This window comes from Hippoglossus stenolepis, chromosome 15, assembly GCF_022539355.2.
Source record: "Hippoglossus stenolepis isolate QCI-W04-F060 chromosome 15, HSTE1.2, whole genome shotgun sequence".
NCBI classification, from domain to species: Eukaryota; Metazoa; Chordata; class Actinopteri; order Pleuronectiformes; family Pleuronectidae; genus Hippoglossus; species Hippoglossus stenolepis.
The window spans coordinates 20,243,585-20,531,942 of NC_061497.1; the positions used below are offsets into that span (position 1 = coordinate 20,243,585).

Genomic DNA, 288,358 nt, shown 5'->3' on the forward strand with positions numbered 1-288,358 from the left:
TGACATCAAGGCAACAATGCCTTAGTTAAAGCAATCAGGCCAAGATTCATTCAGTTGTACAGGATACAGCATGATCAAGGTTACATTGTATGAGATTCAATCATGATCAATCAAAGGGAAATTAACATGATCATATTGTGGTCAAAATGTTACATTTCCCTTACAAACCTGCACCATCACTGTTTTGGTTTCCTCTCATCGATATCTGTCCGGCAGCTGTTTTCAGTCATACATACAATTTATCCATTTTTTATTATATTTTCTTCTTTTACCTTGAAATGTACATATTTATTTTTAAAACTGCACATGTATGAACTGTTGTCTGCTGTTTAAAGACCAGCCTCGGACCTGTCTGTGTAATGCGGCGCCTTGTAATGTGCTGAGACGTTCAGGAATGCAAACACAGCAGTGTCGGCTGCTCTGCAAGGACAAAGTGAAGATGCAGCTGGAAAGTGATAGAGAACAGCGTGTTCTTTCCTGTGTAATTATATAGATCTGAACACACAGCTTTATCCCACACTAGTTTACTGAGCCTGAGTATTTGTACCAGTTTTGTACATGGACTTTATTCATTTAAATAAAAAAAAGACCTTGAAAAGAATGGACCAAAGGTGTCGCTATTATTATTTTATTTGAACTGTACCATGTATTATAATTAAATCTGGCGTTTTCCGATTTAACAGACCAGGTGACTGAACACAGTCAAACTGGGAACATGACCTTCCATGATGCACTGTTTAGCCCGGGATTTAGAAAATAAATTAGATTTCAATTAATTCCTCTAAAAGCTGCATAATATTGTTCCTATGACGAGGAAAGATATCCAATCGTCACACATTGTTTCTGGATTACTGTGTCTGCTGGTGACTTCTGGGTAAAGATACCACCAGCGTGCTTTTAAATTAAGAGACTCCCTCATCCTGCGAGGTCTAAGAAAGAAACTATAATAAAATAAGTAGATTTCTCGATTGTTTGATCTGTACGGTTTGATCTATAAATAGTGAGGAAACAGTGAGCAGCTGTCATAGTTTCCTGAATCCCAAGATGATGTTTTCAAATTGCTTGTTTTATCCAGTTCAGGTCCTCCAATGATTAACTTTTCTATTTTTATCAAGAGAGAAAATCATCACAACCGAGAAGCTGGAACCAGAAGATAATTCATAGCCGAGTACTTGATTCAGCTGTTTTAAACCAAGCAGATGTGTTTTCTTTAGTGTCTGAGTGTACACACAAGCATTGTAAACATGTCTAATACATCAGGCTACAGAATAAAATAAGTAACTTAATACTGATCAGATTCACTTTTAAACTCTACTGTACAATGATAGTGATCAAAAGAGGACCCCCCCTTCCTCTTTTGATCACTATCATTGTTTGATTTACAATGGAAGTGATTAAAAGGTGATTCCTTGTTTTATAGGAATGGGGGTGGGGGGGGGGATTGATGCTGCTTGGCTCCGCCTCCCTCTCGCGCTGATTAGCCGTCGCGTCGTCACCCCTGCTCGCTCCCCCATTGGCCGACGCGTACAAAGCCCTTTCTGTTCTTCGTACTGTACCACAGACGTGCAACAACCATCATGGCTCGACCCCGCCGATGGCTCCGTAGCAGCATCTGAACCCTCGGTGCTCGCGCGGGTTAGGGTCACGCAACCTGTTCACACGCACACAGGCTCCACTGCCGCGCGCACGCACACGCACACACACACAGACAGACACACCTCGCGTCCAGATGCGTCCCGGGCTGGCGGGTTTAGCGGCGGAGATGCTGAGCGGGGCTTCGTGCAGGCTCAGGCCGAGGCTCGGCAGCCGCTTGCTGGCCCCGGTCACCAAGACAGCGCCGCCGCCGCCGTCCAGCGCGGAGAGCCCCCGGTTCCGCTCCACGTCCTCGGTGCAGGGCTTCACGGAGCTGGCGAGGGAGCGGTCCAAGTCCGTCACGTCGTTTTACAACCAGTCCGCCATCGACGTCTCCGCAGAGAAGGTGAGAGTTACGGTTTTTCTCTGTAAAGGGAAAACCCCCGGTTAACGGGCTTCTCCGGGACCGTGTGCCCGGTCGCGGTAAGCTAGCTGTAGCTTGACAGTTAGCCGTTAGCCGCACGGTGTGTGTATGTGTGTTGCGTTCAGGGACACAGCAAAGGCAGTGGACGCAACTTTTTTGGGGGCTCCACTTGAATTGACAGGTTAATTCACGTTGACAGTGCAACGAGTGCATTTCTAGACAACATGTTCCAAACGGTCCGGAGCCACCGAACCGGTTTCGGGTCGCTCCCACTCGCTAATCTGATCGATTGTCCCCCCGCAGGGCTTGGACGCAGGGTCATGGGTTGTTTCTTGTGGTTAGCTAGCTAGCTGTTATCCCGTTAAATTTAGCTTAATAATCATTAAAACCAAAAGCAACATATGATTTATTCGTGTGAGTGTTGAAGAAAAGCTGCCATTTCCGCTATGACCACACCAGAAGGTCAATGGTATCAGACCAGTGGATGTTGATCTTTGAACGCAGCTCTGTTAGATCTGTCTCTTTTTGTCTTTGATGCAGATTATGAAACATTCAATGAAACGAGATAGAAATGTACCAGCTCATAAGTTTCAAAGGAAAGTTGTCTTGCATAGATATACCCTGTTCTCTTATAACACCCCCCTTCCTCCTCCTGACTTATTTTGGTCAAAAATCATCCCTCTTCTTCTTCCTCTTCAGTCCACGTTTGCCCCAAAGTGTTTGGATCCCTGGCACAACATGGATGTTTTGTCCTGAATATCAGCTGCACACGAGTGTTTCTCATGCAGCTGCACGTCAAGATCAAACACTGAGATAGGATAAACTCCTACTTCAGCACTTTTTTAAAAACACAAGTGAGAAATGTAGTTGCAAAGGAGTTGTTATCTTTCTGTTGAGACTGAATCCCTGGAATTTTTGGTGATCGTCGATCTCTTCTCTTAATCTACAATCTGTTCTACCACTACCACTTGTTCCTTGTGTACCATACAGTTTCCCGTTTGGTACGGACGTGCACTCATGCCTCCCTGCACTTGAGCAAATATTTCCACAGGGTCGTAGCAGCAGGGGTCATTGTAGGGTAAACACGGACACACGGCCTATAAAATTAATGGCTGTTTCACTCTCGTGCATCACTTTGGCCTCATTTAGACCAGGTATTAACCTAAGATCTGATCCCAGTGTGAGGCTGCATTGGATGATTGGGGTTTGGCTGGTCCCATCTCAAGTCATGTTGCAGGCGTTTACACATTTTATACAAGTGTTTCTCCATATCAAGATAAGAAATCCAGACTCAGCAGGTCCTAGCAAGAACAGACGGCAGTAGGAACGTAAGCTGAGTTCACATGAAACAAGACCTGTGATTTTGGATGATATAAGCTGCAGCTGAATATGAGGTGTCATAATTGAAAAACATTTTAGTTAATTTAACTCAATGAGATTATCACATCTTTGTTTACTATCATCTGTAGGTGTAACAGGCTTGTTGAATCAGTGACCTAACCAGTTCCCTGAAACCCTGTCACTGCACTGTGATTCACCACCTGCTGTCTAGCATTAGCACGTTTCCCTGGCTGAGCCTGACTGTGTATAACACCATATAATTTATCACTAAGTAGATTTAAAATAACTGTTTGGCTCAGAGGTTTAAATCATAATAATTTGTATATAATACTATAGATGTAGTACTTCTAGTAGAGCACAACCATTTCTGGACTTTCAAAACCAATATCCACATTAGAGAGTTAAAACATGATGATAATAAATTGGCAAATAATCATTTGTTAAGATTTCAGAACCAGGACACCTTTTGTTGAATAAAAAATGGGTTTTACAGAAAAAAAACATGAATATTTCTCAAAGTAAAATGTCAGAAAGTTTGTGTCTGTTGTAGGTTCTTAAACTTATCACTGTACTCACCCTCTTAATTTCGGGAATGTGTGCTGCTGCGGAAATGGTGAAGATACAGCTGTCTTTTTCTTAATTACTGTTTATAGCAGAAAGTCTCTGTCCCATGAACCTGCAATGTGAACTTTATTGTGTGTGTCTCTGTTTTCTTTAGGCCTCAGTGCGACTGACCTTAGCCACCCTGTTGTATTCTGGGAAGTCTCCTGATGGACATCACATCTTGGTAAATACGTCCGCCACATTGAGCGTACCTGTAAAAAGCTGCTGTTTGATGTGTTTGACTCTTCACTCACTTGCTCTCCACTATCATCCCTGTGTCTGTGTGTGATTTCAGAGCAGTGCCAAGTACCTACACAAAGAGCTGCCTGTACGAATCGCTCATCGCATCAAGGGCTTCCGCAGTTTGCCCTTCATCATTGGCTGCAACCCCACAATTCTGCAAGTGGTAAGAACACAATTCTCCCCCAGCACTGCTCCTGGATACAGAGTGAAGCTATAAATGAAGCGAGGGTGTGTCAGTGGATGTTATAATAAGAAGGAGACCACGAGGCCACAGCACAGGAGAGGCCTCGACTAAATTTTGGATGAAATTAGCAAAGTACTTTCTCATAGTGAGTGTGTGCGGCTGCGGCCTCCATTGTGGGTAGAGCACTAATTACGGAGTTGGCAGATCCGTTTGTCCCACATGTCCTGTCCACGTTTTGAAGTGTTCTCGGGCTGGACATCAAATTACCCCTGATGCCCAGGCCAGCACCTTGCATTGTAGCTCACTGCCGTCAGCGTGAGTGTGAATGTTGTATGAAAAGCTCATTTAACAGAAATGCAGCCATTTAGCATTTACTCTGTGTAAACACAGCTGCTGTGACAAGGAGGGCGCAGCATGTTGCTGTTGAGGGTGGACAGCGTTGGACTGAAAAGACAAAAATACTTTTGCATTGAGCCACATACATATAAGTCATACAATTTTTTTTATTATTTAAAAAGTTCCTTTTTTAGATGTTCAGCCTCGACATGTGAACTAGAGCTACTTTAGGACCGCAGTGTTTCTCTACTGAAGACACTTCCTGTTTTCACACTTTGAAGGTTGTTCTGATGGAAACTGTCCACAGTCAATGGCACAAACTAAATTCCTTTGTATGGAGGCGTTGTCATAAGGCTCATACACAGTTGTCCCAAACCCATAAATCTGACTCTGAAACATAAAGCAGTCGTCAGTTTTTGTTGCTCGCAAACAGAAGCAGTGAAACAACACCAGAGCCTGGATCAACATGTGTGTCATGGTTTTTATTTTCAGCGATTGTTCCTCGTTTGTCTTTGTCTTCACGTGGGAAACGTGCTCTCTCTCTCCCTCCCACCCTCTCACTCGCTCTCTCTATGTATTTGCAAGCAGGCCCTTCACAGCCAATTCACTGCCTCTGCGCTCTTGAACTTTCACCTAGATCCCTTCCTTTCTGGCATCGCGCAGCTCCTCTGTGCCGATTGCATAAAGCGTGGCTCCCGTTGAATGCCACCAGTTGAAATGTAGGTTAGGGTGGCTTAATTCACTGCCACAGCTCTTTCATTGACCAGTAACACAATGGTCGCCGCAGGTTTAGAGTTTCAGCTGATCCACATCATGAATGAAAGCCCGATATGATTTCTACTCGTATGTAGCTGTGCAACAGGGGTTGTTTTCTGTGGAGGAGTTGTGCAAGTTTTGTCCTTAACAAAGATGTTTTTTTCTTAGAAGTGTTCTGTTTTGTAATGTGAGCCACGTGTGGAGCTGTGCTGCCTGCAGGGCCCAGACAAGGGGCTGAGCTGCTGGGGTGATGATTTCTGCTTGGGTGGATGATGACTAAAGAATCTGTGTAACTACAGCCTCCACCTCCCTTTTGTCTTTTACAGCATGAACTGTATATCAGAGCGTACCACATGGTCAGTGAATTTCCACAGGTGAGTGTCCTACCCACACAAAGACACACACGCACACACCAAGACACACAAACAAACACAAGGTTAAAAGTTCAAGTTCTTCCTTTCTTCACAGAACATCATCATCCATGACCACAAACAGGAAGTGTGAACATTTCTTATAGTCTTGGCTGTTGCAGCTTCAGAATTGGTTAAGCTTTGCTGAATGTGGTCTTCACTCAGCGCTGCAGCTCAAACTAAACCCAAACATTAATGTAGTTTCCATCACATCACGTCTGAATAAAAAGCCCCAAGTGACGTGCAAACCCCCCAAAACTCAATGTTATTTAATTTACAAAGATGTATGTACAAAAAAAGAGACATATAATAATAATAATAATAATAAGACGACATCTTATTAATTAAACAGAAAGAGGTTTGTTTCGCCCTTTAAATTCTCTTCGGAGAATTTCCCTAACATGCTGTTCACTGCTATAAAAATAGAAATACTTACCCACCCATGAACCAGGCAGTAAAAAAAAAGTTGTGTAATAGGTTTTATACGTGTGTGTTTGTATTAGTGCTGCGTGTTTGCCAGAGTTTGGAATGTCTGAAACTAAGATCATGTATGTTTTTAACATCATTTATAGTCAGAAACTGTCAAAAGCTCACCACTTGTGCGATCTTAGTTCTCTCTCGATTCAGTTACAGAAAATATGTGCAGGGTGGAATGCGGGTCGGTCATCGACGTGGTTGTTAATTCTTGACGGTGACAGTGAACAGCCTCAGCTTTGGCTTCTTACTCAGTCGTTATGTCCTCGTGGTGACCCGGCAAAAACGACAAATGTGTCCTACTTGTTCCTGCGGTCATATATATTACACTGCAAATATTTATCAGATCATTCTGCTCTGCTCTATATAAAGACAGCCGGGAGAGTGTGTGATGTGTGTGTGTGTGTGTGTGTGTGTGTGTGTGGGCATGTGTGGGCGTATTTAGACCAGATCATTCTGTTCTGTACCCGCTGGCTTTTCTATTTTCAATGTACACATAGATTCTGCGGAGGCAGAAGAATGTATATGTTACAGTGGATATACAGTACGCTAAGTATGCCCCCTACTGGTGATTCTTTATAGCATTAAGTCACTATGGATGTTGTTTTTTTTATCTGAAAACTTTGAACAGATTAGAGGAATATATGACGTGATCTACCAACTTGATAAACTAATAATCAAAGAGATTTTCACCGTCAGAGATACCAGCAGGTGTCGGCCATTATTAGCTCTGAAGAGAATAAGGTTGGGAAATCGCCTTTTGTTCACCAGAGGTCAAACGTTCTTTCATATGCACATTTTCACAAAACTAATTCTCTTTCTGTCATTTTCTTGAATTGCCATTTCTGTCCCTTCATTATCATTATCAAGCTGCAGGTTTTTCACATTAAAAGCCAGAAAAGGATGTGATTATGCCCTTCGTTCAATTGGGGGCTTTTGTTGTGAAACATATATGCAGGATGTTTAGAGTATATGAGGGTAACTTATTGGTAATAGGGAAATAAACACTAGATTAGAGGTAAATGGAAACATTAAATGAATGATAAGTTTTTGTTGACAAGGTGAATATGATGCAACTCTGTCGTTCTACTGCTGGATTTATCGCAGTGAAACTTTACATTCAGCTGAATTTATCAAAGCATCAGGTAAACATAATAATAAAACATTTTATTTATAGGCTCCTTTCAGAGCACCTTACACGGCAGAGATAAAAACACAACAACAAAAAACAATGTATCAAAAACACCAATAAAATGAACAGTGAATAAAACATGGTGTTTTCAGCGTTGACAGCAAAATAAAGCAGGAGTAGAGAATCCAGTGACTTTGATTTGATGCGGTTACAACTGAAGGAAGTGACGGCGTTGACATGTGGTGATTTTGGTTTGACAGATCAAAGATCAAGACGTTGATGCTCGTTTCTGTAAACTGGTGCAGCAGCTCCTGGACGACCACAAAGACGTGGTCACCATGTTGGCTCAGGGCTTCAGGGAGTGTCGCAGACACATCCAGGTGAGAACTGTCCCCCCCCTGCACACCTCATGATTAAAGACAGAAAGTTTTAACTGCAGCAGGGATGTTGGAGATGATGCATGACTGATGATGACTTACACTTGTTTAATTGTAATCAGTCTTTATTCGAAGTGAGTTTTGTCTGTGACGCAGGGAACATTTCTTTTCCCCCTTCATTTTTTCAGGATGAGACAATTATCCGCAGCTTCCTGGATACAACGCTCTGCTCTCGTCTGGGAATCCGAATGTTGGCCACGCACCATCTCGCCCTCCACGAAGAAAATGTACGTCTGAACATTTCTATGATTCAAATGATTTTTGAAGTGTTTTGGTTTGCCTAGAGAATAACGTATGATAAACCCCAAGAGTCGGCTTGCTTTTCATATTCCTCAAACATGGGGTGTGTCTGAACAAACCAATCTCTTTCTCAATACTCAACGCTGACTATCAGGGTCATTTTTCTGTGTTTTCAGCCTGATTTTGTCGGGATGATATGCAGACGCCTCTCTCCCAAAAAGATCATCGAGAAGTGGGTGGACTTTGCCAGGTGGGGGCTTGTGTACACGGCCGTGTTTGTTTATCACCTTTCGATGACTTTGTGTGAACGAGATATGAGCTATCAGTCCTGTTTACTTTTAGTAGTCTTATCATGAAGTGACTTTCACTGAGTTAAAAAAGAACAGTTTTTCTCTGTGTGTGTGTGTGTGTGTGTGTGTGTGTGTGTGTGTGTGTGTGTGTGTGTGTGTGTGTGTGTGTGTGTGTGTGTGTGTGTGTGTGTGTGTGTGTGTGTGTGTGTGTGTGTGTGTGTGTGTGTGTACTAATAATCAGTGAATAGCTGGGAAATGAGCTCGTCTGTTATCGATTGGGTCAACACAAGGAAATCAACATCTATTAGATATGATTCTCTGGCATGGATAAGCTTTCAACAACTCTTTTATAGATAACTGCGAAGTTAGTGTTTGGTGAATTACACATTAATGTTCCCCAAATACTGTCCTGTCCATTCAAGCATTTAATACCAAAATAAACTTTCAACAAAAAGATGTCTATTTTGATCTATGTACATAAATGCTGGAAGGTGATTAAGCTAGAAAATTGATTTACGAACAACAAAGTAAACAGCAAAATGAATACATGTCAAATTTAGGTGAAACAGAATAAAACATATTTAATAAATACAGTCTTTGTGGTTTTTCATATGTTCCTCTTGTTCCACCAGACGTCTGTGTGAGCACCAGTATGGGAACTCGCCCCGGGTGAGGATCAACGGACACGTAGCCGCTCGTTTCCCCTTCATCCCTCTGCCTCTGGACTACATCCTGCCCGAGCTCCTCAAGAACGCCATGAGGTAACGTTACCACTGGTTTTTCACGTTTACTGGATCTGTCTGACTACGTGTTTCTCCAGGAAACCAGGAGGAATTTAGTTATTTTTGTTTCTGTCCTCCATAAATCATAATCTGTCCATAACAAGTGTCTATGTTCCCCCCCAGGTCCACCATGGAGAGTCATTTGGACACCCCGTACAATGTGCCTGATGTGGTCATCACTATTGCCAATAATGACCTTGATTTTGTCATCAGGTGAGTTTCATGAACATCTGCAGGAATATTTCAATTTACAATCCTTAAATAAACCAGTAATAATCAGTAAGATTGTTGTCTGAGTGTTTATGTCAGAGAAAAGGACGCGGCAATGGTGGAGTATTGTGCTGCTCACAGCTTTTTAACATGTATAAATTGTTTGTTTCAGGATTTCAGACCGTGGTGGTGGAATCCCTCACAATATAATTGACAAAGTGATGGACTACCACTTCAGCACCGCAGAGGAGAGCGCGCAGGACCCTCGCATGAGCAACCTCTTCAACAACATTACCAACAGTGGAAACCAGTCCAGCCCGATGCATGGGTAAGACTGGGAATGTACACTTTGTTCAGTATAAAAGAAAGTGCAGTTGCTATATATTGCTTTTTTCTGTCACTTTTAAGTTGTGAGTGTAATTGTTCACATACTTTCCGTGTACTACTATGCCTGTTCTTGGTGTAGTTCACTAGAGGGGTCACTTCACAGAACGTGGACAGATTTGCATTCTGTAAAAACTATTGCCCCTACTGTTCATGTGCATATTGCATCCTGGTGCTTTCTGAGGACGTGAACAACCAAAGCACCAAACAGATGCAGGATACATGAAGCCGCCCTGATGTGTACACTTAGACGCCTGCAGCTCCTACCACTGACCTGAACAAACATAAACGTTCATACACGAGTAAACTATGTCCGTAAACATTGAAGTTGTTTTGCAGGATTGTGTGAACCTATGAAATGTCAAAATGCCCTTATACCTCTGATTTCACATGTCTCGATAAAATCCAGATGTGATTTACACGTGTGTTTTTGCTCAGTAGATGGTAAAAGGTCTATTTATATAGCACTTTCCTACTCTTGATGATCACTCAATACTCTTTGCAGTACAGTCATCCACTCATTCAAACTGGAATTCATACGATGCATTTAAGTGCAGCATTTCCTCATCAATAATTTGATCTCACTTTCCTAAGTAACATGACCACGCATTTTTCCTCTTGTGAGATGAATTTTTGAAAAGCTTCGTTTGCTGATTATTGTCAAAAGAAGACAAAACGCAGCAGTAAACACAATTTCAAACTTCCTCAAATTGTTAAAGCGGATGTTCACCACTTCCTCCCCCACTTGTTTTCAATGTTCTGCGGACAGCCGGCCATTTTCATTCAGCTGTGAAACCCTCAGCTGTGCAGCACAGACACGAGTCGATGCTTCAGTGCCTGTGTCTTTCTCTCCCGCAGGTTCGGCTTCGGCTTGCCCACGTCTCGGGCCTACGCTGAGTACCTGGGCGGCTCCTTGTCCATACAGTCTATGCAGGGCATCGGCACTGACGTCTACCTGCGTCTGCGCCACATTGACGGCAAAGGAGAGAGCTTCAGAGTGTAAAGCTCCCCCCCCAACCTGGGATTCAGGCCATGCAGGAGGTCAGAGGGGCTTCCTCCTCCGGGGAGGCTGGCATGGACTACAGGACTTTGGTCCACAGAGTGATAGCCGACACAGTATGTTGTCAAAAAAAGAGCTCCTAATTTCACCAACCCACTACTACGTTTGTATTTTGTTGTTTATTTCTGCCTTAGACTGATTATAAGCTATGTTAGCTGTCAACTTGATGATTTCAATTGTTTTTTCCTTTTTGTGTATTGTACCCTGTGGCTTGTTGTCTTGAAGTTTTGCTGGGGGGTGGGGGGTGTGTATGAGCGTTTGATTGTGTAGGTTCATGGGACAAACTGTGCATGACAGTGATAGTTAGCTAGAGAGGAAGGAGAGGTTCACTGTGAAGTTACTTGTTGCATAAGCCTCAAAATCGGAACGGGCGTTTTGATGGATAACTGTTTCAAATGTATCTTCTGAGACACTCCAGCGACCCTGTCGAAATCTCCTCAACGCGTGCGACGCCGCCCACGTGCTCCACGACCGTTTGGATCAACAGATCCTCGCAGTGCGTTACCCGCCGTTGGTTTTTAGTGTATAAGGGACGATTGCGTACGTTTGCAGTAACAGACGGTAGTTTCACTTCAGGGTCTTTATATTTAAGGAGACATATGATGCTTTTTTTCCGTTCGTCTTTCCTCCGAGTCTGGAAGGGACGAAGCCTTCTGTCCGTACTCTGTGTTCTTTTTGTCAGTATTTGTGCTCGTCTTCTGAAGGTTTACAGATACAGACGAAACAGCAGTAGCACAGGAAATTGGGGGCAGTGTAGCCAATAAGCGAGGAAACCAATGGACATGCAAACATTTCAAGTAATAAAGATTAGGAACCTGAATATGAGCAGAATATGTCTCCTATTAAAGACCAAACACCTGCCAGGATGTGCGACAAACCTCGGCCCTCGACAACCAGTAGCATTATTCTACAAACCCGCCTCCAGTTCAGTTCAGTTCAGCCGTGGCTGAGAAAAACACAGAAGATAAAAACGCCAAAAAACACCACATGCTCATTAACAGATTTCCGTCTTGTTCTGTTTTGAGAACACGAGACGACGAGACGACCGTCTTCGATCGGCAGTATATGTTTGTGGAGCTTTCAGGCAGGGAAGCCAACCAAGATGTTCAGTTGCCTTACAGTGTGACGCTTCGACTGCATGCTTTTACTCTTCTCTGCTTTCTTTATTTCTATTATTATTATTTTCCGTTGCCTTTATTGGTTCACACAGATGCATGCCGTGTCAGTCATTCATTAGTTTGATTAGTTTTTTTTTTTTTTCTGCACAATGGTCATAAAAAACGCTCAGCACCGATCACAGCAGATTTTGAGTTTATTGTACACACCTTCAGAGTAACAATATACCAGAGAAGTATTATCTTGCATTGTCTTCTATTTCAAATTTTTGTTTGTGTTTTTGAAGTAAGTTTTGTATTAGATCACATTTCAGGATGGGGCAGCAGCAGCAGCACCGTCATCTGTGGGAGTTTAGATCAGCGGCGGTTACTAATAATTATCTCCAGATCACGACTGAATTTCCATAAGACAACAAATGGCCACATGTGTATTTTGTATAGTTTATTTTAGGATTTTTTACCCCTTTTTACCTTCTATTTAAAAAAAGAAAAAAAAAGAAGCATCTCTACTTCCTCCCACTGTCCAGAAATGAAGCTTAAAACATCCTCGATATGATCGTTCTCTAGCGATCGAGGGATGGATTCAGGGTAGCGAGGTCCTGTCGTTTCACGTTTTGCATAAAGATGGTGGGATTGTCTGTTCCGTAGCGATTCTGCCATCGAACAGGAACTTTCAGACGCTGTTATAAGATCTAACCAACACTTGGTTTGAAGCATATTGAGTCATTTTGTTCCAGAAGTGCGTCACCAAGCAAAACTTAAGCATTTTTGTATACGCCAGGTTATTATCTTCAAATATCTTCAACACCAAACATTTTGTTTGTGATGTCATTATCTCAGGATTACAGTCTTCTGAACTTTGTGGTCAGTCCAACTCGTTTTTTTTTTATCAGTCATTCCTTTTGACCTGAGGACAAACGGATGATTATTTCAAAACAAAAACATCCCTCTTACGGGAAAAGAGAAAATATAATGTGAGATAAAATTAATATATTCAAGTTGTGATCTTTCCCCAAAAGTGATTAGTAACCCTGGCCTCTGAGTTTCCAGTTTAATTTACAAGAATCCGTTTATAAATTTGCCCTTTTTCAGCAGATGTCGTCTCTTTTTCATCTGCGTAACATTCCCCACTTGTTCTCACGCAGCAGATCAACCTGATGTGACGTCTACTCGTGTCCTGGGAGCATGTGTCATGATGCTGTTCATCTTTTTGATTTGAAAAGATGTTGGAAATCCAAACGGGAACATCTGTGAACTTTGTAAAAATCACATGACCTTGTGTTCAAAGAAGTTAGTTTTTCGTTTTTTTGGCTGTGAGAGATTCACCCTGTGCATTATCGGTTATATCACTGGCCTGGAGCTGTAATATTTTAAATCCCTAAAATTATAAACGGAATAATGGAAAAAGGACTGTTTGTTTCACAAGTTATGAATAATGGAGGATTCTGAAATGTTTTAAATCTTACAAATCAAGTAACCGGTTCCCTTGAATGTGCTTTATTTCTCTTTCCAGTGCGTTTACATACAAAATGTTCCTTTAAGTTTAAGATGAGATTTTGTGAAAACACAAGTGAACCAGTTATTTCAGTTGTTCGAGTTCAGTGACACAATCTGATTGAGTTAGTGAGAGGTTCGTCTTTATTTGACCATTTTTATGAAGCATAACTTGTTTAACTGTGTAACCTGTATTCTTTGCCGAGGCCATGTGTATGACTTCATGTGTTTTTATTGTGGATTTGAAGGTCTTGAAGATGTCGTAGCTTGTGCATGTGAAGCTGAGGGGGGGGGTTAACACCACGTAGCTGAAACATGGATTAAAGTCTGTGTCCTTTTTCAGGCCCGTGATAAAGGTTTTTCTTTCTTCTATTCCACCAGGATGTAACTTCTTGAATTTGGAAACCTGCAATATCATGTATGAAGCATTGAAACGTGTGCACTGGCTGCCCTCTGTTGGCCTAAAAAAGAAGTGTATCCAGGCTGAGCATCGTTTCAGTTTGTAAAGAAAAGGAAAAGAGGTCATGCAACGTAAAAAAAAAAGAAAGTTTATTTCCATTTTCCAGGTTTGGGGTTTGTTATTTTTGCAGATAGAAATGAAGATGAGTCATGTGACTGAGAAAAAGTGCTGCCATGATGGAATGTTTTTGTCTCCTTGACTGAAATTGGCTTCTCCCACATGTTTTCTGTTATGTTGAGGAAATTTTAGACATTAAATTTTATTTGGTTGGAACTTTTGATTCATCGTTTTTTACTTGTTTGTGATCAGACAGTTGAATTTACTCAGAAAATAACACACTGTTGTCAGGAAGCTATAAAATATACAAATAGTTAGACTGTGTGTTTACTTGAGGTTTGGTGGGAACAGGACATCCAGAAAACAAGCCACAGACTATTTACACCTGACAACACAACAATTAACACATTGGAAGAACAATCTGTATATTTTCACATCCAGGAGCAACAATATCAGTCACTTGGAGTCTCGCTTGAAGCCAAACTGATGAATTTAAGCCTGATTTTCACTCTTTTTGCTCAGTCTTTAGACTCCACCATCTCCTGGAGGACGTACGGCTCTTCAGCTGCTAAACGTTGCTTCATGTTCATCCAGCAGCAACATTATCAGTTATCTGGAGTCATGTTTGAGTCCAAAAATGATTCATCTGTTAAAAGTGGTTATTATATACAGATTTGCTTTGTGAACTTATCTTAAGCTCATTAGGTGGCTTCCACTAGTCATGGATTTTGTTTTTTCTCTATTATCTTATTGTACAGCACTCTGGTTAACTCTGGTTTAAATATCAATAAATTTGAATTGCTATGATTGAGTGAAAAGGAGAAATGTGATGTGGAGGAGGGAGATCTGAACAAAGGGGATCAATCTTTTTGGTTCACATTCAGCAACACTTTGAACGACTGAGTGGTTACAAAAGACAAGGAGACTTTGGATTTAGCATATATACACATTTTAATGTTTGAAGTTCTGTTGCAGGCTGTGATTTTCATCATCTCAATGAGCTCCACACTTTCCATTTAAGAAGCACGAATCCACAAACACCAGACAAAGTCATTTTGCTGCAACAACTACAAGTGCACTTTCTTTTTCCATCTCTTCGGAGAAGCGGGAAACAAACAACCGAGCGTCACTTTGGTCAGTCATCATATTTTGGAATGTGATAAACAGGTTGTAATAACGTTTTCCTTTTTAATAATATAAATCAAAAAAAAACAAAAAACACAGTAACATAGTCCGGCCTCGTCCAACAAACCATCTCCTGCTTCTCTCAGTCAACACAAACTTAAGGGAAGATCGAAACAGAGGTCACGAGGTCAAGCTGATCACAACGTGAGCTCTCACTCCCTTCACTCATTTCCATTGTGACGTTTGCACATTTCCAGACAACAGAAACAAAAGATCTGCTTGTGTTGAAACCTTACACGCTCATAAAAAGGCATCGTTCTGTAAGGCAGCGCTGTATTTGGACAGTAGCACATTCATATTGAAGCAGCTTGAGCAGCATCACTTTGTTGAATTGACGGGTTTGACCCGGGATCTGTATAAAAAGCTCTTTGACGGAAGAAAACGATAAAAAAAGGTCCGAGGCTTGCATGAGTTTTTTGTTTTTTTGGACATAAAAACAAACAGTGACAACGTCTTTGCAATTTTACATTAACGCGACACTTTAAGACTCGACATTTTACAGTTCAAACGAGCTCAGTGAAGCGTGAGACTGAGACTGAGTGAGAACGGGGGAAGGCCGTGGTTACTGGCGTTTGGTTGAGGTTACGTTTTTAACCCTGGCCGTTTGTTTGTGAGCCAAAACCAAGAAACAGATTTCCACGAAACTTGAAACACATGATGCAGAAAGTGTTAACTTGTTCAATCAACCCATCATTCTTCCAAAATAGAGATTCTGATTTGTTTTTTTGCTCGTTGAATATAAATCCTAAGAAATCAGAATCTCTTTTGAATCCCTTGTCGAATCCTTTCAACTTTTCAACATTTGTGAAAAACCACATTTATGAGTAAGAGTAAAAAAACATATTTAAGAGGATGAATGAATATTAATACATGCTTAACTTGTAAAAACTTAACTTTGGCACGTCTTATTTTTCATCTTGCTCCAATGCTGATCCTGGCTCATAGTTATTAATTTAATCAGTGTAAATTATTGATGTCATGTGAATTTAAAGAGATTCACGCCGCTCTGTTGATTTAAGTAAAACGGCAATTCATTCATTGTCTACATATAATCTTTGGCAGAGCACAGACACCAGCAAAAATAATCAAACAATAACTAAGTAATGTTCTGTGGTTGTGGCAACTTGCTTATGACGTAAATGTGAATTAGTTTAGCTGCATCTTAAATGTTCTCTAATAAGAAGTGAGGAGAAAATCAATTCAATAAAAGGGATTACAGAGTGAATCCGGATATTTTGCCGATGGAGAACCAGACCCTGAATGAAACCGATCATCACACGACGCTTCCACGCAAACACGACAAAAACAACATGGCACATAGAACCTAATAGCCCTTTTGCTGTAAACCTTTTTTAACGGTAGTATTTGACCGACACAGACGACACATCTCAAACAGACGAGCTAACGGCACGAAACCTACGACAGAAATTGACCTTAAGAATAAGTTAGCGGTCTGACATGTAACAGCCATTTGAATCGCAAAGAGGGGAGCGTTAAAGCCTCCGAGTCTGAGCAAGGCAATATCAACGACCAGGACAGGAGTCAGAGCAGTGAGAGGGGTTTAGATAAAAATAAGATACAAGTGGAAGTTCTTAAAGCTGCTGTGAGGTCATCACACAGTCTGGAGGGATCGCTCATGGCCGTCCAGCTGTATCTTAATCTTGTGCAGTTCCTCTATCTCCTCGTGGTGCCGTTCTGTCTTGTGGCGCACCAGAGAGCGATAGAAGTGGATGGTAAACACCACAAAAATCACCCCCACCGGTACCATGATGATGGTGGAGGCCAGCGCCGCATCCCAGCCACTGTATTGCACCTGCTTGCACGAGGCCTTTGTTGTGGCCTCCGCCGTGCTGTTGTTGATGTCCCCGCAAGATTTTATGGGCAGGAACTTGATCCAGCAGAGGAGCACCACCTCCGTAAGGAACAGCAAGATGCCCAGGGCCGTGGAGAAACCCCAGGCCAGCTCGATGTAGTAGTGCATGCGCTCGTGGGGCGACTCGCTGACGGAGTTGAGGTTGTGGATGTTGCTGACGGCCTCCACGTTGGGCAGGATGCAGGTGCTGATCAGCAGAGCGAAGAGGTGCACCGCCACCAGCACGGTGGTGCACACGCTGAAGGCGATGAGAAGCACGCGAGGGTAATTGTACTGCATCTCCAGCTGCACCTCCACCATGGCCACCTACAACATCCAGAGATATGCATCAGCAGGTTAATGCATGCCCATCGTATAATCATGCATATAAACAAACCCCTAGTGCCCTGAGGTCAACGGAACCTGGTTCATATCAACAGGATTCACATATAAAACATATTGTAACCTTGAAATGACGATTACACAAATGAAGACGTTATGTCTGTCGTCTGGAAGTAGACTCAGATGGAGCATTTCCAGGCTGCTCCTACTTGAGTTATCATTTAATAAAAAAAAATGTTAAACTGTGTTCTACATTTGAAAAAGCCCAATCTGATTTTGAGGCCGGAAGCTTCTGGTTTCCATTTCTACTCTGACCAATCACGTTTGAGCATGCATTGGTTTCCTGCAGGTAAACAATAACATCATATATCCTCAGTTCAATGGCTGAGCCTTTTTAGAGTCACGCTACAGCAGCAAACTGACAAAGATAGAAAACCACGAGCTGAAACTCGTCACGTCTCAGTTGCTGAAACCAAAGAATGTTTTGCATTTAACGTCATAGATGGCCGAAGCAATGAATTGACTGAAAACTATGAAACCACGTGTTCAACATATTAATGAGGCACTGCAGTACAAACCCTGGCTTATAATATCTCAAAGCAGACGTGATGCATGTGACTTCCACTCAAAGATCAGTTATGTGTGTGAAACATACATTTAAAGTGATAATACAGATGTAATCAAACACTCAGTGATGCTCAGTGTCCATTAAGCTTAGTCTTGTGCATCTGAAACACAAAGAAACCAGCAGCCGCCACAGATCAGCACATTGCTTCCTTTATGAAACTGTGTTGGTGAACACCACTGACCATAGCGAAGCCGGAGAGCAGAGCGGACGTCCTGCTGGAGGCCTTCAGCTTGGCCCGGCTCAGGTAGAGCTTCCTCCAGGACAGGGCCTGCACCGAGTGGTGGTTGGAGCTGACCAGCTCCAGGTAGCTGCGCCGCACCCAGTCCCTGTAGTCCATCCCTCCGCCATCAGGAGGCTGCTCCAAGACCCCTGGGGCCGGGGAGCCCATAGGCACATTCAGCTCGCTGCTCATGGCACCTGGTGGGGATGAAGGAGAGAGAGAGAGAGAGAGAGAGTGTCAGTGTGGTTTCTGGTTCCTCGTCGAGGGGAGAACTTTAGAAGCATAGACTGAATATAAAGATGGACGACACTACAGTATAGGTTATAAACCCCACCACCTCCGTGTTAGCAGGTGGAGAATGGATCATGAACTACAAGTACACGTAAAATCTTTTTTTTCTCAAAGATGGTTTCTTACATTTTAAGTAGTTTTTAAATCACACACAACATAAAGATTAAAAGAAAATAATTCTGTACACTTTGTTGTTACGGTAAAAGTAACAACCATCGGCTAAATATGAACTGACTTATCGCCTCATCGTTGTGCATGATACCAATCTGCTAACAGGACATGAAATCGATGTTTGTTTTCGTGGAGCAGAGCCACATACCACAGCAGTGATAACCTAAGACTGTTTGCCAGCTCCTGTCCCTGAAGAGCCTTTATTCAAATATACACAACTCGACAGGAACACAAAATAATCCACTAAAGAAAACACCATCAAACTATTTAATGAGAAGCTCCTCATCATATCATATTTATTTTTACAATCTAATGACACTAAGCAGATAATCACTGAGTAGGTAACACGATGATTATAGTAACTTTGACTCTTTACTCAAAAAAAGTATTTATCTGTATATAAATATCCATTATATGTAGAAAAGTATTTTTGTAGTTTATTATGTTTAAAAGCAAACTGGAGACTCAAACTTTTTGTTCTTTTTTGCTTTTATTCTGTAAAGCACTTTGTGTTACATTGTTTGTATGAAAAGTGCTTTACAAATAAAGTCTGGTTGATTTAATTCTAATTCTCTACCATCCCCCGTTCTGATGCTTGAAGGAACAATAACACAAACTACGTACAGAGCAGCTCAGCCTTTCCACATCACGCAGACCAATCGGTGTCGTGCGTCCCCCTTCCCATCAATCACTGTCGCTCCACGTTTCTATCCACATCCATCACTCGGCTCTTTTAAGACAAACCCCAAAATGTTCCCACAACCCAGAGTGAACTTTCTCCAGAGGCATGAAAACCATCTGTCACAGTAATTGGTGCTGGGGACTTGTTTTTCCCGTCCGGTCATGATACACGTGTGCACCGAATTTCATGAAGTTAAACCAGACGGAAAGAATCCGCTGTACTTCTACTTCCTGTTTCCTCACAATACTTTGGTACTTAGAAGATTAGGAAATGATTGATATGATCTTTGTGGACGAAAAGGACAAAATAAATGTTTTCACGTTATGGTGAAATGTTGTAAATATTGTAACGTGTTATGTTGCAGTTAATGTTCATACATTACACTGTAAAAGTTTGATCAAAAATCAAAGAGATTTATTTCCGATATTGCCAACAGGTCATTAAAAGATATAAACTGGCATCTGGTACCAAGTCTGAAGTGAATTATTATTATTATTAGGGCCCGAGCACCGACAGTGCAAAGGCCCTATTGAAATAGAAATGATTATCACGTGGTCCACACGTGTATCATGACCAGACGAACCAAAAAGCCTCATGGAGCGATTTGATAGGCCAAACAGGAAGTCGGCGAACTCCTCCTACAGCTTCCATCAGATCAACTTCAAATTTGACTTGAAATTTCACTCACAAATTCAGCTCATTGTGTTCTACAACAAAGCCTCTTGGACAATAACTGTCTGGCACGATGGATTCTTGCTAATTTGCAGAAATGTCAGTATAAAGCCTTGTGAGACTGAGATACACTTTTCTATTATAAATGATCATGACTGGTCAAAGATCACGGCCCTTATTAACTATAAACTTTGCCAAGGGCGGGGCTTAGAGGGAAATTGGCCATAACTCTTTAAATGTTTGTCAAATCATCATGAAACTTGTAAAATATATGTATTGTAAAATAGGGGCACTAAAGCATTTTGCATTCCGCCCATAGGGTGCACCAGAAATACCAAAAACATTCCTATTGAGGAACTTTCCAGTTTCTGACGATGACAATGGCCCCTAGCCGGACCTGGGCCCATTTAGAACTGGTTTCCTCATCTTGGCCTGGGTGAACTGGACTGGCCTGCAGCAGTGGCCCCGACCTCGACCCCATCCGACTCCTCTGGGGAAGAAGTGAAATGCAAACGTCCAACCTGACCCCAACAACGAGCTCAGCGACGCTCGTATCTGAATTCAAGAAAACACCCGGAGCTGCTTCTTCCAAAATCTTGCAAATAGAGAAATTCAAAGCCACATAATCTGCAGGGTTTAGTTGTTTTCATGGTTTTGAACATCTATAGCGTTCCTGCCGATGATCCAACGTAACAATACATGTCAGCCCAGTCCATTCCCCAACGTTACGCTCCATCTTCTACATCACACGTTCAAGGACTTGATGTTGATCCAAATCTCGTCAGAATTCTCTAACTCTTATCAGCAGCATGCCGTCCACCAAACTCCTTTATGACACAACACTCAATATACAAATAACATATTTGACCAAACAAGGACATGTGCCGAGGTGGCTCCTACTTCACCCCATGTTTGTTTGTTTGACTGTGATATTTTCGTGTTTGTAGTTTTTTTTTTTTTAAAGTCGGACTAAATGATGCATTTGCAGTGATTATACATGTAAATACTGCGATGACAGTAAAAACAAACATGTCCCTACACTGTCTAAACTTGTCAAGTTGGTTTTACTCTTGCCTCCTCATGTGTGTTTAGTTTCTGTGACATTGCACTTGACTATTTGACTTTGTTTTTCCCTTTACATATTAATTGTTATTGCTCTAATTGACCTGTTCTCCTCCTCCTCCCAACACTTGTTTCACGTTGACCCTTTGTAGGGACAACTCACTTTTCTTCGCCTGTGCAAACACGAACAAACTGGTTGGTTTTTTCCGGGTTCGTGTGGAACTTGTGCACCGCGTCTCCTCGGTGCCGCTGCTGCTGCTGCAGAATCTGCACGACAGCAAACCTACATTATATTTAGAACGGCGGTGAAGTTAGCAGGATACGTTTACCTAGCATGGGCTAATAACAGAGCTAGTCCACCGGGGCCATGCATTAGTGCTAAATATACACAGATAGAAGATGGAAATCAAGTTAAAAGTGACAGAAAAACACACGCACGCACACACACGCGCGCTCGCTCGCTCGCTCCTGCAGCTAGCTAACAGTTGGAAGCTAACTCCTCTCACAGGGGATTCGAACTTGTGTGTATTTTGTTGTGTTTTCCATCTCACCCGTTCGCATCGGAGCTTGACACGGACACGGACTCCACGGTGCTCGTCTCCTCGCGCTGCCCGGAGATCTGACGCAGTTTCTTCGCGTCAACTACTTCCGCTCTTCCGTGTTTCCAGACGTTAGCATTAGCTTTAGCTCCGATGGGGAACAGCGCCGCTCTCTGAGAGGACCACCACCCGCCGCCCTGCTGCTCTCACCTGGGGGGTGATGTGTCGCCTCCTCTTCGCCGGCTCCACTCCGCCGGGCATCGGCCGTCTCTCGGGGTTCGGGTCGTCGGGACCTGGGAGGGAATCGAACCTGGAGCCGTAACAGGGGGACTTCCGGATGGGTGTGTGTGTGCGCCTTCAAAGTAAAAGCACGATTCTCCATACAGTTGTACGCAAACGTTCATGTATGGAAGCAGATTGCTGCCATACCTGAAAAATAAAAATGGATCACTATCACGAAATGTTTATTGTTGTATGTTTTTCACGTTATAACAAGGTAGATTCATGTTATTGAGACTGTCCTATAATGAAATGTTTTGTTAAATTGTAAAAAGCTTATTTTTGTAACAATAAACAATTATACAGAGCCCCTGAAGTCCCAAAAGATATTTTTTAATTATGTGTGCAGCAGAAATTTATTTAAAGAGGATATTTGTGTTTTATTCACTCAGATGCACACAATCACCATATTTGTACCATAGCTAGAGAAAACTAATAAAGTTGTATTTTCACCTGAGTCATACAATAAAATTCTTGTTGCACAGAGACACAGGATTGTCAGGAATCATTTGCTGAAGGAAAACAGGCTCAGCCGACAGAAGGACTCTTATTCAATCATAATATGTAAGAAATTAACAAACTCTTAAAAGCTATAAACACAACTTAGTCTTGTCTTCAAAGCATCGGCTAGTCATGTCTTTACTAGGCAGATATTAACTCTGTGTGCACACAACTTTTTTATCTTGTGCGCACAAGATACACATATATAATCTTTTGGGACTTCAGGGGCTCAGTAAGGTGTTTATATTAAAGTTCTATGCAAACGTTCAGGCGTTGAAGTGCATTTGTGCCATACCAGAAAAAAGAAAAATGGATCAGTATCCCGATTTAACGTGAAAAGTTTTCTGTTGTAAACCATGATTAACGTCAAACAACACAATACACACAATGTTAAAATCCCAGGCTGAGGCGCAGCGGAGTCAACCGTCCCCACACTGGAAGTTTCTAAAGAACCTCAATTCACTGGCCAAGTGAAGCCACCTCACTGATGACGGATTGGTTTAATCAGGGTAGAGCTGGAGGAGAGACAAGAGAAAATCAGGGACAAAGAACGGGGACAATCAGCCAAGTGTCTGTTCACTGATGCAGAGTGAAGAGAATAAAAATGGAGTTCTGTTGAACATTGCGTCCAAAAACATCCTCGGGCTGTTGTCGTAATGCTTTGACGGTGACGGTGGCAGAACTGCTTTAATTTGTACAAACAGAACAGTGAACAGGGACTGTAAACATGTGGCGTATGCAGGAAACATACGACCTTCTGTAAATGCTACTTAAAAAATGTTTTACAAAGATCATCAAACTTCAGATGGAACGAAACCTGTCCTGACCTCTCAGCACAGATGTAGACTATCATCACCTGAGGCCATTATCTGGGTTCACACATCCCACATCAGGGCAATCCTGCAAAACAGAGACTAGAGACAATCAGACGTTAATCCACCGCAGTGCAGACTCTGACTCTCGAGTATTATTTTCTTAATCTCAGAATCTCAGCATCTTTAATGTGCATTTAAACCTGATTAATTGTAAAGGCTTCATTTCATAGTGTAATAGTGCATTATTGTTATGCAACATTACACACAGATAAAAAGGTGATTATCTGAATTGGGGAAGATTAGCTATTCTCAGCTAAAGCCATGAAAAGAACACAGAATCCCAGCACTTAAGATAATGCACGGTCTGCAAAACAAACAGTGTGAACAAATGGAAAGAAGACCGAATAGTTGTTAGAAGGTGGAGGGGAAAATGGCAGGAGAATCGGTCGTGAGCTAAAATTGATCATTCTGGATGTGAGGGGTCAGGAAAGAGTCATGATAGAGGATAAGGCTGGAGGTGTTTTTCTCTCAGGCTTCTCTAAACAATTAGGTGTAAATCTTTGAAAATTATTTACATATATATATTCAAGAAGATTTACTTTCTGAAGAAGCTGACCTCAGTAAAGCTCAAACCTCCGTCAAGGCCCAACAGTCCCCTTGTGAAACCACATTTAAATTTGGAGTCGTCCTCAAGTGGCCACTTGGTGAACTGCACTTCTTACACTTCAGCATTGGCTCCATTTCTCATCCCCGGAAGCTGCAGCATAACAAACAACGTGGTTCCACTCATAATACAAGAGAGTTGTCGGAATGAATTCTTTTTGGTTTTGTTTTGTTTTTCTTTTTGAGTAAAATGTCATAACCAGCTGTATTCTTTAAGCTCTACAGAAGAACCATGCCACAGTTCCTCATGATGGAGTAAATAACAAAAGGAGTAAACTGGCGTATTTTAAACATTTATTGAGTATCATCACAGACACCAAGTGAAAAGGCAGTGTGGACTCAGCAGCTGTTACAGGAACATCTCAAAGAAGGCACAGTTGTATATGCAAGGTGCTGTCATACAAAGAAGAGCTGCCACTTAACACTACAGCTCACAAGTGTTCTGAGACAGCTCCCTTTTTAATAAAGTCGTACATTAATATGTTTTATGCATCACTGCATACTGTGAATACGATTCTGAATTTCCTTTACTCGTCAAACTTTCTAGAGTCTGTTTTGGAAAAATACAAAGTAATATAAAATATATATTTAAAAAAAAAAGCAAACTAACAGAACTCTGTTACTGTGCAGTACAAATCAAGAGGCTTCATCGTGCATTCACGCTGCTTAGCAACACAATCAGCAAATCAGCAATCCCAGCAGAGTTGTGTGACGGTCTAAAGCTGCTTTCAGACACGCACTGAAGTCTGAGCATTTTCCTGAAATGTTCTAGAGTGGTTGTACGTGAGAAGGCAAATGTCTGAGTCACAGTGAGAATACTGCAAGAAAATTTCCGGAAAAATCACGAGCGAGCAAGCGAGCGAAGGAGTGGATGTGTTGACGACGTTTCTAACATGAGACAGATGCAAAACTGGAGGAATACAAATATCTCAGGATGAAAAAGAGGCTTCACACACATTGACACTGACGAAGATGTGAACTTGGAAAGACGACGAGATTCAAGAGCTTTTGGCAAAAAGGGGCTGATGTCGATGTGCAAAAACAAAAACTTAGTTTTTACGTCATGTCCTGCCTCTGGCTGCGATACACAGATGTTACTCCGCCTGAATGTTACAGATGTTTTCCTGTTGTTGTGAACGTATCGGACCCAAACAGTCTCCAGCTAAGTTTCTTCATATTAAAAGGTAAACTCCGGAAAACGATTTTGTGGAGTTAATCCCCGAAAACGTCTTAACTGTTGCCACTTTTTAAAATGAACAATTACGCCAGTGTCAGTACAACATGTCCATTTACGAACTTTTACGAGTACTCGCGAGTCAGAGGCGGACGTCATGTTGTTTCACGTCAGCAGGTTGTTTTCACGAATAATTGTCTGTGATAGTCACACAGAGTAAATCTTTAGAATCCTCTCTACAGCTGCAGCACATTTGAACGTTGGCCAGAAGAAGGCTGCAGACGCAAATTGATCATTCTCACAGATTTAAAGCTTTACGAGAAATTCTTCAAAGGATTTTGGGGTAGAACAAATTTTCTTTTTTGACGAGTTAATGCTGTTCATGTATTCATGTGGTGACAGCCCTGCCCCCTCCCGTATCTACTAATCCCCAATGAGTGCTTGCAGCTTGCATGTGTTAACATATCAAAAACAATATTTGTGTGCGACGCCAAAGCAGCAGATAAAGTGAAAAACACAAATGTCTCCACCCCACAGTCGCTCAGCACAGAACAGTCCACCGTCCGTGTTGCTTGCATTGAGGGTGCACGTTGGAAGGAGGTTGTCGGAGGTTTCACTCGGGACTTTACTTCACGCTGACCACCGTCGTGCTGTGAATGGACTCCATGACAGCGGCCAGGCGGCTGCACAGGTCGTGTGCCTGGTTGACGTGCACTTTGGGGGGGTCTTTGAGCACGACGGCCTCCGCTGCGCCGTCCAGGACCCGGGGAAGCAACTCACCCAGCTTCACCTGCAATGAGTCTGCAAACAGAGGAAGAACACAGTTAAAATGAGAAAGTGTAGTTTCCAGGGGTTTTGTTTGAGTTAAGTGTTTAAGTTGAAGATGTGTTTGTTTTAAAACAGCAGTGGGGAATGTCCACATTTCTCAATACAGCAATTTATTGTTTCTGCAATAAAAGAAAACAACAGAAAATAACTAACTGACGCAAACCTGGGAAACTTTGAGTATCATCATCATCATCATCATCATCATCATCATCATCATCATCATCATCACTGCCATTTTACATCAGACCAAAAAGCTGTTCCAGCCATGGCATTAGAGATATTAATGTGATATATGTGTTATATAAGGCAATCGAAGGATGACCACATCCCTACAAATCTACTACTGTATGTTGGGAAACCTACGACAGTAAATAATAACTTACAACAATATAAGAAATGGGAGGAGCCACAAACAGATGATTGTCGGTACATTTTTGAAACCACGTGCTCATGTGTTAATTCAGCTGGTCTCACCCTCCATGTCCTGGCCCAGGCAGCAGCACCAGTGGCTGCGGATGCTCTCCGTGACGTCCCGATCTTCCTGCGATAGAACCAGGTCCCGGCTCATCAGGTGAAGACAGGGGATCACGGCCTCGTCCATGATGGCGACGCCCTCCTCCACTTTGCTCTCCTCGCCGCTGCAGAACAATCGTGAGGCGCTCTCGTTCAGCGCCTGGAAGAGGAGGAGGGCGGAGAAGGTGTTTTTATTAATGTTGCAAAGTTTCTCCTGCATTTTCCCTGTAGTGTTTTATATTTTCATCGTGATACTGATGCTTCACATTAATGAGATGTTGCTCCACACAGCGAACGTGAGAGCTGCTTGACTCACAGTGAGGCATTTCCTCCTGTAAACCCCAATCAGCGACTTGTCCACGCCACGTTTCTCTCCGTTCTTCAGCAGAGTGGAGTTGGTCTCGTACGCATGAGCCAGGTAGATCAGTGCCTCCCGCATCCTGCAATACACACACACACACGCACGCACGCACACACACACACGCACGCACGCACGCACGCACACACACACGCACACGTAAGTCAACACAAGTATCATACAACCATGTAAATCATCAACACAGTGTAAATGTAAATTTTCAGTCCTAAAACATATAATTAATTTATGTACATCAATATTATTTAAAATTGTTGTTGCTACTGAACAGTTTACTGACCAACTGAACTTTATTAACCAAGAAATGAGAACATTATTAGTTATATTCCCTTCTTCATAAACAAACCTTTAAACTGTTGTTTTTATCTCTTCATTCTTACACAGAATGAATATTTCAACATTTTTATTTATAGAATGGATATTGAATTTGCAGAAGTGAAGTGATGTGACAGTTAGTGGTCAGGTGGCGCGGCGGTGACACCTACTTCCCGTGCTGGTAGTGCTCCAGGCCGGTCAGCAGGTACACAAACACTGTCCTGAACAGCCTGTAGTCGTCGTGCCACTGCTGCGAGAGAGCAAACACACAACAAGCCACAGCTGGGTTTGTTTCCTGTCGTTGCATCACACTGTCGAGCTGCAGCTTCATTTTTTGTTTCTGCCTCCTTGAATTCAAGCTTTTATTCTTTGTACTAGAGAACAGGCCAGGCTTTTTCCTGCTGCTTGATTCTTCTATTTTTAACCTTAAACAGACATAAAGACATTTTATTTGTCTCACAGGGATATGGCTGGAAATCTTAAATCCCATAAAAAGACCAAAATAAACTGTTCTCAATACTTTTACACGTCCTCAACCTGCCTGTGACACTGTGCTTCATAACCATTAGTTCCTAGTAAAGCTTTGGATACTTTCTGAGAAACTACTACGACTTCTATTGGGTTTGAATCCCAGTTTGGTCGGGAATGCTGTTCTTGAACTAAGCAATCAAAGAAAACAACATTGACAAGTTAATTTCCTGTGTAATTAATGCAAAAATAATTTATCCCTTAAAAAACTGTCCCCCCCAAGAGCAAAGTGGGAGCATTTAACACTTGATTCTTTCAGGTGATAGACGGTACCAAGTATTCATCCATGTCCATGTCATCTGGCTTGATGAGGCGCAGCTTGGCCCGGGCTTCCCTCATGATGCTGATGGCCCTGCACATGAAGCACACATGAAGAGATCAGACACTTTCAGACTACAGCTGCACGTCTCTGCTCTGGACACTAGGTGGCAGAATAAGCTTTTTTTTTAGTGAGGAGCTGCTGCTGTGAGTAAAACCATTTCACTTTAGTCCCTCCCCTCTGCTACGTGTAGATATTGTACATGGTCAGGGCTATTTAAATATCTCTATCTGTGCAATACCATGTGCAATTATCTTTTACATTATATATATTTGACAATACAATTTTATATATCCTTATGTCTAAATAACATGTTTACTTGTTCATCACTTTTACACTGATGCTTCTTATTTTTCTTTTTTCGTCACCGAAACATTTGTGGGACTCTTCTCTTCTTAATAGTCTATTTTCTTATATCTTATCAGCTTATATCTTTTATCTTAATCACCTGATACTTTTAATCTCACAACGTATTTTATTAAACGTCCAACAGAGGTTTTTCTCCTTGATTTTAGGGTTTGTGATTCCTTCCAAGATGTAGCCAGTATATTATCTGTTCTCTCATTTTTGAATACTTTTAAAAAACGTCCTAATCCAAAACAAGAGAGACTCATTTTGGCTTTGGTCGATGTTTGTGTGCACCTCTCGTCGAAGCTCAGGTTCCGGTCAGTGAACTGCTCCAGCAGCGTCCTCTCGATGATGCGTTTGGGCGCGTTGTTCTGGAAGAAGTAGACCAGAGCGTGCTGCAGACGAGGATCCTCCTGGGGCGTCGTCTCCTCCTGGGAGAGCTCAAACAAGCGGCAGTACTCCTCATGGAAGGCCTGAGGGAACCAGTGGGACATGTTCAATATTTCAATTAGAAAACATGAAACAGCATGAAAACACATCTGATTTGATCCAGCCTCATCGTGACCAATAGACCTCATACAGGGACTGAACACTAGTTTTGTTGCTGTAGCGATGCTAACTGAGTGAAGACAGATATTTAACTTTAATCTCATCAAAATACACACAAACAAGCAAATTGTGCCTTTGGGCTTCAACACAAGTGAAGGGAGCAAATATATATTTAATATTTAATCTATAAAATGGGAGATTATCATGAGATTATTCAAGTTTATGAGTCAAGAGACAAGGTCAAAAATAATACTGTGGTTTATAGAAATTCTTGTCTCTATCATTTATTGAAGGAAATCTTTCAGAGGCTACTAATAATGTTGATAATTGTTAATACAGTGTTTGCTGAGGATTATTAACGAGGAAATCTGCAGCTGAGAATTCAAGAAAAGGGATTAAATTGTAGCCTTTTGCAATATTAAATATCTAATGAGTGTATTTTCGAGGCACATACATATTTAAAACTGCAGAGTGGTTTACTTCAAAAGTAAATTCAAAGTAAAATCATGGGGTGATTTTGTGAAACTGATCAAACCTTGATGAGGCCGGCCTCAGGGCCTTCCTTGTCGAAGATGTATCGGGCCTTGGCTATGGCCATAATGACGCCCTGCATAGCTGGAGTCAGCATCATCTGGGAAAAGAGGAAACAACGGAGAAGAGAAATGAAATGAAAGAGAAACTGGGCGGCAAACTGATGACTAACTACTTTAAAAAGACAAAACAACTTCCTGTCCTTACCTCTTCATTGTATCCATCAGCATCGGCCCTCACCATGATCCTGCCCACGTTCGGGATCTCCACCTCTGACACCTCGTCCTCGGTCTGCCGCTGCCTCGCCGGCGGGACGTCCTGCTGCTGCGTCTCCTCCTTCTGCTCCGCTTCCTGTTCAGGGGCTTCTCCGGAGGCCTCCGTCTCGTCTTCAGCTTTGGAGCCGAGGTCCGTCACCTCTGCGTCGTCCTTATCCACGTGGAGGTCAGGGGATGTCGGGTTGCTGAGCTCTGCTTCGGGGTCAGGAGTCTGTTAGAGAAAGATTTAAAAATGATTATGAGTTCAATTGGATTATGTCGTGTTCAGCGTTTAGTGAACCTCTGGACACTTATTACAGGACTTAGGCAGAGTGGCACAGTTTCTCTCTGCAAGAATGTATCTACACAATGAATATATCTGAAAAACATCAGGTCAAATAAAGTGAATGCACTGAGACACTGCAGCTTTTTACAGCTGGAAATACACTTAAGGAGGAAAATCCCCTCACGTGTGATAAATCAATGTGTCAAGTGCTTTTCAGTCACGAACCTTAATTAAATTACTTTACAGCCATCTGATGGAACAACTTACAACAAATCCTACATTCAGGAAGATTAGAATCAGTTCTGTTGACGTTTGGATTTCAACAGTTTGTCTGTTTGTCTGTCAGCAGGATCCAGATCAGAAGGTGGATCAGGGAATGTTTTTGAAGGAGGTGTCTTGTGACATCTTCAACAATTTCCCAGGATGAGTTTGTTGTTTCTTATATCTATTTTTATATATTCAATGTTATTTGTGTATCTGAACAAGTTACTGAGTGTAAAACAACAAATCAGTTGATGTCTTTAATTACTTGTGACCTTTAATCCATCTGTAGTTTGCACTGCACTTTGGCCTGACATTAAGTTCAGATTTCCATCGCTATGCTAAGAGGTGAAACACGACTCTTGACCCAGATATACACAATTATTTTTGTGGCCTGGAATTTCTGACCCACATCCAACAGAGGGGCAAACAGACGGGAGGGGTGTCGCTGAGGTGACCACCTGACTCTGCGGCTCCTTCTCAGCTGAAGTGGAGCTCTGGCCGGGCCCCGGGGCGTCGGTGTCGGTGACGGCTGCAGTGCTGCTGTCGTCGGACTGGAGGCCAGGGCTCTGCGGCGGGGGTGGTGGTGATGGTGTTGACTCTGATTCTTCTGGGGTCAAAGAGAGAGATGAGAGAGGCTGTGAATAAACACACATGTTCCTACTGGAAAGCTACTTTCGCTTCCAGGATGTTGAAATAGCTTCCTTATCCTAACAGCTGACCTTCAGGCTTCTCTCCGGGTTCGGCCTCTGGATCCTTCTCTGCTTCTGCTTCTGCTTCTGCTTCTGCTTCTGCTTCTGCTTCTGGCTCTGGCTCTGGCTCTGGCTCTGGCTCCTCAGCGGCTCCCTGGTCCTCCTCCTCCTCCTCCTCCGTGCAGGGTCCTGACTGAGGTGCTGGCTCAACAGCCGTTTGCTGGACGTCATCTGGACCGGGATTCGGGATCTCGGCAGAACTGGTGGTCTCTCCCTGCGGCGCGGCCGTCTGGCAGAACTGCTCCTCCCATTCGCTGAGCTCCTGCTGGAACCAGCGGTTGTCTTCGTGGACGTAGCGCCTGAGGACGGGCGGCAGGGAGTCCATGCCGTGCAGCATCTGGCCTGTCTCGTCATCAGTGTCTTCTAGGTAGAAGTGAGGAAGGGTTAACTTACTCAACAATATATGACCTATATTTACTAGCCTCATGTGTATATATACAAAGTCACACACTAGTTCCCACCACTGCGTACAGTATTGCTGATTGAAAAAGCACATGGCGGTGTACCTGTAATAAGGTGCGGTAGCCTGTCGTCGATGTACATCAGACAGTAGGCGCTGGCGTTGGTCATGCCCCCGAACGAGTCGCGCTCCAGCTCCTCCCACGACGACTCGGTGATGCAGATGTCGTTGTACTTCATCCAGCGCTGGTTGGCGTGGTCGTAGATGTAGGCCCAGTAGTGACCCGCCGACGCCTGGCCCTCGTGGACGAGCACCGCGTGGAGTCTGTAGGGGGCCTAGATACCAGTACAGACGATACTGAAGGTTCACTGTGTGACACACTGAAGCTCTGCAGTACAACAGAGATCTGATTGGTTCTTGTTATTTACATGACGTGATTTTCTGTTTCTCCACAGAGATTGAGATAAATCCACGTTCCACAGCTTCTGTGTGTGTGAGAGTGGATGAAGTGTGAGTCTCACCTGACAGAGACTGTTGTCTGAGTACATGCCCTCCAGCTTCTGACTGAGCCTGTCAATGCTGGCCTGTAGCTCTGACACACGCACACGCACACCCACACGCACGCACGTTCACACACACAACAAACAAAAACTGAGAATTAGTATATTACACATACAGCTCAGTGAAAATGTATTTCTTTAGCAGCATATCTTATTCCTTTACATATTTTCGGCCATATTTTGGCAAATATTTCCCAATGTGGGGCTACTTTACCTTATCTTACATTACTCATATCGTTTTGTACCTTATCTTATCTTACATTACTTGTGTGGCACCGCACCTTGTCTTATATCACTCATCTCATTGTCTCGTATCATATCGTTTGAGAAAGTGAATTTTCTCCAACTGCTACTCCAAGTCACAGGACTACGACTCAACTGGACACGTCACATTTTATCGTTGTCTATTGTCTGGGACGGCCGTGAGTCACAGGCCGCTGAGAGACAGCCTGAACCGGTTATTTATATATTCACACACCGGGTATTTTTAAAACCAGGTATTCTGCTGGAACAAAGTGCAGTGAAGGAGCCGCCTTTGGCAAATCTTCAACTCGCTGCTGTTTTATCAGAGATTGATCACATTCTGCTCCATCTGTTGTCGCATGTTAACGTGGCAGAATCAAATATATCTTTTTATTAACCATCTGATCGACCCTGTTTCTGTCAATTAAAAGTAAACTCTAAAGTCTAATTGTAGAAAACCTCTTCAGCACCATAACAACAGAGATGCCTTTCATATCTATAACAAAGCCCATGATACTGAACCAGAAGTGAATAAGCACTGTGATAATTGTGTTGGTGTGTATTTGCATCAGAATACCATTGATATCATTCTCTACTTCGGTCCTCCAGCGCTGTAGGCAGTTCTTAACAAAGTGGAGCTCCTCGTCGGTGATGCTGTGTGGGGCAGGGTGCGGGGGGCAGTCGATGGGGTGTCTGCACTGGGTGAAGGGCTTGTATATGGGGGTCCGCTGGCAGCTCGACACGCTGGACACCAGGCCCTCGGAAGAATCTGTGTCTTCTGGTTCACTGAAGGGCAACAGAAACATGGGTGTGTAATTATTAAGTTTTATAGGAAGTAACTATGTACAGTACAATGTTACCTGTTACCTGTTTTAACCACTTTTCTGCCTATAAAACTCCTTGAGCTGCTTTTATGCTTTGATATTAATATAAATGAAGTGTATATTAGAATGCAAGGAAATGTTGACAATGTTTTGTGTTTTCTTATCTGCCTTTGTGTTTTGTGTTTTGCACTTGTGGGCCAGTCTTCTCTAGATTCCAGGAACGAATAAAAAAACTGATCTTATTGCTATTACTGTAAATATGAACTGTAAATATTTCAACTTGTAAATACTGTAAGAAGTCCTATCAAATACTTGTGTGTTCAGTGCCTTGTATAGTTTTCTGGTTCACACCCGTTCTCTCTGGATGTGGGTTCACTGAGCGGGGGACCTGACAGAGTCGGTGAAGATGCAGCTAGTCTCAGGTCTTCGGCCGGGGAAACACTTGTGGGCTTTGTCGTAGCGAACTCCAACACAAACTGCAGCATGTCAGCCAGAGGATACTTGGTCGGTCCTGAGCCGTAGTTTTTGTAGCTGTGAATGAAGACGATTAGAGACAATTAAAATCAGGATAAACTGACGTCAGATCTCGGCTTTAACGATGAACGTACCACTCAAACTTCTGTTGAAGGACTGCAAGTTGCTCCTTGAGTCTCTTCACTTCCCCTCTCCTCTCATGGGTCTGGTCTATGTTTCTGTGCAGATATCTGTAAACCAATAATTGATCAGTATGTAATATTTGTTAAAGGATATGTTTTGATCCTCCATTCTACATTGATAATACACTGAGCATTTAAATAACACAACTGTCCTGGTGAAAATTGGTGCAGACCTACTCTCCTACTGTGGTAATTTTGACCTTCGCTAATGAGGTAATATTTTAAATCGGCGTTGTTGAGCAGGATTAATCAAAAACTACAGGACAGAATTTTCATGAAATGTAATGGTGTTGTGGGGCATGAACCTGGGAGGAACCCAGTACATTTTGGAGCAAATACAGGAATTTCTTTGTTTGCAGCGGAGGCGCCTGGTTGAAGCAGCAGGAGGCAGGACACATAGTATAAATTCAACTGCAGAATTCATCTGTTTACAGCAAATCTGCACCAGACTCGGCCCTCGTTATCAAAATCTCTCGAATAAATCATCGTCTTTCCAAGTTGTTGCTTCGTTGGCGTCTTCCACGTGTGTGGCTTCTCTTTTTGTTTTCAGTTTTACGTCCCTCACATGTTAGAAATGTCACCAATGTGCCCACTCGCTCGCGCTGGATCCTCCACACGTACCCCTGCTGTGTTCTCACATGAGCTCACTCAGGGGGTTTTTTCAGTGCACGTAAGAAAGAAGCTTTAGTCTTATTGGAAGTATATTGTCTTCGGCCGTTTTTACTGCGTTGGAGCGAGTGAAACAGAATAAAATGACTCTATATGTTATAATATCTGCACAAAGCTCACCTGTCCATGTAAATGATTTGTGGGAACTCCAGTTTCTTGTGTATCTTTTCAGGACGACCGAGCTGAGTGTTGAACTCAAATCGGGACAATTCAAACGTCAGGACAGGCGGCAACTTGTTGAACCATCTCTGCAACCGAGAGAAAATACAAATCGTCTCAGCACAGAATCAGATTTTCACAAACACTGGATGAAAAGTCAAAGTAGGTAGAAATTCTGCTGCTGTCGGCGGATGAAGACGTTCACCTCACGACCAGGTGTAACGCTGTGTTCTGAATGCAGTGATTCAATCTCCCTCTCGACCATGGCTCCTTCTAGACATTCATCCAGGTTGTTGAAGCCGTTGACTTGAAGGGGATACTGACCGAACTGCTCGGTGTTGCATAGCGTCTTACCTAAAACAGAATCACAACAACCGTGAGTGGCCGAGAAGGAAACTCAGATTGATTACGACAAAACTACCAAACCACACCTTCATGTTTTCTTTCAGTTACGAAGGTGCCGTAGAAAAGCTGGACCATGGGGTTCTTCTGTTTGTCCTCTGCGTTGCTAAAAGAAAAACACGACATTATGTTTATGAATCCAATGAAGAAAAGTCATGAAGCATGCATGAGGGTGTCATCAGCAGAGAACTTACTTTCCACTGGCAGCCAGTTGAAATGCGTCCTCCAGCCAGTCAAGCAGTTTGTGGGAAAACTCGCTTACATCCTAGAATAAAGACATTAGAAAGGAAAAATTCTACTTATACTCCACGTCTTGATTTGATTATTGCTTATTCTGAGTAAGACCTTATTCGGATTTAGGTATTAAAGGTCCAGTGTGTAAGATTTAGGTGAAAAGGATCTATTGACAGAAACTGAATATAAAATAATCCTAGTGATGTTTTCACTATTGTGTTTTCTTTACCCTAAAATGGAGCTTTTATATTTAAATACTTATTTATATATCGGGAGCGGCTCCTCTCTACGGAGGCCGCCATGTTTTTTACAGTAGCCCAGACTGGACAAACTAACACCTTTTGAGTTTTTATGACAACTGAAGCTACCACAGGTTCTCTTTCATGTTTGGAAGGGGAGGGTGAGGTGAGGGGTGTTCAGCTGCAACATGCGACTTCACCACTAGATGTCACTAAAATTCTACACACTGAACCTTTAAGAAAATGCTGTTTACATGACAGAGTCTTATTCAGATTATTATAATGTAAGAACATTGGTGTCCATGTAAACGTAGTCACTGTCTTTAACCCTAAGTCTCAGTGGTACCTCAAGTAAGGAAGTTAAGACTGTGTATATCTTCTTATAAACAAATGTAAAATCCTCACTGCTTGTTTAAAAATATGTGAGGGAAGGAATTTTTTTTAAATTATATTGTGATTAAATATCCCGATGATCTAACACTCAGGTGCTGACATACCCGAGAGGTGATAACAAGGTGCTGCCAGACACGCACCCTGCCTCCTGCCTCTGAGAAAGTAACAAGCCGTCCTCGGCACGTGGGAGGTTTCGAGGAGATGTTTTGGTAAATGACAAGTACAGCATGTGTGTGTTGTACCTGTTGGGCCTCACTGCTCCTGAAGGCATCGCGCAGTAACTCCACGGCAGCGGAGGGATCCACGAACCGGCGGGTGGAGCCGAGCATGAGGGCGAACAGGCAACGCAGCTCCTGCATGAACGCGATGTTCCTCTTGTCCTAGAAACACAGAGTCAGAGATTCAAACTTCAACCCTGTGCTGGCTGAAGTCGTGTGAAGAAGTTCTGATTTACTCACTGAGTGGCTCTTGCACTTCTCCAGGAGACGCTCAGACAGATGGTAGTTGAGAACCAGCCTCCGGAACACAGGCAGGTGGAACAGAGACTAGAACAAAAAGAAATGAAGGAGCATTAGTCCAGTCTTATAGTCAAACCACGGATTTTAGTCAAATTTTTAGTCATAATTAATACAACAAAATTGGGTATTAAAAAAAGAGCAGATGTGTATTGCACATTAAGACATTTCAGCTTTACACCTCTGACTTCAGCACTCAGTATTGGAGCTCATCACTTTATCAAGCAGTAAATTAGTAAATTATCTGAATGAGATATTCAAAATTGACTCCAATTACTATTAAAATCACATTAAAAGTTTCCTTCGACCTCATGAATATACAGTGGGAGAGAATTGTGTCGCAGGAACATTTGGAAAAACTCCATTAAGAAGTATCTCCTGAATTTGCAAGCTTCAAAATCAGGCGTCTGCTGCTCCTGATCTTTTCAGAAACACAGTTTAATTCTTCCAGTTTCCAGATTTAAAACTTAATAAATGATTTAGTTTTATGGATAATAGCTCCGCACACATGCCCTGCAACTAAAAACATGATAAGCTCAACACATTAATACCTGTCAGCTCGTCTTATTTGTCATGTGGGTCGGTGAGTGGAGCCTCTGAGCACTTATGATATATTTTTCTGTTTGTGTGGGAAATTCAATTACTGCTTATCTCAGTTTTACTGTAATTTATACCACAGAGGATAATAGAGGGATAATGAACTGACAATTGAATCATGTGGTCACTCAGTCTAAATCTGATAGTATAATTACTTTGTTGACGGAGACGGCTTTATCAAGAGCTGGGCTCTGTTTGACTTGTAAACAAAGATGTCATTTAAATTTGCATTCAAACTACAACGCCTCATTTTCTCATTTCCAGACAATAACCTCGGTCCTGAGAGGGTTTGACGTCTCAATCGAAGTAGAAGCACGTTTGAGTTCAACAGAGACAAATAGCCGCCGTCTTCTCGTCGTCCATTTCAGGCTCTGACTCGGAAGTGCTCCGCTCGCTTCCATCATCGCGTCCCTCGCTCTTTAATCATCCACACGGCCTGAGCCGCTCGATGAGGCTCTGGTTTCTGCCGAGCCACCTGATAGGTCCGACCAACTTCAGTCGGGAATGGACTTTTAATAGAATTAGCAGCTCAGAAAAAAATACTGTAGATGTGAAGATGGCCACACACTCGTTTAACTTCTGACGTTTAATTTTATTAGCATGTTATGAGATGATGATTTAGGATTCACTTTAAAAGCATGAAGACATCAGTCGATATGAGCCCTCACACATATATCAGTATCAGCGCTCATGTTTGCTGATATGCACCGATATGAAATTAATATGTGTATTCAAGTTTACATTTTATTTTTAAAATTGTGTTTACTTTCTCAATCGAAGTTCTATATATTTGGCTGTATTTGTATTTTCATTTTATGTTTAGTTATTTATAATTTATACTATTATAATAATCTTTGTCATAAGGGTTTGATAACAACATCTTGGGAATCACTGCAAAATGTTTTTTTTTGGTATATATTTAAATATTGACTAATAAACTGGTATCAGAAATGTTTTATCCCAGAATATCTGTATCGGCATCGGTTGAGCTCCAGTAGGTTGTAAAAGACCAAAAGTCTGTTGCTACCTGAAAACAAGGTTTGACACCTCTGACAGACTAAAGTTAGAAAACTTGGAAGGGAAACAAGTCTATAAATGTTCGTAGAGCAGAATGAGGGAGCTATTTAACTCTGTTGGAGCAGGTGGACACTCAGAAGGAGCTCGGTGCACCTCACAGAACATTTCCTATGTGTGCATTGTGAATTTTATCATAATACTTTTATTACCTGTATGACGGCACTGAACCAGCAGGTGTTTCCCACGTTGCGAATGCCCACGGGCATGTCGTCCTGGCGGATCCAGTCTGTGGGGCTGCTCATGTCGCCCTGGGCCTCACATCGTTTCCTCTTCATTCTCGCTGCGTTCTCCTCTGCACTGGCCTCCAGAGCCCTGACAGGACATCAGACAACTCTGTTAGACACAGGCTGACGTATTCACATTATCTGTCCTGTGCACAGGTCGTATAATTAAGTCTCAATCAATTAGATGTTTGATCCACTGTCTCCTGCGTTAACTTGCTTGAATTTCTAACTTAAATCAAACCAGAGGCAAAAGGTGAAAAAGCACCTGTGAAAGTCTCTCTCCTCCTCCTGGGCATTGTGCGACTCCTGCAGGCTGAGCTCTATGGCCGCCTGCAGCTCATCTTTACGAATTCCTGAGGAAAAATACACAACAACGTGCAACAATCTAGTGTCGGACAATTTTTTTCAACTTTTACGAAACAGACAATTGAACAATAATGTTTAATAATACTTTAAACACTTTAGCATTTGAAAACGTGGGAAACAAGCATTGACTAATCCTAAAGGATGTAATTGTATATTAATTACATTAAATTCAGTCAGAATTTTGTGGCAGTCTATTTTGGCCGTTGCTGTACCTTTTGGGCCCTCCCAGGCCTCTTCAGGGGCCCCTGACTCCTCTGGTTCTCCAGGATCCTGAACCTCTGCAGGTTGTGTTGTTAACAGTCCCACAGCATGTCCAACATCCCCCTGACTGGCCTTTAAGAGACGAGACAAGGACATGATAAAGGAGCTATAGTGTCTGCAGAGGAATTGGCAATAAAATACTAGTGAAGTATTGCATTACTACATACGTTCGACACTATGGAGCTGCTCTGCTCTTATAACATTAATCATTTAATTTTCGATTAATTACAGAACAGCTTCCCGTGTGGCTCGAGCGATGGATTATCACGACAGTTTGTTCAGAGACGTTCCTTTTTCTCCGCAGCGTGAGTTGTCGTTAAACATCTATTGACCCTTGATGATCTTACCTTCAAGGCTCTGTAGAGAATCTGTGGGTCCTGGATGCCAGTGATCTCCTTCAGCTGGTTGATCAGCATCTCGCTCTGCTGAGGAATAAGATCAGACACAAGGCAACAACAAGCATGAGATCATCCAGGCGTCTCTAAAACTGACATTTTGTTTAATGGCACTCGCACAGTTTGGGTTATTGACGGACTGGCTTTGGAAATGCAAGACACGTCTCCACTTCCTCCCACGATCCAGAGACAGAGCCACAATATCCATATATCCGTGCATCAGTGTGATGATGAAAGGAATCATGTTTGAGAGAAACTTATTTAACGTTTACTTTAACTTTTTAATTTGGTCCATCAGCTAATCTAACACCTGTCATTTCAAATGTTTGAATCAAACACAAATAAAACAGGTTTCCATCAAATAGCAATAGGTTTCCTTTATAATATCTAATTGACGAATAACCCTGACTACGCCCCTGTATACAACCCAGGTTTAACCCTTGGGGAAACAGGTAGATTTTCCCACATCCATAACTCCCCAACTTCCAGTCCACCGTGACTCATGTGAACACAATGTGACTCATGTGAGAGCTGAAGATAAAAGTAGGCCTCAGTCGTGGCTTCTGACGCACACATGTGTCGACACATCATGGTGTGTGGATGTGGAGCTGAAGGACAAACACGTGTCAGGACGATGCAGCTTTAAAAAATAACTGTGGAAAATTACAGTATTAAAAGTAATAGTTTGGCATTTTGGGAGGTTTATTTGCTTTTCACTGGTACCAGTCTCATTCCTGTACACAAGCACATAATGAGGACGGATTTCACGTCCTGGTTCACGCGACTGATCCCTGAAGAAACTGAAGAAATTGACCAATGTACACTGACACAAGGCTTCAATCTTTGCATTTAACTCAATGCAAAAATACAAATCAGTGTACTTCCCCAAAACTATTCCTTTGATGCAGTTCTTTGAAGACTTGAACAAAAGTTTGATCATCAACTGCCCCCCTCCCCTCCTGACTTGACAAGTGCATCCTTGACCAAACTGTTAACCTAACAGAAATGTATTAATACTTTACGATCCGTCGTCGTCAAATACAAACTCTCACAGGCCGTCATATGTTTTCACTTCACAGACACAAGAAAGAAATAACATGAGTCTGCTGAGCGAGAGGTGCTATATAAAGCCCTCCACCCCCTCCCTGAAAGCAGGTGGACATGTCAGGGTCTCATTCTGACACACACACAAAGACACACACACACACACAGACACACACAGACAGGCAAAAGCAAGCCGACCAGACTTATATGGAGCCCGGGGGCTATCTGAGACCCTCTTGCTTAGCCTCTATTTAAAGCGTCTGACATGGATAGCACAGACTTCTGTTTATCATTCCACTCAGCATGCCACCAGAGCTGAGTGACAAAGGCAGTGGGTGTCTCTCACTCTCTCTCTATCTCTCTCTCTCTATGACACACACACCCACACACACAGACACACACTTCCTATGTCAATACCAAACAGAAAACACACGCAAACACATGATTTTCTTTTGACACCTCATAATTTCTACAGTGTGAGTGAGCGTTCGAACCCCCGAAACCCTTTAGCCCCAGAAGAGACTTGGCTTCATGTGCTGTATGGAGGTGGGGGGGGGGTTGGCTGGAATTAGAAAAGGCCTATTGATAAAGTCTGGTCGGATGGAGACAGAGCCCAACGCTGATTTATCTAAATGTTACAGCCTCGAATAACACTGAGACAGAAATGGGATGTTTTACAGCCTGTAGAATTTGTTTTGAAATATCACAGCCATATTTCCTTATATATTCTATAGTTATATATCATGGAATGTGGTAGTTATAAGTTTTAGCCTTATGTGACTATATCTGAAAACATCATGTGTTTGCTATAGTCACATATGATTAAAACTTATCAGCACCATATTCAACTATATATACATCTGTAGAATATATTATGGAATATGGTTCTGATTAGTTTTGGTCATATACCTGAAAACATCTTTTGATTCTAAAGTTAGTTACTAATTTATGTGTTTGTGATTTAGAGAATAAATGTGTAATAAGATAAGAAGCTAAACTGATTTCAGACAGAAATCCCTGTTTGCTCATCAGCCACATTGGGGACATATATATGGATTTTATTAAAATAAAAGCACTTTGATGAATTATATGTAAGCCGAATTTTACAGTGTGTGCTGAATAAACGATATAATAACGTTTCATGTGTTTTTAACCTGTGTAGATACAGTTAAATTAAAGTCAAAGTGTAAATGCGGTGTTTTCTGAGGCAGGTCAGGATTCTTGGGGTTAGTGTTGGAGTTCACGTTAGTTCCTCACGCAAACACTCATGGTTACTTATTGTTACGTTTCCCGTCATGCTCTGCGCTCACCGAGTTGGTGGAGTTCTCTCCCGGTTCACTCTGTTCGGTTCTCATCGCGGATAAAAAAAAACCCGGTTTTCCTCCGGTTTTGTCCCAAAGAGTCGGAAGAGATCCGGAGTCACACCAGCTCCATCCGTCAGCGGCGCGAGCGACCCGCCAGCTGCGCGCGCCCACCTGTCAAGGGACACACGCGCGTGCACCGGGAGGATCGCGCGGCTGACATCAAGGCGTGCGCGCCCTCGCGACCGGAAAGGCAGAACATTTTATTACATTGAAGTAAAAGTAAACTTTACAGTAAAGTAACGTCGAGTTTACACTTTCTCATCATTCAATACTTTAAATAGATACAATACAAATATTCAATACATACAAACTGTAAAAAACAAACGGATTTTACAGGATGACATTATCTTTTGATGATATATTAATTGGGTAATGCTTAAATATTTATATTTTATCGGATAAAACTCTGTTTCTGTATGTTTATTGTCTTTTTTAATTTTTTCAAATTACTTTTAACTTGTTTTTTTCTATTATAATTCCTGTTTTTAAGTCTATAAGAAGCTATAGAATGTCTGTTGATAATATATGATATTTTCTGTCATCGATGTTTTGAATTTTAAAGTGATTTTTTCCCCTTATGAATAAAGAGAACACATACATTTAAATGCATAATTTACATGTTGAATTCCTGAAATTAATTAATGCAAATAAGTGTAATTCAGCTTTCTCCACGTCTCTCACTCTGCTGATATTTAGTCCTATTTTCAAATGACTTTGACAAGTAACGTTCTTCCAGTATAACTCCTGTCTTTAAGTGTATGAAAAGCTATAGCATGGGATTATGATCAATGATGATATTGATAATATATGGTATTTTTTGTTGTTGATGCGTTGAAGTGTTTTTGCTTTCTATGAATACAGAGAACGAATGTAAACTTAAAATGTTCTAAATTAAAATTTAAATGTTGAATTTCTTAAATTAACTAATGCAAATAAGTGATTATAATTAAAACTAGTAAAACATTCAGCTTTGTATTATAGACAAACAATATTTAATCACATCTAACCTCATCACAACACGACCTTGTATATATAATGTACCTAATGCAGGAAAGGCCATTTAAAGACTTTCAGCATCTCATTCAGGAACATTCATGTTACAAACTGGACTTTATTTCTTTCACACCAGTATCTTCATTAGTCTACATCAGGATCTGTGTGTAAATTCCACAGTGAAGAATGAATTTAATCCCAACTTGCTCTCTTCGGTGTCTTAAAATCACCTTTACAACACGAGATAATCCTCCACAATGAAGCAATAAACAGGCACTAAACAAACCTTTAGGGAGTTCCCTGTCCAGCGAGTTTCATTAATTTACGTATCACATTACTTGGGAGAAGTGGGAAATCAATATCAGTGCAACCAAAGTCTCTGTGCTGCTCCGGCCATTGTAATGTCCCTACGCTCGCTGCTGCTTCTGCTGAACCTGTTCGATGAAACTGGGGATTTTCTTTGTGTAAACATATCAGACGTGTGCATGTGACACCTGGAAAACACCTGGAATTTTTTTCTAAAGCCTCATGTCTCTGGTTTGGCTCATGCTGCTGTTCTCAGGTAAGATGCTTCCTCATTGATATATTTCCTGGTATGAAATATTTATCACCTGCAGGGTTTTGTTCCACAGATTTCTGTGAAATGCTTCTCAAATGATGTTATTGTGGTGTTTTTGAAAAATATTTATTTTTATTTAATCTATTATTTTTCTTTACCATAATTAAACGTAATCAAATGCATGTACAGGTAGTAATTAATGCATTCTTAAAGAAAAATGATTCATAGATTCATATTATTGCATAAAAAGTTGTAGAATCATAAAACTATATAAAGTTTATTTTACCTTACACAGTCTTTACAATTTAATATCAAAATACAAGTTTATTTAGATCTGGCTTCCCAGAAATTTGATACATGAATCCTTACATCCACCATTTTATTAAAGTTTGTTTACCATCTTTATGGATTGCATTGCATTGAGAAACTTCCTTCATCTGCGACTTGTCGGTAATTGAACTTTGTCCTGCAGCTCATCTGTGTGAATGTGTGCCAGAGAAGCCGAAGCGCTCGGCTCTCAACCAGCTCACCAGGACCCTCCTGAAGAAATACGACTGCGGAGTTCGGCCGGTCCACAACTGGACCAGTGCTACCACCGTGTCCATAGACCTCATTCTGCAGTCTGTCCTCGATGTGGTACTTCAGGACATCAGTACTTCTAGAACCTTACGCTTTCTCTTCCACTTGTCAGGAAAACCTAATATCTTTGAATTAACGCAAGGAGCAAAACAAATTTTTGTGTTGTATTGAAAGTTGTACCGTCTTGTCTTGTTGCACCTCACAACTTTGACTGTAAGAGGAATTAAGTCAAACTGCTTCATTTCGTGGCCTTGATCTATAACAAAAGGTCTATTTTTCTCTTTTTACCCAGGATGGAAAGAGACAGAGCATTACTATTAGTATTTGGTACAGACAGGTATGTGGCCCCTCATCTCTCATTTCATTCTTCATAATCCTGAGAAAAACAACCATTTAACTCCTCTATAAAAGCCACATTTTATCGTATATGTTTTTATAATTGTAATGAAAAACAGCTAGTTGAGTTCTGCTGATTATTTTTCTTTGAATTAACACTGTAAACGTATAATATCGTATGTGAATTGGTTATTATTAATGGCTATTTACAAGTTTTGTGAATGTGACTTTTTGTCAATCATGCAATATTGAGAGGAATACATTGTAGTTTATAATATCGTTTGTAATTTTGTTCTCTTTGAATATACTATATATTAATATTTTCCTGCACACATGTCTTGTGTTGTTTACAGACCTGGATTGATGAGTTCCTGGTCTGGGATCCAGAAGAGTTTGATGGCATCAACGAGATCTCTCTGTCGTCTGATGCGATCTGGATACCTGACGTGATCGTTAGTGAATTGTAAGAAACTAGTGACGTGAACCTTTCAGCACTCATCTGTTTTACCCAGTCCTAATGGCAAAAGCACTAAACACTGAATCCTTAGTATGATTTAAAGTTAGAAACAAGTTTTCCTGGGTGTACAAATAAGACTAGACATCAGGATTCAGGCAACTAAACTACTACACTCAGTTAGTTTTTATTATATAGGCCTAAACAAAATGTGTTCAGAATATTAGCAACAAGTAAAAAAAGACAGCTCTGCTATGTGCCTTGACTTCACAATACAAATCATCCTTAACTTTACTGTCAGACACTTTCAAGTGGTCAGCATCAAAATAGTTTGTGCGACACCAAAGTTTATCCGTAAAAAAATGTTATATTATATGTTTAAACATAAAATAAATGAGCATCAGCAGATGTCACATACTTTAAAATATTATTTGCTGTGATTTAAGTCTTTACAAGTTGATAAATAACAAAATAAATCACTATGAAACAGTTAAGTCGACTAAAAGGCTCAATCACATGCAAAAGTCTTTTCCTTTTTAATTAATTATATATTTTTAATTAAATCGATGGAAAATTTTAATATAAGAAATTGCCTCATCCGTTTTCTTTTGTAAATATACTTTCTGTTAAATAAAATCTTACTAAAAAATAATCCACAAATCAGTTAAATGTGAACTGTCCTAAAGTCGCCTGTAATAAACACAAAGTCATGATTCCAAAATGGCCGTTACAGTTATGTTAGGACATCAACTTGACATCAAGGTGATTCTGACGTGTCTCATATTCCAGCTTGTTTTCCACGTCTCATTTTACCCCCTCCTTGTGTGTCCCCAGTGTGAACGCTGGGAAGTCCCCACCGATCCCCTACGTCTACGTCAACTCCTCTGGCTCGGTGAAGAACTACCGACCCATGCAGGTGGTGCTGGCCTGCAGCATTGAGATGTACGCCTTTCCGTTCGACAAGCAGAACTGCAGCCTCACCTTCCGCAGCTGGCTTCACTCAGGTCTGTGTGGAATTAGTGATGGAAAACACATTCAGGTTACATGTCTCTATGTTTGCAAAGCAGAGTTTTCACACCTGCAATGGTTAAACTAGGATCCCATTTTTATTTATTTGTTGGATTGAAGTATTTGATTTGTTCTGGTTCTCATTTTGAGAGCTTACCTCCTCCAAGGCCCCCATGAAACCACAATTAAATTGACTAGATCCCGATTTCTATTTGGATCCTCACCAAATTGCACACTCATAGATATCATTCCCCCAAATATTGCTAATTTGTTGGTCAAGATCCACGAATAATTCCCTGGGAGCTGGAAAATGTAAAAAAAGCCCAATCAGGCAATGTTACAAAAATTCCTGGATCTGCCGTTTTGTTCGGATCCATGCTAAAATCCAATGGGCTCTTTTCTTGCCCCGTCTCTCATCCTCTCACCAAGTTAAATACAAATCTGTGACACCGTTTTTCACAATGCAACCAACCAACCGACCAACCAACCAACAAATAAATGGACAGGGGTGAAAATGAAAAAGAATCACCCCGAACCTTACAGGAGCTTGTTTTTGTCAATGGTTTTCTTCTTTCATTCTATTTTAGTCAGTTGTCATGAATTTGGTTAAAGATTAAGACGTAAATGACACTGCTAAATCAGCAGGGGTCATCAGGAGCTACAGCAAAGTAAGAAGCTAACCCTAACCCTGACCGGTATGAGGAACACTGCAGTATCTGGCAGGAAACCAGACACACAAATCCTGCCTGGCAACAAAAGTGATCAACCTAGTTTACCCTGCATCTTTTTGTTTTTAACCCCTTCGACATCTCTCCCTCTGCAGTGAAGGAGATAGACCTGACTCTGTGGAGGAGTGCAGAGTCCATCGCTCATGATCAGGGGGAGTTCATGAATGACGGAGAGTGGGAACTGCTGTCTGTCCCTTCACGCTACTGGCAAATCCACCAGGACCAGACGGACTACGCACACATCCAGTTCAATGTACGTCTCAGTTGTGCAGGCCTGCATTTGTAAGGGCATGATGGAGAAACGTTACTTTAATCAAATCCTAATGTGTGTAATTGTGGTGCTCTCCAACAAGCCACTCCTAGTGAGTGAGTAACTAAAGTGTGATTGTTCATCGGTGGGTGAGCCCTCTGTGGGTTCCACCCCCTCAACCCCTCGAATTGCAAAGCACAGAGCAACTGGCCGTGACCTCCATGGATCGGACTGGTGGGCTAACGCCAAATGATGAGGCGGAGGCTGTTTCTGGCAGGAAAAGAAACAGAAACAGAGAGAGAGAGAGGGGCTGATAGACAGGGGAGGGTGAGCCTCCATAATGAGACTGTCTCAGCGGCTGCCTGATCAATGGACTTCTTGTACGTGGTGTGTGGGGGCGAGGAAAACGGCCTCATAGCCCAGTGCAGGTGGAGCTCAGGGAGGTTTATTTATTCAGCTCCAGGACCCAAGGAGGCTTCTCGGTAACGGTGCACGAGTGTAATGGCTCATTGGGATTTTGTTAGTGGTAATTTAGTAAGAGTACATCATATGCATATGTTTATATATTACACCACATAATGCAATTAACACCATGCACATGCTATTCCTTAGTTTCAACTTTATGTTTATTGAGCTTTCAATAAAGTTCAATAAAGCAAACAAATGAGAAAATAATTAAAAAAGTGAAAGAATATGTAAAATATATATATATATATAACAATAGAATAATAATATCAATATGTATAAACATTTATGCATACATGACATACAAATTGGAAAATCATCACATTTTTTAAAAATGTTTTAAAATTGCATATGATACAAAGATTATTGACGGACAGTACAAGCAGAGTAAAGTTAGAACAATCTTAAATCTGTAAATGAATAGAAATAAAATAAAATATTGGAAGTTTGTCTGTGGTAATGGTGGATAGAATTAGATTCAGTGCTAGAGGTAAGAAAACCTAATTTAAAATCACACTGACATTTGTAATAATGCAAATGCAGGTCTAAGAATATACACATACATTATTTACATGTTTATATCATTTATATTTTGCATGATGTGTTGTATTTTATCTGTGTCGTGTCATCACAAATAGACAAAAAAGTTTCAAAGCTGAAAATGACGTCAGAGTTGACTTTAGATGGATATCATAAGAAACAGCTGCACGATGAGAGACTGAACTGTTTTTCAGAAACTAGTGAATCAGTGGTTAAATAAAAACATAGCCTCACACCTTCGGCCATCAGTCTCTCAAAGTGTCTCTGACCTTATCTCTCCTTCAGGTTCTGATCCGCCGGCGCCCCCTGCTGTATGTGGTGGGCCTCCTCATCCCCAGCATCTTCCTCATGTTGGTGGATGTGATGAGCTTCTATCTTCCTCTGGACAGTGGTGTACGCATCGCCTTCAAGATCAGCATTCTGCTGGGATACACCGTGTTCAGAGTCAACCTGACGGACGACCTGCCCTCGTCTGCCCTCACCACTCCTCTCATAGGTGGGTTTTAATTATGGTTCTATCAGAAAACCATCTTATCAATAATGCTTTACTTTGTTTATTGGTCTTTATCATGTCTTCCCCCTCCCCTCTCTACTCAGGTGTGTTCTTCGTGGTGTGCATGGCCATGCTGATGCTCAGCCTCATCAAATCCATTCTGGTGGTGAAGCTGTTCCACCACAGCGAGAAGGAGGTCAGACAAATGTCGGTGTCCGCCTGCCTGCTGGACAAGTACGGCTCAGGTGGTCCCAGCTTCACTGAGAGCGCCTTCACCTCCATCAAAACCCTCGACCACATCAACACGTCTGCAGGTAAACAAGCTCAGACTGGGATTTTTATTAATGTCCGGCTGACAGGGAGTTTAAAAGTATGGCTTCATCAAATCAAAGGTGCTCAGTGGAGTCAAGGGTGAATGAAGTTATAGTTCTACACATAATAGATACTCAGCCTCTGTGATGGAGATGACAGGGACATGGACGCCGGAAGTCAGCCAGAGTTCGGTTGTGCTGTGAGAAAATCTATATAATGACGTCATATTAAATATGGATCATGGACGGCCAATAACATTTTACACAATCTTTTAAAGATTTTCCATTTCCAACAAACAAACCTGAACACCAACAAACTGTGTGTCTGTCTTGCTCGGTTCTTTTCTCGTTGTGCCACATTACCAGGGCTCCAATTCTTAACTCACATGTTCAACAATCCAAATCACAAGCATAACTCAGGCTAACATAACATTTGTAGATGTGAGGTCAGAGACAAAAACACACTCTGTACCATCCCTTCTTTCCATAATAGATGATCATCATTTGATTCATCACAAAAAATCCAAAATGATTATTGAGAAACTTAATTCAAACCATAAATTCAAAGAATTTACATCAACTCACCAAATTTCTGATAAATAATTTGCAATAAACAAAAAATGTCTCTAACACCGTCATAGGGACCATAGGACATTATTCAGATATAGATAGGTAACACACTAAATGTACGATTATTCTTTATCAGAAATCTTGCCAAACTTTAGCTATATTCTAGATTTGTGCATCAGATACACAGACAAACCCACAATGTTCTAAAATGAAACGAAATTTCATTAAAAACTAAGAACACTTGGAGAGTGTAAAGAAAGTGAAAAAATGAATAAATCCTGCATCCACCCCCTTAATTGTATCAGCTCTAAAGGTGAATGGGTTCAACCTTGGCCGATACCCCAACCTCTCACCAAGAATCAATAAATCCTGCTGACAGAAAGATAAACAGCAAAGAAAACATAACCTCTATGGTGGAGGTAACAATACTGGGTTTGTGTATTAAACTGTTTGGCCTTGCAGTATCTCACCAGTCGGGGTTGTAACTGTCGCCCTCTCACTGCCTCTATACTTCCAACCTCCTTGATTCCCTAATTTCCCTCCTGATTGGTTTTGATTGCTCACATCTATCTAGAAACATCAGTCCACATTAATTGCTTATGTCTGAAGTCCGATTTGTTGATCTTCTATAGATTACGAGCTGGATCACTCGCTGGACGGGGATTTGTTGTCTCTGACTGAAATCCAGGAAGCTCCCTCTGGGCCGGAGTGGCTCCTCCAGGAACTGGTGTCCCTCCGCTTGGCTTTGTCTCAGGAGGACATCGAGTCTTCGGCCCAGGCTGATTGGCTGGCCCTCTGTTCCAAGCTCGACCGCCTGCTGTTCCGTCTCTACCTGTTGGTTCTGACCGTGTACACTGCCACTCTGCTGCTGCTCTGGGCCACCTGGAGCTTTGCCTGAACCAACACACGCTCAGAGACTTATTGATCCTTTAAATACTGGACAGTGCGTCTGGATTTATGGTGTTTGGCATATTTACAGAGATTCCAGCTGCAGAGCTTCAAAAGGAGAAAGAGTGGATTATTTCATATGTATTAAAAATGCAATGAAACTAAACTGCACTGTATTTAAAATACACGTCAAGAAGTGGTCATATTTGATTTCTGTTGCACAAACGATTGTCTGAATTGAAATATATGCAGTCTGTTGTATGTTGTATGTTGTATGTTGCTCTCCAAATTAATAAATAAATAATAAATTGTTCCCAGATCTACAGCTTTTAAGTTTTTGATCGATTTAAGTGTTTGCTACAAGTTCAAAAATGAATTTCAATCTGTCTAAAACTACAACTATCGTTAAATATTCTGTTTGTATTTTCTCCACAGATATTCCACTACACAGCTGCCTCATAGTTTCACAGAGACATTATTACACAGGGAGTGTTATCATGTTTTCCAGACAGTGGTGATGTGAGCGACGATACTAGGATAATAAAGCAGCTCCCTGGAGAAAAGCCTCAGTGCCGGTGTGATGTTATAATATTGTATTCATACTTTAATCTCCATCCTGCTGCCACATAATAGATCAATACAGCCCATTCAGAGCTCAGCTGCTGTGGCTCTGCTCCCTGTGGGCTTTCCTAATACTCGTGATAAGAATATCAAAAGTGCGTCACACAAAACTTACCGGCGGAAAGATCCATATTAATGCGATTTTCCCAGTAATTGCGAGTCTCTTCTGCGAGTGGATCTGGTTACATGATGTTATGCAACAGCGCTGAGGATTAAAGTTTAGTCAGTGTCTTGTTTCTGTCTCTGTTACATCTTCTCCACCAAGACGTCGGAAAATGTGCCAACTCAGAGCTGGTTACGTTGTGTTCTCCACAATCCAATCTAAGGCATGAATTTAGTAATGAAGAATTAAAGAAATCAAGAATTTTCAATTGGAAATAAACAGAATGCAGCTGCTCTGCTTGTTTGCTTTGGATAAATTTATCATTCAACATTACATCTTACATTTTAAAGGATCTTTTTTCAACCAGTTACCACATAGCAGAAGGGTTTTGCCAACATGTGGCCCACACTGCCACACTGTTATCCATCGAAACCCACTTAGAATGATGGCGGTCCACGTCCTGTTTGCCAGATCTGGACCACAAGTGAGCCAAAGCAAGACCGGATGTACACCAATGGTGCCAAAGGTGGCCTCAATTTGTTTTGTGATATTTGGGCTGAATTCACAATTTACCACCTGGGCCACGTCCAGATTACACGTTGCCTACAGCACCGTATGTTTGCCAATAAAAGCCCACATTTGTTTTGGCATAGACAGAAGAGCTGCATCATTGCCTGAAGTGAGGCTGGTCCTGTCTGATTGGTGCATATCCTGCTTTCTTATTTTGATGGAAGATGTAGACACATACAACAAGAGTGGAAACTATACCGAAATATAAAAGTACAAACTTTAGTTTCTATTTCATCCTCATTTCATATGAACTTGGAAAGAGAGAGAAGTTTCTCAGCCCACAGGGAAAATCTTTTTTCAGTTTATCTGAAAAACTGAAAAGCAGCAGTTTTAGAGATGCTGGTTTTGTACTGGATTGGGAGGAGATACCTGAACATAACCCTGACCTCAATCTCACCCAGCACCACCATCAAGTGACACGACTGCAGTGGAGAAATCATCGCACAACATCAACGTTGAACCCGTGTGCGAGCAAATACCTGCAGCCAGGTTCCATAATCCAAATTCTAAGCTTTGTCATACTTACGTCCATTGTGTCTACATACTTTTGGCCATCTTGTGTATTTGTCAGCAGAGGTAATATTTTGATTTTGGACACATTAATTTGCCATAATGATTTAAAAGTTGTTTAATCCATCATACACACCCAACTGGCAAATTTAAATTTAAATAAGGTATTTTATTATTAATATTGGCAGATTGAACTTCCATTTGTTGGATCTCAGTGTGAAGGCGAGTAAAGAAGACCACGGTCACTGTGGAGTTTATGTGATGAAGGATATTAAATGCAGAGACTTTGTTCTCTGTAAGTGAGTTGACACTCTGACTGATAACTGATAATCATCACATCATACCGTCCTGATGTCCGCGTATGACTTGATCAATAGAATTACTCCGATATGATCCACGATAGAGTCCCACTGGCCTTTCTTCCTTCAGTCTATCAGCTCCATTTATCTGGCAGCTGTGTCTGTATTGAACGGGGAGGGGTGGCGTCAGAGCGCATGCAAAACCCTCTAATGGGCTGAGTGACACTAACAAGGTTTTGCTGCTGGATGTGGCTGAACTGATGGATATAGTGGACGGACATGGAGCCCGGCGGTGTCAGGCGTCCCGAGGCCTTCCATCAGAGCAGCAGGCAGATTTCCACAGCGGGAGGAGAAACACACCGGTGAACTGGCAGCATGAGGCTCTCATCAGCCTGGACGACGCTGGTTTTCCTCCTGATCCAAGGAGCAGCACGAGCCTGCACAGGTACAGCTGCCTCTGTTTTACATGTGTGCTTCAGATATGTACCTGTCAACACAAGCCGGCAGCCGGACGACGGGCTTCCAACTCTATTTGAGAGTCATAGAGATTATTATTTTATCTGACAGGTTTATTTTAAATTAAATTTATTAATACACAATATCATTTCAGCCATTTGGGAAAAATCATATAGGTATTACAGTGAAAAAAAGATAATTGTTGGACCAACTTAAAAAATACCTCAATTAATAACACACATTTATTAAGTTTGTTCAAATTAAAGTTTTATTGACATAAATGATAAATTCAACTTAAATTATTTGTGTGTTACCAATTAAAGGGATTTCTTAAGTTGGTCAAACTATTTTCTTTTTCTAGTGATAAGACATAATATGAAATCTAAGATGTTCTGAAAGTGATGATTTTTAATATGACTTACTTTACATTGATTGATGTGGTAATGTGGAATCACATCAAAATGTATTAGTCTTAAAGACTAATTTACCTTTTTAAGATCACTGCTGTCAGCAGGTACAATAAGACATTAGATAGTATATTAAAATATATATTTACTTAGGTTTCAATTGTATATGTTATTGTGATAATGTAGCTTATAAGTAATTAAATGATTTTATTTTTAGATCATAAGGCCATAACTTCAAAATATAGATTTTTGACATTTATTAATCTGTATTGTTTACTCTGACAAATCGACAAACATACACACAAACACATGCAACCTTTAAAGCTTTTGAAAGTTTTATCTTTAAATAAAATGGCATAATATATATATAATCTTGCTTGAATGAAAGTGATTATTTTATTTGAAAAGATATTCCTGTTTCATTTAAAATTTACATTAAATTGGCAGACATTAGAATTAACTTTATTATTTTATTATTTATTAATTTTCAGTTAAGAGACAGGGCGGCAGCACCGGACGATTTGCCAACGCCACCCTGGTGCGGCTGTCCGAGTTCCTGAGTGGGGGCTACAAGAAAGGAGTGAGACCAGTGAAAGACTGGAGGACGTCCACTATCGTCGCCATAGACCTGATGGTTTACTCTATCCTGAACGTGGTGAGTCCAATCATCCACTAACCTGCTCCTTAAATGATCAATAAATACAATATGGCATCTTCAGTATATAACTGACGACCTCGAAAACTATCTATCGTTTGTTTTTGTTTTCCTCAGGATGAGAAGAACCAGGTTCTGACGACGTACGTGTGGTACAGACAAGTAAGAGAAAAATCTATAATGTCCACTTAGTTTCCTCCATAAACACTCAAACAGAGCCACTTTAATTTAAGGAATAAAAACTCATCAGCATGACCTCGGTGTTATAAGATTCTGCGGCGTTATTGACCTTCAAGATTTCTGTTTATTTGACAAAATAACACAAACCCCAAAGTCGATAAACATCTCTTCACATTCTTAAATGTTTTATTTTTCGAGGAGGTGCTTTGCAGATAAAAACTGTCTAATTCCTATAAGTAGTTTTTTACATTCCGCCATCAGGCAGGATGAAACCCAAGGTCCATTTATTAATTACTGCAGAAAGTTATAAATGAACACACAACAGCTCAATATCTGCTTTATTTGGCACAAAAAGCCTTTTTGCAAATCTGTTCTCAAAACTTTTCACAGGTAGATTTAAAGTGACAATATAAATTTCTGAGGTAACGAGAAATTAAACAGTTCATTAATTCATAATGACAAACTTCAGGTTACTAATTCATTGGTTTTAGTAGATGAGTCATTACAGTTTTTGATATTTTTCCTCCATATTTTATCTATCTTTAAAGCTTATTTTAAATAAATCATATTGTCTGAAGAATTGTCTTTGACTGACTTATTTCCTCTCTTGAATATTTTAGTCGTGGACAGATGAATTCCTGGTCTGGAACCCAGAAGATTTTGATGAAGTCAAACAAGTGTCTTTACCCACTGCTAACGTGTGGGTTCCTGACATCCTCATCAATGAGTTGTAAGAGCTGCTTCTGGTTTTTCTACCTTCACTTGTCCTCATGTCTTCCTCTGGTCCCTCACACACCTTGCTGTCCTCTCTGTCTCCGAACCTGCAGCGTGGACGTGGGGAAGTCTCCGGACATTCCTTATGTCTACGTGACACACGAGGGACTGGTGCGCAACTACAAACCCATCCAGGTCGTCACAGCCTGCACGCTCAACATCTACAACTTCCCCTTCGACGTGCAGAAGTGCAGCCTCACCTTCCAGAGCTGGCTGCACACCAGTAAGACACTGTCATATTATAAACCTGTGCAGGATGTCATACAGGACATTTTCCATTATTATTAATAATCCGTTTTAAAAATCCTTCCAAAGTAAAATAAAAAATAATCCCATTAGACATTACTGGACTGCATTAGAAATCATTTTGGACTTTTTAAACTGTAGATGTTCAATCTTTCAAGCCACAAACTCTAATATCTTCATAATCAGCTGACCTGTTATTCCCATCTGCACAATAATGTATAAACAGATTTTGGTATAAATTATGGAATAATTCATTTATCTATTATGAACAAATTGCCAAATCAAATTAATTTTGAACTATAGATTTTATCGAATTATATTTTATGTTTTATGTATTTATATTTCATTTAAATCATAAAGATCAACCATTCAAACGTTTTTTTGTCTACACAATTCTAGTATAATTGATAAAAATGGACAAACCTACAGAATAAGGCCGACACAAATCTATGCCAGGTAAACCTCCAGAGTCAGACCAGCGGGATCTTTAGTCATTATGCGACTTTTGATGTAATTTGGTTAAAAACTAAATCTCCCCTCGTTGGGAAATAACGTCCGACCCTCTCCTGAACTCCTCTCATCAAGACTTGAGTAGAACAACCGTTGTGTTCTGTGCATCCGTCCATCTCCCGTCGAGATGAGCAAAGCGCTGGTCAGAGGGTAACTCCGTCTCACGCTGCTCCCGACATTGTGTTCGATCCGTAGTTGACGACATCAACATCACCCTGATGCGAAGCCCCGAGGAGCTCAGGGAGGACAAGAGCGTCTTCATGAACCAGGGAGAGTGGGAGCTGCTGCACATTCTGTCCAACTACAAGATCTTCAGTGTGGACAATGACGACTACTACGCCGAGATGAAGTTCCACGTGAGTACATGGAATCATAGCAGTTTTTATTGAAAACAACACAGACTGTTCAGGAAGATGGAGGAAATGTCAGCTCCCAAAAAGTGAAGCCAAATGATCTTGATCACCCCTGGTGGCTGGATGCGGTACAGGTCAGAGACCCTTCCTCCTCCATGTTAGCGGATAGGACATAGTCATGAAAAGCCAATATCCAGAGCTGAGAATGAATCATAATTGCATATGGTAGCTCCCGTTATGCACAACTGGAGGAAGTGGAGGTGTGTCGTTCATCTTTATTTACAGTCTATGGTATAATTTTTACAAAACAAATAAATATGTATTGTTCTTTACTGTCTTTTTTAATCAATATGTTACTCAACAGGTGCTCAATAGCTTTTTCAATTGTCTTAAAAATCTGCTTATTTGCTTTCTTTGGTATACGAATATGTGAAGACTGATATCAGTCTCACATTTGTATGTTAATAGCTGTTAATAAAAGTTAGTATGTGGTTAGCATAGCTTAGCATAAAAGGTGAAACCAGAACTTGTGTTATATCGTCACAAATGATTTCTGGAGAACTCTGGTATCAGAAAATCCTCTTTATGGCTGAAACCATTGATACATTATGTTGAATAGTGTCAGACTCACCTCACTTACTGTGTCCTGACTTCTGACTCGACTTCAAACTACATTTCCCAGGTGGTGATCCGGCGGCGGCCGCTCTTCTACACTGTGAACCTGCTGCTGCCCAGTATCTTCTTGATGGTGATGGACATTGTTGGTTTCTATCTGCCACCAGACAGCGGAGAGCGAGTCTCCTTCAAGATCACTCTGCTGCTGGGCTACTCCGTCTTCCTCATCATCGTATCAGACACTCTGCCTGCCACTGCCATTGGAACCCCGCTGATAGGTGACTGGGACCTGTTGGTGTTCATCAGCAGGTTAAATTGAGAACAGGATTTCTGCAAAGAGGGCCCACTTTCGTGTCAAAGTTTATTTAAACATATGAGCAGCAATTACTCTACGGGTCTGATGCAAAATGTCGTGCAAATCGGTTGGGTAGTTTTTGTGTAATCCTCCTCACTATTAAACAAAAGCAGATGAAAAAATAACCTCCCTGGCCAAAAAAACTGGACTGGGACCCAGTGCAAACCATCAAGGCGATAACATCCAGCCCCATCAAGTTGTTTAGAAGTGAAAATTATGTTGTTCACACCAATTTCTATTTTCTTTTAACGAATTTCCTCGATTGGATCCTCATCAAACACCTTCTCTCGTCTCACCTGCCACGTAGGTGTGTACTTCGTGGTCTGCATGGCCCTCCTGGTCATCAGCCTGACTGAAACCGTGCTGATCGTGCGTCTGGTCCACAAGCAGGACCTGCAGCCCCCCGTGCCGCACTGGCTGAAGTACCTTGTGCTGGAAAGAGCCCCGGTCCTGTTCTGCATCCACAAGAAGCACCGCCTCTGCTCCAGACTGTCGTCGCAGGCCTCCGACCTGGAGCACTACAAGGACAACAGCTATGGGACGGGTAAGGTCCAAGTCCCAGTTGGGGTTATATCTTGTGCCATGAAAGAGGAGATGTAGTTTAGAATTAGATGCATTAAAAACCTCATGAAGGAGGTGGCCCATGTGTGGGGTAGATCTCAGTGTTCAATATCGTTCAGCAGTGGACCGTCTGAGCTGTCCCTCCCACAGAATAGGTTCAAGTCCCCATTTTTCACACCACGGCTTATCTCTCCAGATAGTCCGAGCAGGAAAACTCTCCCTCTAATTGAATTAGTTCCTTTTTATTTAGCGTTAGGGTTAGACGGAATCACCAGCGTGTTTCTGTGCACAGGCTTACTGCCCCGGACAGCCCCTCTGGTAATCTGATTGGGTTTATGTGTGGGGTAGATGTAATTGGTTAGATAGCTCAGCGGGGGAGTTGCCCTCTCTACCGCAGGGAAACTTGTTTCTATTCCCTGTCCTCCCACCACTGATTGGTGGAAACATCCCTGTCTAATTAGTTTGTTTTGGGGTTGGATTAGGGGTTTGGGTTAGGGGTTAGGTTTGAGTTAAGGCATAGCACCTTAAATGAGGGCTACTGGGGGCACAGGGGGACTAAATGGGTTAGAAACACTTAAAATGTTCCTTATTAAGACCATAGTTGGTTAATTAAAGGGGGTGGGGGTTGGTTAAAAGGACCACCAGCACCGGGGAGGGGAGCAGCAGTACTTAGGGTTAGGGCTTCTGGTCTTCTGGTCTTTAATTATTAACATTAAATAACAATGATAAGTAATTTACAGAATTTATATTTAAGAAAGTGCTGGTCGAATTAAATCAGGTGGCAGGTTAAAATATATAATATATATAATACATAAATACATCTTTAAGTTTAGTATAAAGTGATAAGATAATAAAAAACAAGAGCTAAAATACGAAAGATAATTAGGCGCTAAAATCTTCAATCAATACACACAACACAAAAACACTGGTTAGGGTTGTTGATGGTTTTCATCTTGATATTTTCTCTTCATGGTTGGAAATGATGAACATTGGCTTTTAGGGTTAGTTAGTTAGATTTTTCTTGCAACATTAATATCAGTATCATTTCTTCATGGGAAGTCAGTAATCTAAAACAATCCTTGACCTTTGCTTTAACCTCTAAAGTACCTCGTTCTACCTCGATGAAAAACTGCAAACTTTCAATAATGAAATGAGTCCTTGTCCCTTCCTGCAGCCCGGTGCACCCACCACCACCACCACACCTGTGAGATCGGCCAGAGGCTCAGCCAGCACGACAGGGAGGGCGCTCTGCTGGGACTCGGCCTTCCTCCCTCCCGGGACCCCACACCCCCCGTCATGGACAACATCCTGCACGAGGTGACCGCCATACGCCACTTCCTGGAGAAGAGGGACAGGTGCCGGGAAGTGGCCAAGGAGTGGCTGCAGGTGGGCTACGTGCTGGACGTGCTGCTCTTCAGGGTCTACCTGGTGGCCGTGGTGGCGTACAGCATCACACTGGGCACACTGTGGTCGGTGTGGCAGGTTGCCTGAGTCTCCCGGTGACGCTCAGTAAGTGGAGCGTGGAATTCAAACAGGTGAGTGTTGGAGGCTGCGTGTGGGCCTGCGTGTGTCGCTCAGTGGATTCAGAGAGCAACTCGTAAAAGTGATGGAACAGCGACATGGTTCCTGTATTTGTGGCACTATATGCTACACGTGTTATTAAACATAGAGCCCCTTAGATTTGTAAATGTAATGTTGATGATATTGTTCATATTTCCATCAACTGGATCTGTTTTATACAGTTTCCTTTTCACATAGAGAACAAATAACAGTGGTAGAAAAGAAAGATACAAATCTGCATCATAGATATACAGGGTATTTTACATGTATAATTTACCTGTTTCATATTATTCCCGAGAATTATTAACAGACAGTTACAATGATTTGTTTATTACTTGGTCCATTGTTAATACGACCACAACTTCCATGTATTTAAATGAAATAATATTTGTCTGTAAAAACCTACATTGTTCAAACTTTGACAAACTTATGTTAAGGACAAAGACAATGTGGACACATCCAGCTCTGAAGCTTCAGTAGAGAGTAAAACTTGGTTGGTGTCAACTTCTGAATTATGACAACGCTGTTAGTGCAATATAAATAATTTAAAAATGCATTTACTATACATGGATTCATACGTAGAGAATTTATATCATAAATGAAATACATGTTTATTCAATGAACATTGAATTCTGTGTCTTTTTGTGTTTAATTTGGAATTCATATAGTCAAGAGACAGTCACAAAGATTGTTCATTTAATTTAATTTTATTTCATGCCATGGTAAATTATTATTCTGTAAATAAATATATATATATGTAATCATCTGAAATGTTGAAAATACGTTTTTTAAACTGTTGTTTGTATAACAGAGTTCAAGTACAGCATCTTATTTGGGTTTTAACATTTTTATTTCATATATTATTATATATGATATATGTATGATGAATTATTGCTTGTTTCATGTTCACCCGACTGCATCGCATTTTGTCAGTTGCACAATGATGCTTCCAATCTCATGTGCAACAAAGCAAAGAGTCTGAAGAACATATTTCATTAACTTTTCAGCCTTTACTCTGTATTTATATTTTGTTTTATGCTTATGTTTTATGTCAATGTTTATTTCAGATCACTTTGTTCAACTCTGGTTGTTTTAATGAGCTTTCTGAATAAACTGGACTTGATTTAAGCAGCTGTCTGCGTCACTGTTATCCAAGAATCCAAGAACAAGATCTAATGTTTGATGTGAACATAAACATTCATTCCACTGCTGACACTCGTTTCTCTGACTGGATAACTGCATGTATAAGCAGGTGTTCCTAATAAACTGCTCGGAGAGTGCACCGTTAACGCTACACACCTCGAATAACGCAGTTCACCAGAGCAGCCAGAGGAGGGCACCATGCACAACAGGATCAGTTTTACTTCATCTACTATGGGGAAGGTTTTTAAACATCAACTTTCAGAGATGCTGCCGATTTGGTTTTCTCATTGAAATCCTGTCAAATCATTTTAACAGCGAAAGAAAAGGTGGAATACGTCTGTGATATTTGGTGGAATTCACATATATTTGACTTATTCTCCTCCAATCATGAAATTCATTACATGTCAAGTCAAGTCAATGCAGATTTATTTATATAAACATTAAAAAACAATAGGACTTGAGCCTATGTGCTTTACAATTGTGCAAAAGAAAAATAAGTACAAGTTTATTTGTATATTTATGCGATAAAAGCACAATGTGAAAACGATAAATGTCATCATAAGAACAGCTAAATTTCTGTATAATCAAAGATCTAATGTAAAAGTCCTGACCCTCGTTTTTCACATCGTCCAATTAACCTTTGCTGTGAATGAATCTTGCTGCTGAAAACCCTCCATCAGGCAACATATGGTGAAGCTGCTGTGACCTACACTGAGTTCACTGTCATTATGACTATGTGCTGCGGTGACATTCTGTCTAAATGAACCAGGATCGAACCTGTGATCTTCTGGTTAGTGGATGACCCGCTCTACCTGCTCTTCCTCCTAAAACACAGTCAACACTCCTTAAAATCAGGTATCAGCCCTTTTATAGACAATTTACCTGTATTCACATTCCATCAAATATGCTCCACAGCCAACTGCTATGGCCCTGAACCCCCTCACTGACATTATCATGTTTTAAAAAGTGTTGCTTAAGTTCCTCTGTGTTTCTACAGTTGTGTTTCTGTTATTGTTAAAAAAAACTAATTGATGTTGGAGGGAACAGATTTGTTTGCTGTAGGTCTGGTTTAGAAAACAGTCTGGTTACATAAAGAATCAATAGAACTTCCTTTAAACCTTCCAAAATAATACAGATGAGGATTATCACTTTTAACGCAAAGGTTGAAATTCAAATCCAGAGAATCCAGACTTTCAAGATCAGCCCTGAAACCTCGTGTGGCAACACAAAGGCCCCCTCACTGTTCACATTACCATCCCGACAAACCATTCACCAACCGCTGCCCCTTCCTTCCTGAAGACCCCCAAATTAGATCAAAGTCCCAACGAGTCCAACAAAACCACTCGCAGTCGGTCAGTCTCATTTCCTGTTTTTGTTTTCTGCCAAAATCAAAAAAACCCACAGGAAAATAAATAAAGTAAGAATAACCACAAAGCTGGTTTACGGGGTTTAATACTCGTGAGTGGCTGCAGAAGTGAACGGGGGGGGGAGAGTGGAGAGCCGCCTCATTAGTTTCCAATACGCTGGAGTCGAGATCTGATCCCTGCGAGCCAGAGGGAGGAAATGAGCAGATCTAGTGGCGTCGGATGAGACACTTGTGATGTGATGTTTATTTGCTGGACACTCAGACAGACGAGCTTCGTTCAGGGTTAAATTACTGCAGAGACTATGAACTATGGAGATTTATTACCTGGTCTGATGGATTTTTGGACTTCAACACATTACACAGCCACGCCAGCAGTTATTTGCAAATTAAGTAAATGGAAAAATAACAAGCAAAGCAGGTTATTGCTATTTTCCTAATGTGATTTTTTCTCAGAAAAACTCGTAAAACCAGCCGATTAATGTTTGGAAAGGTTTGTGGAGCATGGGGAGATTTTTGGGATATTGGCTGTAGAGGAAAGGTCACGTCACGTTTTAAAAAAAGTAGATCTGTATTTACAGATGGACGACGAATCTTCATTTCTTCTCAAAATTTTAGCCAAAATATCCAGGATACAGGGGCCGCCATCTTGGAATTGTGACATCATTTGGAGCCAGAGTCTGTGCAGCAGTGTTTGTATCTCAGGGAAATTGATTAGCAGCCAGGATACAACATACACAACACAAACTGTACAAACACACACAATCAAAACACCTACACGCTGGGGAACAAACCAACAAAAACATCAGGACATGTAGTTTACAGAGTGGTTCAGAGGCTCTGTAACAAACAGTCAAAGCAACGATGACATAAATATCTGAATATCTGAATATATCTCTTGGTTCCTGGACCTGAGGTATATCACATTTCACCACGTGTTTATATCATCAAATAACTAATTAAAACCAAATTTACCAGAAAAATAAACATACATGTATTAAGAACCACCTAAAACGACAGAAACCATATTTGACTAAATGTATTTGACGTATATTTTGAGTTTTTAGTTTCGCCCGTCCATCCACTGACGTGGAGGGTTTATGACCTATACTGGGGCCAGCCACCAGGGGGCAATCCAGACGATTTGGCTTCACTTTTGAGGAACTGTGATGTCGTCCATCTTTGTATACAATCGATTCTCTCGAACCTATGTTAACAAACAACAAGCTAATTATGTGACAGTTGTAATTCCAACACTCTCAAACACCTGCGTCTCTCTCAGTTTCTTTTTCGAGTATCAGATGTGAAAACGTTTACTGGTTTGATCTGAGACTGAATAGAGTCACAAAAAGATGTTTAATCAAGTGCTAAAGCAACAAAAAACGCAGAGAGGGAGTGGAACACCAACGACAACCTGCCGCATCAGAATCATCCAAACCTTGTTCGGCCTAATCTGTCTCTGAACATTTGGTGTCTCGGCTCGCTTGCGCTCTAATGACAGTCATACGTGTGTGACAACAGAGCTGCACTGGAACACACGCCCTGCATATCTAATGACAGCAGTTATGACCTCTATGGCACAAGAGGCAGCGCAGACAAGAGGCAGTCAGGCTTGAAGTGCTGCAGTCGCTGTCATTACGACGCCATGAGTATGAAAAGTGAGGAGCCAGACTCTGCACCTCAGCTGGGATCGTTTGTGGAAACACACCTCAGGCTGTGAGCGGTGGAATTCAGCTGGATGATTTAAAATAGTTGTAAAAGGAGAAATCAAATGTGTTCATGTGGGGAAATTATTATGGTTGTGAATCAGTTTAGGTTTTAGGGACGTTTTTGTCCTTGAAGACATGAAGCCACAAACATTACATTCATCAGAAGTACATTATATTTAAATAATACACATACACGTAGTACACGTCTTAACAATAGAAAGGATTATATTGTTATAGGTTATAGAGTCATTTAATTGAGTTATTATTTGTGGAGTAAAATATATTTTTATTATTATTATTATTATTATTATAATGCTAGAATTAACTCAAAAAGTTAGTCTTTAATTTTTCTGGGATGACATTTTTTGAAAATATAAGGCAATGTTGAAAAGTTTTAAAACCAATAAACTTTATTTGTATTGAGTATAAAAAAGTTGGTGTCTAGTTGATTTTCTTGGTGGAAATTTTGAGAAAATTAAAGGTAATTATACTAAGATTCAAAACTGCTAAGTTTTATATACAAATAAACTTAATTTAGTTAAAACATAATTAATTCTGCTGAACTAAAAGTGTTTAGTTTATTCAATTAATTAATTTCATATCATATTGTCTAGATTAATTAACAGAGTCGTTAAGTTCGTTCAACATCTTTTTGTGAGTTTTGAGGATGTAAGATTGAGTTTAGTAAAACTATTTCTAGAAAAGTTGAATAATGTTTTAGATATTATATTAAACTCTTTGAAAAAGTCATTGAGACTTTCTCTTTTCTACGTTTTCTCAGTTTTTAAGAGTCAGTTCTTGAAATTAACTCTTTATTTGCTCTTTTTAAGACGTTATATGGACAGATTAATATGACTGTCATATAGAATATATTAATTATTTATACTATTACAATATACAATGTAATATTATTTTTTTTAAATATATGCAGTGACTTTTCGGTTAAAGCTCATGTATCTTAAAAAACCAAAGTCAAACAAGAAGAAAAAGAAAATGGTACAAAATAGGGGTTTATGATATTTTTGGCTTTATTCATCCAGGTGTCGTATTTGAATCTGAAGTTTTTCCCACTTTTTCCTCCTAACTCTGATAAGTGGTTTTAAGGACCTTGAAAGGCTCCATGTAAATGTATTATTACTTTGTTAGCTGGATTACACAAAAACTAGTAATCTGATTTACACCAAACCTGGTGGAGGGACGGAGCCTGGTAGGAATCCATAAGGTTTTGGTGCAGGTGCAGATTAATGAGCCAATCCAGGACTTTTTAAAAATTTTATTTTATGACAAATAAATGATTTACTATCTCTGACCATGTCTCTGTTTTCCTTTTACATTTCTACTATAAGAACTGGACAATTAGGCCAATGACAGTTCAGTCTCAGTTGAGGTTCACTTTCTACTGAGTTTCACGTTTTTCTTTTATATAAATACTATGAATAAAATAAATCATTTGCATAGAAACTAAAGCAATAAAATAATATGATGCCACAGAAGCTGTTGGTGTGTTTTAGTCTCATTGAACTGAATAATTATCGATAATTATTGTAATTAATCTCACAATTACACAGTGAAGTTTTTATTTAACTAGTAGAATAAAAAGTAGTGTGTAATATTAGGAAGTAGATCACGAACATGCACAGTGACAAAATAAATATTTTTTTTACCTCCTACATTTCTTTAGAACAAATCCGAGATAGAAAGATGGCTACGACAAACAACATGAAGTCAATTTTTTTTATTTTTTTCTAACTGCAGATTGAAAGTATACAACTGAACATCGTGATTAGATTTTTATTATGAGACTCATAAATAAAAATACAAAAAAATGTCACTACAAAAAACAATCTACCGTTAGTAGGATGTAAAAAAAACTCGAAATATTCTTTATATTTTTCACTATCAAAGGCACAACATTGACTTTAGTGACAACATGGAGAAGAGAACCTGCAGCATTCAATCTTTTATTTTTCCTTTTTATTTTTTTTCACACTCCATCAGAGAACACTGAAATGTTACAAAGAGATGTGTCCGATTCTACATGGAAAGAAAACAAAAAAGAACAACCTCTATATCAACAGACGGTGGCTATAGATTGGTGGCACAGCTCAACAGGAAACGCACGGCCACGGGAAAAAAAAAAAATAGCACATTGTCGCTGGAAAAGACAAAGGACCTTTGCAAAGCTCTAATGCAAATTTTCAAAAAACAAAAAAAGAATCATACAACCATACAACAATAGAGAGAACAAAATAAAGAAAATAAAAAATAATAATTGGGCACCTTCTAAGATTAGGCTAAGATTAGGTGCTGAGGTAGACAAAAACTATAACAATTCAAATCATAATAAAAACACTATTTTCTTAATACAGAGCAACTCGACTGGCACTTGTGCTGTCACAACAATGGAGGAGAGAAGTAGCACAGACAAGCCAGGGAAAGACGACGAGAGAAAAAAGCTTCGTTACACAAAAAGCTTAGTTATGCTTGGTCCGACAGGGCGATTGGTCCTCAGTGCTAATATAAAAAAATACAATGTCTTGGTGCTTTGTTACTCAAACAGTTTTTAGTCTAGACCTTGATGGCACATGCATTGCAACACTGCATGAAATGGCTACTTTGTTCTAGAAACACCACACCAAAACACAGAGGGCCAGCTCCAGGGATGCCATGATTCCTCTCTGACGAATTTCACATCCCCTTCTTAAATGCATTTTGTAGAAAAAGAAAAAGTACTTTCAAAAGGCGAAAAAACTGAAGTAACGCAGAAGGGGGAGGGGGGAATACCCCAGTGCCAACCTACCCAAATGGAGGCCTCTGCTATTTTTTTTTTTCAAGAGCGATATAAAGTTCTCATTAGCAAACCTGTTGCTGTAAAATAAAAAAAAAACATACGATGTGCGTGGAGCAGATTTGCTCGTCTGCGTTCCAGCACATTTTGTCTTTGCATGCTTTTTGCTTTGTGTTCGCTAAACAAATGCTTTTGTGCGCCAATCACAGACCCAGAGGAGGAAGAAGAAGTGAATGCAAAAATTCCAGTTGCTATTTCAGTAGCATTAAGGGGTTTATTGCAGTCCTTGAAAAAGAAGCCCTGCTCTATTCAGGATTTTAAAAAACAAAAACAAAAAAACCCCCAAATCGGGTCATTTTCGAGTGTCATGACATCCCTAGGGTGCTGGAGACACCATTTTTATTTTCTTCTGAAAATACAGAAAACTAAGCAGATATAGATGGATATTTTTGTTGAACAATTTCCATTTTTAGGCACAAAGATAGTACAGAAACATCGGAGGAACACTGAGGGAAGAACTATATCGATGCCAATGTATATATATATTTTTTTCCAACATAGAGAAAAAAGTGGCATAGAATATCCTCTTATTTTGTATCTGATCTGATTAGTGCATTTTTCCACTAATACACACACTCACACATACACACAGACACACACTCAGGCACGCACGCACATAGTAACACAGTCGTTTACGCACTCGTTCACCCGCACGAGAGAAAAGTAGAAAACATTCAGAGGACGATGATGGGAATAACGTGACTGCACAGGTTTTGCATTGTGGTGGTTTCAGACTGAGCCGTGACTGGGTATATTATAGTGGGTGGATATTTTTAAGGAGGGTGAAAAAAGCCCCCTCTGCTCACAGTGTTTGAGAATAAAATGGCAAGACACCAAACGGGACATGCCATCCCTTCTTCTTTTTTCATTTTTTTTTCAAGTACAAAAACAAAAATATGTCGACAGTCAAGTTTGATTGAAAAATTGTGAATGACAAGTACTAATTGGTCGGTTTTGGCAGCGCCCCACCCTCCCCCCCGCCGTCGCCGTATTTTATCAACCTTTTTTTTTGTTGTTTTTTTGTTTTTTCAAACTCCGTCACATACACACACACACACTCGTAAAAGTTGTGGCAGATAGATTTGAGTCCTTCACCTACAATGCAATTGACATCCAGAAAGCAACACTTATTATTACAATATGTTTCACACACACGGTTTTTTTGTCCAACAATATCAAAGAGGAGCAAGGCAAAAATGATTCACACCCAGAGAGAGAGAGAGAAGAAAAAAAATAAAACAGGTAAAAAAAAGGAAATACAAATATTTGTGCCCTGCTGTGACCCTCCACAAATGGAAAAAGGACTGACGATACAAAAATATCACAATTTTTATATATCAAATTGCCTCTGTTGGCTCTTGTTCAGGAATACACTCGAGAGAATCTCTATTTTTAACCCTCGGGGGGGTTTTTTCTTTTCTTTTGTTATTTTTTTGTTTTTGTTTTGATTACCGCTTGCAGTTCCAATTGTCCAACGCACGCTGCATCGCTGCAAATATCACCCGTCCCGGGAGGTTCCGCCATATTTTTCCGTGAACCCTCTTTTCTCTTTTTTTTTTTCTTCACATTACAAAACTACAATTCTATTAACATATTTTCAAGTTTAAATTCTCCACTTTAAACCCTCTTGAAAAGAAAATTCCTCTCGTCTGCTGCGTCCCTCCGACTCATCACTTAAGGCTTCAGAATTGCTTTTGTTTAGTTTTTTTCTCTGCGCTTCTCTGGTTGGAGTTGGAGTTGGGGGGTGGGGTGGGGGGTGGGGGGACTATAAGAGAAGAATAAACATCCGTTTGAATGATTTTTCACATCCTATCAATCTCTACTTTTGTTATTTCTTACCCTTTTATATACATTTTGCTCAAAAACACAATCATAAATCAAAAAAAAAGAGCATGAGATGAAGTAGCAATGATGAAATAACGCAAAACACACAAACACACAAATATGTGCTTTTGCCAAAATAAAAGGAAAATAAAACAACTTAGAGGTAGCTTTTATAACAAATGACCAAACCTTCCGGCTCTTTAACAAGCAGGGTTAATAATAATACCAAGTTTGGTAACAACTAATGCACAAAGAAATACACAACATTAGATAAACAAATCTCTTCACCGTGGCACTTAAATTTTTTTTTTTTCATCGTCTCCATTGCTTCATCATGTTGTGCAACGCATCTTTCCGACGTACGCTCATGAACGAGAAGAAAATAAAAGTACAAATGAAACCAAAAACAAAAAAAGGGAAAAATAAAAAAAAAATACACAAGCAACATGAGGTCACAAAAAAAAACGAGGTAATTCAAGTACGATGTGTTGAGATCAAACTCAAGGTCAACAATAACGACAACAAACGACAGGAGACGAGAGACAAAGCGCAGGGACGAAAAAAACCACAGAAAGAGAGAGAGAGCAGATTTATTCTGTCGTCTTACTGGTCGGCCCCCTAAGCTGCTGGGCCGTATCTCGTCCAATCAGTGATTTCTTTTTTTTCCTCAGACCAGCGGTCACCGCGGTAACGCTGTGACATGCAGTGACGTTCATCAAAGCCTTCGGTTCGACCTTAATACCTGTGGCTGTGTTTACCATGAGAGGACTAATGCTGCGTTTCAGGGACGTCAGAAAGTCTGAAATTCAAACGTCAAGTGCGAGAAGATTTGAATTTCGGTCTGAGACTTTAAAGGTTATTGTAACAATACAGTTTTTTTATATTATCCTGAGGGTCTTGACTAACCCTCCATCTTTCATTCTTTCGATTTGCTTAAAGCCCTGATGGTGATTTCTTCAGTGCAAACTTACTTGAGATTATAAACCATTTAGACATCATATCTGTAACATAACTACAAAATAAAGCGCAGCCTTTTCTGAGGTTTCTGAGGCCGGATCAGGTAGTTTGAAAAATAAATCCTTGTCTCGTTGTAGAGTTAAGTTTGAATTGAATGATCTTAAGGTGAGAAGGTTCGAATCCCTGGTTGGCCGGGGTTCTGTAATTTAACTACTTGATACTGGATTGGTAAATACAGCCTTGCCTCATTGTAAGTTTAAATTTGAAGACCAAACACCAGCGAGTTGGCCGATGTTTGAGCCGTTTCGATGGCGGATGGAGAAAATCTTCCGCCGTTGGAATCAAAGATGGCCGACATTGACCTAAAATGCAGCATTAACCTGCGACGGTAACATTTCGACGCAGCCTTTGTCCGAACCCGGGCTCACAGTCTTTTCACATTCATGTTTTTTTTGCAGCCATATAACAGTCTTCATCCTGCAACACCGCCGTCCACCGAGCTGTTCAGGTGTGCAGCTAAGGCATCCCAGCACCTCTTCAACATTCACTACGAGCAGTCAAAGTCACAGGACTCCCACGGAAAAAAAAAAAAGAAAGAAAAATAAGCAGCCTTATCCCAAAAGGTTGTTTTCCATCACAGTGGTGGTGAATGGACAGATCCGCTGTGTTAGAGAGTGTTGTTGTGTAGTGTGAGATTATGATAGTGATGTGGTTACAATGCACATGGATAAACGCAGTCCAGTTTTCTATTGCTGAGTAGGCGAGTAGGTTGGGTGTATTGTGGCGTGCTGCCGTAGCGAGTTATGGTTTTAATGAGAGGATATACGACCTCGCAGACATCAAACAGAGACTGTTGTCGTCATTTGTTTTATCTGTGCATTCAAGCTTTGATAAACTATGACGCGGAGCTAGAAAAAAAAAATATATATATGATGAAAGAAAAGTGACGCAAGTTAGCCTTCGGCTCGGAGTGGGGGGGTGGGTGGTTGGGTGGGGCCGCCAGTGATGACCCTTCCTCCTCCAGCCCTCGTCTGATGCACAACCAGGAAGACTAGTGAGAAAAAACCAGGGAGGCATCCGACCAAAGGCAGCACCAGCTTCCCCCGTCACCACCACCACCACCACCCTAACAACCAAATGGCTGCTTGGTTTGCAGTATTTTAATGCTCCCACCTGTCCACTTCAGCTGTTTCGTCTGCTGCAGAAGCCGAGCGGCTCTTCTTGCCGATTCTCAAGGGCTGTCTCGCTGCCACCGCTGCCGGGAACTGAGGGATTTAATGTGCAGGCCGGGGCGACAGAGATTTTTTGGGTAAAAACTGCGTCCCGCTGCTTAAACAAAACTGATCTGTTTCCCATTTGGGAAAGATTAGGGGGCATGTTCACCCAAAAGCAGGAAAAACTCCCACCGGAGTGTACGGTGGTTTTAAAACTCAAATGAAAATGGAAAATATGTTTCCGTCCAGAATTCAGAATGAATTTGGCGTTTGATTTTAGAAATGTAGGTTTGTGGTAAAGAAGGAGGAAACGCCGATGATGAAGCGGAGGCCTAATCTGATGCTTTACATATTCTTTCATGTGAAGCGTGACGGTAAACACAACAAAAATCCTTTCATCTGTTTTGGACTAAAGAAATGGAGTGAGAGATTCAGTTCCCGGTGGCGATGACGTGCAGGTTCAGGTAGCCCTTGAGAATCGGCTTCCTCGCCACTGTGGCTGCAGCCGCGTCCCAAGAAGTCACTTCCTTGCAGCTCGCTTGCTTTCTGGTGCTGTGTGAAATGACCCGAAACAATAACACAGTTGCCGATGTAGTGAATGACCCGGTGAATCCGAACAATGGTGGAGAACCTCTCTCCGTGTCCAAGTCTTCCTCTTCTCAGCACCTGTGTCCCGCCGCAACCGCCCTTCAACCCCCCCCACCCGGCCGGTCGCTGCCGCCGCCCTTTTGCATGAAAAGAAAAAAGAGAAATCGAACCCTCTTGCTTTCAAGTCTCTCGCCGCTGACGTTCCTCAGCTGTCAACACTCCGCCACAGCTCCAAATGCCTCCTCTCCGCTCAATTACATTCCCCTCTCCTCTCCTCCTCTCCTCTCCACCCCGTCCCCACCCGCTCACGTACCCTATCTCTCTTCACTCTCCCGGACTCAGACATAGCAGAGGTAAAGGTAGGTCTTCTCTATGCGCCAGTCTGGGGGGACGTCTTCAGGCTTGTGGCCTTTCATGTGCTTCTGCATGGCTGACAGGCTGGCGCAGTACTCCAGGCAGATGGTGCATTGGTAGGGCGAGGCGCCATTGTGGGTGCGCAGGTGCTTGATCATGGCCGAGTAGTCCCTGGATCGCTGGTGGCACAGCTTGCACTCAAATGGCTTCTCACCTACGGACGGAGACAACACAGCGTCGGTCAATAACAATTTTATGACCTAATAAATGCATTTAATCAAACAAATCAGTGCACCGCAACACAATTTTAACACAATATGACAATACACTTATCTCCAGCACTCCCAATAAAATCCTCGGTGTGAAATTGGCAAAGAGAAACTTCAAATAAAATCTACAAGACGAGAATAAAAGCCGTCTAATTGAAATAAATGATCCCTTATTGGCAAAATATTGTTTCTTGGCAGTTTGCAGCGAATAAAAACCTGTTGTTGTGAGAGAAAAAACGTCTCTGTCTCCGGGCTTCAGGAGAGACGAATGTGCTGTCACTGCTAATTTAGCAGCCGCAGATTTCACCCTGTTGGCTCACAAGGAATGCTGGTGTTGTTATGATAATTGGGCCGCGAACGCATAAAGCGACAAGTCAAAAACGCGGGAGCGAAATCCCAGCTGTCTGACGAACAGCAGTGTGCGGCTGTAAGAGACCACGCTAACTCTTTAAAGTTGTTCACGCGGCTGCCGATAATTGGTACAACTCCACGAGAAAAGAAGAACAAAAGGCGTAAATGTACAGCGGTGAAGTTTGTTCACCTCTGACAGACGGCGTTAACACAGTGCCAGTCAGGTCGGTCCCAATATCCCTCCAGAAGATAACAAAATGAGCTTCTAATTATTCCTGCCGTTGAGGGGAAATAAGTCCTTTGTGTTCAGTTGTTATCAATTCTCATTAGTGCCTTTATTAAAAAGACTCCACTGTATTAGGATGTTGGAACCGTGCAACGCTTTTTTCCCTTCACATCACGCTGTGCAGCAGAAGAAACGGGAAGAGAGATGTCATGCTATTTAATCAGATGGCTGCAGAGACAGTGCAGAAAAATGAGGATTTATTTACTATCCTTATGAAAAATTTAAAATCTGAATCCAAGATTTGAATATTAACCTAATGTTCCACTGAGGAGGACAGAAAAATGGGACTCGAAACCTGCAAAAAGAGCAGTTTCCTAAGTGTTTGTGTTTCTTGCCCTGTTAGACTTAACGCAATGTCCCCGGGTTCCCAGATCTCAGCGATTACTGCCGTGATTATAATGGTATTACAATGAATATAGAAGCAGACAATTGCGTGGGTCCCCGAGAACGACCGATCACGTTAATCCACAAAGACAATTTAGTGGGAACGTCCTTAAATTCAACGATCAGCCGTGGAGACTCCCACCCGAGAGCCAGTCTAGTTATGTGCATGCATAGTCTATATTCTTGATAAATAAAGAATTGTTTAAAGATTGTAATGATGTGTTTTGGTTGTATGTGTTTAGTTTGATTAGCTGTAGGGTCCCCCCCCCCAAGGTCCCTTTTGCCTGGGGCCCCTCAAAGTCCCTTGAAACGCTCCTGAACAGCATTGAGTGTAAAACTGTGACTGTAACTCTACATGAACCAGATCCCGTGAACTGTACGAATACTCGAAAATATTCAGATGACATGCTCTAAAATTCCCAGGTAGCAATTTTAAAAGAAAGTGTGATATTTAAACATCTGGTATTTCTGTGCGAAACCACATCTAATCATCTAATCTCTGGTACATTACACATAATACAGCTCCTGCCACAAAGAGCTCCTGGAGGTGTCATAAATCAGAGCACAACTCCGCTTTCTTGCTGTGGGGGGGCTGCTACAGTCGAGAGGCACATTTCAATTCTGCAACAGCAGCCAACCTAAATGTGCTAATGATTTGAGTGATGGGAGGGAATAATCCGCCAGCGCTCAAGCCGGCAGACGCAAATTAGACATGTAAATGCTGACCTTTTCCAATGGCATTTGAAATGAGCTGTCGGAAGTGATCTGGCCCGGCTCTCGCTGTCACCTTTCAGCTGGAGCGCCGCACGTGCGTGCCGGCGGAAAAACGAGCGGCGTTCGGCCCGCCCCCGTTCTCTCAGCGCCTTGGTTAACCTTGACCTCCGCGGGAAGCCGGGGTCTCGGCACCATTTAGCCAATAAGCATAGACTATCGCAGGTGGTTGTGCAGGTTTTTCTGCAGCAGCGTGTGGATACCTGTGCGATCTCGATGATATTGATAAGCAAACTGTAAACAGGCTCGCCTCGAATAACCAGCTCATAATGAATTGCAAATGGGGCCCGGGTATTGATCCGCCATTGGCATTTAGGATGTGTGAAGAGAAGGGGGACGGGGAGGTTAGGTTGCCAATGTCGATGATTCATCAAGCAGCTGCCTTTTGTGTGAGGTGGCCTTTGACTGTGAGCTTGTCACTTGCTCTTGTTATCTGCTGTTGCTCTCCGGCTTAACGCAAAGCCCCTCTCCCCCACATAAAAGGTGAAAGGGTGGACAGGGGGGGAGCCAATTATTGGACAGCCTGCCTTGATAGTGTGGCTTAACAGCTGGCTTACTGAATGGGAGAAGGTGTGTGTCTGTGTGTTAGAGAAAAGGAGATGGCGAGGAAGCATAAAGCCTTGGCCGTGTGCCATCCTGGTGAGCACTCGCGGCATCCTCACTCAGTCGGGTACGGAGCGTGCACTCATTCTCCGGGGCACCCAGCTTATCACTGTGTCAACATCTTTATGGGGCTCTAAATATACCGGGATCAATACAAAGTCTTCTGAGACATTCGTCTACTGTATCGCAGCAACAGAGATATCCATCTGCTACGGCCGCTGCCGCGCAACTTGGATTCCCTAAAACAGAGTCCGTTAACGGCCTCCATATGCCACATCAATATGTTTAAACACTGCGTTATTATGAGGGGCGAACGTGATATAGTGTTGCACTCATCAAGTTGAGGGATGGGGGAATGATGCAACGACTGTGCTGCTGTTACTCTAGAATAGAGCTTTGCCGATACTTGGTTTAGGCTTTGGTGGCACGGTGGTGCATGTGGTCAGTTGCCTGTGTGGGTGTTGTCTGGTTACTCCGGCTTCCCTGTGCAGGTTGGGTTGACTGGAGACTCGAAATTGCCCGTAGGTGTGAATGGTTGTTTGTCTCTTTATCTTGGCCCAGTGACACGTTGGTGACAGGTTGCAGGGTGCAACTCCGCCTCTCGCCCAAGGTCCTCCTCCTTGACCCTCTAGGGATAACGCTTCATTCACATTTTAGTTTGATTTTCCACTCGCCGATACATTTTGAAAGTCTTTAACAAAAGCCCCAGATCTGAGCCAAAGTGGTATTCGATCAGAAGTCGCCAATCTCTACGTGTAAACTCTTCAAAGATGCGATTTAAGAGGCTCGGCAACACGTTACTTCCTCTGACTAGATTCCTAATGGGCTACATGTGTGTACAACCCTGCAACAACTACGGCCATTCAGAGTTTGAAGACCAAGTTGTAAAGGTTGGCATGAAAGACATAGATAATGGATGGAAGGATACATTTAAGGCTAATACCAATTGTAATGTTTAAGAGTTTAAAAAACATGTTCAAGAAGAATAATATCTTTTTAAAACCACAGTACCTGTGTGCACGCGGTAGTGGGTTTCCAGCTGGTGCTTGAGGCTGAACTTCTTCCCGCAGCCATTACATTCATAGGGCTTCTCCCCGGTGTGGATGCGTTTGTGACCCTTCAGCGTGCTCTCGTCTCGGAAGCAGCTCCCGCAGAACTCGCATTCATATGGGTGGTCCCCCGCTGACATGTGGGAAGAGGAGAAGACAAAGTTTATAGGGAGGAAACGGCAAAACAAGTACGGACAGCACGAAGGTCGGAAACATGAAGATTTGCTTAATGAACATTTTAAAGAAGTAAATACTACGAATATTGTTAAAACGGTTGGTTGTCTCTCAACAGTTGTTGAGTTGGGTCGGTTCATTCAAAACACCAGAACAACAGTTGCTATGCCTCAGTGAACCCGTTTAAAGGCTTTAATACAAGCAGACGAATGTAAACCTCTTTCTCCACAAATCACCTGCACTGTTGTTTGGTTTTGTGTGAAGCCTTAAATAATCGTCGCCTGTCACGGCTGTCCAGCGGCCATGAGATGTATTATTGACCGAGCAGTCCCAGTCCCACGGAGCGCTAATGGAGAACCTGACGGATGTGGCGACGCTGCGATAACGAACTAAGTTTGTCATCACAGAATGTATTACCCTTCGATGTACAGTATATATGGTTTCAATCTGACAAGTCACAAACATGCACATTTTGTAAAGGTCTCGTGGACGAGATGTCGAACAAGATGGCTGCTCCACGAAGCCGCTCAAAAACACGTGGGGCACACTGGATCAAGTTGGGGGAACTCATGGGTGCACTGTGGGTAAAGCAACTATGGTCGATGAATAAACGTGTTTGATATAGGATCAATGACTCAAAGTTGTATTCTGTGGCTTTTATTACTCCTGTGTTTGTCTATAACCTGCCAAGAGAGACCACCCCCCCTTCCCCTCATTTACTGGAAGTTATAATACGACAAATATCTGCAGCCTGAATAAACAATGACAAACACGGGCTCAATATTTACTTTGTTTCCTTCAGTTTCCTTTAGTGAACCAGTAGATACTTCAGTGTTAAGGTAAAAACATTCGTGGTTTAACTGGACTCTGAAGCCTGTAAGTGAACCGCAGATCGAGCTGCACTGATAAAAATAAATATATTTTAGTGATTGTTTGCTGATGTGCACTATACGAAAACTTTTTACATGTTTATTTGCTTAATTCAAATGCAATATATTCCTGTTTTCTTTTAAATATTAAATCTCAATTAAATTTGGGGTTTGATATTGACATTTAAGAAATCACTGATATACAAAAAACAATAGACAGACAGATAGACTTATTATTAGAATGAATGACAATCATTACATCCTCAGTAATGAAATATGGTTAATGTCAATACTTAAGATGATGTTACATGCAAATGATGATTAAATGAGAATAACTGAAATTAATCTTTTGATACCTTTACTGTTACTGTATTTATTTACTGCGTACGTATTTATAGCTCCTCTCTCTAATCCTCCCACACCAGGTAAATGTATTCACTCTCTTAATTCACACGGCGCCCGTATTTACATTCTGAGACGTTCCACTTATTCCCGGCTGGCGGATGTACAGTGCGTGTGCTCGTGGCAAAATGAAAATGACAACAGGCGTCACATTCGGCTCCTCGGGGCCGCAGAGCTCTGGTCCCCGCGGGGCGCCGCTAATGGTTATTCAGATGTCAATGATCAGGGATATTATGATTTGCAGGAGGCTCTCACCAGCCGTCCACCGGACTAATTGTATCCCGACGTTTGACGAGGGGCTCCTCCTCGCATCATTTGAACCCCCACCGCCCCCGTTACACCCTCCATCCAACTAATGTTGTGGATATTTATTAATGTATTTCACTCCATTGCTGCGGGTTTAAGTCGCCACCAATGACCTATGCCTTTCATTATCTGGCTGTCCAAGCAGCGGCGTGCCAGCGAATAAATTGCATTTCTCGTTGTGTGCTGCTGCCACTGCCCCGCTGTTAGGGGACAATTTCACTTCCATTCCTGCATATTGTATTTAATATATATTTCTCTTTTTTACAGTACGCATGCATGCATTTGCTTTTCTTAGCACGACGGGAACAAGAGATGGCCCCACTCCTTAAATGCTGATCACATTGTGGGTGTCGTGGAGGGAAACTCGACGTCTGGAGATATTGCAACGCCTTACCATTAAAGAGAAGCTGTGATGGGGACGGAGGGGGGCGGGGGTGTATAGGTGGTGGCGGTGGTGTTGGTGGGGGCAGGGTAGGGAGAAAAAAAAATCAATAAAAGTGACAGTCTTTATTTGTCTGCATGAAGTTATCAGTGGCTCCCGCTGTAAGACATTGTGCTCTTTCTAGCGTTTCAACCACAGCAGAGATCACAATCCATCACGGAGCTCGGTGGGCTCGCACGACGCCGCAGGAATAATAATTGAGCTCCGATTCACCTGTCTTTAATTAGGGCCTCCGATCAGACCGGCCGAGTGGGATGCTAATACACAGAGGAGGCTGTGCGAGGGGGTTATTTATGCTTAATGTCCTGTTGCTGCAGCGCTAACGTCTGCTGCCGGGAAAACATCATCAAAAAATCTAGAATTTAGAGCTCACTGTCTTTGTGCACGTACAACACAACACAAAGGATTATAACAGGGGGTTTCTGCATTGCTTCAGATTTACTACAAAACACGCTTTACAGTTGTGGTGCTCATAGGAAATAGTATCTATCAGAAAGTATCCTATATTATCCCATCTATTGTATTGTATTCTATTTGATCGTATCTATCATATCCTATATTGTCGTATCTATTGTATAGTATCGTATCCATCAGTCTATCCTTAATATCTATGGTATCTATCAATTGTATCCTCCCATTATATCTATCCATCCATCCCTCTATCGATCTATCCATCGTTTCTATCCTTCTATCTCTCCATCTTTATAACAACAAACCCACCAAACAAAATTGTAAAACCAATAAAAACTAGATGCCACAGTTGCTTCAGGTTAAAGCTCTGACTGATGATGTGCAGTAAATAGAGATAACAGTAAATTTATTTTTCTGTTCTGTATAATTCACACAGTTGAACAGTGCAGATACCATCTGATGTTCAGTGTGAGTGAAGCCAGACAAAGAACAGACTGGTCTGAAATGCCAAGTGGCTGCAGCCCAGCTCCAGCAGCCTCCTGTACAGTCTGTGCCTGGGATGCACATCACGCCTGTTACCCGCGGTGGCCACCTGGGGACGCCAGAGTGCAAAGTAGCTGCGGAGCTTTAAATAAATCAGACACAATTCTATAATAATCACAGCGTGCGGACGTTAGAAAAAAAAAAAAGGGACCAGACAGGACTTCATTCTGTCAGGATATTCTCACGGGGGGGAGCTGGAGAATAATGGTGTCATGGTGTCCATCCCAAATCTGCCACTATTGCTTCCTTTCCTCCCCTCCTTCCTTCCTCCCTTCCTTTCCTCTCCTACCCTCCTTCCTTCCTCCCTTTCTTTCCTCTCCTCCTTTCTCTGGTGTGACCACATGGCAGCGGGGCCACAGATGAGGACCCGGCACAGTGAGGTGGAACCGCAGAATGTGCGGTGAGAGGACCCATGGGTGCCCCCAAGCATCACCACCTGCGTCTCCTCCTGACCCCCACCACACCCACCCCTCAAAACCATCTCTACATTTACATATCCACTCCCCCTCCCTCCCCTCCATCACCTCCTTAGACACCCCCATAGGCCTAGTGAGGGTGCCCATGGGCACCTGGGGCGTGTTCATTATATACGGTAAGAGGCTGTAAATCACTGATCTCCATCACTGCCACGACCGGAGCTGGCTCGTTCTCTCTCTCTCCCTCTCCCTCTCAATTCATTCTCTCCCTCTCTCTCCCTCTCCTCTCCCCTCTCTCTCTCTCTGGCTGTAGCACTATCAAATACAGCTGCGAACACAAAACACCGCGCCACAGCAGACAGCAAATTGGCTCGGAGTAAAAAAAAAAATCACACACGTACACACACACACTCTCACAGACACTTACACACAGACAGTGCACAACAACAGAATATTAATGAAGGCCTGGTCTGTAAAGACACTGTGTGTGTGTGTGTGATTGTGTGTGTGTGGTGTGGTGTTAGGGGAAGGGGAATAGCACAGCTGCCATGACTGCCACTGTTACCAGCCCCACATTGTGTGTTTGTGTCTCGACTGCCCTACTGTACCGTGCACACATGCAATGAAGACATACAAGCAAAACAAAGAGGCAACATGGACGCAAGTCTGCGTAACATCCACAGGGTGATGAAACCGCAGGTGGATGGGGAAACGCGAGAGAGAGACAGAGACAGACAGCCCGGGCGAGATTAAGACGCCGAAATAAACACCATTAAATCTGCTTCTCTCCCCCCCCCTCGTCCTAAATGGTGATCCAGTGTCAGCGCCGCACTAGCGAGGCTGCTTTCAAAAGATAAGGCGGCCGACAGGTAAAATGAAGCACACGTAATGAATGCCCATAAAAGTGCTTTTTGCTGCTGCGTGCTGTCAGTTGATACAACAGAATAGTGATTCAACCAATAACCGGGCTGAGAGCTTTCCCGAGGCAGACGAGATGCTACGTCCATTAAAATTAGGGTCGAACACTCGGAATTGAGATCTCGGTATTTACAAGGAAATCTGGCTGATATCTACTCCTGCTTCTCTGGAAAAACACCTGAGGGAACCAGTGATTTTATTTGTGTGTCAGTGCTTTTGTGAGCTGAGGACGACTGAATGCACTCAAACAAAGACTATTCATTAAACCTCATCAACAATAACACACAACAGAACTTTTGCCAACGGTTCAACAGGTGAGTGGATCAGACATCTATCTACAAATATGAAGAATATGATGGATGTAGAATTAATGTTACGACTAAACATCAACAACATGAATAATACAAACCAAACCACAGAAGCAACACAGCAAAATGGCTGCATGAAGGATTTACCTTCTGTCTCTGCTCACTGTAAAAACCTCAGGTCCGTCTTATTTACTTCAAAGATATTGTACCTTGATGTAAAAAAGTATATAAATAAATGCTACATACTAAACTGTTTTTAATGTTTTGGAATTCATTTTCTAGAGTTCTGCGTTTAATCTTTTAAACTAATATTTTTCTCGGAAGTGACTTTAAATGTTAAATCCATGGTGAAATATAAGAGCTGCTCTTGACTCTTGCCTCACAAATCAAATGGAAAAACTAACAGAACCAGCAACAATATATTTTTCTGCATGATAAGATGAATTATGTGGAATAGGATGATATGATGACGGAAGAAGAGTTGTTTGTTCTTTATTAAATAGAGTTTTATTTGATAAATGTCTCAGACTACTGCCCTCAAACAATCAGGGAATTTGTAATTTATGGGCTTTTAGTATGTCAATACTGATACTGAAATATATATCATACATATCATTAAATGTATCACAAGATGTATAAGACACAAATTCCTTGATAGAAAGTGAAATTCCAACTATTTAGATATTTGTTTTGACTTCTGCATTAACAGATAACAACATGACTAAACATAGGTCCTTGAAGAGATAATTCAGTTTTCAGTCTATATTGTTCATAGTTCTCTTTAAGTTCATAATTTATCATTTTAACTCACGACAATAAGCTTAATGAACAGATGATAGTTTGAACTTCTGGTGTCTCACATTCAAACAGCTCTAAAAAGGATAAAGGGGGAAAAAGGTTGCTCTTCATTTATAATTTGATTTAGAGTAAATATTAAAATACAACTGAACATGATTTAATGCCAAGACTGGCATGGACAATGTTTTTTAGTGGAGATGCAAATACAACATTTGATTTGATACTATCCTTATTGTGAAAAGGACAATATCACGTCGGTCGAAGAATCCCTGATTTGTTGTGTCCTGCTCTTCTGAATCCAAACCTGCATCCATTTCATCAGGACCACATTTGCATATTTTTTAATGCATTTTGAAAACAACTGAACTTAACCCCCCCCCCCCAAAAAAACACAGGGCACACGAGTCTACGTCTGAACAAACACGGCAGCACGAAGGTAAACTTCCAACAACTGCTCCTCTGAGGTGGATACGCCGAGCGGCTCGGCTTTCACACGCTATTTTTGCCAAGCAAAGTGTGAATGAGATTATTAACATCAAAGTGTAAAATGTAGAGGAACGCCACTTCATTTTTTGGAGGGTAAATTAGGACCTATTTCTGGCTGTGTGAGTCGCTACGACTTTATAATCCCCCCCCCCCGACAAAAGGCTGCACATCATATTTAAACGATTGCTTTCATGGCTGCCTCATTGTGATTTAACGCACGCCCACAGCGGGATGAGGTTCAAAGTGGCACGAGGCTGCAGAGTCTCATCTGCGGCAGCCACCAGGAGACGGGCCGGGGTGACATTTGCGTTGCTCGGGTGGGCAGGTGGATCAGAGACGCCGCTCGCGTCCTCTCCAATGTCTGGCACACGGAGCAGATGTGTGCAACGCTACTGTACAGGCGGCTCAAGCTGATCTGTTCACCCACCCCCATCCCCATCCCGGCATCAACCTCAGCCCGTACCGCCACAATCACACACTAATGGTGTATTCGCCTGACTTGTAAATAGGGACGACTGCTCTCATCTCGCTGCCTTTCGTTTCAAATATTTATCCGTGCGCCGGTGAGCTAAATCGGCTCTGACAGTGAGACTGTTATTTAAGGTCGCAGACAGGCAGCTGGGTGAGAGCGAGAAAGGAAAAAAAAAGCCTCCATCCCTCTGCCGGTGAAATGGGATTCATTTCCATGTTTTCATATTCTGTCATGGCAGTGTCCCCCCGCTCTGAATAGCCCCATCTATCAGGGCTACCTCTGCTCCCCTGCAACAATGTATTAGTATCCAGGCCTCGCTTCGGCAGAGAGCGAGCGCTGAGAGAATTACTGGTGGACGCAAGGAAAAAAACAACAACAAAGAAAAAAGAACAGAGTGGCTGTAAATAAGCTGCGTCTGACTGAGGCAGAATTCACTCGTTCTGTTGACCTGGATTGATGCTGCTTAGCCAGATCTGCTCAAGTATGTAAAGGGACAGAGATAATTCATTTCTAAAAGAAAACGCACTTGATTTTACATTGTGTTGTACTGTATGTAAGTCATGTTTGACCAGGATCATACTTGTTATGGTACAAGGTTTTAATATTTCAGTTTTTTTTTATGGTCAGCTGTTACCCTGATACACCACAGTGGTATCACACTGTTTAGTAATCTGAGAGAAACAAATTGAAAGTAATTTACAAGAAAAAACTAAATTATGCTCAGTTTCAGATGGATATTTGTGAAAAAAATTCTAATGAAATAAAATTTTAGCTTAACTTTTGTTAAATTATCCACAATTTAGGCCAAAAGATAATAGATGAATGGGAATAGGATTAAAAAATTACACTGATAGATTAAAATAAAACGTTTCCAGTTGATTACTTCTATTAAAACAACTATTTTTGTATTTCACGTTTTCCCTTAACTGATGTCTAAAATTAACTTGAGACATTATCTCACCAAATTTTGACTCATTGACACAGCATTGTCCCTTTTATAATTACTATATGCTAATATTAGAAAGGAAATGACAATGGTTGCCTGTGACAACATTAAGCAGGAGACAGACAGAGCTTTACAACCTGTTAACCTGACCTGACGATCATCTCTGTGCATTACTGTGTGAACTTATGGTGAATTTAGGAGAAATCTACAGACATAAATCAACCAAGTGCAGTGAGATAAACACATAAATGTGTATTTTTCCACATTTTTCCACTATTCTGAAAGAAGCCATGGCCCAAATTCTCAAAATTGCCTAGGTTTGTCTCCCTATAAATAAAAAAACAAGTTATCATTAATTGTCTGTGTGACTAGTTAGATATAGACATCAGTTGGAGATGTGATATTCCTGTGGAGGCCATAAAATGTATAATATTATATGAAAATCACTAAAGCTGTATCTGTGATTAACATGTAAGATACTTTAGAGTAGATGTGCACCATTAAACTGGATTTTTTTATTCCCCTGCAGCTTAACAAATACTAAAAGAAAAGAAAAACATATTTTTATTGAAAGTATCTTGTACCAGTCTTGTCCTTGCTCTCTGAAGCCGGTGATACTGAATATTAACAACCATCTTTAACCACATGTTGATTATGTGGAGGAATTTCAAAAAGTTAACCACACACAAAAAACTGGTTTCAGTGTTAATTTTGAGCTTCAATTTAACCACAAACCACCTGAGAGCATCTGAAATGAAACCCAATCAGGCCTTGATGTGGATGCTCGTCCTTTCAGCTCGGCTCCACTTCGCTAACAAACATCTCACATTCAGCTCGCACTCTAAATAAAGTGGCAGACACAAATGGCGAAGCACATTCACTGCAACTGCTTATTTAAGCATGACCGGCGGAGTTGAGTAATTTCCTGAGCAGAAATGCTGCGGCAGCAACATCGCACTGGTTCACCTGAGACACTGATGTAAAACAGGTTGGAGCGCGGGTGGTGGTGGGCGGGGGGGGATTAATCATTAGCTGGCAAGTACGGTAACTGGTAGTTTTTTTATCAGCTGGGTCTAGATTTTATTGTGGTGGTTGATATTCGTACCTGCACTTGTCCACTTATAATTGTATATATTGAAGTATAATCTTAAAGTTTTCCAGTTCTCGTGTGTAAAACACAAGTCGTTAGATTGATTCTCAGTTACTGGGTGTCTGGACAAGTGGGTGAATCCACGACCTGAGCAGAGTTCGGAGAACAATGTATAAATCATGGCGATGAGCCGTTAGCTGATGCAACATGTCTGCTGCTGCCAGACGTGCTCTGAACTCCAGAATTTCTCCTGAAATTATCCAGAAGGGCTGGACGCAAGAACGCAAATGTCCGTCATTTGCTTTATCCTAGTCCAGATTGGACTTCTTACCCCTTATGTCAAAGAGACAAAGGTGTGTTGAGTTGACTATGAGGCCATGAATCGTTCCTGCAGGGGTTTTTAGGGTAAAAATCATCGCTGACCATCGGGCGGAGCCAGAAAACAGAAGAGGGATTGATCAGATCTGCCCTGGGGAGGTGAAGGGATCCCCCACAACAGGTTGGAGAGGAACATCGAAACTACTTTGCTCTACTTAGTTTGCTACAACCACAATCCAGACCAGGAGGAAGAGGCTGAAAAAGGAAAAGATGGACAACACACAACAATCATCAACTTCCACTGACCTGTGTGTGAGCGGAGGTGACGTTTGAGTGCAGTATGGCTGGGGAAAGTCCGGTTGCACTCGCTGCAAATGTAGCTGCGAACGCCGGCGTGGACTTCCATGTGCTGCTGCAACGCTGGCTGGGTCTGGAAACGCTTCCCGCAGAGCAGGCAGAAGATGGCCATGTCTGACCCTGCGTTGGAAAAGACACATCAGGTGAGTTAGTGGTTGAGAGTTTATACCAAACACTTTATGTTTCGCAGTTTCATGATTCTTTTTTGGGGCCTGTCTCTCATCTCTGACACGTAATAGTTTACTAACCCTGCCTTCATAGACTTAGGTAGAAAAATACTGTATTTATTGGATTAAAGCAACACACAATACTCATGTTTTAGGGCGGGGGAGTGGAAAGATAAAGATCTCCTATGCAATACGTCAATCGAATCTTGGCTCCGGCAAGCAGTGCACATTTTCCTCCAGCAGAGATAAAGAGCACACAGTTGCAAGCACAAAAACACATAGAATCACAAACACAGCAACACACACACACACACACACACACACACACACACACACACACACACACACACTCTCTCTCTCTGACACAGCTGCACGCTCCCTTGAACACACTCCCTTCACACTTTTTCAATTACCAGGCTGGGGAAAACTCTGGGGAAGGACTGAGTGTTTGGAGCTCAGTTTCTATTTCATCAGTCAATAACACATCTTTGGGGCAAAGCTGACACTAATTCAAAAATCTATGAAGAGCAGCCCGCCTCATGTTCATAACCACTGGAGGAGGCGGAGGGCCCACGACAGCCTCCACGCCAGATCAATCACTGTCTCGGCCGCACTACGCCCGCTACGGAACGGGGGGGGATGGAGGGAGGATGCGCCGCTGAAGGATGATGATAGGAGAGATGGAGGAGAGTTTCTGGAGAGCAGGTGAAGACAGGAGATTCTGAATGTTGCAGACGAAGGGGACGTAGAAGCCAAGGGAGCAAAACGAAATCAAATTTCGTCAAATAATTATTGACATATCGTCCCCCTTTGGATTTTTAACTCTGCTTGTTTTATTTTGACAGTGCGTCTGCAGGAGGGTGTGATTTTCAGTACATCCTTGTTGAACACTCGCAGCTGAAAAGCCTGAGAGACTAATCTGTCAGCTCTACAGGTGAGGAGAGTTAAATGCATGGTCCCCAGAGGATGAAACCCAACACCTTTAATGCTTCTGCAGCTGCACCGTTGAGGCAGATTACCGTAACATTAGCTTTTATTGTTGTATTATGCAGTATATTTGGAATACAGCCTATGTGTATACTGTTGCATGTCGAATTTCCCCTTCATGCTTCCCTGAGGATAAACCTTTAGGAATTTAACACCCTGGAGTTTCCTACAGCTCCACCTTCAGGACAGACTTAATATTGTTGGACCCCTTATGTCACATTTGCAAAATCCTTAGTTGTTTGTAATGTTTAAGACTAAATTCTGCTCATTTTCACATTTCTCTAAATTTAAAACTTACAAATAGGTTATATCTACATACATAACATTTTTTATGTCAAAATACGCCTTTGTTTTGAAGGAGCTCCTAAAATACCATATATATATATACATATATATACATACATATACATATATATATATATATATATATATATATATATATATATACATATATATATATACATATATATATATATACATATATATATATATATATATATATATATATATATATACATATATATATATATATATCCTTTTAACAATCTGGGAATGAAAACTGAATCACTTCCTGTTCACCATTGGACTTTCACCAGCAGCACAAGTAAAACATCTTTGGTTTTCCCGAAAAAGGGACATTTAAGTGAAAATGTTTCCATCTGTTGCATCAGTAAATACTTTGGATTGGAACGTGGCACATTGTTCAGGATCTGTGAGCAGGGAGGTTGGTCTGGAACCTTCATGCAACTCCTGCTTTTGCTAGTTGTTGTTCCTGTATTTTATTTTCCTCCTCTCCTCCCCTGCTCTTTGCTTTTATCAATGAAGAGCCTATTGACTGGGGTCGATTGCTTCTGGAATCCCTCTAGGACTCCAGGTACTTAAGTGGCTTTGATTGACAAGCCTGCCTCCTATTCACCCTATTCCCTCTCCACCTCACTCCCTCTTTCCGAGTTCATCGTGTATCTCAGCATTAGCAGAGGACTTCTACCTCCCGGCCGCTTCAAATCGAGCCCATTAAAGACGTTGTTGTTGTTGTTGTTTGGAAAATGAAAAAGTGTAATTGATTTAGAGGCCAAATAAGAGAAAGAGACGGTCGAAGATTGAGAGAAGGACTTTGGTTGAAGGATGGAGAATTAGAGGTGGGGGAGAATAGAAAGGTTTTGGAATGTAAAAGGTGAAGTGACCTCTGACCTCTGACCTCAGGCCAGGGCGAAGGCGTGGACTTAGTGGAAATATGAAACCGACACTCACTCACTCACACACAAAAACACAAAGCTGGCGAACAAAAGGCAGACACACCACATGAACAAAAAAAGATTTTCACTTTGAAGTCAGTTACAGTCGAGTTGACTGCCGTACGATACGTGTCAGAAAGTATGAATCAACTTTAAAAGAAGCCCCGACAGCCACTGCTTTTAAAGGTGTGTTTTCAAAGCAACACATGAGACAGGCGGAGAGAGTAACACACAAACACGCACACAAACTGCAAGAACCAGTGAGAACAAACCGAAAAACTCAAAAATGACGACATCTGAGAAAGACTGAAGAGACGTTATTTTCTTATACAACACATAAAGACCCTGATGTAATGAGGACATAAGACGAACAATAGGCTTGAAAGGTCTTTCAGCTCCTCTCCCATATGTAGAGCTTCATTAACAGCAGGAACAAACCAGCCTCCCACAGCGTCTCACGACTTCTGTCCCATTCATCCTTTAAAAGAAGTGGACGTCCTCCATCTCAAACAAGGGGCTGATATTGACTATACTCGACGTGGAGCGTGGACGGCTTCAGGGACCGGCATGAGAGGGAGATGATGCATAGGAACATGTATGTTTGTATGCAAGAGCAACAGAAGTAAATGAATAGTCGAGCTGAATACGCTGCATGACCGACGACTCCTGAGAGAAATGATATATTGTGAATTTCATGGTGATGGGTGTGAAATGCAAATCCTGGCCTTTGAAACATGCTTTGAATAACCCGACACCTGAGATGTTACATGCATGCCGTCAACGGCGTGTGCGCCCGGCCTACTTTCCGTCCCTACTCGCCCGCAAACCGCACTTTGGTAGTGTACTGCAAACCCTGATTAGTGTTGGACACAATTAAGTGGTGCAAACTATGCAGTCAGTACAGGGAATAATGTGTGTGCTGCAGGAAAGTGAGTAAAAGTGTTGTCGGCTGCTGATAGATGAAGAGAGCGGCGGCGGTGGAGGTAAAAAAAACAAAAACAAAGAGGGAAGGAAAGGTGGGAGGAAAGTAGTTGACCCAGAAGGTCCATTACAGTGTAAAATTGAGTCAGCCCAAAGTGACACCTGAAAAGGAGGAGCTGGAGTGGTGGGGGGTTCTTAGTCTCAGTCCTGTTTGGTTGTTTTGGAATAATTTACCTCCTCCGACCAGCCTCTCGCTCTCTCTCCGTCTCTCGCCATCTATTTATAAAAGGCCTGGGCAGTTTGCGGCGGTCCGTGTGTGTGTGTGGCCGCGGCAGTGCCGGCAGTATCTTAATGGGCCTGGAGTGGCAGGGCTGCTGTTATTTAAGTGGGGGACGGACACAGGCTGGTAATGGAGAGGAATACTCGCCCGATGGGAGGTGACAGTGTCCGGATGGGCTCAGAGCAGAGAAATGGCCCCGAGGCTGGAGGACAGCCACGGAGGTGGAGGCACTTTCTCTGATTCTGAGGTGCAGCGGAGGAACGACGCCGCCGCCCACCGGCTCTAATTCAAGTCTGAGAAAGTCTTAAAAGATCACACTTAATGGCCTCAAACTTAAAGTCTCCATTATATTAGACCCCATTTTTTTTTAATGGCGCTAAGCGATTTGGTCCAGACTTCTCTAGCAGGTCTTCTTGTCGTACATTTCCTTCCTCTCACCGTCTATGAGCGAACACAGACTTTACTAAATGTTTTGTGGATGCAGCATCTCAGAGGCTCCACAGGATCCTGTAATGCTTAACTGTAAATATTCAAAAGATAATGTTTCCGCACGAGCATTACAGTCCCTGCAGTGATCCCTCCTAGAATCCATGCTGAACATTGTGTGTGTGTCTGTGTGTGTGTGTGTTGGACTGTAGCTGAGACAGTTAAACGCGTCCTGACTGTGGCCTGCAATGCAGCGCGCTGAACAGAGGACCTGCCAGAGTTAATGAGGCAGAGAGCAGCGGGACCTCAGCACAAGGTGTTCAATCACAGGCCATTACTGCAGCCCTCAACCTCTGTTACTGCTCGCTCATGTCAATAGCAATCTATAGTTTATGTGTAGAGGGCACGATAGGGACTGAATGGAGGTGTGTGTGTGTGTGTGTGTGTGTGTGTGTGTGTGTGTGTGTGTGTGTGTGTGTGTATCCTAAAAACAGTCTCAGTCTGTTCTGATGAAGCCTGATGAAAAAACTGTAAAAAGTCATAAAAACACGTTATTTTTGGATGTTTTTCGGAGATAATTTCACATCTATTTGTCTAATTGTATGTGATTTCTGTAATTACAGTGTTTTGGCAAAGTTTGGCAGAATAAATGATTCATTCTATGTTGATTCGGATGGTGCGTCACTAAAAGAACAAAAAAACCCTGTCGCTCAGAGAGAGTCCGACTCTTCTCACTTGCATTTCCTGCTTTGCTCGGTTTTCACGGATCATTTGAGGCGTGAAACTCAAATGCAAAAAGTTTTTCAGCTTCCTATGTGGTGGATGAGCGCCGATCAGCCGTGGCAGCAAAATAGCTTCATTTAACGTGCACCGTTTTCGTAGGGGATCATTTAAAGTCTGAAATATTTGTTGTACATAATTGGGACATTTTCAGCCCTTGTGAAGGAATATGAAAGCAAACACATCCAAACTTGATGAGCCCGACGTGTTGGACAGTAGAGACAAGAGACAAGAAATGTCCTGAGGTTCCCACAAACTTTTTAACGACGTCCCAGGTATCCAAGACCCTTCTGGGACCAGTGCTCGAAACTGGGGTGGTGACATTTGTAGGCCTGAAACATTGTCAGGTTGTTGCACCGTGAGGTAATCAGGACAAGGACGTCCGCGTCCACATCATGGAGTCTTTCTTTGTGAAAACACACTGACCACATTTCTTATTTTCTCGCCTTGCACCGTCCTCGCTCGACAAACCGGCAAACTTCAACAATCAGTCACAGCACCATCCATCCAACCACCTGCTCTGCCCAATCCTCGCCTCTGCAAGACGCCGCCGCCGCCACAACCGGACTGACAGTCGCCACGAACACCAGTCACAACAATCCTGCCACTGTCGGCGGAGCGAGGTGTGAGGCGACACAAAGCAGGGGGCGACGTTCCCGGCTGCTCTTTAGCAGCGTCTAGACTGGAAGTGTTTGTTGTTACACTCTCAGCTGCAATCAGGCTTCATCACACATTAGGTCACAGCCGAAATGAAAAGGTCGCCGAGCACCTTTTTACCTCCGTGGAGCGGAACCGGAGGAATGCACCTCGTCAGGGAGAAACAAATAAACGCCTTCTGGGATTTACTGTCGTACGGATGGGAAAAGGTCCTGGATGATATACTGGGGTGCGTCCCTCACACTCGGTCATTACGTTTGGCAGGTCTCTGGCTAACAGGGACCCCCCCCGTGGTCCAACGGTGCTTCCTGTTTCAACATGGCGAGCTAACAGTCCAATAACAAGACAGTTTCTCCCGTCCTAAAAATAAAATACTGCACTGGTTTTTTCTCCTCATGTCACTCTACTCATACTATTTGCACTATTTCTAACGGAAAATAACTGGGTTAAAATAGGTCCTTATATTTATGTACAAATGGTTTTTCTACTTGCTCGTTACTTAAAATGTATATACTACAGTAAAAGGTGTTTATAATGTACATACTCTGCATTTTTATTCAATTTTTTATATTTTGTATTCTCTCGTCTACCTCGTTCTGACCTGCCTGCTGCTCTAACAACTGAACCTCCCCAGCGTGTGTGGATCAATAAAGTTTTATCGCATCTTGTCTTCCTCTGTAAGATCATTACCCTGCAGCAGATGATTTTTAATTCTTGTTCAGGGCATCGAACCTCTCACGTTGAGCACACGGCCTCTGGACTGATCGTACGTTGAGGCCGACTGTGCAGTAAAGGCTCCATGTGGAGGGGGAACCACCGGCACAGATGCAGAAATGAGGAAATAAACGTACTGTTCAAAAGTAGTTTACGTAACGTTCATTGCATCCAAATTACATCACTCACCTCCTGTCACATGCAAACTGGAGCTAATGGTTCAATCTGGGCGAGCAGGCAATCTCAGTTTAAATTAGGGATTAAGTTAGGATTACTTTAATTTCAGATCCGGCCACGAAGTCTGTTCTACAAATTGACGTTTCCGCGGCTGGAGCGGTGGATTTCTCATGTGCACATGAAGATTTCAGTGTTGAAGCTGTTGCAACTGAAGAACTTTACCACCAAACTTCATTTAATCTTTGCTTTTTCACTGTTAATAACAAAAGTCACTTAGTGGTCACAACCTGTACTGAACGCAGAGGGGACATACAGGTTCATGGTTTTATTTCCGAGACAATAAAGGTTGGTAATTAATGTATTAGGTATTAAAATCATGCATAAATAATAAATAAATATATAAATATTTAGTATAGGTACATGGAACTGGGAAAGACAAAATTTATTTGTTTTTTTATTGCTCATTAATCAACAGACAAAATACTGTAAATGAGCCAGAGTTTGAGGTACAGGCTCATTCTCCCATAGCAAATTCTTACAATATTAAATATATAAATATAAATATACTGGTGTAAGTACAATTAAATAAGTCATAAGACATAAGACAAAAAAATATCCTGACAACATTGTATGAATACTCCGATACGATCAATCAAACAGTGACCTGGAAGCTTCAGTGAGCGAGGAATCAGCTCAAAGAACCAACAGCTCCTCACATTATTCATGTGAGGCCAAAACAAGAAATCAGAGGAAAGGCCATCTCTATTATAGGAAACAGAAACAGCACACAGTCAACACCCCCCCCCCCCGCGTTGTGTTTTGTTTCGTCGCCGCCGCCCCGTTCCGTCGGCCAGTGATAATTCACGTCGGGCCCCGCAGCCGCGCTGACATTGTAAGATGAACTGCTCGCAGCTAGATTAATGCCACCAGATGCCAGGCGAGATGCCATATTAATTACCCAGAGATAATGTCAGCGCCACCATATGGCAGCTCAACTGGCCATTTAGTTGACAGGGAGAGGTCTTTATAGCAGAGCGGATTTCCTCATCTGCACAGCGTCGCCATATTTCCTCCCTACTGTAGCAAGTGGAGCACTTCACCACTATTAGCACATGATGACTCAGAGTGTAAAGCTCCGGATCTGTGGGTGTTGGGTTGGACAGTGATGCTGAATGATTTTTCAGTGTTTTTACTTCGAAATGTACTTAAGTGCAAAAAATTACTGTTTTTGATCGAGGCAACGTCGGCGTTAATGGCAAAGACTTGATACGCTCGTTTGTGATTTACCTTGTTTTCATGTCTAACCTTGTGTTTGTGTGTCGTTTGCTTTGATTTAATGATTTGATTTCTTTGCTTGTATTGATGTTGGTTGTCTTTTCTTTTATACATCTCTATATTTTGGCTGTTAATTAATTGTTATTGTCTGCATCATGTATGCAACGTGTTATTTGATTTAAGGCTGCTACCGTCACACCTGACACGAGACCATTAACATGCACTGTCCCTGAAAAATAAACTTAATGAATAAATAAATATCTTTTCTCTTTTTTTTGCGAACACATCAAAAACACACACAAAAAAAAAAGAAAATCCCACTTTGTCATTCTCACCTTATTTGTTTCTGCCACACAGCTCCGTTATTGACTAAAAAATATTATAACACTTTATTAATAGACTTTATTTTAATTGGGCCCCACATACGATCCACTGCTGCTGTAAATACAGTCTCTAGTTTTTCGAAATATGCTCATAACTTATGTGTTTATGGTTTTCTGCATAGGTTTCTGCACCTTTAAATCAAAGGAGATATATTTGTGACCCATTTCTAAAGCGTTACGCCTTCAGTAGAAACAAATAAGCTCCAGGCTCGGTGGCACAGAAAGACACGGGGAGGTCACCGAGTGTTTTTTTGGGGGGGGTTTTGATCTTTTAACGAGTCTTGTTAACAGGAAGAAATTTAAAATATATAACGCCTGTGGAAATACGACTTAAAATGCAATAATTTCTTTCAGTTTAAACTACAGGACGCGTATGTAAACGGAGGGAAGGTTTTCATCCCTGTAACATGCAGCACTTAAAGCCTTTCAGCTCTTAAATACACATCCCACCCACATTCAAGAGCCTTGAAGGAAAATCTCAGAGCCTTCCCCCCCGAACGACTGCAGTGGATATAAATTCTGAAACGTCGGTAGAATTTATTTACCAGCCTGTGTTTATTCTTCTCTTCACCCCCGTGCTGACTGTAAAGATCATAAATGATGCAATTGGAATTAATGTCAACGTGAGAGACAGTGGCAAAGCCCTTTATCATGATTTACAGTTGGAACCCCCCCCCCCCTTCCCTCCTTGTTGTGGACCTGCGGATCGTTTACAAGGACAGACCAATGCTCGCCGTCCAATCCGCCCACCGCCATCTCCTCCTCACCCACCACCACCACCACCACCGGAGCACCCACCTACCCCACTCTCCAATCCCCACAAATCCGATTTAATCAGACAACTTGTGCAGTGTGGCTCGGAGTAAGAAAAAGGATAATTAGTAAACAGAGGAGCTACTCGCCAGGCTTCATTGGCATTCGCACCGGGTTACTGTGTCGCATTTAAAATGCAGTCTGATGAAGTCTACAGAATCAAACCATTTGTTACTCCTATTGAGGAGGCTTCGGGCTACTGGCAATTAAATTGGAATTAGCGCTGGGGAATGAGATACGGCAGATTCATACCAAGGAGAGGAGGGAGGGAGGGGAAGGGAAACAGAGAGAGCGCTCTGTCTGGACCCGGCTCTGCTCTACACTGGGTCAAATCTGGAAGTGATTTGGTTTCCCTTTATTTCTCTTTATTTCCTGCACGACTTCAGTTATCAGTTTATGACTAAAACACTCCGCACAGGCCCTCGGCCGCCAGTACATCTCCTGCAACTGCAGCAACGGACTGATTTATATGAAGAATAAAAGCCGAGCCAAAGAGTAAAAGTGAGAAAAGTGGTGCTTTATCAGGAGAATAAGGTGGATTTGTGAATCCTTAAAATCCGAGCGCTTTAATATGATAATGAGCGAATGTATACGACTCGAAAACAAACGTATGACTGCACTTAAACTCTCGGAGAAAAAAAAAATATAGAGCGAGGAGACAAAAGATGCCATTTGCTCGGCCACAGCTGACTGGGCACAGTGGAGCTCGGCGTGGAGAGAGTGCTGGTCCACTGGTGGAGGGAGGAAGAGAAAGGAGGAAGGGATAGATGGATGGATGGATGGATGGATGGATGGATGGATGGATGGATGGATGGATTGATTGAGGGAAGGAGGGAAGGAGGGTGGAGGGGAGCAGATAAATGAAGTGGAAATGAGAGGGAGCCTCTCCTGTGCTACAGCTGGCCTCCCTAACTCTCAGCCAACCTGGCCATGACAACTGGGTCGCTCTTCCTCTGGCAGTCTGGGGTGTACGAGCGGTAAAGAGCCAGTAGGGGCCACTAAGTAGGACCTGCCTTTATTCTAGCCTCTTTTTTACAGGAGAATAGTTACTTGAAGACGACTGAAATGATTCTGTTCGTCACATTTATCTACTAATAATAATTTCTTAGTGTGAGAAAACAACTCTTGGTGGAATCACAGCGACGTCTTCAGGTGTTTTGTCAGCTTGAGTTTTGCAGAAATCCTGAGTGAAGGTCGCCTGCTCTTCCTCACTTTAACTTCCTGTGGCAACAAACGGACGAATATTACAAAACCCCTTCCCTCATAGTATTATTTATATAAAATCTGCTGTCCTGCCAATAAAGTACCAGAAACAATATTTGAAGCGGAGTCGAGATGTCTTGGTTTTGAGGTCAAGGTTCAGTATGTGAAGCAAACACCAGAAAAAGCAAAGCTTCTTTTGTCTTTTTCTTCAAATTAAAAGTCTTTACTTCCCCTAACAGACTATAAACTGTCATTCTCAAAGTCTGTCGCTCTAGAAACACCTATAGGCTCGGTTCGCCCTCTATTTGTTATTTGGCCCAGACCAAAACCTTTTGGTACAAATACTATGTACTGTTACGACCCTATATGGAGTATTGAAGGTATTAAATGTGTATATGTGTCGTAAACTGTCTTTGTCTCGCTATTTTAATGTCACACAGAGTAAACTCTCTGATATGTTTCCTGTGCACCGATGTCATCAAGACAAATACCTGCACGTTAAATAACGTTAGCAAACAGAGCACGACTGATCCAGCGTTTGAATAAAAACGCTTAATTTACATCGTGACCCCTGTGCAATCGTGCAAAAAAAAAGCTAAGCAAAATGTGCCATTATAAAGAAAAGAAAAAAACAGTAAGTGAGATGATCATCATGGTTAAGTGTGTGTCTGTGCATGTGTGTGTGTGTGTGTGTGAATGCATAAACGCACATATGCACTCAAATGCTTCGTTCTCAAGGTTAAATACAAAGATGTCGTTCAAGCGAAGTCCATTACTGCAGGAAACCAATGAAAATAAATGACAGCATTCAGTGGGAGGTTCGCGTATCCCACGGAGAAATTTGCACAGCTCGCTCATTTGTATACCCACTTCTTTTTCTTTTTTTTGCTCATGAAATGCTCGATTGTGTGTTTACAGATGAAGCACAACATTTGAGCGCGGCCCTATTTTTCTCTTTAGCGGGAAACGGAGACGTTTTCACTCTAGATTTATCAGTTAATCTGTCAGCTGACGTAAATCCCCCGTCACCAAGATTAATGATCTCGAAGGTGAAAAAAGAAAATCCTTTCAGATTTTACTCACAGATTCACTTTGCTGCAACAATAAAAGGTTTTTAATAAAAGCTGCAAGGGAGCTAAATGCAAAATGTAAAGCGTGTACATTGACAAAATGCAAAGGAAAGAAAGAGCGAGTGACGTCAGCAAACCCTCATTAACGGCCCTGGAGATTAAAATGGTTTTTTCTTTACGGTGGAAGGAGGAAGACAGACAAAACAGGACGAGGGTCCGAGACCAATTCAACAGGTGCCAGAAACGCCACCTCCCTCCAACCCTGCGTCTCGAGTCTGTGCAAGTTAATCACTACAAGTCGGCTCTCTGTGTGTTCATTGGGGAACTCGCACGTTGATTTTGCATCACTTCCTTCCTCTTTGATCACCGTCACTTCCTGCACAACCTCAAAAACCCAGAGCTCCCCGTCCACTCTTCTGCAGCACAACTCGGAAAATGACCTGATCTGTATGACTGAGCCGTCTCCACCACCCAGACCATTACACACTGTAAGAAGAAAGACTTATTGGCCTGTGCCGAGGGAGTGAATCGATTTACATGTGTAATTCCGGAGTGAGGAAGAAGCGGATTTTTTCCCCTCAGTCTTCCAAACATGAAATTAGAGATAATAGAGCTACTTTTTGCAGGATAATAATAAAGATATAAACAGACACGAATGGGTTTAGCAGGGAAGGAGGTATAAATATAACCAATAAAGGGCTTTTCCTACATCAATTATAGTTAGAAAAATGTTTAAAGGGGGAAGCAGGACATGTAATTTGCACAATAGAGCACCTGTTGAGTTTATGTACATTTTACTCTAATACAAAATATTTTATATAATGTTTCTTTTAATTCTTAAAACCTTTTAATCAAATAAATTTCAAATAAATAGGAAATTGTGCATGTTCATCTTATGTCATTTAGCTCCTCCCTTATTTTATGCTTTCAAGTTTTATGGATTAATTGAGCAGAACATGAGGTTTATTTGTAAATCGATTCAGAATCAAGTATCATATTATGATGAGTTTTCATATAGTGATATGAAAGACAGGGGGAAATTACTCATTAAATGTCTTCATCTAATTTTAAACATTCAAATAAACAATGAAAATATGAATATTAAAATATAATATTAATTAAGTTGTCAGAACCTCTGCTTGTCTCTTACTTTATGTTTTACAGTTTTGTGGTTTATTTGAATGGAACATGAGGTTTACATACAGATGGATTTAGTATGTGCAGTTCAATAAGCAAAATAAAGTGTTAACATTTGTGCTTCATCTGCCTAATCAGACGGCAAATAACTTCATTTAATGCATCTATTCATTTTTTTACTGGAACATCTTTTTTAATCAATAGTTTCCTTTGTTGTCGGCGGCTCCATGATGTGGAGTTTTGACGTTTCTTCTTCGTTCCACCTTGTTCCTCGTTGTGTTCACTGTAAATTTACGTCTTTGTCTCCATTGCACGTCTACCTGATCTCTAATCTTCAGTAAAAGTTTCCCCAACAGGAGTCTCTCTGCTTCCTATAAAATAAAAAGAGTTTGTGGTCCAGACCCACGGACTTACGCAGCCAAACCCCAATAACCTCCCATCACCCCCCCCCACCTTTACCCTCTGTCCTGCAATGGAATCCCAAATCTCTCCTCGCCTTCCCAGGATTTATTCTTCTCACTGGCCATCTGGACAGTGGGGGCAGACAATGTAAAAGGAAAAGGGGGACGGGGGACGGGGCTGCAAACTCACATTAGTCACAGGCTCTTAGGTCCTTCGACCCGTACACACACACACACACACACATAAAAAGGCTGGAGCCAAATGACCCCCAGCTCCCCCTCACTTTTTCCCCCCCTTCACTGTGGCTGCTGACAACGTCTTTCCTGCTGGACAAAAGGCTTTTAGCACCTCACTCTACTGTCCTAACCACAACACACACACACACACACACACACACACACACACACACACACACACACACACACACACACACACACACACACACACACACACACACACACACACACACACACACACACACACACACACAGTCAGCACCCTCCGTCCAGCACAGACACGCTGGACAGGACGGGGTGTTTGTTGTGTTTTCTCAGACGGCTTAGAAAGAAGGGAAGGGGGGGGGACAAAAAGAACCCCGGCGTGAGGGGGTGTCGGGGTCGGTTGAAGGAGGCTATCTGACGTGTGTAACCTTAAAAAAGTAGAGCAAATCATACGTGAATGCTCGGGGGGGAAAAGCATGGCCAAGTGGCTAATCGCTGAGGTATTAGGTACAATGGGCGATGGCATGCTTCTCTCCCAGCTTAATGTAGTTAATGTAGGGCTTTTGTTGGGGAAAGCAGAGGATGAGTACAGGGGTGGAGTTCCGAGAGAGAAGTCACACGGCACTACAAGCCTCCATTGTCCAGCAAGGGTTTGCATTTAACACACACAAGGTTTTGCTGGAGAAGAATTGCAGGCAGGAGTAAGACAGCGGGCAGGTGAAGGCCGTGCCCTTGTTGTTTCTGCTAAACAGATGTCACAAGTAGGCGGCGAGGCCGTGACACCGCGGCGCTGCACACAAGCCTCAGCCAACGCCGGGAATCACAGAACAGAAGCAGAGCGACACTGTGTTTGTCAAGGCTCAACGTGTCCCTCCACCACGTCTGGATTATCTGCACCAAACTCACATATCTCCATTCCATTAATATGTTTTTTACACCACGATCCATATTATTTTAAAACTATTTTTATATACCAGTAAAAAACAGCTCAGGAGGTAGAGCGGGTTGTCCAATCGGAAGTTCGTTGGTTCAATTCCCTGCTCCTCCTGTCTCCGCAAGCTGAAGTGTTATTGGGTAAGACACAGAAGCCCAAAGTGTTGAATAAATCTGTGATGTGAAAGTGGTTGTTACAACTAGAAAAAGCACCATATAAATGGATTTGTTTACCATCTTGCCTCTGTAATTTCCTTGGCAGAGCACAATGGGAAAAAATATACGCCCGTGACACCTGAGTTCATCAGAGTAAACAGCCTGAAGAAGCTCCGAGAGACGACTGAATACTCCCATTATACCACACATGTGGTGGTAAATGAGCAAAGGACAACTGGAAATAGAAACACCTCAGCAGTGCATTATGAGCTGCAACAGATCACACTGAGCAACGTGGAGCATGGAAGAGATGATGAGCTTGTGTAAGAGGTGAGATGGTGAAGAAAAGGAAGAGCAGGAGACTCTGAATAAAAAGGTTCTATAACCATCAGGATTATTGATGGTATTCAGGTTATTGTTGTTATTAAATACATTTTCTGTCTGTATTATTACTTCAGCAAACCACTGACAAAGATGTTCAGATTTAACCAAACAATGTGTGTCAAAATTTTACAGATGTTTTAGAGGAAAAAGCAGATTCTAACTTAAAACATCCGTCTGCATCAAAACTACATGCACCCCGACCGACAGCTGAAGTGAACCACATTGATTATCTCGCTGCGATGGCCCCGGTCAGAAGGTGGAATGTGTTAGACAGCAAGAGAACGGACGGTTCTTGGACTTGATGTGTTGGACGAAGGTAGAAATGGACAGACGTGAAGTTCTGAGTGACGACTGGGTTTAGAGAATGTGTAAAACTGCAGAAGTATAGTGGGGGGGTGGGGCTGCTGGTGTGTGGTGGTTAGTTTCCATTAGAGTGTTGAACTGGCAGCAGGGTCGTGAAGGATCACTGGAGCATTATGGGAGTGAAGGCTGGTAGCCCGATACCTACCGGACCGAATCCCAGTGACATAGCTGCTCTGCTTACAGGCAACATAAACATCACAGCACGTGTCTAGTTAACACTCAGTTTAACTCTGTCGGCAAAACTCTCTCTACACGACTCCGGCAGCACATTAGGTCAGTTCTGCACTTAGTGAGAAGAATGAATAAATTCTTTCAACAATTTAAACAAATATCTATAAACTTTTCTATTTCTGAAATATAGTGATTAGGTTGAGAATAACCTGTTGCATGAAACGGTTTCAGTTTGTTTTTGTCAATTATGGTTTCAAACTAATAATGAAAATCCGTTGTTTTCAGTAATCCTGGCTCGTCAAACTCGGCTGAATTAGATTTATTAAACCATTTAATAGTTTAATAGGTTTCAAGCGAGTAAATTCCAAACTCCACCGTGTTTGCGTTGTAAACAGAAAAGTCTGAAAACAAAAACCTAATGGCTCATATCATTTTAGGGCCCGTTTGTGTGAAACATCTGGCCGAAAACATTCACTTACCGTGATGCATATGTATGTAAGTTATATCGGTGATTATACGTATTAAAAAAAGGTGTTTGAGCAGGTTTACTGCGTCTCACCGGAGACTAAAGTAAAAAAATAAAAAAATGCATTAATTTCTTCATTTTATGTTTCCATTCCCATCAAACAACAGATTCCCATTAGTTTAAAGTGCATTTAGAGCCATTTCCCAAACAAGTGGTGGACGGCTGCAATAAAGACGAGTTCAGGCAGCTGTGACCTTGGAACCGAACTGCAAGCGGCCAACGTGACTTTGTGGGCTGGAGGAAAAAGCCTTTATTTATAGATCAGCTGGGTGTTGATCAAACTCCATCAAGGGGGGAAACGGCAGGAGAAGAGAGAGAGAGTGTGTGTGTGTGTGTGTGTGTGTGTGTGTGTCTGTGTGTTGCTGGGAGGGTTGTGTTTTAAAGAACTAATACAGTGGTGTGTCTGAATCTCAATTAATTCAATTTAAAGGAAATTGATTTGGAGGTTGGGGGGGGGGGTGGGGGGGGTGGAGGTGGTGGTGGAGGTGGGTACACAGGGTTCTTCTCTCTTTCAATTACAATCGTAATGAAGTCCTGGCCTCGTTTGATTCGTTTGCGTCCTTCGCTGCTGCTGCTACAGCCAGTTGTGTGCTGGTGTGTTATGATATGCAGTAATAAGGGAAGAAGAAAAGGAGATAAAACTTTAATTCCCGTGGGGAAAGGGGGGCTCTATGCAGCAACAAGTAGCAGGAATATAAATATTAAAACTGAATATAAATAAAGATTACAGTCGACTGGGGGGAATCCAGCATAAATACATACAACTGCTAATATGACTGGAGCCATGGGAGGCAGATGGAATACGAGGTAATGTGCTGCACAGTATTCCTGATTCAGTCATGATATAAAACTGCTGAAGCACCTTGAGACGCTCAGAATTTAGCTGGATAATCTCTTAATTATTAATTTCCAGGTGCCATATTTGGGCTATTTGTATATATTTCTTATTTAAACTCCACACGAAAACTATACAAATAAACAAAAGTGCCCTCATCGTGAATTATTTAACACGGAGCGTGATTTAGAAAAATGTGGACAGGATGCAAAAACACTGCATCCTCTTTTTCTGGCAGTGCATTTACCTGCAATGACCCACTTTCTGCAGATGCACCGACTTTGCCGTGTTTTGCATCTTTTACTGATTATATAATAATTATCAATTGGTTGTTGCAGTATAACGAGGTGTTGTGTTTTGACCAAAATTGCAGTAAAGTGCAGAGACAGATAACAAAAGAAATGTGAAAAGAGTCTTTTAAGTTGCTTTTTTGGACCTTTTGGTTTTTCCTTACATGAATCTATGCATAAATAAATCAATATTACAAATGATCTATTCCCTGTTATATTCCCTATATGATAAATATTGATCAATGGCTTTTTATAGATGTTAAGGAGCATTGCATTATCCTCAATCATAATATATTGATAGTAGATTGTGTCCTGCACAGGCAACCATTACAATATGTTTCCTTAAGAGTTCTTGTATTATTCATTGAACTGACAATTCCAATCACTATGAGACGCACAAATTGGACATGTGTATATTTGCCTCACGCTCATCCACTCCAAACTAAAACAAATATTTAATTTTGTACGACATAAGAAAGGAGAGAAAGTCAGTGCCAGCGAAATGTAAATCAAAGCTCTGATTTAATTCCTTTCCACCAGGAAAGCCTCACTTATCACAGCATCGCCCGGGCGGCTTGTAGATGCAGTCGTTTTGCTGCGTGCACGCTCAGGCAGACGAGAGCAGGGGAGGTTCATGTTTTCCACGTTCGTACGGGAGAATCAAAGGCAGCCGAAGAAACTCTGCGAGGCTCAAAAGGCTCCTCAGACAGCGAGGAGAGAAAAACAAGTGCGATCGGTGCCAGGACTGTTAACAATCACCTGCGTGTGCCCACCTGTGGTTTCCAAAATAGCACACTCACAAAGAGCCAGTGTGCAGGAGGAATTCAAACTAATCCAGAAATTATCTTTATAAAATGAGGACATTGGAAAACGTGCACTCAAGGACATGAGGTGTTGGAGCGTGCATCGATCTGCAGCTCTTATATATTCAGATTCCTCCGTCTTGACTGTGAGCGTACACACTGCCACGGATCCATACTTCAAAAAACGCTGCCAAATCACGCCGAGTTGAGCCGAACGCTCTCGCTCGCGATGATCAAATTGGGATTCAGTGAAGGTAGAAATGAAATCATTACTAAAAGACCATCATCTTAAGCCTGCATCTCTGGGGAGAAGTGAGAAGCCTGCTGCCCCAGATTGCCTAAAAATGCAGATAAGAAACGATCCTGCTCCAGAAATTGGTCCTGCAGGACTATTACAATGGAGAGATTAGTGGAAGATAATCATATAATGGCGATGATAGCGCCGATCGCAACAAAACGGCTCCATAAAGTCACCTCTGAATAAAGAACAGGCGATACAGATGAGTGGGAATAAAGCAGTGAAGTGCTTTGGCTTGTGCTGGGGGAGCATGTGTGAGACAGCTGTCTGCAGGGGCCCGGTGCTGCCTCTGGCCAGCAGGGGGCGCTCCTCTGTCTCTCCACACACACTCGCATTGGTTCCCACTGGAGAGCCGGAGCAACAGTGGAAGCAGAGAAGTCCTCACATGACCCCTCGGTTCACAGGAGTTTGCCTCCAGCGAAAAGCCTCTTATATGGTATATGGTGAGATTTAACAGTCTCGGTGTCCGACCGCTGAGACAGTTAACGGTGGAGAATGGAGATTAGAAAGTAGTTTAGAGGGTCAGGTGTTTGTTCTGGAGCAACGGGGTCAATGAGGGTAAACGCTGTTTCTCTAACACACTCTTTTTACACATTCGGGTTTATACACACACGAGGTGCATTACGAGGAAAGTGCTTCAATGTGAGACTCGCAAGGCGAGATTCTTCCACTTGTTCCCGATGCATTTTCTCTACTTTTCATTTTCGTTTTTCCAGAAATCGATATCTTGAAACAAGACTTCGAATACCTCAGAAATGACTCCACACTGGAAAATGAATTAAATCCAATGCCAAAAATGGTTTGAACTCATTGAACTGGGATGTCTTTGCAAAACGAGGGGTTTAATTAAGAGTTAATATGAAAAGTCCTTGTTAATATTGAGAAAAACGTCATAATATGCAACATGAAACTCAACCAAAGAAGGAAAGTATGAATATGACAGATGAAAGGGAGGTTAGAGAAACATACTTGACCCAAAAATGTTATTCCACACATGCACAATGAGCTCCGTGGTAAAAGATCAGAGTTGGCAGGTCAGGTTGTACCTGCTCTTTATTCTGGCTGTTTTTAAAATCTCGTCTTTCATCGTAACAATAAAATAAGCCACTTTTTTAAAGCAGTTCCAACTAAATCTGCCTGATAAATTTTGGAAAAAAGAATCTGATATCCTAAAGTTCAAATCAAAGAGCTGAATTCAAGCCGTTCCACAAAACGACTCCCACAACATTTTTCAGATTCACTGAATAATCCACATTAGCTCTGCAGGGTGACCTCTTGCTGACAGGGTTCACTTAGGAAATCCTGCTACAGGGGAAGAACCCTGAAAGGTGAGTAAACGTAACGCTGGCCTCTCTGAAGTGATAAGACCGAGCAGGAAGAAGCTGCAGGAGGAAACCAGATAAAAAGGATTTTCAGCCTGTGCCGTTATTCTAAATTCTTCTTATTTTGCAACAAATCTCATGAAAAGAGCCAAAACTCAAAAAAATCCATCTCTCTGTATCTTTTAACTTCACTATCCAGTTGGTGTCTGGGGTCTATTCAAGAAAAATCTTTAAAAACACATCACAGACGGTTTCTCTCTTTTAAAAGCCGCAGTGATTTCCTGAAATACCTGGACACAGATGAAGCTTATTAATCGGATCAATTCGCCGCCTGACAGTAACAACAGCACCACATCGGCACTTCTATCCGTTCACCTCCTGGAGCAGAAAGATTCTTTGATGAGCTTTTTATTTGTTCCTCGAGCGTCATTAAGAACCATTAAGACCGTTAATGAAAGACGTGGCGAGATGTGTGTTTAATGTACAAAGGTGGAGAATCGGAAACCGATGTGTCACGTTGTTGACATGTTTCTCCTCGTCGTGCGCCGTCGACTCTATCTTTAGCTCCCCCACACACTTCTCAGTCTCCAGGCCATACTTCTCCACGGACTGAGCCCTGGAATTATGGTGTGGCGTGGGAGGGAGAGCGCACTTCAGCTCCCTGACCCAGACTTGATGCCATAAATCTAGACTTTTTTTGGGGGGGGGGGAGGTGGTACGCAGAGTATGTCTTCTCCCACCTTGACCCCCGTCGCTTCCCTCAGTACATCTGGTCTGCAAACACGCCGACTGACACGCTCGACGGAAAAACACACGCGACAGATGCAAACACAGACTCTCGCACTCAGGACCAGGATTTCTGACTTCATACATGTGACCGAGCTGCACCACGTTCACGCCACAATGTGCTGATCCGTGACAAAGATTCTGTGGAGACGACGTCCAATTCGATTAAATGAGAAGCGACAGTGGAAACACTGACGGAGCATTGTCATGAGGAAAATGATGTGAACGTCACATTCTTCCATTGCTGATTGACTCACGGGACATTATGGTCATTTTTGTACCAAGTTGCTGCGTATAACACTTACAGTGCAAACCTCCACCAAGTTGCACCAGATTGCACACACTCATGGATATTAGTCCTCTGAGTATGCAGGTCTTTTTAAAGCAAGTTCTCTGTGTTATTGATTTAGAAATTCCCCAATATGTCAAAAAACTGTTCCTGGATTCGCCCCATTTCATCTAATCTGCACCAAAAGTTCACGGGTTCTTCCTTCGTCCACCAAGTTTCAAGAAAACTGGTTATGTAGATTTCCCTGCTGACAGACAGACAAACACAACCTCCTTCAGGACCCTTCATGTTTACATCCGTTCTTCTGTACGCTTCCTTCTCGTATTGATTTTGCACTGATTGAAGGAACGTACCACACGTCTCCAGACTGAGACCAGACTCTGAGGGTCTCAGCACCGATCATGTCAAAAAGACTAAATATACAGATGCAGAGATGATGATTTTCCTTTTTCTGTGTACAATATAGTCGCTATGTGGACAAGCAGCGACTGATTCAAACCACATGCTTCAAGCTGTATTCTGATCCGTCACCTGATCGATCTCACTTTGCTTCGAGGGAAGTTTTTAAGAAGTTCTAACAAAACCTGCGTCCTTACATTGGATCTATCGGAGATGTGAATAACATGCAGGTTGTTGTCGGTGAGGAACAAAACACAAACTTTGTTGGTCAGTGGTGGAATCCAAATTAAATCCAGGACTTTTGTTTAAAAGGATGAACTCTCTCTTGTTTTTCCTCCTTTCCCTCCGTTTCTACCCTGTTTAAGATTCCTGGCCTTTCACCTGACCCCAGGCCTTAGCCAGGGGGGGGCTGGGGGGGAGCTGGTTGCTTATGGTGGTGGGGGTTAAAGTGTAATCCTGGTCCTGTGACCACAAAGGCTTGGCCCCCGAGGGCCAGGGGACCAGCCGCATTTTCTGAATTGCAATGTTATCCCTCAGCAAACCCTTTGGATTGACTACATATCAGAAGGATTACATCGCAGGGCTCCTCTCTGCCCTGTCTGCTGTTTAAAGATGGCCGAGAAGCACCAACCCTCTCCCTCCCCAATCGAGGATCCTGAATCAAACCGTTATGTTTTTAGATCTCGGTTTGGCCTCTCGCTCGTGTGCGGGGGAGGAAGATTATACAACACAACAAAACCTCTCCGGAGCCTCGTTTGAGAACTTGTCATCAGCAACCGGAGAAAGAGCAGGAGAAGCTTTTCTGGATTATTTCAGATGCTTCGGCCCAACAAGCGTCACATCAATCTATTAACAAGAGTAATTGGCCACATAGCATCATTACAACTGACACATATTTTAAGCCATTCAGATGCTGATATCTGGCTGTTAGTGTACTGCTAATTGCTTGCTTAAGTAATCCATTAAGGAGTGTTTCTACAACAGCTTGCATGCTCCATTATCATTAGTTTTATTCTGAGGAAACCTTAACACACCCTTTTTAACAGCACCGCGGCTTCGCCCTGAGCGCCTCTTTGCATTTAAACCTAAAGAATTTGCTTTTTTTTTTTTTTTTGTTTAAAAGGGAGCAACTTCAGAAGACAGAGAGAACTGAAGCGAAAGAGAGAAAAGATTTAATTGACGCCTCCCCCATTTTCCCAGGGTGAGGACAAGAGGGAGGAGGGCCGGGGGTGAGAGAGGAGAAGGGGGTGATGTGACACTGCTCTCCTGGTGTTGCGACTGTACAAAAGGAAGCAGATTTGCAGAAGAGGTGACCCCTAACCTCTAAAGCTGCAGAAAGGGTCCTTGATGGCCCCGGCGCCGACCAATCAATCACCTCCCAGGGCCTGGTGGTCAGCCGGACTGTAAGAGGACACTGCGGCCGGACCAGTGGAGCCACCCCCGAACATTCCACGGTGGCAAAAACCTTTTCTTTCTTTTTTCGGCCGAGGGATGGGAGGGGAGTTAGATAATTAAGGCTTTACGGCTTTACAAGAAGTTTCTATAAATAATATACTTGTTGCATCCTGTCAAACTCCCGAATTAAACTTTGGTGTCAGGATTTTGTCAATGAGTAATCGCCACTAATTTAAAACTGCAGCCAACATGTTCGAGCAGTGATGGAGCCTCTTCGCACGTTGGCCCATGAAGTAAAGTCGATCATTTGACTCTTCTTGAATTAAAAATCCAAAACCTTTGAAGGCAACAACACACAAAATCTTCTATATTCGTCTACACACAAATGCATGTGGGGCTTTTTATTTCTGTTTTCTATGTCAAAGTTTGTTCTTTTTATCTCATATTTGTGCATCTGAAATGTGATGTCCGTCTCCACTTTAATTAATATCAATCATTTGTAATTTGGTTATTTTCCTGGTGTCAAACTGTGCCTTGATTTTCCTCCGTTGCCTCCTGTTGACCGGTGGATTCCACCGCAGCGCAGAGGACTCCTGATTATCCTCTGATAAAAGTTAGTCAAGGTCAGCGTGCAGGGAACAGCTGGCCGCTGACTCACGATGTGTGTTGCTCTTTGCATATTTGCTTGTGAATAAATTCATAATTAAATGCTAAATTAATTTTCAAAAGGACATTTACATACTGGAAACAAGAGAGCGAGTACGACGACGAAAGGAAAGTTGCACAGCGATCCCCGAGTCTCCGGTGTCACTGGGGGAAATATTATTACGCTAGTGTTTTACAGGCTTTTTCACAAGGACACAAACTTTGTCATTCTTTTCTTAACTATACACAGTTTTTTGTCAGTCTTTCGTCTTTGTCAGTCGAGCACATACGACCACTAAGGCCCATCAAGCTGCACCAAACTGCACAAACTCTTAGATATAACTCCACTGATCCGTTCCTCTATCAAGATCCATGATTTATTCCCTGGGAAATTTGAAAAAAGGGAGATAAAAAGTTCCTGAATCACCTCATGATCCAGATCTGCACTAAAACGTAATGGCTTCTTTCTTAACACATGTCTGATCCTTGCAGCAAGTTTCGTGAAAACCTGTTTTAAATTTTTTTTTTTTGCGTAATCCTGTTCACAATCAAACCAACTCACCATCAATTACAGTTAAATGGACGGGGGTGAAAACATTTAACTGCCTCAGCTAAGAAGCAAACGATAGAGAAACCCAGATGTTCGCTCTGCACTGGAGATCGACACCCAAGTCTCCATCTTTCCACTTCCTGGTCCTTCACAGGGTTTTAACCTTAAATCACAGAAGGTCGGAGCCTAAACAAAGACTCTTCACTCAGATAAGAGTCGTGGATCTTGTTGAATCAGCTCGACAGACCAAACAGACAGTAAAAATAAATGTTTGTTTTCACTGATCTGATCTGATATGAAGATTTGGTTGATAACACATCATGTACTTTTCTCTCAGGGAGACGGTTAAATAAACCAGTTCAGGAATCTTTGCCAAAGAATGTTTAGCAGCGGTTATGTTTTATTACAATCGTAAATTAATTGGAAACAACAGCGTAGAGTCTTCTATTCGAAAAGCTTCGTTTCATGGCAGCGACCCAGACGACCTGTGCAACTCACCTTCTTCTCTGTTTATGGATGTTGTCAAAAGCTGCCGCAGATATTACAAATGTATGTTTGTTTAGCCTTTGTAACTCGACCCCGAGATGACAAATTACGATACAACGGTGAAAAAGACACACGATGCCAAAGCCAACAACAGCAACCTGAGATGAAAGCATTCCAGGTCACAGCAGTCTCTCCGAGCTGAGCACATAAAATGTAATTTGGGAGAAGAATGCCGTCTAATCAGTCCAACTGCTGATTCACTCCTGACACCACACCTGAGCAAACACGCTCCCTTTGTTTCCACCAGCAAACAATGAAAGAAGAAGTGAAACAAGTCAGAAAACATTAAAAAATATCTAAACTCGTACTCTGCAGCCACGTTCAAATTAACACTTTTCATTCTTTCTTTATCCTCCCAGTCCTTATCTAGCATACACTAGTGTGTGTTTTTGTGTGTCTGGTTGCAAAGGCCGGACCAGGTGACATCTATCAAAACAATCTGCTCTCAGAGGGAAACCTGCTATTAACTGATAAGACTCAGCCCTCGGTGGGTGTAATGGGTCCCACTTGAGTTCCCTTTTCGCTCTATTGTCCTGGCAGGCCACCTCCAAGACAAACCCCAACTCAATGACTCGCTCTGCGTCTCGCTGCTCGCTGCACGCCACCGTGCAGTCGTCCAGCAGCCACGCTCTGCACGGCCGTTTCTAAAGAATATATCATTATCTCATCATATCATCGCTTTTATGTGTCTACGTGCAGACGAGTTTCAGTGAAATTAAATCCTCTGGACCTGGATTTGCATGTTTTTGATGCTTGCAACACAAGTCACACATCTTTTGGAAGAAAACCACAAACTGTGTGATTTTTGAACGTTGTCTTCCACTCAGTTATGGACCTACAAATTCATTACCATACTCTTAAAGCAAAAACAAATGTTCTATAGATGCAAAAACATGCAATCAATCTGCAACAAGTCCTTCAACATGGAAGTAGGCTGCTTGTCCTGATCCTCAGATATGACCCATACGAGATCAGCAGCACCAGACGTACACAACCTTCACTCACTTGTATGGAAATTCAAATTGAACTAATGAAATGTACATGATTCTCCTGTAAACACTGTCATCACCATTGGACAAGGCTTTAAGCTTGAATTCTATAATGAAGAACAACAGGAATGAAACTTTTTTCTTCAAGTCTAAAGTGATCTGAGGTGATTTCTTGTAGCGTGGAAGATGAAGTCACATTCAAAATGTAGTGCTCGTTATTTAGGTTTAAATATTAAGGTTTAAATTAGGTTTTCGTCCCTAGTGACACATGTAAAGTGTCCTTGGGTTTTCTCGAAAGCCGCTACATGAATTCAGGTTATTATTTTATGCAATTTTCATATTTGGGCTTTTCCAGGATCTGTGCTCGATTTCTCGAGATAATATTCTCCTGCATCGAGACAGAGGGGACATCAACTGTCTCTGATGAACAACTGTCCTACGATAGAAAGCCTCAGCGTTGACCTCGGACGAGGGAACCCCTCTCTCCCCGCCGAGGCTCGTATGGGAAGGCTGCCAAAACGACCCATCGGAGATTGACGGGGGTTAGCTCCCATAATCAATATGACACCACTAAGTGCCCTTTGATTGAGCTGCACGCAGTGTAAAAGGACATTTCTGTGTGCCCGGCTGCTCTTGCCACCAAGAAATGCAGCATTTGTCCAGAGCTAAACGGTCTTCTGAATGTCATTGTCACGGGTACATTAACTTTTATACGAGTCTGAGAGACGGACTCGGAGCGAGGATGGACGGCCATTTTCATTAGTGCGGCTGCTCGCTGCCATTAAGGCTGCCGTCAGACACACAGGCACAGAGATGCTTTTTTTTTTTGCGGCGGGGCCCCGGAGGTTTCATTCCTTCGCTCGAGACGTTCCACGAGGAGCTGCGGCGGCGGTGGAGGCAGCGGCTAAATTTGCCGGTGTGAAACCCCCGTGTCACTAGGCAACTGGATCTGATGGCGCCTTTGTTTGGGGTGAAAGGTTGGAAGCACTCGTACTAATCTCCTTGCTTCACAATTAAGGAACACAGGAGAGCTGCTCAAACCTCTTCCCACTCTCAAACAACAACAACAAAAAGAAAAGGATTGAAAGACTCCCCCATTGTCCCTCCTCCTCAGTCCCCTCCCCCCTCGCCCTCCGCGCTAATCGAAAGGTATTTGCACTGTAAATTAAAAGGGCCCTCGTGCGTTGCTGTTTTAACACTGACGCACCCTCCTAAGATGTCCACAAACAGCTCCAATCTAATTACAGAGGGAGATTTACTTCAAATAACACTGTGGACAAAAGAGCCCTGGCTATTGTTGACGCGGGGCCAGTGTTCCACATCTCTTTCTCTCTTTCACTCTCTTGGGCGAATCCTTTTATATTCAAAGTCCTCGCCTTGCCAAGGTTAAAATGCGATGGGATATCTGAAAGTGGGGAACCTCCTGACAAAAGCGGCCCTCTTTATTCCCTGAATGGCAAATGCCTTGGTTGATTTCCAGTGTTCTGTCTCTTTCCTTATCTATCCCCTCTTTTTTTTTTTTTTTTTTTTTTAACCAAGCAGATTTTCGAACAAAGCCGCAGCGGCTGACATGCAAATGTAACGCGGGAGAAAAGCGGCATCCAGGGGAGTTAAGATTGTCCGACAACGGGACGCGCTTGCCGGGGTTGCATTGTGACATACGGCTGAGACACATCCTCGGGCTTGAAAGAGGGAGGAAAGGGATGGTGGATATTGGCTGGCCAGATTTGCAGTGTGTCCTGCTGACTTCCATTTTATGGCCCGTGAATCGCAGAGCCCTCTGGGAGTCTATAATCCGCTCCCCCCCCGCCCTCAACCCCCCCTCCTGCTGCCCATACCACATCATTTTATTGGTCTCTCTTGGATGTGTGGCTGCTGTCCCTGGTTTACAAAGATCCATCCATGTGGGGATTCTCCTGCAGCCAGACTGTTGCACACTACGGACATCCCAATTTGCCACTGGATCCCACCCACCTCATAACCCCCCCACTAAGAATACTGCCTCCCTCTTCTGACATGCTGTTGTCCCCTGGTTTCCTGCGGCGATGCCTCAATGCGACGGTGCCCACCATGACAGTAAGCCTCGCCACTGAGGCTCCGCAGTGCAGGGGCCCAGTTGGGTATTTCTCAATGAATGAATCTGGGTGCGGGGGGAAACGTATCAGTGCCAGCTCTCATTCACACATTTTATCTCATTTACACACAAACCCTATTCAAATACGGGCCTCTGTGCATAACACCTATGGCCGTGCGTGGCAGATGATTACTGCTGGGTGTTGGTCCCACCGCGGCCCCGGCACCGTATCCATCAGCCGCACGGAGGCTCTTCCTCTGCTTGGAAAAACTCATTTAGATCTTATCTGGGGAAAAATTTGTTTGCTGAGGGAAAGCGAGGGAGGTTAGTAGCGGGGAGAAGTGACTGTAGTCGAGCCGGTGCCACTTGATTTAATTTAGCCGCCGATAGTGTCTCCGACCACTTGTACTCTTCTTATTTTGGAAGGTGAGTGAGACTGAGTGCCACGGAGTGGGGGGGGGAGATGGAGGGAGGCGAGCAGAGAGAGGAATTTGTTTACAGCGGGGACGGAGGTGAAGGGAGCTGTGGGGTATTAAACGATCACACTGCAAATATTCTGACGGTAAATAGATACCGTGTGATAATCTGTACGAACATCGAGCCAGAACCGTTGATCTTTTTAACCTAGATACCGAGACAGACGCCACCTTCTGCTGTCACGCAGGAGTTTTTGATTTTATGCTCATGAAACCTGATGTTAAAAGCTGATTAATAAACTAAGTGACGTACAAAACATTTGATATCTTTTATCTGCCAGCATCTCACTGTAGAGTTTGTGTGTATGTGACTCGCACATCTCGAGAAACACTCATCTTATCACCTTCACACTTGGCATGTGTGTGGTTAAGGGCCTAAGGAAGTGCAGCGTCATTTTGGGTACAAGTTGGACGTGTGATATGTTCAATATGAATAAGCAGGCCGGCCTATGCAGCATCAACAGCACGACAACGACAACCGATACTGACTTTGAATAAACAGGTGAACAGCCCTTTGTGCAGCAGCGGTGATGCAGCAGCTTCAGCTTCATATTTCAAAGACAAAACCAGCTTCTCTAAAAAGCTAAAGAGGGCAATGAATCACGGAGTTCCACCCTGAGAGGACACAAAGCCATAAATATGTTCTCTGTGGCGTTTTGTTTGTTCTCTGTACACGTCTGTACGTCTCACTGTCGGCCTGACATTGTGCTCATGGCCCCCGATAACCTGCTGCGACCCAGAATGCCCTGCGTGAACTCCCCGGCCCGCTGAGCACAGACGCAACACAGCGAGACGGATAATCTGCCTTGGTCCACGGACAGCTTGCTCAGATATGAGTGGGATGCTGGAAAAAGGACAAGCGGCGGGCGGGATGGTGCGAATCAGCATTTTTGACTCACCAGATGACACCGGCAGGACGCTCGCATTAAACGCGATCAGAAGTCGTAATGCTAATGCGCATCTGCCCTTTAGCGGAGAGCGGCGATGAGCTGGAACGCCTCATGAACATGTTTATTTTATCTTTATGGTGATAATTGTATTCCAACAGCTAACAAGAACTTGGAGTGATCTGTAGGTTGGAGTGGAATCACACTTCCATGATGCACCCGGGGCTGTGTGTGTGTGTGTGTGCAACACATGTGCAGCTCTGCCTGCCCGGGGTGGAAGAATATTTGCTTTGCTTATCGCCTCCCTAATGCTCACTGACAAGTTAATAACATCACAATTAACTAAATGCTAAACAGATGCCAGTGCTGGACTAATGTGATTGAGACAATCGGCACTTTTGACGTGACCCCTGTGTAGTGCTGCCATTGGCCTAATTTGCTTGAGTGACATGACTGTGTGTGTCTGTCGGTGTGTGTGTGTGTGTGTGTGTGTTTGTTTGCGAAGCCGTGTGAATGAGGAAGAAAAAAGACGCAGTAAAAAAGAAGTAACATTACTAAACAGAGCGTCTTTTTTTGTGACCATCATAACCTTCTTGTGCTCCTTTCCCCCTCTCGCTGCTCTTTCTCTCTTTCTGTCTCTCCTCCTTTCCTCCCTCCCTCCCTCCCTCCCTTCTTTTCCGCAGCTCTCTCTCCAGCCAAACTATTTCTGGCTTGAGAAAAGAAAGTGTTTACTCTGTGGCCACAGCCTGCTGGAATCACGCTGTGTTCCCACTGGCTAAACCCACTATTGCCACTCCATGGTTTGCATATTTTCCCTGTATTACAAGACTTTAAAAAAGGGCGGAGGGAGATAAAGAGAGAAGGAAAGAAAAATAGAAGAGTAAGAGAGCAGCCTCCCCCTCCTATTCTATGTGGATTTTCTCTGGCACCGCTGTGTGTGTGTGTGTGTGCACATGGAGATGATTCATGTATAAACAGGAACACCAACGGTTGGACAACATTTCTTCCATAAGCTGCGGACTCCAGACTTATTTCTACATCGGTCACATGGCAGATGCAGTTCCCTAATATTTCAAGTGTGACTTACAGCTCATGTTAAATAACAGGCAGCTGTGGCCTTAGTTTCCTGGATTCATGTGCAGGTTACAGTGCAAGTCACACAATGTGCATTCATGGACACGCAGTTCACACTGGCAGTTGCAGAGCCTGTGAAAAATGCACCAAGTCCAAGCAGTGCAATCTGCTTTTACTAAATCCACAAACAAACAAGACTAAAATAATAAAAAACTAAATACTTTAACTTCAATTTATTGCTTTTTTTTTTTGTGTGTCTTTGTTTGTGAGCCACTTTCTCTGTGCACATATTCTGACCTTTTGCTTTTCTGCCGAGAGCTCCGGTTTAATCAAGTGGAATGTGAGTGTGGTGGGGTTTACTAATAAAATACAAGAGCTATAAATTATGGCGGGGACCAAAGCAATCTAATGAAAGAAGCAAAAAATACAGCGAGATGACGATAGCTGGCAGAAATATATAGAGATAAAGACGGAACGAGAGAAAAACAGCAGCTCGGAGATCAGAGCGGCCGTCTACGGCCCGACGGGGAGAGGCTTTACTGGAAATGCAGACTGAAAATGACACGTTGGAGGTGGCTGCGGGGAGACGAGCACAACACTTTCACAATACGATATTATGGCGTGGGACAAAAAAATCCACATTAAAAAACAGTCCTGGAGACGGATTACAACTGATATCACGAAGAGGAAACGACAGTGTACAGCAGTAAATGACAATTGCAGCGTTTCTGCCAGAAACACTGACTTCTGGGCGCCGTCGGTGCCGTTTGAGCAACTCCTCCATCGCAAACTGAATTCACGAAGATCTGTAAAGCAGAATGCGGTAACGACTGTCCGTGTTAAACAATAACTAGCTACTAAAATTTTACTGCTCCTTTCAATAGCAAAGCTCACATTATATGTTAAAGCGCTTTATCGGCCTTGGTTCCGAAAGAGGAAAAAAAAAAATCCAAAGCCTCATTCATAAGGTAAAATCCTCCTTTTCTGGCCCATAACTTCAAAGCCAATGTTAGAAATGCAACAGCTAATAAATTTGATGCCGATCTTGACATTGAAAAACGTTCCCGAGACGAGACGCACGTCATTCAGTGCCGCGTGTCGAGCGTGGCATTTGTGTGACATGTTTTCAAAAAGGTACAAATGCTGCTCGGCATTCGAGGACATTTGGCTGTTTGTGTGGCATCGCATCATGAGACAAGATGGAAAAATTAAATAAAAGGTGTTTTTGACATTTCTGCAAAAGCTCAAGTTTGCCCCCCCCCCCCCTTTGCTTATTGGAGTCCTCGTGCAGGACTGTTGCAAACTGATGTACATGTTCAAAAAAACAACCTAGAAGTAGTGTTATTTTGTTCATGAAAACTACCGCTATGTTAGGAGAGTGAGGATTTGGAGTAACTGACAGTTTTATTGTTTTATGTCTTATACGAGGGTTGCAGGGGGAGCTGGTCCTCAGCTGACATTGGGGGCGAGAGGCGGGAAACATCCTGGACTGACACAGAGAAACCTACAATTACACCTACAGTCAATTTAAAGTCTCCAATTAACCTAACTCCAATGTGCATGTCCTTGGCCTGTAGGAGGAAGTTGGAGTACTCGGAGAAAACCCACGCAGACACTGGGAGAACATCCTCGCGGAAATGGGATTCAAACCAGGAACCTTTTGCTGTGAGGCGACAAGTGGTAACCGCCTCCTAAAGTTTGTATTTCTTTAATTTATTCCTGTTACAAATTGGATTAACACTCAGAAAAAAATATCAGCATTCAGTTGACCATCCGGGGCCATTTCATGTAGGACGACAGCTCTGAACCATGGGAACTAGTATTTAGTAAAACCTGCAGGTATCAGGTTCTTTTTAAGTTCTGCTCTTCACTCAGAGGAAGCAGCTGTCTGCCACTCAAACTTGCATAGACAGTATTTCAAAAATAAAAAATGCAGTCTGGAGTGGTTTCACATCAGTATGCACATTATATCACGCTCTGCTTCCTGTCTGTCACCTGACAGGCACATGATGAAATGGAAGCCTCCACCAGGAAATCCTTCCTGTGAGCATCGCCTTGCATGTTGTGTTTGCCTGGGAAGGCTGCTATCAGCGACAGGGCTGGGTCTTTAAAGACGAGTCTCGGTGCACACTGTGCATAACAATATGGGGACACCAGGCAGAGACACTGGTAAATGGGCTACAAGTCTAAATGACAGCAGTGCTTTTTCTTTAAGGATGAGAGCTCCATGGGAGCCAGACCGACTGTGTTCTTTGCTGCTGACAAAAACCTCGAGGCGAGTCCCTGTTTAGAGAGAGAGAGAGAGAGAGACTCTGATGCTGTGCCATCCAATTTGGGAAAATATGTGACAAGAATTAGCCGTGAGTAGATGTAATGCAACTCACAAGTGACTTCGGCACCTGAGCGCAGGCATTCCTGGCTTTTTATTCCAGCATGTTGCACAACACTGCCAATGTAGGAGAGAGTGTTTGTGCATGTGTGCTTGCACGAGGCGACTGGGTAAAAACAGCCACATGATGTTTTGCTATTCGCTTCCCTGGCATCGCGACCAGTCACCCCCCCCCTGCCCCTTCGCACAAGGGCTCGTCCGTTAGCAATGACGACAACTTCAGGAATGCCTCCACGGCCTCCACGCTCACAGAGAGGTGAATAGAGAGGTGTGTGTGTGTGTGTGTGTGATATATCTCGAGCGTGAGCAGCGCCGCTAAAAACGAGCAGAGACAAAGTGGGAAAGAGACAGAGGTTGAGTCAGACTGCAGCTGATCAGGCCAACAGAGGAAATGCCACAATAGTTCCCATTCAAAGCTGCGAGAAACAGCCACAGTTTCAGAGGCCAAATATTGTCAGAGAACATTAGCCAAGGGCTGAGGCGCTGCCAAGAGTCAGGCAGAGATCAAATCTGGCTTTGATGGCCAACAGTAACCCCCCCCCCCGCTCCTACCACACGCCCTCTCTGATGTTATGCGTCTCGGGCACTGTACACACAGACATTTCTGTATGAATAAATCCATGTTGGTTAAGCTCTCTCGCTCAAACTGATTTCACACAGTAATGTCCAGGGGAGCGGCTGTTGTGTCTGATGTACAGTAGTTTCTGTTGTTTTTCTTTTGCCCTTGTGTTGTTGTGCTGAAATATTATTTACATTACAAGGCACATAAAGAAGAGAGAGAGAAAATAACTCTGCAGCCCTTCTGGCAGGCCCAAGAGGAGGTTATCTCAAGATTAACTTTGTGATCCAGTGGAGTTTGTCTCGGGCTCAAACTGCAGCTATAAAACAACATTTCATAGAGGAAAATACACAAGTGTGTTAGTAAATAACAAGCAGGGCTCTAAAGGTACCGAAACCACATTCCCCAAACAGAAAATAACGTCCCTAACAACCACATCAATGAACACAGAGTAAATCCCTTTTCCATAAAACACCTTCAAGCATAGACGACCTTCCAGCGTCTGTATATCTTGACCTCATCCATCACTATTTTGAAGGTGTGCGGGTAAAAATAAGAAGATAAAATCTATTGAAATTAGACACAAAGAAACAAAAACACACTGAGACGCTGCAAACTGTGGTTTAAAGGTAAAGAGGTAAAGACGAAATCCAGAAAAAGTCATTCCAGTTGGTTCATCTTCTTTTGGACCATGAACTGCACATATTTTCATTTCCCTAACGGAAGGATGAGTCCTGAAGAAGAATTCCAAGCATCTCAGGGCAGATATTATTTGGGGCATTTTGCCTCCATTGCCAGGAAAGTGCAGCATGAAGAGAAAGGAAGGGGGGGGGATAGACAAGCAGCTAAAGGTCCAGGTCAGAATTGAACCGACGGCCACTGCACGAGGACTCAAATCTCTGCAACAACTACAAAAAGAGTGATTCCTAAGGAAGACAAATATCTATCATCTGCAGTCCCGACTTCCAAAACTGAGTATTTAAAATAAAAGCCCTACAGGAGGCTGTCTCATCTCCTCATGTGGCAAAGTACAAACCCAGCAGCACCAGGCAGCATGAGGTGCAGCTGCAGTGCATTGTGTTTTTGGACGACACGCTCCCAATTTGTCCACTGGCCACGACCGGAGAGGAGACCTTGTGCAATTCTCTTCCCACTGCACAATGAAACAGACACAGTCATAATAAGTCTCCGCCACGTTGGAGTGAGAGACACAGGAAGGGGCTTGTTTGTTTACCTCTCGGACTCTCGTGTCATCAGTCATTCGCTGATGGAAACTGGAGACCAGTCGGCTAAATGCAATCAGCCGTCGACTCTTTGTGGAGCCCAGTGCATGAGCAGGACTTAACCTTTGAATGTCACCATATGTAATAGGACACACACAGACAGGTTTGCACAGCTATCCTTATTTGCATTGAGGTCCATTCATCGTGGGCTGCCAAACCAAAACCTCATCCCTAACCTTCACCATAACCAATTCGTGCCTAACTCTAACCTTAACCAAACTACAATTCACATCTGACCACTAACTTTGAACCAGAACCTCGGAAATTACATTTAGCCACATTTGACCTGGGCTTTGGTCCCCGTGACGTCTACTGGTCCTGACAAGTTCAGTGTTTATGCTGGAAAAGGTCCTACAGAGGTAGTAAAAACGAGCACACACACACACACACATAAAGCTGTGCATAATTCCAATTACAGTAAAATACACTTAAATTGATTACAACCGATGTAAAACAACAACAACAACGTGTTAATTACGTATAATCTTTTCTTAAATATTGGTATTGCTAATTGAATTTTGTCATTTAACGTGTATTGATTGTGAGTTGCGGTAATGACGGCAATTAGTCTTTTCGCATGAACGCTGAAAGGAGGGGCCGCGCCTTCAGGCTGATGCACGACGCGTCACGATCCGGAGCCGGCAGCGCCGTCACGTGTGTGTCCGGCAGCGTGAAGATCAAGATCTGAGAACGAGACGGAGCGGTGGAGCTGCCTCGTCATATTTCTACCGTCCTCTGAAGCTCTGATCCCTCACAGGGGCCGAACACATGGATGATGACTATACTGCTGCTGCTGCTCCAGTTGTCTGGCAGGAAGACACGTCTGGCCCTGGCTGCGGCTTCCCCCCCCCCACACCAGCCCCCATCATCCCCCTTTCCATTCGTTCCAGACGAGGATGCCTATATTTAGAGCGCTCCTTTCCGCTGTTATGGCTGTTGGATCATTAGCCTCATTTAACCCTTCTCTACCTCTGGCGAGCTGATTGGCTGAGGGCATGCCCCTCAGGAGCACCCCACAACAACCCCCCATTCCCAAAAGTCAAAATCCTGACTGCACCGCTCTGCCTCCAGTGTTTAGGAGGAGTGTGTGTGTGTGTGTGTGTGTGTGTGTGTGTGTGTGTGTGTGTGTGTGTGTGTGTGTGTGTGTGTGTGTGTGTGAGTAGCCTCAAACCAATGGGAGCTGATACTGGGAGAGCGAGGGTCACGGTTTTAGGCGAAGGACACAACACAAGATGACGATAATGATGATGATCTCGACGTGCATCAGAGCAGCTCTGTTCTCCCGTCTGATTATGTTTGACAGGCAGGGGCGGGGCTAACGGACGCCGATCGCCTGACCTCTGACACCCTGATGAGGCGGGTTGACCTGATATTTATCAAGAACAGTCGTGCCATATGGTATATTTCATTTGTAAATGTTTATAAAAGGAACAATTTGATTTAAAGATGACCCTTATAATTTCGTTGTGATGCACAATGACAATAAAGGTCTTGAATCTTTCTTACTTTGGACACATGAGCTTTCCTCAAGTCAAAATGTCACAGACTAAAGGCTGGATTGTCATTTCTGCAGTGAATTACACTATTGAACAACCTTATTTATCATTAGTGTGATGCAGGTTTGACCCGAGGGCCTTGAAGCTGTAACCGCTGCCATGATAATCAATGTCTGATGTTTTAAAATGCTGCCTATTTTTGTTATTATCATTATAATTGTATTTATATTATCAGAAATATCCCCAAATCCTCCAGAGAATAATAAATAGTCACATTGAGAAAGACCTTTAATCTCAGTGACAGCTTTGTGAGTCACAGCTCTCTCACCTCACGTTACTTCCACTGACACTGAGACAGTGAAGCAACAGCAGCAAAATATCGAAAAAAGAGTCATGTGCATGGAAACAGATCTAAATTTAAAAGAAGAAGCCCAAACAGTAGCGTGCCAGATACGCCAAAGGAAACACGCGGATCACACATCTATGACGAGTTTGACGAATCACCTGAAAACTCTTGAGTGTGACCTGCGTGTAAACAAAGATGTGATGTGCAAGTCTGCAGTGAAATAAGTAATGAGTTAAAAGTGACTCACAAACACACATGATGCCCTGACTCCTCCAGCACAGGCCCTCGCCCCTGGCACACCACCTCCACAACCAAGTGGGATAAGTTGGAGACATTCTTTTTCTCCCCAAATTAAAGGTTTCATCACCAGCAGTGAAAGCGTTCCGAGCCATCACACATCTGTTGACGGGGTATTTACTTCTTCCTATTTACATCTTGGCATCTACATCGTCCTCGTCCTCCCGTCTTCAGAGCCGAGCGCCGATAAACAACGTCGGCCTGCCAACTTTCTCCCGGTTTGTTGATTACTGTTGGGTCTGCCTTGATTTAGGGCGAGTGGGACTAATCCAAGATGATGTTATCTATCTATGTGTCAATCCACGGCTGCGGCTATCAAGAGGAGGCTGAACGAGCACAACACAGCATGGAAATCAGATTGCGAATCAGGATGGACCTGATTCAATATGATCTTCGGTGAAGTTTTCTCAGGATACCTCGCCACAGAATTAGTCTTGTTAAAATATGCTTATTATTCTAAATGCATCCTCTATTCAATAAATTGGTACATGGAGAACAACAAGGAGTTGAAACCGACACAGCAGCAGCAGCAGCAGCTGTGGCAGAGAGTTTGTAGATTTCAATGGAGCAGAGGAGCTCATAATCTTTTTGTTTATGTCCATGGCGTCAGGATGAAACCTCGGACTGTGTGTGTGTGTGTGTGTTCATACCGGTGTGGATCTTTCGGTGAGCCTCCAGGGATTCCTCTGTCTGGAACTGGGCGCCACACTGGTCACAAACGATGGCCTTCTCACCAGCTGCAGAACAAGAGACGAGACAGTGGACGATTATTAACTCCGGTTGTTGAAGTGGAGAAAATAAAGAGGGAACTCAGAGCGAAGAGGAAGATAGAATTCATCATATCAAAAAACACTGGAAACGCTTATTTCACATTGCAACATACATCTCATCACTGAGACTTTGAGGTAAAATGTATCATGATTTGAAGTTACATGCAAACATGCTACTGTAACACGCTAAGCAAAGAGTCAATAACTTCTTATATTGCTGAACTCAAACGTAAAAGACAAACTCTTAACAGGGAGGAAATGTTTATCTACGACAAAATCAATAAAATCTTTAACTTTGACGACCAATAAATCAATAATAAGATTCTCCAAAGTGGCAGATTTATCAGTTTATGAGTAAAAAACTATTTCAGGGATCAAATCCAAACCCCAAAAAAGATTAATACTCATTTACCAATAAATCTAAAGTTAGACTTCAGTTAAATACTTTCCAGCATTTGTTTGATTAATGGGTGCATTGCAATATATAAATCATCCAACATTTATCTTTATAATCTGATAAATCAATCTAATCAAAATAAAAAAAACACGTGTCATCTGCAAGCCCATAAAAGCTTGATGTCGGCTAAAATAAATTTCCACATTATAATTATAGAGTCCACTAATTGTGACAAACTCACACGAGCATATTATTCTCTTAACTGCATCAAGACTAATTTATTCAACTTCCAGATGAATAGATATTCTTCATATACATATACTTTATACATATATTTTTCATTCAAAAGCAGGAATCTACTTTTTTATTCCACCACACTCTGCTTCTATTTATGCAGGTAGAAGTATTCAGGCCTTCAGCCATGACCTGGAACAGCTTATACTTTCTGCCATATATAATCACGTATACTTTATGAATGTGTACAACCTTGTACAACAATAAAACGAGAGGAAGGATCTTGGCATGTATACCCACAGGGTGCCGTTGGAGGGCACATCAGATCAGGCTCACACAAATGACTTTTTATGGCTTGGCAACAGGCACTGTACATGCCATACGCATCACACATCAAATAGACCCACGCACACACACCACACACACACACACACAAGCACACACACTAACATCTGGATATTGTGTGTGCAAAATGGGTGTGCGGTTGTGTGTTGTGTGTCTGTTTCCAGTGCAAGCACAGAGCGATCTCTCCCGACCAGACCTTGGTTTGTTCTTGGCACGGCCTCCTGGGTTACGACACCTCCAGAGAGAAACAGAACACAATGAAAACAGGAAGCCAATTCTTAGATGACAGAAAAAAGAAAAGTCAGGGAGCGATGGCTTGTGTGGTTTTGCAACCGCACAGACATTAGGGAACGGCCTGTACTGTAATAAGCCCGAGCGAAAGCAGAAATGACACGGAGCGTACATGACAGAGTGTGCCTGCCAGTGCAGGGCTTATGCAACAAGTTATGCAAAAAGACGGTAACGCTGCACAAGTGAGCGTGACAAGATCATAAGCCCCCGTAATGCAACCTTTAAAAGCTAGAACATCCCAGATTCATCCGCGATATCACAAGATTTATTTCCCAGTTAACAACTTTGGACTAAATGCACCGAGCTCCTGAGCAGTGTCCTTTTTAATTGGCTGCATATTCAGGAGGCATAATTTGCCGAGTGAGCGTATGGCGCTCCGGTGTCAAATGCACAGAAGAGCATATGGGCCGAATTAGCTGGCAAGAGCGGCCACTTAACCTCCGGAGAACAAGACATGTAGTGGAGATGTAGACAGAATCCCCCAACACAGCAACCGATGTCCCTCATTTGCATTAATCACGTCGCCCCTCTGTTGTTTCTTTAACTCCCACATTCATCATCGCCGGCTCAGCTATAATTATTATTTTTACAGTCACCCTGCTAACCTGCGTCGGGCTCCTTCCATCTAATGATGGTACAAGTGCGGTCGTGACTCCGTCATCTGCTGCACATAGACAATCAACAATCAAACACAATGTTTTTACAATACGACAAAGAAGTCTCGAGAGGGCCGTGCTGCGTTCTACCACATGCACACATGCATACTTCACATTCTTGCTGACCGGTTCCCAAAATATAGACATGCCCACTTGCATTTGGAGTTTTTACTTGTGGGCTTGCAGGAGAAACTCCGGAAAATATTCGCAAATAACTGACTGACATTTGTGTTCCCACATGCAGCCCCAGTGCATTTCTGAAAGCAGCTATATATTGTAGCAACGGGCCTTTGCTTTTTTCAAGGTAGTTAAAGGCCTGTATTCATTTCCGTAATGTATTAAAACCAATTTAAAGTGACATGAAAATTAAAGTAATCCACGGCAGGTTTCAGGTTACAATTTGTCTTCCTTCACTGCCACCAGTGAGGTGCCCCTGAGCAGGGCACTTAACCCCCAACTTCCCCACATGGCCCCCTCGGTAGCCCATAGATCAAACTGGGATTGTACTGGTGCAGCTTCCAGGTGTGAACGTGGGTAAATGTGTTCATGGGGAAAAAAAGGGGGCATTCATGCTAAGAAAATCCAATCTGGTTAAAAAACATTATTGAACACCAGCGGCTGCCTGGAAGGTAAGAAAACACATTCACGTCCGGGCCTGGCAGAACCGTAAAAACCGGGGTGATTTGTAGTAAATAAGCTTTATACTGGCAAGTAATGACTCCGCCTCACAGACAGTGGTGCAACACTTAAACAGTCTTCTGGGAGGCCAAGAGGCGTGTGCTAAATGGACCAGGGATAGGATTTTAGTGCAGGGCATGCCCCCGCTTGTGGCACGAGGACATAAATTGTCAGGAAATGCCTGCATGATGCCTTGCTTCAAGGAGAATGAAGTTGTGCGAGGTCACCACGGGGCACGGCGGAGGATGGGGTGGGGGGGAGGAGGAAGGAAAAGTGGGAGCACAGGAATCCAGGGTACACGCGGCCAGGCAGCCACCCAGCCAGATGCCCGTCACTCTAGTTAGCCAGCTAAGTGCTAACAGGGGGCCCTCCGCTCGGTAACAGCCGCCATCAGACATTTTCACTGCCAAATTAAAGCGATAAATCTCGGGGCCCCTTTGATTGTACGAGGGCGAACTTGTTAGTTAGGAGGGACGGGGCAACCGGGAGGAGACACACACTTAACATCAGCTGATACGCTTGTCACATCTGCACTAAATAATAGTTTGCCTTGGCCCATTCACTCACACACGCACACGCACACACACACACACACACTACAAACTATTAACTCAACTGGGAATTGAACCTGATCTTTGATTTGGCAAGATTTTAATTTAGACTCTAAAATAACTGAAATATAAATCATCATGCAAAACAAAAAGAGGAGTCCTGTGTCACATTGCCACATGTTCATCCCTTAGCTAAGCTTAGTGTGCGTGTGTGTGTGTGTGTGTGTGTGTGTGTGTGTGTGTGTGTGTGTGTGTGTGTGTGTTGGACGTGGTGGTGATCAGGTGCCACATGCCACCGAAGCCGCTTCCCTTTTCGCTTCCCTCTCTGAGAGATATTGCACAAACTGTTGTTGCAGTGCACTGTTGCTCGGTTATTTCATAAAGGGCCGTAAAAGAGAACAAGCCAGCGAGGGCCCGCTGCCAATCAAGTAAACTTCCTGCAAAAGCCCGGCAGCGAAAGAGCAATATAACGGTCCCGTTCTGTAAACTCGATCTGCCTTTACAGGCCCTGCGTGGCCCTGATAAAGAAACCTTCCCCCTCGCACGGCGTCACGTGGTTAACTTTTTAACAGCGCTAACCTCCCTGTGTGCTCTGCTGATCTTCAAAGATAGATTAGCTGCTGTTGTTGTTCATCTATAGTTCAAACTGCAGCTGGAGGAGTGAACTGTGAGTGGAGTGTGTTGCTAGACGGCTCACATCCGGCTCTTTGGTTTCCTGACAAAGTCAAATTGTGTAAAATCTCTGTTTATTTAATATCTGATATATGAAACAAATGTTTGAATGTGTTTTTAAATACATTTCCATAATTAACGAATGAAAATGTTACTTTGTCTGAGAAAACCTTTGTTCACAGTGAAGAAAAAGCAACACGAGTCCACACCTCCGTTTAAATCACTGTCACAATACTATCATTAAATTCTTGTTGAGATGTGTTCATACAAGCATCGGAAATGATGCAGACAAAACGCCAGGTCGGGCGAAAGCACGTACGCAGATCTACGCACTGATCAGATTCCAAGTATATTAGGTTCGCCCACAGAAAAGGGAAATTTTTGTCCGTTGCTCCAAAACAACAGTTGCGCTGCAAAGAACCGTTTTGAGAACAGTGAAAAAGTAATTTTCGTTAGTGATGCGTTAGCCAGAGCTAGAATATCAACAATATGGAAATATTTCATGCTGGAAGTTGCACAAGTAACATATTGTATTTTTTGCAAATGTGGCTGCATGTTAACAAATATATATTTCTAGATTTATCTTGTTTTGAAGTTACCGTTGCACTTTTATACTGTTACTGTGGATTCTCTTGTAAAGGACTGAATTGTTTTTTATTCCTAGATGTATTTATTTGTGTTTGATTTTAGTTCAGAGTGTCAAACTAGATAATAAATGTATTAAATTGTAAACATACAACTACGATAGCAACCATCACTTCCACACAGGGTTAGTACAACACATCTGTTTAAATACACATTATTTTGGTGAATGCACTGGATCAGTACTTGGTATCGAAAAAGGGAAAAATGTTACCTGGAACATCTCTACATTTTTCCTCCATTATTTCCCCATGAATAAAACTTGTGATTACTGTTGGCACTTGTTGGCTCTGTACCCGAACCACTTCCTTGCCATTCCAGAGTGTTCCACTTAAACTTAACTGCTGAGCACTTTCCCCGACAGTGGCAACATTTCACCACGCAGACGTTTGGAGGATTGTGGATTAGCCCGGCGTGCGGGGCCTCACAGGGAAGTGATGGCGTGTTCCCCCCCTCGCCTGTAATTTCCCCTGACATAGTAAGTGCTCATTCTCACATTTACCTAAATAATGTGGCGTGCAATGGGCGTATTGTCCTATTTGCTACTACACCAGTTCCATGACTGCGTGGAATCTGAGTCACAGATGCGAAACCGTCATTACGTTATGATGCAGAGACGAAGACGGGGAAACGTAACCTTAGTGGCCATTTGGGGGTTTCGTGGGTGTGATGAGTGTGTTTGGCTGCGACAACACACACACACATCATCGCCACACTCGCATCATCCCTGTTGGGCGATGTGATCGCATAATGCCGCCATTCAGAACCTCATCTCATTGAAAAGAATATGTCAGAGGCAGAGAAAGGCCTTGTTTGTTTGGGACTGATAGTCCTGCTTTTCATTTCGCCGCCACCGCCGCCGCCGCGAAAGACAAAACACATTTTTTTTGAGCGACTGCGCGCCCACACTCAGTTTTGACACTTGTTGTTCCAACCTACTTTCCTGCGCAGGTAGAGTATATATATGCTTAGTTTGCAACAGATGCCCCCCCGCCCCTCGGGGATGGGAGTCTAAACAGAATCTTTCATCAAAGACAATCGCAGAATTAAACATAAGAGTTAGAGAGCCTGTCTCTGCTCACAGCGACACGCGAGAAGTAGGCCAACGTGTTGAACGCTAAACATTTCATCCTGCACAGACGCTGGGAGAAAAAAAAAAAAAAACCCCTGCGTTTCTTCTTTTGTGCTTCATTTCATAATCTGATGAAGGCGCCGATGGTTCCGTGGCAGCACATCGCAGCACTCTGCGTGACCTTGTTTTTGCCAGTTGAACATGTTGCAGACGTAAAGTGAAAATATGGTGATGAATACAGAAATAAGTGAACACAGCCTCTTCTCAGGAAAACAGTTAAGTCATGTAAGAGACCTCTTTCCTGCAAATAGTTGTCAAATGGCCTCAGCTGCGTGCTTGCGTGAGATGGCATGACTCTATTTATCGTCATTTAACGGAGAAAAATGCTCCGTCTGAGAGCTTCCACGTCGAGGAAAGGCTGAACAATAGAGGCCGACTGTTCCGAGAGAATAAGCATTCTGTACGGCACAAAACGCCACATTCAAGTGAGTACAATTCACGACACGCCGACACAACGCGGTAAACAAGCCACCGCGGAGCATGGGAATCAAATGACAGCTGCGTTTATGACTGTGTGTGGACTTGACCTGATAAAACACATTGTCCTCCATCAGCAGGGATCAGAGCGGGACACCAGCCCTCTGTGAATTAATGCATTCGGTGGGAATCGTCTTTTCCTTTTCTCAAGAAATGTGACATTTGAATTAAGCTGGCAAGATTGGGCCTTGTGTAAAAAGTTAAAGATTCAATGTTAAGAGTAATACCTTGTGAAGCTTGATCCTAAGATTGTTTACATCATGGTCACATATTGGAATTTGTCTCGATTACCTGGAATCGATACTAGATTTTAATTTGGGCAAAGTGGCCACTAAGCAGTGTTTAACAGGGAAATGAAACTGTACAATTTACTGTTTAATTTCATCTGACCACAGTCAGAGTCATGGGGGAATCTAGGATTCTATTCTTTGCTCTATTAGCACAAACCAGATTACTTCTGACCTCAAAACCTTTCGTAGAACTGTTAATCTGATCAAAATAATATATCAATGTGAAATATCACAATGAAAACAAATGATTTGTTTATGTTGTCGTCCTCCTGGGTCACGACTTCATTGAAATGTAATGTTCAGCTTAAACAAGACTAAAATGTTTGTTTTTCTTTGACTAAGAGTTTAAAAACTGTCCAGAGATTCAAAAGGACGGTTTTTATTACATGTGACTGAAACTCACATGGAGTTTTAAATCTCAGGGTTAAGAGTAAATCGAAAAATCTGACAAAACAAACAGGATTCAGCTCTAAAATGAGCATGTGAAGGTCAATTTGACTTTAATCCCTATTTAACGTTGGCTCTTGCAGGGCGGCGGAGGGGGCAGCTGTTTACTGTATGTGCATATGTTTCAGCATTGGCTCAGTGATCTGCTCCCGGGAGTCGGGGAGGCTAAATGGGAAATTAAAAAGGCTAATTACAGTGTATATGTCGATGGCCGACCAATATCACACTCAGTGGTTTTTAACAGTGTAAACAGGGCGAGAGAGAGAGAGAGAGAGAGAGAGAGAGAGAGAGAGAGAGATTAGGGAGAGAAAGTGTGCATGTGTGTGTGAGTGTGTGCATGTGTGTGTGTGTGTGTGTGCGACAGAGGGAGGGAGGCAGACAAGCGCAGTCACCAACAAAAACATAGCCTGGCTGTTCACTGAGCCTACATAAATGGCTTATGTAAGACGGCACTCTCAGTACAAAAACTGCAAAATCCATAAACACACGCAGACACACACACACACGCATCCCCCATCCCCTCCTACTCCCTCCCACACACGCACACATATTGGCTTTGACACACGTGTGAGTATTTCCAGTCGTGTCCATGACCCCAAAACATAACTTTGTCTGTCGCTGTCTTCACATTTTTTTTGCATAAAATATATAAAAGTGAAGCAAAGGACCACATGACATTCATTACCCAAAAAAAAAAAACTTTAATCCCAGCATTTAAAAAGTCGATGTGGTTCACATGCAAAGTGACACACACACACACACACACACACACACACACAGACGCAGTATGCTGTCAGAACAATGAGTACAGACACCACACGCTCTCTCTCTTACCCCCCGCCCCTCCGTCCCTCCTTGCCTCGCTCTACGTTCAGCAGTATAACGAGCCGTGCTGTACAGTTTTATTTACACCAGCCTCTTATCAGTGGTACAGCAGCACAGAGGCTGCCAATTGGAGAGGACAGGCCACGGTACTCCCTGTACCCTGTAGTGAAGAAGGTGTGTACCACCGCGCTCCCAGCACGTTTTATTTTTATTTTATCCAGGCTCAGAAAAGACTGGGCCCTCGCCAGACTGCCTCTCCAAATAATAAAAACACAAACACACGCACGCACGCACAGGATGAGTCCGCAATAAGACACGACAACCGCGGGTGCGCGCAGGTGTTGCAACACAATCCAGAGGAGTTCCCATGCAGGAGATGAGATTTATCTTTATTTATCTTTGAGTTTATCTTTTCATGTACACAAACAGAGTTCAAGTTCAGTGCAATATGCAGAAGCATATTTAACTGACATAAAACCCCTGACGTGTACCAGGGAGCACGTGACGGCAGCAGGCGGGAAGGTGGCCGGGTTCAACGTGCATCTGCTACAGACGTGATGTCATAAAGATGTCAAACTCAGTAAAGTTATGAGTTTCACTAATCTGTGCAAACATATAATGTAACAGCAATAACACGGGAGAGTCTGCGAAACATGCAGCGGCCCAAGTTCAGGATTCAGACCAAGTACAGAATCCAACAAGTGGTGCCATCACACAGACCAGAGCTGGAAACTGGAGATGGAAAACTGGACTGGAGCTGTAACTTATCCCCAAGTTATAATATATATATTTATTATTTGTCCTTTTAATGTTATTGTATTTTGTTTAACTTCAATTTTTGTGTTGATTCTATGTCTGTTACTATCTAAACTTTCTTGTACTGTTTTGTCTGTAAATAATTGCATTTGATTTGTTTGAAAGGTGCTGTACAAATAAAGTTTAATTGATATGATTGATTGATGGTCGCTGCTTCAAGTCATTGGCTGACTAGCAGGGTTAATTACCAGCTATCTTTAAAAACTCTACAGGGACAAATACCTTGCAGATTTGACATGAAAAGGTTTTTTAGTATCGTGCGTAATTGGGACTCAGGGAAATTAAGAAGACCGGTGCACTGCCTGTTCTTCACCTGCCTGTTTGGAACGGGCTGGTTTGTTCGGCCTGTGGTGTTGATGCCTGTTGCAGTTCTCTTTCTGAAACTGTTAAAACAGTGACCTGCAGTAGTCGAGCTGCAGACCGGACTCAGTCCACAGAACCCAGACGCTGCACCCCCGCTGCTGCACAAAGAGCTGTTCACCTGTTCCCTCAAAGTTCAGTGAAGTGCACAAACTTAAGTGTAGAATCAGTTTTAATGTTGCATAATATTGATGCAGATGTCCACAGAAAGACAGATTTCTGGAGTTATTAGATAAATCACTTTCTTCCCCCCCAAGATGGCCCCCATGTGAATGACATCCCTGATTTAGGCCGAGAAATTGATGACACAGGGTGCGACAGTAGCTGAAAGAACAATTATGATGACAAGTGAGCTGGGCAAACACAAAGAACACGGAACATATATAATGTAGATGATGCTGCTGTAACCATAAAACACCCAGAGCCTCACAAATATCACAACACACACACACACAGAGGCAGAAATGACTTTATGACGTGATCAAACAAAGTGCTGCAGATAAGAGGAGATAATCTTGCTCTTCTGTGAGGGAGGTGGCGCGGAATAGACAAGCCATCAAAAAGCCCCGGCGCACGTTCGCTCCCGGTTGATATTGTTATCGACGGAGAGGAAAAAAAAGAAATCAAAGGGAAGCGAGGGAGCGCGAGGAAGACGGAGGGAGAGAAAGAGGAGGAAACAGATGAAGACAGAGAATATTCAGGTCGCATTTGACAGCTTTACGGTCTGTTGCGCCGAATGGGATGTCTAGGGACGTGGCAAAGCAGACAAATATTGACTTGCCGAGCGTTCGCATGCACACACACACACAGAGAGAAAACGGGGAAATACACAAGACACTTCCACACACGAAGCCCCTAAATACAACCCCCCCCCCCAACTTTAAAATGGATGAGCTCACATTGCAACATCAGTCACCCTTGTTTTTTTGCCCGGCTCAACCTCTTAATCCATTTTGCCTGCAAACCAATTTGTTTGTCCAGTAGGTCACAGACAGTTTCCTGCCCTCGCTGTTCCCCGCTCCCCTCGTACTGTTTATTTCTCCCTCTCCTCTGCCTCACTTTCTCTGAGCGACGAAGCCATTTCCAGAGCGTCTGCCCCCGGGGAGATCGAGGGCATCTCAGTCCACACATTCATCGCTCTTCCTCCTCCTCCCTCTTCTTCTTCTTCCTCCTCCTCCTCCTCCTCCCTCCTTCCTTTCCTGCAGTCGCTTCCTCTCCTCTACCTCTTTCTCTCTCTCTTTGCCATCCTCCCCTAATTTCAAACTGTCTTGACGTCAGAGGAACCTGGTTTAGAGTGTGCACTAATGGACACGAGTACAGAGGCATCGTTTTAAAACCATTTCTTCAGCTTTCTAGACAAAAAAAAGTGTAATCAGATTACAGTTACTGCTGCGGCACGGTGCTCTGGAAACACGTGCTGACATAAATATAATAATATTTTTTTCTTAAAATGTATGAGACCTTATGCTGATTATATTTTTCCCATTTTTTCGCCTGGTTTTGCTCGAGTTGCTTTTATGTTATTTGACTGAAATTTGATTAAAATCCTTTTAGATTAACTTTCTGGTTATAGTTTCATGTCCTTTGCTTTTGATGCAGCACTTTGATTCAGACTGGAATATAGATTGCATCCCATTAAATACAATCATTCATGGTCCCCCTAGGTTGAACCCTAATGAATTTGGTGAGTGCCACATTTTTTAAAATCTTCGTGAGAATGTCTTAAAACTATTGCTGTGGCATTTGGAGCAGAAATTCATGTTCCCCACAGGATGAATTCAAAACCTAATAACTTTCTTTATTGGCAGCGTATCGCAAAATCGCATCCCTGTGTCTGTAAAATGAAAAGGTAAATAAAACGTAGTCGAAACTGCTCAGAAGGAAATAAAGAAAATACGATCCGGGTTGTAAAAACTTGAATTTTTCCCCAGGTGTAACACACACACACACACACACTGGCTGTCCAGTAACAGCAATTACCCTGCTGTTGCCAGACACTGACCAAATGTTTCAAGACACCCCCCCCCGCCCTCTGCAGAGCCAGGCCTCCCCGGCTGCCCTCAGAGGTGAAAGGTGCCATGTGTTTTCAGCTTGGCTTTCAACCCCCCTCTGTTTTCAAAAAGAGAGGAGAAAATGAGGCTTTGACATGTGTCCGTGTGCTCCTGCAGGCCACAGACGCGAGGATATCTTCAGGGCCTCGGCTGGACGTGTGTGTGTGTGTGTGTGTGTGAAGACCTGTGCGAGGAAGGAAACAAGAGCTGGATGCGTATAGAGGAACTACCTGGGGCTCTCCTGGTGTGAGGAGGCAGGAAGTAAGTTAGGCTGCTCTAAAATGCCAAAGTGGACCATTTCTCACAGGCCCCGGGGCCTGGTATTAATAGAGCCTGGTCGGACAGGGGTGGGTGGGCTCCTGGTGAAATATACGCTGACATGAATGACCTACTGCAGCCCGGGTCTGCCAGCGTCTGTTGATAGAGACCCTGATGAGATCAAGCTAAACTCTTAACTTGATTTTTTTTTTTTTTCCCCAGTCTAAATAAATTAAACTGTTGCTTGGGAATGCATCGTGCAACTTGTAGCAGCTTTGAAGATGTTGCTGCCCAGAAGTAATACGAGGTGACAGTGGGGAAAATGCACACATTACTCATGTTTACCAACCTTAACAGTCTGTGGAGCTGTATTTAGACTTTAGATCCCTGAGACAGGACTCTGAGCTTTAGTTAGAGTCCTGTTAGTGCTGCAGCCATCGAGGTCCGAGACAGTGCTAACAAACCTCCATGTAGGATTAGGGCTGGGCAATAAGAAAATATCAATAATTATACCAGTATATGATTTTATACCAGTATATATTGATATATTGTTTATGCAGTGAAGCACAGTGAGGATATGTAGCACTATCACTGATTAGATTTATGACATGTGTCTATCACCCTCTGCCCATAAAGAGGAGTTGGAAATACAAATAGTAATGTGTTGTTTCTCGTGATAACTATTGACGTTGACTAAAATGAAATATCTTTTTATTTGATTGAATTTTTGGTCGTATTGCTCAGCTCTATTTGGATAAAATTCAAAAATGTTCAATCAAGCAAAATGTAGAGAAACGCCCTGTATCTCAATGTTAAAGAAAAGGGAAACAAATGACTGGATCCAGCCCAAAATTGAACAGGTTCTTTCCTGACCCACAATCCATCCTTCCACCAAGTTCCGTGGGAATCCATCCAGTGCTTTTTGCATAATCCTGCTAACTAACAGACAAAGAAATGCAGATTTAGAGATAACCTCCTTAACAAATAGCCCCCTGTGCAAAATGACATGGCTTCAGTTAACTTTGCATTTGCAAGATTCCACACACACTGGGGGTAATCTCTTAATTATTAATCAGTAGTATTGTCGTAGATATCAGTAAACATACGTGATATCAGGATTGTAATTGGAGGAAAGAGAGGAGCTCTAATCAGAACAACCCGACACTCAGGTCAAGGTAAACACAGAGCGACTGGCAGTGCAGCACATTGGGGGCATTGAGTTAATGTATAATCTGCTCAGAGCCATTCACAGAAGAGCGACCAGGTAAAGAGCCGGTTAGAATACCAGACAATAAAGAGACAATCCTTCTGTCCATTGATAATAAGCGACTATACACTCGGCGCCTTCTCACAGAAGAATGTTCAGCAACAGCCAATATGAGCTTAGTGTTGAGATTGAGTGAGTGTGTGTGTGTGTGTGTGTGTGTGTGTGTGTGTGTGTGTGAGTTAAAAGCTGCTGCAAAGTGTGTTTTCTTTCGACTCTTTACTCTTTTAATTCCTCTCAGGGAGCTCAACCCCGAGCTTTGCTCATTTCTTCGGCGAGTGAATGCTCCTGCTGGATTTTTCGACCGCCTACGAACTTCAGATCAGCTCCTTTACTCAACGGCAGTTTTCCCTAGCAATTTGACATGAAACAGGAGCTGGCAACGCGAGTCGAGCAAACTCAGAGCAGCTCTGGATCTTTATTGCAACGTACAGTGTGTCCAGAGAGCGTTAGCAGTAAACGCTTGGAATGCTTGGAAATCATTGATATTTACAGAACTTGGCCAGTCTGTGTGTGAACTGTGAGACCAAAGCCGTGCTCGTGGTACCTTGAGGCAGCTATGTTTATATCAACAGGCCAAATAATAAACAGGGTTTTATATTTAACCCTAAAATGTAATGGGGCCGAAAAAAGTTCAAAACTCAAACTTCTTCCAAACTGAATCACTAAACGTGTAGTTTGTTGTTTTTCTCAATATGAAGTAAGACAAAACACCATGAGTGTTTACTGATATTCTACCTCGATGGTTTAGGGTCGGTTTATTTTAAGCAACTAAAACTACTAAGTTAAAGCTAGGATAAGGTTGTGGTCATGTTTGAAACACACCCTACGTAACCGCGGCCTCTAGGGGTCTATCAATCAAAGACCTAGTTTGACGATGTCATGAAGTGGGATCATGGGAATTGTTGTCTAATCTAGCGGACGTGACTCAGGCACAAATCATGATCACTAATGAGTTGATGTATTAAAGCCAACGGCGAAGATTAATCGTGATCAGTTATCAGCTCTGTCCTCCCCCACCAGTCATTCAAAGAGTGGATAAACAAAGTCAGGAACTTTAAACATGAGTCATTTCAGGGGCTGGATCAAACTTTGTATATTCATGGTCCCCAGAGGATGAACTGAGACTGTCCTCATTACACATAGTTGTTGATATATTGATAAATCCAAGTGTTGGACAGATCATCGGCATGTAGGTGATACCACAGACGGGGCAAATAAAAATAATTAACCTATTTTTATTCTGTGTTTCCTGGGATCAGTTGGACGGACCTGAGACTCTGACCAGCAGTTGAACCCTTACCCCCCGTGACCAGCGCAGACTGCTGCCCAGCCAGCTGCTGGGAATCCAGCCATAGAAATCCTCTTTACAGTGCAGTAAATGCATTTATAGTTCAGGAGAGGGAAGGGATGAGACGGCTGCTGATCGGGGCTGGAAAACTCATTTTGTGTTGTTGTTGTTTGCCGCCTGGAGGTGGAGGCTGTGCTGGGTGGGCTGAGGTTTTAAAAATGTAGACACTGAAGTAACACTTGTTGCCCTGCACTATCTTTTTTTTAATACTTTCTTCTTCTGCAGTAGAAGGTGAAGAAGTGACCGGAGAGTGAAACCAACGAAAAAGCCGAGGCCGTCTCCCTGCAACTTTTACCAGCGTAACGAGAGACACTGAGCCCCTGCTCATTAAAACGCAGCGTGGTGGTGGTGGACACACAATTCAGTCACACTGCTTCATGTGAGCCTTCTGGTCAGATGCTGAGGAAACTCAGGTCCACTGAGACACAAAACCTTTACTGTCCCTCATGACCTCCTTCTGTCCCTGTCCAGTCTTTTTGGTTCCGTAGGATGAACAATGTTAAGTTGGGTGAAAAAAAGCCCCCTGCCCACACACACCCCCCTTCCCCCTGGTCAATAACCTGTAAAGATTTACTGTTTAGGGCCCATTATTTCCTGCTTTCAAGTCACACATTGTCAAAGGCAGAGCTGAGTTTATTAAGGCTGGAGTCACAGGGCCTGAGAGGGAAGCAGGGGATACAGGGATCACTCGGGTAGTTAAACTGTGACAAAGAAAAACGGAGGGAAGAGTGTGACCTGGCAGAGAAGCACTGGGATTTCTAAACCGAACGCTATCAGAGCATAAAAACCTCGGAGCAAAATCTGGAAACACGGCACCTTGACGATCACTTTTCTTTAAAAATATGATTTAGAAGCGACAGAAATTCCTGAAATTAAGCGTGATATATATATGGTGAAGATTAGTTATTGATTCGACAACGTGGATATTGATGAATAACTGTCGATGTGACCGAGTTCGCCTCAGGAAGGAGCTGAGCCAACAGAAACAACTGGAGAGCCCGGCGCAGAACGCAGATGATAGGATATCCAAATGGCCTCACAACAGGAAATGCTTGAAACATGCAGCTTTTTCGTTAACTGCACTCAGGTGCAATGATCTACATACTTGTTTATTTTAGTTTGAATCCAAAAAAAATCCTCTCTTCCATCCCCGTTAAACCTTCCACATAAAACTTAACAAGTGCCGACTTCAAACGGCCAAATCGGATCAATTAGATCAGCTAAGTCTCACAACAAGAGCTGTTCAGGGGAATAAACCTACCTCAGAATACCACAGAACATGCAGTCATCAGGCCGGAGCCTTCTGCCAAATGACACCACTCAACGCGCTCTTTTCCATTAAGTCATCTGTTTTTCCCCCTGAACGGGGTGTCGGGATATTATTTGGTGAGCTGAGACAAAAAAGCTGAAGAAAATCCCCAAATGTGTAAATTCTGTCCAGATCCGCAGCTCGGATGACATCGAGATCCCATTAGTTATCATTTATGAGCGGCTGAGCTCAGCTTTCTGACCACATCTATCAGCTGCTTTTATTTTGTGCGACAATAAAGTTAAAAGATGTTGCGTACAGGGTGTATCATGCACAAGCACGTGATTCTAAATGAAGAGCAGCTAAGGAGAAGCTCATGTTTGCTGTCAATGCGTCTCTAAGGGCGTTTTCAGACCTGAACAAAGCTTTCTGTCCTTTGTTTACATTTGATCTGGTCACTTTTGGTTTAATTTCTTAATTCACAGAGCACCGAGGACTTATCTGTACCATACGTATAAATCCTGTCTCTATACGAGGGCTGTAGCTACCTTTACTGACATTGATTGGTTTGTAGACCCCCGTGTGTCGGACCTGATGTCGATTTAGTGTTTCGTAGTCTTTCTGTTTAAATGGCAAAAACAAATGAACTGGTTTGTTTTGCTGATGCCGTTGCAGCTGTAACATCAATGTGGTATCACTAACTTCAGGTGCAGTATTCTACATAAGTTGGAATGGGCTGAGAGAACATCCTCTCTTTTTTCTTCTTCTTTTGTTTAGTGGTGTCTCATCTTCCTGCAACTGCTCCAAACGTTTTAAAAACTGCAAACAAACCAAACCTTGGTTCAGTTTGATTCAGACCAAGACATCGTGCTGTGGTCGGACAAACTTCCGGTCCAGTCACTGGTCCGAGGCACCTTTCAAATATGTTATTGTCGTTCTGACTAAACTATAAATTCCAAACCAGACAAGGTAGATGTCAAAGTGCTGAGATCACCTTCAGTTGTGAGGTTTTAAAAAACAACCCTGCGATAAGAAGTTAACTTAAAAAGTTTGGGAATCTTTAACGCCGCAAACTAGCTGCAACAAAAATGCTGTGAACAGTTTTCCCCTTTTGACCGGAGCTAAGTGGGTCCTGCAGCAGTCTAGACTTCCGGATGTGCCGGCGGTCTTCCCAGCGCAGGGCCGGTCACTTTGTGCCGGGGCCTCCACATGGCTGTGGATATAGATACAGCAGAGCCGATACTGTAGAGGCAATGACAGCCCCTGGCAGCCGGCCAGACATAGGGAAGTGTGTGTGTGTTTGTGTGTGTGTGTGTGTGTGTGTGTGTGTGTGTGTGTGTGGAGGTAGTGGAGGGGGGGGTACAATCAGCTGAGGCAGAAATAGGCCAAATGGTGACTGTACGGTTCAAAGAGTTCGCCTGTCCTCTCTCGTTGCTCGGTGAGAGGAGCCTTTTTTTCCCCTCCTCTCTTTTCCTGCTGTTATCTAGTTGTGTCATCAGGGGAATAATTCGCTGGACACGAATTTTACTTTATTTATTCATCTGCACATTTAATATTTTCATTCCGTGTCCTGTTAAGTGGATTTATGAGGTGGAAACTTAACTTTATTAGAGAGGAACCTAACAGATCCCACAATGAGCAAGCACTTGGCCACCCGTGATAATTAAAGGCAATATACTCATCAATACTTTACATTTTTACATTTAGGATTTATTCTCTCCAGTTGCATCCATGCAAATCTCACTAATTTCACATTTTTACACGTTGTGACATTTAAGTCTAAACGGAAAAACAACGACGCGTCTGTTTGAATCCGACTCGCTTTTAATTTCAAGCCCCCGCTAAAAAAAAAATAAGAAAATCTATTAAATATTCAGTTACTTAATAACCAGTTAAGATTTACTCAGTTTATTATCATCGTCTAAACGTCTCTAACCTTGGAGGAAATGAAACTTTAATGATCTGCGTTTAAACTGTGCCACGAGCAGCAGTTATGACAGAACGTCGCGGGCTGAGGCAGCCTCCCTTTCTTCTGTTTGGCTGGATGTGCTTTTTGATGTACAAGGAGCTGATTTATCCACTTCAGGCAAACTGATGGAAACATCCCCAGTTTACATAGAATTTTATGCAACATTTCAAAGGTTTGTGTAAATCTGAAAGTGGGTGACAGTTTGACAGGAACCTCTGTATCGGTGGCGCGCGCCGCAGTCATGCCGGGTGCACTCATTATGTCTTGCTCCTCTTTATGTCTCTCGGTTTAACCCGCGGAGACGTCTTTGAATATTTAGCGGACATCTAATGCAGCAAAGGCTTCTTTTTCTTCAGAACTTTCTTCGGGGGTGCGTTCACACGAGGCTCCCTTTAAAACCAGTTAGTCCAGCAAACTGGTTTTGGGTCAGTTCTTACAGACATGATAACGGAGTTGAAAGGAGCCGGGTTGTTCTGCACACTGAGCGCCTCAGGCAACGTGCTCCAGCAGTGTTGTCAGTGCAAATGATAGTAATGTTTCCCTGTATTAGTTGTGCTGTCTGCGCTGTTCTCACACACTGTCACAATCACTGAACGCTAATAATTTGCAGTTACTTGTTTTGTGTGTGTGTTGGATGTTACGCAACACGCGGTTTTATTCAACAGCCTAAATTAAAACCACGACTCTCAAGACTTCAAAGTTACGACTGCCTAAATCTCAGTCCTGCCTCGTTTGGCAAAACCTGGAGGTTACTGACGGAAATAGAAAGGTTGTTTTTTTCCCCACAGTGTTTTGTGGGAAATGGATGAATTGATGCAACGTGCTTTTTCTCAAAAACATATTCATCACAGACAGGAACGAGGGAAAGAGGGAGACGCAACAAATGTTCCTGGTTGAACTCGGACTAGAGATGCAATGATTCACGGACAGTGTTTCAATCCATAAAATACAGCCCACCATAATTATGGAAAATTAGAAGGGCTCTGCGTCGAGGCTAATTCCCCATCTCTCCACTTCAAAGCAGCTCTTCAGCCATATTCTAATTTGACCTGCCGCAGTTTAATAATGAATTTATTGCACTGATCATGATAACATTTATAACTTGTTGTTTTGCTCTGTTGCTATTCGCCGCGTGCTCGTGCAACATAATGTTGTTGCCGTCCACGCAGACCTACGCACCTGCAAGTGGCATCCATCGTCTCTCTGACCCGACAACACCTAGACCCTAGCTATCACCACGGATTAAACTAATTCTGTGCAAAGGAAGACATTTTATTCCTAGATCTGCACCAAGGGGTTCCTTTCTTGGCTTGTATCGCATCCTTCCACCAAAATCCATGGTGATCTGACAGGTAACCTTTGTGTAATCCTGCAAACTAACAGACACATAAAATGAAAATATAACCTTCTACGTAATAATCGTATAATAACAGTATTTTTCCTGCATGTCAACACAGTAATAATCAAATGAAACACACACGCCCTGCACAGTACAAGTGTGATACAATCGACTAATAGCTGCACGTCAATCCACCCTGTCCCCCCCCTCCCCAAAAACATCCCCCAAAAAAACTCCCTCTGGAGATTGTCCAAAAAGCCTGTTTACTCCTGGATTGAAGTGCTGTTCCCTGTGACCGCCTGTATTAGTATTCTGTGGCCACTTGCTTGTTTTGAACAGTTATAACACAATATCCATGCTTCGCTTTTATGTCGCACCTCCCAGTGGAATTAGTAGCATAAAAGCAATCCTTGTGTGTCCTGGCTACTTCCAGATGGCTTTGGGAGTGCTTTTATCTTCTCCCTCTGCCTCGCTCGCTCTGTCTCCTTTCACTTTCCCCTTGCTTTTCTTCCTTCCCCCCCACATGAAAGTGCCGTCGGCAGATCTTTGCTTAGCCGGGTTCATTCTCTCTTCATCCGAAAATATAAAAGTTTCAAAGAGCATTTCATGAGGGAGCTCTTCCATAAATGGGATTCATAGCTTTCTAATCTGCGCTGCGAAATTGATCTAAAAAGTTTCCCAGAGCTATTGGCCAACTTACATAATGCAATAAAAGGTTGTGCCTGAGAGAATATTTACTTTTATTACCATTTGTGTCACAAACAACCCCCCTTACTCTGCTCTCCCATTTGGGGCCGTCACAGAATCCAGATCCCTGGAATCGTGACATTTCATTCAGCTCTGCAAACACGTTTTTTTACTTTGTTCAAGCAAAACTGTCAAAAGATTCAGAGGAAGTTTTGGATGTTGCTTAATAATATAGAAGCGAGGCCACGATGAAAAAAAGACAGATTTAAAAGATGTGTTGTCTGCAGCGGGGTAATAATCTAACAACTGGACAGGACATGTGAGCAGGGAAGTGTGCGACTCCCCACGCGCTTATAAAACCTTCCTAATTACACACACTGTCGCGACACAATGGAGGAGCTGTCAAATCTGATTGGCTGAATTCCATTTCTGCCAATGTCAGTGCATACCAGCGGCTCATTACAGCGACTGCGACGGGAATGGTGAAAATCTAATAGCCGGCGTGACTGCATGACACAGTGTTATACCATTACCGCAACAATGTTGTACTGTTGGGGCAAGAAAAAAAAAAATATCTGAGGCATGAACACGTTTTTTTTACATTTTCTGTCACACGCCGTCTCTCCCGTGAAATGACTCTTACTTCACTTCCAGGTGTGACGTCCCTGTCGAGCTCGGGAGCAGACGACGGGAACAATGCGCGGCGAAGGATCATCAGAGGAGGCTGTGATTCGGCGCGACAGTGAGTGTTCAGGCAGCTGACAGCTACAGAATCTCATCTGCGCTCGCAGCCCGACAGGACAGTTTACAAGACACGCCGCCCTCAGACAGGCAGCGCATTTCACGCTCGGATGTTGGCGCGCGGGGCGAAGAGGTCCGTGGCACTCGACATGACGAGATGATATTCAAATGAATCAATACGCCGGAGCTGTGTTCAGCTGTTTGAGCCACATACAACATTAAATGATACAAAATTCAATTCAAGAATTATGTTTCTTGTGTATGTCTGGTGTTTTTTTACTAAATAATAAAGAACATAGCAATAAAATCTTAACAATAAATAAAGGAATTGCATCTGCTTTGAATTGTTCCCTTTAGTTTGGTTTTAACTCGTCATTGTTAAAGATAAAACACCTTGTAACTGTATAAATAGAGTTTATTAATACAAATTCTTGTACTTTCTGACACTACTAGGGTCATTCGTTTCATTTATCAAACCAGTATCATGCATTGTTTGCTACGACGGAGGATCAGGGTCATAGTGAAGTTTAAAAAATAGAGAGATTTCGAGACTAAAGCTGCAATATTACAAAAATAAGGTTGTAATTGAGAAGAAAGTGGTAATATCACAAGAATCACAACCCTCGCAGGCTATTACGAGAATAAAGTCATCATTTTTTTTTCAAGAGAAGTAAGAGTTCTACTGCCTCTGGACCCAAAAACTTAAGAACCAATTTCCACACAAATGATAACTAAACATTTCCTCCTTTAGAAAACAGGCAATTTCCTCCAAGTCCAACGATGTGGTGCTGATGAGCGGAAAGTATTTTGTTATTTGTAAAAACCTACACTTCCCCATTTGAACTCAGGCGACAGGTTGATCGTCAATCCATCTACCAATGTTCTGCTCTGAACGATATAGGTGTAACTGGTCCCACCCGAACAGGTTCAGCAGAACAAACAGGTGGTAAATGTACAGTATGTCAGCTGTGCCTGTTCACACCCACACCTGAAAACCTCAGAGCGCCCGGGAGGGAAAACACCGGAGGGGGGGTGGGGACCGCGGCCTGGACGCTAAAACTTCCTTCACGTTGTTTTGACTGGCGTGCGGATCTATTTCCATCCTCACTATGGATATTACTTGGATATTGAGCTGTGGAGTCGAGAGTCAAGAGACGCAACTGTGGCACTGTAGCGTGTCATCACACACAAACACTGGGAACAAAATAAATCTGTGTTATTCCGTCCAGTAAAATGTCAAACCAGTTCCTGCATTCTCTGTGTGTGTTTTACTGTCAAACTCAATGCACACGCACACTCACACACACACACACACCCCCACACACACACGCTCACTCACACAAAGCAACACAAATCCATACTAGCCACAGGCTCCTCTCCAATCTATTTTCTGCTCAGCTGGTTTTAAATGAAGTTATTATGACTCATTAAAATGCCCACAAGCTTGTGGAAGTCGGCCAATTACGATTTAAATTTAGCCTCCCTCTCTCACAACCTTATCTCCCCCCAGTGCTACCTACCTCTCACCACTGCCACGGGATTTTTTTTTTTTCTACTTTTATTTTGTTTTGCTATAAGAAAAACCTTTAATGACCCCCGAGCTGTCTCCACACGCATGTAGGCCGTTCTTTGACACGACATGCCAGAAGTGAGATCAGGTCACCAAACCTTGATGATCTGCGTGAAGAGCTTTGCACAGAATAATTACACATCACAGAGAAAGACACACACACACACACACACACGCGAAAAAATAAACGAGAATAAGAATCAGACAAAGCGCATATCGACATGTGCAGCGCAGATACGAATAGCAGCACCTCCTCCGAATGTGGCAAACACCACTAATTACTACACAGAGCTGCGTCGCTGGACCTTACCAGCACCACATGTACACACACTTTTCAGTCTTTACATAACTGTGCTTTCGAACTGTAATTGCTGAGGGACAGGTTTTCTTTGGGAAGCTATGATTTGACATGGTTTTTGCTTCTTTAAAAAAAAAAAAAAAAATCACAATTAAGTTTCCTCATTATGCCGTGTTCCTTTCACCATGCATCACAGGACGGATGGTTTTGTAGCGTTTAACATACAGATGGGTGGGAAATTCAGGAAAAACACAAAACTAGAATGTTACTCAGTAGTTTCCCACAGAGCTGAGACCACATTGTGTTACCGCAACTACACAAGTTACAGGTTTCTAACCCTATTTGTTTCCGCATGGCTGCTGAATAGATCCAACCCCCCATTATGAAACCACATTTAAATGAGCTAAATCTGGATTTTTATTTGGATATCAGTCCCCTAACTGAGAAATTGGTAAAAACATCTTGAAATTGGAAAGAAATTGGAAAAACTAAATCCTGGATCCCTTTGTCCCCATTCCACTTCAGAATTTGATGTCTTCTCCTTTGGGTCATGCACCATCTTTCCACCAAGTTTTGTGGAAATCGAATCAGTAGTTTTTGCACAATCTTGCTCACATACACACATCCCAACCGACCAACACATGGCGCAGTTTATAAAGTGTCTCAGCTTCTACACGTGTCTGGACTCCGATGATGGCCCCTCTAATCTAATTGGTTAAACATATGTTGACTGCTAAGGCCACAGCATGAAATTCACATCATTTTCATCCTCATCAATCCATTCAGTCGGTTTTAGTGACGGTGACTCGTGAACACCTAAATAACCCGAGCTTATTTCTGCCGAAAAAATAATTGTCACGGGCGTCTCTTCCCTCCTGTCGTGTGAAAACCACGAGACAGACCGAAGGACCCTTTGCCTAAAATAAGACGATCCCAGAATACCTGGAGACGAGACCGAGCAATTCCACCTGATCCCGTTTCATCCCCCGTGAGCCATGTTCACTATTCAGCCGGTAAGAGCCCCCACAAACACACACTCACACACACACACAAACACACACAACCTGATTTAACACCACACTCTGGAGCAAACAAATGTCTGCAGCCCGTGCATCTTCTCCCTCCATTCGAGTTAATGGTAAGCAGTGCGTGTTTGTGCGTGCACAGCTCACCACATGTTTGTGCGTTTGCGAGAACGTCTGCGCTTGATTTGTGTGTACATGTGTGTTTATGACTGTGTGCGTTCTACAGTATCATTCGAATTTCCAGGAGAGCAAATTAATTGGAAGCCTTTTGCAATAATTGACTTTTACCACAAACACACAAACGCACACACACACACAGGCATTAGGCACACACAGCGAGCACTCACATCTCTCTCGCTCAGACACACATGCTGCTCGCTGACAACAAAGCTGCAAGGAGGAGGGAGGGATGATGAAGCGAATCCAAAATTCAATCGACTGTGTTCTTGTTTTGAGCAGAAGGCACACAGTGTACTGTACTGTGAGAGGCCATAAAACTCTCGCTCTCGAACCAAAAAGGAAAAAAAAAAAGAAACAGCCTTTGGTAGAGACACTGACGTTTCAGCAATCACCCTCCATCAAAACACTTTGTCTCGCATACAAAAATAAGACTTGGCATCAGAGCGGAATACCAAATCAGGCCCATTAAGGGAGCACAGGGCCACTCGCTACTTAGCAACCGAAAGGATTTAAAGCTGCAATATCCCTGTAATAAAAAGAATAAGATCAAGTCTTCCTGCTTCCCCCCCTTGCTTGTCTGAAAATAGAGAGGGTCTGAAAAGTCAACTTTGAGCTTCCCCCGTTCAACTTTTTGATCGACAAGCTTTTATGAGTCACCAGCGCCACGGGAAAAAGGAAAAAGATAGGAGCCGCCGCGGTAATCTGACCACAAACTAATCTGCCCGAGCTGCTTGTTGGACAAAAGGTGATTACTGGTGGGATTATCTTTAATAAAAGCAAGTCGCGCTGGAGGGAGGGTTCATCTTTTTCACGTCTTAAAAAATGAAAGTGGAGCTTGTAAGAGATCGTAAACTGTGTTGTTCCGAAGTTTATTCATCTGTTTCTAATATTATATCATATTGTCCGACTGGAATCTGATTAGAGCTGCATATCATCACACTGTGTATTGTATAATTACAATTTCCCCTTTTGATTTCTTTATTGATAGTATTTAAAAAGTTCTTTTCGATGCTTGTTTTTCTTAGAATTTGTAAATGTGTTAAAGTTCAGTGTACTTATTTTGTGTGTATTTAACAAGATGATCTATTATAATAGCCAGTGCTCTATGTTGCAATAAAAACAATTCAATAATATCAATAATCATAATATTAACAATAACATGCACACTGATTTACATCCATTTGATCTTAACTCGTGTGTTCTAGCTGCAGTCGCACTGTTGCGTCGATGAATCAATGCCACTTTCATTTTTAGAGCAAATGAAGCAGCTTCACTGACAAGTCGAATGACGACATCGACTCGTCTCAAATCTGCATTTCACAAATCAAACAGGAAATAGAAAAGTCATTTCTGATAAAACAAGTGAGGTGAGACGGTGTCTGACAGGATTCATGGAGAAAAAAGTGTTGTTCTGTTATATTTCTGGGGCAAAGGATTGAAATGAAAAGGGCGGGTGAAGGTTTTATTTGTTTACAGCAGTGACAAGAAGAACATGTTTATGTTTCATTAAACTAAAAGTCCCAGGCTGAAATCAGGACTTGTTGATTCACTGAGGATTCATTCTCTGGGGAGCATGAATGTGCACATTTTAAATCAATCAGCACGTCCAAGATGTTCCACTTGTTTGCTCACGTTGTCGTAGTGGGTTTCTTATTTAAGAGGTTGGTAATTTGTTGCTTTAAAATGTGATGAAACCTCATGTCTGAAGAAATCCCCTGATCGCCGCTGTGCAAAGTTTTATTCAAGATGGCAGCGTTCGTATCCAGGATATCTTGGCTTCATCTCAGGATTACGGGACCGACTGGAGACGTGTTGTCCATCTCAACTCAGAGTCATATAAAGGTCATTTAATACCAAAAGGCTGATTTCGCCTGCCCTGCAATGAACTGCAAATAAAAAACATTATCAGACAGTGAGACGGCCTTCTGCTGGTCAGTGACACATTTCTCAGCAGCACCAGTTTCAGTTCCACAGCCTCTTCCAGGAAGCTACAGGTGTCAGGTATAAGGTCCACGCTGAGCAAAATGGCATTTCAGGCGACTGGGACATGTGGTGTGAGTGTTCTTCCAGGCACCGAGCGCTCGACCTGGTCACGCAGCCCCGGAGAGGAGGGATCATCCCTCACGTATCACAGTGGGGTTTTTTTTTTTTTTCAGCCGGGTCTATTTTTACGTGTTATTTCTGTCAAAAACACCGGTCTTTTCCAAGAACCTCGCAGCGCAGGTACACCGAGTTCTGGGTAAAGGAGCACAGCTGCTCCGAGCACCACGTTTCCAATGAAGTCACATTTGTTCAGGACAGAGGTCTAACAAGTCCACCCCCCCACCCCCCTCTCCCTATCACTCCCTCCACCTCTCCTCTCTCTCTCTCTATCTCTCTGCCGGAGAGAAATAAAAATATCAGACCGTGGCAGCGGCTCATGCTACAGTGTTGGAAGTCGACCCCTGCCTTGTGTCACCTCGCACTTGTCCTCGGCGCGCCCTCGTCTAATGTAACACAACCCAGCTGAGATTTGCGCGGTTGCATAATCCCGCCGGTGCGCGGAGCGTTTGAATCAACAGGTCAGGGTTAGTGTTATAAGGAGTGAAGGTGGGAGGGTGGGGGTGGGGGGGCTTTAAGTTAATGTTATGGTTGTGAGAGCGACTGCTGTTTTCGGCTGCTCTGTTTGTCATGTTGTGTTAACGCAGCCGGGCAGAGAGCAGTGATGTATATGCGAGGGAGCTCGTGCAAGCGTGACAGGAACATCAGCTGTGGTTAAAAAATGTACTTTACACTTTGGGCCATAATATTTTTTTTTTCTGAACTACTTCTTTTCCTGCTACTTGCTTTTAATAGCACATGTCAGCCCCCTCCCTCCCTCCCTCCCTCGAGTCTCCTGTCTCTCTTTCTCGCTCATGCACACACACACATACACACACACACAGTTAAATACACACACAGTCACACACAGACACGCACACACACACATTTAGGAATTTGTGGCCTGGAAGGCAGTCAAGTTTCATTAATTTCTGGGTTTGGGTACAGTACAGTGTGTTCCTGGACTCACATCTGCAAGCGATCATAAATGCTGGAATGCTGGCAGAACATCCAGACCTGCCGGCACAAATATGTCGTCATCACTGTGAGAGAAGAGCCGGCACGCGGCCAAAACATCCGACCAGCCGTCAGCCAAACAGCCAAACAAACGCCACGGAAGATGGGAGCTGGAGACAAAGAGCGATGAGGGGTGGACGGGGGGGAAAAGCAAACCCCCCCCTCCCGCCTCATCGTGTTCATATCCAGATTCCTTGCATTTCTTCTCATCTAAACACGCCGGACATTTTCGTGGGTATTTTACTCCCACGCTCGGATTGGGATCAGCTTGGAACAAAGCTTTTAAATTTAGGCAGCCAGGACGAACATCTGGTCGGGAACAGCTGGGAAACAGGAGTTTTGGTTAACTCGGGCACATTCGCAATAATGTTAATAAGCGTGTACTTCTCAGTTCAAATCGACTATGGAATAAGGCTTAAAACCCAAACAACTGGGCCTGAGGTGCACATACACTTAGATTAAACAGCATGTCTCTGCACATTGCATCATTTTCTATATTTAAAATCTGCTTAGGTTCGGGGGTTATTTGTGAATTCTTAACTTTAAAAGGGGTCAAGGGGAAAAAAATTATGATTTTTATGTCCGGGTTCCTTTTCGATGCTACCACAGGGGCGGCGCCATTGTCCGAAATCTTCCATTTCCACATGGAGCGGTGCCACTAACTGTAGATTGTCGTAAAATAATAATTCCCTTTAGGCTGCAGGGTCAGAGACACTGTCCTAAACCCCCCCCCCCCTCTGTAAATACACAGTACTGGATGTTCTGGCTGACTAATGTACAAACCAAACACAAGCATACCGAACGGATGAGGCCTGTGTGACACACCGTCACACTGTGCCAGCACATGACACAAAGGACCAGAGATTTTCATATAAAGTCCTGTTTCCATCAATAATCTGGAGATAATACGTGTTTGTGGGTAAACTGTGATTGACTTTGTTAGGATGACGGTTAAAGATCAACTGTGTTGTTCATTATCATTTTTTTGTGCCTATTATTGTGTGGAAACGTTTAAATATCTCCAGTGAGAAGAAGTCTCCAAAAGATCCTCACTGGGAAAACTGCTCGGTGCATCAGTGTGAAATCAAATTAAAAAAAATATATAAAGTTAAAAGGATGTCCAGGAAAGTGTAAAACTTAATATTCTAACCAGGTAGTTTAGACAGACTCAGGTTTCTACCCCCTGGACATTAACTTACTAACTTTCCTCATTGTTTAAAAACACCAAATTCTCACTAAGAAGCTCTGATCAGATCCCATTTATTGTTCCTTTGTTGTAAAGGAAGCTGGTAAAAGATTGTGTTCATGTTTTGGGCTTCCATTAAAAGATACTTTAGCTTATTCAATAATTGCTAAATAACTCTGATTTACAGTCCGACACAGTAGGTTGCCACTAGACCGAATGAAGAAGAAGGAGAAGCCATCAAATATCAAGGGTAATAACAGATACTGTACCGAATGGGGAAGAAGAAAAAGAAGAAGAAGAAGAAGAAGAAGAAGAAGAAGAAGAAGAAGAAAAAGAAGAAGAAGAAGGATATTGAAACACACAGTTTGAATAAACACTAAGAAACCAAACGAAGAAGAACAACAACAAATTGCTTATGTTTCCAATCATGATCTCACTTTCCATGATTTCCCAAGATCTGTTGTATTTCCTTCATTATTTATTTATATATTTATATTCTTCTCCCTCTTTTGATCGTCTAGTCTAAGGTTGTAACTTTTCTCTTTCTGTCCTTACTTTGTTTTCTTGTTTGTCGTCGTTTTCCACCTGTTGTCTTCCATATTATTGTCCCTCGCACTGATTCTGTTTTCCATTCGACAGTGTTTGGAAGATGATACATCTCAAGAGGGTTTTTATCCCATGACAATAAATTTCTACACAATGAATGCCACATTTTGGTCCTTGTCACTTTTTGATAAACTCTGAATGGAGAAATTCCAGCTGAGCCTCAGATGTAATAGATCATAATGTCGTGTCTCAGCTTTTTTCAAAACACTGCAGGGAAACTCGCTTCAAGGCGAGAAGAACGAGGAGCAGCCATGTCAGATTTTACACGACAGCTTCTTAACACAACAGTCCCAATATTAAAACAAAGGTGAACAAAGACGAGTGGATGGTGAAACCCACATTCTTTTATGCTCAATTACAAATATTTGGTTTTCCAGCCCCAAGTGACACAATATGACGACTGTTGCTTCCTTCAGATCGTCACATTGAGGCCTTGAGCAGGAAGCTTATCCTGCAACTGGTGGTTAGAAAAATAAAATCACAGACACACATACACACATACTTAGCCGGCTAATCCAACGACTCTTTACGATGTGTACATACTGTAAACAGAGGATTAACGCTCTTAAACTATAAAAGCTGCGCGATGAAAAGTTGGTGGCTACAGAGACGATGAGATCTGTCGGCTCTGGTCTCGTTTGAAGCTCGGATTTTCTTCACCTTGGACTTTGCTCGGGTGTCAAAAAGATTTAGATGTTGATTTAGCACTTTACAACGCTTATGAGTGCACCTTGAGTAGTTTTTCTTTTTAGTCCAATATAAACAAGTAATTTCTTTCAAAAACTGAATAAATGAAACCAAATTTCCAAAGTGTTTACAAATAAATATCACACAGACTAAAACTGGACGAAATGTGATTGAAATCAAGCTCAAAGAATCAGAATCAAAACCAAACACAAGCTTTAGATACCCGACAATCTGTGATACTCGACCCCGAGCTCTGATTGAATCCAGTCGTTTAATTTGCTCTAAGTTCACAAATTGCTGCTATTATTGTTCACCTGTGGCGTGAAACCGCCGCTATCGTTTCAGGACAAACAACATCTAAGACCTCAGAGGCACCCGAAAGGGGCTGAGTCACCGCCCCCCCCCCGTCTGCAGGATATGGCTCTGCCAACGCTGTCAAACGCTAAACGTCAGGAAGGGATTTTAAAAAAAAAGAAAAAACAATGCGGAGGGAAGGACTGAGACAGAATGAGACGAGAGAGAGAGAGAGAGAGAGAGAGAGAGAGAAAAAAATAGCTGGCACAAGGTAGACTGTACATACTGTACCCTCAGTGGTGGCAGGCAGCCCAGAGTGGCTAGCCGCCAAGTGCTCTGTACAACAAGCACAGCGACCGACAGACAGACAGACAGACAGACAGACAGACAGACAGAAGACAGACAGAGAGTGAGAGACAGAGTGGAAAGCAGAGGGGAGGGTGGAGGCGGCGGCGGCGTCTGAAAACGCTCCACATCCACGACACGCTGCGCATACCAAAGAGCCTCTCCACTCTCTCGCTTCATCTCCCAATATTCTGTCTTTTCTGAAGCGAGCTGAAGGATGATGGCGGTGGCGGAGGAGGAGGGGGAGGAGGAGGAAGTGGGGGGTAGGAGAGGTGGGGGAGCTGTGAGGTTGAGGGGTTTTGGGACTCGGTGAAGTGTCATCATTACAGAGAGCGAGAGAGAGACAGAGAGAGAGAGACGCGATAAAAATCGAGACGCGGCGTCAGACCGAGAAAAGCCTTGAAAGTCAAACGGCGGAGGCGGAGGTGGAGGAGAAAAGTGCAAGAAAAAAAAAAAGACAGACAACAAAAACTATCAAAGCAGCTTTGCCTCAGTTGCCGTCTCTTCCCTAACCGTCGCTCCGTCTCGACAGAAGCGCTCGTCTTGCCTTTTGCGCCAGACCAAAGCGCCGATGAATCAACGCTGATGTGTGTAACAGTACAGGTTGAAGTCGCGCATCAAGGCGGCCCCCGCTCGGAAAGAGGAGAGAACAGAAAAAAAAAGAAAGAAAAGTTTGTGCACTTGCTGCCACTGTTGCTAAAAATACACTGCCCACATCTTCCGCTCGGCTGCCGCTCTCAAGGTGGAGTGCGCGGCTCTTCCTTTTGGTTTCTGGTGTTATTTTGTTTTTCCATTTGATCTCCCATCAACAGACTCTTCACCCTCAAGTCAGCGAGTACAAACTGCGAGTTGTTATTAACCTGTTGACATCACAGGAGCTTTTTTAAACCGATGCTCGGGTGATGATTGCCTCGCTGATGTGGTCGCAGGCACTTCACGGAACGCCGTGTTTATCTTGTGACTTTTATCATAATCTTTCTCTACACGTTTCACAAGATATTTATACTTTCTCTCTCAGGCCTGAAAAAAACCCCAACGACGCATTACCTCTCCTCCCTCGTTATGGTTTTGAGTTTCAGTCTCTTTCTTCATCCTGTCATTCGTTGGCATGTTCATCTCAGACTCTCACCTGACCTGCCTCCTCTTCCTCATCCTCCTCTTCCTCCTCCACTCACCTGCTAATCTGTTCTCTATTCCCTCATTAATACGTCTAATACACACCGGCCTGTTTCCACTTTGTCTCTGCAAGGTTGTTTTTGTGCCATGTGCCTGTTCTTTCCCTGACTGTTATGATCCCCATTGTGTTTTTTGACCTTTCCTGTGTTTTGGGGAGGGTTTTTACAAAATAAGCAAAGACTGCTTCAGTTTGAAATCGGCCTCCTGAGTCCTTTTCTGAGAATCTCTCAAACCTGGTGCACACTAGAGGATATTCAACTCTTCTTCACCGATTTTGAAAACGTGAGAGACCACGGACATAACGCTGAATAACCAACTCATATAAATGTTTGTTAATTGCAAAAACTGCTCAAAACTCCAAGTTTGGATTATTTAAAAAGTGGCAGTAATGAGTATAACTATGACTCATGGGGACATAGAGATACAATGCACCAGCATGCCCACAACTTTTACTATTAAAACTACGATGACTAATACAGCGCCAACATTTCTCAGACAGAAAGTTAAACTTTCTGTCTGAGCGTGGCTCTTTGAGGATAATCCCCACTGGAGCATGAAGAGCACTGTGCGCACGCACACGCACACACACACACACGCACACACACACACACACACACACACACACACACACACACGTCAGGAACACGCAACAAGTGTCTGGCACCAGATTACCTTGACTCACCCCCCACTTTGTCATAACTCCTGACTTTAAGACCAGTTTTAAAATCGTGCTCACTTTTGCCGCTGAGCTGTAGCAGCACGATGTGACATCAACATGGGAAATACAACATCTGCCCATGGACGCGCAAACTACTACAGAGGGAGACAGAAAAAAAATCTCCATAACAATCACCATCCCATTTGTTCCTGTGACGGAGCGCTCTCTCTCTCTCCTCCGCGCTTTGACAAGTGAGCGAGCGGGGGGGGGGAGCGTGCGTCGGCAGCAGGGGCTGTGAAAACGGGCTGTAATTTTAAAATAAACAGTGAATATTTCCTTGGAGCAAGTTTTGTTTTTGACACGCTGAGCTGCGGTGCTGAGCCAATTCACTGGCCCAGCGTGCGCCTGTCATTCATCTTTGTCACAACATAGCGGGAGCGTTCGGGAATCCATCGCAGTTCATTGTTTAGAATTTGGTGAGATACAAACAAACAAATGATCTTGGCAATTATTGTTTTCCGTCTACTGAGAGAGAGTGTGTGTGTGTGTGTGTGTGTGTGGGGGGCAGGTTGTATCCTCACGGCTGACGGCGATAACGCCAAGTAGACACGTCAGACCACTTAGTGTGACCACTGGAAAACATACAGGGAACCCAACAGAACAGGGGGCTCGAACCAACGAGCCAACGACAACACATGGATTTGGGATTGTGTGTGTGTGTGTGTGTGTGTGCGGGCTGCATGTGTGTGTGCAGGAGGGGTTCCCTCAGAGGTCCCATGGCTTTTACAGTGTCTCAATAAACCATCTGCACTTAGGGCCTTAGGACCGAGGAGCTCTTTGCTGCCTATAAAAAGCGGCCCATGCCATTAAAACGGCGCTGCACTAAGTAGGCTCAGTGCACAGGGACTGCTGGCACGCGTATGTGTGTGTGTGTGTGTGTGTGTGTGTGTGTGTGTGTGTGTGTGTGTGTGTGTGTGTGTGTGTGTGTTTGGGGGCGGGTGTAACAGTGGCAGGCCGGACCAATCAATGCGTCCAGTGTTTTGTGACTTGCGCTGACTTTCAGACCTCTAATGTCACGGAGGTGTAGAATGACAGGAGGACGATGTGCAGGCACCTCTCGGGGGAAGTTTCCCGGAGCTGCTCAGATTTACTGGGCTTGAACAGTTACTTAATCCACAAATCACTGGAAGTGGGTGACGCTCCACATTCGCATATTCAAAAAAAAAAATCCCAGCATGTTTTGAGTGAGATAAAGCACATGTGAGGTAACTCATCCCTTTATTCAGCTCGCAGGCTGCGGCGTCAACAGTGTCGCTCTATTGTCGATACCTTCAATGCAATATAAAAGATCCATTTTCAATACTTTACTGTGCTGTGTATTTATACCGACGCATTCAGTCTGTGAATTAACCACATTTATGGAGGAGTAAAGGCTGCAGTTTGACTATTAGTGTGTAAATCTGCAAGACATTCACTCTCCTGTTAAAAGGAGCATCCACACTTAGCACCTTAACCGGCTGAGCTTTACGATTACTGACCGCACCGACACGCCGCCGCAGGGTTATCTTTTGTTTCCCATTCATGTAAATAAACGATCAAAATGAAACTCTCAAGGACGGGAAACTTGCTTAAATTCAGGGCTGCAGCCTCCCGACGAGGAAGCGAGGCTGCATCCTTGAGGAGGAGATAAAATTGATAGAAAATGTAAGTGAACAAATACGGAAACTATAACGGCACTCAGGTTGAGCACACACACCCCCCCCGCCAAGGCCAAACAATGGCGGATTCAACATTGTTTCACATCAGATCCGGAGTATTATCAGGATCTACACTAAAATCTACAAATTCAGGGAGTATTTTCCGACAAATTGAGGAAAATGGCCTGGCCCATTCCCCTTCCCTCCCCGAGGTTCATACAAATGACTTCAGCGCCTTTTGAGTCTGATGATTTAACAAACAAGGAGACACAGGTGAAAACATAACCTCCTTGGTGGATATGAAAATAGGATAATTAGAACAAAATCTATCTTTGATAGGAGGGGTTGCACTAAGCAATTTTGACCCTTGACCTCAGTTCTTCTAACTGACAATGTGACATTTTATATATTTTTTGGCAAAGTCCTGATTCCATTCATTGCCAATGTATAGTTTTGAATGCAGACTGATTTGAAAAGTCATTTAACTCATGAAGCCAAGTTATACTGGACACCGTGGTCAAAGTTGGAAAGTTGTCATAAGAAATAATTGGGTTCAAACCATTGGTCGGCCCTTTAATGAGCAGCTCGCTCACCTCTGACCTCCATTAGTTTCTACAGAATTTCCAACAAAGTTTCAAATGACTCATATTCTCAAAAATGTTGTTTAATCTCTGTCTTCCTTGAAAGTAACAAAATTCTGAGGGAAGCACTTTGCTGTTTAATGCTTCAGTGACAATAGGGAAATGTCATTTACTCCCATCAACCGTTCGCTAAAAATCAACAGCAGCCCCAGGAAACAGGGGGTGTCTCTGTTATCTCTCTAAATATAATGATGGTCTGGGGGTTTAGCAGAGTTGTGATTTGGGTTAGTTTGATTTCTTTACCTGAGTGAGACAGCAAATGCATCCGTAGACGGAGGCTGTCGAGGAAGCTCTTCCCACACAGCTCACAGCCGTAGGTCTTCATTCCACTGTGCATCTTCCTGTTGACAAAGAGCAAAACAAACACATTACTGTCTGGAGTCTGCTGGTTAGAAAGTCGCTGTCGTGCGTGCATATCTCTTAAATTGATCTTCTGCGTCTGCAGCAAAGTGCCGTTTTAACAGCTGCACAGCCGATGACTTCGAGCACGGCTAAAGGTTTCGGCCTTTGGCAGCTTCGGGGGTGAAAACAAACCCTGTCACACTCCATAAATCATAACATCAGCAGATAACAATAACCATCAGTGCAACAAGCCGTCCAACCACCGCACATATTCTTCTGCAGGGAGCAGCAGACCATGACTCGGTGCTGTAAATCACGAGATGCTATTCAAGCGGAGGCATTGTCGGCTCCCTACATCTCAAGAGCTGCAGACGGATACGATGCTAAATACAGAACACACACAGAGCAGCTATTTAGTGTATGAGCTATTTATGGGCCAGTTTCTGACTAAACAGAGGATACTGTGCAGCTTGAAGCAAAATCAGATCTGCTATGAAATGTCATTTTTTTTACAAATGGACAGTCATGAGGATGTAACACAGTTTAAACGCCCGAGCTCAGACAAGGCTAAGGGTCAATATTTGATTAGGTGGCAAAGGCCTCGAAGGTTGGGTAACGAAATAACCTCTGACAACATAAAGTCTGCGCCCACAACTCTCTCTGTTACAAAATCCCCAAAGACCCCACGGCTTATTACAAAGCATATTATTCTTGAGAGGTATCTGAAAGTGCTCTAAAGCAATTAAGGTGACACGAATTGCCAAACAACTGCCTCAGTGCCCCTAAGCCTCCCGAGAACTTCAAATAGAGAGGTACAGAAAGGCTTCGGACATTCAGGACTGTCGGGATTTATTCCTAAAGTTGGTGCAGATTGGACACAATCAATCAACGTCCAAAACGGTTGCTTTAACACATAGCTGACGTGTTTTTTAATTAACAACCGACTGATTTATTCTGATAAAAAAAGAAAATCGGTTAATATGAGCCTTTCACAGACATATTGTATCAGCATTTATGTTTCAAAATATGTACTTATGCATTTATAATAAAAGTTTACAAAGTTTGAACTGTAAATAAGGGTTCGATAACGACGTCTAAGGAGTTTTGCCAGATATTGTTTTACTAATATTGGTATTGGCCCCTAAAAGTCAGCATTGATTGAGCTCTGGTGATAATACCAGACAAGGAAATAAAGGTGATGAAACCCCAATGATAAGCCAAAAATAAGGCTTTTGGTCTGATGAGCATGTTTCCAGAGTCAAGTTGACTGTCTCAATGCAAAGCTCGAAATATATCCCCGAAATGTGCTGGGACTTATGACAGATTCTATACTCCGGGTGCTTCTGGCAGACAAAACAAGACAACGTCAAACAGATGGATTGTGGAGCCTCTGTCGACGAGTCAGGTGGCGCAGAGTGATCAGCCGAGTGCATTCTCGGGGAAACAATGCCCTTGATAAGGGATCCGCTCAACTTGGGCGAGATGACAGCCATCCATCTTAGTGTCTCTCAACAGAGCCGCAGAGGAGGAGGCGGTGCCACTCTCCCAAAACATGACTGATTGATGTCAGATGTCGAATGCAAATTGATTTACAGCTCTCTTCTGTGCCTCGGGAGGGGCAGCGAGAGACCGGGCGAGACTGAGACAGACACAGACACGTTATATTGTCCTTTGGCAATGGTTGCAGGAGTTATTAAGTCTAGTATGACTTAAGTGACAATTAATTGCCTTGAAACCTCCTCTAAAACCCGGAAAGAAGAGTAGGACAAATCTGAAATGAGGAAATCATGATTGCCATGGTCGTGGTTCGAAATTCGGTCGAGAGACCCTGGAAACCAAAGTCAGAATAACGGCCCTTTGGCAAGTAGAGGGTAATTACAAGGCCCTATAAGGGTCAAATGCCCCCAAAAGGGAGAAGGGGATACTTGAAAAGGCAAAACAGGAGCGAGTGGCACAGAGAGACGGGGGGAAGCAAACTCTCAGACTGTGAGATATCAATCTGTGAGGGTGCAGAGCAGAGTCCTATATCATTTTATACCATTACATTTCCTAGTTTCCAACGACCAGCAGAGGTATTCGAGCCTGACGAAAAGCAGGCACCACAATACGCCATCAAATGCTGCGTGCCACCGTGCTGCTCTTGGTTACACATATAGTAGAACAGATCAATAGCAATTGCACCAGACTGATGCATGGCATTCGGGCCTATTAAGGCAACTGCCAGTAGACAAACTGCGCTCCCTGCCACCTCTGCATTGGAACTCCTGCTCCGTGATTGGTGCCAAACAAGCAACAATCGAATGCTTCACCTCTGAAGGACCGACGCCTGACCTTTACTGTTAGATAACAACAAAAAAAACATCTTCACGTAATTTTGTCTTTGAAGAGTCATCCACGGGAACAAATTCAACAACACACGACCAAATGGACAAAGCAAAGGGATGAAATTGATTTTTTTTTCTTCTTCCCTTTAAGGATCATAGGTGATGTTCTCACACACTTTCAGTCTGATAAGGGGGAAAACTCACGCAAGTGGTAAACCACAACACAACACGCACAGAGCACAAAGCCTTTCAAGGGCCCATTGTGTCCCTGCTCAATCTGACCATTGTGCCCCGCAGACAGAGCACTGATAAGGTACGGATGGACTTATTAAGGCCACTTGAAGTGGAAGCAATGCCATGTATTTCCAGCGTACATGTAAGTGTGGATGAGCCAAGTGCTGTGTGTGTGTGTGTGTGTGTGCGCGTCCCTGTAGAGTGTGAGTTAAATTCCACTGCAATAGCTCACACTATACACTGAAACAGCACATTACTTGATGTTCAACAGAATGGTAACAGCAGCTGCTCCAGTAATTTAGTCTGTAAAAGGACAGGTTTAGGACTTGAAGCACTACTGGCTTTGTCCATAGGGCGTGAAGCCATTCTCCTTTTAATGTATAGTATTTAAAACATATAAAGTGGGTTAAATGATGACAGAATTAGCAGCAGTAGCTAATGTACACATTTGATTGCAGTGACTTACGACTTGTTTCAAGAGAGGCACAGCTCAGACTATTGTCAACAGCCACGTTTGGACCATTGTACTTGAATCTGGCTCATTCTTCATCACCGGACTGGGGACCTGAGTGCTGCTAACAGAGCTTTTGAGCCTTGGTGCTGCACGATCGTCACAACGTCAACTACCAACCACAGTTTCCCACTTGGGACACACCAGCGCCATGCTAGCTCTCCATGCAAAGGTAACTGGAAGTCAAGGGACATAAACTCCACAAACCAGTGGAACACACCAGGTTCACCAGCTCCTCATTGGACATTACGAAACAACGGAACCATGATGCGGATCAAAGCACGACATCATTCCTTTCTAAAGGAATAAGCTGCGTGTCCGTTGAAGTCCTCTGAAGACGAGCCACATTTTTAAACGGCAACTTAATGAGTCACAATCATAGATGATCCAGAACAGAGGTTTACAAGATGATTAAAAAGTAAAAAAATTAAATTTCAAATATGTCCAACTTGCACCCTGGGAGCGAGCAGGAGAGACACTAGACAGGAAACCAAGGTCACCTCACAGATATGAACTCAGTAATGCGCTGGTCTGAGGACGGGGAGGACGTGTCACCACGGCGATGGTGCACTCACAAGCTTTGGATTCCATAGAATGAAATGATAATTAGAAACAAAAAGCATTTCGGGTGATTTATACGCCTCTGAATGATTTATGTGCTTAAGCGGAGCTAATAATATACTGTGATTCAGCTTCGGCAAAGTTTAATGATATGTAAAAGGATACTAAAATATTGTCTCAGCTCAGTGATTTAGCTCGGATAGACCTCCGCACGCACACACAGACACACACACACGGCTTTCATGTTGTGCCTCTGAAATAGATGATGTGTGTGTGTGTGTGTGTGTGCGCGCGCGCGTGCGTGTGTGTGTGTGAGAGAGAGAGGTGGGTGGGAGCTTGGGGAGGGAGGGAGGGGGGGGGGGGTGATTTGAAACAGACTGACTGTAGCCATTAAGGAAGTTCACATAAAACTCTCTCAGGCCATTTACTCAGTTAATAATCGACTTTGTCCAACAGTCACTTTTGACAACGGCAATAAATATTAAATTTATGTCAACAAAACATATGCTGATCACCTCGTGCAGCGTGCCTCCTCGTAAAACGCAGCCCGACCCAGGGCTGTGTGAGCGCACGTGTGTGTGTGCGTGTGTGCTTGAAATGTGAGTGGATTACAGGCCGGCGTTATTGAGCAGCAACAGCTTGCCGCGTGTAATTCACGACTTAGTTTTTTCTTCATCATTTTGCCGCTGGACTTGTTTTCGCCATATTTCATAACCAACACATTCGGTGAAGACGGGAGCTTCCCACCTGTTCTTCTGCTCGTCAGATTGACAGCTGAAAATAAAAGTCAAAGTAAAGTGATCTATGATAGGATGACATGTTACAGCCACTTACAGAGAGAATTAATCTGAGTTAGAGAATAAAGAGGCAATATTACCTGAATAAACTCGTAATATTACGAAAATAATGTCATACTTTTATGTGGATGAAGTCGTAATGTTACAAGAAAATGCTATTTTGAGAGAAAGTCATAATTTTACGAGAACAAAGTCGTAATCGGAGGATCAGCCTGTGCTTCACAATGTGGAATGTGGAGTTAAACTTTAGTTTCACAAATAACACAATACCTAATCTTTTGGCTCATCAGCACTTCAGCACTATATTAACCTAATTCTCAGATGTTTATCTTTTAAATTATGACTTTATTCTCATTGAATTATGACAATTATCATTATATTACGACTTTAATCTTGTAATATTACAACAATATTCTTGAAATCTCTGTTTTAAAAAAAAATAAAAACGATATACTTGATATTTTGTTATTTCTAAAATCCTGAAGTTGAAACTCCATGACTGGCTGATCTTCTGATATCCCCCCCTCTCAAATACCGTCCAAAACCAATATTTTGTTCTTTTAAAATTGTGAATTTTTCCTCGTAACATATTACAACTTTATTCTTGTAATACTGCCACTTTACTCTCCTGATCACAGATTTATCTTTTTACCCTTGATGGCTTTGAGTCATCCACATTTCACATGATTGGGCTTTGACACAGGCAGCGGAACGACTGCCAAACCTCATTAAATCAAATGACTCTGCTCGAAACTCATGCTGATCAGCTCACATCAACATTTCATATCACCACATCTAAACTATTAGACGGAAAAGGGAAAAGCCAAGCAGGGCCGTGCCTGATGACTTGCACTTATTTCTCATTGCCTGCCCAGAATCTATTTCTCCCTCAGCAGCCCTGAGTGTTGCTCTCTATCCTTTCATCTTTTATTTTTCCCATTTTTTTTTTTTTGTTTTGTTTCTGCCTTCTTCCATCCTCCCTGGTCCTGAGGGGAGCTATAAAACAACCTGAAACAATGTTCGTAAATAAAAGCTGTGCAAGAAAGAGGAATGGAGGGTTAAGATGGAAAGAAGAAAACACTAAAAGATAAAGGGAGGCAATTGATAAGAGGTGGTAAATTGAGGAAAAGCTGCGTCTCTGTGTGTGTGTGTGTGTGTGTGTGTGTGTGTGTCTTCATTATTTCTGTGGATCAGATGAAAAACAACAGATAATCGGAGAAAGCAGGGCCACTGAACAGAGCTCAGACTTAAGTAGCAGAGCGATGGCGAGCTCCTCACGTCGCCATCTGAAACGTTGGGTGACGGCCGTTTCTCCCACATTAGCTGTTAGCGGAGCGTACAACACTAAATAATGATCGATCTTACTCCCTGTGAAGCGTCTCTCTCCAAAATGCAAGCTGTACAAATCAAGATTTTCATATTATCATCGAATGAAATTAATTTCGTGTGTCTCTTTGAAAACCCATCGATGGCGTTTTAGACCTCGAACTTTGCTCTCGTCGAACACAAGCGGCACAAAGCGGCTGTTGAAATCATTCAATATTCGGTGAACGGCTCCAAAAACCAAGTGACGGACAAATTAAGAGACGAGCCGGTGACAAAACCGAGATAAAAAGGAAAGTGACATGGACTTAAATTCATCAGGAGGCTGCAAACAAACCAGTGAATGAATGGTAATGTCGCCTGTGTCTGATGGATCTGACCCTAGGTTGCTAAATATCCACAAATACAGCTTGAAATTCTGCTAAATTTGACAAATGGATTTCGTTCAATGGTCAAAAATACATATTTTGCTTCAAGGCTGATTAGATGAAGCGTTATCTCCATGTGCCGATGTGGCAAAGAGCCCGAGCGATTTGATTCACGTGTTTCTAAAATCAGTTTGAAACATGAAAAATGATGGATATGATTAATCAATGTTCATTATGTGTGTTGGTATTTGTTAAGAAGTATTATATACAGCCACCTTTGGAGATTTATACACGTTTATATTAATTCTTGATTCAAAATTGATGGCAAATCAGGTAAAAGACAAGAAGATTACAAGTTACTTACATGTTTTTATGTAATTTTGTGTTGTTTTTAACAGTTTCCTATCTTGAACAATTAAAGATTTTAAGATATTTCCCATGAGAGTTTTTGACCTTGCACTTTCATGTCTCTTCAAACCAGTAGAAACTAAAGTAAAATACACAAATTTAACAAATTTACTTCCATTTATATATTGGGAAGTTTTAGACCAAAGCACAGGAATGCTGTTGCTAAAAGACGTCTCTCTTATACGTCTTCAGCAACTGTGACAGTAACTAAAGTATTAAACTGAAATTAATTGATTTAATTAAAGCAGAAGAAGTATTTTCAATCTACGAGGACAAATGTGTTAGTTTAGGTTTGAATATTGTCTGTATTGTTCAACATTGTGGGTCAGAGCAACACAAATTACTGCCTCAATACTGTAAAACCAGATTATGAATAAACTATAAAATTCAAATATCATCTGTAACCATCACTGAATTAAATATTGAAGTCGGAGGAAAGTCACAAGGCAGAAACTGAGCATGGGGGTGGGGGGGGCACGACATCGACAGAAAACACTCCACAAACAAAGGTCAATAAAAAGACTTTCACAAATTATGAAGTGGGATAATGCACTCGAGAAGTTAGACCCCGACCGATGGTTCATCCATTTGGGGATAAAAGCACAGGGCGGACAGGGACCGCTGACACACACACACACACACAGACACACACACAGACACACACACACACACACACACGACTCCCTGTCATGGTGAACAAAGCCCAAATGATGCACGAGGCAATTCGGTGTCACTTTGGTGGCTGATCCTAATGTGGCCATAAGCGTCGCAGTGTCCCGCCGCCACCTCTTATTTTGGTTATCTGACACAGAGAGACGGAGCGGGAGGAACAAGGGACTTTTATTTCCACCCCCCCAATGTGAGTTTCCAGTCCATTAGGAGGCTGACCGTGTCACACAGAGACTGGAGAGAGGGCGAGAGGGGAATAGTGATGGTGGCCGATCATATTTTGGATCTAACTAAACCACAGGCTGTATTTAGAGGTGAAAAACACAATAATAGGGGGAGTAGCAGCATCCAGCTATTTGTTAAAGTGCTCCGATGCTCATCTTATAATGGGAAGGTCACTGGTTTGTTCCCCCCCCGGCTCCTCCAGCTTTCACGTCCAAGTATCTTTGAGCTAAACACCGAAGCCAAAAAACCTGTGAATGAGTGTGTGTATGAATTGGTGAATGGCGTGTAGCGTAAAGCTCTTTGAGTGGTCGATTAGACGAGAAAAGCTCCATATAAGTGCGGTGCATTTATCTAGCGAGGCGCCGTGTGTGCGTCACCGCGGGTCTATTTTCTGCCGACAGGAGAACCAGGTGAAATAAAAAAGGGAAAATGTTGCTGTCATTTCATCACGGCTTTCAAGCCTCCCCCAATTCCATTTGCCCTCCCACCCCCAACTCCACCCCTCTGTCTTTGCTCAATCAAAATGTATCAGGCAAGCTGGCGTAACACCGGTTGGCGTGGGCTGTTTATCCCGAGTCCTCCCGCACATATCAATGACTTGGCCCCCGTTGTCCCTCGCCGGGGAGACGTTCATATAAATTCAAGCCACACACGCGAACGCCGAGGCACTCGTGTTGAGCATAGATGAGTAGCAGGGCGAGAGGAAAAGAGGAGAGATGGAGGGACGGGGAGGGAGCGAGCGCCACAGCCTTTCATCCTCACTGTGTTATTTATAATATTGCAGACACCAACCGCCCCCGAGTTTGCCCTGTGGGTGTCTCCGGTGAAAACAGCTATATCATGTTCCCGGGGTAAAAACAATACAAAGAAAAAAAAAAAAAATCAACAGTAATCGTGTTCTCTCGCTTGAGTGACACAGACTCTGTCGCGGCCAATCAGAGACAAATGTGTCACCTGTGATCGCGGCGCCGCCTCCTCTGGATGCATCATTTCATTTGATCTCGTCGCCGCAATTTTGATAACGAGGGTAAGTTTGACAGCCGGCTGTAAGGCGGATGGATTAATGATTCACACAAGTTTCATTAAAATCCAATCAGTCATGTCTGAGTTAGCCCACAAGAGGTGTCCTAACCTACAGGACTAATTAATGCATTGCACAGACTCCTAATGGCGCTACATGCAGTTTCGAGGGGGTTTTGTGCAGCAGCGCTCCGTCTCCTCCCTCCACCAACATGTGTCCCTGCTCCCTGCGACTAGCTTCAAAGTGCAGGAGGATAAATGAGACCTGAGACGGATGAACAGGAGCAACACGAGTTCTGACCGGAGTCTGCCACCGACAAGCCGAACGCAGCCCCGAATGCAATACTCCGTGTGTACGCGCTCTGTATTATTTAATACAACCGTGTAGTAACAGGGCCCAGAAAGATGAGGTTCTATTTCTAAAGCTGAGAATTTAAAATGTCATCATGTCCTCAAGGCCCTCTAAACCGCCACCAGGCATAAAAATCATCGGCTTCATTTATCCGCTGTGGCTTTTCTGTCATTGAGATGTGCGTCCGTTAAATAAATGTTTCTTATGACTTTATTCAGACTGAAAATTACCCACAATGCTCGCACGATACCCGGCGTCTGGCGTGCAAGAGGGAGAAGCGGCGGCGGCGGCAGAGAGCGTAAAGATGCGAGGGAAGAATTAAAGCCTTAATTACTGACAACAGTGTGGAGACGCTCGCCCTCACACAGAATAAATGTGGTCATCAGCTTCATCATTCATTAGATTTAAAACGTCTGCTCACCCATTAACATGTTGCATGTGATACTCGTAGTTTTCCATATGATTGTGATCGTTTTGGGAAAATAATCTTGGTGGAAATATGAATAAAAACATTAGCTCCTCTACTGTATTGAAGGGTTTACGACACTGATTTGACTGTTATACACGAAACTGACGCCCTGTCCACACTGATGTGATCTTCCTCCTCCGGGTTTGGGATTTACGTCAATAAAATGGAGATTGTTACAACTTTCAAAGTGAAGATTTTCAAAAACTACTTTGTACATGTAAAACGGAGCATTTTGGAAACGATGACATCAGGCTTTACTTCGCACATGCCCAACAATGGCATCGGTTCGATCATAGGTTTGTAGTAATAGTACCCTCAGAGTTCTTCTCTGGTATTTGAACGATTGTTGATGTCGAGACGTTATCGCCACCTACTGGCCCGGCATGCCTGTTTTCAACGTTTGTACCATTTCTATGTTCTCGTCTGGACGGATCTATTTTGTCAAATGAAGGTCATGTGGGGCTGAGAGATTTTTTTTTAAAGTGGAGCGGCAAACATCAGACGAGGACTCCGTGATATCAAACCCTGTCAGTTAATACTCGAGTCTTATCCCTGAAATCTGCTCCTATGAGGCCAAGAAATAAAACCCTCTGGGCAGTGTCACATCTCAGTTTTCTTAAAGGAAACGATGCTGCAGTTTCTCTTTGCAATGATATAATGTGAGAAGTATAACAGCTTTTTTGCGCCACAGCTGTTTCCTCTAATTATCGCCACCCAGGCATGATTGCTACCCGAGGACGTACGGTTCCAGGAGCCTCGGTTCTCAGGTGAGAGAAGGGGAACAATCCGAGAAACGTCTAATTGTGCTTCCTGGGCAGGAACAAACTATTTCTCCCTAATCCCAGTTAGATACCTGGATTCCCCCAAAGCTTAGAAGTTGGGATTCACTCCCTAATACCCTCAGTCTTACTCAGGAAGCCATTTCAACCTGGCGGCTTCAGTTCCACGCAGTGTGAAGAGCTCTCACCCTGCGACAAAGTCCCTTTATTCAATGAAGAGGTGACAATGAAGAGAGAACATGACCCAGAGGTTGCAGTTCAAATCCCCCCCCGACTGGCAGGAGATATTTTCCTTGTTACTGCAGAGAATTTTTTTTATCAAAGCCTGTCGAGGGTTCAGCCTTTTGGCAAGACACTTAAATTCCCCCCCCAAAAAATGTGGGTGTTGCGTTCAAACGTCTCAGCCGCCGACCTGAGAACACATCGCTCAAGGAGGGGAGTCGATATCAGTCTGGTAATTTGTAGAAAAATGGAAAATAGAAGCTTTTTGCACTGTGACTTCTCGTTCTTTACTTACATACATGTTTAAATATTATAATCCAGTCCTAATAATCCCTGAAAAACAATGCAGCAGATAAACAGAGTTAGCCACAGAGGCTCTGACCCGTCACTGTTCGGTGGCACTGGGCGACACACAGGTAGGAGCCTGTATACATGCAACTCACTGCAGATTCTCCCCGAGGTCATTACTCTAAACGACAGTGTGCTCTTAGTCAACCGGCCTGGTTAAATAAGGATTAGAGGGATAAGAGGAAAAATAACTTCACACTTTTCAGGGCAGCAAATGGGGTTTTTCAAAAAACCTGCAACCAGAAGTAGGAGCTCGACTTGCCTGCAAATTATTTGACATCCTCCCTTGTGTGATAACTCGTTTTTTTTTTTCCTTTCTTTCCCCCTCATTTTAACTAGACCTAAAGACACGTTCACTGAAGTGTTGGAACGGTGGGAACAAAGACGGAGGAGAGCCTGTAAGATCACATGTATAAAGTATTTCTGTTAAAGCCCATCTTTGAGACAGACGCCAGCCCCGCTGCTCCCTTTCCCCCCCAGCTCCGCGTTTGGTTTGTGCATCAAACGACGTTGCTGTCTCAAAATAGCGCGTCAACATTTCTGTTTCGTCTTGTTGTTTCTTTCTCTTCTTTTTTTCCACTCTCAACAATGTTGCTAGATTCCTGTTTTTTCCTCTGCTCCTGCTTTCTTGATCTGAGAGAGGTTACAGCGCATCGAGTGAGACGGTCGGCTCAGGCATGTGTGTGTGCGTGTGTGTGCGCAGCAGCAGAGCTTTGGTGGTCTATAAAAAGCAGCCAGACGAAGTCTTCCCTCTCTCCTCATGCATTATGCATCGGCTTCACCTTCCATCAAGTGGCAGAAAAACCTCAAAGATGTCTAACTTTAGCTTCCACTCTGAAAGCCAAACAGAGGAGGAGATGTGTTATTTTGACTGCCACAGTCGAGCTAAGCACCTGTTACATCAATAAAAAGCTGCATTTCGCAACAAGAACGACAACACAACAACCTGTGTGATGGCGCAGCACTTGCAAAAAAGAAAAAGAAAAAGGGAGGGCTGTTAAATGCAGATAATAGCAGCGTGTATGTGAGCAGGGAGAGAGTTCGAATGAGATGAATCGGGATCAAACTTTTACCTTGTGGAGAAGTTTTGTCTTTGCTGTGGCAGTTAGAATCAGAAATGATAAATATAACAGCAACAAGCGTCGAAAAATGACATTTATTACCCCGGGAAGAGCGAAAAGTGACGCAACACTACTGTAAAAACAACTGAGCTCAATATTTGGATTCGTAAATGTGAGGAATACGTCTGGGAGGAAATGTGATGCTAGTTTAAAAAGAAAAGTTGTCTTTTATAATCAGTAAACAGCAAATGATTGCAAATACAAGCTTAATGCAATGTTAATGACTATTAGAAGTAAAAATACCTCGATAGGTTTGTAGAGTTGAGGCCTTTTTAACTGTAATACAATGCTAATCACTGATTTATTTTATTTTACCCATTTACAGTTCCATGGAATGAAATAAAAATGACTTTAGAAAGATCTAAAAACTATAACGCTGACTTTCTGAGACCCGCAGACCTATCAAAATGATATGTAGAGAACACAATCTAAATTAGAAAGCTAAATAGAGTTCAGCACATGTAATTCAACCAGTACTTATTGTGGCTTATCTAAGAAAAACCTCTGGCACACAGTGAATATTGTGTGGACAGCAGAGCCTCATAACTTTACTCAGCGTAAACACTCTTGTTTATCTGGAAACGGAAGAGGGACCTTGTGATTTTATTTATTTCGAGCTGGAGCGAGCCAGAGCAGACCAGTTGACAAGGTGATTATTTAGCTATTTGGACTCGGCTCTCAAACTATTATGCAATGCCTCAGAGATTGATTTACTGTACGCCTTGTAACACGGCGGACAGATCGCATTCTGGGAAATAGATAGAGGCAGGCCAGTGTGTTTGTCTGTCTGTGTGTGTTTGTGTGTTTGTGCCTGTCCATGCAAAACAACACAGATAAGATTGTTTGCAGGGAACGACTGCATCTATGCTGAGGAAAATAAAAGCGTTTGAAAAGAATAAAGGTAAAGATTGCAGGGGTTTATTTTCACACTTGAGACGGCCGCAGGCAGGTTGTTTTGATGCGTCCGACCTCGTGAACTTGTGTGTGTGTGTATGTGCGTGTGTGTTGGTGTGTGTGTGTGTGTGTGTTTGTGGGGCGGCGTGGGGAGGTTCAGGTGGCAGGGATGGCGCTGGGCTATCTGCACTGTCATTCACCGCACGTCCACCTTCCAAGAGCTACACAGCACCCACGGGCGTCCCAAACAGCCCCAGCCGGAGCTCTGCGGGGCTGCAGTAAACAAGTCGCTCTCATCTCAGAGTGTGTGTGTGTGTGTGTGTGTGTGTGTGTGTGTGTGGGGGGGGGGGGGACACTATGTTCTTGTACACATCACAGTTCCTGTAATAGCTGTGTTTGTTTCCTTTTTAATGGCTGTAGAGTACTTACACCTAGATGTGGATGTTATGTGTTGTCTACACCTGTAAGCACCTATCTAAACTAACTATAATACGTTTATACGTTCTGTATATACGGTGTCTATTGAGTATATATGTAAGACAACATGAGGAAAAAACAACACTCTTGTACAAAGGACTCATTTGCTGTACAATTATCTATTTGCTTTATATATACATGTGTGGAAAGAATCAATAAAATAGTTTAAAATCACTGAAGTAGTTGATTAGACCGATTATAGATGATTATTGGTTTAACCATTCTGATCATTACTTAATCAGCAGAGTCTTAAAAAAGCTAAATACCAAAAAGTATCAGCTGAGGATTTTCTCCTTTTATATGTTTTATATCAATCAAATTCAATTATTGGGGGATTAAGCACATTGAACTAGTTTAAGATTTATTTTTGACACATTATAGATCATTTAATTATATATATATTTGTAATACATGTAGTTGATTGTTATACATTACCTTTTTTGTGAATTATTATAAGAAATATTGCAGATATCTCAGAGTACAAATACGTATGGACAGGTGGTGTTTAGTGTGAGCTGTTTGTAGAACATTTCCGTGGACAGGGTGCATTTATTTAATGAGTTTGCAGTTTGGTGATCAAGTGGCCAATTAGCCGCGGTGAAGGTTTGCAGATTTCTATTTGATTCTGGGATCCACACATGAATTAAAACAAAATAAATTCATACCTTCATGGGAAAAGAACTATGTCAAATATGACTTACTACACACCGAGCTAACTCGGAGGAAGTGGAAGATAATGAAGCATGACAATTGCTCCTATTTCTGGCAGTCCGCTCATATTCCCTGGAGGAGCCTAAAACCTGACTTTGAGACTCATCGGTATCACAACGCTACCGGAGCTTGTTCTCGTCTTATTTATACCTGATGTCTCTGTTCTGCTGCTGTCACGAGGCAGCGTCCTCCCGCTCTCATCATATCTGACCTACGACGAGTGGTTAACTGTGGATAAACACGCCGCCTGCGAATGCAACAGCTCGCGTTGGTGCATTCATCTCGGCAGCGGCACCCCATTTAACGGGAGAAACTTCAGCGAGTGAGTATGACAGCTGAACAGCAGCCAGTGAATGGAGTGGGCGGTCTGTGCCAAGAAATTCTGTCGGCTCGAATCAGTACCTCTGCCCGTACAGCGGAGGGTCATGTGAGAGTTGGGGGGTTTATGTGTGTGTGAAATATGCCTAATAACAGAGTGCACAGTGGCACGGTGCAAAATGTGGGAAATAAAAGATTATTACGAAATGCACAAGGTAAATCCAAAAGGCAAACGCTGCCAGGCACTAAATTTGAGACCAATTTAAAAGCAAATGTGTGAAAACTAGACACATTACTCTGTTGTTGAAACACAAAGGACCACGCCGTCCTGCTAAGTTGGAGGAATAGACTAAGATGTTGTTCTCCTCGATTAAAAATGAATCCTGCAGAGAAACCTCTGTAAAAAACACGACAGGCAACTTTTAGAACATGATTTAACCAAATGAGCTGCCCTGAAATGACTTTAACAGGTTGTGAGGAGCCATTAACGCCTTGTATTGGGTCTGTATCACTGCTGTGTACACAGAGGGAGGAGAGGTCGTGAGACAAGTCCAACAAGAAGAGAGGCAAGCGAGAGAAAATATACTGTGCGAGCGAAAAGGACAAAATATGTGCTGACAGCTTTTTGGCCAGAGGGCCAGAACACTGAAATAGTAGCGTCTGGATGTCAGGCCGGGGTCGCTGCCTTCACTCGAGAGCAGACTTCCCCCGACCCCGGCTAGGAAAACATCACACACCACTACAGTCAGCTGATAATGTAGTATCTGACAGATAATGTACTTCTCAATGTGACACTAATGCACCTTGGAATGAGACGGAGCCGTAGCGAGAGCCGCCCGTTTAATAAACTCGTGCATTTATCAGATTTGGCAGCGATTGTTCCTCCGTGGAGGAAACTGAACGAACAGTAGCAGTCGGGTGGATATGAAAAATAATTACTACATTGTTGTTTAATGGAATTATTGCATAATGAGGTGTTGTGATAAGTAATAACACTGGATAATGTGGACGATTATTACTTTGGGTAGATTGCTGCAATGGCTTGTGTGACTACTGTGTGTGTGTGTGTGTGTGTGTGTGTGTGTGTGTATGTGTATGACTGGAGGGGGTCATTTTCCTTTACAAGGGGTTAGAGAAAGCATAAAGGAAGAAATCGATATGACTGCTAATGCTGTGACTAAAAACAGGCATGTGCGTGTGTCCGTGCGTGTGCATGTGTGGGGAGGCGTGGGCAGACAGCGGGGTGGGGGTTGGGGGATGGCGATTTAAACAACAAACAGGACCTTTAAATGTTCTTCATGGCCCAACTAGTGTGTTTGTGTTTGTGTGTATTACCAACAGCTAGAGGCTGGTGACACACTGGAGATATACACAACTCTACATCACACTATGGAACGTGTCCTGATTTCCAGCAACGTGCACACGGAGCTAAACTGCTCAGATCCCTGAAATGTGAAAAAAACACAGCGAGAGCAGCGTTCATGGTGGTGGCTGCAGCCAAAGTGATTATAGGGCTTCACTTGCAATGGGAGAAGCCTGTAAACACCAAAATAAGTGTCCTCAACTCACCAAACTGCCTGTGACAGACTGCGGTTATGGATGATTTACAACTTTACCAAACTACGGATTCACAAGGTGCTTATCTAGGATGTAGGCATATGTCTTTAAGTCATATGGCTTTAAAAAATAAGCCCTTTGCATCATGGATGCGAGTGTTGGTTTAATAGCAACGTCAGAATAGTTACGGGCCAACATCTGGAAAAGCTAAGGTTTAACTGAGGTGAATCTCGAGCTGATCGGGAGATTGAACCGAAGCAGGAATCAAATCCTTTTGGAAATACATGGACGATTGAGTCGTCTTTTTGCTCACATCAAATCAAAACTGCAGCTTCAAGAGGAAACACAAACACAAACAACACACAAAGACAGACCAACACAATGTCTTTTAGTAAGAAAACTATAATCTCTCTCTTCCAGAGCAGCAAATCAAACATCTGCTCCGAAAATGTCCCAACCTACTTGAACAGAGTGGGCATCTTACTGTGGCTCACGGTTGGTTAAATATTTGCCAGCTGGGGTGCTTTGCTCTGCTGTGTGTGTGTGTGTGTGTGTGTGTGTGTGTGTGTGTGTGTGTGTGTGTGTGTGTGTGTGTGTGTGTGTGTCTGTGTGTCGTGTGTGTCAGTCTGGCCGTCTTGTCATGAAAAGCACAGTTCAGGTGCTGAATCAATCATACATGTAGATAGAATCCAATAAGCGCGGAGCGAGACTGCAGCTGGGGTCCAACGGTGACAAGAGACAGGGACAGAGAGAGAGAGAGACAGACAGAGACAGAGAGAGAGAGAGAGAGAGAGAGAGAGAGAGAGAGAGAGAGAGAGAGAGAAAGAGAGAGAGCCGCGGTGCCCATGTTGGCAGTGCTCGCTCGCTCGTCCAGTCTCAGCAGATGCCATGTTACAGGGAGGGTAATTAAAAGCCCAGTGGGGCCGAGGTGTGGATCGCCAAGAAACCCTCTTTACACACATACACGCACAAAATAATAATGTCTCCATTTGCCCCCCGGAGCAGCTTTGTGCCAACTAGCCTTCACCTCATTATGCCAATCAAATCGAGCAGGGGGGGGGTGCAGCGGAGGGGACAAGCTGTCCTTTCTCATTCGGCCTCCCTCACTTTTACTGTCAGTGTGTTCATTAGAGAGAAAGATCTGATCCTAATGAGAACAATGTAATCGCACTGAGCCGTCCTGAAACGGCCAAAGCGCCGGGTTTCTCTTTTTCTTGCCTTTTTTCCGGATTGCACCTCGGTTTGGAAACGAGCCACTCGCCACTTCTTCGACTTCCAAGCAGCTAAAAATGTTGGAGTTACCAGCTGCCAACTCCGAGCCACACACCCTGAGCAGCAGCTGGCTTTTCACAGTTCACTTTGCCTTTTCCCTCTCAACTGCACATGCTAAACTATTTACAGTCCGAGTGCCAGAAAACTACTTTAAAATAATAACAGGGATTTTAAATAGGAAGAAAAAATCACGACAGAAACTTTGTCATTTCGACTCAATCTTAACTTTTAGTGCAAAACTCCTGTCAGTTGCGATTCTTTGCACGATTGACCAACAGAAACCTCTGGAGTCAACACGTCACAGTGTTATCCAGATAATCGTAAGTACCTACAGAGGCTGGTGCACAGCATGTGAACACTCTGCTTCGTTTTCCCTGCAGAGAAGCGTTCGCTCTTCTCGAATCCGCCCCCCCCCCACGATCCCAATCCACCAAGGTGCTACTGCACCTGGCTGTTAAAGGGGCCGGGACGCCGCGCTCTGATTGGTTTATTGCACGTTATCCCCGAAAAAAAACACCCAGGATTAATAAAGAGTTCAGCCCTTCTCCACCACGCAGCTGCTGCAACGACGTGTTGTTTTCTGTGGTTGAACCAGCACAAAGTGCATGTGGACCCGCCCTGAATTCACTCGCTCCATGTGCTTTGGATCACGCCGACAATTAAAATTCAACATGTTCAACATTCACCATGTAACAGAGGAACCATCAACCCCAAACCTAAAACTGATGACCTATACTTATTGTTAAATGCTATATATTATCAGATATATAAACTATATATATAGCATTTTTCTCTGTTTACTTCAAAAACATCTTGATCATTTAAACTTTTTTGATTTTGAATTAAGATTTTTTTTTGAATTTATTAAATACTACAAATAATGTGAAAGTTGACATTTTGGCTCATTGTTTTGGTTTTACACATAAACTTTCATTGTATATAGTCTTTTATGGCTGTTAGATAAACATCAGGCTTAAGAATTAAAGCTACAATAAAAATCTGCTTACCAGCGGACGACCGAATTAGCGGCTAGCTGCAGGGTCAGAGTGAAAAAGTCTGACAACTGAGAACAATGCTAATGTAGCTTCTTAAATAGACTGTCCCTGATTAGCAATAATAGTAATGTTCGCTAACACAGTAACCATAGCAACCTTTTTAGGGAATAAAGGGGTCAAATTAGGTCCTGTTTTGAAGTAATTCAGCCCCCTACTGGTGATAAACTTAAATGCAACCTTAATCGAATTATTTTCATCTGATTTCATCCGATGTTTGAAAACAATAAAACGTTTTCTATTTCCTTTTCTTTGGCGTCACGATCTCTGACATTTCAAGCTGTGTATTTACGTGTAATTATCTCGTCTTGGTGACAAGTGATATAAAGAAATACAGAATCTATAGACGTTTCATAAGAGCTTTGACATTTGCCATAGCCTCCCTCCTCCTATGGCTCACAAACCATCTACATAACTTTTACTCGTAATCAAATTTTTGACTTTGCCGTTTGAATGATGCTTATTTTAGAAATGGCAACGTGAAAACCTTCAAAAAGTAAAAATCCCTTTGTGAATTCTGTCCATTTTTATCTCCGTATGTACTCGATCGCCGCCACAAAAAGCCGCCACACCCTGAGCTGCCACCGTGAGGCAGCAGGAGGTGTAAGGAGGTGCACTTAGTGGCAGCCCGCCTCTGCAGAGGGTCCTCTTCGGTGTCAGGACAGCGTTTAGGCCGTTTCGGTAAACTGCATCGGTGCATTTCATCCCCCCCGCAGCATCATTGAAATCAGCTTCTTAACAAACACATCTCCATCCTCTTATTTCCTCGCTGACCCTCTCCTCCACCCGAATCCATTCCCCCCCCCCTCCCCAGAACCCGCTGCCACCGCCGGCTCCTCCTGTGTGTTACCTGAGACAAGCAATTTACCTTTTTTGTTGTTTGCCTGACCTAGAGAAAACAATTTCAGAGGGGTCTTCCTGCGCTCTTAACAGCCCTTCGTTTGAACAGGTAAAGGCGACTGGCGTGCCACAATGGCTTTTTTTTTCTCCCCGAAGATGAATTGGCGAGCTGTCAGCTTCAGACAGGCCGAGTAGCAGTGTTTCTGTAATGGGACACTGGAAGTGTCTTTGATTAATGGAAGAGCCATACTGAGCTGTTAGGGAACCCGCCGTGGCCCAGTGAGAGCGATTGAGCGGCGGATACATGCCGACAGATGTGCAAGGGAGCGCGGGCCTCGATACCAGCAGAGGAGGAGGAAAAGGAGGATAGAAAACGGTCGTCTGCCCGGCTTTGAGCTATTCTATTTAACCCGGAGCCTAATTTCACGTTTTCTTTCATCACACAGGCTGATTTACACCCCTCGTCTATCCCTTCACCACAGACCTACTTGCTTTGATGCTTTAGAATTTAAATATCCGCTAAATATTGTCTAACGTTCCCTTCTATCAGGAAAAACAAACATTTTTCGTGAGGATCCCTTAACCTCTGGCAGTAGCGGTGCGTGTTCCCACAGAAGAATTGATGAGGGAGAGATTTATCAAAACATTTCAGACGTTCTGAGCCTCGACTTGCGAGGCTATGAATTCAACTTGCTTTCATCCTTTTTGGCAGCGAGCTGCAGAGAGCAGCAAAGCCACAAAGCTTCAGTCAGGGGACCCCAGCTGTCCTCCAACTTTTGGAGCAAACCCTTATCGCTCAAGTCAAAAATTGACAGATTCTCTGGACTGCAGCGGGGACACGGGCGTCACGCGTCACCGACTCTGTGCCGTTGTCGCCCCTCGGTCTAGTCTGGCCGGGCAAATGATGCGTTTTCCTTTCTTCTCGTCTCAAAATACATTTAGCTCGGCCTCTCATTTGGCTTTAGCTCCAGCGAGTAAAGGCGTCGAGGAACACAGAAATGTTATTCTATTCCTCCTGTTATTAGCCTGAGCCCAGCAGAGCTACGAGCAGAGACAAGAGCACAGAGTTGCATCGTAAACAGGAGAATCTAATTCCTCATACCATGTACAAATATGTCAAAATAAACACTCATCTTAGAGAGCAGTGAAATAGACTCCTGCGGAATTTGTTTGACCCCCCCCTCGTTCAAAAGATAACTAAAATATAAATACTCGCGTTTTATTCTCGCTCTGATAAAAATGGAACAAAATCATGCCTCCATGACGACCGCTGTTTACGAGACAGCTGGAACAGAGGGTTCCAGGCCGCGATCTCGCTGCCTCTTTGTGTGGAATAATGCTTGTTTATTGGAATTGTGGCATTGCTGTGTTTTAAATGGAGGGAATGGCATTTTACAAGGTAATTAGTCGGGCTATAATCCCACACGCACACACGCACACGCACCTCCCCTTCCTCCACTGCATCCTAATGCTATCATGTGACGAACCACTTTTTGGCATTCTTAATTCTGTCTGAAATGTGTCACGCTCAAACCTGCAGGGAAAGGATGGAAATACCTAAAAAAAAAAACCCGCTGCAGTCACTCGGTGCACTTTAAGGTGGTGTGACACTTTTCCCATAAGTTTTGTTTAAGTCCTCTTCCTGCCGCAACCTCATTATCAGCTCTAACGGGGATTGTGGGGATTTGAGGTGAGGTCCGTGGTGGGGGTTGGGGATGAGTGTTTATGTTGGCCCTTGTTTCCAGGGTCGGGAACTGTCCCGAGGGAGCGCATTCCTCACCCAGAGCACGACTAAAGGTATGTGAACCATCTGGACAAAGCCACCGGCCACAATGGCCCTACACAGGAGCGTCCATGTGGTCCGACGGCCCGATCACACTGTCGGCCTTTTCATTCCGCCCGGCAGTGGAGGCACGGAGCGAGATATCCATCGGCTCCACTGCGGGCCAGCCATCACCTCCACCGTGTGTGTGTGTGTGTGTGTGTGTGTGTGTGTGCTGCATGGCTCCTTCCTTCTGGGTCAGCCAGGGTAAACAGGGTCATTTGTGAGGCCCACAGTGGAGCCTGCACTGTGTGGATGTAAAGAATGTTGCCTAAGGTCAACATATCATCAGCTGAAGGGTCAATGAGACGATTGTGTCTCGTTCGCTGGTTTTATCCCCATTTCACATCATCATATGACCCGTAAAAAAAACAAAAACTGCCATACATACCAGCCATGAATGCACAAGAGACAGACGAAATGTCTGCTCAACGTTTTCTGGAATCACAAAATGCTGTTTTTAATTAATTTCTTTACTATGTAAGAAAAGCAGATTTACAAGCTCTCACATAGAAGATCATGAATATTCTGGAAGCTGTATTAAAGGCTCATTTCACCCTTAAAAAAAAGGGCTAAATGCGAAATTGCAGACAGTTTTGTTTGAATTTGATCCGTCTTCAAAATACATGTGTGGAGACACATCTTGAAACCTCTGGGGGGTACGAGTGAAAATAATCATCTGCAGTGTTGTTTACTGGTGTTTAATTCTTTATAAATGTGAGAATTTTCCACTGCCTAACAAATAAAACCTCAAACAACACAAACCGTTTCCAGTGAAAACCACAATATGAAATGACTAGAGATGGAAAAGTACTGACGGGCAGATTTGAGCAATATGTGTTTTTTGCATGTTTGGGGCTATTTGTCATGAAGTTATAACACATTGCTCATGCATCCATTTTGCAAAGCCTGCTGCCTTATTCGTCCTTTTTCTTATTTACTCTTAATTACAGTTTTAGATCCAGTAATTCCCATATTGTGAAATGCAGCTAAATATCACTGCAGACTTGATTTTCAGTGATATATTATGCAACACTCATGATTTCATATCACACAGAAAGGAAGGAAATGCAACGAATGCCCAAAACAGAGCAGAAAAAAATGTTGGTGGGAAAAAATGTGCATTAATTGTATCTAAGAAGTAAAAAAAAAAAAAACCCAGACATGATTCTTTAACTTCATGCTTTGGTCTCACATTACAAATTCACACAAGGAGCCAGTCTCCCTGTGCAGACCATGAGTTTCCACGCTGGCAGAGGAATCATCCTCACCCGGTCCTGACTGATTGTTTGTTCACAGAGGACTCCTTCAGACGGCTGCATGGGAGCCGAGTGGTCGGCTTAGATGCAGAGCAGAGATGAAGCTCCGAGGCGGCAGCTGCGTCGAATAAAGAAACTGAATTTGATAATCAGCTGAGACAGTCAATTTGCTAATCAGGGACTTTAATTAATTAATCAATGTGAATTTGGTGGGAGCAGGCGCGATTGTCAAGAGCGGTCAAGTGTAGTTTGCTGTGCCTCTCTCCCCCCTCCCCCCCCCTGCTCGTTGCTTAACACAGTTAAGTTGATCTCAATTTCATTTGGCACTTGGCAAATTTTCTCACTGCAACGGGAGAGGGGAGGACAATTAAGTCAAAGCGAGCGCAGGAGCACAAAGAAGACTGAATGTGTGCACGAGCATGTGCACGGTGGCTGATCCTCATTTAACATAATGTAGGACTTCGCTGCAGAACTTTGCTGCGAATACACAGTGAATTTAGATTGTTTTAAAAGCGGCCTACGAAGAAACGCAACTCCAGAAAGAAACACACTTGTTTCTAGAACATTACGGAAATAAAAAGCTGCACCAAGAACAAGTCATAAGAGATAGTTTTATATTTGTATAGTCAGGATTTAATGGTAAAATACATTTAACCCTCAGGAAATCCTGGGTGAGTTTGGCCGGATGCTTTTGAATGATTTTGTCTTCATATACCACATTAAATCTTTGTTATGTTAGGCATATTTTTTCAGCAAAACACTGCCTGTATATTATTTACCTATAATTTTCTGTTTGATCGACATGTTAGAGGCAAAAACAAACAACAATTTGACCGCAGACTCCAGAGGGTTAAAGATCAAAATGAGAATTACTATATTACTATTAAAATTGACTTTTCTTTCTTTTAGGGACAAGAGACAAACCCTCTGCAAGATATTCACATGCCGACACCAGATAAGCATCGACAGCGGCAACAGACAGGAAACAGCAAATATTACAGAATATGCAACCACTGAATTTGCAACCACTGAATTGAAACTCAATGAGATCTGAAATTATACTCCGAGGGCTCCAGGCACTAAATGTTACATGCACCGATTGTGAATCCTATGGGCCGTGCACCGTCTTCAATCTAACCGCCGTCCTTACACAGAGAGAGAGAAAAAAAAAAAGGTTTTACATTGCATCTTGAAGCAATAACTTACAACACACTTTGCCTCCAGCCGTGTTATTACAGGATGTGTTTGAAGTGGCAAAAGTGCAACAACCTCGTACTTGTGAAGTAATGACAGTGTGTTTTAGTACAGTTGAGACAGATTTTTCTGTGCTCACTCATAATTAATTGTCCTATTTCCCTTTTGCAGCGAGAACATTTACCAGCTGCAGCTCCTCGTCAGTTTCACACAAGGTATGATTACCGAGGACGCAGAGTTTAACTTTAACTGCACTTTTCTTACCCTGAAATCTTTACGTTCTGATAAATCCAGGGGAGTAGTTTCCCCTTGGGAGACTTTGTACATTTCCTCTGCAACTTTTCACGGGGAAATTCTGCACTTTAGTCGACTTTCTCACAGCTGTAGTTGGTTCAATTTGACTTTCAAAACATGATGTGAGCGTTTCAATGACTCATCAACACGTGTTACCTGAAAAGTTTACTCTGAAAGGGTCACTGCACATTTCTTACAGTGACTACTTCCTTTTTTTTTTTAAATAACTACCTGATACTTTTTAAGATACTGACAAATAAAACTGAATATTTTACCTAGTAGTGTTGAAAACTAACTTTCTGTGAACACAACTGTTGCACAGTCCTGCTCCCCTTGCATCTGTGTGTGTGTGTGTGTGTGTTCAGGTTGCCGTGGGAGCTCCTTATGTTGAAGGCAGTATAGTGCCCTCTAGGCGGAAACCAAAACCTCCCCCCCCCCACACCCACCTCTGCAAGTTTTTTTTAACATGGTGAACGAGACACAGCGGCAATGCACACATGAGCAGCAAAGAGCCCCTTCTTCATTCCCATAACATGACCTGAAAAGACCCTCGGCTCCTCACACATGTTTCAGACTCGCTGGGGAGAAACAGAGGAATTCATGCCACCAGTGGCTGCACGGCTGACTCCTTACATATGGTGTGGTTAAAAATGTACACACAGACACGCTGTCTGGAAACACGAGTTCCCCTCCTTCAATTTGCCCCGAAGCAAATGGTGTAAATGATTTTTTTTGCGATTTGCTTTTTTTTAGCATTTGTGTTTTTTTGGCACAAAGGAAAGTCTCATTTGGACAAACACCAGACAGACAAAAGTGCTTTGGAGCTGGCAGGGGAAGGAATTTATAGAGGGGTGGGGGGTTGTCATGCTGGTTGTACTGGTTGCGGTGGGAGGGAAGGAGCCTAGTGGTGCTGGGGGGGTCAGAGGTCAGCTGCTTGCACTCAACAGCTGTCCTAAAAGCAGCAGAGATAAGGACTGAAAGCATCCTGTGTGTGTATATGTGTCTGTGTGTGTGTGTGTGTGTGTGTGTGTGTGTGTGTGAGACTAATACTAAGAGCTGGGTAAATAGATACAGTAAAGCTTGACCAACTGGAATCCTTCGGCTGCACCTTCCGATCAAACCGGCTGAACACTTCAAACTTTGACACAAGAAAAGGAGTAGATTGCCCCACCAGGGGAGGGAGGTCAAGGCTTGACCGGTAAGGCCAGGTCATTCATCAACCGCTAATGGCCAGAGCTTTATGCTGTCATGATTAATGACCTTTGTCCGAGAGGGAAACGACGCAAAGCTTGACCGAAAGACAATGGCATCACCGAAGGCATCCATTCTGCACGTCAGTCGACTTCTGAAGGACGCTGGCCTAGTGTGTGTGTGTGTGTGTGTGTGTGTATGTGTGTGTGCGTGTGTAATGAGCACTGTCCTAAAAAGTTTGCGTATCGGCTCAAGGCGATTGCTTATCTGCAGCTCTGAGAGGACAAGCAGAGGCGAGGTGCAGGCCAGCAGCTTGTGAGGGGACAGGTGGTGACAAGGTCTTGTTTAGGCCTGTTTTGGCTCGTTAGGTATTCAGTCTGACCCCCGCCCCCACGCACGCTTCACCACGCAAACCTCCTGTCCTGCCACTTAATGGTATTGGACGGCGTTCAGGACCGGACTCTGTCGAATCAATCCGTTCTCGCGGCCGTTAACATGAAAAGACAAAACTTTTTAAAAAGTGTAAATTTTGTCATGTTTCCATAAATCATCTGTAACGTTCCCGCCTATCGGCCACTCGAATTTGCTAACGACGCCATCGCTACCGTTGGCCACAGCCAATCAGGAAGTGTCCGGACATTTTTCCAATTCACGCTCTTGAGCAGTTGAACAATCACAAAGGAGAGGGCCAGCTGACCAATCAGAGCAGGCTGAGCTTTTTGGGAGGCGGGCCAAGAGCTAAATTGTAGCGTGTAGGACGGGGACATAAAACAGCTGCTGAAGACAAGTGCGATATGAAGGAAACACGGTGTATTATGGGTATTTTCAACATCACAGCATGTAAACGTATTCAGCCTCAAATCAAAATGATGAACGTGTAAAAGTGTTTTTGCTTCACATAATATTTAATGTCAAACACGGATATAATTTTTTTCCTTGAATCTGCACCTATCCTTAAATGACGATTTATATTTTTTGTGGCATAATTTTTTTCTTGTGCAACTGAGTACAATTTTGATTTGTTTTTTTAATAAATTATGCAAATTAACAACCAGACAGAGAATCAGCTGTACTGCCACTTCCTTTATAAGCTGCCCCGTGCACGCCCGTGAACTCAATGATGTACAGAGTGCATGTACGAAGAAACTAAGAATAACACAGGCTCATGTGAGTTATTCCAAATAGCCGATCAAATGGAACTGGAAGCGTCTCCTCTTCCTCCATTTCACTATCGCTTCCTCATTTTGAGGTCTGGGTTCATTTCACCAGATGCTGAATAAGTTCAAATACTGCACGCCTGCGTTACTGTTGCAGGAAGTGGCTACACACGCCACACACACACACACACACACACACACACACACACACACACACACACACACACACACACACACACACACACACACACACACACACACACACACACACACACACACACACACACACACACACACACACACTCTCTCTCTCTCTCTCTAACCACCCTTTGTCAAACGTCTCCTCTATGGCGTTCTCAGTCCAGTCTGCTTTATTACTGAAAGTGATGCAAAAAGGAATTGATTACAGAGGAGGATTAACTCCGCACAGTCCACAGAAAGGCTGCAACAACAAACAGCCCAGCGTGACCGTGTGGATCCAGCCACCTTATCATTTTAGTAAAATGAAGCCGGATGCATTTTTTCTCTCTGTGATCACAGAGCCGGCGTCGCGTTTGGCTGAGCGGGGCTTTTGGCGGCGAGTCCACTTCTCTGATGTGTTTTAATAAACACGACCTTGATTGTTCCCTGGTGTTATTTTGAAGCATGGAAATGAGCCTTCGTTTCAATAGTCTCTGTTGGAGCCATTCCTGTTGGCAACATCCCGGTCCTCCAAACAAAGTCAGCACTGTGACTGGCACTGGCCACGTCAGACAAAACATGCCATTTTTAATTAGCTTTGTAGCAAAACAGAGGGACGGTGGGAGAGGAGTGGGATAAGAGGACACGTCTGACCACCTTAATTGGTTTATTCACAATAACGATGCCGCTAATGTATGTCAGCATGAAACAAAAAAACAAAAAAACACTGGCGTCCATGATCAGTTAGTTCTTTTTCCTTTTTCTGCTATGGGTCTCTGCTCTGGAAGCTGGAAAACATTCATTTCACAACATGGCATGAGACCTGCATGGTTTTTTTAAAGGGTCTCTGCTACACGAATGGTCTGGTTGCACCTTTTATCATTCTGCAATAAAACAATCTGGGTTAGTTGTATTTCCTTATATCGATCAAAATCATTTTGATTGGCACTGAACCAAGGATCGGTGCTAGGCCAGCTAGCCGGGAATCGAGCCGGGAATCGAACCTGCAGCCACTGCAGGAGGACTCGAACCGTTTTAACATGAAAAGAATACACATTTGTCGATGGTGTCTTTCCACAATCTTTGTTGGTAATATATATTTTGCCCCTTAGTTACAGGGAGACAAAAAATATCAAAGTATAACTGTATTTTTCATTTTGTTTAACTAATTTATATATTAAATTAATCTGAAACACATCTTACATCTTCATCTTAAACACGAAATTCTTATTAAATGTGAGCGATATTGCAATTGTTTGCCGACTGATTTGTAAACCAATAAATTACGCTTGATAACCGTATTATATTTTGAACAAAAGCATGTAAATTATATACAAGCAATTATTGAAAACAATATTATATCACTATGACAACCCCTCTCATATCATTCAGCCCCACTCGGGTCTGTATATAACTTTCAAAGTGCTGAAGTAAATAAAAGAGGGATCCTGTCTGGAAGTCCAGACAGTCTCCAGGATGCTGTACAGTGTTCGTTGCCTAAAGCCACTCGCTGGAATCACTTGTAGGCGGACAGAGGATTCTGTTCCTACACCTCTAAGATGAATATCAAGACAGGTGCCGGCAACAGAACTGTACATTTCCCCTCTCCCTAACCCATCCCTCCCTCGCTCATCATTCCTCTGTCACCTCGCTGAAAGGTTGGTGTCTTTCTCTCCGAGGGTGTTTGCTCAGATGTGGGCAGCCAGGACACTGTGGCATGCCTGGGGCTTACCGATGAGATTAGACGGTGACAGTGACACGACGGCGCGGCGAAATGATTTCCAAAACCGCAGGCAGGGGCTAGAAAAAGAGGGATGTTCTCAGCCGACATGAGTCACCGAGGCCCCGTTTCTCTCCTGTGAGCTGCTGCTCTGCTCTCATGTTTGTTTGGTTTGGTGAAATCAGTGTTTTAAACAGAGACGGTGAGATGCAAAGGGGGAGAATATGCAGCAATGCATAAGTGATAATGATGGAAAATGGAAGAGAAGCTCCATCCTCGCTTAAAAGACAAATTATCCGGGCATGTGCATGCTGGAGCTGGGCTGTCAAAGTTGGTTTTCCCTTCCAGCGAATCCTTCCTGATCTGACCATGAAACTACTTTACATTGAAAACATGGAGCAGGAAAGGAATTTCTGAAGCACAGGAACTTATGAATATGTCTTTTTTTGAGACTTAATAAAAGGTCGGCTGCGTTTTGAGCCTCTGCAGCAATGGAAAGTGTCTAATAGGGTTTATTTGAGTTTATTAGCCTCATTAGCTTATTCTTTAATAAAAGATTTCCTATTTTAAAAAGGGAGAGAAGCATTTCTACTGTATTTTATTGAAAATAAGTCTATTTTGTTACATAAAATGGGTTGAGAAATGTAAATATAGCTTTGAGCTTTGAATATTAGACGATTTCAATACCCAACACTAAATAAAAAGATGTGGGCACTCATCATGAGATTTGCTCGATGCGTCATTGCCACATTTTGAAGGTTACAGTTTATTTCACAATACGAGCGCAGCAGCCGCAGAAGAATTGATTAGACGAGTTAATAAACCGACTCTCGATCGTGGACGGATGCACTTGATGAATCAGATAAATTCTACAGTGAGTACTTTTAGGACACTGAGACTAAACTGCTGCACTGTAAAAACCTGCCCAAAAAATACGAATTAAAGCCGAATGCAAATGAGAAGCGGCAGAAAGGTCAGAGAAAAATCACAGTGAATGCAGTGCTGGTCTTTTGGCTGCTGGTCCGTGTGCAGCCAACGGAGAGTTGTTGTTGCTGCTGATCAGCGAACTGATGTTATTTCATTGTCATATTACAGTCAATGATACAAACTATCAAAATTGTCCACTTCTGTTTTTTTTATTTTTATACATACTTAACCACAGACATCGGCCGTAGTGATAAATCGGCATCGGTGGAAAAATTACCATTTTCACTTTCATAGTTAAGAGAGGAACTCTGAAATAAATTTGAATGTTGCAACCTCATATTACACGTGGACATATGCCTGTAAGATTTTAGAAATCAGTATCAATTCAACGAGTGAAACTTTAAAAGTGCTGTGAGGATATTTTGAATGTTGTAAAGGTCACTATACATACAACAATGTACGGTTTTCACCAAAACAAACTGACAGGGGCAGATCCATGGGTGGGGCCAGGGGGGCCCCTGATTCTCTTTTTTGGAAATAAAGTAGTCATTTACAAACAATAATCGTGGCCCCTTCATGGCCCCCGATTTACAAAAATCCCAGATCCGCCACTGCTGAAAACATACGCATTTTCTCGCCGTTACACATCATAAGTAAAAATGCAAATTTCTAGGTCATCTGCCCAGAGATAAATGAGATGAAGCTCGAGTGCAATGACTTCTGGGTGGTGTAACAGAACAGATTGATATTGATTATGGGGCAGAATTAAAAGATTCTGATGAAATGCATTAGGTGGTGAAACATCGTCCCCAGCGTGGGACAGATGGACGGACTGAGGACACGTGAGGAACATGGACGTCTGTGAACTGGGTCTGAAAAGCAAGCGTTCCAGTTCTAGCGAGAAAAAAGTTGATGCAGGAGTTGCTTTGGTTGTGAAAACACTGTGTGTGTGTGTGTGTCTGTGTATGTGTGTGTGTGTGTATGTGTGTGATGTTTCATAGCGATGTGTGCACTCCCCTTCAACGAGAATGATTTTCTGCAAGGTCACAAGCTTGTCTCACACACTCGAGAGCTCTATTCACAACAGATTCTGACAATTTAATTTGTATAATACGCACAAAGGATGTTTTTCTTATCCGGAGCCATGAGTGGAGATCTCGATGTTACTCTCTCTCTCTCTCTCCGTCCTCTATGTAACCCGGCTCTTGGATAAACATTAAATTAAACATCAAAAGTGTGAGTGTTTCTATTTTGCCTCCTCTCCCCTCCACTCCAAGCGATCGTCATAAGTTCAGCGCCTCACGTTCAAGGCGATTTTCAGAATCTTCACTCACAATGTGCTCCTTACAAAGACGCACGAGTTAAAGCTTTCACTCACATCCACGCAGACACAAGACAAGCAGCTCGGGTTGAAAGGTGGCGCAGCTACAATGATTTCTCTTACACACGCGAGGAGAGGAGTGGCACCATTAAGACGAGAAAATGTTCCCAGTTAATAAAAGGCACGATAAACAATAAATCAAAAGTTATTTCACATTGTGCGGACGTCGTCACGAAGCCCTGGAAATATCTTGATCACTCTCGAATCACACGAAAAAACAGAAGTTTGTAAAAATCTGAAACAGATCAACGCTGTTTATATTAAAATCATAGGTCGTTGTTTGCATCTTAACCTCTTTGAATTACTTTCTTTAAACACAGAAGGAAATAATTACCGATCAAACACTTCTCGTGCAGTCACGAATCTATTCTCAGCGAGGAAAAGCTGTTGATTGTTTATACATGCAAACATCTGCCAAAATATCTGAGAATAGAATATTTTAAAGTGAGAATTTCCTTCTTTTATTTGCATTATTTGCTATTTTTGGACATTTTAGAGATTTGATTTAATTTTAATAAAAATAATAACGGCTTGCAGCTCTATTTAAAAGCGTTAATCGGCCTATTCAGTCTTGCACACACTCCTAAAGTTGAGGAACTTGGGAGACGCAGATTAGAGAAAAACAAAGATCAAGAAGAATTCCGATATTTTTCATGGGTTAAACTCCTAAACCGATTCATACTACATTTCCCGTGATGCATCTAATAGAATATATATATTTTTTAAAATGCACATGCTTCAAAAATCCTTGCTTGAAGTAACCAGGACACATTTCCCCATCCGTGCAAGCTTCTATCTTTTTCAAGAGGATCAACCTGCTCAGTACTTCACCTCACATCTGTATCGAAACACATCCACAGGTCGACACTTGGGATTATTACACACACACACACACACACACACACACACACACACACACACACACACACACACACACACACACACACACACACACACACACACACACACACACACACACACACACACACACACACACACACACACACACACACACACACACACACACACACACACGAGAAACAAAAGATGTCCACCTCAGCAGTTTGTGGAGATTTGAAGTCACGGGATTACAGCTGGCACATCATGTCCAGGATGTTTACCATATAATAACAGCGCAGGGCTCCGTCACTGTATTGTTGCTGCAAGGGGATAAAGTTCAGTCTTTCTTATTGCGGCTGTAATTCTTGATAGCCATGCACACATCTGTCAGCGGCTACATTTCCATGGAGGATTATCTGACCGGCCGGCGGTGGTGCTGCTGCTGCTGCTGCCGCGGCGGAGTTTATTTAAAAAAGGAGGGAGAAGAAATTTGTCCGATGATGGATTATTTGGCAGCGTGCAAATGTGGTAACTGAAGGCGGGAGACGCCAAAATACACAGAGAGCAGGTAGAGGGGAGGGAGTCTCCGAGGGCGGACGGCGTCCCAGAAAAAGCAAAGTGAGTGGAGAGTTTCAGGGATGAACAAGATGTGGCCCGGCTGCAGATGTCACAACATGGCCGGACTCCTCTTCGTCTCCCTCCACTCGTCATCAGCATCCACTGTGTAAACTGGGCTCTTAATCACTAGAGTGAATGAATAAGTCAAGTATGAGGGGTCCTACGTATAAAACTAGATATTCTTTGGGTGTGGGATATAGAAGTTTTAGAGTATTTAGCCTCAAAAGGACCAATGGATGCATTTGCTCAGTCAAATCGTGCAAGATGAAGTATTACCTCCGTATAAATGCAGGGACATAACTTGAATACCTGTATAAAAAAAAAGAGGAGCTTTTAAAAGCCGCTAAGCCTCAGAGGATTCCATCACTCTTAGTTTCGGTGGTGAGTTTTATTTCACATTACGGCCCGAGCCTTCGATCACAGCTAATCTGAAATTATGTCTATGAACTACAAATGTCCTTCAGTTTGCGGTGGAATAATCTGGAGGCATCGCTCCTTCGAGAATCACCTGGACTCCGGACGACACTTTCTAGATCTAGTTATTAAACGAAATTACACGTAAAATATGTAAAAGTAAGTATATTCTAAATGGTATTTTAAATAACGGATAAATGCATCATAATATACTCTTTAAATATTTTATCTGCATGGTTTGGGGTATTAAAGGATGAAAACGTCCTCAATGCAAATATGTTAACAGGGTCTCCACCTACCATTTAGAATTAGACCCTGAAGATAATCCATTTAAAAAATGAGTTTCATTTGTTTACAGAATTTCCACCAGGGGATTAATAATATATTTCAGATTTATGTTTGTGGTTTACATCACATTACAGTGTGACGTAAAATATATATTTTTATTCTGCTTTAAAAATAGTAAAGTGGAGGATGACGATTCTCTCAGGAGTGAAACTGATGTGTATGGAACAAGTGATGGTGTTGATGTAAAATGTGCACATGCAGCAAAGAAGACGGAGAGAATGAGTCCTTCAGTACAAAAGAACCAACCGCTCCACAAAGTGCAAATGGGTAAATAAAAGTAAAGTGAAGCAGCATGTTCGACATACTGTAAATGACTTACTCTCACTGAATTAATAAGAAAAAAGGCCAGTAAACGTGGTATTTTTGGACAAAGTCTCCTCCGACAATAAAACTAAAAAACATTACCACTCTTTTTCCACGGGTTTTTGTGCACAAAGAAACTTTTTTTAAGATACACGACACAAACAAAAAACTACTCCTGTGGTCGGCTCAGCACCGGGGGGAAGTACATGTTTTCAAATTGGAGCGTAAAAAGGAAGGAATCATTTGGGAATTTGGGGAATTATTTCACACAGAAACTTGTATTTGTTTAAGGATTTTTCCAAAGACCATCATCCGTCATCTGTGTCTGTGTTATGGGACCAAAGGTCCACACGGCTCCACTGCTAAGTCCAGGGTAAATGGTCGAGAGACGAGTCACCCCTGTTAGACGTATTGATAAAGTCACTGTGGGAGGAGATCTGTAACGTGAGGAGCTTGGATTCCAGAGGGAGCAAAGTGTTATTGGAACTTATTAGGACCAGATAAGACAAGACGTGTGAGGAGGAGATGATGAAGAGTCCTGTCTGAACTCAAAAACTTAAAAATCAGCAGGGACCAGGGTCAGAATCTATTAAATTAGGTTATTCTGCCAAAAATGTTATTACACTTCCTCTAAAACATGCTCATGAGGCCCCTGAATCTCAATGTGTTGGTTAAATTAAGTGCAGATGCTTCCAATAGTTATTTTTCCACAAATATACACAAATTAAACCTTTAAAATATAAATTACACTATAAAAATCTAATACTTTCAGTTTAAATTGTTTCAAAAATGGCACAAATCGACCGTAATGCTCATTTTTCTCTCCTCCATTTAGTTTTCTCTATAGATACATAGTATTTACTTGTATGCACCAAGATTTTCTTCTGTAAAAATTGCCATTTATATGACGATCAGACACAAGTTAAGAGGAAAACGTTGATGTTCTCAGCTGAATCCCAATTTCTCTCTTTTTTTCTTTGCTCCATCACCAACTCAATAACATTTTTTTAGAAACATTTCCTCAGCTCCATCACAGCTTGTGCCGCAGAAACTCAGGAAAATCAATTTGCTGAAAAATGGAAATGAAGGAAAGTGGGATGACAGGATGCTCATCTGTCTGTGTCCATATGTTTTATTCTGTGCATGCAAACAAACTTTGGTGAATTAACACACAGATGTCGAGCTGTGTGTTGTTGATCTGAACTGAAGAAGTTGAGGATCTACCTGAAAAAAAAGGCGTCTTCACTCCTCCTCTACTTCTCCAGTGGAATCACACGAGATCACAATGTACAGCAACTTATTACAGTGTGAACACAGTATTCAGACACATGCATCACACACAGCCACAGTCTGAAGTGACGTTTTGGGAGACGGAGCACAGAGAACGGTCCAACACCTTCCCAACAATGCTTCCTCCTGCTCAATAAAATCATAAAACGCCTGTGAAGCCGCCTTCCTCCCTCTCACCGTCTCTTTGAACTCGGATGACGCTGAATGCCGCGGAGGAGACGGCAGACGTGACAGTGTGAACAGCAACAGTCTGGTGCTAGACACCACTTTACACCCGTACTGCAATTCACAGTTCAAAGCGCACGCCTGCAAGAAAAAATATTTCAGAATGATGGGAAGGATTACCGATACGTGTGCCGAATACAAAAGGGGCGATTTGGCGCTTTTATCGCGCCTGACGAGGTTAGCAACAAAATGGCGGCGGATGGCATGTGTGGGAAGGTCTCGCCGAGGCGCGAGGTGCATGGCGGTTACTTGTCAGTCCCCCTCGCAGGAATAAAAGCGAAACCAAGCCATCGCTGAATGGCGAGACAAAAATCGAGAGCGCGCGGCCGCGGGGAAAGGGAGGGCGATGTTTTCAAAACAAGCCTGAATGGATGCACATTTACAGTAACACAAAGAAATAAATGAAGCCCTTTGAGGGGAAGAGCTGTGTTTTACCAAAGGACCGGGCAGAGAAACCAGCAATTTTGCGATTCTTCTTTTGAAGGTTTTCTTCTGCTCGGGGTGGAGTGTTGGGGGGTTTGTGGCGCGCTGGCAGCTGAGGCAATCTGGGTCTCAAGCACATCTAAGGTTGGGCAATTAGTTCCAGTGCCACTATTAATGTGCTGAAGGGGCGCGCTCCGCGGGGGGTTGAGGGCCCGGCTCAAAGGGCTTCGGTCCTTGCTGGGAGGAGGGGGTTGAATATGGCCAGAAGAGGTGGGGGTCAGGACCTCAGGGCCATGTGAAAGCTATACCATGTCCACTGACCTCGCGGGGCTTGTATAGGCCGCGGCCACGGTGCTGCCGCCGGCCATCGCACAAATACACAGAGACTGACCGTTACAGTTTCTACTGTTTTACGACAAAGACGACGTCTCGAGGGAAAAGTCGGGACAAAACTCCAGTGAGACAACAAGTAGTAAAAGGCCTCATTAGTGGAGCAGATGATTAGGATTCCACTTTATCACAATTGGATAATTAAAACATGGGCAGACCTCTTTTTATGAATGAATTTGATTGTTATCGGTTATTTGAGTTATTTAATAATAAAGAAAGTGTGAATTCCGGGACCTTTCCCACAATTAACAATGTTATTATTCACGTGTTTCAAACTGTGAAGATTTTTGTAGTTTAAATGAAATTGAATAAAAATAATGGACGAAAAATAACATTTGTACAACACAAATCTTCAAATATTGTAAAAGGACGAATCCACCACTCAGACAATTAACTATAAATTGCAAATGTAAAGTTTTTACCTTAATAAAATACTTTACATTGACAGTCGCTCATCAAACAACAATCCACAAACAGATTCCTCGTCTCTGCTGAAAATCTATAACAAACCAAATCTATAACAAACCAATTTCTCTCATTTGATTTTGAATGTAAAGAACATGTTCTATTCTGGAAATAAATATTGAAATCGTCAGCGAGCTCCACATCATCATCAACAATGACCAGAGGCTGAAGACGGAGACAAACCGAATGCTCTGCTGCATATTCCCTTTGTACCTCGACACCCACATAGAGTCTACATCTCTCTCCTGGGCTTTTGATCTCCGGCGTAATATGTCAAGGGTATTTAGAGGACAGAAAGCGAGACGTGGAGGAACCGTAATGCCAGCGAGTCCCTCTCTGTGCTGCAGCCGCTGCTCTCTGATCCCAAACATTTCTACTTTTCACAGGTTTTCTCTTCTCCTCTGTCTGCGTCGAGGTGGGAAATGTAAAGCGCGGGTTTGGCATCTTTGACGCGAGCCGTCGTCACAGTCGCTGCTGCAGACGGATGAATGAGGACAGATCGTGAATAGCTGCTGCAGAGCGCTGCTTGGATTTGAAATGCGGATTTTCCTGATGGTTTTTTATTTTTTTAAATCGTTTAGTTTTAACCAAATGCACTTTCAGGAAATTTGGGAAAAAGGATGAATAAAAATGCCAAACTGTTACTGTAAACAACCACTTCTGAGATTATTTGTTTTAGAAAAGCACTAATTCACACCTTGTAGTCAATATTTCTGTTTTCATGAGGAAAAAGAACATATATGAAGGTGCAACTCTTTGCTAAATGTACTTATGAATTAAAAGTAGACAAACCAACTCGATATAAGTGACACTGTCAGCGTCATAATGTTTTAATTGCCCTTATAACCCTTTTTATACAGTAGAATGTCAAAGTGGAGTTCATTTAAAATAGTTTAACATATTGCTGGGTAATTTTGTCAAAAGCTATGCATTTCATAAAGGGAAAATATGAATATGTAAAAAGATTATCAGACAGAGACGTCAAAAAAATGTAGTAGAGTAAGTGAAAAAATAAACAGTTCATTAAAATAGTGCATGTGTATATATATACACTTGGTGATTTCCATCTAAATAAAGAAAAAGTATTATTTCCTGCTCTTTCAACATGTTTTTTGAAAGAAGCCGTTTGGGAGGACAAACTGTCGCCTCTCTCCGTGACTCCTGATTGGCCGGTGGTCGCGGCTTCGGCCAAATTCAAACCCTCTGGCTGCTGCTGCGGCTCGGGGCGGGTTTGGCCGAAGCCGCTGACCACTAGGGTTTGACAGGAGCCTTTGTGTTCTCCCAGGACAATAGGGGTGAGAGGTGATGGTGGTGGTGGTGGTGGTGGTGGGGGGGGGTCACGGCAATCTCCCACACAGCGCCACCGCACCCCTTGCTTCATCTGTAAAGTCCTCGCCTGCTGACCTCTAACCCCTGCTGCCTTTGTCCAAGTCGAAATAATAAAATCTGTTCCGGCAAATGGATGCCAGAGAGGCCGCTGTCCGTATTGTACGTCTCTACTCGGCTCTTTTCTTCCTCCGTCCTCCCGACGCGGAAGGTCGACACTAAGATTACGGCCAGATTACGCTGGAGTCCCGCGGAGGTTCCCTTTCTCGTGCAACTTCTCATTTCTTAATTAAAGGCAACCAACAGGAATTGGGTTGTAATGGATCGTATGGGATTAAGGTTGATAAATGTACTTAACAGTTTCAGAGTGGGCGTGCGGGTTGTAGTGTACGTCAGCCTAGCTTGAGAGCAGGATTCCTCAGGAAATATTGATTATTAGAGAATTGGATGTCACGTGAGAAGGAAGACGACTTCGCTAAGTGAATCTGAAGCATTAAGTTACAGCAGGTTGATGTAAAAAACTTTTTTTTTCACATGTTTCTTGAGCTTCTACAGCAGGTCAAGTTATACTGAGCGTATTTAGGTCACTGAGCCACTTCAGGACAATGAAGCGAGGATGGTGTTGAGTTTTCACTTTTCTCAGCTACACCCTGACAAAAGCAGCAAACAAAATAAAGTCCTCTACACTCCTGCTCTTTGTTTCTCATCCTTATTCCAGACGGGTTTTCCCTGATGTAAAATAAATCTCCAGACTTTTGAAGCAGGAGCATTTCTCCTCCCTAAAAAGAAAATCTTGCATAACGGATTGCAGAGATTTTTCTTCCATAAATAAACTGAGAAAAGTGCAGAAACCTGAGTTTTTTTACGTTATCTGATTCCTTTTTTTTTTTTTAAAGTTCAGTAAATCCAAAACTTTCCATCAGTCAAAGTTAATTATTCAACTTTAAATCCACGCTGACGTCCCAACACACCTGATGATTCATAATTCTGAAATCCAACTCACAATTATAAGAAAAAGTTTTATAACACATCATGTAAAACAATGTATTCTCTTTAATGACAAATGCCTTCAGGATATTAAGACACTTTGTAGAAGTGCTGATGCAACATCAGTGTTTTCGGAACAGATGAGAAAAAATTATATAACTTTTTTGGCACTTTTCTAATAGTAGCATGATTTTGTATTATAAAGACACAAGAAGTAAAAGTTCTCAAACGTTAAATATCGATAAACAGAATCTAGAATTGGCAATTTCGTTGAATTGTATTGAAATTAAAAACAAAGAAAAAATTTAAATATATATATTTATAATTTGTGACTAGATGGTTGGTGTAAGTGTAATGTGATAAATACCAATTAGTCATTAGGGTTTGATACCCAACATTAATTATTTAATATACTCAATATAGTCAATCATGCATTGTGGTCTATTAAAAATACTGTGTCTAAGTTTCAATTGACTTTTGCAAACTTTCCAACTCCAAGCAGCTGAATCAGTTAAATATTTTGTGTAGAAAGATTAAAAGTTTGCAACTATTTCAGATTTTCCTCATTTTTAATGCATAGAAATACGTAGAAAATCATTAAAATTACAATCTTGGTCGTAAAATTTTCAGATCCATTATTTCCCCTGTGTTCCCTCTGCTCAAACCAGACAGTACAGGTCGTTTGGTCATGTCACGTCACAGAAAACATTATGTTGAAGTCATCACTGTCGCCTATTCTCTCTCTCTGAAGCCTTTTCTTTCCCCCCTCGGGGCAGGAACCCCCAAAACCCACTGACAAAAGTCAGGTCTGTAACCCCTGCAGCCCCACCCCCGTGCTCTTTGACCTATAGTGGAGGCCTGGCTGAGCACAAACAGTGGTCGTCCCCTGAAGCCCCCACCGTCACCTCCACCTCCGCCACAGGCTCCTGTTTCACTCGGCCAATGAAAGGGCCTACTGTAAATAACAGGGGCCTGGTTGACCCGGGAGTTTATCTGGGCCTGAGACCCCTGCGTCCACCCTACTGTAACAGAGCCCGCCGCTCACAATAGACTCTCTCATGGGTGTTAGACTGTGGGCTCTTTCCCCTCTGTGCCCACTCAGAATGGGGATTAGAAAAAAAAAAAAAAGGGCCCCTGTCAGGTCCTCGGAGGGGGTCAACCCCCTCCAAACCAGCATCACAACCCCATCCCACAGACACTTTAGCCTTTGTCCCCGTGTGAGACTTGGGAGCAGGGAAGGATGGAGGGAATGTGGAGGTGGAGCTACAGCCTGAGACCAATCACTCTGACAAAACGCTGGATCAAACTCGCGGATCCAAACAGCATCAAAGCTCAAGTCTGTGCCGAAGCCACGGAGATCGTTTCAGATTCAGCGCTTTCCTTCTTCTCCACAACAACCTGGGGAAAAAAACCCACTCGATCCAGAAGGGAAGCACAATTAATCAATCATCAATCAATCACGTTTTTTAATTGTTTAGCCCATATTCACAAACATCCTCTGCCCTCGACAAGTGTGAGGAAAACTACAAAAATAACAGACAGGCACATGTGTTTCCTCTCACAGGACGGACAGAAGGACAATGGACGTCTCTTGTAACATCGAGAAAAGATGGTGTCGGACATAAATGACGAGCTGCATCATTATTTAATTTTATACAAAAAGAAAATGTCTGACAGAGATAAATGGACACTTGTCAGTAATGGTAGCATAAGTGAGTATAATGTATAAATGTTTATTACTTAGTGGTGAAATGATTGATTGATATATTGATGAGTCAATCGGCAAAACATTAATTTAAGCCGATTTTCCAAGGAAATGTTATTTCAAGCAATTTAACCGTCAACATGGGAATTTGTTTTCTGACAATGTGCGGTCTAAACCATTGATACATTCATTAGGCAAATAAATAAACAATTACAATTTGTCAAATTGAATTTAATTACACTAAAATATTTGTTAGCTGCAGCTCTGGTTTAATCGTCCTCCTCAATCGTCAAATTTCAGATCTCTTGCTGGCTATGAGTAATGTGCGAGTAATATGAAGACGAGAGGGAAGAGAAATAAAGTGAAGATCAGTGATGATGATGATGAAACATCTTCACAGCACTGTGTGTGTGTGTGTGTGTGTGAGGAAGAGAGAGAGAGAGAGAGAGAGAGAGAGGGAGATAGAGAGAGGAAGGTTTCGGGTCAGAGGCTAAGTGAAATATATCCCCACTCTGAGGCATGCAAGAGAGAGGATGCAGGAAGCTGAGGGCCAGAGATAAGGGCACAGACGTGGGCGATAAGCACCCAAACACCTGTTAGGGAAGCTCCAGCTTCTCGCCTCAGACCGACGCTTCACAGGAGGCAATAAAACACAAGCAGGGAAGGAAGGAGAAAAGTATATGAACAAAACCATCAGAGAGAAAACCGCCGCCGCCGCCGCCGCTGCTGCTGCTTTTCTTTCCCAGAAGACGAGAGACGGCGGGTGAGGACTGCAGAGGGTGTCGGTGGCGAGTATGGGGCGGATGAAACTCCATCCTGTTTTACACCGTGCTTAATGGCAGATGGCGGGAGCCTACAGCATCATTTGTAAGGTCAGCGGCGAGACAGGAGTGGCAGAAATGATGCTGTTTGAGTCATGACATGTCAGAGCCCACCGCCTCAATGATCAGTCCAGGAAATGGAATGGCCTTTTTTTTTTTCTCCTCTCTTTCTCTTTACTATCCCACTCTCGCCTTTCAGGGCCCAGGGACAAACAGACCAACACAAAACAATCTGGGAGCGGTCAAGAGAGACCTTGGAGACGCCTGACAGTCAGGCAGTAAACAAGAGAGACAGGATTCATAACGTGTCAGGAGAGAAATTCATGGGATGATTATGGCGGCGAGGGGGGGGGGGAGACACCGTCTGACCGATTAAATGATGCTGGCCATCAAATAACTCGTCAGGGGCATTCTGGGAATTACGATGCCAATTAAAGACAGACTGATATGATTATAACGTGACGTTTTCCAGTGTTTGGTCCGTGTGATTAATGAGTCCGATCTTACAGGAAACAATATGAATCTCATCTTTTAATCACGATAATAAATGTTGTAATTTCAGGGCTCAGTCTGTGCTGTGACGACTATATTCTATTTATTGTATTTTTGACTAAATTTCTGTTTTAGGCAAAAAAAAACTGTAAAAAAAAAAAAGCTGAATTAAAATTAAATGAATGTATAGGGAGATAAACTTTACTGGAAATGCAACTTAAGAGTTATAGTGCACAAACAAATTACATGTTAATTCTTTCTTATTATTTATTTATCTTTTTTTTTAAATCAAATAGGTTGATGGTTTGTCAAAAAGTTATTGGGGAACTTTAAACGAGTCACATGAATTGTAGATACGGCCTGTGGCTCAGTCGGAAAATGTGTTATGTAATGTTAAAGATAAATATATTCAAGATTTGAGGCCAAGTTTTCAGGGACTTGAACTAAGAGTCGATTAGGAGCCAAAACTCTGGAGCCAAATATAACTTCATATTCTCAGTTGCACTTTTAGAGTCGTTTGACAAAATCTGAAACGTATAGAACAGAAACGGAAAATAGCAAAGTTCGTCTTTTTCCTGATGTAATGAAGAAATGTGTTTTTATAGCAGAAGGTGAAACGAAGATGCAGATGTAGTAAAACTGGTCCATACTGTACTGGCTCTCCATGAAAAACCCTGAAACCCAGATTTTTAAATTTCAGAACATTCTGGTTTGTTTGAATCACATCTAATGAGGGAAATGTTCAAAACCGATAAAAAATACACCAGAGTGGTTTTTTAAACACAGATCTGTTCGCCAACATTACACCCGGGCGACTTACACTGTTTTCAGACATTCCTGCTCTTCAAGCAGACAAATCTCCCTTCAGTTCAATCCCACCCCCACCTCGCATGCAGCCCGTGTGAGGGGGGGCGCCGGCCGTTCCATCATCAGCTCCCTGCCTCTGCTAATCTCTCTGGGCGTCTTCGGTCAGCAAATACATAAATCAATTATAGTTTTAAGCTTTATGCCATGATTTACCCAACTGATCCCTCCTGGATTACAGCGCAGCTTAAAACGTGTCGGTCGGGCGCTGAGGCTTCGAGTCGCCTTGACATTCATTGCACCCCTGCCCACGACGCCCGGCGAGCAGCATGTCGGACGCCACATACACGGACGTGAGAGCGTTTTGAGCGGGGTGACGGGCAGATAGGCCGCTCGGCGATAACACCGTGACGTTCCTCCTCCTCCTCCGTAGTAGTAGTAAAATTGTTATTCCTTCGAGTGTTAACCCTGATAACCTAAATGTGTCAAAGGTCCACGGTCTAGACGGAGAGTGTTGATTAACCTGAGAAGGAGTCAGGTCTTTAAATCATTAACATGTAACACTACACGCTTGTGTGTCAAAATATGAGGCACCGAATACTGCTCATTACAACAAGAGCAAATCCTCAAGACAGGGAAGAGACTGATTTCACACTGACACTGACAGAAATGTGAAATATAGAAATAATTAAATAATGACTCACTAATCAGGTGCTAGTGGCCAATAAATGTGTGTTCTCATAAATAAGTATAAAATAGTAGAACATGCACTAACTTTGGATTTGGCTACAAATGTAAACAATCAAATAAAATTGAAATACATTAACTACTACATGGGGTGGGATGTAGTGAAGTACATTTACTTAGTTGGGCTACTGTACCTTTTTTTTCATGTATCTGTACTTTATTTAAGTAGATTTATTTTTGGCTTACTTTCACTTTTACTCCACTGCGTATATCAACAAATATATGTATTTTTTTACTCCAATGTATTTTTTATGGGAGGGGGTGCATTCGGGAATAGAATACACTCACTTTACTTTCACTTGAGTACATTGTTGTCTCTTTATTTTCTACTTTTAACTCAGTAAAACGAGTACTTCCTCCACCACTGCGTACTATGACATATATCTAGAAAAGTACTCTCTTATTTAATTAATGTTTGTGCAGATTCTGCGGAAAACACAAAATTTGGTATCTAATTAAAGCTAGAATCCTCAATTTTATCACATAACTAACAAGCTGTTTATGTGGCAGATTAAATCCCTTTGATTTGATATATTTTAACAGAAATATTTCCATCCTGCACATTTAATGTACGTATAGTGACAGAAGTGCAGCGTGTCTTCATTTAAAAAGCTGTGAATTCATGAATTCTCTATAAAGTGACCACATTAGCAGATGTTTTCACAAAAGCTTAAATGCATTTCTACTTTTTTTCCAGTTTTGTCCTCCAATCTAATCTGCCTGTTAACAAATTTGGCTCATGACCATCATCATCACAACGTTTGTGTTTTGGTCGATATTACGCAAAAACAGTTGGACAGAATCTCACGAAATTTGGTGGAAGGATGCGGTACGGGTCGGGGAGAAATCCATAAAATATTGGTACGGATCCGGTTCAAGGCTCGGATCGAGGATATTTTTCCCATAATTCATGGATCTAGGATGAAAAACGATTTAAACGATTCGACATGATGTCTTTTCACTGTAACATTAATTCTAACAAGCCGTTTATGAGCAGGTATAGCTAACTCTCACTTCCACCTGTTGGGCCAACATGGTACCTCTGCCTCTGAGCAGTGAGGTGGACTCAAACATCGCACATGTCGCCGCCCCGGCCTCAGTTTCCTACCTGAGAGCTCCTTTGTGACAGGTGACTGTGGGGAGAACGGGGGGTAATTTTTATGACCAGCTTCTTAGCGTGCTGGTATCACTCCATTGGGGCCCCTTGCCAATCTCTGGCAAACCATTCAAGTGGCAACAAAGAGGCTAATTAGAAGCTCTCTCGCTGGAAGCCCGCGGAGGGCTCTGGTTTGATACTTCCCAGGGAGGCTCGGGGGCCTCTGAGGTGGCGGTGGCAGCTTTTCCACACACACACACACACACACACACACCACACACCACACACACACACACACACAGGACATTTGTGAGCACACTTGGGTAGACCCTTTGGCTTCGGCACATTTGCTCATTGTGCCCGTCCTCCCTACGGTCCGCCAGAGCGATAGAATCAGAGCGGGGGAACCGACACATCTTCTTTCATGTGGCGGGGACCCAGAGAGGGGATGCTAATAGGATATCGATGGGATTAGAACCCAGAGCGTTCAGGTCCAGGAGAACAGAGGCAGGGCTCCATGAACTAGAACTAAAACCCACTCAGCTTTATGGCCAGATCATTCTAATTCTATTGACTTTTGCTTTTTTTTAAATGGGAAAGGTGACAATGATGCATGCACTTTAATACAGTAGGAAAAGTGAAGAGGGTGTGTTTATTATGATAAAGGTCAAAAACACAAAGAATCCGCCGTCACATCCACACACACACACACACACACACACACACACACACACAGTGTATTCAGAGGAAACAGTGGCACAACCTCATCCCCCGCCAACACTTGCAGCAGCTTCTGGTGAGAGCAGATAGGCATCAGGAAGTTAAGGCCGATAACACATTTGCATGTCACCTGATAACTGGCTGTAATTAGTACTCCCGTTGAGCCCCCCCCCCCAGCCACACACACAACAACAACAAAACAAAATAAAAACCCACTCGCTCGCATGGACACACACACACACACGGCCAACTTCCAGTACAGTATGTTATCCTTATCCCTCCCTCCAGACCGCAAGGCCCCCACGGGGACAAAGGATAGGGGGCCTCCGTGTGTTCGTTTCATGGCAGCCCCTGCCACACCGCATCAGCAAAGGCCACGTCTGCCGAGCGCTGTTAGCCACACAGAGGCAGCTGGTCGCGCCGAGTCAAGCTGCTAACTTTTATTGCGCAGGCACCTCCCTCCACTCTTATCTCAGGGAGGGAGGTGATCTAATCAGCCAACTGATTAGATCACCCTCCCTCCATTGCCATAGCCACTGTCTGGATGTTAAAGCCCCCACACTTCTCTTGGTGTTGCCCTTCTCTTTTTATCCCCTCCCTCCCTCCCTCCCCTATACATAAAAAAGCATCCCAATTCTTTTTAAAAAGCAGCTTCACCACATGTGAGAAGGTGACTCGCTACCTGACGTCAGCGCGTGACGGTAAAATGCTTGATGTGTAATACGGTGTGTGTTTGTGCACGCACGCACCTCCGCGTGTGTGTGTGTGTGTGTGCAGTGAATTCCACATGATGTAGCCCCCTGTGTTAAGTCTTTAATCGATACATCTCCCTATCCTGACAGTAAGGACAGAGCCCAGATCTGAGATCAGAGCGATGGCGGTGTAAATCTTTACGGTTCAACCAGAGCCTTTTAAAGCCTGTCTATAATTGGGCTTCAGCCAGCAGCTGCCTCGGCTGCAGCCATCACCGTGGGCCCCGGTCAAGGCTTCAGTTCCTCGGGGGCATAAACAAACCCTGCACCTCCAATAAGGGCAGAAGAAGAGGCACCTGTGTGAGGATAAAGAGGAAGACGAGGTGGCAGCCAGACTTGAATAAGCCCTCTCTGTCTGTGGTTTGGGTTTTTCTTGGAGAGGGTTTCTCTTTCTTTCTTTTTTTTTTGTTGAGTGAGGATTTTTGTGCTATTGGATTATTACACCAACATGTACTGTACCTCTGAGTGCAAGTCGGGAGGACTTAGCTCACTGAGTGATTTCAAATAGAGGGTAATCCACTGCCATGTAATAGAAGCTTTGTTGCTGGGCTGCTTTCAGGAAACTGCAGGGAAATGCTTGCAGTTTAACAGGTTGGGATCAGAAGCTCGCTGCTGCTTTGGTTTTAGTGTATTGAGTCATTTTTATTTTAGGCCAGAGTTGATGTACAGTATCCAGAAAGATGATACAGCGAATATCTGGCAACAAGTGTGCATCACTTCTACAAACAGCCAGAAACAGTCTCCTTTTCACTTCCTTTAAGTTGAGCGGAGGAAACCACCACAGTTATCTGATAAGGGAGACGTGCACATGTACTTGTTGCACATTCTGCATTAGGTGTGTGTACATTGATGCCTGCTGCAACACATGCACACTGGAAATTAAAATGCAATCTCCAAATGAGATGCACGCTTGTAGATTTTGGAAGAAAATGCAAAGATGCCTGTCACGCAAACCCTCGTGGTACCGAGGATGTCGAAAAAGAAAAATCTCCCTCACAGTTTCTGATCTCTCTGAGCCTTTCAGACATCTGCTGAATTAGATATTAAACCGAGAAAGAATAAATATTGAAAAGTTGCTGCTATTTCATCGTAAGACTTTGTCTTCACGTGGCCTGTGTTGCTCCTGACGAGTGTCTCACTGTAGGACATCACCGGCGTCTGACGAGAGCAGAACCACTGAACCATCCTCCCTTCTTTAAGGTCCACCCAGCAGCCCTCGTGTTGCACGGTCCCCTGAACCCAACCACCCTGCTGCTCACGGTGTGAATGTATAGTAAGAAAACCGGTGGTTAATGGTTGATAGCGGCCAAAGCACACAAGTGTCAGGGTGGAGGGAATCAACTCGTACGCCTTCCACCGGTCTCGCGGCGATGTGCAAGGTATGTGTGCGTGTGTGCGTGTGTGTGCATACATCGTTATCACCTGCAACAAACGCTATGGGCCGCTATCTGGGCTCAATCTGCTCTTGGTTTACTGAGGAGGAGTGCCAAGGGTTATCTGTCCCTCTCTGATATGCACAGATAAGAGCCTTGGGCCCGCTGTTTAAACACCTGGGGCCGGGGGTATTGGAGCGCCCGCCGTCCCCCCTCTGCCACAAAAGGAGAGGAAATGGAAGAGCAAACGCCGGCTGCTGCTGCTGCTGATGAAGAGGGGAATGTGTGTGAGAAGTAATGAACACAGGAGTGTGTGCGCGTGCTGAGGTTAATGCAGGGGTGATTATCCCCCTACTCTCCCCCTGCTTACCCCAATACTTTAATCAATAATAAGAATAACAGGAGCAGGAACAGAGAGGCAGCGATGCTTTGACTTGTCTCAATCATGCACACACCCCCTCTCTGCCCTTTCAGAAAACCCTTTTTTCCGTGCTATGAAAAGACAGAGTTAAAGCATTGATGGTTTTCAGTAATGTTTAACGGCTATATGTTGGAAAAGCGCTCCTTTAAAATAGGCTCTTTTTTCACTTATGTGATGTACATTACAGCGAGGGTCAGTCATTTGCATGAGAATGGACGATTAAGTGAAAGAGATAAACCCAAGGCTAGTTCCCGTGAATTGGATGCTGTGTTTGGAATACCAAGCAGTGGAGGGTTTTTTTCTTTCCTCCCTGCTCCTCAGCCTCTGCAGAATTAGCCCCCTGCATCATGCATTTATTTTCCCAATAATCACTCAGGCCTTTCCTGTGTTGATTATTTTCTCAGTGCAAGGGTTACTAAAATATTGCTGTAATCCTGTCTCCCCGAAGCTGCGAGCGCGCTCACCCTGGGCTTCCTCTAGGAAATAAATCCTGGGCTTGTCAGTGGGGAAGTAGTGGTGTGGACTGCTGGAGGAGAGACGCAGGGGAGAAGTTGTTGTTGGTCAGACGGGGGATTGCTTAGATTCGGTAAACTGACCCTCAGGCACCTATGAAGTGTGGCCCTTATTTAGTTTTATACATTTCTCTGGAAGGTTACTCCGAAATAAGGCTGTGCATCATTTGAAATCTATCACTTTCAGCACCGATACGCTGCCTAATTTTCACCACAGGTCCCAAAACAACAGATTTATAAAATATTAACTGTTGTCTAAATATATGAAAGCAGCCATACAAGTAAATTAGATTCGATTAAGGGGTGATCTGATTAAAAATGCACAATTTAATGAATTAAATTAGGAAATTAAGCCCTTTACTTCAAGGTTTTTTTCCACATCTTATCAGCACATGTTTCTCGTGTCCCATGGGAGACTCCTCGCAGACCACTTGTGGAGCACAAACACAAAGCAGTCAGTCTGCGTGGGTGTTTTTTTATGATATAATCCAGGGCACAGAGGAATGAAAGGGAGCAAAGACTAAATTTATACAGGAAGTGGGTACTTTCGGGTGCATTCATTTCAACATAGACACACGCACACAGACACCTCACACCAATGACCTGCGCCACATCTGGAAACAATTACGCTCATGTTTGACTTGACCTGCTTGCACCACGTGAACTCTGCCAACTTCTTTTTTTTTTTTATGTGTTTGTTGCCGAGGCAGTGAGTGACCCTGACACGGAGGCGGTGGGGAAATGACGTGTAATTAGTCAGAGGGAACACGACTCCGCTCGTCTGAAATAAAACATCTTGTATTCACATCAAAAGAATCAGCACCTTGACAGGCCAGACACCCAAAAATAAAAGAGAGAGAGAGAGAGAGAGAGAGAGAGAGAGAGAGAGAGAGAGAGAGAGAGCACAGACTTGATTTGCTATCAAATGACCCACACTGGAATTTGTGAGGACACGAGGAGCGTCTGAATTATCAAGCATCTCAGGGAAGCACAGCAGACCTTTCATGTGCGGATGGCAGAGCAGGCAGCGGATGATGCAATGTTTGATTTCTGCACTTCAGGAGGCTTTCAGGACAGCACGTACAATATTAAACAGTGTCGTGTCGGTGTATCAACCAGTCTAAATTAACCCATTAGTATGCTATGGGGCGAGGCGGCAAGATCAATGCATGAAACAGTTTGGAAATCTCCTTTGATACAAGATTTCCCAGCTTGAGCGAATTGATGAAATTCCTCTTGAAACGCAGGCAACCATTTCACACGCCAGACTTTTTTTCTCAAGACAGAGACGAGTGTAGCCTGTCCTTTAACACAGCGACGCCACATTACTGCATCACTCACAGGAGCTGGAGAGCGTTTTGGAAGCTGTTGTCGAAGCCCTTCGAACGCAGCTCGGGTAATTCAAACAAAGATTAATAATGTCGGACCGTGGCGAAACGCCTGTTTTATCCCATGAATAATGAGCTCTGATCAATAGCGAGCACTCTTTGTGTCAACACCACGAAACTGCAAAGTAACTGACTGACGCAACGGACCAGCCAAATAAAAAAATCACTGCACAATGAGATTACTTCAAAACTGCAAACAAAGGACACCTCTCTTCGGGGTAATAGCCATTCTGCAATATTCAGTATTTTTATGAGACGAGACCAAATCTGATTTAGAAGCGGAGAAGCTTGGGACTGGATCAGCGCAGCTCTTGGCCGTGCATACCAAGATACCGGCTAGGGCACAAGGGGATGGGTGATTGGGTTCAAATCCTCAGTGTGAACTTTAGCCACAGCGCATTCCGATTGATTTAAACAAACATTGCAAGGTGAGAAGGTGGCTCTCAAGGTAAGAACAAGGCCTCTGGGTAAAAAATGAACAAAAGAACTGTGACAGTGCAAAAACCCCACAAAGAAGTGATGCAAGTACATTCCACAAGACTGATAATAAAAAGTCTGAAAGATGCAGAGGTGCTGACCTATGACATGAAGCTTTGAGGGAAGTTTGGAAAGAGTCTACAGGTTAGTTCCAGTGTTCGGTCTGAAGTTTCCAGGCCTTGAGATCTATTTCTATTGCCTGATTGAAACAGCGCTGTGCTGGTTTACCACCACTCCCCTTGTCCCTTGTCCCTGAGCCCAGGTTCAGCGCTCATATCCTGGGCTGACCGCTTACGCCAATTATCAAGCTAATAAGGGCCCCCCCCCTTGGGCAGTTATGAGAAGGGGGAGGAGAGCGGGTCTGGGATAAGGGGGTATCAATCTGGTAAGTGTGTTATAGCTGCCACCCACAATTTGTAAGGTGTGAGTTAGTGTCCTAGACTGTGTTTCCTGGGCCTGGACGTTATTAAAGGGGAGGATCTCAGGAAACAGAACTTAGGTCTGTGTCACTTACTCAAATCACATAGATTCAAAATGACAACATTTTCCAAAAAAGGCACAAACTGGTGACTTACAGTCGAGAAAGGTTTAAAACCAAGTCACTGTTCCCCACAACAATCATGGAACTAATATGTACGATCCGTGTACAAAAATCCTGATTAAATATGACTTTCGATTTCAGTTTCACATAAACAAAACCACGTCTAAGAAATCTAGAATCAACCATTACAATTGATTCATTGAAAAACAACGTACATTTCAAGGCCAAGACAATTAGTGAGTAGAGAACTTTGTCTTACCTGTGCTGCTCCACGGAGTCGTTGTCTGGCAGCTCTACACCGCAAACATTGCAGCGTTCGTGCTGGTTCCTGCCGTCTGGTTTCAGGCCCACCGCCAGCTCCCCGAGCTTGCTGAAGAATTCTCTCTGGATGAAGCTCTGAGGCAGGAGGGCCCCGTAGGCACTGAAGTCCATAGACATAGCCAGGGCCGGGGACATGGGGAGAGCGGAGGCCATGGACGCCGGCATGGACATCATGGCATCTGATTTGTGATTGACAGGTAGGGCGTACAGCGAGGCCAGGTGTTTCTCCGTCATTCCAGCCATCGCCTCCAACCCCATCTGACTGACTTCAGCATGGTGGTCGCCCATGCCGTCATCGCGGACGTAGTGCAGCTCACGGGCGCTGGTGATCACGCTGCTCCTGGTCGGTGTGCCGGGACCGTCTCGGTTCCTGTCCTCGCCGCTTCGCTCTCCATTGCTGGAGGCGCTGGACTCCATGTTCAGATGGCTGTCGTGGCCATTGCCACCCATGTCCACTTGCATCATCTCAGTCTTGATCTCAGTCATCAGGTGGTGGGCGTTGGCATGGACAAGTTGTTCGGCAGAAAAGCCCTGCTGGAGCAGAGACTGGCCGATGCTCATCAGGCTGTCCACAGCAGCTTTGGTGGGACTCAGGCTGGAGACGCTGAAGGAGGTGGACACCGAGGGACTCTGGTCCACCATCCCAGACAGGGAGACTTGCTGGGAAGCTGTCAGATAGGGATTCACCATGGAATGTTGTTTAGAGTTCTTGGCTCCGTTGTGGCCTTTGCGCTCTTCATCCTCCTCTGTGCTTCCGTCATTAGCATTTACCTCGACGTCGTTCTCGTCCGAGGACTGGATGGTTTCCAGGATCTTGAGACATTGCTCCTCCAAATACTCGATCTCCAGGATCTCGGCTGCATACAGGAGGTCGTCCAGGTCCTCCACCTTGGCCTGTAGCGTGGCAGTGTAAGCATACTCCAAAATCTGCTGAAAAGTCTTTGGTGAAAGAAAGTCCAGGGTGTAATGCTGGCTGTTGCGGTGGAAGAGGATCTCGAACATTTTGCTGGTGCAGGCGAGCACGGTCCGGTGAGCGTGGAACTCCTGAGTGTCTACCATGATGACCACGTCGCACAGGGTCCCGGCCAGACGCATCTGGTTGGCCTTCTGCAGCAGGGCAGTGGGGTGGTTGGGGTTCTGGAGCTGGATCACACCCATCTTAGTTAAATCCATTTTGTCGATGCAGTCCACGAGGCCGACTCATGAGGCTCGCCTTCCCCGCTCCGCAGTGTTTTTAGCTATCTTTGTAAACAAGATGAAACCTGAGTGGAGACAGAATGAAAAGGAAAATCAGCAAAGTTTTTCCACAATCCAACAATTGCTCTCCTCTTTTTTTGGGGGGAGGGGGTGGGGTCAAAAATTGAATAAACGAATTTAATTCTAATTAATCTCCGTCGTCTTTGACAAAAGAACATTCGACGATTAAATGTTGACAATGACAATGAAATTAATTTGTCAATAAAGTCACCGTTTTTCTAAATGGAAAAATGTGAAATCAGTGGAGTTGCAAATTGCACACATCCTGCAGGGACGGTAAACGCTCGGCGGCGGCGGCATTGTTCTTAAAAATCCGTGAATAGTATTGACTGTATATTTCTGAGGGGGGTAGACAAATTGTGTGCCGTCCAACAGGCTCACCCATGCATACCAATCAGTCCAACATATGCCACGTTAAAGAGACGTCTTCATTTGGTTATCTGACGGGGGACGTACACCAGTTAAACAAGTGGGAATTGTGGGATTTTTTTCTTTTTCTTTTTCCAGTGCTGCTTCGGCTCACAAAGACCGTCAGCAGCCTTTTCTGAAATTAAATAGCATCTTACTCAGTATTCCCATCACAGACAGGGGAGTGGGGGAGAGAAGCAGGGAGCAGCGGCCAGAAATGGGTGGAAAGGAAAGCAGGATGAGGCAAAAGCAACACACACACACACTAACACACATACACAACACAACACTGCCTCTGCTCACAGTCACTAGTGTCCAAAATCCCACATGATTTGTCTCTGTGACAGTTGTTAACTTGATTATTCGAGTCAACAGCGCGACGTGTTGCTCCGGCACATCACAAACTTTGACCTGCGCTGAAATAACAAAAGGGCTCACATTTAATTGGTTTATGTGGATTTTAAAAAGGAACGATCATCTCTGTGACTCGTGTTGACACACTCGGCTTAGCTGGAAAAGGTGTTTGTCCACCTGATATTGTGGATTACAAATCATAATAGCCACGTCTTTGCAGTACATGTATTAGAATTGCATGAATGAATGACTAAAAAAAGCCAAGTGCCTCCATTGACCCACATTCTGGATGAGATCATTGACCGACAGTTTTTTGTCTCCTCAATCAAGTCAATGTGTCCAGTCTATTGTGACTCGGTGCTTTTATTCTGATAGGGAATTGCTTTCATAATCATTTTAGAAAAACTCTTTGTCAAAAAAAAGCTTTATTTTTCTTTCAACAAATCAACAGGAGAAGTTTCTTAACATTTCTTTTTCCTTCCTCAATAAAAAAGGCACAGAGAGAGAAATACGAGCCCTGCAACAAGAGGTTTTTAAAAAAACAATAATCTACAAGTTCCCAACCAAAGAATTCCGTGTAAATCGGCTGTTATTTGCGTTAAGGGTCATGGAGAATAAATAACCCTGTTGGGTCACTGGACAGTTTGTCTTTTTCGGAGGGGGGGGGGAACACATTGACGAGATCGATATGTGAAAGGTAATGATGAAACCCCGGGTTCTCACTCAACTCTGCAGCCTCTCAGTCAACAGAGGTCACACACCCACCACCAGACACTATCTTTATTACAGGTGAGCCAATATATATATATATAGCTGCGATTTATGGCCCCGTCAATGATCAATGCTTGTTGCGCTCTGCAGGTTTCACACGATGCAAAGTTGCACGTTCGTGGGGGGGACTTAATCATACAAAATAAAAATAAAAAAAGGCACATGGAAGCTGCATGCGTGCGTCTAGACAGCGTTAATATCAGCCAGACGCACCAGACAAATTATACACAGCGTTATGCATTATGCAAAAAACCACCACCACGCTCTACATTAAGTACATTAAACCGGGAGAGATGCTCTCCCCGGAGGACAATGCAGACCGCTGACAATAACCACATTAGGGGCCGACTTCACAGAGAGGCAGCGGAATCAATCCGATCACGAGTTGTCTGCCATCGCGCGCCTTGGAGACCCAGCCACAACAAGAATAAACAGCGTTCAATATTCCAGACCATGAGCCGCACTGACAACACGCGGGTGCGGGGAGAGCAACACACACACACACTGACACAACAAAAAAAAAAAATGGCACAACCCGGAGACACACACACACACAAAATAAAAGTGTTCACGCAGATGTAACCGCTTCAATCTGAGGAACGCACAGGTGGACTTTGTTTGAGGCGAATCGTGGCTGCGCACAATCACGCGTGGAGCTGCCCGAAGGAGACACAGGGAAAAATATATAAAAGAAGTGAAAAGGTGGAGGAAGATCACACACAGTGTCGATAACAAATCAATTTGCCGTTCCCCACCTCACAATTTGCTGCTGCGCATGCGACCCCCGGGACGATTATTGGCAACCGATCACAACCTCCAGGTCCCTGTCAGTCAACCAATCAATCAATCAATCAATCAATCAATCAGTCTCCGTGCGTGTGACTGTACAGTGACGGGATTCGGGTTTGTTTCGCGTGTGGGGGGGGGACCAATGTCTCCCGGTCCTCACCGTGATGTCATCACGGCCAAATGAGCCACACACTGGTGCGTCTGGAGACACAAGGACGCGCCGGCTGCTGTCTACAAAGGAAAATGCGTAATTTCCATCAAAAACGAAAAACGTACGCGATTTCTCCGGCGGAGTCACACGGAGCGAGGCGTCATGTGTCGTCTGGCTCCCGGTGAAAGAGCCCAGACCTCACGTCCTCTGGCTGCGATCTCCGGCATACTAACACCACACCGAGAGAGAGAGAGAGAGAGAGAGAGGGAGAGAGAGGGGTGGGGGGGTTGCGTCAACCTTAACATCTCTACAATACGCGACCGTGCGTAAATGCAAACTTCAACACCTTGCAGCGGCGACCAGGTGAACACTTGTTCCCCACCGAGCGCTCCGCCGCGCGGGTCCAACTTGCGTGCCAAAGTCGCGTTCGCTGCTAACTTCAGCGTGAGGTTGAACGAGGACAAGCGAAACGGGGGGTTGAAAGAAGCGTCCGTCCCCCCTCTACACACACACACACACACACACTCCGCGCTGCAGACACGCATCCAAACATCCATATGGTGAATGAAAGTGCGCAGAGAAAACAGTGGCACACGCATGCAGAGTAGTGGCGGCGGCGGCGGCGGCTCGGGCACTTGTCGCCGGGGGAAAGGAGAGGGGGAACCGCGGCTCCGCTCCAGCCCCCGGCTGCGGTACTCACCCTCCAAGTTGCGCCCGTGTGTGCGTGTGGACTCCGGCTGGTGAAGCGGGGATCGGGGCGCTACAGCATAGTCAGTTCAGTTCGCAGGACCCGCTCTCTCTCAACACGCACTAACTCCTTTCTTCTCTCGCCTTAGCAAATCATCACGGCGCTGACGTCAACGCAGCCAGTCAGCCAGACGAGCAGCCGGCGCTGCGCTCCAGTCCGTACAAACACTGAGAAAGTGAGACACCTAGGGGGCTGTCTCATGTCAAGCGGCTGCCTCGGCAGGCGGCGGTGGCGGGGAAAGGTGAGCCCCACCCCCCCACCTCCTCTCCTCCATCCATCCATCCCTTCATCCATCCCTTCATCCATCCGTCCATCCCTCCAGCTGTTTGAATGCACATGTTATTCCCCAAAACTCCAGCCATGCAGGGGCTCGCTTCATAGTTTGATGGCCCTATTGAGGTTGAGTGAAGTAGGAGAAAGGTTTCTCCCCCCCCCAAACACCGAAACCCATTTTCAATTTAGTCAAAGTGTTTTATTGGAAGCACAGATATGAGTGCAAATGTTAGTCCGTGACGAAAGTTATACTGAAGGCTCCTTTTTAAATGAACACATAAATAACTTGAATATTCCAAAAAATCAGTCATGCAAAATCCTGATGGTTGCAGATTATAATCATTTCCCACTAAATTACAGTTTAATCACATTTTTTTTTACACCCTGTTACGTTTATTTTCTCCTTGAATCAACAAGTTCTCATTTCAAACTACTACCTCTTTGTTTAATCTGCCAACAGAACTTTAAAGAACTGCACAAATCATGAAATGACAAGTAAAGGATTATCTAACGTTCTATTCTTCTCTACTTCTTTAATTTTCTTTTCAACATTTAACAGAAGGAGAAGTTTCTAAACACATCTTCTCCTTCCTCTCAGCCAGAGAACAATACAGGCACAGAGAGGGGGAGTCAGCCCTGCAACAAGAAAATCACTTTAGTAAATAAATAAATAATATATCACTTCAAACGCCTGCAATCATAAAGATCAGTATATGTTTGGAATATTTAAAAAATAATCAAAATCATGCAAAAACAGTTGCAGATTATAGGCCACAAAATCATTTTACACTAAATTACAGTTTCTTTAAAACAATTAATTGTCTTAGTGTTTTATAAACTTTTTATACTAAATGGTATTTAGTCCTGTTAAGTTTCTTTTCTCCTTGAATCAACAAGTTCTCATTTCATGCTTTTAATTATTATTTATAAATCTGCCAATTGAACTTTAAAGAACTGTAAAATCCTGAAGTGAGAAGTACAGGATTATCTAAAGCCACACGTTTAGTAGATACGAAGGGAATTGTAGTATTTAATTCAAGCACATGTTGTCAGTGTTGAATCTGGAGAGAAGCATCCACATAAGAAATCCCAGTGACGTCGTGGTCACGTGACAAACCTGTAGTGTTTCTTAGGGCCTGGTCCCACGTACACGAACGTGAAGTGGGTATTACAGGTCAGAGTTCACCGGAGTTGCCCTTATGTTTCAGAAAAGAAGACCTGCAGTGGTCGACCAGTAGCATGGAAGCATCAGTCGTCATGTAGAGTGATAACCGGTAGAAAATCATTGCGTACACACGTTTAATGCAACTTAAGAAGCCTGATTTCATTCTGATAACATGCAACTAACGTCTGTGAAAACACATTTTGGCCCTGTAGGCTGCAGTGTGTTCAAATTGTACTTTATTTAAAAGAGAACGAATAAGGACATTGTGTATTTCAAGTATTTTCTAACATGAGGTGTAATCTTTCAGGGTTTAGAGTTTTTTAGTAATTTGGAGAGAAACCATGAAATGAAAAAGGCTTTTTTGGGGAACGAGTGGCAGATATTTTCCTGTTTCATAATAAAATCACATCCTCGGGGTTCAGGAGTGTGAATTTCTTTCAATCTGATGGTTTTGCATCAACAGCCCTCGATCGTCAGCGTCTCTCTAAGTCTCCACTTGCTTTCCTCTGTTGACCAGTAACCACGACTGTAGTGGATGGTGCCCCTCATAACTGTTCGGCCTGATCTCAGTCTCGGAGTCTTTTCTACTAAAAGCATACTTTAGAACTTGATTCATGTTTTGCCTTAATGATGATCACCGGCTTGAGGCAATTTTTCTTTGCCCGATGCTTTAATTTCACTACGTTTTATTTCTGGCGTTATGTTGCCTTTAAGTGCTTTTACTTTCCTGGGGTACAAATTGTCCGGCATTAAGAAGGACGAGGAGAATGTAAGCATAATGTTGGGTAAATTGATTTATCAGTTTTTCATTTGTGGAGACATTTCTACTGCTGAGATCAGAGCTTTCTCTACAAAATACACCCAACTGAAGATTTCCTACGTTCTTAAAAGGAGTAGCTCGGCCAGATGGTGCAAGAGGAGCGGTTTGCAACACAAGACCAAACACCGACGAGATGTTCCTCATCACGCAGGATGATGAAAAGTCACCTCCGTGGCCTCAGGCTCACATCAACACTCCGCTGACTGGGGCTGATAAAATGGAAGCGATGGGCAGGTCAGAGGGAGGCAGGGGTCGTCCGGCGTCTGCAACAGATCACTCAACGTGTTCCATCAATCAGCAGCGTTTGACAGAACTTCTACACTTTGGTTCCTTAGTGTGCCAACGTTAAAATACTGCACATTAATATTAATAAATGTCCACAAGTGTCTCGTAGCCAAGAAATAGAACCTACTCTGCAAGGTTCTTCACTGTGTTAAAGAAGTACCAACTCTTCCTCGGACTGACTGATGTAAACTACATGTCGGACGTGACGTTACACAGTTCAGGTACTTGAAAGTCTGCAGGGCCACAACAAAGCTTCTCTCAGTCACAGCAGACAGAGACATTCTTTATTCTGATTTCTGGAGTGATCCTTACTGTGAGTTTTGTTTCTCAGTGACTTAAGTATTTGAACCTCTTTCCAACAGCTATCTTTTCTTTAGGGTTCCTCTCATGTGAAGAACCAACTACGAGACAGTCAGTGTCTCTGGGGAGACGCAGTTCTATCGTTTGCATTGAGACTTTAAAGAATTCCTGTGCAACGATTGTGGAAATTACTGCTTCTGCTCATGGAACTTCTCACTGCAGTAGCATTGCAGTATTTCACATACGTTCAACTCATGAATGCCATTATTCTTAATCAAAGGAGTCGTATCATTTTGATGCCATTTTTATGTTAAGATTTGTCTTTGGGAAGTAAAGTTCGTGCATGGTCCTTCACAGTAGGAAAACATGAATGTTGTGTTTTGCACTGGCATCATTTATTTTCTTAAGAGACTGTTTGTAGCTCGAGTATCTTCAGTTTAATAATTGTCATCGTAGAGTCACACAAGTAAAATCAAGAGGAGGAATGTTGTGACTCATTAGGAATTAATTAAACATTTAACATCTAAAATGCTTACATCCTTAGATATGTCTGTATTTGAAAATCTGTTACTTTATTAATTAGCATCATTCGAAAAGTATCTAATATTTTGGAAGGGCTAATTATTGCTTATCTTTTACAATCATGAATAATGTATTTGTTATATTTTTATGTATTTCCCATTTCCCTCTGCTGCATCTGGAATCATTAAGTGTCATCTAATCACCAGATTATATTGTTTTCAGGTAACCTTGGGCAAAGTCGAAGATTTTGGTGTCAGAATGAAGAATAAGTTAAAACCTTTATAAATTACAGTACTAATAATAATCAATACACAAAAAGGAACGTTTTAAAATGTGTCTGGATTCAGTTTTAGTTCTGTTTTCCTAAGTTTTAAACAAAAGGGAATGAAAGCATGATTCACTGGCAAAGATTAGAGCAATTAAAAATCCTGTCATCATGTCTATTCTTCTCTTTCAAACAGCAACAGGTCGTGTTGCTGCAGCCGGTTGTTCGTACTCACACAGTTTATGGCTGCGCTCAAAATGGAAATTGCACAGGTTCGACGGGGGCTCTCACGGCAAATCTCATTTCCTATAAAATACAGTGGTGCTCTGGGAATTTTGGGATTCATCCGGGCACGGATCACAGAGTGCTTCATTACCTTTGAGCCGCGTGCTGTGCAGGCTTACCCAGGGATAAAGAAAAAGGCACTCCCTTAATCTGGCAATAATCCACCGTTTTACTGAGGGAAAGGAAGATGAGGGCTAAATTATAAAAACCAGATCATCGCTGCACTTTAAAATAATACCGAGAGTTAGAAAAACGACGGGCTGCCGGGAAAGTTTTCAGTTGGTAGCTGAGGTTAGAAATGAGTCACAGAGGAGGGCTCCGGTGTTTCTGTTCAGATCAACTCTAAAGAGACACTAGTATGAATTCCACAACTCACGTGAACGTTTAAAAACAAAAATTGAATATGCACAATTAGGAGTAATGAAAAACGAGTGAAATTTATCTGAGCAGCCGCTGAACTTTGGCTCTCAACAGGTGACCTCCTGCTAACTTTATATTCTAATTATCCACTTTTATCCAGAGAGTATTCAGGACGGATCCGGTCAAAAATATACTTAAATACTAAAAGTAGTTAGTGTATTAAGATCTGGAAAATCAAACTAATGACGACATGTGTTCTTCCTCTCTGCCTTAGACCTCCTAGACAGTAAAGCACTGAATCTATATTCATTCGCCTCTGAAAATAGTTCCCCTGAAGTTTTTACTTGTTTGGCGTTTGCAGCAGTTTTAGGAAATGAATAAACCGTTTAAATCAAAAGGAAAATGTATGTGACCCGTTTTTAAAGATCCAGATATTTAGCAGGAACGAACCGGCCTGGAGGTGAAAGCTGACGCAACAGAAACCTGACACCTCTTAAACCTTTTGTGTGTTTTTCAGATTATTTCTCTTTTCAACAATGAGCTTTGGCATTTATTTGCATTGTCTAACGTTTTTCTTTATCCGTTTGTTTCATGCATCATTTAAAACCATTTCCCCCGAGTTGATGTCTTCTTTCATGGATATTCATTCCTCTATTCTTCTGCACAGTGTTGAGTTGATCACTTTGGACAGCGATACATAAATGAAGGTTAGGATTAAAAAAAACGGAAAAAGAGAAGGAATTTGTTGATCCACGCCGGTAAAAGTACAAACAAAAACTTAGTCGAACAGGCAAACCAGAAACCCCTCCTATTGTCTGTGTCCTGTAGGCATGGTGCATCGAGGAGGTGTGTGTGTGTGTGTGTGTGTGTGTGTGTGTGTGTGTGTGTGTGTGTGTTGGGGGAGTATAGGCCCCACACAGTGGACCTTTGTGAAACTCTGCCCATGCAGCCAGACTGAATGGACTCTTTTTACACTTGTGTAAACCTGGGGGCGTCTCCGGCACAGAGGCCACGCCTCTCCGACCCCTGACCCTCACCTCTGACCTTTTCTGGATTTGGTCGGGAAGTAGTTTTTGCTCGCCATGTGCTCATGGGTGAAACCACAACTCACACAGTTAAAGAGCTGAGTTTGATTCTAAGCTGCGCAAACACATAAATGCAAACTCAACTTACATGATGTTTGAAGCCTGAAGAAAAGAAGATGTTTTTAGCGAGAATTGAGAAATATAATTTCAAAAAAATATGTTAAAAGACAGGAAACAAAGGACAAATGTAGTTTATCTGATATAGATTCCAAACAACAACCAAAACCCACTATCAGCGCACCCAAAGCTGGTTTATTTAAAATCCTGTGACCCGTGAATGACCAAACTCTCTGTGTTTACCAAGTTACAGGTTCTTCCTCTTCCACACACATTGTGTAACCGCCTCCAATGGCCCAACCTGCCTCAGGTTAATGGGTAAAATGGCTATATTGACCTAGGTGTTTTATTTACCAAGTGCCTGTTTACTTCTCCATTCCGAGCCTTCAGCTCCACCCTCAGAGGACAAACTACAGCGCTTAAGAGAATCCTCCGGATCAATACTCCTCTGCCAAAAGAATGGCAGCCCGACAAACGGGGTTTGTGTGGTCAGCTTCAGGTGAAGAGTACTTTGACCCAAGACTCTGCAATCATCTGCTAACAGGGCAATTACCGGCCGTTACGACACGGAGGATTTGGGCTGTTTTTTAAAAGTTGAAAAGAGACTAAATCATCATCCTTAGATAACGCCGTGCACTTTTCACCTCAAACGAGCAATAAAGAAATTTACAACTCGAGCTGTTAGTTGCTGGATACACTGGCTGAACATTACCTGGTGTAAAGAACACAGCTACAGACACAAATACGTTTTGACATGTGTTATTGTCTGATACTGAATTGATTTATAAAATATTACACACTAGTCTTTGTTCACAGTCACTCCTGTGGATTAGAGAGTTTCTCTGCAGCTGAATTATAGCTGGACTGGGTCACGCAGCCTTAAGAAGCACTTTAGGAGTTTTAGTGTCTCCTAGATAATAGATTGAAGTGTTTTCCCATGATTTTAAAACGTGAACATTAAGTTCAAGGAGAACGAAGGAATAAATTGATTTTCTTTTTTGTCTCTGCACAAAATGTCAGTTAGTTATCATCGGCTTTTTAGAACAATATAACTACTTCTGTCTGCCTTTAAAGCCCAATGACAGTCAAACCCTGATTTACACAGACTCTCTACATTATAATCCTTGTGTGTTTACATGTAGATGTATTGAGTGTTTTCTACCAAATAAAAGTTTGTCTGTCTGATGAATGTGTGCCGCCACAAAATAGATGAAGTGAATAAGCCATGAGACGACATAGTCTGGTATTAAACATTGTTAAAGCAGCCGTATATATATTCATCCTTGACATCGCAGCAACACAGGATGGACGTTCAGTGCCGGTGTTTATTGCCACTGTTGGAACTGTCGTGTGGAGGAGCATTAAGAAACTGTGAAACATGAGCAGATCAAAACCAAACACAACCAAACTGGAACAAGTGACTTTATCCCTGCAACTAGAAAAGCACTCAATATGAGTGCAGACCTCCACCAAGCCCTCTTAAACCCAATCAAGCCTCAAACAATTCACACATATCAGTCGTCTTAAGTTGCTTGGTTTCTAAAATCTAGAAATCATTCTGTGGAAAAGTGGTGAAAAGGTGAAAATATGCACAATCTTGCAACGTTAAAGACAATGAAAAACCACCTGGGACTCTTCCTGCATCTTTCCACCAAGTTTTGTGTAAATCCGTTCTGCAGTTTCTGTGTAAAGCTGCAGACAAACAACAAGTAAAAACATCATCTTTTTGGCAGAGATAATAAACATTCAAATTTCATATAAGTGCAATACTGTTACACTGCATATATTCAGTTTACAGCGTATATACTATTTTTATATTTTATATTTCCTTGCATTAATATGGTATCTTTACTTATTTTGTACTTCTACTGAATGTGTATTTTTACTAGCCCTGTTTTATTCATGCAATCTCAGGAAACAAGCTGACAAATTGTTGTTTTATTTTTGAGGGAAAGACATTAACCTGATGATTGATTCCTGCTTTAAACGTGTGTTTTCACCCCCGAGTTCAGAACAAAACAACAAAATAAGAACAAGAAACAAACGGACTAAAAGCGTCAGAGGAGACAGGAAGCAGAAAATCCTCTGTCCTCCACAAGCACCATGTATTTCTCTGGACTTTTGTATCAGTGGAAAAACAGTTTACAAATCTCCTCGGCACAGTTTTTCCTATATTTACTAAATGACCCTATTAAGGTAATTGTAAGAGGGAAAAAGGGATCAGATCTCATCACAGCTGTAATCGTTTTAATAAGATCTGTTACGTATGAATTTTTAATTTCATTTCTATAACAAAACCTGTGATCTATTCTGGTTTCGCCACATGGGGACAGAAAAAAGAGGAGTCTGACTCAAAACTGCACAGACAAACTCGAAACCCCACATGGACTTTGTCGGTGTAATTTTCTCATTAATAATTAATATCTCTGAACCCATTTACACTCCTCAGCGATGTGAGCTGATCTCCCTGGTTGAGGGAATCACAACAGAAGAGCGGTGATCTGAGGGAACAGAGCCCCGGTTACGGTCTGGACAGGAGATCAATTCTCTCCTGCGCCTCAGGTAAACCTTATGCATTGTACAGTGAGAGTGGATGAGGCAGACACTGGCCCAATACATCAAGAGGGATTTCATTGTACATCGAACAGACTCTTTCCTCAGGGAATTCCGTTCCACCACCTGCACGTTAGTCGGAGCCTGTGGGGAAAATACGTGGGCAAAGAAAATGGGTAAAAGTCCAAAACTAAATGTGTTGAATCAGTGGGAAACAAGAACATTTAAAAAAATGTTAGCATCTCTTTCTCTTGACGATTATTTTAGATTAATGATATAATTGTTGGACAGCAGAGAAACGACTCTTTTCATGGTTTGCCCAAGCTCTAATCCTTAAAGCTGCTTTCACACAAGCACTGAACCTCGGATATTCTCCTGAAATCATCCCGAGGAGCTGAATGTGAGAAATCAAATGTCTGAGTCTGGGTTTTTTTTGTAAAAACTCTGGAAAATGTCTGATGAAGCTTGATGTGAGAATACAGCAGGGTTATGTGTGGAGAATTCACCACTCGAGCACATAACAGACACGAAACTGAAAACCCCCAACAATATAAAAAGGTCTCAGGATGAAAAAGAGGAGCCATACATGTTGAAGAAGAGGACGAAGTTGTCAATGTGCTTTAAACATAAACACGTGATATCTGCAGCAGAATTTATATATCATTATATACCACAGGCTCCACCCCACCCCTTGTTTCTCCTGTTGTTGTGAACACGGCTGACCTGGAGAATCTCCTGCTGTGTTCCTCATATGTAAAAGACAAACTCTGGACAATATCAGGACCCAAATATCAGGACATCTTCCGGAGATCACGCCTCAGATTCCTGGTTGATTTGTCAATCGTTACTGTGGTCATGTTATTTTTTAATACAGCAGAAGAGATGAAACCCCAACAACTGAAGCACGGAGTTGCCCTGTGATTAATCACCAGCGGCAGCAAACACACGATGATATTCTGTCGGAGATGCAGCAGGAGAAGAGCTGAACGCTGCAGAGTGAGAGGATGCATCTCGTTGCTTAGTTCTAATACAAACCGTTAGAAATTCTTCTCACACTTTTAATATTGAACTCAAGACTGAATTCCATCAATTTGAAATGTGAACAAGCGTTTTGTTTTCTTCCTGACACCCACTGGCTCCGTGTTTCATTGCCATCACGGAGCTGACATTCCCTCAGATGAAGAGGTTTCTCCTGAATAGATGTTTACAGAGAGCAGAAGTGGAAGGAGATCATTGTATAAACGTCTATTAAACAAAAAATTAAACCCCCAAATTAATCATCTTCATATAATGGGTGTGAAGCATAGACCTGTTTATAAAGATGGCAGCCCTCCAAATCATCTGGATCGCCCCCTGGTGGCTGCCTCCTCCATGTTAGCGGATGGGACCAAACAAAAATGTCAAAGTAAACGTCGAATACAATTTTTCCCCAGAGACAGTTGGTTCCTTTAGTTAGTTCTTATCATATTGATATAAAGACAGAGTCAAACATTACGATTGACAGCTGAGACTAACTCACGATTGGTCGAACTTGGTCGTACCAGCGGGACCGATGGTGTGAACCCATGCTGCCACCATCAGGCCGAAAAGTGTCACCATATAAACCAGACAGGTGAAGGGAAGCGATGTGAAGAGACGCTACGACGCACAAAGTGGAATCCATGATGTACCTCAGCATTGTTGACACTGTAAGACGGTAACCTGACCACATGACCCTCATCCTGCACATTCTGATTGGTTGTTTGAAGGGAGGAAGTGGAATCAGGTTACCTGTCATCTTCTTGTTAGCATGTTTATAAAGAGCCTACGTGCTACAGGCATCGAGACAGTGTTTAATATTATGATTGATTTTCATGCCGTCTTATAACAGGTCTTTAATGAACACAGAACCATTTGCTATTTCCACCGAAGCCCCACAGAAGCATTTTACCTTCAGGGTGTGTGTTAAATACTCGAAGAGAGAAGCAAAAGGGCATATTTAAATAAATGCCTTCACCTACACACAGACACACACACACAACACACACCTCAATTTATTTTCGTGTCACTGTGTGAATTTGTTTGTCTACCTGTGTTCAATTGCCCTTGGTTTGATTTCCTCCATCCTTTCTTGAAGGCTGCTTAATAGCCTCTCTCCTTTGAGAGGAGATTGCATGGACATCCTGGAAAGGGCCCGAAAAAAGCCCAGAGATAGACCAGGTTAGTGAGAAGTCCGTGTCGTTAAATTAATCTCACATCACTGTGATGAGTGAGGGAAGGACCCCGCTGGAGAAATGGGGGGTGAAGAAGTAAACAGACGGTAAAGGAGGAGACAAAGAAAACGTTTCAATTTCAAATGTAGGTCTGATCTATATGTATATGTATCAGTTATAATACTGACTTAGATTCAGTCCAGTTTTCAAATAAATTCTCTTTTTCACGCTGCCAAATATTAGACTCCTCACAATCCACAAAAATGATAAATTATATGAAATTAAAATTGCACTTTAGTCGTCACTTGGAGCCAGAGACTGCACAGTAGCGATATTGAGGTCTGGTGTCAGTCTCAGATATCAAACATGACATTTCAACCAGTTTTTATGGCGTCAAATAAGAAATACATAATCAGTATCTAACTCCGGCTCCTCCTCATCAGTCCACATCCCTGAAGGGAAATCCACAGCTTCCTTTCAGCTTCTATTTGTATCAATGTGAAGTTTACTTTTCAAATTACATATCAATCAAACATTGTTTGATTTAATTGCTTTGCCGTTCGATTTAAATGCTTTTTATTAATCATCATCTCCAATTAATTACCCAGATTATCTTTAATTTGTGCAAAGTCCTGTCACAACCTACACAGACTCTGAGCTGGTGGAATTAGCTGTAGATTAAGTGCATCAACACAATTATATTTATGGCTTAACTGAAAAGGTTTGGAGGTTTGACAACGTACATTAAATATGTTTATCGCAACTTAAAACTGTCTCTCTGTAAAACCACAATATGTCATTTTTTTATTTCTGCACATACATCGTAGTCTTTCTTTACTTCCGTGTATTAGCAACTTTTCACAGATTGTATTTAAAAGCACAATAACAGCTTCATCAGGGTCTTGAGAAGCTCACGAGTGAAGCATCAGTCCAGTTCAAACATCTGTACAGGTTCAGTGTGTGAATGTGTGTCGTCCTCTGACTCTCCACCGACATCACCTTGTGTCCACTCCCCACAGCAAGGCCACAGCTGCCTTTCATTCACAGTAAAGAACCACCTCTCCTCCCTTCATCACACATTTCTTCATCCCCCCCATCCTCAAACACACACAGACACACACAGGAACACAATGTAGGAACCCAGCTGTTCTCGGAGAAGAATTCCAGAACCTCTCTGACGTCCTTCCTGCTCCTCCAGCGCCCTTTTTCCTGCCGTTTTCCTTCACATGTCAAATCCTCAATGTTTCATCTTTTTATTAATAAAAAAGCGAGTTCACTATTTCATTAGCTGTTGCTAAGTGGAAAGGATGTAAAAAAAAGTCTAACTCTGTGTCCCATTGTGTTGAGGGGAGGCAGTCAAGCCCTAGTGGCCATAGTGCTTAACCACTGGAGCGATGGCAAATGAAACAGTAATCACCTTACAGTGTTCCCGGTGTTCCTGGGAAAAAGAAGGGCCGCCCGCCACAGGGAGGCTCCTCACAGCTAATCCTGCAGCACATCTCTCTCTTTCATTCTCCTTCCCCCCTCCTCCTCCTTGTTTTCCAATATCTTTGCAGGAATCATTTAGCATAACCTGGCTTTGTTTATCATCAAACCCAGGTTAACTTCAAACCGCTCCATCAAACCTGCGTCACTCATCTGTGCTGTGGTTACTCACCGGGAGGAGGAGCCCCCCCGTCCGGTGGGTTGTTTGTTTGTCTGCAGGATTATGCAAAAAGTACTGAGCGGAATTCCAAGAAACTTAGAAGGACGGGACGAGGGCCAGGACATTTTGGGGCAGATCCAGGATTTTTCTCCAACCACTTTCTTTAACATTGTGTTTTGTAACATTTTCACCAATTTCCCAGGGGAAATTTATATATATTTTAGAAGACTGATGTTGAAGTGTGCAATTTGGTGCAGATCCAAATATAAATCTGGATCTACAGCGGGTTTTTAATTTGGTTTCATTAGTGGGGCGTTGCCATTCTAACCCAGAACCTCGTCTGGCCACAGTGACGTTCGTCTGCCTGTTGTCGTCAATCTGCAAGTTGTCAAACCAGATTCCACTTGAAATCGCATTTAAACATTTTCCCATCGTTATTAGCCAAAGGTTAATTATGTTAATTTGGGAAACGAGGCTGTGTCTGTACTCGCTCCCGTTCATTTTCGAATTCACACACACATCCGTCGATGAAACATATTTCACATTTACATGTATCTTTAGTGCACAGAATTGCAACCTGCTAGCGTGTGAGTGCTGTGACCAACACAACCTGGTCAGTTTAGTGACATATCAACCAAAAGGCTCATTTTTCCAAGTGACTAAGTGAAATTCAAACAAAACGTCAGTCCACATGTTCTCAAGAGCCAGAGCAGTAACAAACAGGTTTCAACATGTGCATCTGTGATTCTGCGATTTAACTAGATTGTGAGTAATCATAAAGTCACGCAGAGGAAACGGAACGGCCAAGAACTCTGGCCCGCGCTCGCAGGCTGTGCACAGCTGTTGTGTTCAGTGTTGCTGCTGACATGAAGCAGGACTTTCGCCGTCTCTAAGAAACTATACGCTTTAAAAGCCCCAAACTGCAGCGGAGGAGAAAAAAAAAGCTTTGTTGGAAACCGAAGCATGTTGTGTTGTATGTTAATGTCCCGAGGATGTGTTGTTCATTACGGCCGTTGGCGAGCAGCACGTACGTTGATACTGAACAGTGTCAGGAAAATGTTCACAGGCGAACTATTTGTTTTTTTGCCAGAATATCTGATCTAACAGCCTGATATCCATTTGTAGTGAATCAAGCCTGATCCAATCTTTCACGGTTCTGTTCAGACACCATCAACACAAAGAAGCACATTCAGGGATTTTTTATTGTTGTTGTGTAGAAACTTAATTTCTTGGAGAAAACGGTTTGAGCAATCTCCGAGTATTTTAGAGCTGCTTTGACACTGAATATTTCAAAATGTCTGGCTCAACAAACGAGTGTGATTGTGTTGGAATGTCGTTCCGCAGCTGTGTGCCCCTGAAGAGGTTATCTGGGTATTGACAGTGAGTTGTTGTGCGTCTTAGAAGATAAAAAAAACGATTTGCACATCTTGTTTTATATGTGAGGGTTATTATTGAATTTGACTGAAAAATATCTCGAGCGATTGAGTTAACAAAGCAGATGTTTCTCGACAAAAATACATTTTAAATACAAGTTTCATTTTTATTGTATTTAGAAGATTAAATTCATGAGTGTTCTGTCTGGCAACAAGTTAATCTGACAAATTAAGTATATTTAAGAATTATGTGGAATAAGTAGCCGCCAAGAAAACATTGAAATATATAAAGTAGTATTTTAATGACAATACCAGTTGGTTTTGGTTTCATTCCAGTAACAAAGAGATTATGATTGTATAAACTTAACAGTAACACACTAAGAAACAGAGTTACATCCAAGAAGTACGATTTAAGAGTTTAAAAAGTAAAAATCAAGTATTTAAAATTTGTGAACCATTTTTATAATGGATTTAAATCTGCCTCTGTAATTATAAAACATGTTAGAATATGTCTACTGATATTTTGATAATGTTAGTAAAGTGAGATGGATTAAGTGCCAAAAGGTCAGTGAAGTTGATAAACACTTCACTGTGAAATCCAGAAACTGGAAACAGCATCAAGTCTGTAACTGTGTGGTTTCTTTGAGGGGTCGTTGTACAATGAGGTTATTATTCCACAGATAGGGACCCCCCCGCTCCCTGACCGCTCTCATGTCTGGGAGACGCTCAGTTTGCTTTTGATGGACAGACTCTAGGAGGTCATTGATGGACACATTGGAGCCTTTCAGGAGTTTCTCTTTACTCAGTTTATCTTCGTAGCAGAGAGAGTTGATGATCCTACAGGTCTGAAGATCAGATCTACGAATCCTCTCCAGGCTGGAAACCTTAACTTTGACCCTTTCCCTTCGTCCTCCAGCTGACACCATTTTTCATTGCCAGAATCCAGGATGTGATCAATAATTACATCGTTACTTCTAGGCCCTCCTAGTTTTTTTCCACTTTGTCATTGAGGGAACAGAAAACTTTTTGTAGATTGTCTCAGCATCTTCCCTCGTATCTTCCCCGGTATCAGCCCGTGTTCGGCTGTGAACTGGCTCGCAGGTCACGGACTTCCCTTCCTATTGACCGGCACTTTGACACGTGAGTTTTTTCGAGGCAACATCAGGGAACAGAATCTGATCGGTCCATCAGGAGGAGTCACGAAAAACCCTGACAGCCGATGTCAGACACAAACAAACGCCTCCAGTGAGTCACTCGCAGGTTAAATGCTGCAGAACTCCTGTGCGTCCACTTCCTGAAGGTGTCCTATCGGATGCAGATTTGAAATGAGACCTGTTTGAAATGAGACATGGAGCATTATCGTGCAGGAGGAAGCCATTAGAAAGATGGTAAACTGTGGCCGTGAGCATCCTCAGCAACGAGACTCTGACAGGCGGTGGCATTCAAACCATGATTGATTGGTGCTAAGGGCCCAAGAAATCGTTCCCCGCACCGAGACACCACCTCTACCAGCCTGGACTGTTGACACGAGGCAGGTCTGGTCCATGGATTCATGCTGTTAATGACACATTGTGATCATCTGTGAGCCACAGCAGAATTCAGGATTCATTAAATCAGGTTGTCTGGCGTCCGCCTCAGATTTCTGTTGTTGCCTGGAACACAAAGTTTTCCTGTGCTGTTGTAGCTCGTCGGCCTCAAAGTTTCGACGTGGTCACTCTGAGATGAGTTTCTATTCAGCACAGTTGTGAAGAGTTCCCCGAGTTAGCTTTTCTGTCAGCTCCGACCAGCCTGACCCTTCTCCTCTGACCTCTCTCTTCAACAGGCTGGTTTCTGTCCACAGAGCCGCTGCTGACTGGAGGATTCTCTGTTTGTTGTATTGTGAATAAACTCTCGAGGCTGTTGTTTGTAAAAAAATCCCGGCGGATCAGCAGTTTCCAGAAACATTCAAACCAGCTTGTTTGGCACCAACAACCAAGTTCCCCCCGTCCGTCTGACACTCCTGACATGTACGTGCATGATTTCATACACTGCACGAATAGGCAGGTGTGCAGATGTTCCTAATAAAGTGCATCCTCCTTGGCTTCGGCTTTTTTCATTGTGCGGCTGCAGAAAGACAAAGTCAACCCGAGGAAACCCGAATAAGAAAAGGAAAAAGATAAATAAATCAGCCAACACCTTGTCAGTTGTGACGCTGGTGTCGAGGAGGAGGGAGGACAATAATTGCGGTCGTTTCATGTGTGTACCTGTTGTGTCAACCCCCCTCCATCGCCCTTCATCCTCTGTCTGTCTGTTCCGCGGCCAGGGGACAAGAGCGGCCAACAATACTGCCAGCTGCGGCCACAAGCTGTGAGCAAAAGCCATTCATTTAAGAGGAGTTTTTGTTCAGCTTAAGAAGTGAAGTGGGAAGTTATTTCTTTGAAGAAGCCTCCGTCTGAAGATTTGCTGATCAAAAAACGAAGGTTCTGTAATTTGCCGGAACTCCTGGTGTATTTCTGTAAAAAGGTCCGGAGCAATAAGAGGAGGAGGAAACAGGGGGGAAGAGAATCACAGACAGCAGGTCTCTGAACTATGACTAACTGACCAACTGACTGACTCACTAACTTACTGTATTTGTGTAGTTGTGGTTACTCATCGACCGGCAGCTGACAGAGGTTGAACATTCGCTTCTCGGAGCATCGACAATGAGAAGGTGTTGATTTACTGTATAAATCTGTACAGTGGATTCATGGTTTAGTATTCAGGGTCAGTGCCTATGTGTAGTAACACGGTATAAAAGCACTAAAGCAGTAGATGTGTTGTTTGAGGCATCAGGCACTAAAGAAAAAGACAAAATAGAATTGAAATACTATACTGAATATGCTATTATATCTAATTCCAGTTAGAAAACTATTACAAACAGGGATTACTCGTGAAGTAAAGCCGTGGAATGAAGGAGGATCAGTTTGGGGTCATTGGGTTTGAAAATTACAACACAAATTAAACATTTGTTCCTCATTGCATAATAAAAATGATGAAAACTGACGATCTTCCGTTCATGCAGCCTTTATTGTTTACATCTTGGTTGTGTAGTTACAAGCCATTTGTTTTTGCTCGAGCATGGACGATGTCTATGATTATGACATTATCTCAACTTTATTCTCTTGGATCTCAAAGTAGATTTAAGGACATTGGAGATGATGTCACTGGACAGATGTGCATCAACATTTATATACGTTTAGATTTGACTGAATCTGAATCATGGTTTGGTTACATACCTGCTATAAACACAAGTTAAAATAAGTGGAAAGTTACATTTTTAAAGAAAGGAAAGGAAAAAATACAAATAGTGCTTCACATCTGAATATTGTAAGGTCTCAACCTTTCTAAAGTGCCCTGAGATAACGTATGCTGAGATTTGGAGATATATAAATACAGTTCAATTAAATCTGAATGAATGGCGTTATTATAGTCCCGACTGTTAGATGGTTGTGTGGTGATAATAAATAATACATTTGCAGCTTCTCACTCGTAGATCCAGACAGAAAGAGCTCTCCAAGATATTTTGGTTCATGCACATTAGAAACAGTTTCTCCTCGACAGATATAAAGATGCAGAAATATAGGTTTTGACTCTTTGCAGCTCAGGGAACGTTCAGACCAAGTGGCGGGGGGGGGAAGGTGAAGGGGACGACAGAGCGCGAGGGGAAAAGTTCTTGGCATGGCGGCCGCAGCAGGAAGCCTGAGTGCGCTGTGATGTAACACTGATGTGATTTAAAGGTTGGGAAGCAGGGATGAAGCAGAATGTTCTGGAGAGGAATGCATGGCTGGCCGAGTCTGAGCTGAGGCAAGCGCAAAACAAAACAAGAAATGAGAAGGGACCAGACGGGAGCGGCGTGGAAATGAGGAGGCTGAGACGTGGCCCCGCATGGAAAAACAAATATTACTCAACAATATTTTTTTTTTTAAAAAGAAGAAGAAGAAAGACAAAAGGAGAAGGAGGGAGGGAGAGAGAGAGAGAGAGAGAGAGAGAGAGAGAGAGAGAGAGAGAGAGAGAGAGAGAAACATCTGCTTCTGTATATTTGAAAACCAACCAGCCCTCAGCCTCAGGTACATTCAGACTGTTCTCTGATCTGCTCAACAAAGCTGACTGAAGCGTGGCCCTTTTGTTTCATCAAATCTCTCCTGCTTCACTGAGCGAATTCCACTGTTTACAACAGTTTACAAGCTTTTTTATTTTTTTTAAACCGTGGAATATTATTCCATCACTGAGCTGGAGAACATTATCCCGGTGCTCATTGTGTAGTGTGGAGCTCCACAGGCAGACGAGGAGAAGCGTTATTAGTCCCCAGATCCCATCCGGGCGAAGGGGACTTCACACAGGGAACGGTTTACTGTTTATCTCACACTGCACAGCATTTAATTAAAAAAATACATGCAATATTTATTACCTTTATATAAAAATCACACAAGAAGCCACAGGAACTTACTCCACACATCTTGTAGTTGCTGCTTTATGGCAACACTTCCTATTTTCTCACAGGACGGCAGACGTCTGTAACTGGGTTCTCGCACAAGAGGATGTTTTCATTCTGGAAATGTCGCTTTTGAAGGCATGAAGAAAATGTGTTGAAATGTGTGGGTTTATGGTGAAGCACCGAATGAAAGAAACACTGCAGGGGTTCAAAGGGTAAATGTGACTTTCCACAGATTTACAGTAAAAAGCACCACAGGCTGCAGAACACAGTGGAGCTGTGCACGGCTCATTTTAACTCAAAACATGACCTCATTTGACTCCAGACTCCAGCTGCACGAACATTAATAACAATGTTTAACAAATAAAAAGCAATATGCAGATGAGTGATTTCATTTAAGGTCCAGTGTGGAGGATTTAAAGGATCTATTGTTCAAAATGGGAGATAACATTCAAAATTGTGAATTCATTAGTGTGTAATCGTTGTGTTTTCATTACCTCAGAATGATTTCTTTATATTTACCTCTGGAGCCGGTCCTCTACCACGGAGCCATGTTGCATCGCCGTGTTTCTACAGAGGCTCAGAGCGGACAAACCAAACCCTGGTTCAAGAGATAGACCATAGACTCTGTTGCAAAGTGACTCTACCTCTAGATGGTGCCAATAACAAATGGATCTACTGGCAGATATTAAATATTAAATAATCCTTGTGATGTTTTCACTATCGTGCTTCATCTAAATTGTAAGAATTGTTGTTTTCTTTACCCTAGAATTAACCCTTTATATTTAAATACTTTATATTTACACCAGGAGCGACTCCTCTCTACGGAGGCAGCCATGTTTTTTACAGTAGCCCAGACTGGACAAACTAAACACCTTTTGAGTTTTTAAGACAACTGAAGTTTTCCACAGGTTCTCTTTCATGTTTGCAAGAGGAGGGTGAGGTGAGGGGTGTTCAGCTGCAACATGCAACTTCACCACTAGATGTCACTAAATTCTACACACTGCACCTTTAAATATTGGTGCTGTTTACTTCAGAATTAGAGAGTAGAGATTACACGTGTGTGAAAGGGGGCGTTTTTTCTTTTATGCCACCGACATCTGTTTCCGTGTTTCACCCTCAGCTGCACTGGATTCCTGTTGAGACTTCATCCAGAGCCTTTCCACTTGTGCCTTCTGATTCTCTGGATCCAAACATCACAAACTGTTTGGTGACATTACACAAGCAGCTAAGAAGAAAACATGCTGCACATCTGAACATCAGCAGAGATCAGCTCCAGAAATGGACAATTATTAAGTCACAGTAAGTTATTATCACAAATGTGCGAATCAAAAAGCTTAACACAAGGTTTCACTACCGGCCATACGTGTGTGTGTGTGGACGTAAGTGTGTGTTGAGACAGGTACGAGCCATGAGGTCGAGCTCTGTGCCTTCAGCTCTGTGAGAGTGTGATCAATGCCAGGCCACGGATGGCCACACTGGACCGTTGTTGTAAGACTGGGGGCGGCTCCCAGGAGAAGAGCTGCTGCAGCCACGAAGGGACGAGGACGACACGACGCTCGGAGGACATTTAAATCTAAATGGAAATTTGAGCTTCATTCAGGGATTGAAGGTCTGACGTGACCTTTGAACCTGACGTTTGAGAATTTGATGAAAATAAAGGTACTCGTGCATCAGGACACTGGTGTTAGTGCACGTACATGCATGTATGTATGTGTCTTTTTTTATAAAAATATCAATACCACAGTGTAAATGTATAGAAAGTAAATGTTTGGTGCTGCTGAGTTATTGCTTTCAGGCTTAATAAAAATAATGAATTAAAAAAAAATGATTGTCGATGTGATGTAGAAACCAGAGTTCATGTCCCCATTTCCACAAACAGTGTCACATATCATAAGTTTATATATAAAAAGAAAACATCAAATGGAAATTGAGGATTTGTAGATTTTGTTGTTGTTTAATTTGAAAGTTTTTCATGATTTTTCCTTTACATTTCTTTACAATCTAAATTCCTCAGCACTGTGTCTTGTGGCTTCACTACAGGTTGAATCCCCGTCCTGTTTTATCAGTCAGATCTGAAGTGACACTTCACGAGGAGGAAACTGAGTGATTCTGTTTTCTTCTATAACTTTTCTTTATAACTATATTTCTACGTCAGAGACACTTTAACCAAACTTATCTGCTTCAGGGCGTGTCTGTTAATTTGAGTTAGTCTGCCTCCCTCTGGTCAAACCAGAGATTACTTCACTCTGACAAAGACTTTTCAACAGGTCTTTGAAAAGTTCTGGTTTAAGTCACACTGACTTCAATGAATAACAGATTCATGTCAAATAACTATTTTTTCTATATAACTTTGGACACTTTGCATTTTTATTCCTGTTCAAACTGCACAGCTCTGTCACTCTTCATGACATATTGCAGATATTTCTGTATATTTAAATATATATGTTTCATTATTGCATATATTTCACTTATGATTCTGCTGTAGTATTTTCAGCTTCTCATACTCACAGTTATTACAGTTATTATTATTTTTTTACTTTAATTATAATGAATTAGAATAACTCAATATCAATGTCATTTATAGTATAATATAATATAGAGTCAATTAAAAACAATTTAACCGTTTTAGTTTGAAAAACTTGATTCATGTGATTCTTTGTGCCTCAATTGTAAAAGTCAGGTTCAGTCTGTCTGTAGATTGGGAGCATGCTGTCCTCTAGTGGTCAATAAGCAGAACTACAAGAACACCTCACATGATACTTGTTTTCTTGGTACTTATTTACTCGTATTTAATAAATGAAATAAATTCTCCTGACAAGATTCTCCGCTCACAAAGAATGTTTGGGTTGAAATGTTTTGAGATTAAATGTTTTATTTTGTTTCATAAATAAGTGGAGCTTTGGAATGTTGAGCGGCTGAATAAAAAAATAAATGATGAATTTAAAGATGTTCAACATAATAGAACTGGAAAAACTACTGAGCTGATTTAAATCTGGACTCAGGGACATGTTCTCATCTTGATCTGAATCACCCTTTCAAATTATAAAACAGTAAATCCCCGGATTGAAATGTCCAGTGTTTGCAACTTTATCAAGAAGATATTATTTAATTAGGATTCAAATTTAAAATGTCCACTAATTAAAATATTTAAACAGTGTATATGTTTTCCTATAGTGACTACATACTTTGGTATAGCCCTCAATATATAGTTATATTTAGTATTTTTGTAGTATTGATAGGAAGTAGTACAGGCTTTTTAAACAAGGTATTTAACATATATTTATATAATTACAAATCAAATATATAAAAGATGTTTGTTGTTTTCTTTCTTTTTGATTCCCAAACGTACACATGTTTCTTTATTCTTCCTTTTCCGACTTGAACCTTTAAAACTGTCTTTAAACAGCAAATATTTGTGCTTTATTGTTATAAACCTTTTGAAATACAGCGACTCTTTATGATGCTTTGGCCTCTGTGCAGCTAAATCAGTGTGTTTTGACTTGTGCCTCAGTTTTCACACTTTTCTCTGCAACATATCACAACAGAAATTAATGTCTTCACACAGCCTTTTGTCTTTTTTCCCTTTAACTTTATTGAACACAAGAATTTCTGGCAGAATGCAAAGTCAAAACGTGTTTTCCTTCCTTCCTCAGTCAGTGTTTAGTATTTACACCGGTGACAGTGACGGACAGACGGAGGGACAGAGGGGCGGCGGCCTAAAGTCTGACCTACAGGAAGGAAGCTGCTGTTTAAAGAGCTGCAGATCAGTAAGAGTAAAAGCTGCTGGACGATGAAGTCTCCTGTCTGAATGTGAAGCCGTCTCGTTTGGGACATTTTCTTTCTCTTCTTCAAACCCTGAAAAATTCATCTTGCTTTGTTTCCTCCTCACAAAAAAACGCCCAGATGTCTTTATTCTGACTGAATCGAGCGTCGGCCTCAGGCAGAAAGATTCAAGGCTGCGTCTGTGTCATGTTTGAGGTATCTGAACAAGAGGGACTGGTTCCCCCCCCTTCGTCCTCCGCTTATGGTTTTCAGGAGCTTCCACACGAGTACAAAGTGTTTCCCCATGTAAACTTACACAAACTCTGGTCCCACGTCTGAAATTCCAGAGCATTTTAAGCCTTTTTTGTGTTTTTTTTTCCCCAGACAACAATTTAAAAAGTCACATGGTTCACACTGTGTTTCAGTAAATTCTGCTGTCGACACCTCTCACTGTTTTTTTTATTAGTTTTCTTTTGAAGCAAACATTGAAAAATTTCACAACACTTGAAAAAAGATCAACACAACACACGAAGCCTTCAATGTTTCAAAAAAAAAGAAAAACACACACAAAAAGAAAACCGTGATGATAATTTTCTTTTTCTAATATAATTTGCATGCGAGCATCTGACAAACAGTTCCAGATACGTTCGAGGAGTCGGGACCTGAGCAGAGTGTCACTGAGTCTCGCACTTTGACGTGAAGTGTGTGAGACTGTGTGATGATCGTTTTTCTAGGATGATGAGTTAAGATGTCGCAAGTATTTCTTTCTTTCGAGTCCGGGTTCGTTACAACTTGGGATTCATTTCGTGTCACTTTGGCAATTGTTTGTTTTAGTTATGACAACATCATGTTTTTGTTTTTTGTTTTTGTTGTTGTTTTTGTACGTTAATTTGCAGGATTACACAAAAACTAGGGGATTTTATTCACTTTCTTCAACAATGTGAGATATGGAATTCTCCCACATTCATGTGATCGTGATGAAAGATTTGCCAACTTTTATCTAGGAGTGTGTCAAATTTGGTGCAAAATTCTATCTATGCATTCGACGATTTCCCCAATTAACTGCCGAGCATCGTCTTCATCATAAAAACAGAAACAACGGCCAAACGTGTGCAGAGGATCCCAAGTTCTAACAAACCGGAATGTTCCTTTAAACAAAGACAATGTAAAGAATCCTCCATTTAAACCAAAACTGAATCACTGCAGTCAGTGAGAATACATGAGACCATTTAAAACCAAGCACGGATTCATTTACAGCTGAAGTGTAGAGGGTGGATAAAAAAAAAAGCACATCGGCAGAGAGATGAGATGTGAAACCTTGGATGTGGGGGATGGAATGGACGCCGCTGTTTTCTTATTCAAAAGGCACTGTGTCGTTCCAGTTTGCTGCTGTCAGACGTTCTGTGCGTTGTTGTTGTTGTTGTCGCACGCTATCAGCTACATGCGTTTTTCCTCCACAATCAAACTATCTGCTCAGCTCTATGACAAAGGACACAATGGATGCACACATTCACAGTGGACTAGCTTTGCAGTCTAGAGGAGGAACACTGTACAAAAAAAAAGAATAAAAAATGGTCGAGACTTTATTTTTCAGGGAACTAAAAGAAAAACATCTTCAAATCCTTTCATTGGCTTTTTATGCATTTATACGCATTCAAAACCCATTTAATATTTAATTAAAATAAACAAAATCTAATTTAGTTTAAGTTAATGGCTTGAGTTTGTACATTCATTTACAGACTCGTTTTTTCCCATTAAAGCCAAATTCCAGTAGTTTTCCTCCAGGAATCTTTATGACCTGTGACATTTTGGGCTTTTATTTTTAAAGGACAATATGTAATTAGGGTTTCCATGTAGTAAACAGCCAATTGGCATAATCCTCCATCTGGGTCTCCATCACTATCCCCAACCCTTTTTTAAATCAACATTACTTCTTAATTTTCCCAAATCTTAATTCATTCATTTCTATTTTATTGTGATTTAACATCTATCTCCTTATCTCTGCCTTCTCTCAGTGTAATTTCGGGTTTTGTCCTTATTTCCCCGACAACAGCCTCCGAGCACTTTGTGTTTACGATGACGCCATCTGTCTGTGGGTATTTAACATTCCGACTGAACAGAGATTTATCTCGCAGACGCAGATACCGATCACAGAATCAGTCTTATTAGATTCTGGGTAAACAAACCAATGGACCAAACTGCCCCAAATAAATCAGTGTGGTTCCTTCAAAGTAGTACAAATATAATCAAAGTCCAATGTTGTGTGATTTATTCAGCCAGTTGTAACAGGAAAAAAACCAGACCTCCCAGTGTCCAGCAGTACACGGACATGGTGCTGTAAGAATTTCATGATGAAGTGAGTTTAAATTAAAAACCGCACTAAACCTACAATACAGGTCACATCACTGCAGGCACAGACTAGTTAAAGACTTAACGGCGACATGGTGGCAGCAGTGGTGACACACACACACACACACATTGATAAAAGCTGTGGTGAAAGTGAGGAGACGGTGGCTGAGCGGATCAGACGTCTGGTCACTCAGCGGTGTGGGAATCTAACAAAGCTGAGTCATCTACGAGCAGTGAGGTTATAGCTTGGAGGGAAACTAAGGTTGTGGATCAGTCGGTAAAGACGGTGAAACCCACGGCAAGAAACCATTCAAGACGGAATTCAGCTAGTTTGGACGACGAGCCGGTAAAAGCTAAAGGCTAATGGTCTTTTTTTTGCTTCTCACTCCAAACCTTTGCGGAATTAGCTTTGACAAAACAAGATTTTGAGGCCTTTTCCGTCAACGTTCAGCCCGAACCTGTCCCGTAGAGAACTGGTCCAAAAAGTTTAAACCTCTGGGAAAAGTTGGGTGTGTATACATGCGAGAGAGAAAGAGATAGAGGTGTGTTCTCATGTGAACCTAAAAGAAAACCGACATGACATTATTAAAAAAAAACACACACAAACACGCATCAGCTGCGTCCCGCTACAGGCGCCACCTCCTTCAAAGTGTTTGGTTTCCAGGGGGGCGCCGATGAAAGGCGGAGACGAGGCAGTCGACAGAAGGTTCAGCTTAGCATCAGCGCTAATTCTCATCCCCCCCCCTCTCCCCGAGCTACAACGCTAACTTACATGCAGGGAGTTAAAACAGCCCAGAATGGTTCGTAGTTCAGGCACAGTTCTGGTGTTTCAGTGTACGATGTTGCTACTAAATCTATCTATATAATTTAACTAACTTTAACTACATAGCTACCACCAAGAAGAAAACCGTGAACTTTAAGCCTGGCTTCCGTTATTTACATCCTGTAGTGTCCTTTCTCTTTTTTTTGTTTTCATTGGTCCAGTTCATATAATACAAATACCAATGACCGTGTGGTATATTTGGTCACGTAGACGAGTTGACGAGGACTGGAAGCGGAACGAACAGTCGACTGGGGACGCGGATAAGACACAGAATTTGTTTCTATCAAATTTAGGTCAAGTAAGGCAGTTTCTCGCTTAAGGAACGTGACGCAACTGGACTTTGAGGGATGTGGCCACCGAGAAGGAGCGCAGCTTTAACTTCACATCCTTATTTTCAACCCGACCAAACCCTGTCTCCTGAAAATTACGTTCATAGCTCATTTGCAACTCAGAATATATATTGGGAAGGTTTAGGACCGCTGTGGTGAAGAGGGAGATGATCTACCAGTTGATTTAGGTTCTGACCCTCATGGCTATGGGCTGTGGGCAGTGACCAAATGAAGGAGATCTCGGCTACAGGAGTCAGAAGGAGTTTGGACGTTCAGAAGGAGTTCGGACATTGAGAAGGAGTTCGGAGCAGAGAAGTTGCACCTTCTCAGGACGTCTCCTTTCACTGGAGGTTTTCCAGCGATGCCCAACTGGGACGAGACCCTGTGGTGGACCCAGAACTCACTGGAGGGACCATGTTTCCCGTCCAAGTCAAGTTAAGTTGAGCAAAATAATAACTTTCGAGTTCACTTTCTTCATATTTAACTTTCATCTTTCCCTCACCTTAACCAGAGTATTTTAGTAGACGTAGCTAAACACAGTCTTTTGCAGCTCCCTCTGAATCTTGTACTGGTAAGAACATTACCCATGATCCTAATTCATGCAGCAGTTACATGTCTTCCAAAACATAGTACGAGTATATAAACATAATTTATAAGGAGACAGGGTTGAAACCCATTAACGTTGACAGCGTTTTAAATCTTTCTCCGGTGTCTTCCTCTCGTTTTTCTCGTAGCTTAGACTACGTGACTTCTGGACCAGAACCATATGGAGACAACATTTCAGAAAATAAACAAAGAAAAAAAGAAAAGAAAACATCTAAAAAAAAGAGAAACCAAATGACAGGAACGTGTACAGAATTACAGTAACTTTGCAAAAATAAAAACAAAAAATAAATCAGGCATGCTAATGGTCTACTCTCTAGCCCTGGAAAGAAACATTAAAAAAGCTAAATAGGCAGTAACATCTGCACATTATTTAAACAACAACAAAAATATTGACAAAAAAAAAATAAAAGACCCATAATCCATTACCACAATGCGACCATACTGCATAACGAGGAGTATTATTGGTAACGTACCAGTCTTACATGTGTGTACATGACGAAGGCAGTAAACTGAAGTAAAGCTAATCAGTCCAACCGTGGATATCTAGAGTTTCTCAGTTTCTGTGTTTAACAGTTTATCAGTTTAATTTTTTACAAACAAGAAAGTGGGCGTGAACTACGAGCATGAAATTAGCTTTTTTTTTTTTTTTCCCTGTGAGAATTAAACAGATGGAAATCGGAGGAACTAAGGCGTGTGCATGGGGTCTTTACATCTCTCTGGTCAGAAGACGCTGCAGAGAGAGACCCATGATTTCTTTCTTTTTTTTTTTACTTTTACTTTTTTTCTGATACAATGGGGTGGTGTGTGTGACATTGCTTTGAGGTTTCAGTGACTGTGACCCCCCATCCTCGATTAACCTTAAACAATCCCCCCACCCCCACCCCCAACCCAACCACCCTTTCCAACACCCATATTCCTCCCGGGCGCTCATCGGGGAGATTACGCTTTACTCTCGTTGCCGTTCGCCTGGGGAGCCTCGTTGGGGACCGTCTTCACCTCGGCCGTGGCGTTCTTCACCTCCGTCTCGCCTTTGGCGTTATCATCCTTCACAGTTTTGCCGCTGTGGGGAGAGAGAAGTGAGGGAGAACCAGAAGGAGACAAGAAAAAAAAAAAACTCTGTTAACAGCGATCCACTAAGTCCCTCTCTCTCTCTCTCTCTCTCTCTCTCTCTCTCTCTCTCTCTCTCTCTCTCTCTCTCTCTCTCTCTCTCTGTCTCTCTCTCTCTCTCTCTCTCTCTCTGTCTCTGTCTCTCTCTCTCTCTCTCTCTCTCTCTCTCTCTCTCTCTCTCTCTCTCTCTCTGTCTCTCTGTCTCTCTCTCGGCTAAACTGTCTGCTCTGAGCTGCCTTTTGTGTCATTTTTCAAAGAAAGATGGGGAAGAAAAAACATGCAAGATGCTTTGAGGGAATTTGTTTTCCCTTCCTGGAACTGAATGCATTTCACACATAATGGGATCACGCTCACTATCCTAGCCAGACATCAAATAAGAGTACATGGATGTCACAGCTATTTTCGAGGAACAATGAGCGGCGATGTGGAATGAGACAGGGCCGGTACAGTAGGCACAATGCATGAAGGAATGAAAGACTGAGGCATAACCTACAACACAAACTACAATGCACAAGAGGATTACACGCCGTCTGGACTCGGCTGCAGCACAATGGGAATAGACTTTAAAGCCATTCTTCACTTAAGTCTAACATTGTCTGCTGTTAGCATATGTTCCCCCATTGGAATTGTATTGGAGCAATAAGCTGCTGCTGTTCTCGCTGCTGCTGCTTACGTTCGGAGAAAGTGGTGCAAAACAACACACTTTCACTGTGTGACGCACATCCACCCTCCTCTCCTGTCCTCTGCACGTGTTAACTCTCGAGTAGAGATTTGAATCAATACACTTCTGGTTGCTGCCGAACACATACAGGCTCTCGGAGGGTTTCACAAAGTCCGGGCAGGGACTGTCCTACATGCAGGATCCAGAAATACACCATGACCCCGACGTCAGGCGGAGAAACAGACCCAGTGTGTTCAGACGAGATGGGATCTTTGAAAACTTGGATTCTCTAATGTTTTAAAGTAAAATAATATGTGCATTGAAACGGTGACTTCTGAAAATGCTCATTACATCCCATGATAGTAAAATGTTATATTGATAGAAAATATAAAATCTGCCCTGACGGTGGGACCAGAGGGACGGCCATGGGCTTTTGAATGGAATTTCACATCACATTTGCTTGTGTATAAAGTTGAGACTTTTGCCTGATGGTGGAGCTAGAGGACAGATCACAGTGGGCTGGCTCATCCTCTGGGGAACAGGAATGCACCCAGTAGATTTCATTTCATTCAAAGAAAAATATTAGAGTGACTGAAGCTGTATGGTACCAAGTTACTGTGAACCTTTACTGGATATTTGATTCTAGGTCCTAGGTCCAAATTCCTGTGATGGGTTTTGCATAGAACACCATGTAAACCAGTTTCATCAACCAGTGGTGATTGGGGTTGATTTTCGGAGTCACGTAACCAATACTCTTTCTTGCTGCTCTAACTATCAGCCTTAAGTCAATAAACTCTACATCGTGAATGTTCGTTAAACTTCTAACTAATGAACTTTAACTTGGACATTATTCATGAACTATCCAGGCTATTGCCATAAAACAATTCAAAGTTCCACCAATTGAATTAAAATTGATTGAACCCTGTTTATAAAACACCTTTTGGAATGTGGTGTTTAGCAGCATCATAAAATGCACGTGTATATGTATAAGTATGAGTCTATAGTCAGTGAAATCTGTCTATAAAGTACATTTTGGGTCCTGAGGAGGAGCGGGTCACTCAGAAAAACCAATAAATCCACCAGAGGCATGAGCAGACTTCTCAGTGCCGGGATGTTGTGGAAGAATCATCACTTTAGATCAGAGGGAGAAGGAGACTTCAGCTCTGTCACAGAGTTATGAAGACAAATCCCTCCCATGACAAGTGTGGTTATATCAAGGTGATGCTGAGCTGACACGAGCTCTGCTTCCAACTAGCTCTCAACCCCCCATTCTTCATCACTGACATCTTCATCTCTGCCGGCCGTCCGAGGGAGGGAGGCTCGAGACGAAGGAGGGAGAGAGAGAGAGGGAGAGAGAGAACGAGGGAGCAGGAGAGGAGTAATTGTCAGCGAGCCTCTGTAATTCATCTTGTGTCTTAGCTCTCTCATTATCCTCACAGGCTGTTGGGAATCAGGAACATCTGCAAGCTCCTCGGGGCAAAATCCCCAAATAATAACCCTTTGTAGTTCCGGTGAAATAAAACAGGAATAAAAACAGAAAACCAGAGGTGTCTGAGAGGGATGCTGGGATTGTGTTGGGGCTTTTCACCATCTGCTATCACTTCATCAAAATTAAAAGAACGTGTTTAAATTACTTTCAAGTTCATTATTCTGAGTTTTTTTCTATTCTTTCAAGAAGCAAACAAGAATCTCCTTTTTTTTTTGTTGTGCAGCAGGACAGGAAGCTTTTTGAAACGTCTACTTTCTTGCCTTTGTTTAACGTCTTTCGTATTTGACAGCCTTAAGCACAACGATCCTTTAAAATGTTTCCAATATGCTACGATAGTCTACAAGAGGTCCTCATGTGACTACACCTGCAACGGGGATAAGGTGCGGATTAAATAAAATACATCATTCAACCGTCCCCACCATGATGCGGGAAGTGGTTGATCACAGAGACAGATATGAGTGAAAAAACGAAGAAGCTGATATGACAGGAAACGAACAAGCAGAGGGCGGAGGAGGTGGTGGTTGAAGACAAACATGCACTGGTGGCGTCCCACTGGAACATGTGGACAAATTCACCCTGAAATGTCCTGTCAGCGATCATACATCATACACCTTCGCTCATCCAGATCTTTTTTGTTTTGACTCAGAAGTTTATATTTTCCTGTGTTTTCCAGAACTTTTGCCTTGTGTCAATAAAAAGGTGGGTGTTTGTAAAAAAAAGAAATAAATAAACTATCACTGGAGAATCTGGGGCTTGTCAACAATCAAAGCTTCCTTTTCAAACTGCGACTAGATTTCCGTCTGCATTCATTCAGGTATAATGATGCCGCTCTCGGCAGACACACTGGATCTTCTCCCACAATATTTATCTATTGAGCAGTTGTGCCGAGCCCACACACAAACATATATTTACTGAGGGATCAGACAACAGTGTGGAAATCTAAAGGCAGCTGTGCAGAAGCACTGATGAAAAGGTCTGAGGGGCCGACATGTTTTCTTCTCATTTTCACGTTGTATGTGAAGATGAAAGAGGAAGACGAGTGTTTGCAGGTTTTCAGTTTGTGATTTTTGTGTTCAGGTAACGTTCAGGTCTCGATGTAAAATGAAAGGTCAATCTGCACGTTTTGGTAAATTAGAACCTGCCTGTTACTTACATATATTAATATTAATGTGTCTGACTGGTGGATGATTCTGCATGTGGGCGTCTGACACCAAAACCACTGCATTTACATTCCAGGGTGAATTTTCCTTTCGACACGGTTCATTGGGATGCCACGAGAATCGAGGGTGACAGGTGGAGGGATGTGAAAATGAAAGTGTTCATACTCATGTTGAGCTGTCGTGGTCGAGTCTGTGCACGGGGCATTGGGGGGGTCCTTGCTCGGGCCGTCTACCTGTAAGTCCTTACTGCTGTCGGGGGCTTTGACTGGCTCGCTCTGGCTCTGTGGGCCATCGGCGTTAGCGGAGGGCGAGCTGACTGCCTCTGAGGCGGCGGGTGTTGGGTTGGAGGAGGGGGGGACTTTAGGGGTGTCGCTCAGGTCGACCAGGGGCCCGACATCAGGCTGGGTGTTAGCTTTAAGAGAACCGGACTGGGCAACGGGGCTGTTTTTTGGAGGGGCGGCTTTGGTCGGGCTGGAGGCGCTGGTGGTTATCGTGGTGCTCTCGCTAGCAGGGCTGCTGTGTGCCGTGCTAAAGCTCTCGGTAACTGAGTTAGTGGCAGTGGCGGGGAGCAAGTTTGCCACCGGGGGGGTGGTGTCGGCAGCAGCGGCGGGCCTGTGTGGTGGGGGTGGGGGAGGGAGGGAGGAAGCAGAGAGCCACCAGAAAAGAAAGAAAAAAGGACAGTGAGAGAAATAAAGGGGGGTAGAGGGAGAGTGCACGTCATAAACAAGGCAGAGTGAGTGCTACAGTGCTGCAGGGAGAAAGAAAAATCTACACAATCGGAAGGTTAGCAACAGAATACTTGTGAGGGGGGGGGGGGCGAACAAAATAACACAACAATAAAGTACACAAAGAAAGCAGCACTTTCAGGAGTAGGAGGCTAAAATTAAAAAGGAGCCGGGAGAAGGTGGCGATCGTTGGTCCGACTCCATCTGAACGGGTTGAATTCAGACGGGATTTGACTTTGCTCAACTTTAAGTCAAAGAATCATCATCATGTAAAGTGGTTGTTTGATTGCAATTATAATATTTGTTGTTTTTTAAGAGAGTTAGAGTCTCAGCCTTAAAGGAAATGATTCAATATAACTGAATAGTCTGTTTGTTGGTTTGTTTGTTTGTGAATAAGAATATGTGAAAACTACTGAACGGATTTCCTCGAAACTTCGTGGAAGGATGGATCATCGGCCAAAAATGAACCCATTACATTTTGGGATGGAACAAGGAATAATCTTCCACTTTCTTTTGGAATAATTCATGGATCTTGATGAAAAGAATCAGGCATATATAGAGAAGTATTATCTATGAGTGTGTGTAATTTGGTGCAGCTTGTTTGAATTGAAGGGGACCGTTGGACCGTGGCGGAGGTGTGTGTATTTAAGATATGATATGAAGATATGAAGACCCGAGGCTATTGAATATTAACAGGTATTAATATGTCTTGTATTATACAGTATAAGCAGTTTTATGGTTTAATATATTCCACATCATACACAGAGATGGGATTTGCAAGTAAAATAGAATCAGTACTATCCTGACTTTACTTCTTTCTACTACTTCAAGGTTTACATTTGTACATGTTCACCAATCCAATGATTTTGGTCCTTGCAGAGATCTAAGTCTGTGTGAACCCTGTAGAATGTGGGCGTGGTTCTGGTTCCTGTTGGACTCACTCAGGTTCTGTCAGAGGCGTGGTCTCGTTGGGCTCTGTGGGAGCCCCCCCCTCTTGGTTCGGGCGGTTTTCTTCCTCCGTTCTCACCTCGACGATCGGCTCCTTGGACTCATCCTTCCTGTCGGTTGAAATGGAAACTGACAATTAGCGACTTCACACGCTCACTTTTCCTATTACTGTCAAACAGTGTCAGATCATAGACTCGTGTTCGGTCAAACAAGAAGCTCGTGTTATCGCACACTAACAGTGACACCTCTGTGCCCCCCCCCCACCCCACCCATGAGATATAAACAAATCTATTTAAAGAATCACTGGTGATCAGTAGCAACGCAAAACTGATTTGATTTGTTGCCGAGTAGAAACATGTAAACACACTGATTCACTCCTTTGAGCCGTCAAACGCTCTCTCATTCTTTCATTCCAGCGTGTGAACATCCTCCACCTGCATCCACCTGCAGGCTCTGATTGTAGCCCCCCCCCGGGGGCTCTTCTGTTATCGTCACGCCGCTCTGCGACTGAGCGGCGCTTTCAAGTGATCGCGAGCAGTGGCTGACATGTTTAGATCTGAGGCGAGATATCAACTCGGTGCACGTCACGGCTCGCTCTCAATAAATCTGTTTCATCCAAGCGGTTTGGTTTAAATATTTATTTTGTTGTGCTGCGTTCTGAAGCGCGTGATGACAGACGGCTCCGTGTGTTGAACTGAATCTCTGATCAAACAAAGGCCAAACATGCTAAAACATAATTTAAACACAAATAGACACTTACAGTGGTAATGTTAAATACAGCGCTGCATATTTTACTGTTCATATTCAACATGCACTTTAAAGATGTAATATGGCTTCAGGAAATGCAGCGTTTGAAATCTGGTCGTATACGAATCATCAGCCACAAACCTCCAACAAACACAACAACCCTACACATGATGCTCTGGTTCTGATAGTAGACATATAAGAGGACAGGAGGTTTTATCTTACCCTGAATTATTTTTGTTATCATAGAAAAAGATTTGCGCCTTAAACTAGTTTCATCTAAAAGCAGGAGGGAGAAGTGAGGGAGATAAAAGCTGCTCCACGTTAATATTTCTGCATCACCGTCAGTATCATCAAAATTATCTAGAAGAAATTGTGAAGGGGAAACTTTTTTTTCTCACAACACAAAACATGGTCAATCGTTGTGTTCCCGGTGAAAAATAAATCATCTTTATCTGCTTCCATTGTAGTTCAACATCTGGGGAAATAGGCTTGTTTGTCCCAAACCCTCAGTCAGAAAACTGATATTTCAAAGTAAAAGGTACACGATGTATTAACTTCTAACTCCCAGCACCGTTAGTGCAGACGCACATTCAGGATGTTATTATCTCACAGTTTTTCACTATATCCAAGAATCAGGAGAATCTCGACAGGACTTCTCGATGCTCGGTGCAATCTGTTGTTGGGCGAGAACAGTTCTAACAAACCTCTCCCTGTGTCGTATTATGACATTTCTATTTCTACAAGTTTATTAAATGTAAATTCTAAACTGATGAAGGTAGTTTTTCTGTGACTTCCAGCAAACCGGAACAAATCCAACAAATAAAAACGTTCTCATCAGACGCCGCTCTTTCAAACGGCTTATTTAAAGATTTGTATGTATTTTATTATATTCTTATTATCTGTTCACACTTCCAGCAGAAACAGAGGGACACCAGCATTAATTTGAAGTTTCTGTTCATCTGTATTTGCTCAACTTTGCTCTCCACCATCTCCTGAGAGTGAATATTTGTTCTGTGCATCATTTTAATTCAGCTTGTGATGATTCTCTCTGTGTTTGTCGCTGTGAGCCATGTTTTCACTGTGCACGGAGCAACATGATCTATTGATAATATAAATTATATTAATCACTGCAGCTTTAAACAATCACAATGTGTCCTACACAGTTGTGGGACGGACTTACGTGAATGCGGCCTTGCCCTCCTCGATGTCCTTGCTCTTGGCCCCGGGGCCGGCCTTCCCGCAGAAGTTCACAGCGATGCACATGAGGAGTCCGCACTTGTTGAGGAAGTAGCAGGTGACGTCGACGCCCACCAGCAGCAGGAAGAAGATGACGATGAGGATGCCCACGATGGCTCCGGTGCCGAGGCCCGAGACGCTGTCCGTGGCGTCTGGAGGACACGGACGGGGGAGAGGGGGGAGACACAAGCAAACCAGGCGAGAAAAAGAAAAGGGGGAGAGGAGTTGGAAAGAGGGTTTAACATGAAGGAAAGGGGGATAGAGAGAAAGTTAGGAGGAGAGAGGGAGAGAGATGATGAGGAATGCAGTCAAGCTTTTAATAAACTGCTTCAGGTTGTCAGGACCTCAAGTGTGTGGCTCTTTTCTCAGGGAATTTAGAGCATGTCAGCGCCACATGGGAACTAACAATCTAAACACAATAAAACCTTCATTTGTTCACTTTCATTATCACAACTTTACGTTTATTGTTGAAAGTGGACGTGGCCGACACACTTGAGACGTTCAATTTCACACACAAGTGCAGGATTTCATCTGACATCTACGGTTCTATATAAGTTTATTAAATAAGAGGAGGGTGATATTAGCACTTTTACTACATACAAACACATTTAATTAAATTTTTCGTCCTAAAAATTGTAATGCCAATGCGTAGCCCTTTGACCACTAACATGTCAGATATGACAAATATGTCTTCAGTGGTTGTTTTCGGGAATTTTTTCGCCGGAGAATCCCCACAGTAATTTGTCAAAGTCATTGTCTCCTCGAAATTATGGTTATAAACCAGTTTATGGCCTTTGTGGTTGGGGTGTTGTTGCAAATTAGTAGTTTATAAAAGTAATTTGTGGGAGACGGGGGGGTTACATCATCTGCAAAGTATGTGACAAACAATATATTCATAGACACTGGTGGTGGTGAAACTGCTTAGATGGTTAATCAAGTCATTTTTTAAATATTAAAAAGTCCAAAGAGTTATTTTATGTATGATTGATGTATTTCTTGAATATTAAATGTCAGATTTAACACTCTGAGCTATTTCACTTATTTGGAAACTTTGCGAAAGTCTTGCAAACATCCACTTTCTTACCCATGATGCTCAGAGGCAGACGACTGGAACAAACAGAACAATTAGCCACCAAGAAACGTAGCACAGAAAAAAAACTGGATTGTTTCTTTGACATTAACAGATGTCATGTGGCTCATTATCCAGCTTTTCAACTTCAGAACGTTCCAAATCAATTTCTCTCTCAGCTGCTCCCAGAAAAACATGAAGGTTAAACTGGTTTATCCGAGCAGCTGTTTATCTTCTTTTTTTTAATTTCCACTTTGAGGGGCAAAGTGCAAATGCAGGTTATTTTCCTCACACACGCATTATTCTACATAAACTAATGCACATTGCAGTTTATTGTCAGGATGGAATAAACAGGATTTGGGGGTCGATGGCGGTTTCAGGCTTTGCGGCTTTGCATTTCAAGAACGGCGTCTTCAGCGCTCATCGCTCGTTCAGGCATTTGATGAGATTATTTATAAATCCAGACTGATAATTGATCGCCAGACTTCCATCTTGGCGTGTGAGCTGTATGTGCATTTTAGCAGGAAAACAAACAAACAAACAAAAACCAGATCTATAGGATGTTTTGGTGACCTGGGTCAGGGTCTGAATTTCGATGAATGGTTCATTGCAGTCGATGAGAAACATGTTGATGTCTGATTTGACATCAAATGGGGTCAAAACACAAGCTACTTACCGAAATACTTCAAACAGGAAAGTACACAATGACTCACAGAGCTCAGTGGATGTGCATTAAAATGTGACCCTGACAAAGATGGTGCTGTAGAATCATCTCAGTAGAAGGAGCAGTAATATGTTTGCAACACGTCTGTGTCAGATTCATTAATGCTCTTTACATACTTAGTTTTTTGTTGTTGTGACTTGCACATGAGAAACCCGTTAAACGTTATATACCCATAGTCTGTATATGAAGATGGACGCCATGAAAAGGTGTCCCCCTGGTGTCTGCATGGCTGCTGTGTGCAATCATAAACACCACCTCCTCCAGGTTAGCAACTGGGACATGGACCAAACTCAAATGTCAAGAGTACACGTCGGTTACATTTTTCTAAAAGATGGATTAAAGAAATGAGCATTAGCATGTTCATATCTTGGCCCTTTCTGTGTTGTAATGTTAACTTTAACCCAACCTCAGGTTATTTACATCCCACCATCAATTTTTCATTGGTCCCGTTCATGTGACATATTTACCACCGACATAAAACTCCCCCGACTTTACAAGTTGACAAGCAGCGCCTGAACGCACCATTAAACTTGTGACTGACACGGACCCACAATCCTCTGGGGCTCTGAGGTGAGCACGGTGATCGTGGCCTTGCAGCACATGGCGTTTTTTAAAAAACCTCGTGGTTGCAGGATTTCACAATGAACGATAACGATTAGTTTTGTTTGTGTTTGCCTCTCTTGAATGACAGATTCATTTTTAAGTGAACACGCAGTCTAGACGTTTAATTTCAATTCAGCGTTTTATTTTGGCCTTTTTGTTGCAACGCAGTCCTTCATTTTCCCTGATGGCTGTAATCAGAGCAGCAGGAGGAGTGGGGCCAGCCGGGTGTATTTATACTCGGGTGACGAAAGTGAAGCAGTCAACACTTGTTTTTTCCCTCTGCCCGTTGCTTCATTTGCATTTTAACAGGAACAATAAATCATGTGGCGTGTTTTCAGGGCTCCGGGAGGGGGGTTGGTGTCGAGGGTGTTGTCACCGAGTGCTCACTGAGAGAGAACGCACAAATCTATGTGTCAGGATGGACTACACAAACATTTCTCTTTACAGGCCTGTCAGGTACAGTACTGAGCACCCCCACCCCCCCCCCCCTCCCCACAGGAGCGCTGATAACAGGGCGCATGTGATAAGCCTCAATTTCACTGGGAAACCACACAATCCCAGGAAAATCAATAAGTGGTTACTGTCCAGGCTGCACAGACGATCTGCCACATTCAACGCGGCGGCCCGCTGATGAAAGACCTTCATATTGGCAGTTAATTTACATTTCATTAGAACCCTGAGGGATGCTTCCAAACAGCCGCTGTTGACTAAGATGCGTAAGATAAACTAAACGCATGCAGACTTTCAGTTAACCTCTCAAAATCCACCTGATCCATTGATGGCTCTATTTTTTTTTTACTGGACTCATAATTGTCATTTTATCTTCATTCTCATTAAGTAAATCAGGATTTTAAATATGTTTAATATGTCAGGATGAACTTGAGGGAGAGGTGATGATTGGTGCGTGAATGAATCTGCTCATCAGGCTGCAGGTGGAGAGTTAAAGGTATTTCAGCACAGAGACGCAAAAACATAAGATTGTCCATGCAACAAAGTGCAGAGAGGAGAAGAAGGATCTGTAAATTGCACAGATCAAAAAAGCTCAACATTCACACTATAGAGGAGCAAATTGGCGTTCACCCATCTACAGAGGAAGAAGGGGGTGTGAGGACTCTTATCCTCGACACTGATCTGACTCGAGGTGTCGAACAGGCCACACACGTGTCAGAAAGGAGAAACTCTGACTCTAGGAGCTGCAGCATCATCTCACTGCTGCTCTGTATCACATCCTCTGTGTCTCTGTAACACACGAAGCGACTCTGACCTGTCGCAGACATGATCGTCACATTAAAGGATCACAACTGTCACTGAATCTGAGCCGGTACAATGATGATGGTTCCGCATTTTACACGACTCTAACTATACAAACTATGCACTGTATACAAATTCATTTGTATACAGTGTCATTTAATCACTGTGTGTCTTTAAGGTTAAAAATAAAGTAATTTACACTAACTACAATGATGGAATATATTATATATTTATTTAATCAGCTAAAATCGAGGTTATCGTATCTGTTTACCTGATTTGAATTCATTTCTTAGCATCCCGTCTTTAAAGCACTTTGAATAACGTTTGATCTGATTAAAGTGTGCCATATAAATAAGAGATTGACAGAAGAATCCAATCTGTGAGTCACTTCTCCATTTTCTCTCCACGTCATTATGGTGAAAAAAACATCTTTAATGTGCACATGTCAATAATGTACCTTGCAATTCCTATTTTAGATGGTTAACATCTGCAAATTATATCTCACTATTTCTAACTCTATATACTTTTTCTATTTCCATTATTTCTATACTCTGTTCTGTTTTCTTTGGGCATTGCCATAAAGTTTCTTCACTAATCCCCATGTGTGCGTCGGAGCTCGACCACAGTGTGGCGCTGCTCCACCAATAAAGACCACAGCCTTCAGCTTGTTTTTTTGGCACGAGGAAGCAGGAGTGATGCCGACAACTGATTCAGTCTCTGACTGATTAAGATCTCTGTCGAGTCTTCATGCAGGAGGAAGCGTGTGAGTGTGTGTGTAGTGTGTGTAGTGTGTGTGTAGTGCTGCAGACACTTAAATGAATATTTCAGTTACTAGAGAGGCAACAGGCATTAAAAACTGATGTGTATACTGGCCTGAAAAATATATATACTGCCAACTCATTTTCATAGAGCGTGAGGGGTGAAAAGTGGAGGCATTAGGAAAATGTTTTACTTATAGTTTTTAAAATATATTCATATACTGAATTGAATATGCAGTGAGACGATAGTGAGACAGAGATGATAAATTGAGCCTTTTCCTGATTGTTTTATGCCTTTTGATTCAGTCAGAATTAGAATCTGAAATGTGATCATTTGAAAAACAAGCACAACATGAAGTTTTCTACAATAATTGGTGAAGTTGTTGAAATGACAAAGATAAAGGACACAAGAGAGAGAGGAAGAACTTTTGTAGATTATAGATGCAAAATAAATTGTCTCTTAATTTCCCTAAATTTCTGCTGATTCCATCGTAACTTCTATCCAAGTGTAAAATAGCCCTGAAAAGACTTTGAGACGCCGCTGTGCATCTCATTTATCGCATCCAGCTGACAGACTAAAAAACGTTGCAGCTCCTCTGGTGCTCTGCATGCAGAGGGGGGGACTGCACCATTCGCCTCGGGGGGGAAGAGGAATATTCTGTTTATATGCAGCGCAGGTCTGATGCAAACATTTATACAAAGCTTCTGATTAGTAGAAATGAAAAGCACTTAGCTCTGATCAGCGGCGGCATTACTCACTGAGCACTGATGAACACCGGGAGGGACCGACGGGTGACAAAGAGCACCTCGGGGGGGTTGTAAACTCTTATTATCTGTGTGACAGAGCCTAGTGGAGATGGAGCGGCGCTGCCAGGGGTAATAAAGCGAAGGAATACGAGTCTGGCTTTTGATCCCGGCCCGGGAAATAAGGAAGGTTAGAAGGTCACGGCTGAGAGATGAAAACTGCACAGAAGAAACTATCACAAGAAAAAATATATATATATCTACGGGTACTTTATCTTTGTCTGTCTCTTCATTCCTCTTTGGGTAAACAGGTCATTCTACCTTCAGGTGTGTGAGGTCGAAGTGAGAGAGCGAGTTGCACAGTGCTTCCACATCCTGTGCCATGTGCAAAGAGCCTCTCGAGCCTCCTTCACCTCGGCCCCTGCTCTGAAGGGCCCCCTCAAAGTTTACACATCAGGCGGAGGGACCTTTGACATTTGCTTATTTTGGAAGTGAAGTGCACTTTGCACTTCTGCTCTTCAAGTAGACAACATCGCCGATAACTGACAACAAGTACAACCTCTTCTTCTTTGTGAACAACAGAACCACGTTGTATTTCAACACGTCGGGGAAATTCAAGAGCTGCCCTCGGATGTTAACATCTGCACCGAGCCATTCGGAGAAACTCGTAGCTGTGATTCTAAATAAAGTCGTATTAAGTGGTTTAAAAACACATCGTGTTTGGTGCTTGGCCTTTAAATAAATCTACAGTATCGATCACATGATGTTTTCATTATCACTAAAAAGAGAGAAATCACCATCTGTCTGATTACTTGAAATGTATCAATGCTTTATTGATTCTCTCACATTGAAGCGATCATGTCTGAATGAAGGTGACGTGAGGTGAGTGTTGCCTTCCTCCACACCCCTACTGGTTAATGGCTGTAACTGCAATTCAAAAGTTTGGATTTAATGTTCTAGCGTTACATTTTAGAAGCATGTCCAGCGTTCCTTTGTTTTAGAAAATCACCACTTTCTTTAAAAAGTAAAATAATCTTGACTAGAATTTAGATTTCAGTTTTAAAAGAAATTGTTCACGTGCTGTAGAATTGCGAAGCCTCTTCTCGACAGACTCTGTTTAACCATTTGCTGGGTTTTTCCCTCAGAATGCAACCTGCGTCTTCTTCTTCAGTTCGGCTGTCGCCAGGATTCTAACCTTCTAATGGCCGTCTGTGTTTAACAGTCACGTGTGAGCGGTGGTGTAATGCAACACTGAATGCAGAATACAGACGCTGTGTGAAGGCTGCAGAGGAAAGACAGAAGCTAAACTTGGCCACCACTTTAAAACAGCTAAAAAGCTATTACTCAGTGAAACATTTTAATAAAGACTACATTTTTATGGAATTTCACTGTTCAATGTACTTACAAAAATGTCTCAGAGAATTAAAATAAATGTCACATAATTGAAAATGAATTATTTTTAATGTTTTTAACAGCTGTTGCACGTCAGCGTTGTCTTTTTTTTTTAGACATTTCTCTGCTTCCAGGTAAAAAGAGAACAATGAACCGTCAAAATAACAGCTGATTTCTTGCGTTTCTCAGTGTGAAAAGAGTATGTACACGGTCACAAAAACATGATTAGTTTCTCTGCACAACCTTCGGAACCTCTCTCTTCTGACAAGGCGGTTACATAACAATGTATTTGAACGTGAGCATAATATGTAATATTGACGAGTAATAAAGTCTCCTGAAAAAAACGAGTACTCTGACCATAATCAATACTACATTTCTCTGCAAATGTTTTTCCCTCCGCATCTTTGTCCAGCAGGATTTCTCAAGCTTGTATCCCCCCCCCCTCCCCAAAAACACAAAAAACATAATAAAACAGAAATTAGGCACGGCATTTGCACTCAACGCTTGAGTTACCACATTCATAATGCTCGACTGGGGGAAGTTGGAAGCAGCTGCATAAGCACATTCATGAACACCGGATCATGCCTCGTGTCGGCTCTCATGCACTTGTCATGCTTGTATGTCGTCCGTGACATAAGATCAGAATGGCGTGTGTCTGTTTGTTAGGCAATAAATTCCAAAATAAAAGTCTCTTTGCGATTGCCGTTCCTGGTTAGGACACCGTGGACACGTGATTAAACGGTGTCGGGTAATTATTTTTTGATTTTATCTCCCCTCTTGAGATCACATTAAGGCATTATGAATGTGCTAACTGTATCTAAAACAAAGCAGCAACACTCTGTTCACACTGTATCTCAGAGGAAGCACCCATGTCCGTCGTGTAACGATGACAAAACCCTCTAAACGTGTCCCTCTCTGGATCTATTCATTGTGTAGACATGAACAAAAAAAAATTATATGAAAACGAATATTAACAGAGTCTAAACCCCCAGAAGTTGAGAATAATACAAGTACTGAGCACCCTGTAATAACATCATGAAACCAATATCGCAACTCTTCGTCCAAGGACGCTGGAAGGAGGGGTGCTGAGGGGGCTGCAGCAGCCCCTACAGGCCAGGGGCTGTAACTACAAGGCAAAACCTTTAACGACACAAATCAATAAGAGATTTAATCTTCTACACAACTATTTTGATGGTAGCATAGAAGTAGGCCTAACAAATTCAATTTAATGTTTTCATCTGTGCCGTGTGGACGTGCTAATCAAGCAGTGGTTGACCCGTTAAGGCTAAAAATGTAAATGGTTATTTTCTCTGGGAGCTTGACTTCCAGATGTTGCACCAATTGTTTCTGGGTGTCCCCTCCACAGCAAAAAAATCATGGTACGCCATTTTATTTATAATATTTGATTTCAGAATATTCTGTGTATTTTCTGTTCGGCCTGATGCACAAATGTAGAATGTGGCCCAAATAACGTTAGCGTGAGCTGAGAGGATCACAGATTTTAGTGGCCGCCTGTTGTCGTGTAAAATCTCCTAAAACTGGTATAAAATGTTGCGGGCCATTCAAATTAACAGTAAAAACCAATGAATGCATTATATATTCTCTCAGCACCCTCAACTCTGAGTCACCTCCAGCGTCCCTGTCTTCATCGTTTTTTTTAATCTTGTGTGTGGCTGCACAAGGGTCAAAAAGGCATAGAAAGCAAAGGGGTCCGGGCCCAAAGATTTCACCGGCTCAGACTATCCTCTTTCTCCTTGAACAAAATCAGTTTATGAGAGCCAGTGCACAGTGAGCATGGACAGCAGGAGAGCTGCCAGACTGGACGTCACACACTGGCAACCGAGGGTAGCTGAGGTTATCGATCAACAATACACACATACATACATTTTTGGAGTGAGAGGCACAGCAATAAGGTGTGACAAGAAAACCAAAATAATACCAAAGGCACAAACAGAGAAAGGAATTCGTGTGTATGACAATGTCATGGTCCACAGGTGCCCAAGAAGATCACACATGAAGACAGGAAGAGGACGAGGAGGAAAGAGGAAGCAGGAGAAAAGAGGGGAAAGAGGGAGAGAGATAGAAAAATAGGTCAGAAATACAGAAATACAAGTCTGAAAAGGCTATTAGAGACTCAACCGAGGAATACAAAAACAAAGGAAATCCAAGTTAGAGGATCAAAGCAAAAAAGAAAGTCGTAGCATGTTAGTAGCACGGCAAATGACACACGGTGCGTGGCAGGCATGGGTGGAAGGTCACAGAAATGAAGGTAATGGGGGATGACAGGAGAAAGGAGGACGTTTTTCAGACACGCGCCGTGGTCCGGCCTCCGCGGTCGAACGTTTCATGTAAACAAGGGGAGCTCGGGAATCAGTCATGGCGCCGGTCACCGGCAGAGTTTAGAGATAGATGACAACCTGGATGCGAGTGCACATCCACAACGAGTCAAGCTATTCTCTCTGGTTTGTAATGACCAGTGGTGTAATGAAAGGTCAATGCAAGTGCGTGCTTACTTGCCACCGACGTGTAAACCTGATCCAAAGGCCTCATTAACTCTCCCACCAGCTCATTACTGTGGACACAGTAGGATGTTTAAGATTTTGTTATGTGAGGTTTTTTTTGGAAGCTGGAGCCAAAGCCTGGAATACCGACTTGTACAAAAAAATGTATAATTTCAATTTCCAATTAGCAGCTCCCCCAATAAGCCTGTGGAGTAATGACGCCGCCGCGGCATCAGATACTGACCTGCTGTGCAAACGCAGGAGCATCACAGAGACGTGTTCATACAGAGGAATTAGTTGATTTTTTTGTAAAATACTTTCAGCGACTTTGCAGACACACTCATCAGAGATGTTTCCTCATTACGCTTATCAAAGAGTAATCTGAGCGTCATTATGTTTCTATCAAAACACACTTGATGTCGCAAATCGCCGGAATATAAATGACCTTTCCTAAGGAAACGAGGTTGGAGGAAACAAGAAATTGGCGAAAAGACACACGTTGAATAAAGATGGAGTCCAAAGAGTGTGGCAGCGGTTTTGTGGTAAATAGAGAGGAAACTATTATTTCGATGGGTTTTCTTCATTTGTAGAAGAACAATATTCCCAGTGGAGACACTTCTTCAGCTGCTGTTACACCACTGGTCATGACAGGGAGAACGCAAAACCATGCAAAACCACACAGCCAAAAACAGAAGCTGGTTATGAGGGGGGGGTCAAGTAAATGACATGGATGATCTCATGTTATTCAGAAAAAACTGCAGAGAGTTAATGGCTGTTTTTTCAGTCGTTTTAATCCAACGTCAACCTTAGCTGGGGAGATTTGGATGGATCAGCTCTCGACACCTGCCACGTTTTGTGTCATGTTCACTTTCAACGATTCTGTTTGCAAGATAATTGTGATGTTTTTCATTCTCCCCCACAGCTGGGCAGCATTTTTTACTTCATGCAAGTCTGAGGCGTGTAAATGCTGCACAGCTGAATCTGCAGGGTGAGGAAATGACACCGAGCCAATTGAAATAAAGGTTTTGGACACAACAGATTCAACTGATCTTATTTTCCTAAGTAGCTTAAAGCAACACTATGCAACATTTTCACCTTAAAATAGGTTTATTTCCCATTTTTCTTGCACTATTGCTGAGCTGGTACAATCTGACTGATAGCTGCAGCTTCAATTGTGAGAATCAGGTCCAGCAGGTTGAAGAGTTGAACTGTAGAGCGGTTAAAAAGACTCAGAAGTCATTAAAAACCAGAGTTTATCTCCAATATTCAGCAGGAGACTTTTAAAAATATGAAGAATTCTAACGAGAGTTTGGTGGATTTGTTCTCTTCGGGTTCAGGGAGCCTGGGATCATGGGTAATATCTGCCGTTCAGTGAGCGGGGCTTTGCAGCCAGAAAGTTACATAGTGTTGCTTTAACACTGTTTTCAGAGACTCTAAAATGCTTTCAATTCACTTTGATCGATATGTTTCTTTGGCGTTCTGCTGCCTGAGCAAGTATTTGGAAAAATGAAAAAGGAGGAAAACAAGCAGACAGATTGAAACTCAACCTCGAATCAACGCTGCATTCACAACGTGCGTCACTGCGCCGATTTGGCGGATTGGAGCCAGTATAATTGTTTACAACGGAGCAGCTGTTTTAGGGCCGACGTTACCGAAAACAGCTGTGAAACCTCAAATCAAATGCAGATGTTGGAGCTAAAAATAAACCTCAGCAATTTCCCAGGTGCATCGAAGTGAGGAGAAAACAAACGGCAGCAACTTGGAAGAAATATCCCCAAATAATACTGAATAAAAAAAAAGCACTAAATGAAAGTATTTATGGGAATCAAAGGAGGACTGACTTGGACGAAGCTCATGTGAACTTCAGCTCTGGTTGAATAATGAGTGATCCAAACCTCCCACTGCTATGTGGCTGTAGCCCAGCAAGCGAAAAACAGAAAATAACTGGTTTCTTTATGTGCCATGCACTGGCAGCCAATGCCTTTTTTAAGGGTCTCCGGTAAACAACAGACAAAATTAATCCAGCTGGAAGTGGCACCATGCAGAGAGAGTACGGGCTGCGTCCCCGCCGAACCAGACCACAAACACACACACACACGCACACATAGTGCATGTTGTGGTCGGTCAGACCCCTGAACCGTGAGACCCCAATAAAACCAGGGGGTGGAAGAGAAAGATAGAGGCAGAGAGACGATAGAAAAATAAAAAACAATGAGGGGAAACAATGAGTGAGACAAACAGGGAGTTAGAAAAATACTATTTGTAAAGTTAACGCTTAATACTAATACTATACTAAATCTTCCTATTTACTATAAATTAAGTTTGAATTTTGAAAAACTTAAATGATAAAATCCTAATTAAACTATCGGTTTTATTCAATTTTCAGGAAAAGGTTTAGTGACGTTACAAATCAAGTGAGAAGTAGGGGTCACTTCTTTTTCTTTCTGTGGAGTCGCCCTCTAATGGTCATTTGTGAGAATACAGCTTTCCGGCATTGGCTTCACTTTCCAGACCCAGAAGCTGAAGATGTCTTTTCTATATTTTTTCTTATTGTCAACAGGAAGTCAGATTGTGTTTGTCTGGTTCTTCTGTGGCTCTAATCCCCAAACTGTTGAGGTTGTAAATGTTTAGCAACAAGTACAAAAAAAACAAACACATGTACTTTCCTTTTTTAAAAAGGCGACAACTAATCTGTGGAAAACAGCTGGGTGCTGCAGTGTTTAGCATGAATTATTCAAACAGGAGTAAAGAGAGCTGGTTTTTTGTTGAGGACTATTTTCAGCCGCAGATTAGTTTTGGGATTTAGGGCTATTATCATGGTATTGTGAGAATTACCAGCTTCATTTATTTTTCTGTCGTTTTTCTCAGTTATTGTAAGTGTAGTTTATTCTAGGGTTTCCGTGCCCTGGAAACACACATGTGATGTACTTGTTGAGCAAATGAGCCTTTCTGAAATGTCTCATTTATAAAACTTTGTCCGACACATGCAGATATGAAATCTGTGCTTTCTCAGGCATATGCAACTCTTCATGGTCTTTAAATGAAGTATTATGGGTCAGTGCTTTGTTTTAAAGACACAAGATAAAGTAAACAACATGTTATTCCACTTGTATTAAATAATAATTCATTCTTACTTGTTGTGTCTGACATTCAGGATACTTATTTTATATATTTAAGTCATTTTACAGATTCTTCTATGTTCACTCAATTTGAAAGGAAACACGGTTGAGAGCGATTGAGATCTCGTTTGTGCAGAAAGGAAACTGAAGGTGAGGATGGAGGAGAGGGGAACACTTTATATATTAAAGCACACTTATTCATTATTACACTTCCTGCCGGGTGCTGGAGAACAAAAGCCCCAGTGGTTCTGTTTTGATTTCGTTTCATTACCAGTACTTTATTCTAAACTAAAAGAAAATTAAACCTCTTGAGTGCTCCATTATTAAAGGAGACACTTGTACCGACTTTGTTCTTGTACCACAGAGTGGGAATAGAGGATCTCAATAGACCTCCGTGTTGTGTCCAACATGTAACTCTTCACTGAAGAAGACGAGGTGTTGATTGTTGTAGGTGTGAGCTTCAATGGACTGAGTGTGAAGTGTGGAGAGGAGGCTACAATACAATAAGGAACCAGTTTGGCTAGTAGTGAATTAGTTATGAGCAAGACCTCATTTTAGAATATATTCTAAGTTATAAAGATTTTATTTAGAGTTATTTGGATGTTATTGACAGTTGCTGTTTTGTCTTTTGTTGCGTAAGAATATATTTGTTAAGTGTATTCAGGGATTCTACATTATCAGGCCCATACAAAGTAGTATGGTTTTCCAATATATATGAAAAATTATTTCCAAACTGACTATCAATAACAAGTTATTAGGAGGTTATTCTCTGGTTTAATGTCCTATTGGTTGAAGAATATAGTTGTGCAGAATACAACATTAATAAGCAACTAGTCAATGGTGAAAACATAATAAAAAGTGTGACAGAGGAAAGACAGGATGAGACAGAGAGAAAAACCTATTTCCTAATGGAAGATAAAAAAGAGATGAATCCACCTCTTCCATGGGTCTGGCATAGTGCGACGGGGAGGCAGCCCAAGTTAAAACGTGCACCTCACACACAGCAACAGAACAAAGACGGACCGTGACCACCTGAGTAGTGTTTGGTGTCGACTGGACAAAATGCTCCGGGTCTGACTGGTTTCTGCTCTGACTGAACCTGGAGCAGTGGAAACCTGCTTGAAGAAGCTGAGTGACGAGCAGAATGAGTTTTATCTAAAAACACAGCAACTCCGCCGCTGCTCCTCATATGGATGCTTTATAGCTGTTGTTGAGCTAGTGCACACTGGTATCTTGGATTTTGTGAAGTGAGCACAAGTTTAAATGCGAATAAAGGATGTTGTGCTAGTAAAAAAACTGAAATGTATTTCTCCAATAGGAAAAGGAGAGACACAGGTGCTGTATCTGCTATGAACACATGTGCACTTTCCTCTGAATGTGTTGTTAAAAGTGTGTTCAAGTTTTTTAAGAGCTGCTGAGAGTCGAGAGTTTCCACCCTTTATTGCAGGATTATGCAGAAACTACTGGACAGACACAATAAAACTTTTTGGAAGGATGTGTGATGGATCAGGGAAGATTCCCCTAAACTTTGGCGACAATCTGGATCAGCAAGCAGATCAAGATTTTTTTAAATGTCTAAACATCTGTCATATTAAAGGTTCAGTGTGTAGAATTTAGTGACATCTAGTGGTGAAGTTGCATGTTGCAGCTGAACACCCCTCACCTCACCCTCCACTTCCAAACATGAAAGAGAACCTGTGGTAGCCTTCAGTTGTCATAAAAACTCAAAAGACGTTTAGTTTGTCCAGTTTGGGCTACTGTAAAAAACATGGCTGCCTCCGTAGAGAGGACCCACTCCTGAAGTAAATATAAAGTATTCAAATATAAAGTATTTAAATATAAAGGGCCCAGTCTAGGGTAAAGAAAACAAAAATTCTTACAATTTCTGCCAATAGATTCCTTTTACCTAACTCTACACACTGAACCTTTAAGGGGACTGATATCGAAATTGATATAATGAGTGTGTGCATTTTGTTTTTATTGTTTTTGGACTGTTGTGCAGGGAGGTGTTGTTCCTGCAGCTCATTCGCTATAATTCAATCCTTTCATGCAGGATAAATATCTTCAAAACATCGTATGCATTCCAGAGTTTATGCTCATTTCACAAGGTCCAATGCGTCTGCACTGCTTCTGTGTAGCATCTATCATTGTAGGGCTTTTTACAGTCCTGGGGAGGTGCATCATGTCTTTCCACTTAGTTACCCACTGCACTGTTATGTCCAGTAAAAGCAAAGCACCTGTCCCACACACCAGAGACAGATGACTCATGTCAGACCCTGGAGCCAGTAATCTGTGAATTAGCACCCAGTACAAGCCTCTCTGGTCACGGTGGGAGTCTTTGTTCACTGTGGCTGATGTGTGCGGATGCTCAGGGTGGGATTATGGGAGTTTGTACCTGGGACGGTGGTGGGCTCTGTGGTTGTCCTGAAGGCGAGGGTGGCAGGCTCGGACTTGCCCTGCTGGTTTTCCGCCACCACGTGCACCTCGTAGTCTGTGTTCCAGTCCAGGCCGCTCAGCACCACGTACTCGCTGACGTTGGGGAGGCGGATCTCTGGTTTCCAGTCAGATGCGTGTTTCTGAGGGAAGGGACGCAGGGGCAAACATTAAATCTTGGTCACAAAGTGAGATTGGGGTCATTCAAACAGAAGCGGAGTAATATTTCAAGAGTGACCCCGTTTTTCAAGCTGTTTTCCCAAGATAAAAGAAGGGAGATGATAACCGAACATACTACATGGTTTACAATGTAATATAAAGTTCCTCGTGTTTCACCAGAGACTTTGTAGCATCCGTCTAGGACAAGGAAAAACTATGTAATGTTTATAGAAGATGCCAGTTTTCTAGTAACTAATATAAATTTGAGTAACTTTGACTGGTCGTGCAATAATCTACGATATCGTATTAGGGTTAGATATGGTTCATTTTGGTCAAATCTAAATCGGTGAAACTTTTTTGGGGGTAAACACAACTTCACTGTTTCATGTGAAGGAAATAAAGTTCCTCAAGCATTTAAGGGAAGGTACATTTCACTAGACTAGAGGATCAATATCGATGTCATTTCATTCTTTGCATTTTCAGTAACCCCCAACAACTCCAGAGCTGAAATCCACACGATGTGCAGAGTATTTCTAGAAACACAACATGACAACAATGTGCAAAACAATCCTAAAAAACAAGTCGTTAAAAGCTGCACATTGTTTTCATGCTGAGGTTCACTGGGGACAAAGCTTTCCCCCCAACACAAGGTTTGTGTCTTTGTGTGTAATCGGACACAGTTTGTCTGTATTCACTGGTGAGGAGCCAGTGTGTAATCACGACTCGCTGGTTGGTGCGTGGACACTAATCCTTTCTGTTGACAACGTCCCCGATGAAAACTATTCCTTCCAAATTGGTAGGAGAGGAAAAAAAAAGCAACGGTTATGGTGAAGTAAAAACTTTACTGTTGTTCAGAAGTAAGAGTCAGTCGGGGATTCGAAGGGGCAAATTGTAAAGGGAACTGGAATCCATGCAAGGTGCCTTAATGTGCTCTGGAGTTGTTGACAGCTGCATTTTATGACCCGCGTTGCTTTTATAAAAATGGTAAGAACAAAAAAAAACATTGCAAAGTGGAACCAGGTTACCTCCTTGCCGGGAATACTCACAGCCTTGTATCTGACCAGGTAGTGCTTGATGGGTAAACCGCCATCGTCCTGTTTGATCCAGTTGACCTTAAGGGAATTGCCCCTGTTCTGGACGTTGAGCTCTAGTATGGGAGCACTGGGTTCCCCTACACAGAACAAAACCAAGAAGTCATGGTGAGTAGACATTAATGCAGATGTTGCGACGACATGTGTTTGCAGTCTAAAACCTAACCTGTCCAACCTTCCTCCTGCGTACAACTGTGCTTCTGTCGTCAGGATCCACTAAAACCCTTTTTTTCCAATCTGTGACAAGCAGAGCAAGCGGAGGACAGTGCAGATGTGGAGGTGGCCTCACTCACCGTGTGATCAAATAGTTTTTCATGCCTCCATGTGGTTCTTTTCCGAAGCCATTAAAGGATAAGAACAACAAGCGTCTCAAATCCAAAGCCGACCGTTCTCTCTAGCGCAGCGTGTGTGACCACATGTTGACTGATCGCACACTCCACGATAATATATAATAATAATACTATATCGGTTCATGTTCTCGTCGAATAACAGCATGTTTATGGGATAAATATTTCCACATTTGGCTTTTCAAGTGATATTCCACCCACATCTGTCTTTGGATCATCAATCTCTCGCCACCTGCAGGGTTGAGCGGTGGCTGTAACAGGTTTAGAGTTTCAAGGACTCAGATGCGAGTCGTGCGTTCGGCTACAAATATAAATGTTTGCAATAGTCTGAAGGAACAAATGGACGACGGAGAAGCTGCGAGAGGAGAAATCTGGTCGTGAAAACTACTGAGATCCTTTAAAACCAGCTCACGAGCATCAGTCTTCTCTTCTAACGTCTAAATGTAATCTGTGTCATGTTCCCCGACGAGGACCTTTGGTGGTCGTGTGAATTATGACCGTTTTATCTGCAGAGGAAACTTGGAAATGCTGCGATGTTGTTGAAGAAAAAAAAAGAAACCAGGTCAGGGTTGATGAATGGGTCTGAACGTGTTTGACTTTGACATTGGAGATGGATGTTTGTTGCCTGTTTTCCTGCCAACAGCGGTTTCCCTTTGACCAGAGTTGTGTTTGTGCTCCGATTTGACTCTGACAGATCAAGAAACTGTCAAATTAGAGGAGACATGTTTCTTTTTTTTTTTCTCGTGGGTCCAAAAGGTTTTTTTTATTCATGTAAAGGTCTGCAAAGAAAAGGGAGCTCGTCTCCTCCACAGGAAAAACTCCTGAAAGACCTCGTCTACGCAAAATATGTCTCCTTTATTATTCTTCTGTTATGGTGTTTTGTCAGATTAGCTGATGAACGATCAACTCATCAACGAGCTCCTCAAGCGTGAGAGAGTATTTGATAAGCAAAGACAGATTTTGGATGGACCCCTCCTTTTAGGGCAGCTCGGAGGAGGGGGGGGTGAGCGGCTCACTGGCTGAGGTGGTGTTCTCCTTGAGGCCCCTCATTATCTGCTCTGTCCTCCTGAGTAATGGCTGCTGGGTCACTGGATAATGAGCTTGTAGGCCTTGATTGGACATGTTACTCTATTACTTTTAATAACATTTACACAGTCTGGTGGGAGGGAGATTCTGGGCGTTTTTGTTTGTGTAGAGATGTTGGACTTTACAGCCGCTGAACAGACAGGAAGGGAGGACGTACAGGCCACAGTCATCAATTATGCACATACACAGTTAGCCTTGGTACATGGTTATTAAACTGATTATCTCCTGAATTTGCAAACAATCTCAACAGCCCCACAAGCAGAAAAACAGAAAAAAGCATGTACACTTTATTCTGTGTGTTATTTAACTACCTCCGCCAAAAAGGTTAGTTTGTTTTTTGGTTGGTTTGGATGGTAACGCAAAAACTACTTCACAGATTCCCACGTAACTTGGTGGCAGGATGTGGTGTGAGTCCGGGAAGAAGACATTATATTTTGGTGCGGATCCAGATCAGGGGGAAGATCCAGGAATTTTCTTTAACATTTTCCTTGATTTCTCAGACAATAATTCATGGATCTTGATGAAGGAAATCAGGCGTGTTTAGGAGACTGATATTTATGAGTCTGTTTGGTGCAAATCCAAATAAAAATCGAGATCCAGAGAATTTAAAAACGTGGTTTCACAAGGGGGCTGTTGAATGGGCCTTGGCGGAGGTTTGCACAAGTAAAGACAATCTGTGTCACACGGTTGTTTACTTCAAAACCAATATTTAACATTTCAAACATCAGTGTCAGTGCTTGCGATGAATTAAATGAATATGCATGAAGGCACTTTGTTTCCGTCGGAGCACACTGTCTGAAACCTGCACCACTAGACTGGTGAGGGGGGGGAAGGGGAAGGGGGGGTGAGCATGACAGATGCTGGAAGTGAATAAAACAGTTAGTAAGAGCAGCAGTAACACGGTGGCACGTTTAGCTTTGTTATCCACACAGCGTCATTCTGGGTTAGGTGAGTTTTTCTCTGAGGGTAGAGCAGAGACAGGGAAGGTTAGAGTGAGACGCTCCAACATGCAGGCTGCAGAGGGGGGGGGGGGAGCGACGTCCCGTGACCTCACACTGTGACACGCCTGAAGGAGGCGTGGTTCCACATGAGGCCCAATCTAATAAACCCCTCATCTTCCAGCTTACATTGAGAGACAAGTGGTTAGAATTAGGTCAATCGTGTCCGGTTAGACTACCATGCAGTATTTCTACCAGTATTAATCATTGTGAGGAAAGAATATGAATAATGTCAGAGTCAAATCTCTATTATTATGCAATGCATCACACAGTTCAGCTTTAGATCCTTAAATCATGACAGATGCAATTGTCATTGATTCAAAAGTGACCTGGAAACTAAGGTGACAAAGGCTTTGTATGAAAGAGACAGAAAACAAATACAAATAAAAAAACGTATATATAATTTAAAGGATTTTTAAAAATAGTTATTTTAATAATAATTCATAGAAAAATTCACATCTCAAAATGTGAGTCCGACCAATTCCGGGTTCACCACAGAATTCAAGGCAGTTTCTCAGATTTCCGATAATTTCATCATCCGATCCTATCCCATATTCTATAAAATATTGAATTCTATAAGCACTGTTGCATTTAGTTGATTAAAAGCTTTTAATACAGTTCTTTATATTTACAGTATTTGTGAGAACAGGAGAACCGAGTCAAGGTGACAGCAGAGACAGACACATGCAAACAGGACCAACGTTTCCATCGAGGAACAATGAGAAGAAGGATGCAACGTGAAACAGGAAGTCGACTTGCATGCTGCAGTGATGTCATGCTGTGAGTCCGATCAGTAAAAACCACCGTGAGCTCCGGCACAATAAGAACAAGGAGCTGTGGTTTGCTGTGATTACTCGTGCAGTGCAGTTTGCAGTCAGTGGCACTTTGTAAAACTGCTCCTGTGATGTGCGGGTGGGATTCATAACAAAATGATAAATCACAAAAAAAAGGACGGTTTTCATGTGGCTTCAGATCAGCTGGTTGGACAAAGTCAAATCTGTAAAAACTATATTTAATCATTCTAATGATAACTGGGGGAGGATTTTGGCACAATTTAGAGGAAACGAAAGAAAAAGGCACATCAGGGAATAAAACATAAAAATGACGGGGTGATTAAAATGGAACTAAATTGAAATCATGTCCAATCAATTGAAATTAGCACAGATGGACTCGAATCAGGCGAATTAACACTTATGTCAATCAGATTGTGCTTTTGCAAAAATTGTTCTTTTGCTTTGTCATAGAGATGAAAAAAGTAGAAGGGGGTTCGTGTATTTTCTGAATGCACGGTAATATCTTTAAGAGATGGAATGAAATGTGTGAGCCCAATTAGAATGAAATGTCTGCATGATTCAGCAATTCACAAGTAATCGTGTTGAGCCTCACAGTAAAATAAGTTTATTGTGTCCAATTATAACGACATGAGCAATTAAAAATAAGATAATATTTGACTGCAGTGTTCATGATGTCGAGTTTTTCTTATATCATTGCTTGCAAGTTTAAATCTGTCACAAGGCACTAGGAAGGAAGTAGTCTTGCATTGCTACTATAATGGTCTATAATGGTCTATAATGGTCTATCATGGTCTATAATGGTCTATAATGGGAAATGGGCCAAGGCATCATTGGTGAGATGAAGGAGAAAGTCTCCAGACGACTGGAGGAGGTGGAACATGTTCACTAAATGCTTGAGGTGGATGACAAATGGCCAAATGAAAAAAAAGTGAAAGTGTTTTCACGTCTCGTCTAAAAAGATCTAATTTGGTTAAAAAAGTTCTCTACGTGATCGCTGCTGATCTAAAAAACGAAACAAACGAAAAAACAAGTTACCTTCTGTTGGCCGGCGAAGACGACATCGTCAGCACCATGCAAGAGCCACATGACAAAGTCACATGATGCGCACGCACGTGATTGGTTCAAAGGAAAATATAGGAGAAGAGGGGTGGGGGGGTATGGGAAGAAGTGGGGCAGGGGGAGGGTATATGGGAAACATACAAAACATTTTTGAAATGATGAAAACATGTCAAACACAATGAACAAAAACAAATGTTAAAAGACAAAATGACACAAAAAGGAACATAAACAACAAAAAGAAATACATAAATTGATTTTAAAACAGATTTCTATAAATACACATAAGAAATTATGAAGCGGTTGCAGACTCAGTTTTGGTTGTTTTGTCGTAGGTTATTGATTTTATGACACAACCCAAAACTGTGCAGCCAGAGTTACCTCATCCCTTCCACATAACCCACAGATGTTTTTAATCAATATTTCACACATATAGGAACTTAAACGCCCAATTTGAATTTATAAAAACAAAAGTAAAAAATAATGGGATGCAAACAGGAAATCAGGGTCAGAGGAAGAGCGGAGGCAACTTCTGCAGCTTTAGAAGCAACAACAACACGAACACATGAGACATCAGGAGAAACAGGGTCTGCATCAGATGACGCACTAAAAGCCTTCTGAGTGATGCATTTTGCAGAAAAACACACAGAGCATTTGCCGGAGCGCACACAGGACGATGGGCAACAGCATCCTCGGAGAGTCGGATTCGAAGGTTTTTTATCTGACAAATGCTATCGAACGTGTGTTGAAAGGGTTCGGATGCAGTTAGGAACACTGCACTACAGCGCACCAGTTAAAAGCAGCAGCGATACACATGTGGCGGTTTCTCCGGTGACCACAAAACACAAAGCAGGTTCTTTTCTGCACGTTGTTATCTGAGTTTTGTGCGAATTACAAATTAAAGCACTCGGCAGTCGGAACAGCCGAGGTGCCGTCAATAACCATTTCACTGGTTGTTTGCCACCAGACGATCATAAAACACCAGCAGGGGTTTGAACTGTAAGTGTTGCTGATCGTTTACCCTTCTGTGACCTGGGCGGTTGCCGAGGTCACAGCTTTTCTAATGAGGTAAAGCATGTGGGGCTCTGTCTATTTCCTGGTTGTATCAGCCTGAGGCTTTCGAGGAGATTCAGAGTTCAGTTTTCATTTCAAAACCAGCACAAACAGACTCTGTAGGTGGTATGAAGATGGAGGGAGGAGGAGACGTTATTCCAAGGTGGTACCTGGCTCCTTTGAACAGCGATGCATTTAAGGCACCTGTCAAAAAGGCTTAGGAATGAAGCTCTAAGTTTAGATCAATAGAGTTAAGGGCTGATTTTCTAACCAATCAATGTTTATGATTCTAGGCGCTACTGCCCAGTGTAAAATCCAATATACTCACTGCAAGTTTTCACCAGGAGACATTTGATGTTGTGTTTTTGGGGATATTTATTTTAGGGGCCTAAAACCATGCACAGGATAGAAGAAGCATTTAGTGAAGCTTTAGAGACGACACATCAATATTTCATTTACATTTAGTTGGAGTTTCCAGTTGGACACTTGGTAAAGTTGGAAAATGCAAATTTCTGTGAAATGATTCTCGTCAAAATACATATTTTCATGTACGTCTTCTCTAAAAATAGCATTTAAACGTACACTATGCAACTTCTCTGGGTTGGAACATTTTGTAAATAACACGGGTCTCGTCGTTTTTAGACAAATTCATCATCATAAATAAAATAAGATAAATAGATATTAAAACCTGTCCAACAAAGTATGAATTGGGTGTAAATGATGTGTGAATAGAAGATAGGGCTGCACGATTATTACCATAATGTTCATCCTGGTTATTTAAACCATGTGGAGATTATGATTATTTATGATGATTATTCATTTGTTTTAAGGGCAAAATACCTTTTTCTGCACACTCACATTTGAATAACAGATCCTGCACTTTGACGTTATGCTACATTTCTGCTAATGCACCAACCTGGGTGTGGGCCTCGGAGTTAGCATGCATCCAAATTCATTACACAACAATCAGAGGAGTCTATACTGTGATTTGGAATTTTCACGAACAAGCACGTCGGGTTAATCAAATCTCACCCACACAACTCTAACTAGGATCAGACAGTTAGGAGGGCGAACGTCGTGTCCTCGGCAAATGTTAGTGAAATCAAAAATCTATCGGTGTTAGCAGATCTAACAAGCTGCCGACTCATCGAGCTCTACAGAGGAGGTGTGATTCCCCCTGTGAGCCGCAGCTGTGACGAGTGAACATCTACATGTGAGGCCAAGCAGGTGAGAGAGGTAGAGGTGAGGAGAGAGAGACACACTTCACACTGCTGGACTGGCAAATACTCACTACTGGCCAGACTGGTGGCAGCGGTAGTGGGAGGAATCGCTGATGAAACTGAAAGATGAAAACACGGGTGAGAGGAGCTGGAGATTCTCCTCGACATGAGCAGCTCTGTGCCCGGTGACATAACTCTGTGATACAACAGCACGGCCTGTTCTATCACTTTAAAAGGGAAATGTCCCCGTAACAGCAGATGTATTGATTCTATTATCACTCAATCTGCTAAGCTTCTTTAATATGTTATGTTTATTATGAGACAAGGGATGACCACAGATGATCAAATGTAGATTAATGTCTGATAATCTTTTATTCAGTCCTATTAAAACACACTGGATACTGTATGTTGAAGGAATTATACATTAGACATAAGGAAAATATTGCCTGCAGAGAAAATGTCAAACTTTAAAACCTATTAAGGATTAGAGACATTTCTTTTAAAATTCTGGGAATAGCTTTGTTTCAGATATTGCTTCCTATTATTAAACCCACTTAGCTCCAGTGGGTTTTCTCTGTTCATGCACTTTCATCCCACAATAAAAAAAAGATAGATGTAGAGAACTACACTGCATCTGCCCTTGACCAAGGCCCCGGCCTCTGATCTGGAGTCGCTGCCTGGAAGCCGCTCTGTGACTTCCCACTTAATCGAGTGTGGCTGCGTTCAGAGCTCTGCACCTCGACTTGTCAGCGTGAATGCAGTTGTGCAGCCAACACAACACAGATTGAGACGCAGCAAATGATCCAGAGTTTCTGAGGCTTTATTCACAGGATCCTGAGCTGTTTTCTTATTTGATCAGCTGTTATGTAACAGTGTTGTGCTTAGTGTTTTATTCCTACCATACTTATACTTTTTCAATAATTCAAGGGCTGCATTCTTTGGAGGCTGCATGTTTAGACTGATTACGTCACAGCCGTGCGACTCTGAAGCCTCCTTCAAACGTGTCTAACGAACACGCACATTCATTACAGATTACAGACCAACAAAGCATCCGACAGGTGGATCCTCTTTAGCTCAACCTGTTTTCAGATTCATCGTGTGCCACTGACAAAGCTAACAAGTCATTGCGATGCTACAGTAGCTAAACTGATGCAAATAGGAAATCCTCTGCAGACCAGACTGCCTCACTCGATCTACGGAGGCGTAGATGAAGCCCTCGTGAACCAAGTCCCCTGATGGATGCGACTCCTGAAAGTGGGACACAACAAACTATGTGACCTGCTCTACTCTGTCCATATTTATGATGCCTAAAATAAAGAAGAATCAGGGCCCTGGGGCTTTTAGGAGCAACATACAGTAAACTAACGTTTCTCGAGCTGCAGTTCCTCACCACCTGCGACCCGACAGAAACTGGGAAGGTATCAGTTTTTCTCTTGTGACCTCTGAGACACAACTGTCCTCAAGTCTAATTAAGAAATAAAAGCAGTCCAGGAGCTCATATCGTAGCAATAGAAAGCCTGAATATTTAAACCTTAAGCTTCCATACTCATTTATATCCGATGCTTTTAACATTACTGCCAGAAAAGTATTCTTAATTCCCATGAATTTGGTTCGTTAATATGACTGTATTCTTCCCGGTTATCTTTTAATACAGTCCCTTCTTTGAAGACATTCTATAACACTCTGAGGCTGAGCAGCTGCAGAGCACAAGTCCAATATATTTCATAAGAGAGGGGGAGAGACACCAAAATAAAAACGTTACCGGGCGAGAGCAGCACCGAGGACGACGGCACAGAGTAACTCTCCTGCTAGAGGCTGCACGTCACATCAATCTATCACAGTACCAAACAAACCTGAAAGCACGTTAACGCTAAGGAATGCACCGCCATCTGGAAAATTAGTACAACAGGTCATGAATGAGAACTGGTATTTATGCAATGAGAGGAGAAGGAAAAACCATATCTGTGGGGCAGTGGGCGAGGATTCCTGTGGAACTTTTTTTCCCCGTGGAAGACGTGACAGAGATTTACATTATTATTAAAGCATGTTTCCTTCAATCGCTTAAAAAGGAAGTTTTAAATGTATTTAACGGTCAAATAAAAGCAGATTCATTTCATGGAGATGGAACCGAGTGCAGAAGGGGAAATAAAACAAACACAAGACGTCGGGGGAAGAAACTTACTTGTAAAAGAATAGCCTGAGAGGTCCAATGGAATAGAGAACAGATGGAAAAACCATGATGACAAAACAATGACACACAGAAAGAGAAAAACAGTGAAATGAGAAATGTGAACAATGAGCGAGGGCAGCTTCGGTCCTGCCACATCATTTACACACTCTGCTCGCGTGTCATGTTTGACTTCTTTATCTGCTTCTCTTTGCTCCGCAGCTAACTTTCCACTTTGATAATCCCCCGGGAACATTTTAAACTATTCAAATAAGAAATGTGACTTTTAAATGGCTCCACACTCGGATAAGACGTCGTTCAGGCTGGATTCTGTGTTTTCTTTTTCCGGCTGCCAATCTCCCCGTGCTACTCTAATGTAATACGGCACATTAAATGATAATCTAAGCTTCATTCCATTTCTGTAAATGATACTTTAAGTAAAGTTTGAGCTTAACCTCACATAAGTTGAACTACTCTAAAGTGAATAAACACACACTTTTCCTGTGAAGCCGGAGAGTGACTCTACTCCACGTTCAGCTTCGGGGATTCAGACAAACTGAGCAGGATGCTGCGAGGGGCTGATTCTACAGAAGCAGAGGGGGATGAAGCACAGATGGAAGCACAACACAGAGGCGACTACAAACTAAAAGGAAGATTTATTAATGATGCTGAATAAAAATAGGCCTGTTGTCTTCTACGAGTATTCTGGGTGAACTGGAACTGCGATGGTTCGAAGGATAATTCTGGTTTATCGCGACAAGAGTCACATCTTCTTTGTTTCGCCCATTTTTCCGATCACTATTACATAATTTCACCGAGTTCATGTAGAGGCACTGCTAAAAATAGATGCTAAAAGAGTCAGAGACCAAAGTAAAACAGTAGAATAATTAGACTTGTAAACATCTGTCTAAATTACAAACATTTCAGCCGTGCTCACGTCGGTTTTACTCACAAATAAAGAGGTTTAATTAATCCAGCTAAACTAATAACTCCTTTAAAACCTGTCTTATAATCATAATATGAGAAATTTGAAATTGGCTTTGAAACAATAACAGCACGAGTCTAAAAGTAAGAAGCAGAATTATCCTTTAATCCGAGTTCCTCATCAATATTGAGACGAGCACCGTTTGATACTCTGCTGACATTTCAAATATATCTTATGTCAGTAGTTTCTTCTTATTTTTACAAGTGCGACTAACATTAGGTTTTTTTCACGACCGTCTAAAGCGAGTAGGACTCTCTCTCCGTTCCATTTATTCACAGCTCTCCCCCTGCCTCCTCTAATCAGCTGACAGTCGGGTGTTTACAGTAATCCAATCAGACTCAGCCGTTATCTCAATTAGCCAATCATGCCGCTGCTGTCAAACTTTAAATCTGCTCTCCTATCTCGCTGTCAGCTGTCATTTCAGTGATGTGCGGCGACCCTCCTCCTCCCCAATGACTTCCAGTCTCCATATATACATCACACTATGCTATTCCAACCCATATCATCATAAAAAACAATGTGCTATGAAACATATGGAGCAACAGCTGCAACCATCCTGTCTTTATACATGAGATGCTCAAGGGCACATTAACACTAACCCCCTTTATAGACTCTATTTGCAAGTTAAAAGGTGAAAAGTCTATTAACTTATCAGTCGTTACATTAAACACATACTGGACGAGTGTAAACTAGATCCAAGAGATCTTTGTTTTACATTGTGGAGCCGCACTCAGTTTCTGGACCTCTACAGGACCTTGTTTATTTTCTACATGTCGTTTTTGCACATGCGCGGCTGCACATCTTTGCTGTCAGGTGACAGATTCTGCAGTTTGAGTAACAGCTGCGATTGTCAAGAGGACAACAGAAATGGTGAGAACGCAGACGATGACAGGAAAATCCAGTAATCTGGTGCAGGTGCCGCGGTTGATGAGCAAATGCAACACGGTCAGAATCTCCTCCGATATACACCTGAGAAGCAGGTGTTCTCCTTGTATCTCTCTGGCTCTGGTTGAGATTTTTCCTTCAAAACGCAATTGAAATATCCAACATTTCATCTCTGACATGTTATCACTGTCCCTGAACTATAAATACAGAACCGCCACTTCACACTGAAGTATAAATCAGCCTCAGAGACGCGACTCGGCGGCTGGGAAGCTAAAGCTCTGCAACAAACCGGAGGGGGAGGCGAGGTTTGACTCACACGTTGCACACGATCGGCCGAGGATGGATGCAGAGGTCACACGTTTGCAAAGTTAACACCATTAACGAAGATGATTAGAGGTGGCAATGGCTTCATGAATTATCGCTCCTTCTAGCCCTGGATGGGGAAAGGCCTGCGCTGGGGGCTTGGCGTGAGAATAGAGGAGCGAAGGGGGTGAAAGCATCTGGGCTCAGCTAGACACGAGCAGGCGGTGGAGGTGAGAATTAGCTTCAAAGTGTTGGGAGGGGGTCAGAGGAGCGCTGACTTCAGAACGGGGACACGGGGCGGAGAGGGGCGGTACTTACGGACTGGCTCCGTCTTGAAGGTCTTGGCCTCGCTGCTCTCGCCTTCGCCCTTGCCGTTGATGGCCGACATCTTGAGCTCGTAGGTGGTCTCTGGTTTCAGGCCAACGATGGTGATCCTGCTCGTGTCTGTCGGGGGGGAGAGGACGGTGTTATTCCATGCAGGGGAACAGGGAAACAACTTCAGTGTCACCACGTACACACAAAACCTCTTTAACCCCCAAAAAACTGAAATAAACATTAAAAATAAGAATTTAAAGTTAAAATAAATGATGTTTTTTCTTCTCGGTCAGACAGTTTTTAACCAGTTCCACCAAAATAGACTCAGAATTTGATTTCTGATCATACAACGTTTGTTTTTGGTTTGTTTTTCACCTTCTTGATTCTGTGTGATACAAAATCTTTATTTTTACAATGATATCACGTGAAATCCAGGAAGACTTGCAGCCTGTGGAAGCTAATGAGGATCCAACAACAGGATAAGGAACCGAACCCTAAGAATTCACTGGGCTCATTCAGTATTGATGAAAAGATGTTGGCAGGTTGCAGAGATGGAATTTAGATGAAAATGTAAAACTTACACACTGAAACGAATTCACCGCAAACAAATGCATGTGCTTTGAGGTATGAAAACGTCTTTTGGTTAATGAAATGTATGTTATTGCATTAATCACCGTCATTTGCACTGATATCTATGAGCGATGCAACCTGGTGCAGCTTGATTGAAGTTAAGGGGACGATTGGGACTCAGACAGCCACTTCACTTCATGTTCCCGTAGGTTTCTATACTTCCAGCACTGACAGAAACATCTGCCTGAGACACTTTCATTCATCCTGTACATGCGGCAGTCGGCAGGTCACCGCAGGTAAACTGCAATATTCTCCTGATGGGATTATTCCCGTGGACTCGGTGACAAACGGGAGCAAAGCTGCACACAAACAGCCTCAGAATATTACAAATGCAGAGGGAAGTTTAATGACAGCCAGCGAGGCCCAGAGGCAGAGCAGAGCAACATCGTGAAAAAACAAACGCCAATAAAAAGGGAAAAAAGGTCTAATTACAGTGGGACTCTGTGGTTTAATCGTTACTGGTTTTACTGTAGGACAATAAAGATCAATTATAACACAAAGGGCGTTAGGTGCGTTAGACGCAAGCCGGCTCCCTTCAAATGTCATTTCAAGGGTCGAATCAATTTACATAGTAACAAGTAGGAATTTTGACAACCTTCAAATATAATACATATAATCTAAATAATTCCGTAATGTGTGAATTTAGGGGGAAAAAGAATAAAAATGTCCTGATTAAAATGTACTCGGTTACATTTCATTAGACAGACGGAGTAATTTGCATATTAGTCGACGCCACTGAGATTTCAATTAGGATACAAACACACATATTATACATAAATGTGCTTCCTGACTTCTGTGTGTGTGTGTGTGTGTGTGTGTGTGTGGGGGGTGAAGGAGCCACTCAGCTGATATCACACTGCGCGATACACAGAATGGTAATTTCATGGATGAAAACAAAATTCAAGACCCAAAGGAGCTGAGGAGCGTTTCCTGATTATTGTGACACGGGGAGAGAAAATTTCTGAATGCGTTTTTTTTACGTTAATGTCTCAATGAGAAGGACGTCGGGAATATGAACCGTGCATGAGCGACTGCTCCGGGGGAAACTGGGTGCACATGTATTCACAACTGGCTGAAACCAGTGATTAACACAGCCTGGTTCCCACAGCTTCCCTGAAAGGTGATCTGCACTGGACCGACTGAATCGGACAGATTTTTAGTACATGTTAATCACGGTACCGCTGCAGCACATGATTACCGCAGCAACCTCGAGTGTGTACTTCACAGATTAATGGAGGCAAATTGGGTCGGTGGTGCTCACGTCATTGAAGAAGTAACCAACCGTTGTGCTTGTGTGGATTTCGATCAATTAACAATCAAAGGAGCAGACTGCAAACACTGTGCGTTGTTAACAAGCCTTGTTGGTTCTGATCTCGTTAAGTAGTTTGAGATAAGAACAGAGCATTAGACCAGAGTCATTAATTAATGTTTTACAAATCACAAATGACTTTGTTCATCACCACTTCTGCTGTAGAATCAAAATGACACTTGTTTAATCAAGAAAATATAGGATTATGTGGCTATGTACCACTTTTATTTTCTGTTTCTACTCTTTCTTTGTATATAATTTCCAGCATAAGAAAGATATTTGACCTGAAGCTTTTACGTATGAGCACAGAGGGTAAAGCCAATGTTCAGGGGGTAGAGAGAGCCGTCCATGAACTAATAGGTCGCTGGTTCGATCCTCAAACCTTAAACTTTGTTTATTCTGAAGTACCGAGGGTGTATGAATGGTGGTTAATAGAAAGAAGGGCTGTGTCAATGTCTGTGTTGTCGATAAGACTGGAAAGGTCCTGTGTAAATACAGTCAAATATACAGTGGAGTAGGTTATGGGCCCATAGGGATGACTGTGGTTTCAGTTTCTGGCAGAACTATGTTTAAACATGCGATGGCAGCTCTGACAACTGAAATAAACACTTTCTATTTGAACATTTCATTCATTTTACTGGTTTTTATCACAACACGTTCTCCGGTTCATTCCTGGCACTGTATCCTAAATAATCTTCCTCTATAATCCAGATTTTCCAAATCAGAATTTTATATGATAAATATCCGAGAGGACATGTATGCCCTTTTTTGGAAAAAGGCTTTGCTTCATGTTAAGATGTGGATTAGGTGATGTGGTCTGTATTTGTGGCAACATTCACTTGTTGTTGTGTGGGTGCATGTGTTTTGTTTTTCCGTGACAGGCGGCTCTTGGGCCTTGAGCTGACAGCGCAGCCTGTCACCCGCTGACGGATACGTCCCGTGTGGCAGACAGGACAAGAACCATCCAGATTTGTGAGCGCCGCGGACCCTCGGTGGGACGCTGGATATTATCTGGGGCCTGTCAGTGTCTGAGCAGACTGTCATTTAGGCTGCACTGTGTTCCACCCCTCCTCTTGACATCAGCTCCTGTCATGTTTGGATTAACTCTTGTTGCTAGCGCGAGTGTGTTTTTCTGCAGCTCTGGCTCATATTTCCTTCGTGTGGGAGCTGGAGTCAAAAAGAAACAGACTGAACAATGGAGGGGAAGCTGATGCTTGTGATGCGTCTGCAGACAGCACAGAAATCACCGACCCTTAACAGAGACTCTAACAACGTCCCTCGCTTCCACTTCACTTGATTAAAAGAACAATTTGTGACTTTTCAGGGGAAATCAAGGTGAGTGGTGGCGACTCGGGGACGAATTCAACAACTGAATCCTCACTCTGCATCACAGGAGGTGCTTTTGTTCTGCCACTAATGACAAAGTACGATACTAGATAGAGCTCGTTAGGACATTTTGTTATGATCCACTCATCGAGTGGACTCAATGGAGACGTTGTGAACAATTGGACTCTGAGTCTGGAGTTTGTTTTTATATCCAGTTTTAGTTTTTAAATTATTTTACTTTGTGGCCCACATTAAGAAATGCCTGTGGCTTAATGTGGTGATATGAAATGATAACTTTAGCATTTTAGCTCCATAATTCTCATACTAACACACCTGAAAACACAGGTCACATAACCACCATGTATACCTAACATGCATGTGCCAGTACAAACAGGAACCACATTGTCATTTTGCTGTTGGCTGCTAAATTGCAGATAATCTTACAAACAAGTAAGAGCAACCATTTCTTTTCTTGGACCTAAAATGAGGTGGAAACATGATTGAAAGTGTTTAAAATGCTTTGCAAAGTTTTTTTTTTTGACTGATCAGAACCAATCACAAAGCGAATGTGGGTGACCGAGTCATCATCTCCCTTTCTGCCCGCTCAGACACAACCCCACGGTTTTCAAACTAAATCGGGGCATTTCCAATTTTCTCGATTTTAGGCCACTAAAGACTTCAACCTCTTTTTGACTAGGCCCTAATTTAAAGACCTGTTAGAGCCAATAGAAGGGAGAGGTCCAACCTACAAATACATGAAAGGAACACAATTCAGCAACAAAGAGAATGCAAATGCATGAGTGCAGAGACAGGCCGTACCACAGAGTACATATATTACATTAGTACTACTACTCCCCCTGGACACAAACACTAGATATTAAATATTGAAACTCCACCTGCATCTATTTGCTTTGTCTGCATTTCTTTTCCAGTTAAAATTGTAAATCTATGATCTACAGCTCAGATTTCTTCACTTGCAGCATCCGATGAACTTCAGCGGAGGAGAGAACTATGACTCACCGTCGTCGGCTTCATACTCCCTGCCAGTCCAATCCTGGCCGGGCAAACGCCATTCCACCTTGTACTTGGTGATGGGAACCCCTCCAGTGGCGTCGGGCTCCTCAAACACGGCCACTGCTGTGCTCGAGAAAGGTTCCACATATTGAATTTCTGGCGATGATGGCACATCTGCAACGGAGAAAGACAAAAGTAAAAATGTTATTTCTTCTCAAAAGCTGTGTCCAATACAAAAAATACAATAAAAGACTTGAAATGTGACCATGTTGGAACTACGTTTATCTCCTCGTATAAAACGTTCAAGAAACAACTTGGCACTAAAAAGGCAATCTCCAATGTTCTTTTAAATAAATGTAAGTTTTACAAAAGGCTCATAAACTCTTTCTCACATTTCCCTGTGATAGCATCTCTACTGTTCCTGGCATTAATCTCTGTATATCTTCTCTCCCTTAAAACTATTGCTATGAAAACACGTCTCACTTACCACGGTTAAATAAAAAAATGGATTATCATCACTGACATCTAGAGGCCGTCAGCATATCTGTGTTTTCATTTAAGAGCTGCTGATTCATTTAACATGCTTTAGCAATTCCTATTCCTAAGTTTTAATAATACTTTTATAAATAGACTTCCTGAGTAAATACAACTTTACTCAAAACCCCTTTTCTTCTCATTCTTGCTCATATGTTCGATCTATAAAGCACAATATGACTCTTCAGACACATGTTGCATCATTACAGTATTAAAATGTGTTATTGTGCTTGAACCCTTGAAATGAAGCTCTAATCCATCAAAATAAAACAAAGATGCAGTTGTCAGTGTTGCTCCTGTGTTTGTGCTGAAGGAGAATTGCATTAAAAAGCATCGGGGGCCAGTCAATGCAACACCTGCCGCTCAGAATCAGCAGCTTTCACAACTGAGCTGCACCACGCTCCTCTGTTCTGCCCCGAAGCTCGGGGGTTTGCAGCAACAGCTTTCCTCGCTGTGCACTTTGCAGATAAGACTGAGGGTCACAGCCTGCAGAGCTGAGCAGCCGTCTGACGACACTGCAGTACCTCGTTCACGCTACAGGGGGGGGGGGGACCTGTTCTGACCTGACCATGGTAGTCAATGTGTCGGGAAGTCCGTTCAGCGCTTCCATTCCAATTTGGTTAATTTGCACGAAACCTGATAAACCGAATTTGTCGCAAGCATGATTCTTAATGAGTTAATAGAAAAATCTATGAGAAAATCCATCAGCTGCAGAGATTTTTAAAGTTGCGGATCACGTTCCTGCTCTCCAGGGGATGAACCTCTTTGATTTCACTGACCTCCTTTCGACGCACAGCGAAAGTGCGTCGTCTGTTCCATTGATCACGATGGGGCTGTTGGGTGTTAATGAACAGTGCGGCCCTCTGGGGCTCGAACACTGGAACCTCACCGCTTGTTCATTACGAAGCAACGCTGGATGTTTATCTCTATATGCTAAATGGCAACGGAATAAACTAATCACCAATCAATTTATCTACGTCTGCAAACTTCCTGGAGCCACAAGCAGCAACACAACAGATAATGATTCCTCCCACACGATCATATCTGGCTTGTGTACGATTATCTTGTAACACTAAAGAGGTATTTTTCTCACGATACACGTCATTGATGGATAAACGTACAAAATATACCTATAAAGGAGACCCCACTGTATTTAAAGGGTGTATTTCCCGGCTCTGGTCTGAAGGAGACGCTTCAGGCATACTGACGAGGTTACGCAGCAAATGAGAAAGCCGAAAAAGAAAAACACCTCAAAGGGCCGACAATGTATTACTGAGTGGCAGCGGAGGTTGTCAGTCCAATTAATTTAACCGCACTGTATTTAGTCAGGGTCCTGAGTGACTGGCCTCCTCTGATGGGTCCAAAACAATTAGCAAAGCAAATGAAGCTAACAAAAAACACAATCTTTAGGACTTAAAGGACAGTTCCAGAGGAATTTGGATGTTTGCCCACACTTCCTAACTGGTCTGTGCTGGGGAGCGCCTCATAGTGGCAGTGGGTCAGTGTCTATAACCACTGTGAATAAATATAAGTGAATGGAAAGGTGGTCTCATCATTTTCGACCCCGCTGCATATAGCACATCACACATTGCCCCGTTTGACTGCCTTAAGAATTGACTTTAACATTGTATCCATAACATCTAATGGGCCTTGGTCCTGGTTTTACTGCCGAGCTCTAAAAGTCCTGGGAATTAAACTTGACCTTGGAACGATCACTTAGTCGAGGGTGGTTGGATCAGGGGAGTTTGACTTGAAATGTGAAGGGTGGAGGGAGGTTCGGATGTTATTCGTTCATCATGTACTGATAATGTGACTGATCACAACTCAATATCTCAATTATTTAGGGATTGCAGAGTCCTCAAGCTTAAATTTAAGACGTCCAGTGCACAGGTTGGGGGGGAGTCGTTGCCCCAAGCAAAGGGGGGAGGCGTTGTACCTGACCGCTCTCATCATACTTACACTTATATCTATGATCACAAGCTCTGAAGTCGTGAACAAAAGAAGGAGATTGCGAATACAAGCGTCCAAAACTAGCAGACAGTGGAGGGGGTAAACCTAGAACTCCCTGGAGGGGCTACATATCCCAACAGGCCTGGTGGCGCCTTGGGATCCACCAGGAAGAGCTGGAGAGTGTGGTCGGCTCCCTCTGGAACCCCTAGAACGGATGAGTGGAAGACAACGGCTGGATGGATAAGAATGAGGTTTCAGTTGACAAACCTGCTTGGATGAGAAGGAATTCCTTGTGCTCGGTGCCCATTGCATTTCCTGCCGTGCAGTTGTAGCTCCCGAAGTCACCGGAATCAGGGGTGATCTGAGGGGGAAGGAGTAAAATAAAACAAGTTTAAAACCTCAGACAAACATTGAACAAGAAAAGGATACAACTAGGAAAACGAGTGAAGGATGTAATTCATTTAGAAGTTCAGTCATGACTAATCACAAGTGAGTGATTCCAGAGAAGCACAGAACTCGGTTGTAGGAACTGATCTGTATCCACTGGTTCGTTGACATCAATATCTATCACTCCGTACTTAAAGATGCAGTTATAATCACACTCGTTGCTTATTCCTGACACTCACTTATTCTCAGTTGAGGCGAGTTTATCGATTTCATTCATGAGTAGGAAATAGAAGTTTCCTTTTAAACTGACAAATATCCAAAGCCAAAGTGAAAAGCCTTGTTGTTTTAAATGTAATCGCCTCTAAAGGTTGGTTTTGTAAGTAAAAAGCTGTAACTACAGATAAGAACTGTGATACTATCTAAACGCTGAAAACACTGTAGTTTCCAGTGACTTGGAAAAGCCCTGTCTCTTGTGTCTTTGTGAAAACAGCCGGAGCTGCACACCTCCAGGTTGCTGCCGGTCGGCGTGTTGTAGATCTTGATGTTGGTGGCGTTGGCGCTGGGCAGCGGCAGGTCTTCTCTGAACCAGACGACTGACGCTCCGGGGTGAGCCTCCACCTCACAGCTGATGTTGGCTGTGTTTCCCTCCCACGTGTACGTCATCACCCCACCCAGGATCTTTGGAGCATCTGCAGCAGCAAAAGGAAAAGGAGAGTGAAGACGGTAAAATGTCACAGTCGGCCTTTGTTTAATTAACCCATGACACCAGATACAAAAATTAAGACAACACCATCAAGATTGATCTATTTTCTACCCAACTCCATGTTTACAACACATTGTTTTTTTATATTTATAAAAGTGATCGATAACAAGACAGGAATTGGTCCAATTATCACTTTTCTCCTTCAAGGGTTCAAGTTACATTTAGTAAAGTAGAAAAGATTTGTATTTTTACTTCAAGTAACCGAGTACTTCCTCCATCTCTGGACTTTCAAGACAGTATTTTTCCCACACTGTCGTCGTGCTGACATCGTGGTGAATAAACTATAGAACATCTTGGATTTGGCTTCAATAAAACCCGTCATCTTTTACAAACTGCCTTTTTGAATGGAGAAGTCAAGATGTGCATGAACTCGACGTCCTGCTGTGCTGGTTCGGTTCTACCTTCAGGGGGTTTTGTTAGCGGATCTCCAGAAAGGCTTCACTCAGCATTAGTTTGAGCCGGAATAATGTTCCTCAAAAGGAGTAAAATATTCACCAGTACAAAGCTGTTTTTATAATCTCACATCAACTCTGCTCTGTTAGTTTCTAAACCCTTTTAATACAATAAACAATATACAACTCGTATCGTTTCTGCATGAGAAATCCCCAGGATGCAGAGGAGCGATGCAGCTGAGCGACGCCACACTGAGTCCTTCATTACAGGAGCAAAGCACCTCCTCTTTTCAGCATCTCCAGGATCTGCCGGTGGGAAACTTTCCTTTTGGAAATCTGCAGCTTCACAGAATATTATAATCTTATGGTTGTATTCACGTCACGTTTTTATACTATTTTGGGGCTGAGGTCTTTTATGGTATCCATTTAAGTTTTTAAAGGCAATGCTGGTTTTTTATGGGACCTTAAATTGCTTCTTTTTTTTTGGGGCCCGTTTTACTTGCGACGAAAGGTAAATGCGACGTTTTACTGCGAAATGCTGCAGCAATTACAAAAACGTCAGTGTCTCACGGGGCTGAGTGTCATTATTACACAGGCAGTCTAATCCACGCACAATCACAAGTGTGCAACATTAATAACAACACTGTAAACTGTCAGGTCCAATAGAAAATGCAACTGCTTCTGCCAAGGAGGTGATTTGTTCTCTGTCCGTTTGTTTGTCAGCAGGACTCCGCACAGAAATATACTAAATGGATTTCCCACGAAACTCGGTGGAAGGATGAGACGTGGGGGCCCGAGACAGATCCCATTACAGTTTGGAGAGGAGCCAGACAAACCAGGGCGGATCAAGGTATTTATTTTTCCACTTTCTTTGACATTTTCATCAATTTCCCAGGAAATAATTCACGGATCTTGATTAAAAAACAAAAACGTTGGACTGAATTTGATGAAAACACACGTCACTGCTCCTGTTCTATATTTGCCATAGTTTTTGGGCATCGTTGTTGAAAAGCACAAGAGGCTAAAACAGGAGGTGATTGTTTTCCCGTGTTGTTTTCTTTCGTCGTACCTTTGCTCACATCACCGAGCAGCTACTCACGGATGCAGTGAAGTAGGCTTTTGTTCCCGAGTGCTGGGAAACCCTGTGGCCTCTGATACTGTCGGGGTTTTTGTTTTTTAGCTGTGACCCTGGATCCTTGAAAGCTCTGCAGTGCACGGTTGCTATGGATTGATGATGAGGACGAGTCCAAAGAGGCTCCTTCACCTGAAGCCACTCGCTCACTCTTTTTATCAGTGTTGCTGTGGGGCCTCATTGACTTGCTTAAGTCCCTGTGACCTGTCTGTTTCATACCTGAAGGCTGAAGACTCAGTGTGTTTACCTTCACACTTATGCTCCAATATCATTCTGGGATATGACAATATTCAGACTTTTTTATGCATCATGTAAACAGCCTAATGTTTTGGGGTATTTTCCAAATTTAACCTTATTTTAAATTGAGCATTTTCCAATTAAGACAACAATCTGGTTGAGCACAAACAAACTACACAACAAGCTTCAAAATCCATATTTTAAAAAATCTTTGAAAACTTGGATATAATTCCTCCATCAAGCAATAAAGTGGTGTAACCATAGTGCGTCTGCAATGAGGGCTTTTTCCATTCATCAGAGTGTGTGTGGCTGTATTTAAATAGGACTATTAGTGGCATATCAAGTTTTTTATTATTTTTTATAACCAATTAAGGAATAAATCCCTGTACACGTTCAGGCTCAACTGACGCTGATTCTGCCTCCCCAGGGATAAGATACTGAGAAAATGATCATTCTAGTGGAATTTCTTTGGGATAAAAATGCTCAGACTTTAATATATCTACGATACACATCAATGGTTTTTCTGCTATTTCTTAAAGTACGGGTATAATCATTGCTAAACTGTTGCTATCTGCAAATGTAGAGAAAACCACATAAAGAAAATGCAAAGTATAATTAGCGACTGCTGTGATGCACCGTAAGTTTGAAGGATCTAACTGCGAAGCCATCAGGACGGAGGCGCCTCCCCGAAGCGACCTGCTTGCACCTCGCTCATACTTTTCATTCGACTCGCTCAACAAACCTCGACAGCTGACGAAACGGAGCCGGAGCACAGGAGACATTAACACTTTCCTGTATCAGTCCTTCAGCAGCAGACCCAGACGCCCTCAGCCCGGCTAATAGGATCACGCTGTGCAGCAGATAGGAAGTTCCACCCTTAGATAACGCCTTCATTCTGTGAGTGGGCGAGCGGCGATAGAGGACAGAGAGCGGGAGCTCTGCTCAAGACAAAGCACCTTCTCTTATCGATAATTGCTTGGCAACAGTGAATCAGCTACCTGATTATTCGCTGATTACTCGAGCTAACTGCGAGCCCCTCAAACAACTCTATCAATGCTGCATTGTGATTATATCTCTCAGCAAATTGCTGGCACATTGAGAGCAGAGCATATTAATCCAATTAAGCATTTGTAGGGATTTATATTTTAATTTTTTTACCAATTTAACATCCGGCAGATTTCAGAATGAGATCAAGTACGATTTGGCTTCAGCTCCATGTTTATCTGCTCCAAAAACATGTGTTGATTGAGGTGATGAACTGATGGGAAAATGGCACAGAGCTCATGTACTTGGCGTATTTCGATGGTACAGTATGTTAGTATTGCCTCAGGATAGCTAATGTTAAAATATGCAGTTCTGTTTGGCCTCTGTACTCCAGCACATCTGAGTTAAAATAAAACAGTAAGAATGAGGTTAAAGTGCTGAGTTTAACCTGAATTTCAGGCTGTTTTCATCCACAACAAATGAACCGTGGAGAAAATAAAGCTCTTTTGATGCTAAGCTGCGGACGATAAAAAAAAATAAAATCCACTAAACTGTTTACCTGAGATGGATTTGAACACCACCGAGCGATTTAACCTCGCCATCACCGTTACATTTGAAATTTGGCAAAACAAAGAAAAACATGAACCTCCTAATACTTGAAGACTGTTGTTACTTGGCAGCAAAGCGGAAAATAATACAGCCACTAAAATTACCCTCTCCGCCTCTTGCAGTCAAGCAGATGTGGAAAGTATAATTTACACTTTATTACATTCCCGCCCTGCAACCTTCAAACAACATTACTGGCATCAAGATGGTTCGGTTAGGACATGAAATACCCTCTGATAATATCCAGCTGGGGTTTGATGCATGTTCTCTCTCGCTCTCTCTCGCTCTCTCTCTCTCTCTCTCTCTCTAACGTCATACCTGGAACGTCATGGCTCTGCTGGAGCCGACACTTTCGTCCCCATGGAAACGAGTCACTGTGGCACCAAGCAAACTCCGCTCTCTCTCACCTATTATTCATCCCCGGAAACGAAGGTGACTGCAAGTAGCAGTGTCGTGTCATAATGCTGCATATTGTTCAGGAGAGGATTAAAGAGCGGTTCGAATATATTCGTTAAAACAGCATCTTTAAATAACTCCGGAGCAGTAACTCACTGGTGTCTTTGTGTAAACGGGACAAAGATAACATATGGATTAACGTGAAAGTAGAAATATAATAACCTTGTTTCCCTGGAATTTAATTTAATGTGGGAATTGTGCAGGATGGGTAAAAACAAAACTTATAACTTATTATAAGATATCAATTTTTGTTAAGAATTATCAATTAACTGTGAAAACACACAGAAAATAATCTAAAATATTGTGTTTTGCCCCAAATCTGTTAAAAGAATGACCTTTTTTGATTCTCTTCTGTTTGAACTTAAACGATTTACTGAGATGAGCTGTTTCTGTTTGTTTATGTGGCCTTGTTTGTTTGTTGTGTTTATGTAATATATTTAATTTACGTAATGTGTATGACTGTGTGTGGTGGACGAAGGAAGAATAGATAATGCTAATACTGGTGCTAATGGGGATCCTCAGAAAGAAAGAAAGCGCCATCACAAGCTTTTCATGTGACCGTACTCATATTTAAGGGGCCTTACTTTTTTAAAAGTAATTGTCTGCAAAATAATTGTAGATTAACGAGCTGAAGCTGTTGCTTGATCACAAATGAACAAATAATCCTGAATCAATACATTCGTGCAACTGTTGAAACGCAGCCTGTTGCACCAGCTGGGAGGTTTTGAACGAAGCTTCCTGTCAGAGGGAGTCATAAACATAAATAACAGTAGCATTAAAAGAATTAAAGTATTACTGCAAACTCTCTCCACCATCCCAGGAACATCATATACTTTAAAAGTTCGAGTCTTCAAACAAACCTCTGAAATTAGGAAGTTTTTGGCAGCAAGACAAGTGGCACGGGGCCTCATTAGGGGGCTTCTAATTCTAATCATCTGTTCTTGGGGGTCCCCCCTCATCTCGGGGGCCTGAAGGCATTTGCTTGCCTTGCCTGTGCTGCTGCCGAGCCTCTGCCAGTAGTTTAATGTGCTAATCTCTGCTATAACTTACTAAGAATTAGATTGCACCGCATGAGCACTTTACAACAAAGAGTCGAGATAAAACTCACATGTAGCCGATAAAAGTAGTTCCCTGTTAAAAGGTTACGACGGTGGAACAGTGAGAGGAAAGGTTACAACGTTTTGTGTAAAAAAAAGGAACCAGAGGAACAAATAGTTTGATGTTTACACCGGGAGCACGTTTCCTGTGACAGACGACATCTCCTAACATTCATGATGACAGGGGACACGCGTGGCTGCCTTTGTGCTGCACAGTTATTTTACGCCGCTTCATTTCACACGAGATGGGAGATGTTCTCTCGATGATAAAACAACCATGTTGGCCTGTTCGTTTATTTTACAGCAGTGTCTTTCTCTTCATTTTTTATCAGAATATGCAGTTGGTAAAACACTCCTCTGCAATGAGGTTTGATTCCAGTCGTCTCAGTTTTAAGGCAGAGTCTAGGCAAACTATTTCACATGCACTTATTTCTCATATATCTTGAAATCCTCTTCACATCCCGAAAGAAAAAGCTCGGCGTCATGTTAGTGTAACGACGGGTCACATGCACAAAGCAGCACATTTAATGGGATATTTGAACAATCAGACTTTTGTTCAGCTGCTGCAAAAGGCTGCAGAGCTCTGTCTGGAGGCTGAATGGGCTCAGACTCTTTGTGAAAGCAGCAGAAAACATCTGCGTGACACAACGTACTCACATTAAAGATACGCTGGGAGAAAGATACCATCATGCAGTGCAGGGGCAGGACGGCTGTGGTTTAAATAAAGGGGCGTGAGGGTAAAGCTCTGTGTTAGCACCTCTGTTGATTCCTCTGTGCACCTTCCCACTGGTACATTCAACTACTAATAAACAAAAGTGCTGCAGGGTGACGTCAAATGCTGTTTTTAGGTAATAAAGCAGAAACAGGTGCATGAAGGAAATGTCTGGAGACTAAAAAAAACCATCAGCTCCAACTCCTGGAACGCAGCGACCATCAGAATCTGATCAGAAGATTCTCCGGTCTACTATTACTGACTCTTAAGAGCTTGGTGACATTTGATTTGAAGACACTTCTGGATCCCTGCTGCACAGTTTCCTTAAGAAGAATCCCTTTACTTTATCTTAACTTTAATACTTTGTCTTGAATGAATCATTAAACAATTTGGAGAAGTGTATTAGTTTGGTTTCTGAGATTGGGAGATAAATGTAAAAAATGTGTTGACGGCTGTGAAAAGAACCAAAGTGTGGAGTCAGGCGACTTACAGCGAACTTCCAGGTGCATGTGCTGGTTGTCCTGGCCGATGGAGTTGCTGGCGGTGCAGAGATACTGGCCGGCGTACGTGAACTGCACATTTTTCAAGGTGAGAGAGGAGATCCGCGCGTGGCTGCGCACCACGATGTTCCTGTCAAGGCTCTGTGGAGAACAGGAAAGAAGGAGAGAAGGGAAATTATTCTCACTGTCACATTCTTGTAGAAATAAATGCAAGTCTTGCTACTTTCCCCTCAGCTTGTTCATGAGGGCTTTTTATATTTGTTGGTTTTCCTGCAGGAGAACCAGGGAAATGATGGGATTAGGTTTCTGGTTTGGACAAACACAGATGATGGGAAAGGAAGCTGATGGAAAAATTAAAACACCTTTTGATTGATGTGATGAAGTTACAATGTCAATGAGCTGGTAATAAAACAGCAGAGACGGAATATAAAACTGAGATTGTTGCACAAATTGGCAAAAAGAAATATTTCTGGAGTTGCGAAAAATATAGTCAAAGATAGGATTGGTGTTGCTCCACATTTTTCTTATTGTGAAGTAAGTGGCACACACACACACACACGCACAGAACGAGGAAGCTGCAGAACTCAGACAGGAGGGTTCGGTATTTTTATTACATCTTTTGATGATAAGAAAAATAGAAAAAACACACACCAGCCTTTTTTCCTTTAGAGTGCGGCCAAGTTCCACACACAGTAACATTTACTCCATAAAAAAAATGTCAATACTAAAAAAATCCAACAAGAATGTTCTCCGTCTCTCGCACATATAAAAAACATCATGTGCATTATGGGAACAGAGGAAAATGTCCCTGCATCCACCTGGAACTCAGCCCTGACCCATAAAGTGCAAAGCTCCTCCAGTTTGCTGATTAGCGTCGTGTAGCTGCAGGTTTACACTCACTCTGATTGCAGTTGGAACGGTGTAATTGCAGTTGGGGACAAGCGACTTGTTAAAAACTCGCTTTTATTTTCCTCGGCAGGCCCAGTTTATCGCTCTGCCTGCTTAGTGGCACCGGCTGTTTCGGGGGGTAAGCAGGATCCCCGAGGACGAGATCCGCCCGCTCCCTGCACAGGTGGGCAGGCGACATCCGACTTCACCCCCGACCTCACCTGCCCTGTGTAATCGTGCGCTGGAGCTTGATGTTACAAAATACAGAGGACGAGGAGGCCAAAGGACAGAGTGGTTTGTTTTCTGGTGACATTTTGAACATATTCACGCGGTCTACGTTTTGTATTTTGTGTGCCGTGGTTTCCTGAAACTCTGCCGCAGAGACACCGACACCAAGGAGAGTCGTGTACACTGAAACTCTGTCGCTGTTAAAAAATACAGCAACAGCTTTTCTCTCCTCTGGGCGACCGACAGTTCCAGCCAACAGGGGACATACATCTTCCGCCGAGCTGCCACAAATTTTCTATTAATATTTCAGGCATTCTAGGTGCTTCAGCGTTTATGTTTTTATAAATAATTGAATATTTGTTGTATTAGCATTAAGGCGTGAGCTGGTATCCCTTTTTTTCGAGAGCGGGGATGGTGCAGATGTGGCAGAAATATTTCTGCTTGTTTACAGAACATCCCGGGGAGTGTCCTGGAACATTTAGAAAGGGCAACATTAATCTTGTCTCAGCGCGGTGACACAGGAAGGAGCCGCACCGTGGGCACAATGTCCGAGTGTAAACAGGACACAGGTAAATGGAGAAAAATGTTTTAATAACACGGCAGAGGAGGAAGCGAAGATGATTGATTCGCTGATTAATTCCAATAATTGAATTACGATTTCCGAGCAGATAAATAATCACGTGCGACGTGTAATGGGAAAGCATGGGCTTGATTTTTTTCAGTTTCCCCCTGTTTGTGCAGTCGCTGCTGCTTTGCTTTTGACTGGGTTATGTAATCTGTCAATACATGCGTCTTGCTTGTCACATATTTTGTTCTACACCGTTTACATGAGAGAGAGAGAGAGAGAGAGAGAGAGAGAGAGAGAGACAGCCTGGCTGCGTCTGTCAGGGAAGGAAACCAGTTCACTCTCTTATGTGCGCTGCTTCAATACATTTTAATTAAAGTTGACACAAGGGGAGCTTTTCTTAGCAATGATGGTGCAAATAGCTTTTTTTTATATAATTTGTGGAGGATTCTGTTTTTCGGGAGCATATCTCTATCCCCCACAGCAGCCACAGTTAATGCCTCATTAATGTCTCACTGGACGAGAAAGGTATTGTTGAATATTAACTGTGAGCAGGATGTGAAAGACGTCTGTGGCTCCACCTTGGTGACATGAATCATAAAGGTTGGTCTGACTTCAACATTAAACATTTACCTATTACCAGGAAACAGGTTATTAACAAAACGTCCACAGCCACACTTCCTTCTTTTTTGAGAGATTGCACTTTTTCTTTGTGGTGCTTTCACTAATATGCTCTCATCACCACGCTAACAATGAAATGCTAAAATACTAAGATTTGGCAGATATACTTTGTATAGCATGTGCTAACATTTATTAAGTAGAACTAAATCTGACACAGACGTGAAGCTATTTGGAGGGTTTTGTGTATTTGGTCATTAACCATGTCAAGTCAGAATATGACTATCTGTGCACCATGAAACACTCGTGCCAAATAAAAAAGAAACACTCCAAGTTCTATACAGGCTTTGCTGACAGGTTCTATGAACAATGTATTTCTTTAAACTCATCATTTACGTTTCATTTTTAAATAATGAATGGTCCTGGTCAGTACAGATGTGGTAATCTGCAAATCTCCAGCCAGTGGATGCATCACCGTCCTGAGAAGTGAGATCATTAGGAAACTTTTCCCTAAATTGGGATCCAAAACATCTCCTGTGATAATTTTAGTTTTCCTTTTTTCTAAATTCCTGTCATGGAAAAGCATGATTAGAATAATTAAAGCCGTGTGTCCTCTGGCAGAGCTGGAGGATAACGAGCCGAGCCGACAACGTCCACAACTGGCCACTGTTTGTAGAACAGAGCTCCTGATTAACGAGCTGTCCAATTAGAAGGAAGGATCCTCAAACAGGATGAGTCTCTTAGAGACAATCAGACGGAATAATTGGTGCATTTAAATGGTCTTTGCCCAAAGAGTGAATAATGTTGATGTTCACGGAACCCTGGTGGCTCATGGGGTTAATGAAACGAGCATTAAAATACAAAGCAATGTCCTCTTTCCTGTTATTTATGTAAAATGTTCAAAAACACCTTTAAGTTCCTTCAAGTAATTATCCTCAAAGTCTACTAAGTGTTAAAGTGGCTTCAAGATATCCCAGTTTGCAGGATAGGTGCTGATGTTACAGTAAATCCATTAAATTAGTTAACTGAATAAACAGCATTAAACCATGTGATTTGTATATGTTTATCTTCACTTATCAGATATAGAAGCTGTTAAGCTGTTTCTCAGTATTTACACTTTGCAGAATAGAAGCATTCCGTCTTATTTAAGTAACGGGCAAGGTCACACGTTTTCCTCACGAGTATTTACTGAATGCACGACTCGGTAGTGCTAACGTCGGCGAGGTGATTACAATCAGGCCCTGATCTGAGGAGCTGTCTGAAGTGTTCTCCTCAGTGAAATAAAAACAGATTGTAAAGGTTTGAAACTCTCCAGCGCAACACCGGCTTTATTCACCGCGTCGACTCGTATCACACATCCTTGTTAGCGGCCTATGCTTCCAGCCACAGTCAGATCCCAGCATAAAAGTGCGGGCGACTATAGATTAGTTTGATCAATACCGAGCTTTTAGAGGTTATTTCACCGGCAGCTGATTTTTATATGGTGGGCTGCATCGATAACACAATATCTAATGTGGCTTTTAGTTCTAATAGTGCTGCTGCAGAACTATCGACTGATCTTCAGATGCAGAAAAACATGAAAACCGGTCACAGATCATGAGAAAATTTTCACGAGTTTTATCTGCAGGCGACTGAATCAGGTTTTTTCTCCCACACTGTTTTCTCACCCCTGCAGGAACAAAGTGTTTTATTAAAGAGAAAACCAACGTGAGGAAACCTGAGAGGGAATTTACAGGAACTACAAACTGTTAAAGGGCATCGACTACAAACACACTCCTCTACTGACTAAATGTGATATTGAGCTACACTCTACTCCTGCTAATAGCTGGTTGTCTACGAATGGAGAAAACAAAAACACCACCATGAAATAACGTGTGGTCATTTGTCAGTGTCAAGTGATGAAGACTAAATGGAATTTAACGTAACGTGTCTTATACTGGGAGCTGTAAAAGACCAGTAATAAAACCGTCAGACACTAACACACGTGTTCTGCACAGAAACAAATGACCCAACTTGAAATCCAGGTCTGTGAAGTAACACTGGTCACATGCTGGGACGAGAAATTTAAAATTAACTTAATACGACTAAAAACTAAGTAATTCATCACGTTATCGTTCGTTTTTTGAGAAACACAAGTTATAAGAACTAATTTCTCACTTTTACTTCATTGTTATGTGAGTGAAGTGAAGTGAAGTGAATGAAGTGAAGTGAAGTGAAGTGAAGTTAAATTGTTATACACTTGTTGTCAGTTCTGTTATTATTATTATTACTTTGTGTCGGGTAAAGAGTTTGCATGTTTCCTTCCAGTCAAACACCAGAGCAGAGACCTCATGTATAACAGTGTTTTTGCATTTATAATAAAGTTATCTAATCATTTCCCATCACTAGTTCCTCCTGAGAAACTTGGACGTCAGATTCAAAAAGACTTTAATTTACTTAAACTCTGTTGGATAAATAAAACGATGTGTTCGGCTTTATTCCACAGACCTGTTTATAAATGAGGCTCCGGGCGTTTTCACTGTTGAACAAACATGCAGACTCCGAATCAGGCGACACCACTGAAAACCACTCTGTTAAGATTTAGTAGAGCTCGGTGAGTTAGAGGCACCGCCGGCCCGCAGCAGAGCAGACAGTGTTTTCTGTGTGACCTCGCAGAGACGCTGGACCGACCCACAAACCCCTGCGGGAATCGAACTCTCCCCTAAATTCGAGGTGAGTCGGAAAAGTAACCAGACCGTGCTGCAGGAAATCACAGCACGCTACAAGGCCTGAGATCGGCTTTGAGATATCAGTAAACAGGGACAAGTAAATAGGGCAAAGCCTAAACGTGTGCTGGAACTAAATGGATTTAATGTACTGTACTACGCGTCTAATGGGGGGGCGACATATTTAGCGCACACGTACATGTGGTGCACGTTAGATGTGGGCTGAGCGACAACACTTCTGCTCTGCAGGCAAAAAAAAAGGAAACACAAAGGTGGTGGCGCTACTCGTGCTATTTACAACTAGAGTCAGGCTACAGCAGCTAGTAGCCATACCTCGTATGTGTCTGGTCGCGTCCACGAATCCTAGAAGGGACAGAAAAGATGGAGGAAGCAAAAAGACAAAGAGCGGCACAGTGCAGCAGAGTGAGCGGTTTGAGAAGGAGCCACACAGACTGGACGCACCTGCAGGAGGTGCTTTCATTTCTCACAGAGAAACAGCAGAGGACTTTAAATGTTTTTTAACGTCATTAACTACAGAAACATATTCACTACATTGCTGCTGTTCACTCTCCGGGACACATCAGACTAATAATAATAAGTATATCAGGGGAAAAGAAAGCAATTTTCTGGTTATCAGCTAGTTGTTTTTGTTTTGCATATGTTTTCAATTATAGGAAAATCAAGTGGCGCTGATTTAGAAAACTGCCAGTGAACGAGGTGATCCATCAAAGTCAGCTTTAGGTTGTGTATTATTAATAATAATAATAATAATAATACAGATGTGAAGCTGCTTTCAGACAGTGAGCAGCTACACGTGTTTCTATGTGAACATGGTGGCAGACGTGTACTGTAAAGAACAACAGGGCAGAAGCAGGGAGAGCGATGACTGCTGCTCTCATGCATGTTCACCGAGTTCTTGATGGTTCACGTTTTTTCCACCTCGCCACCATCGCAGCTCATTGTGCGACCGTGACGGCGCCCACAGAAATAACCAGGGAAATGGTAAAGGAGCTGATTTTACACCACGTTATCAGGCAGGAACTGTGGCCGCGACTCCTGAGAGCAACTTACTGCTCAAAGTGATGAATTATGAAACTTAATTATCAAGTCCAAAGCAATACGTGTATATATGATTCATAGTTGTGGGCATAAGATGTAGAAGTAAACAACTGAGGAAGATTACAGCCGGTTCTCATTGGACAAGCCTGAATTATTTCTACCAACATGTATTTGTTACGAGTATGAATATGTTCGGTCATGA

At 42.7% G+C, this 288,358-nt stretch overlaps 7 protein-coding genes across 34 annotated transcripts in view; 3 read left to right on the plus strand and 4 right to left on the minus strand.

Moving 5' to 3' along the window:
- The first annotated feature begins 1,519 nt into the window (after nt 1-1,519).
- Nucleotides 1,520-14,220, plus strand: bckdk (branched chain ketoacid dehydrogenase kinase). The gene is made up of 11 exons (XM_035178191.2): nt 1,520-1,978; nt 4,056-4,124; nt 4,236-4,346; nt 5,786-5,833; nt 7,736-7,855; nt 8,041-8,139; nt 8,329-8,402; nt 9,075-9,203; nt 9,348-9,437; nt 9,607-9,762; nt 10,677-14,220. Exons 1-11 carry the CDS (start codon nt 1,730-1,732, stop codon nt 10,819-10,821), a joined length of 1,290 nt encoding a protein of 429 aa, XP_035034082.1. The 5' UTR covers nt 1,520-1,729; the 3' UTR covers nt 10,822-14,220.
- Nucleotides 14,221-14,936: 716 nt separating this feature from the next.
- orai2 (ORAI calcium release-activated calcium modulator 2) lies at nt 14,937-22,157 on the minus strand. Of its 2 annotated transcripts, none has more exons than XM_035178192.2 (3): nt 21,859-22,157; nt 18,193-18,428; nt 14,937-17,368 (listed from the first exon to the last, which is right to left on the minus strand). In XM_035178192.2, exons 1-3 carry the CDS (start codon nt 22,028-22,030, stop codon nt 16,802-16,804), a joined length of 975 nt encoding a protein of 324 aa, XP_035034083.2. In that variant the 5' UTR covers nt 22,031-22,157; the 3' UTR covers nt 14,937-16,801. The 2 variants fall into 2 exon arrangements, with proteins under 2 accessions (XP_035034083.2, XP_035034084.1); XM_035178193.2 differs by having other exon boundaries at nt 21,661-21,997.
- A 2,030-nt stretch (nt 22,158-24,187) lies between these two features.
- Nucleotides 24,188-41,681, minus strand: usp28 (ubiquitin specific peptidase 28). Of its 9 annotated transcripts, none has more exons than XM_035178190.2 (26): nt 41,509-41,681; nt 39,107-39,181; nt 38,711-38,831; nt 38,398-38,485; nt 38,058-38,220; nt 36,178-36,264; nt 35,962-36,099; nt 35,048-35,118; nt 34,883-34,959; nt 34,657-34,805; nt 34,413-34,540; nt 33,576-33,671; nt 33,319-33,498; nt 32,721-32,929; nt 31,862-31,932; nt 31,447-31,675; nt 30,911-31,303; nt 30,650-30,798; nt 29,595-29,873; nt 29,392-29,487; nt 28,602-28,780; nt 27,914-27,992; nt 27,283-27,362; nt 26,738-26,861; nt 26,383-26,581; nt 24,188-25,881 (listed from the first exon to the last, which is right to left on the minus strand). In XM_035178190.2, the coding sequence occupies exons 1-26, from the start codon at nt 41,551-41,553 to the stop codon at nt 25,706-25,708; spliced, it is 3,681 nt and encodes a 1,226-aa protein (XP_035034081.2). In that variant the 5' UTR covers nt 41,554-41,681; the 3' UTR covers nt 24,188-25,705. The 9 variants fall into 9 exon arrangements, with proteins under 9 accessions (XP_035034081.2, XP_035034075.2, XP_047199373.1 ...); XM_035178184.2 differs by having other exon boundaries at nt 31,862-31,953; nt 33,295-33,498; XM_047343417.1 differs by having other exon boundaries at nt 30,650-30,795; nt 39,107-39,184.
- Nucleotides 41,682-43,083: 1,402 nt separating this feature from the next.
- htr3b (5-hydroxytryptamine (serotonin) receptor 3B) lies at nt 43,084-50,049 on the plus strand. The gene is made up of 9 exons (XM_035179218.2): nt 43,084-43,117; nt 43,587-43,750; nt 43,986-44,030; nt 44,383-44,492; nt 45,318-45,487; nt 46,315-46,472; nt 47,760-47,970; nt 48,072-48,281; nt 49,481-50,049. The coding sequence occupies exons 1-9, from the start codon at nt 43,084-43,086 to the stop codon at nt 49,744-49,746; spliced, it is 1,368 nt and encodes a 455-aa protein (XP_035035109.1). The 3' UTR covers nt 49,747-50,049.
- Nucleotides 50,050-52,214: 2,165 nt separating this feature from the next.
- On the plus strand, nt 52,215-58,442 carry htr3a (5-hydroxytryptamine (serotonin) receptor 3A). The gene is made up of 9 exons (XM_035178686.2): nt 52,215-52,284; nt 53,194-53,357; nt 53,475-53,519; nt 54,158-54,267; nt 54,365-54,534; nt 55,263-55,423; nt 56,103-56,313; nt 56,698-56,934; nt 58,126-58,442. The coding sequence occupies exons 1-9, from the start codon at nt 52,215-52,217 to the stop codon at nt 58,440-58,442; spliced, it is 1,485 nt and encodes a 494-aa protein (XP_035034577.1).
- A 6,231-nt stretch (nt 58,443-64,673) lies between these two features.
- zbtb16a (zinc finger and BTB domain containing 16a) lies at nt 64,674-207,621 on the minus strand. Of its 2 annotated transcripts, none has more exons than XM_035178129.2 (7): nt 207,389-207,621; nt 202,897-204,220; nt 153,084-153,181; nt 119,540-119,626; nt 83,430-83,600; nt 74,187-74,357; nt 64,674-70,725 (listed from the first exon to the last, which is right to left on the minus strand). In XM_035178129.2, exons 2-7 carry the CDS (start codon nt 204,129-204,131, stop codon nt 70,496-70,498), a joined length of 1,992 nt encoding a protein of 663 aa, XP_035034020.1. In that variant the 5' UTR covers nt 204,132-204,220; nt 207,389-207,621; the 3' UTR covers nt 64,674-70,495. The 2 variants fall into 2 exon arrangements, with proteins under 2 accessions (XP_035034020.1, XP_035034021.1); XM_035178130.2 differs by lacking the exon at nt 207,389-207,621 and adding an exon at nt 206,814-206,915.
- A 26,217-nt stretch (nt 207,622-233,838) lies between these two features.
- ncam1a (neural cell adhesion molecule 1a) overlaps nt 233,839-288,358 on the minus strand; it is a 229,650-nt gene continuing 175,130 nt past the window's right edge. Inside the window, exons 9-23 of one of the 18 annotated variants that reach the window (XM_047343352.1) lie at nt 287,431-287,460; nt 282,084-282,234; nt 275,719-275,903; nt 275,095-275,188; nt 272,350-272,517; nt 268,068-268,193; nt 265,592-265,606; nt 263,481-263,528; nt 261,116-261,118; nt 256,811-256,935; nt 255,568-255,748; nt 240,956-241,163; nt 239,022-239,138; nt 237,521-237,967; nt 233,839-233,998 (exon numbers count right to left, since the gene is read on the minus strand). In XM_047343352.1, coding sequence (XP_047199308.1) covers nt 233,878-233,998; nt 237,521-237,967; nt 239,022-239,138; nt 240,956-241,163; nt 255,568-255,748; nt 256,811-256,935; nt 261,116-261,118; nt 263,481-263,528; nt 265,592-265,606; nt 268,068-268,193; nt 272,350-272,517; nt 275,095-275,188; nt 275,719-275,903; nt 282,084-282,234; nt 287,431-287,460 — 2,019 coding nt within the window. In that variant the 3' untranslated portion in view covers nt 233,839-233,877. Of the gene's footprint in view, nt 233,999-237,520; nt 237,968-239,021; nt 239,139-240,955; nt 241,164-247,561; nt 249,402-255,567; nt 255,749-256,810; nt 256,936-261,115; nt 261,119-263,480; nt 263,529-265,591; nt 265,607-268,067; nt 268,194-272,349; nt 272,518-275,094; nt 275,189-275,718; nt 275,904-282,083; nt 282,235-287,430; nt 287,461-288,358 lie in introns of those variants that run through there. The other 17 variants (XM_035177825.2, XM_047343354.1, XM_047343356.1 and 14 more) reach the window with 17 other exon arrangements.

Coding starts and splice junctions, on each gene's coding strand:
- orai2 (XM_035178192.2), bottom strand. CDS start 22,030: ATGGAGAATCGTGCTTTTACTTTGAAGGCGCACACACACACCCATCCG. Junction 18,429..21,858: donor GGCGACACATCACCCCCCAG/GTGAGAGCAGCA, acceptor CATCCCCACCAG/GTGCCATGAGCAGCGAGCTG. Junction 17,369..18,192: donor TGCTCTCCGGCTTCGCTATG/GTCAGTGGTGTT, acceptor TGGATGTTGTAG/GTGGCCATGGTGGAGGTGCA.
- zbtb16a (XM_035178129.2), bottom strand. CDS start 204,131: ATGGATTTAACTAAGATGGGTGTGATCCAGCTCCAGAACCCCAACCAC. Junction 74,358..83,429: donor TCACCTCCGCTCACACACAG/GTCAGTGGAAGT, acceptor CCCACATGTCAG/CGGGGGACCACCCATATGAA. Junction 70,726..74,186: donor CCACTACCGCGTGCACACAG/GTACTGTGGTTT, acceptor CTCCGTCCGTAG/GTGAGAAGCCATTTGAGTGC.
- htr3b (XM_035179218.2), top strand. CDS start 43,084: ATGTCTCTGGTTTGGCTCATGCTGCTGTTCTCAG. Junction 44,031..44,382: donor TTAGTATTTGGTACAGACAG/GTATGTGGCCCC, acceptor TGTTGTTTACAG/ACCTGGATTGATGAGTTCCT. Junction 45,488..46,314: donor CCGCAGCTGGCTTCACTCAG/GTCTGTGTGGAA, acceptor CTCCCTCTGCAG/TGAAGGAGATAGACCTGACT.
- bckdk (XM_035178191.2), top strand. CDS start 1,730: ATGCGTCCCGGGCTGGCGGGTTTAGCGGCGGAGATGCTGAGCGGGGCT. Junction 8,403..9,074: donor AAGTGGGTGGACTTTGCCAG/GTGGGGGCTTGT, acceptor TTGTTCCACCAG/ACGTCTGTGTGAGCACCAGT. Junction 9,438..9,606: donor GACCTTGATTTTGTCATCAG/GTGAGTTTCATG, acceptor TGTTTGTTTCAG/GATTTCAGACCGTGGTGGTG.
- htr3a (XM_035178686.2), top strand. CDS start 52,215: ATGAGGCTCTCATCAGCCTGGACGACGCTGGTTTTCCTCCTGATCCAA. Junction 53,520..54,157: donor CGTACGTGTGGTACAGACAA/GTAAGAGAAAAA, acceptor TGAATATTTTAG/TCGTGGACAGATGAATTCCT. Junction 56,935..58,125: donor GGACAACAGCTATGGGACGG/GTAAGGTCCAAG, acceptor CCCTTCCTGCAG/CCCGGTGCACCCACCACCAC.
- usp28 (XM_035178183.2), bottom strand. CDS start 41,553: ATGAGAACCGAACAGAGTGAACCGGGAGAGAACTCCACCAACTCG. Junction 38,221..38,397: donor GAGGAGAGAGACTTTCACAG/GTGCTTTTTCAC, acceptor ATGTCCTGTCAG/GGCTCTGGAGGCCAGTGCAG. Junction 33,672..34,412: donor CAAATCATTTACATGGACAG/GTGAGCTTTGTG, acceptor ATTGGTTTACAG/ATATCTGCACAGAAACATAG.